Source organism: Megalobrama amblycephala, linkage group LG16 (genome assembly GCF_018812025.1).
Source record: "Megalobrama amblycephala isolate DHTTF-2021 linkage group LG16, ASM1881202v1, whole genome shotgun sequence".
NCBI lineage: Eukaryota > Metazoa > Chordata > Actinopteri > Cypriniformes > Xenocyprididae > Megalobrama > Megalobrama amblycephala.
Genome location: NC_063059.1, coordinates 25,584,918 through 25,873,275, shown reverse-complemented (window position 1 = coordinate 25,873,275; position 288,358 = coordinate 25,584,918). Strand labels below are relative to the sequence as shown.

Genomic DNA, 288,358 nt, shown 5'->3' with positions numbered 1-288,358 from the left:
GGCAGGGATGACTGCTGTGGATTCCAGAGGGGGCTTGTGAGCACGTCTCACAGGCTTGTGTGGCCAGGGATACTGTTTATCTAGGCACGTTGGTACCAAGGATATGCTCTTTAAACATGGTACGCTGCTCCTGTGGGCATGCTGGCTTGGAGAGGCACTCAACGCTCTTAGCTACGAAACCACATCCACAATTCAATTGAGAGCTTTGAGGAAGGGAGGGGGAAAAACTAGGTGGGAGGAGGAGAAAGGTGCCCACGGTTCAGTTGATGCACATTCAAGTGTAACGAAGGAGAATGTTTATGTATTTGCTTTACAGCCATACCACCTGTAAGCGCTTGAATATTAATAGATCATAAAGACCTTTTCTCGGCAGGAGGCAATCATTACTTGAATACAACACTTCAACGAAATTCGCCTTCTACAGAATCAGTGTAACCAAGGTGACCATGAGGTCACATCCATTAAGGAAGGATGGAAGTGTAGGTTATCACTAGGCCAACACAGAATCTGCACACTTTTTACTCACATTTCCCGAGCTGAATGTGGGGGGAAATCTGTTTAATGATAGTCATCAGTCTTTTCTGGAGTTCAGATGTTTTTATTTATTGAAATCAATTACATTTTTTTTTCAATATAAATTGAGTATACTATGTGAGTATATAAGTCATAAGTAATTCATATATATATATATATATATATATATATATATATATATATATATATATATATATATATATATATATATATATATATATATACATACATATATATATATATATATATATATATATATATACACACACACATATACACACATATACACACACATATATATATATATATACACACACACATATATATATATATATATATATATATATATATATATATATATATATATATATATATATATATATATATACAGTACAGTCCAAAAGTTTGGAACCACTAAGATTTTTAATGTTTTTAAAAGAAGTTTCGTCTGCTCACCAAGGCTACATTTATTTAATTAAAAATACAGTAAAAAACAGTAATATTGTGAAATATTATTACAATTTAAAATAACTGTTTTCTATTTGAATATATTTCACAAAGTAATTTATTCCTGTGATGGCACAGCTGAATTTTCAGCATCATTACTCCAGTCTTCAGTGTCACATGATCCTTCAGAAATCATTCTAATATGCGGATCTGCTGCTCAAGAAACATTTAATGTGTACAATTGTACAAAATATTTGTGTACAATATTTTTTTTCAGGATTATTTGATGAATAGAAAGTTCAAAAGAACAGTGTTTATCTGAAATCTAATCTTTTGTAACATTATAAATGTCTTTACTGCCACTTTTGATTGATTTAATGCATCCTTGCTGAATAAAAGTATTCATTTCTTCAATTTCTTTTCAAAAAAATAAAAATAAAAATTCTTACTGACCCCAAACTTTTGAACGGTAGTGTATAATGCTACAGAAGCTTTGTATTTCAGATAAATGCTGTTCTTTTGAACTTTCTATTCATCAAGGAATCCTGAAAAAAAAAAGTACACAACTGTTTTCAACATTGAAAATAATCATAAATGTTTATTGAGCAGCAAATCAGCATATTAGAATGATTTCTGAAGGATCATGTGACACTGAAGACTGGAGTAACGATGCTGAAAATTCAGCTTTGCATCACAGGAATAAATTACTTTGTCAAATATATTTAAATAGTACACAGTTATTTTAAATTGTAATAATATTTCACAATATTACTGTTTTTTACTGTATTTTTAATTAAATAAATGTAGCCTTGGTGAGCAGACGAAACTTCTTTTAAAAACATTAAAAATCTTAGTGGTTCCAAACTTTTGGACTGTACTGTATATATATATATATATATATATATATATATATATATATATATATATATATATATATATATTTATATATTACAGAGAAATATATTACATTAAATTGTTTAACACATTTAATGTACTTGCCCCGCCCCTAGACCTATAGGTCGTCTGACATTTCATCCAGTTGACTGATGATGTATATGATGCAGGGCAACAACTCACTGTGTGTTATAGCCTATAGAATGCATTTAGAATGTCCATAAAATTCAAGATATGAAAGGTAATCGATTTGAACCCACTGAAGCGTACAACAACACCGGTAAGATCAGAATGTTTACTGCTAAATTCAAACGTGCTTTCACACTTTGGCTTAAGTGGCAGCACCCATCGCACGTAATAGATCAACTGACATGATTTAAATGACAAATGACAAATCACGTTCAAATTTGACAATGGCTGCTTATTTATGTTTCTGCCGGTTGGTGACCACACGTAATATCCAGAGTAGGGCGCGCCATGAGGACACTATATTAACTTCTATATACCAATCAACTTCTCTAAGAAAATTATTCATAAAATATCAGTTGACCATATATTTGTTTTCAATTTCATATTTCCATTTTGATAAAAATAAAAAAAATCAAGACAAAGTCATCATTTACTCAGTAAATTCGATGTTGAATCAAATAAAATATTTCTTTCTGAATCTACTTTTTGTAATGTCTATTTGATGCTTTACACAATAATGACTTCAAATTATCTTTGGGGGATAATTTCTCAACTGAATTTGATGTACAATAAATTTGCGATTAAAGGTGCTAAAGAGGAGGTTTTGTTTTATACATTTTTGTAATATTACTTGAAACTGTCTTTACTAACTGATAAAAGACTATTTATTAGGTGCACTGAAAGGAATAATATTAATATACATCATCTGTGCACGAGGTAGGGCCTTAAAAACATCAGCCAATCGTTTACGCGATCATCGCGTAAACGATTGGCCCTCTGGCTTGTCAATCATTGCCGTGACGTTCCTTGTGAGAGTTCCAGTAACTTTCCACACTCCACAGGCACTGCATGCAATGTTTTTGTCAGGAGACAGGAGTAACAACTGCAGATTATGAGTTACCTGCGGTGAGTCCGACATAATGAATCCACTAACACGACACAGCGAATGCCGGTGGTAAACACTCGTGTTCCAATACTCGTGCACGAGTTTTGGGAGGCGTTCCCTTGAAATGAGCTGTGAAGGAGGGGGGTTGTTCTTACGCATGCGCTCATTTCAAAAATTCAGTAACAGTCTTTGGTATCTCAGTCGACGAAAAGATCCTCTTTAGCACCTTTAATTAGATGAATTAATTTCCACATTAATTAATTAGATTAAAAAGTTTAATTGCTTCCCAGCCCTAATATTTATAAACAACACACATAAAAAAGAGAGACAATTCTATTTTGTATTTTTATACTATGTAATGTTCTATTTATTAAAACCAATTAAAAATTCAAAGTAAGCGTTTTTACACATTTTTTACATTTATTCCAAAATAATACAATTTATATTATTAAACAATTTATATTTTTTGTGAACCAATGTTCAGCTGTTCTTTTTATAAGTCAACTTATTTTCGGATCATCAGTCATCAATCTCAGTAAACACTGGTCACAGACACAAAGATGTACCTTTAATTTCACCCAAGCTGATTGCTCACTAAAACCCCCCCACAGTCATCATGTTTTCAGGCCATTTCAAGTTTGATTTTGACGTGACATAAAGCAGTGATATCTAAGTGGCTGAGTTGTTTACTTACTTTTTAATTTGTTCTCCCATTAATGCCACCATTGTCTTCACTGAGGGGGGATTCGAGAACGTGCACGAAAACAAGAGGTGGGATTTTTCGCACAAACCAATCACACTCAATTATAACCGATCATATCCAATCATAATGCGTTGGAGGCACTGCCTCCTCTCACGTGACTTTCCCCCATTCATTCTCAATTACCTCCCACTAAACCCACCACACGCTTTGGGGGGTCTGTTATAAGTCAATTTGCTGAGAGGAGGCAAGCCTCCCGCTGTAACTTTACCTGTGGGTGTGGCTGTTGGACAGTATTACTTTGTAAAAACGAGTGACTTTTACACTTTTTAATTGTAAATTTATTTTTGGTAATATTAATTCTTTTCTAATCCAGTTTTTTGAGGAGACACTGCCTCCCTTGCCTCCTCGGTGGAAACATTTTGTAATAACATCTTAAAAAAAGAAAAAGAGTTAAATATTTAAAAACAGATGTGTAATGTCAAACACCTGTAACAGTAAAATGAAGATCATTTCCCTATTTGTTTCCACTGAGTTCTGAGAGAAAACAGAATTTTGTTACAACTGTTATAGAATTTTTGTTAACCAGTCAGATTATCATTCTTACAATTTGCTGCAGGGCAAATGACAACATTATGTACAAAAAAAAAAAAAAAATGTGTGAGGCACTTTGTGTGTGCCAATTGTGAACACTGCCTTTTATCTCTCAGTCTTTAGGTAACAATTTATGCAGGCCTGAAATCACTCTCTTAGGTTCTTGTTGTGGATCTGTCTACGGCCACAAAATGCAGCTGATGCTTGACAGCAGTACAAATCTATTTTATGCTCAGTGGTAGAGAAGCACAGTCTCCTTGAAAAGCTTAGTCAGCCTAAAACAGGCCTTTTTGTGATTTTTAAAAGCCCCAAATAAATGAGCTAAACCGCAATCTCTAGATAAGAGTCTGACTGCAGAAAGGAGGAGTATGGAAAAAGAGTAATCCTTTCTCAGGAAACAGACAGTCGCTATAATCTCTTTCCATTTCAGTGCTCTCTTTTATTTTAAAGGGTTCTGTTAGCTAATTAATCCTCTGAAACATTTACCACAGCAAATACGATTCCACGATTCTTTATGCTGCGCTTCAATGTTAATGCCCTTAATTTGAGGGATGACCTTAAGATTTTCTCAGGACAATGGATCATTCATTGCAGCTGAGGTGTTTGGAAAACTAACGTCGGATGTTCCTTGGGAATCTGGTGAAGCTTTTGGAGACTAAAGCCAAACTAACTAATACAACTGCTAAAAAGCCTCTGAGCATAAAAGCATAAAGCTGTCAGCGAAAACGTGGTCCACACATGCAATCATTCCTACAAAAACAAACTAGAAAGTGGAGGTGAAGAAGAGAAGTAACTCTGCTCAGGTCAAGAGAAATGAAAGGGGGGAGATCAGGGAGGATGTTTCCATTGAAGCCTTGAAACCAAAGCGCCTGACCAAGGTTTTACAACTACAAACTGAGGTACAGATGTCCCAAGACACGATTTTTACCACCTTTTGGAAACAGCATTAAAACAGCTAAGAGACAACTTTTAGCTTTTCTTATTTGACAGTTAATATGTCTGGATAATATCTTTGTTTGTTGTATATGTTTTTGTTGTTGCTGTTGTTTTTCTACAACAGAAAATCATACACATTTGAAGTAATTTAAGTAAATCTTGTGGTTAACTTTCTGGTTCATCTTTGGCTAAAATGTCAGCTCTTCATTTCATTTCTTTTCATTATTTCACTTTAAAATAATAAAATAAAATAAAAAATAAAATAAAATAAAATAAAATAAAAAATAAAATCTTCTTAAAGTATTAGAGCACAAACAGAGGAGCGGCCAGGGATTTTAACAGCTATTGTGCAGAATTCCTATCTATGGGGGGGGGGGGGGGTGATGTGGAAATGTATTTCAAAGATTAACAAAAAAGAACACTGAAAAAAATCTATAGGCACATCATCAGATTTCATAATGCCATTATAAAATAGAGCTCATGCTCCAGGCAAATTCCACTAATGTCCTGCTCTTCGCTTGCAATGTGCATTAAAGGTGACGTCTCAGCCTGGGCCCTTAATCCCTGCTGACTGTCCCACTGTGCTCAGGCACGGCGCAAAATGGAATGTGATACACAGTCACAGCCCCATTAAAAAAAAAAACACACACACACACAAACACACACGCACAGAGAGCGAGAGAGATTCATGTGTGAATCTTACCAAATGATAGTTTTTAAACCCAACAAACAAGCTTTTTCAATGAAGCAGAGGAGTTCAGATTCATACTTAATTGCTCCTTCTGTGTGAAGATATGGCTGATTATAACCTGAAGGAAAAACACAGGATGTCGCTGACTTAGGGGGAAAAAAGTCAATGTTTTTATCTTGCATGCAAACATCAAATGTAGAAACACTGACTGTCAAATGAAGAGTCTTGCAATGTTCCCCAAGCCATCCAAGCAAGTTGTACCTCAAAAGGTACAGTGAGGTCCAAGAATGGGGTTACATTTTATTACTTTTGCAGCAATAAAGCTGGCAGACTCCACAAAAAAAAAATCTTAAAAAATAATCTGATAATTATGGAAGCTGGTTTCTGCCACCTGCTTCTCTGACTTTTTTTTCTCAAAATTGAGAGTTTGAATCTCACAATTCTGACTTCTTTATTCAGAACTGTGAGATTTAAACTCACAATTGCGAGTTATAAAGTCAGATTTGTGTGATATAAACTCGCAATTCTGACTTTTTTCTCACAATTGTGAGTATAACTTGCAATTGCATGTTATAAAGTCAGAATTGAGATAAAACTTTTTTTTCCCTCACAACTGGACATTATAACACGCAACTGCGAGTTTATATCTCACAATTCTGATTTTATAACTCGCAAGTCTGACTTCATATCACGCAATTCTGACTTTATAACTCGCAGGTCTGATTTCATATCACGCAATTCTGAGTTTATAACTCGCAATTCTGACTTAATATCCTCCACGCCTTTTTTTTTTAATGATTTTGGGGACCTTGCATTATCCACTCAACAAAGATGTTTACTGTTAGCCGCTCTCACAGCGGCAAAAAAATGTTAGTCAACTGTTGGAATCCTCCTCACACAAACGAGCGTGGACAGTGTCTTTGTTGGACATTATTTCAATGGAACTCTCAACTTCTCATATGCATGGATCCAATTTTAAGACTGAATTTATGGCATGCTGCTTTTGATATTGTCTCAACTTTTTTAACATCAATGTAAACCTGATTTTTTCCATTTTTATTTAATTAATTTATTCATTTTGTCATCCTTCTGTTTTTGTATTGTATGTCTGCTTCCTTGAGGTCTACTGGGGGTGGGTTCTGGATTTGTATGGTTGTGTTCTTTGGTTTCTTTGCCTTTGGATGTGGGGGGAAGACCCAATAAACAATTGTTAACAAAAAATATCACACAATTCTGACTTTTTTCATGTAATTCTGACTTTATAACTCACAATTCAGAAAAAGTCCCAATTACCTTTTTATTTTTTATTTCATGGCAGAAACAAGCTTCCATAAATAATGTTCCAAAAAGAGGCAAGAACATATTTTACATCTTTTTATATCTCATTTGATTTAATAGTTAAAAACAGAATTTCTTTTTCTTTTAAATATTTCTTTTTTACATCATAACCTTTTTTTTTTTTTTTTTTTTCAAAGTATAAGTTTGGTAATTTATCAAACTTGGCTTTTCTTTACATTTTCTTCTCTAAACAACATGAACTCCAGGTGGGTGTCTGTGAGTGACTCATGGGAGTGGGTGCTAGAAAGGCCACATCCGCAACAGACAAACAGGCTCTTCAGATCACCCTTTCCCTTTAAGAGCCCGCAAGCAAACACTTGCCAGAATGAACTGGGCTAAACTAAGCTGCCTCGCAAGAGCAGATTCCTTGATGCTTATCAGTTTCGTGATTGAGTGGAATTACAGTGAGTCTCATGGGCCGTGAGACCTGTCCACCCTCGCACTGCACGCGACCGTGCCCTTACACCAATCGCTTACTCTGTTATCGATTAAGACCAGTTTAGCGTCACTTAAACTTTGTTGAAACATCCTCAAAGAGGAGAGGAGGGAGCAGGAGAGGACAAGGAGCGAAAAACAGATACTCTGGCTAAAGTGAGTCCCGCGCGCCGCTGTTCGAAGCAGCATCCTTTAATTATGTGCCTATGAATAGAAGCTCCAACACCACAGAACAAGCGCCAGCTACCCAACTGGCCGCCATTTTCTACCCTCGCCCTTTTGTTTTTCGTCCAACACACACTGTTGAGCTGGATTTCCTCTCTTGATTTTTTTTTTTTTTGGTGGAGGTTTACACGTTCCAGTCAATGTCAAGACACCACATTGTTTCTTTTCAAGTCGGCCTTTTCACTCTCTGAAATCAAAACCGTCCGGATGGAGCTGCGGTCGGCCCTGAGGCCAGAGTGACACTTTCCAGTGGCTTTAACATAGTTAATTTTGGACAAGCCAGGCTAGGCAGACGAGGCTATACTTCTCACTTAAAAATCAAGCCGCCGTTCACGCTCCTTCACAATGCTGAGAGGGCATTTCTTGCAAATCTCAAAGAGCTGTTTTTGATCATGTGTTAATGATGTCAGGAACGTAAATTACAGCATGGATGTGAACACCGGTCACAGGGAATGCTCAGCCTGACCTTGTTAGTCAGCATATCTGGAGACTCTTTTCTGTATCAAGGACTACGGGGATTTCTTCCAGCCTTCCTGGTGCCAAACAATTTCATAACTCAAAACAATTATTATAGCCCTTTCGATTTATGCCCGAGCAAATGAGGTGATAACAGACACATCCCATTATTTCTGAATAAAGCTGACAGGTAAAGGTTAAACTGTTTGAAGTTCACAGCACCCCGCTGTTATCTAAAACAAGTCGCCCCAGAGCACTCTCCACATGAGGGCAGAGGACGCCTGATAAAGGGCCATGCTGGGGCTCAGCACTCGAGGAACCAGGGCTGGGACAATCTTCAGTGAAAGAGTAACTAAAAACATTACATTAACCCTCCACATGAGATAGAGCGAACCAAAAGTTGTGATTCAAGTTAGCTTGGTTGGATTTGTACTTTCAATAATTTCACAGACCCAATTAAATACACACACATACATATATATATATATATATATATATATATATATATATATATATATATACACACACACACACACACACACACACACACACACACACACACACACAACCGTTCAAAAGACTGGGGTCTGTAAGATTTTATTTTAAAAGAAATTAATACTTTTAATCAGCAAGGATGCATTAAATTTATCAAAAGTGAAAGGAAAGACATTCATTTCAAATAAATGTTCTTTTTGAACTTTATATTCCTCAGAGAAACCTGAAAATCATTGTTTCCACAAAAATATTAAGCAGCAATGTTGAAAACAGTTGTGCTAATAATAAGAAATGTTTCTTGAGCACCAAATCATGTGACACTGAAGACTGGAGTAATGATGCTGAAAATTCAGCTTTGCCATCACAGGAATGAATTACAACTTAAAATTTTAGCCTGGGTGATCATGAGAGGCTTCTTTCAAGAACATTTTATATAGCTATAACATGTTTTATGTGTCAGAAGGAAGTATATTTTGTTTAGAGAAATATTTATTGATTAAATACAACGTAACTCTCTGAAAGCTATAAATTCACAAACACACTTTTGCTGAAAAATTTGACTCATATAATACATCTTTCACACTTGCTTTCACACCGTCCTTTTCAAGCACATAATTCTCTTCTGACTCTCTGTAGCATTTCCGATCAATATGACAGTTATGTCGTCAAATTTGTTTTTACTGAGACCTTCAATTTTTGGATGATCTAAGAAAAACACACATTTGCATTACTATTTGTAGAAGTAATGTCCCTGAGCAGGCCTTGATAGTTGACTGTATGTTTGCTTTGCGCTGCGATCCCTAGCTTTTTCTCTAACTGACTCATAAAGATAAAATGACTTCTGGGCTGAGAGTCCCAGTGCAGTTGTGGTGGTGGGACACTGACTTCACCTACACCTTCTGCTCTACACATACTAATGGGGAAAAAGGTGGCTTACTACTCTGAGGTCTACAGGTTAACCAATAGCGCCACCTAGAGACAAACATGTTATGTCCAAAGCCAGGTCAGTACAATCTAATTAGAACTGTCTAATTCACTGCATTTTCTTTCCTCATCTTAGAGGAGAAACAAAAGCAAAAGAATGCAATAGTTTAATAATGTTGAAAAACCAAGGATAAGAACATGGGGCTTCCAAAGTGAGAATAAAGAACGTATGTATTTTATAGATTAGCACAAAAAACTACAATTACTAAAAGCAAACAAAGCCTGTTTGTTTTACCCAAAGAAAAAAAATATTGCTCAGAACTTACTCCTTAGATACATTTTTAGATAAATTTTTTACGCTCCTGGGCAAAAAGAATTGGTCAAGTCAAAAATATGGCAAAATATTTAGTGGTCTTTAATGGTCTTAACCATTTTAATCACAAATTTCTGTTCAGGAAATTAGCAAAAATTGCACAAATACTGTAGATAAAGCAACTTAGCATGGAATAGCCTTCCCATTTTTTTCTTTAAATGTTTAAGCTGTGTGGGTAAACTTGCAGACAGCTTTTTACAGGAAGAAGAGTCATTGTTGTTCCATTCAATGTTAATGGCTTCAAACAGTTCATGAGTAGTTGAAAAATGTCTCCTAGTTAGTTTGAGTTTAATTTAAGACCAAATATTCACTATAGGGTTCAAATCTGGACTCTGACCAGGCCAAAATATGAGCCTGATGGACTTGTTGAAAAATAACATCTGATCATTCCTCTTTAGATAACTTTTCAAATGTAGGAATAAAGTCATTCTGCAATATTCTCCTGGACTCCAAAGCATTAAAAGACTTTTCAGTGAAGTAGCTCACCAATACCAACAGTTAAATAGACTCCCCAACAATGACACCATGCTTCATTGTGGTAGAGATGCATTTATTATTATATTTCTCAACAGATTTTGAAAAGGCTCTGCTCTGGCGCATCACCATGTAACTCGTGTTTTATTGTGTGATTCATCACTCCACACACAACTTCCCATATTCTGCCAAAAATCTTCATTCTGTCTTTGATGTTTTCCTGAGACAGCAGTTGCCTTTTTTTGCATTTGCATTTGCATTTGCTTACATTGTGCTAATCTTCTGACCAATAATATGTAGTTAACACAATTAAAAGATTAGTGTCTAGCCATTTTGGCCCTTTTTTTCTAATGAATAATAAAAAATAAAAAAATTGAAACAAAAGAGACAATGACAATAACAGTACAGCACTATAATTATAATAAAATATAAATAAAATAAAAATAAAATGCAATTAAAATGTAAAACAAAGTGAACGTCAACACTGTGTATTTATTTTATTTTTTTAAAAATGAATTAATGAATCAATCAAAAATTATTAAGTTATATGTATTTGCTCTAAACTACTCTTTGCATAAATCCTCTTTATAATATCACCACTCCCAAGCTCAATCGCGGCTCACAGGCCCGAGTTTTATGGCATGGCTTGGCATCAGTTCAATATTTTGCGGTTGAGGCAGAACATCCATCAGGAATGTTTTGATCTACTAAGATATGCAACATTTCCTTATAATTTTTCAGTAACACGATGCACAAAACATCTGAACCCAGAGGTGTATACTTATGTACACCATGACTCATCCTCAATGGAGTCTCCCAGTGTTTGTTAGTAAGAACAGATATGTGAAGGATTTCACTTAGGGCAATGGCTATCAGTAGCTTTCAGCACCTTCTTATTAGAAGGGCCTTCAATCTGCAACACACGCCTCACAATGAGCCATTGTGACTTGACTGGATATCCGGAGAAACAAACATAACTATATGTAAAATTAAAAAGTGATCAGATAACTGCCTATCAAAATGAGCCAAGATGCTCGTTCAAGGTCAGGTTGAGGACATTCCAGCTTTAGTGTTACTGTATTTTTTCATAAAACCCAAAGAATGGTTGGAGCCATAGCTTAGTGCTCCAGACACATCAAGTAATAAGTACTCAAGGAGAAGAGACATTCCTCAAAAATAAAAAGTAATTCTAAAATCCTGAATGTAAATAAAAAAAAAAAAATCAAGGTGATAAATGCAACAAGTAATGAATGACAGCCCTCATAATGACTAAAGCATGTTTTGATGTGGCTGACTAAATGTTCTAAGAATTATGAAACTGTCCTACGCCTTCTGAATAGAGTGAAGACATTACAGCTCTTCTCATCTTTGAGATGACGGGTTTTTCAGTGCTTAGTGTATCACATCCAAAAGAGGCCGAAGGCTTTGTTACCTCAATACACTTCAGGAGAGACAGACATGAACAAGATCAATGAGAACTAAATATTCCACTACGTGTTAAAGAGAGACAAGAGGGAAGAAAGATAAGGATGGATAGAGAGGAAAAGGAGGGGAAAATGACAGTGACTGATGTGCTAGAGGGCAGTTTCTCCAGAAGACACACAAAGGCTGTTTTATAGAACAACAGATCTCACATGATCTCAAGGGCTAAGCAGACAGTAACGTTTAGGGAACAAGATGAGGTTACATGCAAAAAGGTGACATGACTAACACCGCCATCTCCTTCTCAAATGGACCATGTTCTGCAGGTTTGTATCATTCTATTTTCCCCCCTTGAAGTCCCTTTATAATATTTGACAAGCCTTCCTGCATTGTCCACCCTCAGAATTCAATGAATACTTCACCCCAAAATTTCATTTGTACAATGTTTATTTGTATACCCCAATTTGTATAACTTTAGAAGACTTGAAATATATACAATACATATATACTTGAAATATATACAGTCCAATCCACTTCTATTATATAGAAAACAGTAGTGTCAGCATTTCTATTTAGAACATTCAGTTGTGTTCCATGTAAGCAAGAAAACGTACAGGTTTGGAACAACGTAAAAAATCGTATTTTCTGGGTGAACTATCCGTTTACACAGGCAGCTTCTAAATGAATTAACACACTGTTATGATTAGGAATGGGTATTGAGAACCGGTTCCATTTTAGAACCGGTTCCAAATTTCCAAGAACCGATGATTCGATAAGAAACATGCATTTCGATTCTGCTTATCAGTTCCTGTGTGTGCATTTTAAAGGTGCCATCGAACGTTTTTTTTACAAGATGTAATCTAAGTCTAAGGTGTCCCCTGAATGTGTCTGTGAAGTTTCAGCTCAAAATACCCCATAGATTGTTTTTTATGAATTTTCTTAACTGCCTATTTTGGGGCATCATTAACTATGCACCGATTCATGCTGCAGGCCCCTTTAAATGCTCACGCTCCCCACCCACGGAGCTCGCGCTTGCCTTGAACAGCATAAACAAAGTTCACACAGCTAATATAATCCTCAAAATGGATATTTACGAAGTGTTCGTCATGCAGCATGTCTAATCGCGTAAGTACAGTGTTTATTTTGATGTTTACATTTGATTCTGAATGAGTTATGCTCTGTGGCTAACGGCTAATGCTACACTGTTGGAGAGATTTATAAAGAATGAAGTTGTGTTTATGAATTATACAGTCTGCAAGTGTTTAAAAATGAAAATAGTGACGGCTCTTGTCTCCGTGAATACAGTAAGAAATTATGGTAACTTTAACCACATTTAACAGTACATTAGCAACATGCTAACGAAACATTTAGAAAGACAATTTACAAATATTACTAAAAATATCATGATATCACGGATCATGTCAGTTATTATTGCTCCATCTGCCATTTTTCGCTGTTGTCTTTGCTTGCTTACCTAGTCTGATGATTCAGCTGTGCACATCCAGACATTAATACTGGCTGCCCTTGTGTAATGCCTCGATCATGGCTGGCATATGCAAATATTGGGGGCGTACACCCCGACTGTTACGTAACAGTCTGTGTTATGTTGAGATTCGCCTGTTCTTCGGAGGTCTTTTAAACAAATGAGATTTATATAAGAAGGAGGAAACAATGGAGTTTAAGACTCACTGTATGTCATTTCCATGTACTGAACTCTTGTTATTTAACTATGCCGAGGAAAATTCAATTTTTAATTCTAGGACACCTTTAATGTAATTAAAACCATTCAAGCACAAAAGACTTGCGCGAGTTGTCTCGCGCTTGAATGGTTTAAAATCACTTTTTATGTGAGCGCACTTTGGATGTGTGTGTAGCACAGAAAATCGTGCGCAAGTCGTCTCGTGCTTGAATAGATCCATGCAGCTCTTAAAGTGACAGCAGCCTAACATTCCTGCTGCAGTCTCTATAATAATACGAATCAAACATAAACAACAAAAGACAAAGAGAAAAATCATTCTGAATAACTGAATAACTTTTGTAACTATATTTGTAATGTAAATTTTCTTTATAAAAAGCAGTGTTATTTTACGTTTGATTAGTTTCTGAACCCGAATACCTGAAAATCTTAAAACACTATTTATTGTATTTATTTGTTGCGACTGCTCATTTTTTAAAAATGTGAAGGAGAATAAGAATAACAAGAATCGATAAGAATCCGAATGAATAAGCAGAATCAGAATTGTTACAATTCAAACGATACCCAACCCTATCCCTTACCACTATTTTTTAATAATTTTAATGGAACTGTTAGGCGGAACCGGAACCGAAAAATTTCTTACGATTCCCAACCCTAGTTATGATTGGCTAACCTCCATGTACCAGTGCTGTACCAAGTCGGTTATCAGAGCAGCTTGGTCTAAATGATCTGGGTTGACTAGGGAGGGAACTTTGTGTAGTGAACAGAATGCTTCTGCATTCTATATAAAACTGTTTTCATTCAAAAGAGCAAGGAACATCCACAACATGTCCCCTTTAAGACCATGTAAATGCCTGCCACCCAAGTTCCTGGAGTTTTGTGCTTTGGTAGGACTCAGTGAGGCATCAAAATGAGGTGTTCACTTACCACTCGGGTTAAACGCCATACAGGATATAGGCTTATCATGTGCTGGAAAATGCGCAATCACTCCTTCTCCATCAGAATCCTCACTAACAAGAACCTGAAACATACACACAATAAAGCTACAGTAAGTTGATGAAGCCACATAAACACAGTCTGACTTCTCGTTTACCTCACGTCTCAGTGTTTTAGACACATAGCTGGTCGTTGGCTCTACAATGCCTGTGCAATCTGATCTTCACAGTTACCTAAGATTTAATCAGTTTAACAAAGATGTGTTTTGGCATTTTGTTTAAAACAAAGTGCGTTTAAAAATGTTTCCACGTCTATTTTTGTGATCATCATCCATTCCCCATCATGTCATTCAACCCTAAACATGTTGCCCTCTTGCGGGTGCTTAACAATTATCCTTGTGTCTGCTTTAATCCACACTGGAAGATTTTAGCTTTAAATGACGTATGGTAGGCAAAATAGTTTCATTATGGAATTCAAATAAATTTGACTAAATTTTTAAAAGATGTCCACAAATATGTTGGTGTGTTTTATGAACACGGCTTCAAAGAAAGTAAGACTAACCCACATGACCACTGTGATCAATGTGCATATTCTGCCAAAGCCCACAGCGCAACAGTACTGTATCAGACAGGAAGAAAAAGTGACATGTTGAAGGAGTTAAAACAAACACAGCAGGAGGAAACTCTATAGTGTCTTGATACCCAAAAGAGATTAATAGCTCCCAGTTAAAAAGAACCGTAATGTGAATCCGTAATTCATCCCTTTATGTGCATTACTACAAGAAAAGAAAAAAACGATAGAGAAAGAATGTTCAACTTTTCTTTATTTACTCAATAAACCAAATATATAATTAATGAAAAACAATACAAAACACAACATTGTGCAGAGATTTAAAATTCAATAGGAATTCCAATATTTTCAAATAGCCTATCAACCTTGAAAGCAAGAAAGAAAAAGTAGAGTGTGTTGCTCATAAGGGGCTATTCTCTGGTCAGTGGTCCTCTGTTAAGTTTGCTCATGAAAGAGATTATAACTAAGCCCAGACATGAGACAGCCGGAGAGAAGAGTGATAAATCTAGCGGAGTGTTGCATTAAGGAGCAAGGCAGCTTTTAATAGGATCCAGTCCAAACAGAAAACAGCTATGCTCTAAAACCCAGACATTTATTTCAGACTGCAAAAAATGCCCCCGTGACACAAACCAGATCGCTTTTATTGGGGGCAAAAAAGACAATGTTGTTCTGTACAGGAAAATAATATTGCTTCGGTAAAGTATTTGTGTGTGGATAGATCCGAAGAGTAAATAAACTTGCAGGAAATACAAAGCTGAGAGTGGATGATGAAGATGAGGGGGTAGGGGCGTGTCCCCTGAGACTGGGAGTGGGGGAGATGGGAAAACGAGAAGAGAAAATGCCAAGACCACTGCTGGAGTCACGGGAGAATGGCATTGACAGTAAATTCCGCAAATCTGTTTCGTGTGAACACGAAAACATAACCAGTCCGCTGTGGGAGGAGCGCAGCTTTTTGGCTTTAGTGTGAGTTGCGATGTAAATGCAGGAAACCTCTCTTAGAAAGTGTTGACTCTGGCAAATCAGCGTGATGTAGGTTTATAAACAAGCAGAATAAAATCACACCTTTAAATGAGAGTAACGTGTTTATCAGGTCACGCTAGACTCTCGAAGGTTAAACTATCATATTTTTAACAGCCCACTAAATGGGAGGATATATTTACATGGGTCAGAATCAATAGGATAGCAAAACCTGTTCCAACTTAACCTCTCTCCAAGTAAAAATCCTTGAACAGGAGAACTGCAAATATTATAGCTAGCCTTTACACCGACTGCTCTATTAAAGTGATCATGTGTCACACACCTACAAGTCCTCTTTTAACACACATTCAGGCCTTGGTGGAAAAGAAAAAGGATGGTAGATCTTTTCTGTAATGCTCCTGCAATGACCTGCCTGTGATCTCATGCTAAAAGGCTACGGTTGTGCCAGCCAAGGGGGAAAGAGCCACAGGAAGTGGTTAAATCATGAGATCAGGAGACTGCGGCCTGGCACGGAGTCTGTGAACGAACAGTGGAGCATGTGCTCTTATGACAAGGTGATGACAAACCCCTTGGGCCACAAGAAGCTCTAATACTGAATGAGTTATGAATGGGATTAATGGATTATTTATCTCGGAGAAAAGAGGAATGAATCCGGGTTCTTGAGGATCAAGGTCACATGGGTGAAGAAAGTACCATAAACAGTGCTAAATCTCATCAGACCTCCATCCTTGGCCAAACCGTACTGATTATGCTCAAAGTCCCTTTAAGACAAGTCATTTCGCTCGGCGGCCATATTTGAAACGCTACTCGGGCATCCAAGTGCAGCTCCTATCTCTTTGAATGGGGAAACATCAAATTCTCCAAAGCTGTTTGCCGAGCTTTCGGTTAAATTTCATATTTGAAATCACCAATGAAATCTGACAACAACTGTCTCATAAATTTTGTTTCTAAACGCTCGAATCATGGCAAAAAAAAAAAACGTATTTTTCAGGCTGGATCAAGCTAATGCGCAGTCCTAAACGCACAACTCTTGTGCCTCATTTCGGAGGTGCGCGTCTGACTGTTTCTATAGAAACTGGAGCTTCTAATGGCCGCTGCATTGACTTTACCAATCGGTGATTGGCTCTTATTTAGAAGGCAGGACTTATTCCGCCATATTGCGCGTTGCACTTTCTCCAATTCAAAACAATAGGAGTGACGCGTCTTGTGTTATTCTATAGTCTTTGTTATGCTGTATAAGTGAGCATTTCTTACCTGTCCTTCTCCCACAGTGTGTGTGTCTATGATGGTGACCACGCCAGGTTGGTGAGGGCTGCGGCGGGTGCCACTGTGGGCAGTGCCCTCCTCGTCAGGCACCCCTGATGGCAGCGTACCAGCAAGTTGGGTCACAACCTTACCCACCATGGTCAGGCCCGTCTTCAACGTCTGACAGGAAGACAGAGACACAACATTACAAATAGAAATAAAAATGCTGTAGTGATTTATGATAGCAATACTTTTTTTTTTTAACAATATAAAAGAAAGCTATGTCATTTATCCAAGAACTGAACCCAAAAACAATTAAATTTGGCCAAAAAAAAAAAATGTATATATCAGGCAAATATTTTTTTGAAATGCTAATTAGCATTAAGTGCTGTTTAAATGTAAGTGTTTTGGTCAATAGTTTCAGCCATCCAAAAACTTTTTTTTTTTGGTGCATCACTTATTTAGGAACACTGTAATTTGTTTGGATTTCACCTTTGATATGTTCTGATCTTTAACCATAGTTATCAATTTGGGGGATGATGTTACAGCCAAACCAAAACTTTTGATAATTACTTATAATTGTAAATGACTACCCTCTTTATATGTCATTGTGTTTTTATTTAATAAATATAAACTCATGAATAAATTCAAAATATTTGATGAAAGTGGTCAGTACCTTGGGAATATTTTCTACTGACATTTATTGTATGAATAGATCTTTTAAAATCATAATTTTGAAAAAATGTGGAATAATTTTATGCTTGTTTTGAAGTAAAAAATAAATGTATTTTTTGTTTTATGATTCAATAATTCATGCAAAGGGTTAAAAGACAAAAACATTTTATTCAGCAACATTTGTGCAAGCCAACCATAAGTTCTATTGCAACACTCAAATCAATACCGCAAACAATGTTCCCACATACAGAGATTTTGTTGAGCAATGACCTAAAAAACATGTTTGCATGTTTGAGGCAATGTCAACAGACAGGTGTGTGAGTTAGCCGTGTAGGCTAACGGTTAGCGTTTGTGTGAGTGTGTACTCATAGATATGAGCTGAGAAGAGATGTCCGAGTTCTGGCACAGCAGTCGGTGCAGTGTCTGCCACCAGCCGGCTGCCCCCTCCCCTTGCCAGCCCTGATCAATGGGGACTGTTTGGATTAGCACTAAAAACTCTAACTGCAGTGATTAGAAAACACATTAGTGTTGATCAATTAGGAGGCAAACGCTTCTCTTAATAATTGATGGGCAAAGCAATTTACACACAGTCAGTTAGTGGGCTTGTCAGAGCATTCTCCAAAGGGCCCAACAAACAGAGGCGCCACGAGGTATTGACGCTGCCGCTTGGCCTGAATGCCTGATTAAGCTCTCCGGGGCCTTGGCAGACAGACACATACATACAGCAACTCTCACTCCATTAAGTGAGAACTAGAGGAGACCCTACTTAAGCTGTGCTATCCACTTACCCCAAACACAGTTCACAACGGCAGAGGTCTGAAAACAGAGCCCTGGGGCACCCCGCTCACGCAGACTTGTGGCTGGCACAATGACATCTCTCTTTTGGTCACATCGCGCTCATTTACACAATCCGTGCCTTGCAAGAATTCAATTTTGCAAAAGGCGCCCTCCCCCTCCTTTTGTGATTGTGTTACAGGATTGATGGGAGATGGCCCCCTGGCCCCCAGACGGCCGCACTCAGAGCCACTCAGCACAGGGACTGTGTGTCAGAGTGGAGGAGATGGTTATAAATCACAGCCCCGTCTGCAGACGGCCTGTCTGCGTATCAAGGCTTTTTTAACCTTGTTTTCCTCCCCGCTAACCTTTGCTGTGCTCCTTTTGATGTATACCGCCATTAAGGCTAATGGCACTTCTCTCACGTAAGCCGTTAGCGCTCGTTAGGCAGTGATCAGGCCGGCAGCCGGGGAATACAGATGTGGGCTTAATAAATCAATTAAGCAACCAGGAGAGGAGACTGGAACCATATGAAAGGTTAAGCACCAAGGTTCGGGCACCACCACTAAATGAACTCTAGTGGGTCTCTGAATCACTGAGGACTATGTCGAGAACGCTCTGGGATGCTATATGGTGAACAAAGTGAGTGGAACAGCACACATTATGAGATTCATTTAGAGCAGAGCAAACAGGAAGAAAAGCATGGATAAAAATACACAAATAATTGCAAAAAACACAAGAGCAAGTGCCGCACTTAACAGAGATTTAAGCTGTATGGTTTGATTTGAAAGAAGCTTATCATTAATTAATGTGACAAAACTTGCAAGATTTAAAGATCACTCGATCAATCATTTCTGGAAATGTAACACTGATATATTCTTTAAGATCTACAGTTTTAAATAAACATTAAAAAGTTTGGACAGAGTAAATGCTAAAATAAACGGCTCATTTCATCACCATGTTGAATGATTTTTATAAGCAGTGGGGATCCTCAGCACAACATGCCAACTGTCCACCAACAGTTATAAATGTCAGATTTTACCAAAGAATGGCTGGCTTTAATCTTACAAAACAAAATAATGCTCATAAGAAAAAGAAGTCTCTCAGTAAGACACAACTGAAATAATCTGAGCATAAATTGCAGCAAAAGTATCTGTTGGTCAATGAGAGGACAAAAGAGTGTCAGTGTTGACCCCAAAAAATATTTGGATACTAAAGCCACACTCAAAAGGCATTGACTTCACTGAACTAGATAAAAAATATCAAACCATGTGGCATCTGCAAACAAACAATGCTTTTCTCTAGACAACACAACTTTTACTTTTTTTACCCTCAATTATCCATTAACGTTGACAAACAGAAAGTTCTTAGTGCATTTATTTTGAGCAGTATATCTATTTTTTAATATTAAAAAAACTTTCAAAGTTCATCCATCTATAGTTCTATCCATCTATCTGATTTTTATTTGTACCTTAAGCGTGCAAATACTTTTTGAGGCCACTATAACGCGTGTTGAAGACTGTGGCAGTCATGGCAGTGGTAAAAAAAAGGGTGAACTCACTTTAGCAGCACTGATGACAGTGGCAGTGTAGGACTGGGCATTATCTCCACAGGCCCCACCACGGGACTGATGACACCGGATCAGCTACACACACACAAACAGAGACAGAACAGAGTCACATTATCATCCAGAACCTTTCAGCTCCCCAGCACTCATTAACCCACAGAGGCCTGTCACAGCCCGCGCCAGGACGTCTGCAGGCGGGCACGGTGAGTAAGAGGAGGAGGAGGAGGAGGATGCCATTAGGACAACAAACAGTTCTTCAGCCCTATTCTACAGCGCACTCCCTCTAGGGTCCCTGTCCCAGACCTATTCAACACTTCAGCTGCCATTGGCCAGAAACTCATTACCTTTGCCCAGACACACTGTCCCATCTGTCCATTATTAGGCAGCAACTGGCTTCTCTAAGGCAAACAAACCGCACCCATTACATAAATGGCGGTGAATCAAGGGTCTACTTAATAACAATATGTCATATTATATTGTTAGCTCCTATCGATATGACACACATTGTCTTTATAATGATATGTTCAATTCGTAAGAAATAAAAACATTGGTAGCACTTTATTATACAGTCCTGTTCCCCATGAACATACTATGTACTTATTATAGTAATTGTGTAATAACTAGGTACTCACCCTGAACCTAAACTTAACACATGTATTTACCTTATATAAACCAGTACTTTCTTAGGTAAGTTGAATTAAGTGCAATAAGACAACTGTAGTTTGATTTAGGGCTGTGCAAAGCAACACATTTTCAGCAACAAATCAATCTGAAGGAAGGCCTGAATTATTAGACTGACTCCGATCAGGAGGTGCTGGGAGTTCAAACAGGGCATGTTCTTGTGTTAAAAAACATATGGATGAAGCACAACGGAAGATATTACTAATAAAATAAAATAAAACAAAAAAGCGTAGTTGTTAAAAGTTTGTTGTAGTAAACGTGGACATTCTAATGTATGCGCGTGTGCAACGTGATAACGACATGAGGGTGAGTAAATGAAGACAATTAACTAACCCTTTAAAGTTTGGGAATAGTCATTTTGACACTTTGCGATTAGAACTGTGATTGATTGCATTTATCATCTGAAGCACATACGCACTAAGTTGGCACTCCTCAAAGTGAAAGCACAAACATCATTTAACTCACTGCGCTTTTAGTTTTAGTAGCAAGATGATTAAAAGCTTTGTAAATGGTTTCTTTTTATCATGTATGTGCTTTAATAGAGGGAAATAAATGACATAGGCCCTGTTTACACCTGGTATTAAGATGCGTTTTGGTCGATCGGATCACAAATGGATGAGTTTTGCCAAGTGCATTCCAAACAGCTACACACAGCACGCGCGTACGTGCCCTGCTCACATAGGGATGTTCACATAAGGCAGTGGTTCCCAAACTTTTTAGAGTGGAGTACCCCCTCTCTTCAACTTACACCTTTTCCATTAAGGGACAATATTTGCCCCTTAAATTGACTTTCCAGTGCATTTATTATCTTTATAAATACCTTTACAACATTAATAATGTTTTAAATAAAAAAAAAAAAAAAGTTCAATAGAGAAACAAGCAATGATGATAAAAATGTAAAAAAGTGATTTTACATACTAAAACTGCCAGTAGGTGGCGGTAAGTCTTAATGCGTGAGTCACCGAGTCATTCGTTCATTCAGTAACGAAGCAAGTGGCTGTATTTATGAATGAATCATTAAATTAATGACTTTCACGAATGATTAATTCAAACAGATTCGTTCACGAAACGCTGCTCTGTTTATTGTAGTTCTGCTGTGGCTTTCGTTGGAACTATTATTTCGTTGCAAAATAGAGTAAATACTGACAATACTGTGAAGAACATCACTTAATATTACCCGTTTGTTTGTTGAACTGCTCTATAAAATCATTGTCACATTTGCAAACGTGTGGATATTTGGATTTGCATAATTTTAACAACATTAAAAACAAGAACTCACAAAAGATATGTTTTGTATCAATAGATTGAATCTTAAATTGATCTCTATGCACCTTCTGTGCCAGGCTATTTGTTTTTTATGTTAGTAAGAGGTAAATCTACAGGTACATTGTCGAGAACGGCAGTAATGTAGCGCGATCTGCTAAGGCAGCAGACTCTGACGTAATCTGTAATCACCCATATGCACGCTGCTTATATAGAAACGGATTTAGTCAGTTTGATAGCAAAAGATATGGTAGATGTGGTATTTTGAAGATTGGATTGGATGTCATGTCATTTAAAGCTGGGGAAGAATTAAATGAATGACAAAACTCAGCATTTTGTTCGCGTACTCCCTCTGTCAAGTCATCGTATGCGTACCCCAGTTTGGGAACCACTGACATAGGGCATAGGGATGAACACTTCCATTTAGATATATATATATATATATATATATATATATATATATATATATATATATATATATATATATATATATATATACATTTTTATAAACGCAAAATGTTTTACTATGTATATATATATATGTATATATATATATATATATATAAAACAACATTCAAATAAATAATGTAAAAAAAAAAAGATAAATTAAAATAGAAAAAGTAAAAAAAAAAAAAAAAAATCCAAAATGAAGTAAAATAAAATACCTAGATTTTGTTGTCTTTCTGAAAACCAGTGTTTTGGGTGTATCTGGAGCTCTTTAAAATGTTTGGTGCTTGTACTACCTTGTTTTCAGCATAGGCCAACCACCGGCTTCCCAGAGCGATAGGGTTGAGGTTGGGCCCAGGACAGGGGTAACAGCCTGCAACAAAAAAGAAAACACACAAATATAAAAGGAGATAAACTAAATGACAGGACAAAGAAGACATAAATAATTCATCACAGCAGCATCTTGCCCAAGACTGTGTTTTACTAGAGCTTAGGGTTAGAGTAATACCAGAGGTTAAATAAGGGGTATGGCATTTTGTGACAGTAGAATGGCTCCTCAGTTTATTAACTGCCAGACAGATTGACCCATGAGAGCATAACAGCCACAGAATCCGTACCGGTCCCACATGCCATGATAATGTAGCCGTATATCACATGCGGGACACATACAAACAGGACAAACACGCAAGTAAATGCAAATCAGATAAGGTCGTATTGAACTAAAACCTAATAAACATGCACAGAAATACCAAACTTCTTTCTCCGCCCTCACACACGGAAAGGTTACGCAAGTGCATATCACAGTGTGAAGTGTGCTGACAGTAATTTATAGCATTGAGTGAATATAAAATATATCCAGACAGTAATTTAGGGTGTAGAGTCAGGATCTGAAACTCGGGTGAATGGGGCTTGAGGTAAACCACAAGCACAGTAACGCAAAAGTCTTTTGTGCCTTTCCAAAGCAGAGGGAGCCGATGCAGGGAGATAACTTATGTTTAACACATCCTGTGAGCTGAGCTTGGGGATTTTCACCATTGTTTTGAGATCTCACAGCTAGAGAGAGAAGACCTCATTCAAAAAACAACAAACGCATAATGTTTACAATAACTCCATTGTCTATATTGTTAAGTGTCTTCTGTAGTATTATTTTATAGGGGTGTAACGGTACGCAAAACTGACAGTTTGGTACGTACCTCGGTTTTGAAGTCACGGTTCGATACGGGTTCGGTACAGCAGGGGGAGAAAACTAAACATAAAATTGCTTCCTTTTTTTTTTATTAAACAGTGGTTTACTGAACAAATTGTGTCTCTGTCTTTAAATAAATTAAATTATACTAAATTAAACTAAAAGTTAATTTCTAGAGGATAAAAAACATTATCTCTGCTAATGCTGTAAACTATGTAGGGAGCCCTTACTTGAACATTACAGATTAGCCTAAATTCAATTGCTATTTATTTATAATATCAACACTCAAATAACAAATTGTATGCAAACATATAAGCTGCACATGAGGCAGTTTTTGCATCAACTTCTAAATCTAATTATAAAATTATATTTTTACTCCAATTCGTTGTTGAAAATCATTTACACACCGTGGCATCATGACAGATTTATTTAAACAGATTAAATGATCAAGACATCACTAACAGGTTAAGTAAAATATAATGAATATAGGCTAACACAGTACATATATTAAGTGAAAAAAAAATCATTTCTCTGGTGAACTAACGAGCTGTGGACACTGAATGGTAAATGCTACGGGACATATTGTTTACAAGCTGTTTCATTGATGTCTTTCTGCCGCTGACACACATATTGAGCGATTACACGAGATATGATACGTTTCAGTAGGTTGCACTGTATCTTTCAACATACCTTCAGATGTTCATTCACGTTTAAGGAAGAGCATTCACTCACGCTCTGCTCTGCTGTTTGAAATGAGGCGCCTGTACAGAGATCTGTCAAGCCAAATTAAAGCGTGTCAAACGGCATTTTCTGTTTGAATTTCTAGATAAAATGGACAGAATTTGAAAGATGACACTTTGTTTCTTATCGAAAGTAACAAAACGCAGAACTTATTGCCATTATTGGTGGTTAATTGTGGTTAGGCTACAATACTGTATTCGTCATGCACTGCTTTCATCTTTGTCCTGTCGTAGTAATTTACCGGGAAATGAAGCGTTCCCAAACAGGAGACCTTTAGTGTTGCAATGTAATGCATTCGGTACACATGTGCACCGTACTGGAAGTCCTGTACCCAAAACACACACACACACACACATATATATATACACATACAGTGCTTCCCACACATAGACTTTACTTGGGCGGCCTGCCCACGTATAATAACGGCCGCCCAAGTATATTTGGAGACACATTTTTGCTTTTATTATTTTTATCCTCTTATACTTTTATATCCGCACAAGATAATGAAACCATCCACGATTAATTAACTAGTCGTTTCGTACCTACTCGTTATGTGTGTGTCAGAACAGTTTACTCCCGCTAACATTCACACGGGCGCTGCATTTTGCAAAGTCACAAGGGGGCGCTGTTGCGCGTTCTACACATAGGTTCTACAAGCTCGCGCAACAGCGCTTCAGACTGCTTCAAAGTGATTCTCAATCAATGAAAAGCGCAGATTTATGCCAAGCGATTGCTAATGAACTCATGTTGATGAATTATTACAATGTCTACTTCATGGCCTTTATATAAAATGTTTTAGATGATTGTAAGAATCTGAAGGATCAGCCTGCAATAGTACAGACATTTCAAAATAAGAGTACCTGTGTATTTCGGGCTTGTTTATAATTAAAAGTCACACGCTAAGTTTTTTCTTTTTCTTTTGGGCATTATTGGTATTTTGGTTACACTATAAATTGTATTTAATTTGATTTCCATTTAATTCATAGTAAATTATTGTAGTCTCCCCCACAGGAAGAAAAGACTAAGAACATTATTTGACACATATTATTCATTTTATAAATTTTACTAGTAAAATCTGTGTCTTATTCACTGAGAGAGACACTATATGACAGCAAGGAGAACATAGGAAAATGTAAACTATTTAAATGCTGTAATTTTGCATAATTTACAATACATAATAATGCATAATATTAGTATGTAATTAAATGTAATATGTTATGTAATTAAAATTAATTTCAATAAATAAAAATACTGTTAAAAATCACACATTGTTTGTTTGTCACATGTAGTAGACCATTTTTGTGCCGTGGGTAATAGGAGGATTTTTTCGCCTGGCTACCACCGCAAGTATATTTCAAACCTGTGGGAAGCACTGCACATTATATATATATATATATATATATATATATATATATATATATATATATATATATATATATATATATATATAGTACAGTCCAAAACTTTGGAACCACTAAGATTTTTAATGTTTTTAAAAGAAGTTTCGTCTGCTCACCAAGGCTACATTTATTTAATTAAAAATACAGTAAAAAACAGTAATATTGTGAAATATTATTACAATTTAAAATAACTGTTTTCTATTTGAATATATTTCACAAAGTAATTTATTCCTGTGATGCAAAGCTGAATTTTCAGCATCGTTACTCCAGTCTTCAGTGTCACATGATCCTTCAGAAATCATTCTAATATGCTGATCTGCTGCTCAAGAAACATTTAATGTGTACAATTGTACAAAATATTTGTGTACAATATTTTTTTTCAGGATTATTTGATGAATAGAAAGTTCAAAAGAACAGTGTTTATCTGAAATCTAATCTTTTGTAACATTATAAATGTCTTTACTGACACTTTTGATTGATTTAATGCATCCTTGCTGAATAAAAGTATTCATTTCTTTAATTTCTTTTCAAAAAAATAAAAATAAAAATTCTTACTGACCCCAAACTTTTGAACGGTAGTGTATAATGCTACAGAAGCTTTGTATTTCAGATAAATGCTGTTCTTTTGAACTTTCTATTCATCAAGGAATCCTGAAAAAAAAGTACACAACTGTTTTCAACATTGAAAATAATCATAAATGTTTACTGAGCAGCAAATCAGCATATTAGAATGATTTCTGAAGGATCATGTGACACTGAAGACTGGAGTAACGATGCTGAAAATTCAGCTTTGCATCACAGGAATAAATTACTATTTAAATAGTACACAGTTATTTTAAATTGTAATAATATTTCACAATATTACTGTTTTTTACTGTATTTTTAATTAAATAAATGTAGCCTTGGTGAGCAGACGAAACTTCTTTTAAAAACATTAAAAATCTTAGTGGTTCCAAACTTTTGGACTGTACTGTATATATATATATATATATATATATATATATATATATATATATATATATATATATACACACACACATTTTATTTCCATTAATGTTTATTTTATTTCAAGTATTTTCAGGAAAATAAGTCCCGGATCAAGATTCCATTCTTGAGAGAGAAAAAGAAAAAAAATATATTTTATATCTTATTATTACATTCAGAAATAATGTAAAATACCAGTAAATAAAATGAAACATTTACAAACATGTATTATATAGTATAAAACAGACATAAATTATAATAGTATTCATTATAAACAACATCTATTATAAACAGCAAGCCTAAACAAATTTATTTAAAGTGAAACTGAAACTACGGCCATTTGGAAATGCGCTATACAAATAAATACATTTCTCACATATATCTCTCTTATTTAGCACAAGCCTAAATGTGTGCGCTTTCCGCATGTTTTGCGTGCTTCACGTTAGTTGTATTATTGAAGTCGGTGAAATATAAGTCGAAGCTTGTTTCATATAATAATGAAAAAAATATATATAATTTTAAATAAAATTACAGTAATATTAAAAATGTTTGAGTTTTTTATGGTTTAGTTAACTATAATAACCCTGGTTTTCGGTCTGTCACTTTAAAAAATAAGCTTAGTCCTGTTCTTCCTATGTTGAGGAAGATTCAGAGAAGCAATTAATGATGTAAAGGGTTATTGTCCGTGCCCGTTTCCTGTGGCGCAGACGTTGACGGGGAAGTCAGATAGACAATGAGAGCCATTAAAACAACGCTAATAGCAATTTACAACAGACGACTGCTTAAGTGGGCAGCAGAGGCCTGGATTCACATGGTGACATGGACAGTTTATTTTTTTTGAAACCATACACAGTTTTGCACATGACAGTTGGGACCTTATGAGTAGCATCTCCTTTAAAGGCCATTCGGATTTCGCCTGTGGTCTGGCCTGGAGGAGAGGAAATGGCTCTTTATGTGCTAGAGTGGGCTGGGCTGAGTGACAATATGCATTTGTTTGTTATTGTTTATGCTACGCAATGACGGTTTGACACAGACAGTTTCTGGTAATGCCCAGCTCTGACACATTGTAAAACAAAAGCCATTTGTGTAAACAAGCAGGCCTGTGGAATTGTGGATGAGCTTTGATATCGTATAGCCCTGAGGAGTGACGCAGGGAAAAACAGCTCCGTTGGTGTATCAGCACGTATAAGGGTTGTGTGGGGTTTTGTGGGTTTAATGAAGTCAGTGTGTGAAGAGGATTAATCAAGACTAGGTTTCCTGGTTTGCGAAGCTGCAGATCAAAGAGGCAGAGGAAAGTTGTGTAGGAGACTAGAGAAGGTCAAGAAGGGTCAAGTTCAGCAGACACATCTATAACGTGAAGAACTTACTTGTGACAAAGAACTTTTTCATAAAGGTGCAGCTGTCAAAGGCAGCAATCTTTTCTTGAAGACTAACAACAAGGATCCTGTGACCATCAAGGGATGGAGATGGAGTTGGGGAAAAAAAAAAAGTGTATATAAGCTTAATGCAGCATTTAAAATAGTTACAAGATAAAGTGCAGGACAAAATGTGTGTAACTGCACCTTTTGTTGCAGTGCAGATCATAGATGGGCGTTTTGAACTGAATGGACTTGACCATCTCTCCTGTCCTCAAGGAATAAAGATCCACACAACAATAAGGGGGACTTGTCCTGCAAAACACACACAGAACAGTGTAAACTAACATCAAATAATCTAGGAAGTGAGATGGAACCATGTTCTAGCCATTATCAAGCATGCTCCAAACACATTCATATTTATTTTCAAAAAATGATGATCAATACTTTTATTCGGCAAAGAAGGTGCATTATATTGATCATAAGTGACAGTAAAGACATTTCTATTTGTAGGCTGTTCTTTTAAACTTTCTATTTATCAAAGTATTCTGAAAAATAGATATCATGGTTTCCACAAAATTATTAAGCAGCACAATGTTTTCAACATTGATAAGAAGAAATGTTCCTTGAGCACCAAATCAGCATATTAGAATCATTTCTGAAGGATCATGAAACTGGAGTAATGGCTTCTGAAAGTTCAGCTTTGTCATCACAGGAATAAATTACATTTTAAAATATATTAAAATAAAAAAACTGTTTTTTTAAATTGTAATAATATTTCACAATATTACTGTTTTTACTATAGTTTTGATCAATTAAATGCAGCCTTGGTGAGCATAAGAGACTTCTTAAAATAAAAATAAAATAAAAAATTATATTACAGACCACAAGCTTTAAAAAAAAAAAAAAAAAAAAAGGCTACTACATTTTTACTGTAATTGGCAATAACGCAAAACCCATTATTTAAGTTCATAAAGAATAAAAACACATTACAAGTTCAAGTCCCGCCAACAGGCCAGAAACTTTCTCACACTCACATCCTGTAGTTATTTCCTCTCTACCTTCATCAAGTAGATGGGAGTTAAGTGAAGGCAGTGGCTGTTGCTTGTGATAGAGGCAGATATTAATCCTCATTAGGTGTTCCGCACTCAGCTGGCACAGCCTGGCCTGCCATATTAACCATTTTAACAGAATGTTTCTGGTAAGACGCTGTGCTGGGCACTTTGCTTTCCGCAGGATATTAGTCTTGTGGTAATATGCATGGCATCAGCACTGCCCAACCCGGTAGGACGGGATACCAATCCAACAAGTCAGGAATTCTGTTGGAGCCGTGGCTAAGTGTACATAAGTTGCTCAAACCACAATAATAAATTTAAGCATATATGGAGTCTAACTATAGACGAAGCTGGATCCGAAGAGGCCGGGTTATTGACACTGACTCTGAGCTGATCAAGCACTCCACGTAAATGAAGATGATCAATAGCCTGTGCTTCATTGACAAAACAATTGGCTTTGGAAGCAACCACTAATGATTTCGCTGTGTCTGACTCTTAATTCGACCGACTGTCTGCCGCTTCACAAGAAGTGATTATATCATGCATCACAGATTAGCATTAACATACTTTGGCAATAAAATGTACAGTATAGTGCATAGTGCTGCAGCATTATTGGCTCTGCTACTAATGTAACACAGCTCCTGTGAAAACAAGGGTTTGACAGGGTTTGGCCTATTGACTGATGTTCTGATGTCAAGAAGGCCATTATAAAACAGATAGTTTAACAGATCCGGTCCTAGATTCTGCTTGGCCAATACAACGTTCCGGCTTCAATAGACGATATAGTCAAATCTTTGACACAAAACAACTGCTCATATTGCATTTTTAAGAGATGGAGCATTTTTACTTGTTACAAAGTCTTAAAATATACCACAAACACAACATTTATTCATTTTTATTTCAAATCCAAAAGTTGTTACTGAAAATAATTTGTCAGCATTGCAGCAAAAATCTTTGTACACAGTTATACAAGTCTTTTATAGACGTATTCATGTTTAAACACTAAATTTAAACAATGTATTCTTCAATGCATTATATTTATATATTAAGTTGCACAAGAAAATGGCAAAACATTTAAACATATTTTTCTTATGAAAAAAAAAAAAAAAAAAAAAAAAAAAAATCACAAACATTTTAAATTAAAACTTAAAAATTTAAAAATGCCTTTTCTTTTGCATTTAAATATTTAAATAAGAAATCCTGCGGGTCATACAGAGCTTATTTTTCTATCTCCACGAAGAGATTTTTCTATCTCCTTGTTGAGATCAAGTTTTCCTTGCTTTACCCTGGGCAAAAAGCCATATGTTGACTGTGAAACACAGTAGAGTTTAATTATATGCATTTATGGTGCATTTACTACATTTTCATGTCAATTCATGTTTATTTTTATGTGAGCAATGTGCAGTCACTTTAATTCAGCGTGTGCAGCAGAGCAAAAATAGACTAGTAAACAATCACTGTTTCACGATCATTGTTGCTAATTAAAGAACCAGTACATTGTTAGTTAATTGCTAATAATATATATAATATTAGGGTAAACAAAGAATAAGGTGAATTACAGTGCTTTTGAAATTTATATATATATATATATATATATATATATATATATATACACACATTTTTTTTTCCAATTTCAAAAGCACTGTAATTCACCTTATTTGTTTTTTTTTGTTTTTTATGTTGGAAGATGTAATTTTACTCCTCATTCATAATTTACAAGCATGCAAACACTGGATAAAACAGCATGGACAGCATGTCGGGGAAACAACTCTTTTTTTTCCCAAACATGCACATATCAGTTTTTACAAAGCAGTCAAGACATCAAACCACAAATTGTGGAACATGGAAGTACTTAAACCATAAATGAAAAAAGCTGTGGTGCGTCTCAACATCCTATACTTTTGAGTTCTGATTCTGAGTGATGAAGAGCCAGGGAGGTTTTTAATTTGTCATTACTTTCACAGGCAGTGAGTGATCTCTGAGTGAAGCCGTGGCAATTGCAAATCCAGTGTATCCCTGTACTTTGAGCGTGTTCCCAAACAGCTGCCATTTGAGCCACTTCTCCTCAGCGCTCTGGCTTGAGGTCAGGGTGGACAGATTGTGCATAATGTTTTTAAGAGAGCATGATAATGTCTTGAAGCAGGAGGCTCACTGAATGTGTGATAGACATCCCATTCTCAATGTCTGGAAGGTCAAGCCTGCAGCTGAGACTCAGTGTCTCAGATCCTTTGGTGACTGATGGAATCCTCCCGCAAGTCTAAAGTCATGCTGTGGCCATTTGGAGGTCTGGATTGGCCAAAACGTAGAGTTGCGTGGCAAAACTGATCTGTTGTTGGTCTGAGCCCACTGTGGGAGATTGAGTTTGTAGGCTTACCCAGGGCTGGATTACAGTATGCATGTCAAAGACACAATCCAGTAAGCAGCAGAACCCACCACAAACATGAACGCATGCCCAGAGCTGCATCTCTACATCGGCCAGCTGCCAGTAACAACCCTGTCTCAGAGCCACATGACAAATACAAACACAGGTCAGCGACTAGACAGTCTACTGAGAGGGGAAAAAAAGGAGACGTATATAATATGAATTCTTTCCAATCAGAGCTTGAGTTATAAAAAAAAAAAAAAAAACAACATGCGCCAAGTTCTCATAAATGTTCTTTTTCTTTTCATGTTGGTTTCACAATTTTTTGAAAAAATTTTAATTTTAAGGAATAATGTAATGTGGTGCATTCATCAACTAAAAAATAATATTTTGGTAACATTTATAAATATTTTAATTTCTCTTTGAATTAACAATTAAGATGTGTACATTTAAAAAAAAACATTTACCGGTAAATAATATCAATATACAATAAATATTTAAACAATAAAATATAATAAATATGATAAAATATAATATAACAAGAAAAACAATAAATAAAATATAATATAACAAAAATAACAATAAATATTATATATTTATAATACATTTTATATTACAAATAATATCCATTTATAATTTATATATTATAAAATATTATGTAAAAAAAAATGTACAATATATAAAATAGAATATGGCAGCCAATTTATTAGGTAGACAACAGTAGAAAACGTTACGGTCTAATGAGTCTCGAATTCTGCGGCAACATTCAGATGGTAAGGTCAGAATTTGACATTAACAACATGAAAGAATGAATCCATCCTGCCTTGTATCAGAAGTTCAGGCTAGTGGTGGTGGTTTAATGGTGTGGGGATATTTTCTTGGCACACTTTGAGGCCCTTAGTATCAACTGAGCACAGTTCAAACGCCACAGCCTACCTGAGTATTTGCTTTATGTCCCTTTATGACCACATCTTCTGACGGCTACTTCCAGCAGGATAACACACCATGTCACAAAGCTCAAATTATCTCAGACCGATTTCTTGAACATGTCAATGAGTTTGCAACTCAAAATCCAACAGAACACCTTTGGGATGTGGTGGAACAGATTTGCATTATGGATGTGCAGCCGACAAATCTGCAGCAACTGCGTGATGCTGTCCTGTCAATATAGACCAAAGTCTCTGAGGAATGTTTCAAGCACCCTGTTGAATCTATGCCATGAAGAATTAAGGCAGTTCTGAAGGCAAAAGGGGGTCTAACCTGGTACTAGCAAGGTGTACCTAAAGTGGCCGGTGAGTGTATTTACACATTAAATATCATGCATTTTAATTCATTAATATCATTCCATTTTTGGGGATAAACATTGCCTTGTCTGCTGTGTGAACGTAGCTTAAGTGTGTCAAACGGACTGTAGAAACCTGCAAAAGCTATTAGTCTGCATTTTTATTCTCCTCTGATGTCCTTTATAGCCGTGGACGCTTGAAGTCTCAGCAAGAGAGACACAGCTATCTACAAAGAAATGATCATCATGGCTAAAACCCCCTCTGGATTTAGACACCAAGATTAATAGGGGCATTTAACTTCCTAAACTTGTCTTAGAGCCACTATTCATTGATTTCAATATAATCTGGGTCAGATCAATCCAATTTAAAGCGTTTTAGAGCCAATGTGACACAAATGATATGCTCCCAGATTGATTAACGGGACAATGATAGCCTTGAAAAAAGAATCATCAAATTGGCCACTTCAATTGTTTGCCTTTTTGCATTGTAACTAATGGCCCGCTTCTAATGGACGCAGTGCACGCTCAACATAATACAATTTCCTCTCACTGAGAATCGAGACTTCGATTTGAAAGCGTCAGTAAATTTCAATTATCGTTATAAAATCATATCAGCGTTTCAGTGTAGCACACTTTTAGGTGATATTGAGCACAGATATTATGACCTGTCCCATGGCTTCAGTCATCCGACTTTATATATGTCACTTTCATCCAGGCCATTTCTTTAGCAAAGGCCAAGTTAATACATATACTAAATCTGATTAACATAAGGTCATAAAAGTTATTGTGTTATCATAATTTTTAAGGATAAAGAGCCTTTTTCCTGTTCAAAATCAGGTTATTTCTCACTGAAACGCACTACTTAATTTGTCACTGAGCGTTTAAAAAAATATGAGCACTACAGAAATCTAGAAAGAAGTCAGTATTTTTGTTTTTTAAATTTGTCCAGAATGTTACTTTACATACTGGAAGTGGGGGTGACTTGCACTCACAAGCTCACATCTGCTAAATTCAAACTTCTTTATTCGCCGTGACATAACTTCACAATACTTCAAACGTGAATATCCACAATCTCAACTGCGCGTCTAATAGCTGGGTACAATCTCACAAAACTTCCCAAGAGTCATACCTGCAAAATCCATCTCCCTTCAGCATGGTAAGACAATAAAAAGGCCTTTTTCTGGTCTCAGCCTCCCTCGTGGTAACCAAATGGGAAAAGTCACTCTCGAGTGGAACATTAACAATTTTTACAGTTAAGGTCAGGCTTAAATTTAGCAACACATATGTTTACAATGGTAATTACGCACATTACGCCACTATGTGACGAGCTAGCCAACTCATCACTTTTATAATCTCGTAAAAGTTTTGATGTCTGTATTTTAGCATGACTCTGAACCCTGTAAGATAACCATTTTGGTGCTTTTAACATTGTAAGGTTTTAATCATTTCACGAACCTGAACGGAAACTGACAAGGGGAAAGAAATATAAAATAGGAAGTCTGGAAACGCAGATCAGCGCCAGAGAGTAAATCCATTTATAGGACGACGTCATCGCATTTTGGATTCAGCTACTTTACAAGCTTTCCGAATACGAACAGACAATTACATGCTCTGGAAATGCAAAACAAATACTGCCTTACCAAATAAAATACCAGGCGACCTTCTGAGAAACGCACCGCAAAACATAGCGAGGAGCTTAATTCACTAACTAAACACAATAAACCTGCCATTAATAAAAATAAAATAAATCTGTTAAAAGTGGACAACGATTAAGTCCGTTCAAAAGTTTAATCGTCTAAACTGCGATAAACCCACCCTGTGTAACGTCTCTTCTGAGATAAGGGAAGATATGAAGCTCTTTTATTATCCTCTTAGGCTTTTTGTTATCATTTGAGAAACATGGAAAACAGATGCTTAAAGTGTGAGACATTCCTTTTCAAAAGGTGTTTGAGGAAAATGAAGAAACAGACAAATCACAAATCTGATCTCTGGACCGTGATAAGTCCCTCGAGCCAACCTCGTATTGATTTATAACAGCTATTTCCAAGTACGGCAATGTAAAAACACAGATGAAAACAATTACTCTATTTTTGTAGGCAACAAGTGAGGTGGGTGGTAACTGAGACATTTTTGAGAAGAAAAAAAATCTGTCACAATTTTGCGCCCTCTCTCTCTCTCTCTCTCTGCCCCTGTCTTTCTCAAGCCGAGCTTCAACACACAACAAACGCTGGCCACATCACAGGCTTCTTGGGGCCTGAGGGGGCCCTTTGATTCCAGCACGCCGTGGGCATTAGCGGGAAAGTAATTAGGGTAAAAAGTTCAACCGCAGCTCCATGTCTGCAGCACTGCCAGAAATACATTTCCTCCCCTTTCACTGGGCTCTCCACAGATTCGCATACATATTGGAAACACATTGAAATGAGGAGCCTGTTGCAGGGGCACTGGTCCTCTTGTACTGGTGTTTACAGCATTTAATTACTAGAAAAAAAAAAAAAAAGAACAGATGCTGGGAAGGAAAACAGGGATGGCGAGGTGGACAGTTCAGGTATGAGAACAGCTTTTCTAACCTCAAATGTCCTTATAGTTAAGGTCAAATTGTAAATCAAATTGGTTGGAATCAAAAGAACAACCTATTATCTCCTTATTAAACTATAAAGTTTTTAAATGTTAAAAAGGGGTGTAGCATCTGAAATATCTAAGAAATGATGAAAGAAAATATACTGAAAAATATATATGGTAATATATCTTTGTACCTTTTTGGTACTATGTTAAACATTTAACCATTTTTAAACATTTAAAAACCACAGAAGTCCTAAGAGCTATACAAAAACTTAGCCAAAATGTGGTAGATTAAATGAATAATTAACTAAATTAAAACATAAAATATTGATTTTTAAAAAATAAAAAAAATCAATTACAAAGGTTATTCACATCTACATATAAAAAATAAAAAAAATAAACTTTTTTTTTTTTTTTTGCTTAAGAAATGTAATAGGCTCAATACTCCTAAATTTGCACAATCATGAAAAGGATGATGTTACACGCCCGTGCGCCTCCTCTGCAATTAATCGGAAAGATAAGGAGAAGTATGCTCATGGAAAACCGATCTGAGACAAGTGCCCTTGAAAAACAGGGAAAACTTCAAAGCCATGCAATATTCCCATCCTCAGAGAGCCTGAATTATGTGGCCATCCAGTCAGCATGAAAAAGCACGCAGGGATGATCTGAGACCCAACAATGCACCTGGCCTGAACTTTCCAAATAACTTGAAGGGTGGAGGATCCATCACGGGAAGGAAACATATTCATCTTTAACATGACTATAAGAGTGAGGATTGTGTCTGTCAGACCTATCAACAGACCATAAGGCCTACCTCAAATTACACTGAAACATGACGCAAAAGACAGATATGGTAAAACAGGACAAATGTCGGAAGGGAAAAAAGAATATGTGTGAGCCGGAGTGATAAACTTGTAACATTGCGTTTCACTCCCTGAGCTTCCAAATAAAGAATTAGACATCTCTGATGATTCATCACCATAAAGAGGTTTTATTTCTTCTAATCTTTTTTAATGTCCACATAAGAAACCAAAAGTAAACACTGGTTTTAAAGCAGACCCATGCATCAAATGCAACGGCAGAGGAGGGAGACAAACAGTCCTTCATATCTTGTGTGTGGGCAAAAAAAAAAAAAAAAAAAAAAGCAACTGAGCAAGAAGCATGAGAGAGAAGAAATGTTACATTTTATCAACACTCTGGGTGTGTAGTGTACACACAAACTAAAAATGCAAAAAGAGCTCAACAACTAATTTTAGACACTGAATAAATGACCATCTAATTTCTAAAGATTAAATGGCGACGATTACAATTTTTGGGTAAACCGTCCCTTTAAATTTACTTTGTGAGAGACAGTAAAATGTGCAATGTTTTTGCACTACCACCACCAGATGACAGATGAATCTCTCCTATTTACCTCCACTTATCTCTGCAAGGTCGCACCCACTGAGCTAAGAGATCTAACAGTTCCAGGTGTGATGGCAAGAGAGTAACAGGCTCATGGGCTCTAAAAGCATCACTTCCCAATCCTCCCTTAATCCTGTGTCTAATACAAACGCACAGAGATTTATCATTTAATACACTTAAGAGGGATTTCTCACATCTCAATAAAAATGCAATGAAAAGCACAGCTTAATAGCACAGTAGGCTTTAGCTAAGTCGCTTTAAAAATAGTCAGTGGACAACACTGGCTTTCTGCTCCTCAAAGCCATTGTGTAATTAATAAGTAGGCAGTGGGTGCCAGCAGGACTTTGCATGGATACAGTTTTGGGTAAGGACAATTTGGGCCAACGGTATAGAAAAAGGAAAAAGAGATCTCATTGATAATACAGTGGGCTGATGCTCTGCTCTTCAGAGCCATACAGTGGGAGAGTCACTGGACCTCTGCCACCATCCCGGAGTCAGGCTCCGTGTGGCCGCCGTGGAGTCAAAAGTCATGGCTCAACGCCTGTGAGGACTGGACCTTCTTCCGAACCTCCACGTGCTGTAGTCCCTGACAGCAATCCAGCTGTAATCTCCACAATGACAGAGGATTGCATTAGAGGATTGCAAAAAAAAAAAAAAAACATCCACATCCTCTCCATGGAGATCTGGAAATTTGAGGGGAAGGAAGAGAGGGCACTGTTTTCTGCCTGCCCAAACGACTTAATTTCTCTACAATCCAGAGAACAAAAGCAGGCCTCTTGAGAGGGTGAACTTTTTACCCCTTCCAAACATACTCGCTACAGAGGCCACAAATGGTTAAATGGCATGCTTTTAAATTCATCTTAAAGACCCATTTTCATTCCTTAGGTTCTGCTACTGAGGTTATACCGAATGTTCTGCAAGTAAATGGCATCATTTTAGTTAACCTTTTCTTTTTGGTTTAATTTCTTTCTTTACTTTACTTATTTTATTCATTTACTTTTTTTCTTTACTTCAATTATTTAAATTTCTTTCTTCTTTTTTTCATTTTCTACTCACGGTTTTAATGTGATTAGATCTCAGATCCATGAATTAAAAGTTTTATGGCTACATTCCATCTAGCATACTCCTAAACGCTATATTTACACACACACCAAGTGTGCCACACGAGTCCTGAAAAGTGAAGCCAAAGCGCCTCGATCGCCCCCCTAGGTGGCTGGATGCAGTATAGGTCATAAACCCCACCCTCTCCATGTAATGTAATTGGACATGAGACAATCAAATTACACATCAAATATTTTTCCTAAAGATGGTTTCTGTCATTTTAGGCAGTTTTTATCACGCTGATGTTAGTTAAAGTGTTCATTCTTCAAATAAGTTTGTTTTTAGTTAGTTATTTGATGCTATAAAAACGGGTTTTGACGTCATGATTGACAGCTTCTTCTACAATTACAAGCACACGCTCTCTTTAACCCTTAAATGCATGACTGTTTCGCCAATCATTCTTACATATTCGGGTCTTTATCGACCCGGATCTATATCTAACACAGATGGATCTCTACCTGTCACGATAATATAAAACTCCTCTGATATTAGAGTAACAATTACAGAAGAATAAAATAAATCATATTTTATTACCTTTTGGAGCTTGAAAGGGCTCGGTTTGAGCAGATGTTTTATGCCATCATCACTGTCCTCGTCAGAGCTCATTTCCCAGTAAATTCAGCAAATAATAGGCTATTTTTATATTATATTTGAGATCTCAAACATATTCTCAAAACTATATAATTTTCAGCATCTTCAAAATCAATATTTCGATCGTTAACAGCTTCACCAGATCCATCCAGTGAGAGTTACAGTCATATTTGATTGCGTTCAGTACTTACTCTGCAGTAAATTGCCGAGCCATTTTCATGTTTTGCTTATTCTTTCGTTTTTTTGTCTGAATGAATCGTCACTTCATCATTGTGTATCAGACATTGCCACCTTGTGGAATAAAGGTGAACTGCACTTATTCCATCATCTAAGATTAAATTATTGCTGTGCAGAAAAAATATACATACACTTATACACACCTCGGGTCGATAGCGACCCTATACAATTTTTTACAAAAAAATGAATACAAAAACAGGCATTCTTTTATAATTTTATGATTTTTTTCTTGTTATATTCTTTATAATGAATTGATTGAGGAATACCAAGAAGGTTGATTTCTAACTTTAAAAAATGAACGAAGAGGAGGGTAGTGAATGACGTCCCAGGTCACTAAAGACCCGAGGTATGCATTTAAGGGTTAATGAGAATATTCCGCAACCAACTAACAAGTAGCAAATAATATGTAAATCTATGTATTAATATTACTCTTGCCAAATTCATACTGAAATCAATTTACATATTTATTTTTGTTTGTTTGTTTTAAATAGATATATTACAAAATTTATTTGGTATGAGATAGAACACAGACTCAAACTGGTCACTGTAATACCTGTAGCCCTAATTAAAAGAAAAAGAAAACAAAGGTACTGTGGAAAATCAAATCCTTTCCAGATACAAGTAGGGACCAACGGTGGATTGAATAGCACATACATTCTTTGCTAATTTGCAAACCCTACCGGCACTGTAGAACAGCACGAAGGGCGGCATGTGTACTTTACTGTCAGGAAATTCACCAGATCCATACGTTGTTTGGACTTAAGACATAATCCCCTCCATTGATAAAATTATGTTGAATGTGTCTGGCTGGAGTTCTGCAATGAAGGATTTAGCACACATGCTTTTTTCCTCTTTCTGGTTTTCCTTTAATTTGCAAATCTTGTAATCTAAGCCTAAAGCTGAGTGAACCAACTTCTAAACCAGCAGTGCAGTATCGGCCAAGACTGCAATCTGTTTTCCATTTGAGTGTCAAGACAGCATCCACACTGGTGGTTGACAAAAGCTGTTATTTCAAAATGATTATATACTAAAAATCGTGTGAGGACTTTGGTAAGTTTATGAACTATTTCAGTAAAGGGGAAAGAACCGAGCACAGTGCAGCCTTTCAAAAAAAGAAAAACACCAAGCTAGGCTATTTACCAAACACTTCTACTGGAACGTAGCAGCGGCAACACCATTCACCCGGAGGGAGAGGGTTATGGTTTTCAACACGAGGCATGTTTTCAGCATTAGACCAAATGTTGCTGGAGTACAAAGCCAAACCGTCAGAGCCTGTCTCCATGTCGAGGCGGACACGGCGCGTTTGGCTGCATAAGTGTCGGCAGAGCAAAGCTCTAGTCTTGGAACGGCTGGGACGGTGGTCTCCATCAAAGTGTGCTGAAGACAGACTTCCTTATTCTATTTCCTCGGGAGGAAATATTGAGTTAAGATTTGCAGCAGCAGCGGAGGAGTTCGTTTTAAGAGGTGGCAGACGTAGCTGAGGGAAGGAGAAGAGCCAATAACTGATGCGCCCTGCTCCCTCTCACTCCCTAAGGGGGCATATTTCTCACAGATCACAGTCTGACTCTGTTAGGAGTCCATGGTTGCAGATCTGGCCCTCTGGAGCTGACTGGGTCGGTCAGTCAGTCTGCAGGGTTTGGCCGTCTCTCTCCAGACTACTCCCTGGCCCCATCAGACCTTTGCTGCAGGTTATTATGTATAACAAATTACAGGTTTTCAAATGCACTTAGGATCTGTAGCTCATAATATCTAAATGTTGCACACACTGAGGGATGTGGCTTAGACTCTACCATGCTTTAAAACGGGAAAAAGCCATAAACCGGACAACGACGGAACATTCCATTAGCACATGGGCTTCACCTCATGAAGAGTTTTACATGTCTCCACTTGTGTCGCACACAGCAGGAGATGGATGCAAGCCTATTATATCCATAAAAGATCACTTGGGGAAAAATACAAAGATCTTAAATGCCCTTGACCTGCATATAACCTCAACCGGCCTTTCTCAAATGAACAATAAAAAACAAGGTTGACGAAAGTCTAAAATAATATTCTAAACTGTAAACAATTTTTTTTTTTTTTTTAAAGCTGAAACCTTCACAATGACAAATAAATACAATGTTTGCAAGAACTAAATGAAAACAATAATAATATTTGGTCAATTATTCAGGCCTGTGCGCCGAATCAGTGACATAACATATCAAAAATACAGTAAAAATAGTAATATTGTGAAGTGTATATATATATATATATATATATATATATATATATATATATATATATATATATATATACATATATACATACACACATGACGGTTCGGGGTTCGGTACGTACCTCGGTGTCACTGTTTGGTACGGGTTCGGTACAGCAGGGCAGAGAAAACTAAACATAAAATTGCTTATTTTGTCTTATTTTTATTGAACAGTGGTTTATTGACTAAATTGTGTCTGTGTCTTTAAATAAATTCAATTCTAATTAACATTTTCTTAAGGACAAAAAAATCTATCTCAGCTAATGCTGTAAACTATATAGGAAGCCCTTTCTTGCACATAACAATAATATTGAAGGTTACAATTAACAACAAAGCCCAAACTATTAAATTCAGTTGCTATTTATTTTTAGATATAATAATCAACACTCAAATTAAAAAACAAAAATTAAATTGCACATAAGGCACGTTTTGCATTAGCTTTTTTAGTATTTTTCTACTCCAATTCATTTTTGAAATATAATCATTTACACAGTTACAGTCATAACTTGTTATTTTCATGACAAATTTATAAAAACATTTTATATCATTAAGACATTACTATCATGTAAAGTAAATATAATGAATATATAAGCTAATATAGTGGATATATTCAGCGAAATGCTCCCCTCTAGAGTTCATTTCTCTAGTGAACTAACATGCTGTGGACACTAAATGACTTTCCTGAGGTAAATATAATGCTACATGAGATTTTATTCTAAAGCTGTTTTATTGACGTCTTTCAGCAGTTGAAACACTGGTTGAAAGATTACACGTAAAAATATCTATGCATAGATCATCTGTTCTTCTTCTTTTGCGCTTTTTCCTGTTTTGGCTGTTAGCAAATAAAGTTGTATTAATGCACGTGCCCCCTTCTGGATTGTAGTGTAGATCACCTGTGACTGACTCGTTTCGTAGCCAAACTGTATGCACCGAACCGTGACGTCTGTGCAGTGACGGTTCTGGACGAATACATAAATAATTTATTCCTGTGATGACAAAGCTGAATTTTCAGTAACCATTACTTTAGTCTTCAGTGTCACATGATCCTTCAGAAATCATTCTAATGTTGGTGCTTTTTAGTAACATTTCCTATTATTATCATCAACAATCAATGCTGCGTTTGATAAAATCCTTCTATTATTGTGGTATCAATCCCAGCTTGTGCTTGTGTGGAGCTGAAAAACAACCAGGAGTGACCTGCGAATATGAAAGCTCCATGCAAAACACTAGGCCGAGATGGCAGTGGAAGTGACATCATCGTTGTGCACTCACCCAGAAGAGCCCGTGCTCTTGCACACGCCGAGGAGGGGCCGCTTCTCAGCGAAGCTGTCAGTGTTGAGGGAACCTGCAGCCGGAGGGACAGAAAGGGGAAAATTAACCACTGACCCACATAAAGAGGGACATTCATTAGCCACACGCATATGAGGCCTGTTGTCTCTCTGCCAAAGCCACCCACCCACCAAACTCAAGCTTATAACCAAAAACTACCTCAACAGGAAGCGTGCTGATTGCATTACAAGAGATGTGTAATCAAAATGATGCCTTGAAAATGTCCTCAAAAATAAAATAAAAAACAAAGCGGGCACCACTTTCCTGTCAGCTTTGATATTCACACACTCTCACCACCAAAAAATAATGCCATCTTCCTCACAGAGACTTGAAGATCAATGAAATTAAAATACCAGCATGCAAGACATTAAATGGAGACAGAGAACAGAAACGCCACTCAGCGCAACGTGTTGAACGCAAACCATTTCTCTAATGGAGAAAGCCTTCAAAGCTTTAGGAGGAGTCTTCTGTCTGACTGGCTTTAATTTCAAGGCTTCGGAGGAATTACAGAATGGCAAAAGGCCGGTAGGCATATTTTGGGTGGAGAAAACATGTCGCAGTAAGTTTACAGATCCCATATTTATCTAATTCTCTTGATTTCCATTCATGTCCGGAGAGAAGAAGATGTTAGCCTTTGTGGAGCTGTAATTTGTGTAGCCATGCCATGACACTAATCAGCTCCAGAAAAGTATGGTCCCTCTGTGGCATGGCGTGTGAGAGCAAATGTGTCATTCTCAAACCTTAACACTTTAAAGGGCCTCTCCTCAATCTTCACTTCTCTGTCATCAGACATTGCGACTGGTCACGATATCCAATCATAATGCAAATACAACGGGCCTCTAAAAGACAACAGCTGCCTTCGATTTGAAAGAACAATTAAGGGGCAGAAAACCAAGCCGTGCTCCTCTCTGCCTGTAGCTGTGCACCTCGAAAACGGCTGGACTTTGAAACAAGTGGTTTTCATTTTGTATTTTCCAATGCCTGCTTTCAATTCATGCTGAGAATTATTGAGGGGATAGTTTTCTGGAAGACATAACAAATTTCCTGCATTTCAGTAAATAGGAGGGAATTTACAAAGATGCATTCAAGAGTGGGATAAATTTAAACGGAGAGGAAGCAATGGCAGATTTTTTAGTCAGCTGTGGATATGATTGTCCATAGCTGTCACCTGGAAATGAATCATTACAAAAACAGCAGCAGAAGTCAAAAACAGAACGGATGCGGAAAAAAAGTCAGTTTGCCTCTTTAGAGAAAGCAGAACTTCCTCCTTTATTCTGGGAAAGACCTTCCCTTATTAAAATTGACACCTATTTTCAGGACTTTCCAAATCCGCCCACCCAGCTAAAACAATTACTCTTTTTTAATCCCACTACAGTGTGACACTGTTTGCGCCAAACAGATCGCAATCAGTTTCCCCACTTGTACAATTCATTTGATTTAGCTGAGAAGCGCTCTCCTCATGTGTTGGCCGTCTGCTGCTTCTTATTATGACAATTCTCTTTTATCCAAATCCAGCCGGCGTTCAATGCCTTTATTGTGCATTGTTTAAATCTGCCGAAAGAACAGAACGCAAATTCGGCACATAAATGTCACACTACAATATGGCTCAGTGCATTTCCTATTCCTTTTGTTTTTACATTATTTGATTATGCCCATGACACTTATATAGCAAGGCATAAACAAAACAAAAATAATTTTGACTAATTTCAGAATTTTAGATATGATCACAGAAAGTATGCAAAATCACAAAACAGGAAGAAAAATGTTTAAAGGAACAGTTTGACAAAACATCAATATTTAAATCACACCTAATCAGGTTGCACGTATTTTAGTTTAGTACGATGTAGCGTGCATTCTTTTGTCAGAGTATTCATTTTCGTCCTTTAACAAATGGAATGAACGCAGGCATGCGATGGCCAATGAGTGAGCCATGATGAAAGAGGAGGAAAATCTCAGAAGTCTGCAGTTCCTCTCTGCCAGAGCAGCGGTAAGAGTCCAGGCAGCCAGCTGACAGCACGCCAACATAATCGTGAAGGACTGATTTTAATATTATGATGGGAAAACAGCGGGGCTCTGGCAAATGCTCTGCGCTATTAAGAAACAGAAGGTAGTCTTTAATTTAAACATGATATATGGAAAAGCCAGTAAGGAAGAGAGACATGGAACTTTATAAATTGCCACATCTCGGTCTAACTTGATTCGAAAAAGCATGTAACTGACGAAAACTGATTTTACTTTCGGCAAATTTCTAGACAAATAACAGTGACAAACATGACGTGCTATTTATGTAACATACATGACATGTGAAATAAGTCTAAGCGTAGCGGGAGATCACGCTCTGTCAACGCATATTTCAATTTGGTGGTGGACGCTTTGGTGGACGTTCCTGACAAGCTGAAAATTAAGATGTCACTGGAATGGAGAATTTGTAATAATATTTCAAAGCAGCAGTTTTACATGGAGTAATGAAAAGATTCAGAGGCTTCATGACCCCAAGATGGGTTGGATTTATTCTGGAGAACAGTAATCAAAAAACAGTGCTAAACGCAAATAATAATGATCATTTTTTAATTTAATTTAATTTTGTTTTTGTGCATACTTAGGGTGGTGAAATTGGCTTACCAACTTTTATAAGGGAGAAAAAAACACTACATAAAAAAAAATGAAATTCAGTCTACGCTACCGTTCAAAAGTTTGGTGTCTGTAAGATTGTTTTAGTGTTTTTCAAAGAGGTCTCTTACAATCACCAAAGCTGCAGTTAATTGATCAAAAATATAGTCAAAACAGTAATATTATAACTGAAATTAAAAATCAATACAATTTAAAATAACTATTTCTATTTTAATATATTTTAAAATATGATGGCAAAACTGAATTTTCAGCATCAATCATGATCCTTCAGAAATCATTCTAATTTGCTGATTTGCTGCTCAAGAAACATTTCTTATTATTATCAATGTTAAAAATAGTTGTGTTGCATAATAGTTTTGTGGAAACTGTGGTATTTTTGATGCATTTAAATTGAAAATAATAAGTAAAAAAGAAGAAAGATAAATCTTTTGAATGTTAAAGTCATTACTGTCAATTTTGATCAATTTAATGCATCCTTGTTGAATAAAAGTATTAATTTCTTTAAAAATATATGTCAAGTTAACAATTTGCATATTGCTGGGCTTATGAATCAGAGTCCTAAACTATAAAGTGGGCCCCAAAAAGTTTATATTTTGAAGAACACATTGTGTATCCAAAATGTTTTAAGGGGACACTATATGATAAAAGTAATGCATGTATGTAGCTCTGAGTGGCTCTGAAGAAGGAGAGAGGCAGTGGGGTGACTGATACTGACTGATATGTGGGGCAGGCAGGATCCTAGCAGTTCGCACAGGTCCGTGTCGCACCGAGAACAGCTCCTGCGCCTCTCCGTTCAGCTGCAGAGAGAAGAAACAAACAGGAAAACTTAAAAGACCATGGACAGTGATGTTAGAGAGAGAAACTCAGTTCAAAGACACAGAAAAGAGGACAGTGGGTGTGTGAATGAGGTGATTCATAAACTCTGAAGGTGCGTATGGGTTTGTACCAGAGCCACATCACAAAGGTTATCAGGCCAAAGACAAAAACCGATCCATAAAATTATACTTTAGAGTAGACGGGGCTCCAACATTTTATCTTTTATTTGTATATAAGCAAACACATTCCATTCGAAAGCGTTGACACAGAGTGTCTGACTGAGAAACACCCATGACGAATACCCTAAATACTGTGGCATCCCTTTGGAACATTAACAGACATAAAAGTACTTGACTGTAAATCACACAATGCTCTGTTTGGTCTGCAGCGGCTGTGATGTGGTTTGATAATGAGTCATCCAACAACTAGAAGATAAACATCAGGCATCTGTGGACAAACCAAAGCAAGACACTAAAAAAAAAAAAACTAAAAAAAACACACTGCCGTGTAATGTTATCTGGCCTTCGGATATGAACGGAAAACGGATGAAAGCCACAACACTCAATACTATCATTAACAAATATGTTCTTAAATGACACTTGTGCTGTTTTCAAAGCTAAAGTATGTTTTTCATAGTTTAATTTTTCTACCCCAGTTTAACGGAACAGTTCACACAAAAATGAAAATCATAGGTGAATCACTTACTCATCCTCATATTGTTCCAAACCCTGTATGACTTTGTTTTTTCAGTGGAACACAAAAGTTGAAATTAAGAATTTTGAGGCTATTATCTTCCATATAGTATGTAAATTTTATATGTAAAGTGCTTTGAGTGCCCAGAAAAGTGCTATATAAATGTAAGGAATTATTATTATTATTATTATTATTATTATTATTAATAATGAATGTGAATGAGCACTGGGGCTGTCAAGCTCCAAAATGACAAAAAAAGCTCCACTGACATTTCATAAAAGTGTTAAATATGACTCATTCCATGCCTTCTGAAGTCATGAAGTAACAGATTTGTGTCAAGAACAGAAATTTAAGTTGATATTCAAACTTTGATGTAGCTCTTCTTGTAGAAGCAGAGGTGGGAAATACTGACATTCAATGCACAAACTCCTTCCAAGTGCTTCCGCCAAAACCGTATTCCGTATTCTTCAAAAAGCTTACGCTGTATGTCCTACGCCTTCCCTATTCTACTTACGGAATGAACGCAGTGCCAGTTCCATTTTTTCCGTAAGTAGAATAGCGAAGGCGTAGGACATACAGCGTAAACTTTTTGAAGAAGAATACGAAAATGCGGTTTTGGCGGAAGCACATGGAAGGCGATCATTTGTTTATATAAAGCATATACATTTACATTTTTTCGAAAATGACCGATCGTTTCACTAGATAACACCCTTATTCCTCGTCTGGTATCGTTTAAAGCCCTTTGAAGCTGCACTGAAACTGTCATTTTGACCTTCAACCAATTTTAGGCCATTGAAGTCCACTATATGGAGAATAATCCTGGAATGTTTTCATCAAACACCTTAATTTCTTTTCGACTGAAGAAAGAAAGACATGAACATCTTGGATGAAATGAGGGTGAGTAAATGATCAGGAAAATTTTATTTGAAAGTGAACTAATCCTTTAACATCTGCCAAAAATAAAAGTTTTTTGTTGTTATTAAAAAACAAGCAAGCAAGCCCAGACAAGTGAGAAAAAGTAACACAAAAGTAACTGAACAAATTTTTTCAATGTTTTTTTAAAAACAAAAACACAATTAGTTACTTTTTTTAGGAAGTAAGACAATATGCATTACTTTTAAAAGTAACTTTCTCCAACACTGGTCATGAATAACCATCATGTTTATAGAGCGCACACAACGCCTCTGCCTTTTTCCAGATTTCTGGAGAGGATAGGGGAGCTGTCAGTCAATAAATTGGAAAACTGCTTTGTTACTTATTTGAAAAAGTAACTCCGATATTTTGTTGTAAATTTTAAAGTAATGTGTTACTTACTAGTTACATGAAAAAAGTAATCTGATTACATAACTCGCGTTACTTGTAACGCGTTACCCCCAACACTGGTGATTTGGTTGTGAAGTTCTCAGAGATCCGGTCACAGGTGTTAACAGCTCACTAAAGTGCATTTATTCACCCTTCATGAGGGTGAATAAATGACAAAAAAATATATATATATTTTTGGGTAAACTATCCCTTTAATATGAATATCCAGTTATAAGGTAAGGCACTAATAGGGCACTAGTAGGTTGATTTCCCTGAAAAGTGACTTGTGGCTCTGTGCTATTGTTTGAGCATCCAGCTCTGGCTTAGCCAATGGTGTGGTATTGTGAAGATGCCATTTGGGGGCAAAAATGTGGTTGCGAGAAATCAAAGAACAATGGGAGGCAAACAAAGAAAGATTTGTTCACAGAGTAGGACAAATCAAGGAAAACTGACAGAAACAAACTTCTCAAGAAGGAAGGAGGGTGAGCCAACAACTGAACCACAAAACTAAAGCTACCATGTACTCCATCAACGTGCCCCCTGCCCCCAAAGAAACAAGGACGTGACCGTGACTAACTGGCCCGGGCTGATATACAGCACTTAGAAGGAACACCTACATTTGATGGACTCTAATATCAATATAAACAAAAATCAAATTAGTCTTAATCACGTCATTCTCATTCCAACACTGTAATAAGCTGCTGGAAATCCAGATCTGTGAAACCAAAGCTGGGAGTGGCATATCACATCGCAACGGCGGAAATATTTTGAAATCCTACAGCCTTTTGTTCAAACTTTTTGTTTTAAGAATTAAGCCCTGAATGTGCGTCTCTATGTGCGTTAAATTACAGAAACGTCCTTTATCACATTACTGGACATAATCCATGTGTCTCAAGCAGATAAGCCCACAGAGGATGATCGCTCTTTTGCACAATTAGTAGCTTTTTCGAATGCAGGATCAGTCATGTTTTTATTAAAAGAGCTCGGTGCAGACTTTGGAGCTGCCAAGTGGGAGATTAATATGGCATCTACAGCACAGCACATTTGATGTGAGAGAGAGAGAGAGAGAGAGAGAGAGACAGAAGGGGACAAAACAAGAGAGAGAGGTAATGCACGCAGGCCACCACAAAACAAAACCACCGGCTGGCAAATGGGGCAGAGGAATAATGGAATTTAGCGGATTGTGAGGTTTACATTAATGCGACTGTCATTGTGCATTACCAGACTGCTCATCCTCGCTTTACACGGCTTTAGTGATGGCATCCATCAACAACCTCTCAGCTATTACATTACTATTTATCACAGCAATATGCAAAATTGAGGCTTCTTGGTTGTCATTCCGTCTTGTAGTTTTTAATTTCATTTACATGGATGCAGTGTAGAAAATGAGTTTTGTTCATCTCCAGCCACTCAATGTGATGGAATTCGGCAAATCAGAGTGAATAAACAGCATCTGGAGCTGAGAGAGGCGGCAGCTCTGTTTGTATTCTTAGAAAGCAGAGAGCATCTGAAAGCAGAGCAGACAGAGGACAATGCCCCACATTAGGCAAGAATGTAACAACGTCGTGGTCTCCTGGCCTGCTGGGCTCTTGATATGATAGCGATTATAAATATGAACTTATTCTGATCTGCTTCCTAAAATACACTGCAACAACCTAAGATTTTGGATTGGTTTTCAGACTTTAAAATGTTCAACACAATTATCATTTTTTTCTGCAAAGGGAATGGAATATTTCATCTGAGAAAAAGAGACCCTAAAAAATCCTATCCAATATTCCAAGATCCAATTCAATATCTACACTTTCAAAAAAAAAAAAAAAAAAACACAGTAATATTACATCTTAGTTGTTTTTTTATGTATAAAATGCATTACGTTGATCACCTGCTCTCTACACTCTAAAAAAAATAGCTGTAAAAAATGAAAAAAAATTACACAGTAAAATACTGTTTTCCATTGAAACAGTAATATACTGTGAAAACAATGCATTCTGGGTAATATTATTTGTTGTTTTCAAGAAAGTACTTATCCAGAATGCACTGTTTTTACAGTATATTACTGTTTCAATGGAAAACAGTATTTTACTGTGTAATTTTTTTTTTTTTTCACAGCTATTTTTTTTAGAGTGTAGAGAGCAGGTGATCAACGTAATGCATTTTATACATAAAAAAACAACTAAGATGTAAACAAAATTGGTATAATTAAAGGTTTAAAATTAATATTTAAAAACAGAAAATGTGCATGCCAAGCTAATACTAAAGCAAAAGTGGGATTTGGATAATACAACAATATCTAAATGGCATAATACTGTCTAATAATTAAAATTATATATTAAAATGTGAGCCTATACTAATAAGAAGATAATTGTTTTTCAAGTTATGGCAAATAACTTTTAAAAAAATGTATATCATTTATACTATTTTCTCTAAATTAATTCAAAATAAAGCTAAATAAAAACAAAAATAAATCATATTAAAAGGTTGCAGGTGAATTTAGGCTAGTGCTGTCAAACGATTAATCGCATCCAAAATAAAAGTTTGTGGTTACATATTATGTGTGTGTACTGTGTATATGTATTATGTATAGATAAATACACACACATGTATATATATATATTATATATATACATAAATACACACACACACACACATATATATATATATATATATATATATATATATATATATATATATATATATATATATATATATATATATATATATATATATATATATATACACACAAACTTTTATTTTGGATGTGATTAATCACGATTAATTGTTAATTTAGACATAACATGTACAGAATGAAAAACATATTCATTTTGAGATTTGCTAAAGATTGTTTAACAGTGTTATTAAATTATTTAGTGATTTTAAAGTGTTTTTTTTTTAATTAAGTGATTTTAAAGATCAAATTTTAAAATCAAATAAATACTTAATACCGACTAATGCCATTATATTAAAAAATAAATGAATCTCGATTAACACACATCGAACAGGGATAGAAGAAAGTATTTAAACACCTAAAAATTACACTTATGTCCCTTTACTTATGGCATAAACCAGGCAAAACCCATTCAAACTGTGAAATGCAGCGGGCTGCTTTAATAACAACAGACACCTCCAATGTCCTGCATGTCATCCCTTTACTACAACACCACTTCAATTAGCCCCATCTAATCTTCCTGCTATCTCCTGCAAGCCAGCAACACCTCCATCAAAGATTCCGCTCCACCGAGATGCTAATGCACAGGAACGCAGAAATGTACCACGGTTAGTGCCACTCCTGCTCCTCCCTTCAACGCCATTACTGAAGGTGTCGCCTCAGCAACTGTCACAAACACTTTGCAGGCAGCTCACTGTCAGACAGTGTGACGCTTTCAACACTTTCACAAAAAGTGCGAGGTTAATTCTTGCAGAGAATAGTGAGCTCATGTCTGTGATGATGCTCAAATGCACCCAAATTCATGACAAAGAAGTGCAACTCTTTCCTGAGATGATAACAGTCATAACATTTAAAAAAATAACTGTCATGTCATTTCTAAAAGAGCCAGGGTGAAAAAGAAATCACATCACTTGATAGATATCTTGATCTCTATTACCATATGAGAAACCTTTAATATCGAAATGCTGACATTTGACATTTGATTCAGAAATTAACATGGGTCTACACATTATTAACCCAACTTCTATAATAAAATCTCTATTTCTTCTAGGACACAGCCTTACCTTTGTCTATGGTGGCACCAAGTGGTGAAAAAGAGTAATAGCATTGCACAGAAACTAAACAACATCAAGTCAGCAATATCAAGCAAGTCAAAAAGATAAATCTTAAGGCCCTTTGTGAGTCAAATTTGAGTTAACATTATATTTGAATACAAAATTGGATAAAGATGGTAAATTTCTCTATTCACTTTGGAAATGAAGGACAAATAATGCAGTTTACACCTGGTGTAATAGTTTACACCAATGCAGTTTACACCTGGTGTAAACTGTATAATTTGTCCTACATTTTGGAAGTAGAAAATAAGTCAGTACTGGAAAATTTCTGGTTGGTTTGCCGATGCAAAAAACTGTCAGTGTGAACATCCCCTTAAAAGGGATAGTTCACCCAAAAATGAAAATGATCATTTATTCACCCAATAAATTGTTGTTCCAAACCTGTATGAATTTCTTTCTTTTGTTGAACACAAAGGACGACATTTTGAATGTTGGTAACCAAACAGCTGTGAGGCACCATTGACTTCTATAGTATGGGAAACAAAAATACTATGGAAGTCAATGGTTCCCCTAGAAATGTTTGGTTACCAATATTTTTCAAAATCTCTTATTTTGTGTTCAGCAGAAGAAAGAAATTCTTACAGGTTTGAAATACTACATTACTACATACGTCATGTGACCGAAAGTGTCAGTTGCATCACTTCACTGCCATTCACGACTCCTCTCTAGTAGCCTATGGCAGGGGTTCCCAATCACATTCCTGGAGCACCCCAACACTGCTTGTTTTCCATGTCTCCTTAAAGGGGGGGTATCACACACAGTTTCTACCAATCTCATGTTAATCTTGACTACATATAGAGTAATATTACATACTTCATATCTCCGAAAAGTATTTTGTTTTATCATATTTATAAAAGATAGCTGCGCTGTACCGAGTCTTTCCGAAAAAAGCTGAGCTCATGGAGGCATGCCTGCCGTCAGTGCCATGGGCAGAGCTAAAGAATCACGAGCACATGCAGCTTTTGTGTAGAGATTGTCTGCTAGCTGTGACATCATCATAAATAAAAAGGGAACAAAAACGTTCGTGTTGTTTACATTATATGCACTCGAGTGCCGATTGCCAACAAAACACAGACATCTGATGCAGCTTTACTCACTGCCCACGATCTGCAAATCCAGCGGCGAACTGGGACTTGTTTACAAAGCATTCATCACCGAAATCCCGGGAACAAACAAACATACGTGTGCAACTCCGTTGCTGCCCTGGAAAAACAAACTTCATCCACTGTTCCCTTAATGCTGGGTTCTTTGGGAAGCTGAAAAAGGTAATCTCTCCCTCACAACCAAAAACACACTCCTTTGGTGACAGGAACTGCGTCTCATTTTGGAGGCTGCGTCCTTTGGAGGTCGCATTTGAAGGCTGCATACGTCATCAAGGTAACTGTAATAAAATTGACTGATATTCATTGTGAGGTGTAAAATACTGTAATTTCTTTCTTACGTTGCAATCTAACGGTTATTTTTCTTAAATGAGACTGCTCCGCTCTCTTTTGATGTCATACAGGCCATAATCGAAAAAAACTCTCCGAGACCCGGTCCGAAACCGGAAGTAGTGTATTTAGCATAGAAATACTCCGTCATACGTCCAACTTGTGTTTAGAAACTTTGGCCATGTTTAGCATGAGAATGCAACTCTTTAACAGTGTAAATAAGTCAAAATGCATGAAATAGCATTAGACCCCCATTAATCAAACACACCTGATTCAGATCATCAGCTCATTAGTAGAGACTCCAAGACCTGAAATGGGGGTGTCAGACAAAGGAGAGATACAAAATAAGCAGTGTCGGGAGGCTTCCAGGAACATGGTTGGGAACCACTGGCCTATGGGATAGTAAAGTGTCCACTGTATGTGCATTTCAGAATCTCACTGGCAGTAGGTCATCCCGGTACTTTTTGACCAACAGTTCAAATACTGTGAATTCGGACATACTGCTACTTAATGCATATTCGGATGCAGGCAGAGAGACGGTTTAAAATGTACTCACTGATATGCTCCAAATCTGCATTCCATCAGTGTAGCCAATCATCAAGCAGAGAGGCGGGTCAGTGCCGCTGCCGTGCATCTCTTGGAACTCTGGTAGGCGGGCCACATCTGGACACAGGACAAGAAACACTCATTGTCAGCGTGACAGACATGAAAACAGCGAAGTAAACCACAAAGTTTTTGCATAAGTGTTAAACAAAGCAATAAACAAACAAGACACAGATGATCCTAACAGTGGATTACGTAAATAATCATTCAAAAGTTGGTGAAATATATCACCTTTCTGATTGCCACTGTTTATTCCTCTGATGAGAGGCTATACAGTCCTATACAGTGAAGGAAGATGTGTCACTTGTTCTATCAATGTTATGCTGTAGTGCACCAAGATAAGGCACTGGGATTAAAGCTGGGGATGTTAACAGTCTAAATAAACTCGGGAAGAAAACTGGCTGTAGCAGAATCATCTGTGAGAGGAAAATGATGTCTAAACTTCTGACAGTCATCTCATCCCCTCCGTGACATGTTAAATAAGAAATTAATGCTATTATTCAGCAAGGATGCAAAAAAGTGACAATAAAGACATTTATAATGTTACAAAAGATTTCTATTTTAAATAAATGGGGGGGGGGGGGTGTAGCACAATTTGCACAACACAGCTTTCATCAGCTTTGCCATCACAGGAATAAATTACATTTATTGTAAAATATATTCAAACAGAAAATTATTACTTTAAATTGGAAAAATATTTCACAATATTTACTGTATTTTGATCAAATAAATGGAGCCTTGGTGAGCATAAGAGACTTCTTTAAAAAAAAGCAATGTAGTGTGGTAGTGTACATTTGAAAAGTTTCTTCCACTGGGTAAAAACACAATATCAAACTTTTGTGGCTTGCCTTAAAAATAAATAAAAATGGATCACAATACTTGGGCCCTCAGACCCAATGTGTTTATATGCAGAATGCATCAGTTTAACATGACAAAACAAAATATATTTTCCACAATATCTAAATCAAAGACAAAATGAACTTACCATTGATGTCTGTTTTTTCAAAACGGACCCAAACTATCTTTTCTTTTTCATCATTTGGAGGCGTCCCAGTGTATGCCTGAAATTTCAAAGACGGTGATAGAAATATGCATTAAAAAAGGCTAAATATTTTCTAAATAAATCGTTCTTACTCTCACTATCAATCAATTTTTTATCTAAACTTTTAAATGCTCTCAACAGTTTTACAACAGAAATCTACTAACACCTTGAATTGTCCATAGATTAACGTCACGTACTTTAAATTACAAGAAAAAAAAAGTAAATTTCCAGGTTTGTACACAAAAAAAAAGACATAAAGAAATCATTCACCTGAGGGACTACATCCTGCAAGAACGTAACTACGCTCTCCATGTATGACTGTTCTCTGCAAAAGAGTAAACCCAATTGTCAAGAAAAAAAATAGCCACATAAGAAGAGACTGATGCCAAAGTTGATCAGCAATGAAATATTTTGTCACCTTTTTATTTGTGACATCTTAATATTTACAATACTGTACACTTGGTTGGCTTTACAAATTCAAAAACACTGAAATTTCATTCACTAATGATTCAATATGCTCTTACGTTGCAGCCTGTGCTCGAACCACAACCCCACCAGCACAGCGGCTCGGTCTGCGCGGGGAGTCCGACGCCATGGCCAACCACTCAGTATCCTGCTGGAGCAGAGTATAAGAAGATGAGGCCATGCTTTTCAAATGATCATTACTTTCAACATGACTGCAGAGATGCCTCACTGTTAAGCACTGCTTATGGTTGATCATTCTAATCTTTATTACCCTAAATTCAACAGATGCAATAGGCTACAAATAATAACTGCATCACTACAGATCATCCACCTTGCAAATGGATGTAAACAAATAAGGCAAAGATGTGCCTGGGTCAGTTTAATTTGCATAATAGGCACATTCCTATTAAGTATTGATCCTGTAAATGATCTATAACACAGACTAGTGACGATCTATAATGATCTACAACACACACAACAGACATCTGCGCGAGATAAACAAAAGAAAACACTCTGAAGCCAGATTTACTAGTAGGAAAACTATAGGACCCTTTATTACCACCATAACAATGTGATTAACTCTTGATTTAGTTACATTTTACCATAAATTTAACATCATTTGTTGTGAGACAATGGCCAAAGAAAGGTCAAGAGTGTGTCTGAGGTATAACAGCTGTCAGTTATGTCAGTACAAGACATTTCATCATATCAACTCTCTCCACAGTTTGTCTGTTAGCTTAGCCAGCACCGCTATCTGTCATCATAAAGCTCCAAAGACAATAAACTGAGGGACGACAATGACTTATATGACTTCCTGAAAGAAATACATATAAAAAGATATGACAGAAATGTACATGTGAATGTTTAATGAAGAGACATTTATACTAACCTGAGGTTTTGTGTTTTGAATTCGGATCAACAGAGGTCCTCACAAAACGCCACAGTGAAGCTGACATGCAACGGAAACAACAGATGCTTCAGCCAATCGGAGGTGAGCGTCGGGGACGAGTAGCCAATAGACTTACGAAAGAGGCGGGCGTTTAGTTATTTCTGACCAATCGGGGATGGCAGGAGCTGTTTGGGTTTTTTTTGTTCTCTGAACGATACTGATGCGTCGTTAAAATTAACATTTACATCATGGTGGAGTGTTATATAAAGCAAGGTTTATTTGGTTCGCGATTTTACGAGTATTTCCACATTTTAATATGCGCACAGCAGCATGAATTTACCTGCATGTTACATCAAGTCACGCTGATGTGTTTATTTACATCGAAGTATCGCGTGATCAACAGCCGAGCTACTTCGCTCAACCTCGGCTTTTTTCGGAAAAACGAATATTTAGAGGTAGGGAAACTATAAATGGGTGTTCTTTCTCAACTTCTACAGGTGCTGGTCATATAATTAGAATATCATCAAAAAGTTGATTTATTTCACTAATTCCATTCAAAAAGGGAAACTTGTATATTATATTCATTAATTGCACACAGACTGATATATTTCAAATGTTTATTTCTTTTAATTTTGATGATTATAACTGACAACTAAGGAAAACCCCAAATTCAGTATCTCAGAAAATTAGAATATTACTTAAGACCAATACAAAGAAAGGATTTTTAGAAATCTTGGCCAACTGAAAAGTATGAACATGAAAAGTATGAGCATGTACAGCACTCAATACTTAGTTGGGGCTCTTTACAATACCCCATAGATTTCCTATGGGGTTAAGGTCAGGCGAGTTTACTGGCCAATTAAGAACAGGGATACCATGGTCCTTAAACCAGGTACTGGTAGCTTTGGCACTGTGTGCAGGTGCCAAGTCCTGTTGGAAAATTAAAATCTGCATCTCCATAAAGTTGGTCAGCAGCAGGAAGCATGAAGTGCTCTAAAACTTCCTGGTATACGGCTGCGTTGACCTTGGACCTCAGAAAACACAGTGGACCAACACCAGCAGATGACATGGCACCCCAAACCATCACTGACTGTGGAAACTTTACACTGGACCTCAAGCAATGTGGATTGTGTGCCTCTCCTCTCTTCCTCCAGACTCTGGGACCCTGATTTCCAAAGGAAATGCAAAATTTACCTTCATCAGAGAACATAACTTTGGACCACTCAGTCCAGTCCTTTTTGTCTTTAGACACTTCTGATGCGGTCTGTTGCTCAAGAGTGGCTTGACACAAGGAATGCGACAGCTGAAACCCATGTCTTGCATACGTCTGTGCGTAGTGGTTCTTGAAGCACTGACTCCAGCTGCAGTTCACTCTTTGTGAATCTCCACACATTTTTGAATGGGTTTTGTTTCACAATCCTCTCCAAGGTGTGGTTATCCCTATTGCTTGTACACTTTTCTACCACATCTTTTCCTTCCCTTCGCCTCTCTATTAATGTGCTTGGACACAGAGCTCTGTGAACAGCCAGCCTCTTTTGCAATGACCTTTTGTGTCTTGCCCTCCTTGTGCAAGATGTCAGTGGTCGTCTTTTGGACAACTGTCAAGTCAGCAGTCTTCCCCATGATTGTGTAGCCTACAGAACTAGACTGAGAGACCATTTAAAGGCCTTTGCAGGTGTTTTGAGTTAATTAGCTGATTAGAGTGTGGCACCAGGTGTCTTCAATATTGAACTTTTTCACAATATTCTAATTTTCTGAGATAGTGAATTTGGGATTTTCCTTAGTTGTCAGTTATAATCAGCAAAATTAAAAGAAATAAACATTTGAATTATATCAGTCTGTGTATAATGAATGAATATAATATACAAGTTTCACTTTTTGAATGGAATTAGTGAAATCAACTTTTTGATGATATTCTAATTATATGACCAGCACCTGTAAGCATGACTTAAAATGATTTGAACTCGTAATATTAGAACAACTTAAGATGGTATCATATAAACTGAAATCCTATTTCTTGTTTTATTTTGTCCCCTCGACAACGTTGTTTTTATTAACGAACATAGTTTTTTGTTGTAAAAACTTTTTATTGACCTGTTTAGCATAGCAGCACCTTCAGTTTAGAATGACAAGTTCTCCCATTAGAGAAAAAAAACACAACGTTAATGAAATACTTGGAAACATTAAAATAAGCATAATGTTTAAAATCCATAATGCATAATTCATAAAGTTCATGCTTGCACATAACATTAAACCTTATGACAGAGGGTTAAGACATAAGTGAACACTACACATGATGTTCTTGTTCAGTAAAACCATGTACGGAAAAAACTATAGCATTGATCCCAAGTAGATGAACAATTTTTGAAACAGGTGACATGTAAGCTGCAGGGAAATATCTTCTCAGAAGATAGTTTCTTTTTTTGGTAATTTTTCCCCACAATTTTCCCATCTTCCACAAAGACTGCACAAATGTAACTTAAAGTGCAAAAATCCCTAGATGACCAATCATGCCTACCTGACAGACCTGAAGCATAACAAAATTGGACACATAACGGAGGAAAAACTAAAACTCATTTAAAATCTAACAAAACACGTTTTCTTTTCATTAATCTTCAAAATAGTAAAACATACATAAAATACACTGAAATACGAGTGTCGTGAATGGAAGTGAGTGATTTTTCTTTTGACGTTACTTGCTTCAGGATTTGGTTTCTCAGTAGCTTATATGAACTATATGAATAATGTCTGACTGTCCAGCATGAATGTACAGATTGCATTGTAATAGGACCATGAATGTCAGCAAACACATACAGTAGTCTTCCCATGCTGCTGAAGCAGCGTCTGGACATTTTCAGACTGTTTCTGACCATTGTCTCCACCGTCGCTCCTCGCAGAGGACTGTACACTCGGTTTCTGTGAGGATGTACATGAGGACTCTTTAAGAGGGGACTGGGACAAACTAAGACGGGGTTTCTTCAGCACAGGTGAGGAGGAATCGTCTAGCACCCGTTTGCCTGTAGGCACTCTCTCACAATTGGCCTCATTTTCCAGTGAGTCATTACAAGGCAGGTCCTCATAGTTTGTAAGGCTTTCAGGAGATGATTCAAATATCGTGCTTGTATCACAGCTGCCATTTTTCTTCTCTTGGATGTGCTGTACTTGAGTGTCAGGAACCTAAAAAAAGAAGGAACTACATATGAAGCTTGAGAGTGGTGTTATTTTTAATCTTAATCTACACTGCTATTTTAGTGTCAAATAGAAAATCATAAACATTCCTAACCTGAGTCGGCAAAGAGTCAGTGCAAGATTCGGGAACAGAACCACACTTTGGTCCCTGTAGATTATACACAATCTCATAAGGTGGCAAGCACTCACTGGATGTCCCGAACGGCTCCAAACAGATAACAATGGCACTGGTATTATCAGCACGGAGCATGCGTTGACGCCATCTCAGTAAGGCATGGTTCACAAGCAGAACGGCATTTGAAACGTTATCCTTTTGGTTCTTCGCCTGTTGAAATAAACATTCAGGTAAGTGAATGTTTCTAAAAGACAATAAGAACCTTTCTTGAAGCATCATTTTACATTACTTACCTTGGCATTGTCATTGTCCTGACAAATAGACACAGCCTCCTGCGGTGATACCATGTTCCATAACCCATCACTGCCTAAGATGATGTAACGGTGCTTCTTCAAATCTAGCTTGATAACAGCAGTATCAGGCTCTGGTGACACTACAAACTCTCCGCTGTAGAAGTCGTAACTCCACAGATCACCTGAAGACACATTCATGTACATTGCATTACTGGATATGTACAACAACAAAAAAAACAGATGTAAAAATCAGTTGCATTTAGCCACATTTATTCAGCTAAGTTTTGACTTGCATTGCAAGGTCTATAAAATCTAGCATGTTTGCTTGACGTGTGAGAACCAATGAGGTTCATTCTCATATTAGGCAGCATGTTTGAGCTTCCACAAGAACCAATGAGGTTCATTCTTGTGTGTTACAAAGCATGTTTATATGTGAATAAAAGCCTGAATTCAATATGTTCATCATATAAAGCAATCGTGTCTCTTCAGAAAATTTGGACAAAACTGCTCAATTCATGTGGATTATTTTTACGACCTTTTTATGAACTTTTTGAAGCATCAAAGTGTCAGTTACGTAGCTGTCTATGGAGGGACAAGAAAGCTCTCAGATTTTAAAAAATATCTTCATTTTTGTTCCGAAGATGAACAAAAGTCTTACAGGTTTGGAATGACATGAGGGTGAGTACTTAATGACAGAATTTTCCTTTTTGGGGTGAACTAACCCTTTAAGAGTAGAGAGTGATTCTCTTTTTCTTTTTTTGTTTGATTAACATTAAGAGACAGAGACATCAGCAGGTCTATTAGGCTCCTGACACTTTAAAACCAAATGCACAGATCTAATATATTGATACATCTAATTTGTTATGGGCATGTTGATTATAGAAATTGTGTGTGTATTTGTCCGTCCAAGTGCGTTATGAAGACAACTATATCAACTGTCCCAAGCATCATCAGCAAATGTCCCGGAGAGCCACAGTCCTGGGCTGCGTTCAACCCTGACAAAACGCTGCAAAATGTTTGCAAAATGGAAACAGTGGTGTGTTGAACACTCTGTCCTGATGACGCAAGAGTTGCAACTATGGCAGCTGAGAAGGCCATTCTTTGTGTTCTTTTTAAAGAATTTTCAGAGCCTGATGAAGTCGGTATAAAATACGTGTTTAATACTGCAAAATTTGCTGGATGTAACAGTCACTGCCCTTGCCGTCCAGAATAAAAGAGAACATCCCAATCGAGTGAAGGGATTTCTGGAAACTGTGGTTCCTCATTATTGTGATCCAACATTTGCCTTTATGTTTATGACAGTTTATGAAAGTATCACTCCACAATAGCAAAATATACAAGTAAAGTATTTTCATGATGTTACATTAATCAGGTGTCTAGTACACCTTCCTAAGGAAAGGATACAGACCAGAAGACATTGCAATTACTAAATGATATTTAGACTGACTTAAAGTCCCAGATCTATACTTGTGCTCTTATTTTGCCATTAATGTAAATAATAGGGCTGCACGATATATCGCATGAGATTGTCACGCGCATTTCGTCAGTAAAGCCGGTTCCCTGATTACCGCTAAATCGCCATCACCTGCTTTCAAATGGAGCGGCATTTAATAGACAGAGCCGTAGTTCACTGACAAGCCACGCAATATCGCGTTCATTATCGAAGGCGATTCATCTGTGATATGAACGCGATATTGCGTGGCTTGACAATCTCATGCGATATATCGTGCAGCCCTAGTAAATTAGCATGTGCAAACAATATACTTGCTCTTTTGAATTTATTTTGATGTTAATTACATTTACGAGCCGTTTCTTTAATACCGCGTGGTTGATATGCATGTTGATGCTGATTGGGCTAAATTTTTTGACACACCCACCAAACAAGAGAAAACGTATCTCAAATCCATTGCACACCGTTTCCAGGAAACATGTCGTTCAACCCGGAAACCGCAGCAAAACGTCGCGCACCGGTTTGAACTTGAGCTTGGGAGATGAGAGGGTCTGTATCTCTTACCATTCGAGAAAGCGTAACGGCTAACTTAATCACGTGCGGCACCTCTCAGCCTATCGTGTAATGACCTCTGGTCTCCTTTCCTGCGTACTGGCAGTCTTTACCGCAGTGTTTTTGAGCTAAATGTCATCTAGTGGCTTCAGCTACAGGCAGGTGAGTTTTGTTTTTTCAGGGTTGGAGCTGAACTCTGCAGGACTGAGGCTCTCCAGGACCAGAGTTTGCCATCCCAGCCTCAGGCCATCACAGTCCTTTTGTTGAGCCCTGACAACCTTGCTTAACCTCTAATCAGCCAGTGTTGCAATTCCACATTCTGTTTGTTGTTGCTAAAGAACAGAGTTTATCATGGTGGCATGTTGCAATTTGTAGGGCAGTACACAGTCTCTGCTGACTTGTCAGATGCATTGAAACTCACTCAGCATTGTCACTGTTTTTTTTGTGCAACTTACCAAGAGCTCGGGCCACAGCCAAAAATGGGATCTGATCGATGACGGTGCTCCTTCTCACTGGCCCATTGTGGGTGAGTCTGGGTCTCTTCCACACAACCCTATTGACTCCAGACTTTTTAATGACACTAGAGGAGAGATGTGACAATGATCAGTTGTGGGTTCCATCATAGTTTAAGTTTAATACACAAAAAACTGCTAACCAAAGATATCCATACCTCTACCTAAAACTAAGCCTGACCTCAAATAAAACATATTCACTAGTTAAACATAACCCTAAGCTGTTATTTTACAAAAAAAAAAGCAGTGAAGACACTAATATTGGCCATTGGATGTTGGTCTATATCGTGTTGATATGCTTATGTTCTTTTAGACTAAAAAACAAAGAAAGCTTGAGATTAGATTATGTAAATGAGAACAAATGCCAGAGCAATGAGAGCTTGTCTGGTAATGTTGTCCCGTTTTTAAAGCTCTGGTTGCATAAACAAAAACCAGTCAGACCACTGCGGACACACAGGGTTGAAGTTTGTGTTTTCCTGATGAGTGTTGACATAAAACAAAAGGATGATGATGGTTACGTGTTAAGGTTAACCCAAAAAGAGGACAGCATGAAAGTCTACCATCAAATCACAAAATCATCTCTTCCAGCTGTGTAGCTACCACATGCCTCCACACATCTCTTTCCAAAAGCAGAAGGTACCAAAAGTGTGAATACAGTTTGTTAAGATAAGTTGCTTATGACTAACTATTTGAATGAACAAATCACCTGCCACCGAGCCCCTCTATTCTCTCCCTTTCCTTCGGGAGGTCAGGTTTATGGTCCTGCGTAATTTCCACGGCTCGAATCAACTCGTCAGAGGGGTGATCCTGCACCCCCAACACTACTGCTGAGTCCCCGACGTGAGCAACATACATACGATCACGTCGTATCACAACGATACTTGCAGTTGTGCCCGATGTGCTAGGAAGTCCTGTAACCGTCTTTGGCCATTCCGCTATAAGAAAGCAGATTATAATAAACAGATTTGATTTTTCAAAACAGATCAGTGATTACTTAAAGGGATAGTTCACCCAAAAATGAAAATTTGATGTTTATCTGCTTACCCCCAGGGCATCCAAAATGTAGGTGACTTTGTTTCTTCGGTAGAACACAAATGATGATTTTTAACTCCAACCGTTGCGGTCTGTCAGTCGTATAATGCGTGTCAATGGGAATTCCATCTTTAAGAGTCAAAAAACATGCACAGACAAATCCAAATTAAACCCTGCGGCTCGTGACGACACATTGATGTCCTAAGACACGAAACGATCGGTTTGTGCGAGAAACTGAACAGTATTTATATCATTTTTTACCTCTAAAACACCACTATGTCCAACTGCCTTGAGTATCCGGTTAGTGAGGTCTGAACGCGCTCTGACAACGGAAGTGATGTCTCACATTCATTGAAGCAAAGAGCGAGAGATCACTTCCGTTATCAGAACACGTTTTCTGACCTCACCAGCCGGATGTGCAGGGCAGTTGGACATACAAAATGTAGACATACAAAAATGACATAAATACTGTTCGGTTTCTCGCACAAACTGATCGTTTCGTGTCTTAGGACATCAATGTGTCATTACGAACCACAGGGTTTAATTTGGATTTGTCTGTGCATGTTTTTTGACTCTTATAAATTGTGTTACCATTGACATGCATTTTATGGCTGACAGACGGCAACGGAGTTGGAGTTAAAAATCATCATTTGTGTTCTACTGAAGAAACACGTCACCTACATCTTGGATGCGCTGGAGGTAAGCAGATAAACATCAAATTTTCATTTTTGGGTGAACTATCCCTTTAATATTTCTGTTTAAACAGAGAGTTCATGCAAAAATGAAAATTCTGTCTTAGATGTGGAAGAAAAGGGGAAATATGTCCAAGCAGGTTTTTTAAATGTAGTGACAAGAGCATGGAGACTAGGGGCAGTCATGCTAGCTAGAGATTCGGCTTCAACTCTCTTCATGTTCCATGTAAGAAAATCTTTCAGGTTTGAAATGATGAGGGTGAATAAATGATGAGAATTTTTGGATGAATTATCCTTTTAAAGTAGAATCATTGACATGTTAATCAGTTTTACAATTGGTCAAAATAATTAAGGTCATACAATCACTCTGAACTCTGCTGCTAACTTGGCTATGCGCCTGGCCCGAAGTGAACTTCCGGTCTATGTTTGTTGAACGGGTTTGGTAGTAATTTTGTCGCATTCACATTTGGCCAACAAACGGTCATTTTCTTCTACTGGTAACCCAAAATATTACTGGCTAGACATAGTTTTAAATTGCTAGCTAATATAATTTACTTGTTTATTTTGCTTGTTATTGGAAATAATCTACTCTATGGCCCACATGATACATTAGTATAAATCAGCCTTAAAGGTGCTCTAAGTGATGTCACGCATTTTTAGGCCAAAACATTTTTTGTCACATACAGCAAACACTATCCGCTAGCTGCCTGTCCCCTGAACACACTGTAAAAAAAAAAAACCACGGTCTCTGTAGTCGCCACAAGCTCCGAAAACAGCAATTAAAACAAACTGGTGCAGCCCGGACCACAAAACATAATAAACATGCTCCAGCCAATAACCGACAAGAATGATTTTAAATGCGCGTTCATGACTTTTTCAGGAAGCACGGGGGGGGGGGGGGGGGGGTCTAGCTAGCCTCTGTTTTATTTGACAACACTTCGAACATCAGCAAGAAGTTACTCCACCCAGGATCGCTTAGAGCACCTTTAAGGCAGGAACACACCAAGCTGACGCCGACGAACTAGTGGCGATGAAAGCAGACTGCGGGGTTGGCTCACGTCGGCAGTGTCTGTGTCCAAAGTTGGCCTGACACACCAAACCAACCCTAGACAGCCGACGGCCACGTAGCACGTCAGTTCTGCGCCTGCGTGAGATGAAATGCCTTTCCAAACCAGCAGGTGGCAGTAGCTGAACAGCCAATCAGAATGATCAGATGGCCTTACGGATCTTCGAATCAGTGATTCGGAGCGTGTATCAAACTGCTAAAGTCACGTGATTTTAGTAAACGAGGCTTCGTTACGTCATCACTGTTTCGAAACAGTTCGAAATTTCAAAGGTTCACCGATAGAGGGCGATGATAAAGTGAGCCCATGAATCATGCAGATTCACTGAGAACTATTGAACAAGTGTCTAAGGCTTTACCCTATGGGTTTACCTGATCTCCGATCAGTTTTATACATTTGTAGATGTTTTAATTATACATTAGAATAATTAAAATTAATAATGGTAGTTATTAATCTCTAATTGGCCTGTTTAGCTTGAGCCATGGAACAAAGAAACAAGCCTTTAAAATTGATAAAAGAACACATATTATACAGACACTATATATTTAAACTTATTAGATGATTAGTTAATTCCATTTTATTGATTTGTACTTTCAATAAAACTTTTGCAAACATTTGTTAAAGTGTATTTTTAATGCATGTTTGGACTGAGTTTTGTTGCATTTCCACTGTTCTGACCACTAGGGGTCACCGTGGAGACGGGTGTCAAGATTGTTTCGAAGCATCGAATCATTACGGCACATTTGATTCAGCTGCTTCAGTGTTTCACAAAGCCTCGATCTGCCCATCACTACCAACTTCAGCCGATGGTGCGGAACACCAGTAAAATTTAGTTGGCCGACGAACAAAAACTGCCCGACGGCCGACCGTCGGCTTGGTGTATTCCTGCCTTTAAGTCCACAAGACTGAAAGTGCTGTGAAGTGTGCAATTTGGGACAGGGCCTAGAGGGACTTTTTTTGTGGAAGTCTACAGGAAGTTAAGTTTGGGCCACAAAACGTTTGTTTATGTTGTTGCTGTTGAAACGGTCTAAATTGATTTTCTTGTACTTTCTAGATGTGCTTTTATGTTTGTTTACATAATAAAATAAGTAGATAATTTGTAAAAACATTTATTATCATATTATTTTAATTTGTATAAAAATTTATTATTTATTATCAGTAGCGGTATTGCATGACACTCTAGTCACGTGTTGTCATCATGTGACGCCCATGAGGGGGCGACCCGCTCCATGTAGAGTTTTTTTTTTTTTTTTTTTTAAGAAGACTCAAAAACATAGCATGTCAGTGTACATTATTTAAATGATATTTCTTAAAACATCAGTTAAGATTTTTTAATTAGCAAAAAATTACTACGTGCATCTGGAAAACTAACTCAGTTTGCAGCTGCCAGGAGTGTTGAGCTGTGAATCATAATATTCTGATGTGCTGCCACTCATGTTCAGATGTGGATTAGTAGTTCGGTGTGACCTCCAGGGGTTGTGCAACTTCTTTTGGCGGGATGCATCTGATGTTGCAACCCTCATTCAAAATTATCATCTGCTCTGTCTCTCTCCCTTGCACGTCCCTAAAATGGCAGGGACTTCACAAAGCATCGTTAAACGAGAACATATGTATATGTAATGTTCAATTTCACAACTTACGTAATTTCTTCCACATGGCATGGTGACAAGAGATGAATCCTTTTCGCAAAGCCGCGCACACCTCGTCGTCGTCTTTTGACCAAAAGCCTCTTTGTTTTTTGATGTGTTCCCACAAATGGTCTCGAGCAAAGCGCGCGGCGTCCGGACCCCCGTGTCCGTCGAACACGGCGAACATAGCCACAGCCCGCGGACCAGGGGTGTGTTTGGACGAGCGAGACGAGGGCATCGACGCCTGCTGAAGAGTAGAACTAGGCTCATCATTTTGAACATAGGTTACAGTAATGGATCCAGGGATGGATTCTTGGATTGAAGCGTCGGGGTTTTGGTCTTTTGCTGGTGCCTCGATCTCGCCACGTTCGGCGGCGTCCAGTTCATCCTCACTCGGCTCATCCTCCTGCTTCATCGTCATTAAGTCCTCCATGTATTTCCTACCGCCTTGGTCATAATAAATACTGGCTCGACATGAAAATATCCCATCCATGTTTTGATCGGACAGAAAGGCCGGTAGAAGAGCAGCGTTTAATGTTTGGGCAGGACTCAGGCCGGGTGCGCGCTTTCCTCTTTGTTTACCTTCGATGTTGTGGGCATGCGCAGAGCCACTATGGTAATTCACGGGTCACTGGAAGCCTTTATTTGACCTTTGATTTGACGGAGAAGGGCCATTGAGAATAATAAACATCTATATATCTACATTATATTAAATAAGTTAGTAAATATAGCAATGACAAGCATGAAACACAGTATTATCACATCACACACATCTTTTAATGAAATTTTATTTCGTTTCTTTATTTCATTGTATTTCAGAGCCTGTATTGCAGTAGTTTTGATATGGGTAATATGGCTTTGTTTTGACTTTTCAGCCTGTCTCATGTGGGTTGGGATGAGTGATGGCTACACACACACACACACACACACACACACACACACACACACACACACACACACAAGTCCTTGCTCTTACTTGTCTCAAAGGTAAAGGCAAGCAGAGATGTAAAGATAAGTACAGATACCTTACATCGAAAATGACTCCACTACAAGTTACAAGTAACCAATTCCAATACGACTTTAGTAAAAGTCTGATTTTGAACAGTACTTGAGTATTTTACTCATGCTGAATGTAGGCTCAGAGATGCACTAGTCCTGAGAGACATGCCAGTGAAAATAAGAAACAATTGATTTGTAAGATGTGAAATCAAGTTTATTTTCTAAAATCAAAAATAAAATAAAACTGAACACCTCAATGTTGCAACAAATCAAGATCGACACAACAACCTTTTAAACATCTACAAAGTCTCAGCTGAGCTCAAGTGCACAGAAAGGCCATAAGTAAACTAGTTTGAGCCTCATCACTAGCTGCAGTCATTTCCTCATCTAATAAATCAAACACCTGCGATCAGCAACTACCTGCTAATGCACTCACATTCACACACAAGTTTTGGGGGAGTAAAGTCAAAATGCACAAGATAAAGTACCTTCAATGCCCTTAGATGGCGATATCGCTTCTTTTTATATCAGAAACAAATTGCTGCAGAAAAAGTTAGTTGCCATGAAAAATGTAATTTGTAATTGCATTACTCATCACAAATGTATTGGAGTAAAAAGTACATTTACTTGCTCAAAAATGTAGTCAAGTAGAGAGTACAAGTTGCCAATATCTTTGATACTCAGTACAACTACAAAGTAGCCAAAAGATACTTAAGTACAGTAACTAATTACATTTACTCAAGTACTTTACACCTCTGAAGGCATGAGTGAGTTATCTTGAAAATCAAGAAATACTAGAGCTTATTGCGATGTCTATCCAGTGGAACTGAATGAGGCGTTCAATAATTTTAGTGGATGCATCCATCCTAGAATAGACAGACATAATTAAGTGATAACAAGCTGAATCACAGAAGGACAGAGGAACAACCATAACAGAAAGAAAGCAAAACACAACTACAGCTGACTTCCAGCCACAGCCTTATGAAATCATCTGATGACGGATGGACGGACGGACGGACAGACAGACAGACAGACAGACAGACAGATAGATAGATAGATAGATAGATAGATAGATAGATAGATAGATAGATAGATAGTCTTTGCATGTCAAGCTGTTTCCAGCAGATGGTGCTGTAAGCCTAAAACACTCAGTACCATGAGCTGCTTTTACAACCCATTTCTTCATATTTTATGTTTCTATATTTACAATTTCGTATTTATAATGTTAATTGCAAACTTCAAATGTATTTTTAATGTAAAAATGCATTAATTCTGCCCAATGCAGTTTAACAATAAAAAAAAATTGCACAGTAATAATGCGACTTTAGTAAGTATTTGGCAGTTGTAGATTTATTTAATTAATTATACCCTTTGTTTTTTGAATGCTTTTCTCTTCCAGCTATACCAAATAAAATTGGTCAAATACCATACTAAATGACTTTTATTTTGTAATTCCGCCTCTTTTGACGCTCACGTCCCATCTGGAAGTGGAAGCTAATGTTAACGGAAGTAGATTGAGTGATACTCGGTCCCTGTTGATCGAGTGCACCTTACAAGCCACTTTTAGGGGCGCTGCACTTGCCAGAGGTAAAACAATGTGAAATTGTAAAGCTCTTATGCATGCATTTACATATGTTCTTGAGTATGTTTGTATGTAATTTTCAACTGCCTTTTTGTTTCACTGAGCAAATCAAAAAACGACTTGAGCACGACTGCTGAATTGGGCACAGAGACACTTGGCGGTTTCTCTGATGATATTGATACATTGTTATAGTTCACACACTCCATTTAGATACATAGTTTACTGTAAACACACTGCCAATGAATACGGACGTTTAGCTCGCTTGTTCGTGGTGTTGTTCTCACTAATACGCTTATGCAGGGCTTTATACAGCCTAGTCTGTGTTCATAAGAGGGTTTATGGTGATGCCAACCTCTCCAAATATTGTGTGGTTTGAATAGGGTCGTGTGATCAAGCATGCAATTACATTTGTCAAAAAAATAAAAACACTTTTGTACATTTTGCCCCCATTGCATCATCATTTATCTTGGTCTCTTCCCGTTTAGGTATAGGAGTTTCTTCAGCTCTACACCTTTTGTTTTAGGACAGGCTTCCAGCCATGGTGAGGCTCAATATCTTCATTCTATCATACAAGATGTTCTTGAAATATTTCTTGTTCACCAAATCATCATATTAGACGGATTTCTGAGACAAGTAAACAGTAATAAAATAAATTAAAAAAATATATATTTTTTTGTGTGAACTATCCCTTTAAATGGTGATATTTACCCCCTCAATTTGATTTACAGGGACAATGTTACCTTTTTATAAGGGCAATTTTTCTAACCTTATTAAATGTATGCAATATTTCTGGACCATGTGACACTGAAGACTGGAGTAATGGCTGCTGAAAATTCAGCTTTGCCATCACAGAAATATATATGCACACACATACATAAATGTGTGCGTGCATGTGCACATGCATTTTGTATATTTCAGATACTTTGTATGGGGAATTATGTATATATTATTATATAAATTGTGTATATAATTTTATTTTACGTTAAACATGTAGTCAATAATATGCTCATTCCTGGACAAATTATTCCCAGTAGTAGTTCAGACCGAGAGGTCAGATCTGGTCTAAATATGGTGAACATGTCGCCCCAGTGTGGTAACCAAAAAAAAAAAAAAAACTTAATCACATTGTTGTTTCCTTAGTCTCATGTATTTGCTGCAGTTGTGTGTCATCTCTCTCTTCTCTTATGGTCAGTCTGCTGTGGTGGATCTAAAGACAAAGGAGGAGAAAGATGCTGAGCTAGACAAAAGGATTGAAGCTCTAAGGAAGAAGAATGAGGCTTTGGTCAAGAGATATCAGGTGAATTCAGATGATGAAATTTGATAGCCTTCTGCTACTTTGTTTATTTTGTGTACTAATAATTATTTATTTTGACTTGAGTTGGTTTTGGTTGTTATTCATTGTACGTGCATTCAGTCCTTGAGATGCTCAGATTCAAGGCTTTTAACTTGATCAGATTTTATTAATTAATTTAGTTTACTTTTCTTTCTCTTGTGTCACCAGGAAATACAGGAAGATAAGAAGAAGGCTGAACAGGAGGGCATCGCCGTGACAACAACTCGCAAACCCCGCCCTCATGAGCCTGAGTCGGAACGGAGAAAGACGGAGAAGGAGAACTTCACAGTGACAGTCGACTTGTCTAAACCAGTTGCGGTAAAGACAGATGGCAGAATGATTTTATAGAAGCACCATTTACCACAATGTGCCATGATTAAATATATTATGTTATCATTTCTTTTGCAACAAAAAAAAAAAAAAAATGACTGTCTGTAGGATCAGATGCCATCTCTCTTGTGTATTTTTACATTTTAAGCAACATCTCAATGAGCACAAAAACATTTTCCAAAATGTTGACAAGACAAAGATTAATATAACATCTGTTTAACTTATAACACGAAAGTAAGGTTAATAATATAACTTGGAGAACAAAATTTTCAGTTTTATTCAAATTAGGGTGATGCAAAAATGAGTACACCCCACTGAAAGTCTCTGGAGCAAAGCTAAATTTTAGACTACAAATGTCTAATTTAACAAGAATTCAACCAGAGGTGAGTCTAATTATTCATTACACAGCTGTCCAGCAGACAGTTGACGATAAAAGGATGTTAAAACCCCTTCCCATTTCATGCTGTCAGCAATGGCACCACATGGAAGAGAAATGTCACAAGACCTGAGAAAGAAAATAATTTCTTTACACCAGAAGGGTGGAGGCTACAAAAAGATCAGTAAAGCTTTACTTTTCAGCCAGAATACTGTAGCAAAAGTGGTATAAAAATTTTAAAAAGATGGAACTGCAGCCATCTCACAGAGATGTCCAGGTCGTCCGCGGAAGTTAACACCTAGACAGGAGTGTCTTCTGATGAGAAGAGTTGAAGAAAATCAGCATGCAAGTTCACTGCAGTTATCTAAAGAAGTAGAAAGCCAAACTGGGGTGACTACTTCCCGTGACACAATAGGTCGTACACTGCAGAGGAATGATATGCACGGGTGCCGTCCACGAAAGAAGCCTCTCCTAAAGGCACAAAAAATCCCGCCTAGAGTTTGCCAGGGCTCATGCTGACAAAGATGAAGACTACTGGGACTCTATACTCTGGAGTGATGAGACCAAGATAAATGTTTTTGGAACTGATGGCTTCAAAACTGTATGGCGTCGCAAAGGTGAGGAATACAAAGAAAAATGCATGGTGCCTACAGTGAAACATGGTGGTGGCAGTGTCCTTATGTGGGGCTGCATGAGTGCTGCTGGTGTCGGGAGTTGCATTTCATTGATGGCATCATGAATTCACAGATGTACTGCTCTATACTGAAAGAGAAGATGCTACCATCACTCCGTGCCCTTGGCCGTCATGCACTTTTCCAACATGACAATGATCCTAAACACACATCTAAGGCCACTGTTGGATTTCTGAAGAAGAACAGGGTGAAAGTGATTCAGTGGCTCCTGATCTGAACCCAATCGAACACCTATGGGGAATTCTGAAGAGACAAGATGAGCATCACTCTCCAACCAGCATCCATTCTCTAAAAGAGGTCATTCTTGAAGAATGGAAAAAGACAGATGTTGCAAAATGTTGCCAACTTGTTCATTCCATGCCTAGAAGACTTGGTGCTGTCATTAAAAATCATGGAGGCCATACAAAGTACTAGATGTAGTAGTTTTTGTTGTGGGGTGTACTCATTTTTGCATCACCCTAATTTGAGTAAAACTGAAAAATATGTAATCTAAGTTCTATTAGTAACCTTACCTTCATGTTATAAGTTAAACAAATGTTATATTAAACTTAGTCTTGTCAACATTTTGGAAATTATTTTTGTGTTCATTGAGATATTGTTTAAAATGTTACTTTTCAAACTCATTTACGCTGAGCATGTGTGTGTGTGTGTATATATATAGTGTAAACCACTCATAACCTTGGCCCCACCACAAATAATTAATTAATTAATTAGAATAGTTATTGTTTTCATTGTGTTTGACCCACAAAACCTTAATAAATAAGGTTATGGCACCAAATTTCAGATACCATTGAAATTTTCCGATTCCAATTCTCAATTTTTCACAACAAAAACTACTATCCTTACTAATATAAATTTCAAATATTATTAAAGACAAGTAAACAGTAATAAAATAAATTAAAAAATATATATTCTTGTGTGAACTATCCCTTTAAATGGTGATATTTACCCCCTCAATTTGATTTACAGGGACAATTTTACCTTTTTATAAGGTAATCTACAGGGAGTGCAGAATTATTAGGCAAGTTGATTTTCTGATCATATTTTTTTTCCAAGTACATTTTACCAATTCCAATCCACATCAATCTTAATAACTACCATTAATATTGTTTTTAATCATTTATAAGTGATACATAATAGTTCATGAAGGCTGGAAATGAAAAACGCCTATTATTCAGGTGTGCAGAATTATTAGGCAGGTTTTCTTTTACAGGCCAAATGAGCCAAAAAAGAGATTTAACTCAGACTGAAAAGTCAAAAATGATTAAATACTCATGAGAAGGACGCAATACTAATGCAATACTAGAAATTGCAAAGTTAAAGCATGACCAATGGACAGCAAAACGCTCATTGGGTCAGCGGGGTCATACAAAAACAGGTGGAAAAGAAAAGACGCATGTTAACTGCAAAAGAATGAAGAATTAAGGTGAAGAATTAAGTGTGAAACCATCAGGAACCCTTTAGTCTCCAGCGCCACCATTTTCCAGAACTGCAACCTACCTGGAGTCTCCAGAAGTGTGAGGTGTCAGGATCTCAGAGACTTAGGCTAGCTAAAGAATCCTAAAAAATGACCCGCTCTTAATAAAAATCACAAGCTGAAGTGTTATAAAATACATTAAGACTGGGTTTTTATAGGCCTTATAGACAGACAGATTGAGAGTGACTCTTGAAGGACCAGCACCACATCCTCTTGTACCACCGTTTGAAGAATTCATCTTCCAAAATCTGACAGTAAGTTTTAGAAGATAATTTTTAGTCCATATCTGCAAGACGGACATTTCAGGATAAGAGATGGACTAAAAGTGAACTCCCACACCTTACTGCCAGATTCTGGAAGATAAATTCTTCAAACGGTGGTACAAGAGGATGTGGTGCTGGTCCTTCAAGAGTCACTCTCAATCTGTCTGTCTATAAGGCCTATAAAAACCCAGTCTTAATGTATTTTATAACACTTCAGCTTGTGATTTTTATTAAGAGCGGGTCATTTTTTAGGATTCTTTAGCTAGCCTAAGTCTCTGAGATCCTGACACCTCACACTTCTGGAGACTCCAGGTAGGTTGCAGTTCTGGAAAATGGTGGCGCTGGAGACTAAAGGGTTCCTGATGGTTTCACACTTAATTCTTCACCTTAATTCTTCATTCTTTTGCAGTTAACATGCGTCTTTTCTTTTCCACCTGTTTTTGTATGACCCCGCTGACCCAATGAGCGTTTTGCTGTCCATTGGTCATGCTTTAACTTTGCAATTTCTAGTATTGCATTAGTATTGCGTCCTTCTCATGAGTATTTAATCATTTTTGACTTTTCAGTCTGAGTTAAATCTCTTTTTTGGCTCATTTGGCCTGTAAAAGAAAACCTGCCTAATAATTCTGCACACCTGAATATAAGGCATTTTTCATTTCCAGCCTTCATGAACAATTATGTATCACTTATAAATGATTAAAAACAATATTAATAGTAGTTATTATGATTGATGTGGATTGGAATTGGTAAAATGTACTTGGGAAAAAAAATATGATCAAAAAATCAACTTGCCTAATAATTCTGCACTCCCTGTATGTCAAATTCTTACATTTAATAAAACGTAATTAGAATAAATGGTGTTATAGGGCTTTTACCATTTAAATGAAATCGATCAACAAAATCCCTCTTTGCAATGCGAAGGTGACACAGAAGCTGCATCTAAGGTGGTGTTTAGATGTACATAGACTGTTTAATAAAGCTCAGAATAGGTGAGGTGAATGCAATTACACTGCAAATACATTTGCTTAAATGAGAATTTGGATATTGAAAAACGGAATGTATTAAAAAAAAAACTGAAATGTGAAACAAAAAGCATCAGTAGGTGACTGTAAGTTACAATCTTAAAGAGTGAGTCATTTAATCAACCAGTTAGTCTAAACAGCTGATTCATTCAGGAACAAAGTAAGTGACTGTGTGATGAATGGGTCATTGAATCACTGACTCATCCGATTCGATCAAAAATGTGGATTTATTTTTGTTATCGACATAGACATTGCACACCCCTGAGAACTGTGATGTATATCTTCACAGCCCTAAAGTCCATAGTTTGTCAGACAGATGGCTCTTTAAAACTAAAATATTAAATGGGAAGTGAATACGCAAGTATGTATTGGATAAGTACCTGTGTTTCTTAATTCAAGTTTTATTTTTGAAGACCAATAATTATTTGCACCAGCTTCAATAGAGAACAAGAGCCTGTAGAAGTTAATTGCCACTCCCGTTCCTTATAGCTCTGAGAATTTTAATTTCCCACCTGGGGAAGGTTGAGACAAGCTGCAGAGCATTTTAATCAATACCTGCAGAGTTTCAGTGGATCACAGATGGCTCATGTAGCTGTGATTGAGCCACCTATTGTGGTCTGTGAAGGTCATGCCTTTCCATAACTGGAATAAAAGAATTTTCTTAAAATAAACTTGTTGAACTAGACAGATTGACATGGAAATCACTGCCCTGTAAAGAATCTGATTCACTGATAATGTTATTTGCTGTTTTGATATTAAAAATAGTTTTAGTTAATTAAAATAAATGTAAAATAAAATATAAAATATTAATTGAAAAACCTAGAAAATTAGAAATTGGCAAAGTTGAAGTTGAATTATTAAAATAAATAAAAGTCAAATAAAAAATAAATTTAAGCTGAACAATTTGTTTTTTAAACAAAAACTAATAAAAATGACAAAAGCGCATACATTTACTTAAACTAAAATTAAAATGAAAACTGAAAATATAAAAGGCAATTCAAAATATTAATACATAAATTCTATAATTTGTAAAAAAAAAAAAAAAAAAAAAAAAAAAAAATATATATATATATATATATATATATATATATATATATATATATATATATATATATATATATATATATATATATATATATATATATATATAAAATACTAAAATACTATAATAATATATACATGAATAAATCCATAATACTATAAAAAATACTAAAATAACACTGCCTCATGAAATTAACTCAAAAAACAGGTCATAAGCTTTTTACTCATGGAATAAAAACCACAAAAAATGTATACTGCCTTTCTAGGAGAAGCGTGTGGTGAATGACAGGAAACCAGCTGGTAATCGTGGTGACCAGGGTCTAGAAGAAGAAGAGTCTGGTCGGCCTCGCTGTGAGAGTCCCCCCAACAGAACCGGATCAGGCCGGCTGAGCAGAGGTGGCCACCGCGGGGGAAGAAGAGAGCCTCGTCCAAACAGAGGTGAACCGTGGCCAGACAGACAACCTCAGGATGGTGAAGGTGGAGAGGGTCCTGCTCGTACTGAACGCTCCTCTAGAGGAGGGCGGAGGGGAGGAGGAGGAGGAGGAGGAGGAGGAGGAGGAGGAGGAGGAGGAGGAGGAGGAGGAGGAGGAGGAGGAGGAGGAGGAGGAGGAGGAGGAGGAGGAACACAAGGAGGGCCAGGCTCAGACAGGAAATCAAAGGTCACCACTGACTTGTTATAAATCATTTTGTAGTTAAGATATTGTAGAATATTGTTGTGGTACATTAATTTGCTTACATTCTCCTTTCTGTTCATTTTACACTCCTCCAAATGACTTTGTAAGTCCCTGATTGCTGTTGCTTGCAAAATTCATTATTTATACACAGCCGTGCTTCAAGCATATATTATATCGTTGTAAGATGAAACATTGCTGTTTAAATAAATATAAGGAATTTTTTTAAAGCACTGACAGGAAGTATTCTTTATGAATGTTCTTTTTGAATATTTTAGATCTTTGAAAACAGTACCAAAGTTTTAGTATGTAGACACCAGAATCATAATCTACAAGTATTCGAAAATTAGTTGATATCCAGTTTTTCATCTTCAGGAGTGGGAGGAGAAAAGAAGACAGAACATAGAGAAGATGAATGAGGAGATGGAAAAGATTGCTGAATATGAGAGGGGTCAAAGGGTATGTTTCGATCAACCCAACTTTTTTTCCAGCCATTATCTAGGTGATATTTTCACACACATTTATCCTTTGCAGGCTGATGGAGAGAAGAACCCCATCAGGAACTTCCTGGATGATCCACGGCGCAGTGGGCCAATCCCAGACATTGACCGCAAAGAGGGAAGCCGACGACATGTGCGCAACTGGGGTGGAGTTGACTTTGACAATGTGAAGACTGGTGCAGAGGTCGAGAAAGAATGGACGGTACTGAACATTTTAATTTGTTTGGTTTAGCTTAAAACACAAGACACATACACTACTGTTCAAAGGTTTGGGGTCAGTAAGACCACATTAATAGGATGCATTAAACTGATAAAAAGTGACAGTAAAGACAACATTTGTTTGTACAACATTGTTACAAAAAAATCTTTTGAACATCCTAAAAAAATCACAGTTTCCACAAAAAAATTAAGCAGCACAACTGTTTTCAACATTGATAATAATAAGAAATGTTTCTTGAGCACCAAATTAGCTTATTAGCATGATTTCTGAAGGATCATGTGACACTGAAGACTGGAGTAATTGCTGCTGAAAATTCAGCTTTGTGATCACAGGAAAACATTACATTATTAATGCATATACAACTGCATAGCAACGCACTCTGACCTGCTTAGCAACTGCATAGAAACACTCTGGCAACCACCCACAATACCCTAACATTGTGAAGGCACACTTTGCATGAGTTGCCGCCAGTCATTTTCTTCAGAAAATGTAAAAATCTTGCTTTTATTTTCTCATCTCATTGCCTTTTTTCTTTTTCAAACTCTCATTCTCTGTTTCCATCTCATAACAGAATCGTAGGCCAAGTGGTAAAGGCTCAGTGGATATGACATTATCCATGACGGGTCGAGAAAGAGCCGAATATCTCCGCTGGAAAAAGGAGCGAGAGCAGATTGACGAAGAACGGCTGGCTCGTCACCGTAATGCCACTGGCCAGTGGAAACGAGAGTGGGATGCGCAGAAAACAGATACAATGTGAGTTTCAAAGACATAAATGCTGACTATTATATCTATGAGCCATTAAACACTTAAAGGGCCAGTTTACTCAAAAATGTATTTCTGTCATGTTTTATTCACCCTCATTTTGTTCCGAACCCATATGTCCTACTTTCTTCTGTAGAATACAAAAGAAGAAATTAATTCTACACATTCACTATATGGTGAAAAGAGACCAGTACAGGTGCTGGTCATATAATTAGAGTATCATGAAAAAGTTAATTTTTTCATTGTAAATTATTTTTTAAAATGAAACCTTCATATATTCTAGATTCACTACATGTAAAGTAAAACAAAAATAAAAAAGTTTTTTTTAATATTTTGATGATTAGAGCGTACAGCTCATGAAAGTCCAAAATCCAGTATCTCAGAATATTAGAATATTTACATTTGAGTTTCATTAAATGACCATCCCTACAGTATACATTCCGGGTATCTCTTGTTCTTTGAAACCACACTAATGGGGAAGACTGCTGACATGGCAATGGTCCAGGAGACAATCATTGATACCCTCCACAAAGAGAGTAAGTCACAGATGGTCATTACTGAATGTGGTGGCTGTTTACAGAGTGATGTATCAAAGCATATTAAATGCAAAGTTGACTAGAAGGAAGAAATTGGGTAGGCAAAGGTGCACAAGCAACAGGGATGACCACAAGCTTGAGAATACTGTCAAGTAAAGCCAATTCACACACTTGGGAGAGCTTCACAATGAGTCAAATGAAGCCGGAGTCAGCGCATCAAGAGTCACCACACTCAGACATCTTCAGGAAAGGGACTACCAAGCCACTTCTGAAACAGAAACAACGTCAGAAGCATCTTACCTGGGCTAAGGAGAAAAAGAACTGGACAGTGAACAGTGGTCGAAAGTCCTCTTTTCAGATAAAAGAAAATTTTGCATTTCATGTTGAAATCATGGTCCCAGAGTCTGAAGGAAGACTGGAGAGGCACAGAAGCCAAGCTGCTTGAAGTCTAGTGGGAAGTTTCTGAAGTTAGTAATGATTTGGGGGGCCGTGACGTCTGCTGGTGTTGGTCCATTGTGTTTTATCAAGTGCAAAGTCAATGCAGCCATCTTCCAGGAGATTTTGGAGCACTTTATGCTTCCATCTGCTGACAAGCTTTATGGAGATGCTGATTTCCTTTTCCAGCAGGACTTTCGCACCTGCCCACAGTGCAAAAACCACTTCCAAGTGGTTTGCTGACCATGATATTACTGTGTTTTATTGGCCAGCCAACATGCCTGACCCCTGAATCTATGGAATATTTTCAAGAGAAAGATGAGAAACAGTCGATCCAACAATATACAGATGATCTGAAGGCTCAATAGTGCCTCAGCAGTGCCACAGGCTGATCACTTCCATGCCACACTTCACTGATGCTGTAATTTGTGCTAGGAGCAAGTCATTTGCTGTAATATGTGCTGCCGACCAAGTATTGAGTGCACAAATGAACATACTTTAAAGAACTTGAATTTTTCTGTTTTGAAAATCCATTTTTTGATTGATCTTAGGAAATATTCTAATATTTTGAGATACTGGATTTTGGACTTTCATGAGCTGTACGCTCTAATCATCAAAATTAAAAAAAAAACTTTTGAAATGTTTTACTTTACATGTAGGGAATCTAGAATATATGAAAGTTTCATTTTTAAAAATAATTTACAATAAAAAAATGAACTTTTTCATGATATTCTAATTGTATGACCAGCACCTGTACATTCTTTAACATTTCTTTAGAAGATTGTCATGACAGAATTATTATTTTGGGGTGAATTATCCCTTTAAGTTCAGCTCTGACAATTTTATTTCTGTCAGTGTTAAAAAGAGAGACAGAGAAAGACTCTGGATAGGATTAATGCATGCTGACAGGGTGAGAATAAGACAGCCAGTGACCCTGAGGCGTTTTCACAGGTTCAAGGAGGACTCAGCTGTGGCCGGAGAGGGCACACAAGAACAAAGCAACAGGAGAGGTAAATTGCATTTAAATCACAAACACACCCACCAGAGTGACCACCTGACACCTGTTCAGCACAAATCATGAATGTCACCACACATTACTATAGTGTCTTTTATTTTATATAGCCAATCAATAGACTGTTACATGTAGTTACATGTACACATTTATGACGTTTCTGCTTTGTGAAACTTGTCTTTTTGGCTGTTTGGTGATGTTCTGTGCTGTGGTCTCTCAGCAGCTAGGGGGCGCAATGCCCATGTACAGCAACGCAGTGGACCTTCAGGTCAGCTAAAGGCATGGGACTGTGTGTGTGTGTGTGTGTGTGTGTGCCGAATGTCTATTTACCCCACTTCACATTGACCCTAGTCTGAGTGCAAACAAACAGCTGTTCCTGCACTGATAGTTTCTAATTGCATCCCATTCTGTCATAAGTTATAGTGGATGGGTGTGTATCTGATTGGATTATCTATTGTCATAAGATGCAGCTCTCTGGATAGCGCATAATTGCTTTCTGCCAGTTGCCTAGCCATTATTACACACTTGCTTCCCGGTTATTTTGCTGAGCAGAAAACATGCAACCGGCCACTTTACTTGATTGACCTTTTTTCCTCCTTAAAAACTCAAAGTAAAAGCTGAGATTAGTCTGTCATATAATATCATTAACGTAAGTAGCAAAACTGTAAATGAAGTGTTACTGTAAATTAACACTGTAAATTTAAGTGTTTCAAATTCTAGTTTTGACTAATGGTAACAACTTAAAGGATTAGTTCACCCAAAAATTAAAATTCTGTCATCAATTACTCAACCTTGCATCGTTCCACATCCATAAGACCTTTGTTCACCTTCGGAACACAAATGAAGATATTTTTAATGAAATCTGAAAGGTTTCTGTGCCTCCATAGAGATCCAAAGAAACTACCACTTTCGAGGTCCAGAAAGATAGGAGAGACATCATTAAAGTACTCCATGTAACTCCAGTGGTTTAACCTAAATCTTATGAGGCGAGACAAGTGCTTTGTTTGTGCAAAAAAACATAATTTACCACTTTATTTACAAAATATTATTATCCAAAGTGTGTTCACGCAACATCAGCTCTCGCGTGAACACAAAACGCATGTGTCATGGTGCTCTCTTGAACACTCGCGCATATACGTTGTTGGCGCGTGGGTCTCTGGACACAACACGCATGTATTGTGAACGCACGTTGCAGATCAATATTTTTGTAAATAAAGTGGTAAATTATGTTGGGGTTTTTTTGCGCAAAAAACAAAAACAAAGCATTTGTGTCACTTCATAAAAACTGGGGTTAAACCACTGGAGTCACATGGATTACTTTAATGATGTATTTACTACTTTTCTGGACCTTGAAGTGGAGTGGTAGTTGCGTTGGATCTCTATGGAAGGACAGAAAGCTCTCAGATTTCATAAATATCTTCATTTGTGTTCCGAAGATGAATGAAGGTCTTACGGATGTGGAACAAAATGAGGGTGAGTAATTAATGACAGAATTTTTGGGAGAACTAACCGTTTAAATTTTAGTTTTGACAGTGGTAAATAAGTCTCTAAACAGTTTGTCATCTTAATTTCCTTAAAGGTGCCCTAGAACTTCTTTTTAAAAGATGTAATATAAGTCTAAGGTGTCCCCTGAATGTGTCTGTGAAGTTTCAGCTCAAAATACCCCATAGATTTTTTTAAATTCATTTTTTTAACTGCCTATTTTGGGGCATCATTAACTATGCACCGATATATAGGTTGCGGCCCCTTTAATTCTCGCGCTCCCCCTCCCCCGGAGCTCACGCTTGCCTTGAACAGCATAAACAAAGTTCACACAGCTAATATAACCCTCAAAATGGATCTTTACAAGATGTTCGTCATGCATGCTGCATGCATACATAGGATCATGTGAGAACAGTATTTATTTGGATGTATTACATTTGATTCTGAATGAGTTTGAGGCTATGCTGCATGGCTAAAGCTAACATTACACACTGTTGGAGAGATTTATAAAGAATGAAGTTGTGTTTATGCATTATACAGACTGCAAGTGTTTAAAAATGAAAATAGCGACGGCTCTCTTGTCTCCGTGAATACAGTAATAAACGATGGTAACTTTAACCACATTTAACAGTACATTAGCAACATGCTAACGAAACATTTAGAAAGACAATTCACAAATATCACTAAAAATGGTGTGTGTATGTCTTTTCCATGTACTGAACTCTTGTTATTCAACTATGCCAGTATAAATTCAATATTTAATTCTAGGGCACCTTTAAACATTGCCTGTCACTTACATCCTAAGTGTCTGTGGACCCTTAAAAAAGCATTAACATGACTCATAAAATAAAAATTGGTGATTTGTGGAGGTCTTTAATTTGTGGATGGAAAAACAGGAGATGCTTCAGGACTCAACAGTAAGGATTTTTTCTACCTGCCTGATCAGGCCTCTAGTCCTGTTTTTTTTTTTTTTTAATGGCCCCAACATCTAAACATGCATTTATATTTAGATTTATGATTTGACTTTTTATATTTATATAATTCTTTAAAGGTGTTATTAATCTTTATTTAGAATATTTGTTTTTACACTATTTAAGCATTATTATACACTTAGTTTTATCTATTACAGAATTGGTCTTAAATATTTGCAGTAACAACTCTTAAATTTGCTTTACTTAAACATACACTCTTAACAATTTGTAGATACCCTGTAGGCCTTGCATCCTCTGGAGATGTTTTAAATGAGGCCATCTGCACAACACCTAAAATAAAATGTTGTATTAATTATTTTTTTTACTTTGGAAATGAAACCATTTGCAAATATTAATTGGGGTACTTCAGTATCATTGGTTTTGAGTGTTTCACAAACCCAGTATCTACCTCACAACGTTCAAGTCTCATCACAGTGCTGTCAAATCAAGGGCACATTTGCATGTTTTTCTCATCCGTTCTCATCCTGAAGAGTGATGCATAGAGGGGCAATCCATCAGAATGACAGGTGGCCATCTGTTACTGTGAGCCCAGGGTCATCTCTCTCCACCACACATTTCATATGTACAATTGTTTTCCAAGATCTTGCTTAGCCCCATGACATCCTTCAAGGATAAATATTGCTCTAATCTCTGTTATGCAGAAGACAGCAAGAGACCGCCCAAGGCACCAACCTTCGGGGACTTCATGGGGCAGGGCAAACCCAGACAGGGAGGCCGTGGACGAGGGATGGGCCGCGGTCAAGGCAAAAGCTACAGGTATGCAATAGTTCTCCTCATTATGGAGAATAATCCCATTTTTTGGATGGCACCAGCATTTCTCTAAGAAAGGGGATGTCCATTCCTGCTTGTGGAGGTCTGCTATCCTGCAGAGTTTAGCTACAGTCCTAAACACACCAAAACTAGCTAATCAGTGTATTCAAGATGACTAGAAAATGTGCTGGGGTAAGTTAGAGCTAAACTCTGCAGAACATTGGCCATCCAGGAGCACGCCCTAAACTGTAGTTTAAAAGAATAAGAATATGCTCATGACCACCATTTTGAAACTTAAAATTACAAATCAGATACACTATTGCCTCAAGCTTAATGGGTATATGTACGCAGTGACCGTTTCAAGTCTGTAAGGCTACGTTCAGACTGTCAGTCCAAATCCGATTTTTGTGCATATCCGTTTGAAATCCGATCAGATTTAGCAAGTGTGAACGGCCAAAAATCACATGAAATACGATTTTTACCAATCCGTTTCGAGCAACATTCATATGTGTCAGAGAACGATCACATGTTAGGTGAGTGGGCGGCAAGCAGGCAGCGCGTCAATGTGGTGTGGGACTCATTCAGGACAAATAGTGTTTCCATTACAAATGTAATGTGGTCAAATGTGTTTTTTAATACCTCCATATGTGGTTTCTGTGATCTTATCACAAAATGTTTTTAGCTTGACCCTTTGTGATCGAATCACAAAAAACACAGCTTAATATCAGGTGGTAACAGAACCCATTATTTGCTACATGCGTTTGCTGTTTGGGGGTAGGCATTATGGGTAGAGAAATTATCGTTCTAGAGAGCGTTTCTTGAACCAACATTAATTGAGCAACATAATTCTTTCCTAAAGCATGCATGATAATCGGTGGGAAGGAGAAAATGAAGAGGAGAAAGGAAGAAAGGAGGAGCAAGAGAAGGAGAAAGATGAAAAGGACAAAGGGAAAGAAAACGAGATTGAGGACGGCACCCTCAAGGCTCCATTATCAGACAAGGTAAGAGGCCTGACAACACTTAACAGGTAACTGAGTATTATGGTACCAAGAGTTCTTTTTGAAGGTTGATTTTAATTAGTCTGTGTTTCATTTGTTCCTGACCTTCTCCTGCTGTGCAGAAGAATGATGGAGGCCTTGCTGAAGAGGATGAAGATGAGTGGGAGGATGCTAGCGATGGTGAAGAGGAAGATGCTGAAGAGGATGAAAAAGCAGATCATGAGGAATACTCGAAAGATGCTAAACCAACAGAGAAGACCCCTTCCTCTCCTGCACCCTCTACTCCCAGCCCAAAAGAGCAACGTACCCCAAGACCCAAAGTCCATATCCCTTCCCCACAGGAGACGCTCAGTACACCAGAAGGGCCCAAACCCCTTAGCCCTTTCTCTCCACTCGACGGCCACCAGCCGGTGTCAGACTGGGGTGAAGAAATGGAGATGCTTTCTCCTAAGAGCAGTCTGGGTGAGAGCCCTCTGAGGCCCAGCAGCACTGAAAGCAGTCCAGCCCAACCCAAGAACAACCAGGCTGAACATAACATGTCCACCACCCCCGGCCAGCCAGAAGAACCAGAAAGAAACGAAACCACAACTACAGGTGGAATAATCATGGTCTTTATTTAGTACATCACAGTTTCTCTTTTTAGCGGTGCTTGCTAAGACGCTTAGCAAGGCCTGGGGTATGCTTTGTTTTTGCACCTGTCATTACATCTCACACATGGTCAAGCATCCTAGTCTTTCAATTGGCCATGAACTCATACAGACTGGAGTCTGTATAGTTGTGTTCTCCTTCTACTCTTTCAAAGTCAAGTTGTACAGACATTACATTTTGACCTCCTCGCATATCCATTACTGTTGGCTAGATCTTCATATTCTGTTCGTTTTACTTCCATTTTCTGATCTACTTCGACTGGTTCTTCCAAGCAACAGCCCAACCCTTAGTATTGCCCCCAGTGGAGTGCTTTTCAAACCTGTCCTGGGGACTCCCCCACCATATTTTGTACGTTTCCCTCATCGGACATACCCAATTCAAGTTTTGCAGTCTCCACTTAAGAGGTGGTGAGTTTAATCAGGTGTGTTAGATGAGGGAGACATACAAATTGTGCAGTGCTGGGGATCATCCAGGACAGGTACAAGAAGCACGGCTCGAGTAGACCCACCAAGTCAACTGCATGCATGTGCTCACGGTATGGGCTGAATGCGCAGTTTTTGCGAACACTGCTGATGACGAAGTTTACGTAACGCACCCAAAGACGTAGTGGCAAACAGAAAATGAAGCATACTTTAGCGACCACCTAGAACATGCTAGTAACACACTAAAATGACTAAGACTTGTTAATTGAAGTAAAGCTGAAGCTCAATAATTGTCTTTTTTAAATGTTTTTTTTTAGTAATGTCAGAGTTTCTTTGGTGTCTTAGAAGTGAAACTTAAGTGTCTTTTCACATTCAGTGGAGCAGTCAGCTTCCTGTGAAACACAAGAGTCTGTACCAGCTGAATCTGCCGACACTACCACCTCAAGCAGCAGTGACACGGCAGATTCCGCTGTGCCGCCCACCCCAGACGGCGCCAACCAGAGCAGTAAGTCAAAACATTGTATTAACACACAAAGTTCAAAATATGATTTCCTCCAGATGAAGAATTAATTGTAATATCCTATTCATCCTCTGCAGAGGACAGCGACGTCCCTATTATAGAGCCGGATCAGAGTGAGTCTAAAACAAAGGCTGTGGAGGAAACGGCAGTGGATTCTTCAGAGCAACCGTCCTCAGGTGCTGTTCTTATTACCAGCTTTGAGACTGTGGCTTTTCGAAAGAAGTCCCTTACTTCAGCTGACTTCTAACAACTAATCAACGTCCTCCTTTTTTCAGTCTTCAATCTTTCTGGTTTCTCTCTGTCTCTCCCTCCCTGTTCACTACACTCATGTCTCCTTTATGTCCCCATGTCCATCTGTCTCATGGCATGAGATGGTTTCTGCTATCGGGCTTGTCTCTATTGACTTTGACAAATGGGAATGCAGGCTGACAGTCCTCCCCTCCTCTGGGACCGACTGCTTCTGTCTGCAGCTTCACACTGGCTGTCATTTTCCACTGTGAACCTTGCACACCTCCTCCAGCACGACTAATATCCCGCAATTACTGTGCTCCCGGATCCCCTTCATTGTCGTTCATGCACCTCTTTGATTTACGCACCTCTTCCTGGATGACATTTTTGGATATGGGTTCTAGCTTTTTTCCCCTTTCATGCATGTCACAAACTGCTTGAGCAAATTGATTGTATTCCATTTTTACAAAAGCATGTATATGTGTGAGTGTGTGGACTGTAAACGGGATGGTCTATAACATCATCCAACAGGATCCCATTTGATCATTATTGAGGGGAAAGCTGTTTGGCTTTTCTCCCAGAGCAGCTTGCAGAAATGAATTATACAGGGTAAACCAAATGTGGTTCCAGAGACTGTATGGCGTCTTATTAGATTTCATGTCATTTTAATGTTTATCATGTATGAATGTCTATCATGCCACACAGAATGAATGTACTAAGTTGCAAATCAACTTACTTTTTACAAATAAAACCTATTCCTTATTCATATATAGACTGTAAAATAATAAGTCTAGACTCTAAGATGATCAGGGTTCCTGCAGTCTTAGAACACATGGAAATATCAAGAAATTTTAAAATGATGCTTTCCAGGCATAGAAAATCTTAAAAATCATGGAAATTTGTGAGTAATCTTCTAGTTATGCCCTGTTCTAAATTATTTAGTCAGCTAGACTTGAGTTTTTTTTTTTTTTTTACTCGTTTTGAAAAACAGTTTTGACTCGTTTTGCCACAAACACATTTAGATCTAATTTCTATCTGACATACACTTAAAGGGTTATTTCACCCAAAAATGAAAATTCTGTCATTAATTACTCACACTTATGTCTTTCCAAACCCAAAATACCTTCATTCATCTTTGGAACACAAATAAAGATCTTTTTGATGAAATCTGAGAGCTTTCTGTCGCTCCATTCTGAGCAACACAGCTACCACCTTCAAGGTCCAGAATGGTAGTAAAGACATCATTAAAGTAATCATTGTGACTCCATTGGTTTAACCTCAATTTTATGAAGCAACACCAGTGCTTTGTTTGCACACACAAAAAAAAAAAAAAAAAAAAATTCAAGAAAATATTGACCTACAATCTCTAGTAGGTGGAGCACCACATCTCATGCATGTGTTGACTCAAGACCAGAATGTGAATTTTTTTTTTTTTCCCCGCAAACAAAGCACTTGCATCACTTCATAAAATTGAGGTTAAACCACTGGCGTCACATGGAGTACTTCAATGATGTCTTTACTACCTTTCTGGACCTTGAATGTGGTAGCTGCATTGCTCCCAATGGAGGGACAGAAAGCTCTCAGATTTCATCAAAAAGATCTTTATTTGTGTTCCGAAGATGAACAAAGGTCTTAAGGGTGTTTAATGACACAAGGGTAAGTAATTAATGACAATATTTTTATTTCTGGGTCAAATAACCCTTTAAATACATGCCAGTAATCTTAACAATTTTTTTTAAGATTCCTTATCCAGTAATTGTGAACAACTGGAAACTTTGAAATTCATTGCTCAAAAGGAATGGGAACCCAGAATCACACTCAATTCCTGGTTTTATAACAGCAAAAAGGAAACTGGATTTTGAAAAACACAAATATAAATCAAATGTATATTTGAATTTCAATATATATTTGAAAAACACAAATATAAATCTTGCACAAAACAGTTTTGCATGAATAAATGTAGCCAAAAATTATGAAATTCTAAAAGAAAAATGAAATTGGTGGCCTTTATCCTTTTTTTTTAAGTTTGAAATTTGAATACTCCTTTTATTTATAAGGTGTGGTCACATTCACCATTATTCAGTGAATTTTCGCAGTCATTTTAGTAGGAATCCACACAATCTGGAATTTTGCATTTTCTCACACAGGTTTTGCAATGGCTTTAAATTGGTCACACAAATGTGCAGCACTGACCAACAGAAAGCTTCTTGATTTAAAGGCCCACTGGAACGTGCAGCATTATTCAGTGTGTTGACGTAATTTCAACTGAAACAGGAAGACAGGGTGATATATTGAACAGCCCCGCCCCTTTTTTAAAATAGCCAATAGCGTTTTGTTTATGTTACAACTCAGCCAGAGCGGTTAGACTCAGTAAAGCCTCTGTCTCCTTCTAATCTCTAACCGTTTCTCCTCATAATGTCCTTTATATCGCTTACATGCAGCATTCTATGCAAAATTCAAATGGGTCTGATACCTTTTGTGGTCTGTGCCAGCTCGCGCATATGATCCGCTCTGTGCTCTCGTGTCTCTGGAGCAGAATGTGTTCGCGTTGCGGCGGTTCATGTGACACTAACGCAAAAACGGACTTCATTCGTGTCAATTGAAAGCATATTATTTACAGTGTCTGAATCCTTCCCTATTCTCTATATAGTGCACTATGTGACATTCACCATGTAGAAACTAGTAAATGTGTGAGCAAATGACCGATTTCAGCCAAGGCTTCAGCGTCTATAGGAGGAGGCGGGACTTCAGATTCTAGAGAGCATTTGATTGGACCAGAGATGACGAGAAACTGAAGTGCGATGTGATGTCATGAAAATCCGTGATCCATTTTAGCGGAAGTGAGAGACTAAGATTTGAATGTTTATATGTCCTAAATGCGAATTTTGTCATTGTTTTGGGACACACCAGCTTATTCATAACCTTAAGGCTAACATATTCATACTAAAAGCTAAAACACTTAAATTTTGATTTCAGGGGGACTTTAAAAGTGGCTTTTGTGAGAGCAGTGCTTCATACCTCGCTAAACTATTAACAATATACAGTGGAGCTTTTGTGCCTGCAAAAATTTGCAGAAATATCGCTAATGTGGCCGCGCCTTAGCCTGTACTCTGTGTCTATAGGATGTTTTACTTTTTACACAAGTTATGAATTTGTAGTTTATACTGTTGACATTTGGCACGATGCTGGAATGATGAATAAATGTTGTGCTGCTTGTTGCTTCTGATTGTCTCCCTTTCCCTTTGAGCCAATTTGAATTGAGGAACCACTCCTTAGTGTTTTGTAAATGTTTGATGTCATATCCTCTCCAATGCCACCAGCTCAACCCTGTCACTTGGGATCACTGTCCTTCTCCACCTGCTCCTGCTTATTGTCATTACATCATACCAGATAATTATGCAACTAACTGCTCATTAGCAACTAATTGTGGATGTGATTTCTGGCCAATTCCCTCATTCAGGTTTCCATTGTCCACATGCACCCTGGAAATCAACACAAACGCTCAATAACAAGATTCTTGTATTTCCTGTAATTCAATTACTACGCTACATTTAGCGCATTTAACAGAAGGAAATGTCCAGGAAAACAGTTTTTTTTATTGCTAAAAAGCTTTTATGAGGAAACTGCAGTCGACTTTCAGATCAGAGCGGTAATAAAACCCTAAGAAAATCAAATGTACTTTTTTGTCTTTGAATTTCACATTAGGAGGCACTGTAATTATTCAATACACTTACATGTTTGGTTTAGTATCATCTTATTCATATTATATCACTTATACTTGTGTTTTCGTGTTACTCTTTTCATCCTGACTACTTTATATATGTCAACAGGCTGAGGACTAAATGCAGTAGGTGAACTCAGTGGTCCACAGACAGAGAGAAGGTAAGCAGAGGAAAGATGAGACATCAGGTGTAAAGGACGACTGTTGACTGTAAATTAAAAGGTCGAGGGAACGTCTGTGGATCCCCGCCAACGCTTCATCCAAACAACTTGCTGCATTGTTTAAGTATTCCTCATTGGTTGGGACTCTATGCTGTTGTCGAGCTGTTGCTGCTCTTTTCTCACATTTACCCTGGGACTAAAAAGTAAAGCATATTATACTCAAATCTCAAGATTACGTTTTTATGACGGAGCAGTGTAAGTGCCTGTTCCCCAGCGTTGTTTGATCCACCCTAAGCCACTAAAAGACACAAAATTAGGCACAATAGCACTCAAGATACATGTATTCGCAGTTCAAATTTATAAGAACATAAGGTGTATTTATTGCTGAGAGAAGCATGCTTGACTTTTTGCAGTTTCTTTGTAAACTAGGGCATTTTTTGTTTGTTTGTTTGTTTGTTTTTGTCAGGGCTACTTTTGAAACTATTACATAAAGATGGAATTCTCAATGGCATTTTAATTTTAATATTATATACATGAGGATGAACTGTGGTTTTTAAGTTTACTATAAACAATTGGTGCCCTAGACATTATGTGCACACTGACCAAAGATGAATTCATGGTAAATTGTAAAGAGTTTGAATGAGGAAATCTAAACAATTAGGGCATCAAATAATGTGTAACTCATTGCTATCAAATCTAATATTAGTTTGACCATTTTTAATTGTTTGTTTATTAATCATGTTTAGTAATCTTATGCATTTATCACAGGTGTATTTGTGTGTTCCTGAATTTGAATAAATAGAGCAGGAGCTTTTAAACTGACAGACATTCCAATGCTTTGTGTGAGTGCTTGTTTCTCTCTTCACATGTGCATTGTATATCCCTGTTTTTCAATTGAGCTCATGGAGCAGAAAGAATCATGACATTTGTGATTGTATCGTACCTGCTGCATCTCCCTGCAGACGAAATGTCTTCCTGTTTGGAGTAATTATATATAATTTGGTTTGCCTCTTGTAGGAGGTTTGGTTTGGCTTTTCAGATGTGCATGTAGCATGATACTGAAGTGTTTGTAGGATTTTCCTCCTAAGTTTTCTTCTAAGACTACATGCAATATGACTATATTATTATTGTTTTAGTTTACTGGAGATATTTTGGTTTCTTTTATCAACATATGACGTGTGAACCAAGCAAGCAGTGCAAATGTTTCTGTACTTTGTAAGCTGTCATATCAAATAAATGACATCTTTGCCTTATGTATTATTTCATATTTGTCTTAAGATGTTGTCTTCAGTAAGACCAAGGTATTTATGCACTTAAAGGATAAGGATTAGTTCACTTTCAAATGAAAATTACCCCCAAGCTTTACTCGCCCTCAAGCCATCCGAGGTGAATATGACTTTCTTCTTTCTGATGAACACAATCAGAGATAATAAATATCCTGACACATCCGAGCTTTATAATGGCAGTGAGCAGAATCGAGTATGAGCTGAAGAAAGTGCCTCCATCTACATCCATCCATCCATCATAAACGTGTACTCCGGGGGGGTTAATAAAGGTCTTCTGAAGCGAAGCAATGCTTTTGTGTAAGAAAAAATATCCATATTTAACAAGTTATGAAGTAAAATATCTAGCTTCCACCAGACCGCCTACTGTATTCAACTTGGGAAGAAAGCGCAATGCCTCTCGCAGTTCAAAAAGCTTATGCTATGTCCTAATGAATGAATGAATGAAATTTTTTTTATTTCGGTTGCATAACATATGAATGTATGATTTACTTAATAAGCATAAAAATATAAACAGAATCAACCGAAAAGGTGTAGGCTTGAAGCCATGGCTTATTACACCTACCCTTATTACAACATCACATACCCTCCAACTGATGTTAGATGTGCAATTCCATCATTACAATTTACAATTTTATTTTTTTACACATTTGCAAAGTAAATATAGATTATGTATTTGACTTATAGCTATGCCCCCAAATTTCAATGCAATAGGTCATATATGGTACTAAGAGAGAACAATACAAAATATACAATGTAAATTTGCTTAAAGGTGCCCTAGATTATGTTTTTAAAAGATGTAATATAAGTCTAAGGTGTCCCCTGAATGTGTCTGTGAAGTTTCAGATCAAAATACCCCATAGATTTTTTTTTATTAATTTTTTTAACTGCCTATTTTGGGGCATCATTATAAACGCGACGATTTTATGCTGCGGCCCCTTTAAATCCCGTGGTCCACGCCCACAGAGCTCGCGCTTGCCTTGAACAGTGCATAAACAAAGTTTACACAGCTAATATAACCCTCAAAATGGATCTTTACAAAGTGTTCGTCATGCGGAATCGCGTAAGTACAGTTTTTATTTGGATGTTTACATTGATTCTGAATGAGTTTGAGGCTATGCTCCGTGGTTAATGGCTAATGCTACACTGTTGGAGAGATTTATAAAGAATGAAGTTGTGTTTATGAATTATACAGACTGCAAGTGTTAAAAAATGAAAATAACGGCGGCTCTCTTGTCTCTGTGAATACAGTAAGAAACGATGGTGACTTTAACCACATTTAACAGTACATTAGCAACATGCTAACGAAACATTTAGAAAGACAGTTTACAAATATCACTAAAAATATCATGTTATCATGGATCATGTCACTCAGTTATTATTGCTCCATCTGCCATTTTTTGCTATTGTTCTTGCTTGCTTACCTAGTCTGATGATTTGGTTGTGCACAGATCCAGACGTTAATACTGGCTGCCCTTGTCTAATGCCTTTTATAATGTTGGAAACATGGGCTGACATATGCAAATATTGGGGGCGTACACTGTTACGTAACAGTCGGTGTTATGCTGTTCTTCGGAGGTCTTTTAAACAAATGAGATTTATATAAAAAGGAGGAAACAATGGAGTTTGAGACTCACTGTATGTCATTTCCATGTACTGAACTCTTGTTATTTAACAATGCCAAGATAAATTCAATTTTTCATTCGAGGGCACCTTTAAGAAATACTTGATTTTATGTAATATGGCAATGGTTCTTGACATTTTTGACAATACATGTGTTATGTGTGGTTTCCAGGATAATTTGTGATCTATTATTACTCCTAGAAATTTTATTTCCAATACTCTTTCCAAAACCACATCATCAATCTTTAAGTTTGTAATATTATGTATTTGTCGATTACCAAATATAATATATTTGGTTTTGGTAATATTTAAAGATAGTTTGTTTGCATCAAACCACAGTTTAATTTGAAATAGTTCTCTCGATACATTTATGAGAAGCTGGTGCAAATTCTCACCAGAACAGTATAAAATTGTGTCGTCCGCATATAAGACACACTTTAGCAAATCAGACACTTTACAAAGGTCATTTATATATAAAATAAACAATTTAGGACCCATCAGAGACCCCTGGGGCACCCCACATGTCACCCTACACATTTCAGAGTTTTCATTATTAAAGTGTACATACTGGTACCGATTGCCAAGATAACTCTCTAACCAAGAATAAGCGGGCCCTCTAAAGCCATACTTTTCCATCTTATTCAGTATTATTTTATGATCAATAGTGTCGAAAGCTTTTTTTAAATCGACAAAAACACCCACTACATATTTTTATTGTCTATTGAAGAAGCACTATCATCAACTAATTGCATTACTGCCATTGAGGTAGATCTGTCTGCCCTAAAACTATATTGTTCCTCCTGCAGTAAGTTATATTTTTCTATAAAATGATCCATTCTTTTAACAAAAAGTCTTATATCTTAGAAAATTGAGATAGCAGTGAGATAGGCCTATAATTACAAAATAAATGACGGTCTCCACTTTTGAAAATTGGTATAATTTTTGCCATTTTCATATTACTTGGGAATACACCCGTTTTAAAAGATTGGTTTAATATATAAGTTAATGTCCTACACCTTCCGTATTCAACTTATAAAATAAGCTTAACTGACACGACGCCAGTTCCATTTTTTTTTGTAACTTGAACACGGAAGGAGATCTGGCGGAAACTATATTTTGCTTACAACTTGTTAAAAATGGAAATATTTTTTACACAAACTCATCGCTTCACTTCAGAAGGCCTTTATTAACCCCCTGTGTGGAGTAGGCTACATGCTTATGATGGATGGATGTAGATGGAGGCACTTTCTTCAGCTCAGCTACTCATTGGTATCTCTCACTTCCATTATAAAGATCGGATGCATCAGGATTTTTATTCAAATATCTCAGATTGTGTTCATCAAGGCTTGAGGGTGAGTAAAGCTTGGGCTTATTTAAATTGAACTAATCCTTTATTTTTTTTTCTCTTCTAGCAAAAAATATTGTTTTATGTTACTGGATTAAGCAAATGTGATGGTTAGCACATAGAAATCTGGAAATGTGCCCCTTTCCTCATAATGTACAAGATGATTCATGCCTTTTTGCTTAATAAAAAATATAAATTAATATACATTTTTTTCTGAATTATAAGGTGACTTATTAACAATTTTATTATTACCATATATAAGGTAAGTTACAGTAGCCTACCTGTTTTTTCACTGAAGCATTTTGAGATCATTTTTTCATTAAAATTGCTAACCTTTTTCCAATGTACATACTGTATTGAAAATGAAATAATTAAATCAGTCAGCAACTGAATGTACTAATATATTGTACTATTAAATATAAAGAAATATTGTTAAACATTTCATTAAATCTCCTATAACAAAACTGCCTTAATCACTTTTAATTACAAAAATAGTGTTTACAAGTCTTGTTATATAATATGCATTTCCTAATGACATTTTATTTGAGTAATAAGGTCATAATTTCTGCAAAGACCTTTTGGATAATTAAAGAATTTTCTCTATAAGAGATAAAGGACAGTAAACTCCGCCCAGTGTTCATTTAAAACTAGTGTGCATCTCTGAAACACTCTGATGGTTATAGAGGACACTCATCCCTCAGAGAAGTGCGGGAATCTGGTCACCTGAATCGGGATTCAAGGCAGATTTCTCAAAGCCTCAGAAGAAACAAACAGTGACCGCTGGAACTAACACGGATATCTCAGAATGAGAGGAGACAAACCCGTCCGGACAAACGGAGGTGCGGAGACTCGAAGACCGAGTTACCCCGGAGACCAGAGAGTGAAACACGCCAAAAGAGCCACGAAGATCTGGGTGAAAGTGGCGATGGGTATCGCTTACTTTCTGTGTGTTTCAGTCGCAGCTTTCTTCTTAGCCATCTACTATGTGTTCTTCTGGAAACCAGATCCATCCAGCAACGCCACGAATACAATAAACCGCTCCTGCCATCCGGGATAGTTTACATGGACAGAGACGTGCGGCGCTGGATTCACTCGCATGTAGCCTAACTGAAGGGAGCTGTTACAGCTATTTCTAATGCACTATGCAAACTGTCCTAACACTGCACATTTATCAGTGCGGATATCCTTCCTCTACTCTGACTTTGCTTATTTAAAATGGACGACTGATAAACGTACATTTTATTAAAACTTATATTATATAGCCTATTATATTATATTATATTATATTATATTAACATATTACATTTTTCTTATATGGCACCTTATGCAAATGGCAATAATACAAGATTTATTTTGTTATGGTATTTTGTGCATAATTTATAGCTAAGTTTTTGTTATACTGGTTCACATACTTCATTGACGTTTCGAATTATTTCCTATTTATACTGTAATTTATACTGTTTTTTCACATTTTAAAAAAACGAACTAATAGTTAAATGGTAAACTCATTGTTACTTTACAATGTACAAAAAAATATAATTATTGGCCACCATATTGGAATCGGCTGAGATATGTTCATTTTTTATGTTAATGTTATCGGCCCAATAAGAACATTTGGCTGATCATAACCGATAAATAATGGATTTTGCTTCGGCTGAGACACTTCAGATGTGCACTGTTCACCATGACGGTTTTGAATTGCTTGAAATATGATTGAAATCCCTTCAAAAGTTAAGTGCAACATTTGCAGTGTAAGGCTAAATAAAATTAGAATGAGAACATTATAATCGTGTGCTAGGGACATGGCTTTTAATGGTGAAACTTTTGTCTTTGTAATCAGGCTATATAAAAATTTGAATTTAGATTTATCGGCCAATATATCGGTTATCGGCTTTCAAATATAAAGAATTATCGGTTATCTGTATCGGCCAAAATTTTCATATTGGTGCATCCCTAAATATAATTTCACATAAACAGCACAATTATATTGTAAAATATTGAAACGTATATTGCATTTGAAATATTATAACAACATTACAAATACATTTACACCTTTACAGCTAAATATTTGTAAGTTAAAACTAAGCACCTCATAATTTATAATTAAAAACAGAAAAAAGGATTTTCCAGAATCCCTGCATGACACATCATATCTGATTATATTTCATTTTAATAGTTACATTTGTTAATATTTTTGAAATTAGTTATCATTGCGGTGTTTTATGTTACATTTTGTTGTTCACTTAATGTTTACTGCAGAACAATTCTATATTCATCAGGTAATGTTTTCCATTTTGTTATGTAATGGAATATAAACCTTTATCAATGTGGGGTGTGAATGTTTATAACCTCCATCCAGGACCGTTTACTTTTTTAAAATAATGTCTAAACTCTTATGTATATTCACTTTACAAGCTCTGGCTACATTATGTTGTTACTTTGTGTTTTTCACTAACCAATACCTATGCTGACTGCACTACTAAACCAAAGTCACCAGAATTAGTCACCTGCTTTGATTGTAAAAGTTGAATGAGTAAAGGTATGTTGAGGTCTGTTGCATCTGAGTATGCATTATAACCTGAAAGTTTATGCATGACTGGCACTTCCTTTGTCTCCCTGCTAAAAGTCTTTTTTTTTATTATTTTTTTTATTTACATCAACTTTGTGCAACTGCCAGCTTTTATGATGCACTCACCTGATGAGTCATAATAACAAAAGTTTTATGACCAGTGTTAAATATGTCCATCTAAGCTTTCTGTAATGCACACTTATCATTAACTTGATTATGCTCTGTTTCTAGTAAATTTGATCTGATTGGATGTAATGATTCCAGCAAGACATGACTGTATTTTATCACACAGTAGTTCAGAAATGGATTTATTATCTTCTTGATCATGCCTCTTCCCATTCTAAGTCTCTGTCAGTGGATCTTAGGTCTGTGTGCATTTGCTTGATGAGTGAATCTACTGGAAACACTGTCTCTTCACTTGCTCAATAATTAAACTGAACTGAAAGTTGTCAGGACACATTTGTTCTCCCTCCGTTCATACTTCCAGCAGAGGTATTGCGAGATAAGGCTAAATAAAGACTTGTAAAATGGGGCTGACATCACACTACTTTCACACCTCAACACAACAGCTGCCAGTTGCAGCATACTAACATTGACCATGTTTACATATATATATGTATGGGCCTATATTTCTGATTACCCAGCCAGCACAGCTATGTGGGTCCCAAATGGGTGTCACCTGGGCTGTCTAACTGGGGCCTAGCCGGTTTTGTCCACAGTTTCCATGGAGGCCTCACATGGGTTAGATGAAATGAACACTGCTCAGTGTGCACACTACAGGCTGTTAAACACAGAAACATGCTGGAGTTAATGAGATAATTAGGTGATAATGAAGGACAGAGGAACAACAAGAACTATGACTTCAGCCATAGCTTTAGATGAAATCAACTGAAGATAAAAGACATTAAATCTCTCAAGATCTGATTAAACATCTACACAAACAGCATTACCAGCTTCACTTATTACTAACCAGGTTGACTTTATTTCTGACATACATCTACAGAAGTTGTTATTGAGAATTACCAGAGGTTTAGAAGTTGATGATTTGTTGAAAATAAGTTTGGTTTGATGTCACCATGATCGAGGTCAGTGCTTACTTCAGTTAGGCATTTTTATTTTTAATGACAGTGTTTCTCTGGCTGCTCTAACTGTTTGTTATGGCAAGAAAAACAAAAGACAATGTGGTCAGCTGCTAGATGATAAGAATGTAATCATCAATGACTGAGCTTTTTATGAGCAAAATGTGATTAACTTTGTACTGGATCTCTTCTAGAATTATAACAATAAAACTGTTTTAATCAGAAAATTTGAAAAACACATTGTTCACTAAACACTTAAAACTTGCAAGACTTACACACAGACATCAAGAATCAGCGTATGAATCTCAACAATGGTGACATGCTTCATGCTGCAATGCATTCTGGGAGCCATGGATGAGTTTTGTATGAGGCACCCAGAATGCATTGCGGCATGAAGCACGTCACCATTGTTGAGATTCATACGCTGATTCTTGATGTCTCTGTGTGAATAAACCTAACAGTTGTTTTAAAGTGTTTAGTATACATTGTATTTTTCAGATTTATTATTTTGATCTGATTTATTCAACTTTTGTTATTCTAGAAAAGATCCAGCACAAAGTTAATAATTTTTTTCATATAAAGCCACTACATGCCACTATATTTTTACATCAAAGAGCTGACAACAGCTAAACACATTTTCTCTTGCCATAACGAACAGCCAGAGAAAAACCAACATTAAAAAAGTCAAGTCAAACTGCCTAACTGAAGCAAGCATTGACCTCGATCATGGTGACATCAAACCAAACTTATTTTCAACAAATCATCAACATCTAAACCTCTGGTAATTCTCAATAACAACTTTTGTAGATATTAAATAAAGTCAACCTGGTTAGTAATAAGTGAAGCTGGTAATGGTGTTTGTGGAGATGTTTAATCAGATCTTCAGAGATTTAATGTCTTTTATCTTCAGTTGATTTCATCGAAGGCTGTGGCTGAAGCTGTAGTTCTTGTTGTTCCTCTGTCCTTTGGTGATTCTGCTCGTTATCACCTAATTATCTCATCAACTCCAGCATGTTTCTGTGTTACATTTAACAGCCTGTAGTGCACACTGAGTAGTGTTCATTTCATCTGGGCTAACCCATGTGGGGCCTCCATGGAAACTGTGGACAAAACCAGCTGGGCCCCAGTTAGACAGCCCAGGTGACACCCATCTGGGCCCCACATAGTTGTGCTGGCTGGGTAAGATCTAAAAAAGAGGTCTGGATGTTCTGCAGTTATTAGAATAGTTCTGTGAATATGCAAGGGTGTTTTTTTCCTTGCTATTCAATTCTGAAAATATTAGTTCTTGCTATTTTTTACTTTGCATATCAGTAATTATCAGAAATATTATACCAGTTCTTGTTATTTTTTACATATCCATTTTGGTCTGTACCCATTAATTCTTGTTCATGTTCCTATAACAGTAACACACAGGAACATGATGAATTTCAGGTAATAAAACTTTTTAATAAAATAAATCTTTGTTAAAAAAAAAAGTCTTTCTCACAATTTTAATATCTAATATCACTGAGAATTAGCTTTGTTTTTTATTACATTTAAGCAACATCTCAATTCATTAAATTAGCTGAAAATACTATTTTCTTAAAATAGTAAATGCTAGTTTTAGATCTGTTTTTGCAAAATTATACACACATCTAATGCACATTTTGCCCCATGTGTTAATTTAGAAATGAATGGCATTCAGTAATTATTGCAATATTATCACAACCTGAACACAATTAACACACAAATCTCGATATTGTTTATGCTCCAGTCAGAAAAAAAATGTATAAAAAGGGCTACAGGTGAGTTTATTGGTTTGGGAACAATCGATCTAAACTATAGTAAATGCTCAAGTTAGAGGAAGCGTACAACTGAAAAGGTGCAAGGACATTGAGAGAACATTACTTTCTGAGGAAATCTGTGTTGCTGTTGACCTTGTCTGTGCAATGACATTGAGATGAGTTGAGCAGACACTACAACCTAAACTGAAACCATTTCACTGAAGTGTCTTCACATAATACTGCATTACTTTACATTAACTTGAATTACATTCATCTTTGGTAAAAAATGAAGCACTGTAGTTGGCCCACCTGTTTTTTTGTTTTTGTTTTTTTTTTTAAAAAAAACAAGCTCAAGGAGGAACTGCAATTAACCATGGTCTTCTTAGTCCACAATATATTTTGTATAAGAAACTCAGACCTGCATGGATGAGAATGGTGCTGCAAGGAGTTGATAAAATTGTTTTTTAGCAATCTCTGCTTTTTCTGCATCCATGCCACCTCTGCCTGTGGCACAATTGTTGGCTGTTCTCAATTATTTTCAGAATAATTAGTTGTCAAAGTAGAGGAAGCCACAGTGGTCATGCTTTGTGCCCATTTTCACTGCATTGTCCTGCGGGGAGATTAGCTTGGAGCCTTGCCAATACTGGGAAGTAAGGAGGGTAATTGCCCTGCAGCCTGCTGGTCAGGGCTACAGTCAGTGTGATACAGATCAGGGGTTTTCAATCTTTTAGATGCCACGGACCCCCAAATTATGATAATCCTCATGTGAGGGACCGCCATTCAAACATTTTAAATGCATCTATTTAGTTTCTTGTATAAAGGCTCAATTTATGTTGTAAAAAATATTATTTTAAGTATGTCAAAATATTATTTGGAAAATATTTAATTTCTATTTGGTTAATTATTACTTTTTTCCTATTGATTATAGCACTGTACTGTTAGATGCATTATTTATTGGCTCATTTATTTACTTTTTTAAGTCTCAACTTCATTCAACTATTTTTTATTTATTTATTGTAATCTAATTTTTTTTCTAAATCTAAATTTATTTTTTATTATTTTTTAAATTTCACGGGATATATTTTATATAATACTAACAACTCATGGCAACCAGGTAAACAAAATTGTGTTTACATGGACACACATAGGACTTACAAGGGAGACTGTCCTTTAAAAGCTGAAATGTGAAGTCTTAAATTATTTAATAAAAAATACTATTTTCAAGAGACGGCCACTTTTGTTCCTTCACTCTCTTAAAGGGTTAGTTCACCCAAAAATGAAAATTATGTAATTAATGACTCACCCTCATGTCGTTCCAAACCCATAAGACCTCCGTTCATCTTCGGAACACAGTTTAAGATATTTTAGATTTAGTCCGAGAGCTTTCTGTCCCTCTATTGAAAATGTATGTACGGTATACTGTCCATGTCCAGAAAGGTAATAAAAACATCATCAAAGTAGTCCATGTGACATCAGTGGGTTAATTAGAATTTTTTGAAGCATCGAAAATACATTTTGGTCCAAAAATAACAAAAACTACGACTTCAGTCACGAGATCTCATTGGCGGTCGACTTTGTTCTGTCGTGAGTTTTCAAGAGACAGACGCTTTTGTTCCTTCGCTCTCTTAAGAGATTTCGAAGACAAAGGCGGTCGATTTTGTTCCTTACACAAGATTTCTCTGACGGACGATTTTGTTAGGTTACGCTATCTCAGTGGTGGTGGAATTTTGTTCTGTCATGAGCTTTAAAAAACTGCTGCTTTTGTTCCCTCGTTCTCTTACGAGATTTCGAAGACAAAAGCTGTAGGTTTTGTTCAGTTATGCAATCTTGGTGGCGATCGGCTTTTTTCTTTTACTAGTAATGCGTTACTGTAACGCAGTTACATTTGACAGTAACTAATACTGTAACGCATTACTTTTTAAATAAATTAACTCCGTTACCATTACCATATAGTGCGTTGTACGTTACTTTTTTAAATTAATTCATTTTGGCTTAGGTGTAGCCTACAGCCTAACCTGTTTACAGCAGCGACGCATTGTAGGATTGGTGGATGCCAACCACTGTAAACACAAAGACGCACTGTGGGCGTGTTTCCGTTTATTTAAGTATGTGCAGCAGTCATGGCAAGTCAAGGCGAGAGCAAGACGAGTTTCTCAAAGTGGAAATATGCTCATTATTTCACTTTAGTTGAGCATAAAGACAAAAACCTTTTAGTCAAATGTAAGCTGTGTCTTTCTGGTTCGAAGGTCCTATCTACTGCGATAAACGTGACATGCTGGATCGAAAATATGTGAAATATGTTTTTCTAGTCGACTAGTAGTTGTTCATTTAAGCCATTAGTTGACTAATCACATTTATATTAATTTAATTTCTTAAATACTGGAGAGAGTAAACTAATAATGAGCGTTTATGTAATATAGGCTATGCACTTAAGTGCATGCATAAAGCTTGCCATAAAGAACCGGCAAAAGTAATAATTATGAATATGACAAAAAACAGCAAGGAGACATTTTAATTGTTTATTAATAAAGTAATGTTTTCTGAATCAGTGTCGGCTGCAAAGATGAAGTTGACATTGCTGACTCTTATCATCTCTGCATATACTGGACGCGCATAGAGAGAAAATGCACATTTCATTCGGATTACATAATCAGAGTAGACTCTTTTCGTTTTTAATTATTTCGTTTTAAAGTAGATATTTCAAGCTTTCTCTAGATATATTTCTCATGTCTGCGAGGCAAGCAGCCTATACGCTGAGTTTCGGTTCATTTAGCCTATAAGTTGCGCTCCAGTTCACACGCCAGTGATCGCGCCCGCGCATCCATGATTATATTGCCTGCAGAGGTGGGAAGTCCAGGGGTCAGAGAGTAAAAGTCCTGCCATATTTTTATTCCACCCACTGAAGCATTAATGAGATAAATAAGTGTTTAATTGAGTGATGATTGACCATTATTGAAGACACCTGATGATAACAAGCAGAATCACCAAAGGAGAAAATCACTATTTTTAAGTTACCATCATCGAGGTCAGGGTTTGTTTTAGTTGAGCTCTTGACCCTTGACTTTTTAATATTAGGTTTTGTTTGGGCAGTTTTAACTGCATTAAAAGCAACCAGACAAGCAAAGTTAAAAGATGATCAGGTGGTGTTGGTTATGTTTTCACATAATTATTAGTTGATCTGAATCACTAAACTCATTTAGAGCCCAATCTTAATTAGATTTACATTATTGATTACAGCAGCACTGTGATTCTACAGCAGAAGATCAGCTTTATCTTTATTTTTTTTTTTTTTTGAAAGTTATCCTTATCACAAAAAAAAGATTTATTTTAGGCACACACAGACATCAAGAGTCAGTGTATGAATCTCAATGACGGTGACAAGCAACATATTCTGATAAACAGATCAACTCTGAACATTAGAAAACAAGCTACTAAAAAGTCACAGAAAAACAACAAAATTTAAATAGTGAGAATAAAGAAAATTACTAAGACAATTCAGCTCATAATTTATTCATGCAGCAATGCATGATGGGAGGCATGGATGAATTTTGATTGGTGGCACCCAGAATGCACTACAACATGCTTTATTGTTTTAAGTTGATCATCTGCTGTAGAATCACAGTGCTGCTGTAATCAATAACGTAAATCTAACTAAGATAGGGCTCTAAATGAGTTCACTGATTCAGATCAAATTATGATTATGTGAAAACATAACCAACACCACCTGATCATCTCTTAACTTTGCTTGTCTGGTTGGTTTTAATGCAGTTAAAACTGCCCAAATAAAATCTAACATTAAAAAGTCAAGGGTCAAGAGCTCAGCTAAAACAAACCCTGACCTCGATGATGGTAACTTAAAAATAGTGATTTTCTCCTTTGGTGATTCTGCTTGTTATCATCGGGTGTCTTCAATAATGGTCAATCATCACTCAATTAAACACTTATCTCATTAATGCTTCAGTGGGTGGAATAAAAATATGGCAGGACTTTTACTCTCTGACCCCTGAACTTCCCACCTCTGACTGCCTGCTATATTTGCTTCCTATTTATTAACCCTTAATTGCATGACTGTTTCGCCAATCATTCTTACATATTCGGCTCTTTATCGACCCGAATCTATATCTAACACGGAAGGATCTCTACCTGTTGCGATAATATAAAACTCCTCTGATATTAGAGTAACAATTACAGAAGAATAAAATAAAGCATATTTGTTACCTTTTGGAGCTTGGAAGGGCTCAGTTTGAGCAGATATTTTATGCCATCATCACTGTCCTCGTCAGAGCTCATTTCCCAGTAAATTCAGCAAATAATAGGCTATTTTTATGTTTGAGGTCACAAATAGCCTATGAGCCCATTAGCGATCTCAAACATATTCTCAGAACTATATAATTTTCAACATCTTCAAAATCAATATTTCGATCGCTAACAGCTTCACCAGATCCATCCAGTAACAGTTACAGTCATATTTGATTGCGTTCAGTACTTGCTCACTGAGCCATTTCATGTTTTTCTTATTATTTTATTTTCTGTCTGAGTCGTCACTTCAGCATTGTGTATCAGACATTACCACCTTCAATTATTGTTGTGCAGAAAAAATATACGTACACTCATACACACCTCGGGTCGTTAGCGACCCTATACAATTTGTACAAAAAATGAATACAAAAATAGGCATTCTTTTATAATTTTATGATTTTTTTCTTGTTATATTCTTTATAATGAATTGATTGAGGAATACCAAGAAGGCTGATGTCTAACTTTAAAAAATGAACGAGGAGGGGGGTAGTGAATGATGTCCCCGGTCACTAAAGACCCGAGGTATGCATTTAAGGGTTAAATCCAGGCACTTGGTTGATGAAACATTGATTAAAATTAAGATACAATTTTGACAAAATGAAATTCACTTTAAAGAGAGGCTTTCTATAAAACAAAACTTAATGAAGTGGTCAAAATCATGTCTGACCCACTCCATGACTCCCAATATATTGCGCATCTTATGATGCATCTTACTCATGGTGTTCAATTTTCATAATCAAGTAAATGAATTTAAAACATAACATAGGACTATTTAAACATATATATGACACTACATTTTCTTTAATGACAGTACAGAGAAATTTCATGAGCAAGAGCGGATCATGAGTCACGAGTCGGATCAAGAATTTTTTATTCTTAGACTTATATTTAATATTGGGGGCATTCAAGTTATTTGACATTTAAATTTTTTTTAAGTAACGCAATAGTTACTTTCCCTGGTAATTAGTTACTTTTATAATGACGTAACTCAGTTACTAACTAAGAAGTAACTAGTAACTATAACTAATTACTTTTTTAAAGTAACGTGCCCAACACTGATCAGGAGCTTTCGAAAGATGGCCAGTTTTGTTTCTTTGCTCTCTTACAAGATTTTAAAGACAAAGGGCGTCAGTTTTTTTTGGTTACGAGATCTCAGTGGCGGTCAGATTTGATCTGTCATGAACTTTCAAAAGTCAGCCGGTTTGGTTACTTCGCTCTCTTACCAGATTTTAAAGACAAAGGAGGCAGGTTTTCTTATATCACGAGATTTCACTGATGGTCGGTTTTGTTAGGTTACGCAATCTCACTGGTGGTGGGATTTTGTTGTGTTATGAACTTTCAAAAGATGGCCGGTTTGGTTACTTTGCTTTTTTTACAAGATTTCAAAGACAACAGCAGCCTTTTTTTTTTTTTTTATGTCACGAGATTTCGCTGAAGGCTTTTTTTTTTTAAGTTACACAATCTCAGTGGTGGTGCGATTGTTGTTCTGTCATAAACTTTCAAATGATGGCCAGTTTGGTTACTTTGCTTTTTTTATGAAATTTCAAAGACAAAGGCAGTCAGTTTTGTTCTGTCTCTAGATTTCACTGATGGCAGGTTTTCTTAGGTTACATGATCTCAGTGGTGGTGGGATTTTGTTCTGTTATGAACTTTCAAAAGTTGGCCGGTTTGGTTACTTCGCTCTCTCAGATTTCGAAGACAAAGGGCGTCGGTTTTATCTCATGAGATTTCACTGATGGCCTCTTTTTTTAGGTTACACAATCTCAGTGGTGGTGGGATTTTTTTCCGTCATGAACTTTCAAAAGACGGCTGGTTTGGTTACTTTGCTTTTTTTACGAGATTTCGAAGACAAAGGTGGCCAGTTTTCTTATATCACAAGATTTCACTGTTCGGTTTTGTTAGGTTACGAAATCTCAGTGGTGTTGTGTTATGAACTATCAAAAAATGGCCGGTTTGGTTACTTCGCTCTCTTACGAGATTTCGAAGACAAAATCGGTCAAATTTTTTCTTGATTTCACTGATGGCTGGTTTTCTTAGGTTACACAATCTCAGTGGTGGTGGGATTTTGTTCTGTTACAAACTTTCAAAACACGGCCAGTTTGGTTACTTTGCTTTTTTTTTACGAGATTTTGAAGACAAAGGTGGCCGGTTTTCTTATGTCACAAGTTTTCACTGATGGCCTGTTTTGTTAGATTACGCAATCTCAGTGGCGGTGGGATTTTGTTCTGTCACAAACTTTCAAAACACGGCCAGTTTGGTTACTTTGCTTATTTTACGAGATTTTGAAGACAAAGGCAGCCGGTGTTCTTATATCACCAGATTTCACTGTTGTCCGAATTTTTTAAGTTACACAATCTCAGTGGTGGTGGGATTTTGTTGCGTTATGAACTTTCAAAAGATGGTCGGTTTGGTTACTTTGCTCTCTTATGAGGACAAAAGCGGACAACTTTGTTCTGTCTTTTGATTTCACTGATGGCCGGTTTTCTTAGATCATGCAATCTCAGTGGTGGTGGGATTTTGTTCTGTCATGAACTTTAAAAAGATGGCCAGTTTGGTTAGTTTGGATATTTTATGAGATTTCGAAGATAATGGCAGTTGGTTTTGTTCTGTCTCTTGATATCACTGATGGCCGGTTTTCTTAGGACATGCTATCTCAGTGGTGGTGGGATTTTGTTCTGTCATGAACTTTCTAAAGTCAGTCAGTTTGGTTACTTCGCTCTCTTACGAAATTTTGAAGACAAAAGTGGTTGATTTTGTTCTGTCTCAAGATTTTACTGATGGCCGGTTTTCTTAGGTTACGTGATCTCAGTGGTGGTGGGATTTTGTTCTGTCATGAACTTTCAAAAGTCAGCCGGTTTGGTTACTTCACTCTCTTACCATATTTTGAAGACAAAGGGGGTCAGTTTCATTGTCCCCTGAGATTTCACTGATGGCCTCTTTTTTTAGGTTACACAATCTCAGTGGTGGTGGGATTTTTTTCCATCATGAACTTTCAAAAGACGGCCGGTTTGGTTACTTTGCTTTTTTTAAGAGATTTCGAAGACAAAGGCGGCCGGTTTTCTTATATCGCGAGATTTCACTGTTCGGTTTTGTTAGTTTACGCAATCTCAGTGGTGTTGTGTTATGAACTATCAAAAGATGGCCGGTTTGGTTACTTCACTCTCTTACGAGATTTTGAAAACAAAAGCGGTCAAATTTTTTCTGTCTCTTGATTTCACTGATGGCTGGTTTTCTTAGGTTACGTGATCTCAGTGGTGGTGGGATTTTGTTCTGTCATGAATTTTCTAAAGTCGGCCAGTTTGGTTACTTTGCTCTCTTACGAGATTTCGAAGACAAAACCGTTTTTTTTAGGACATGCTATCTCAGTGGTGGTGGGATTTTGTTCTGTCATGAACTGTCAAAAGACGGCCGGTTTGGTTACTTAGCTCTCTTACAAGTCAGTTTTGTTATATCATGAGATTTCACTGATGGCCGTTTTTTTATGTTACGCAATCTCAGTGGTGGTGGGATTTTGTTGTGTTATGAACTTTCAAAAAGACAGCCGGTTTGGTTACTTTGCTCTCTTATGAGATTTCAAAATCAAAGGCGGTCCGATTTGTTCGGTCTATAGATTTAAATGATGGCCGGTTTTCTTAGGTTACGCAATCTCAGTGGTGGTGGGATTTTGTTCTGTCACAAACATTCAAAACACTGCCAGTTTGGTTACTTTGCTTTTTTACGAGATTTTGAAGACAAAGGCGGCCAGTTTTCTTATATCATGAGATTTCACTGTTGTCTGAATTTTTTAAGTTACGCCATCTCAGTGGTGGTGGTGGGATTTTGTTGTGTTATGAACTTTCAAAAGATGGCCAGTTTGGTTACTTAGTTCTCTTATGAGATTTTGAAGACAAAAGGGGACAACTTTGTTCTGCATTTTGATTTCACTGATGGCCAGTTTTCTTAGAACATGCAATCTCAGTGGTGGTGGGATTTTGTTCTGTCATGAACTTTCAAAAGACGGCCAGTTTGGTTAGTTTGTTTTTTTTTTTACGAGATTTCGAAGACAAAGGCAGTTGGTTTTATTTTATCTCTCGAGATCACTGATGGCCGGTTTTCTTAGGACATGCTATCTCAGTGGTGGTGGGATTTTGTTCTGTCATGAACTTTCTATAGTCAGCCGGTTTGGTTACTTCCCTTTCTTACGAGATTTCGAAGACAAAACCGTTTTTCTTAGGACATGCTATCTCAGTGGTGGTGGGATTTTGTTCTGTCATGAACTGTTAAAAGACGGCCCGTTTGGTTAGATGCTTTTTTTAATGAGATTTCGAAGACAAAGGCGGACGGTTTTTTCTGTCTCTAGATTTAACTGATGGCCGGTTTTCTTAGGTTACGTGATATCAGTGGTAGTGGGATTTTGTTGTGTTATGAACTTTCAAAAGATGTCTGGTTTGGTTACTTTGCTCTCTCTTACCAGAATTTGAAGACAAAGGGAGTCAATTTTGTTATATCATGAGATTTCACTGATGGTTGTTTTTTTTAGGTTACGCAATCTCAGTGGTGGTGGGATTTTGTTCTGTCATGAATAGGGTTGGGAACCGAGAACCGGTTCTCATCCGGAACCGGTAGTGTTTTTTGGAAAGAACCGGAACCGTGCAAGATTTCTACGTTTCGGTTCCGAAAACGGTTCTGGTGTGATGGGTGGGCAAAGTGCGGGGAGCGTATTCTTTAATAGAGACGTCTCACCTCAAGAATATTATAGCAATGAATGCACTGAAAAGCCCTCGCGCTACTCGTATACGTCAGATATCAATAGAGAGAGAGAGAGAGGGGGGGAGAGATGCACAAAGCTGCACGATTAATCTTTAAAAGATCGCGTTCTCGGTTTCATCACCCACATGATCTAATTCCTAAAAGACAACGATTCACCCATGTATATTAAACCTTTGACAAAAATAAAATCTCGACATTCAAATCTGCGTTTGCGCTGCCGTTGATCTGAAGAGAGTTGTCAAGTGTAGATATAAACAGCTTCACAATCTTTTCAAACGCACAGTATCATTATTTCTGTGTGACAAATATTCCAATTATAACAGAAGTATACAAAAGTTTATTATTCAGATAGAAGCGCTGATGTTACCGATCAAAAAATAATAAATTACCTTCTGAAAGTAACTGGACTTCAAATAACGACTGCATCGGTTGCATTGTTACGCCACTAGGTGGCAACAAATTTCCTGTGTGTCTATCACTGAATCATTCTTTCAGAAACAATCTATGAATCCAATTTACAAAAATATTCTGTTTCTCCTGTCTGGATCTTACATGTGTGTTCAAGCATCTTATCTAATTTGTGGTAACACTTTACAATAAGGTTCATTTATGAACTAACCATGAGCAATGCATTTGTTAATGTATTTGTTTGTACCTTAGTTAATAAAAATACAGCTGTTCATAGTTTGTTCGTGTTAGTTTACAGTTCATTAACTAATGTTAACAAATTCAACTATTGATTTTAATAATGTATTAGTAAATGTTAACGTTAACAAATATTAATAAATGCTGTAGAAATGCAGTTCATTATTAGTTCATGTTAATGTAGGCCTGATGTTAACTAATGAACCTTATTGTAAAGTGTTAGCGAATATGAGATTTGCAGTCTGTTAAATTCATTTTATAAGAATAATAAACACAAAAAGGACTGTTTGAGTTGAGTATTGTGCATTTTTCCCTTACTATTATTTTTTATTAGTTGTTTAATTATTTTAATGGAACCGGAATCGGAACCGGAACTGGAAAATTTCTTACGATTTCCAACCCTAGTCATGAACTGTCAAAAGACGGCCGGTTTGGTTAGTTTGATTTTTTTATGAGATTTCGAAGACAACAGCAGACGGTTTTGTTCTGTCTATAGAATTAACTGATGGCCGGTTTTCTTAGGTTAGGTGATCTCAGTGGTGGTTGGATGGTGTTCTGTCATGAACTTTTGAAAGATGGCCGGTTTGGTTACTTAGCTCTCTTACGAGTCAGTTTCGTTATATCATGAGATTTCACTGATGGCCTTTTTTTTATGTTACGCAATCTCAGTGGTGGTGGGATTTTGTTGTGTTATGAACTTTCAAAAGACAGCCGGTTTGGTTATTTTGCTCTCTTACGAGATTTCGAAATCAAAGGCGGACGGTTTTGTTCGGTCTCTAGATTTAAACGATGGCCGGTTTTCTTAGGTTAAGCAATCTCAGTGGTGGTGGGATTTTGTTCTGTCACAAACTTTCAAAACACAGCCAGTTTGGTTACTTTGCTTTTTTGCTAGATTTTGAAGACAAAGGCAGCCATTTTTTAAGTTATGCAATCTCAGTGGTGGTGGGATTTTGTTGTGTTATGAACTTTCAAAAGATGGTCACTTTGGTTACTTAGTTTTCTTACGAGAGTTCGAAGACAAAAAGGGACAAATTTGTTCTGTATTTTAATTTCACTGATGGTTTTCTTAGAACACACAATCACAGTGGTGGTGGGATTTTGTTCTGTCTTAAACTTTCTAAAGACGGACAGTTTGGTTAGTTTGGATTTTTTTACGAGATTTCAAAGACAAAGGCAGTCGGTTTTGTTCTGTCTCTTGAGATCACTGATGGCTGGTTTTGTTAGGTTACGTGATCTCAATGGTGGTGGGATTTTGTTCTGTCATGAACTTTCAAAAGGTGGCCGATTTGGTTACTTCATTCTCTTGCCAGATTTTGAAGACAAAGGTGGTCAGTTTCATTATATCATGAGATTACATTGTTGGCCATTTTTTTTTTAAGTTACGCAATCTCAGTGGACTCCTGGTTTGGTTACTTCATTCTCTTACGAGATTTCGAAGACAAAACCATTTTTCTTAGGACATGTTATCTCAGTGGTGGTAGCATTTTGTTCTGTCATGAGCTGTCAAAAGACGCCCGGTTTGGTTGGTTTGCTTTTTTTATGAGATTTCGAAGACAAAGGCGGACGGTTTTGTTCTGTCTCTAGATTTAACTGATGCCTGGTTTTCTTAGGTTACGTGATCTCAGTGGTGGTGGGATTTTGTTCTGTCATGAACTTTCAAAAGGCGGCCGGTTTGGTCACTTCGCTCACTTACGAGATTTCGAAGACAAAAGCGGTTGATTTTCTTAGGACATGCTATCTCAGTGATGGTGGGATTTTGTTCTGTCATGAACTTTCAAAAGACGGCCGGTTTGGTTACTTTGCTTTTTTTATGAGACTTCGAAGTAAAAGGCGGCCGGATTTCTTATATCACAAGATTTCACTGTTCGGTTATGTTAAGTTATGCAATCTCAGTGGTGTTGTTATGAACTATCAAAAGATGGCCGGTTTGGTTACTTCACTCTCTTACGAGACTTCGAAGACAAAAACTGTCAAATTTTTTCTATCTCTTGATTTCACTGATTGCCGGTTTTCTTAGGACAAGCTATCTCAGTGGTGATGGGATTTTGTTCTGATTTCGAAGACAAATGCGGACGGTTTGGTTACTTAGCTCTCTTACGAGTCAGTTTCGTTATATCATGAGATTTCACTGATGGCCATTTTTTTTATGTTACGCAATTTCAGTGGTGGTGGGATTTTGTTGTGTTATGAACTTTCAAAAGACAGCCGGTTTGGTTATTTTGCTCTTTTACGAGATTTCGAAATCAAAGGCGGTCGGTTTTGTTCGGTCTCTAGATTTAAACGATGGCCGGTTTTCTTAAGAAGTGCTATCTCAGTGGTGGTGGGATTTTGTTCTGTCATGCACTGTCAAAAGACGGCCAGGTTGGTTAGTTTGCTTTTCTTATAAGATTTTGAAGACAAACACGGTTTTCTTAGGACATGCTATCTCAGTGGTGGTGAGATTTTGTTCTGTCATGAACTTTCAAAAGACGGCCGGTTTGGTTAGTTTGCTTTTTTTATGAGATTTCGAAGACAAATGCGGACAGTTTTGATCTGTCTCTAGATTTAACTGATGCCTGGTTTTCTTAGGTTACATGATCTCAGTGGTGGTGGGATTTTGTTCAGTCATGAACTGTCAAAAGGCGGCCGGTTTGGTTAGTTTGATTTTTTATGAGATTTCGAAGACAACGGTGGACGGTTTTGTTCTGTCTATAGATTTAACTGATGGCCGGTTTTCTTAGGTTAGGTGATCTCAGTGGTGGTTGGATGGTGTTCTGTCATGAACTTTCGAAAGACGGCCGGTTTGGTTACTTAGCTCTCTCACAAGTCAGTTTCGTTATATCATGAGATTTCACTGATGGTTGCTTTTTTTAGGTTACGCAATCTCAGTGGTGGTGATGGGATTTTGTTGTGTTATGAACTTTCAAAAGACAGCCGGTTTGGTTACTTTGCTCTCATATGAGATTTTGAAGACAAAGGCGGTTGGTTTTGTTCTGTCTCTAGATGTTACTGATGGCCAGTTTTCTTAAGAAGTGCTATCTCAGTGGTGGTGGGATTTTGTTCTGTCATGAACTGTCAAAAGACAGCCAGGTTGGTTAGTTTGCTTTTTTTATGAGATTTCGAAGACAAACACGGTTTTCTTAGGACATGCTATCTCAGTGGTGGTGGGATTTTGTTCTGTCATGAACTTTCTAAAGTCGGCCAGTGTGGTTACTTCACTCTCTTACAAGATTTCGAAGACAAAACCGGTTTTCTTAGGACATACTATCTCAGTGGTGGTGGGATTTTGTTCTGTCATGAACTTTCAAAAGACGGCCAGTTTGGTTAGTTTGCTTTTTTTATGAGATTTCGAAGACAAATGCAAACAGTTTTTATCTGTCTCTAGATTTAACTGATGCCTGGTTTTCTTAGGTTATGTGATCTCAGTGGTGGTGGGATTTTGTTCTGTCATGAACTTTCAAAAGGCAGCCGGTTTGGTTACTTAGCTCTTTTACGAGTCAGTTTCGTTATATCATGAGATTTCACTGATGGCCTTTTTTTTATGTTACGCAATCTCAGTGGTGGTGGGATTTTGTTGTGTTATGAACTTTCAAATGACAGCCGGTTTGGTTATTTTGCTCTCTTACGAGATTTCGAAATCAAAGGCGGACGGTTTTGTTCGGTCTCTAGATTTAAACGATGGCCGGTTTTCTTAGGTTACGCAATCTCAGTGGTGGTGGGATTTTGTTCTGTCACAAACTTTCAAAACACAGCCAGTTTGGTTACTTTGCTTTTTTATGAGATTTTGAAGACAAAGGCGGCCGGTTTTCTTATATCACGAGATTTCACTGTTGTCCAAATTTTTTAAGTTACGCAATCTTAGTAGTGGTGGGATTTTGTTGTGTTATGAATTATCAAAAGATGGTCACTTTGGTTACTTAGTTCTCTTACGAGATTTCGAAGACAAAAGGGGACAATTTTGTTCTGTATTTTGATTTCACTGATGGCCGTTTTTTTTAGAACACACAATCTTAGCGGTGGTGGGATTTTGTTGCGTTACGAACTTTCAAAAGATGGTCGGTTTGGTTACTTTGTTCTCTTATGAGATTTCGAAGACAAAAACAAACAACTTTGTTCTGTATTTTGATTTCACTAATGGCAGGTTTTCTTAGGACATGCAATCTCAGTGGGGATGGGATTTTGTTCTGTCATAAACTTTCAAAAGATGGCCAGTTTGGTTATTTTGGATTTTTTACGAGATTTCGAAGACAAAGGCGGTCGGTTTTGTTCTGTCTCTTGAGATCACTTATGGCCAGTTTTCTTAGGTTACGTGATCTCAGTGGTGGTGGGAATTTGTTCTTTCATGAACTTTCAAAAGGCGGCCGATTTGGTTACTTTGCTCTCTTACGAGATTTCGAAGACAAAAGCGGTCAATTTTTTTCTGTCTCTAGATTTAACTGATGGCTGGTTTTCTTAGGTTACGTGATATCAGTGGTAGTGGTATATCACTGATAGTGATATCAGTGGTAGTGGGATTTTGTTGTGTTATAAACTTTCAAAAGATGTCTGGTTTGGTTACTTTGCTCTCTCTTACCAGAATTTGAAGACAAAGGCAGTCAGTTTCGTTATATCATGAGATTTCACTGATGGTTGTTTTTTTTAGGTTACGCAATCTCAGTGGTGGTGGGATTTTGTTGCGTTATGAACTTTCAAAAGATGGCCAGTTTGGTTACTTAGTTCTCTTACGAGTTTTTGAAGACAAAAGGGGACAACTTTGTTCTGCATTTTGATTTCACTGATGGCCGGTTTTCTTAGGACATGTTATCTCAGGGGTGGTGGGATTTTGTTCTGTCATGAACTTTCAAAAGACAGCCGGCTTGGTTAGTTTGGTTTTTTTACGAAATTTCGAAGACAAAGGCAGTTGGATTTGTTTTGTCTCTCGAGATCACTGATGGCCAGTTTTATTAGGACATGCTATCTCAGTGGTGGTGGGATTTTGTTCTGTCATGAACTGTTAAAAGAGGGCCCATTTGGTTAGTTTGCTTTTTTTAAATGAGATTTCGAAGACAAAGGCAGATGGTTTTGTTCTGTCTCTAGATTTAACTGATGGCTGGTTTTCTTAGGTTACGTGATATCAGTGGTAGTGGGATTTTGTTGTGTTATGAACTTTCAAAAGATGTCTGGTTTGGTTACTTTGCTCTCTCTTACCAGAATTTGAAGACAAAGGCAGTCAGTTTCGTTATATCATGAGATTTCACTGATGGTTGTTTTTTTTAGGTTACGCAATCTCAGTGGTGGTGGGATTTTGTTGTGTTATGAACTTTCAAAAGACAGCCGGTTTGGTTACTTTGCTCTCTTATGAGATTTTGAAGACAAAGGCGGTCGGTTTTGTTCTGTCTTTAGATTTGACTGATGGCCGTTTTTCTTAGGAAGTGCTATCTCAGTGGTGGTGGGATTTTGTTCTGTCATGAACTTTCAAAAGACGGCCGGTTTGGTTACTTTGCTTTTTTCACGAGATTTCAAAGACAAAGGCGGTCGGTTTTGTTCTGTCTCTATGTTTAACTGATGGTTGTTTTTTTTAGGTTACACAATCTCAGTGGTGGTGGGATTTTGTTGTGTAATGCACTTTCAAAAGTCGGCCAGTTTGGTTACTTTGCTCTCTCTTACCAGAATTTGAAAACAAAGGCAGTCAGTTTCATTATATCATTAAATTTCACTGATGTCCGTTTTATTTAGGGTACGTAGTCTCAGTGGTGGTGGGATTTTGTTCTGTCATGAACTTTCAAAAGACGGCCAGTTTAGTTACTTTGCTTTTTTTTTACGAGATTTCAAAAACAAAGGCGGGCAGTTATCTTATATCACAGGATTTCACTGATAGCCGGTTTTGTTAGGTTACGCAGTCTCAGTGGTGGTGGGATTTTGTTCTGTCATGAACTTTCAAAAGACGGTCGGTTTGGTTACGACATCTCAGTGACGGACGTTTTTTTTCAGTTACAGGATCTCAGTGCTGGTCGGCTTTATTCTGTCATGATCTTTAAAAAGATAGGCAGTTCAATTCTTTAGCTTTCTTACGAGATTTCAAAGAGAAAGGCGGTCGGATTTGTTCCGTCATAAGATTTCACTGATGTCCGATTTTGTTAGATTACGCAATCTCAGTAGCTGTGGGCTTTATTCAGTAATGAGCTTTCAAAAGAAGGCCGCATTTGTTCCTTCGATCTCTTACAAGATTTAGAAGAAAAAGTCTGTCGGTTTTGTTCCGTCACGAGATTTCACTGATGGCCAGTTTTGTTTGGTTACACGATCTCAGTGGTGGTGGGCTTTATTCTGTCATGAGCTTTCAAAAGACGGCCGCTTTTGTTCCTTCGCTCGCTCACGAGATTTCAAAGACAAAGGCGTTTAGTTTTGTCCCATCACGAGATTTAACTTATGGCCAGTTTTGTTCTTTTACAAGATTTCAATGACGGTCGGTTTTCAGTGAAAGTTGGTTTAGCTCTGTCATGAGATTTCAAAGACAGACAGTTTTGTTTCGTTACAAGATCTCCATGATGGTCGGTTTTCAGTGACAGTCGGTTTTGTTCTGTCATGTGAATTTAATGATGGTCGGTTTTCTTCCTTTGTTCTTTTTATGAAATTTCAAAGACAGTCGTTTTGTTCGGTTACGAGATCTCAATGACGGCCGGTTTTGTTTGGTTACGAGATTTCAAAGACAGTCAGTTTTGTTCCTTTACGAGTCTTCGATGACTGGGACTGATGACTTTATTTACGAGATCTCAATGATGGTCGTTTTTTAGTGACAGTCCATTTTTTTAGGTTACGAGATCTCAATGACGGTCGTTTTTCAGTGTCAGTTGATTTTGTTCTGTTATGAGATTTCGAAGACATATGTTTTTGTTCTTTTTTTCTTTTATGAAACTTCAAAGATGATTGCAAAGACAGTCAGTTTTGATTTGTTACGAGATTTCTATGACGTCTGTTTTGTTGGGTTATGAGATTTCAGTGTCGGTCGGTTTTGTTCCATTCTAAGATTTCAATGACAGTTGGTTAGTTTCGGTTATGAGATCTCAATGATGGTCGGTTTTGTTCGGTTACAAAATTTCAAAGACAGTCAGTTTTGTTCCTTTACAAGTTTTCACTGACAGTCGGTTAGGTTTGGTTACGTGATCTCAATGACGGTCGGTTTTCAGTGAAAGTTGGTTTTGCTCTGTCATGAGATTTCAAAGACAGTCAGTATTGTTTCGTTACGAGATCTCCATGATGGTCGGTTTTCAGTGACAGTCGTTTTTTTTCTGTCATGAGATTTCAATGATGGTCGTTTTTTTTCCTTTGTTCTTTGAACAAAATTTAAAAAACAGTCGTATTGATTCGTTACAAGATTTCAATGACAATCAGTTTTGTTGGGTTGAGATTTCATTGTCGGACGGTTTTGTTTGGTTACAAGATCTTAATAATGGTCGGTTTTGTTCAACTACAAGATCTCAACGACGGTCAGTTTTGTTCGGTTATGATATTTTAAAGATGTTCAATTTTGTTCCTTTGTTCTTTTACAAGATTTCAAAGACAGGTGGTTTTGTTCCTTTAGAGATTTCAATGATGCTCGGTTTTGTTCGGTTACAAGATTTTAATGATGGCCGGTTTTTCTGGTGTCACAGTTCCCTCCTTTCCTGGACTCCATTTCCCATCATCCTCCTTGTTTCCACACCTGCACTTACTTCCTTGTCATCTCCCCATCATCACTGATCAGCTGCACCTGGACTTCATCATCTGCACACCCTTTATAATGGATTCACTCCCAGCACTCCTTGTCTGTTCTTATTGTTAGTTAAGTGTGTTTTGGTTGTTTCTTCTCCTTTGTTGAATAAAATACCCAGTTTTGTAGAAGTTTATGCTTTGTCTCTGCAACAACCATAACCGTAACATTTGGGTTATGAGATTTCAATGGCAGGTGGTTTTGTTCCAGTCTAATACTTCAATGACAATTGCTTTTGTTATTTTACAAGATTTCAATGACTGTGGGTTTTGTTCAGTTATGAGATCTCAATGATGGTCGGTTTTCAGTGACAGTCTGTTTTGTTTGGTTATGAGATCTCAATAACGGTCGTTTTTCAGTGTCAGTTGGTTTTGTTCTGTTATGAGATTTCTAAGATGTTCGGTTTTGCTCCTTTTTTCTTTTGCAAAATTTCAAAGACGATTGCAAAGAAAGCATGCGATTGCAAAGACAGTCGGTTTTGATTTATTACGAGAGTGTTACTTTAGGAGATCACAATAGCTGTCTCTTTTGTTCCTTTATGAGATTTTGATGACGGGTGGTTTTGTTTCTTTACAAGATTTCAATCACGGTCAGATTTGTAGATTAGATGATTAAAAGACACATTATTCTAAGATGACACACAAAGACATCAAGAATCATCACATGAATCTCAACAAAGGTGAATCAAAGAAAAATCAAAAGTGTCATGCCGCAATGTATGCTGAGAACAATAGTACAAATCGCCCAGCATTCATCACAGCATGATTAAATTATGCAGCTGAATTGTCCTATTATTTTCTTTAATTCTAACTATTTGCTAACTATTTACTATTAACTATCTGTTTTTTTGTGTGTGTGTGTGTGGTTTTTGTTCTGTCTTTCAGTAGCTTTTTGTGATGTCCAGAGTTGATCTCTTGTGTTTCTGTTTGTCTCTTTTTTCTGTTCTCTTCTTTCCTTTAGTGATTCTGCTTGTCAACAGGCTTGTTAATGCTAAATGATTATATAAATAATATATAGAGATTTTGTGGCTCAGAAAAGGTCCAGTTGTGGTTTATTTCTTTGCTCTTGGCTGACATGTGGCAGTGTTATGGCCTGCTTGTGGCTCAGATCTGGCAAACAGGGGCGGTCCGCCCAAGTGCCATCATTCCACGCCACATGTGGCCCAGATCATCATACCACCACACATGGCAGATAAATGCTGGATCTTGGCTGGCACAAATTTGCTATTTGGGGAGTTCACTTTAATGCCTACATTTTAGTAACATGGAAACACTTAGTAATGTAAAACTCTAATATGACAGATGATGTATCTATACAGAGATGCAAAACTTACAAGTCCTGAAGTATGGTTGCTTTACATTCAGATATGGAAGCCCATTTACAGTACATATTTAAAAATCATGTTTTGGTAAATCATAATTATGACATAAAAAAAATCTAATTGATGACATTAAAAGTCAAAATTCAGAAAATATTTTAATACCACGTCATAATTATGACAACTTTTGTCATGATTGTTTTTTATCCCATATTTACGAGTTCACAAGTCAGACAAGTAAATGGTATGCGTATTTGGCGTGCTGTCTGAGGAGAGGGCTCCGAGCTCTGTATTTGGCCCGAACCCAGAATACTGTCACAGACACACCAGGCTCTACAGTCACTCAGACACAGCGCACGTCATCCCCTGAGTATTAATCACTCACACCTGTCTCCAGCGAGTTCTTCATCTCCTAGTGTTCTCCTCGTCTCCTGTGAGTTACTCTGTGTCTGATCTGCTCCAAGTCTGCCAGCTCTCCACGGTTCCTGTAATTAGAAAGACAAGTATTAGCTCTACGATCACATCTGCCAAGAACTTCACCTATCAGCACTCACCTGCACTCTGCTCACTTCTCTGGTTGTTCAATAAACATCTCTTATATTCCATCAGCGTCTCTGTCCCCTTCTGTATTATAACAGAAGACCGGACCATAACTGCCTGAACAGCCAGAATGAGCGCCCCGGATCCATTTCAAGATCTCGTCGATGCACTTCGACGAACACTCTCCCGCACTCCCCCGACGACACCACCAGCGCACACTTCCTCATTCCCCGCCGCTTCTCCTTTACCACCGGCAGTCGCCAGTCCCATGGCTAAACCGGCGCCCTTCTCTGGTGCGGCGGAGGACTACATCGGATTCCTTCTGCAGTGTTCGCTGGTCCTGGAGATGCAACCGCACCTGTTCATAATCTCTCAACTCAATGGTAAAGCACTTCGCTGGGCGGAACTGCTCTGGTCACAGAAAAATCCCATTGTCCAGTCTCTCTCCACTTTCATCGCTCACTTCAAAGAAGTTTTTGGAAAATCTGCTTGGGATTCAACGATTGGTGAGAGATTATATAAATTAAAACAAGGTTCCATGTCTGTGACTGACTATGCTCTCCAGTTTAGAACCCTTGCTGCATCTAGTGATTGGAACAAACGAGCCCTGATAACCACATACCGACAGGGTTTGGATCCATGTATGCGGTTGGATCTCTCTGCATACAAGGATTCCATCGGGCTAGAAGGGTTCATCCAACTCTTCATCAGATTCGCCACTCGTATACAGTCGTGTCTAGAAGAGCACCAGGGCCAGTCGCTCTTTTCTTCATTCCTCCGCCGACCAGAATCCGTCAGCTCCCCAGCCAACGAACCCATGCAAATTGAAAATTCCCGTCTGTCATCAGCTGAGCGGCAGAGACGGCTGACCCAGAACCTCTGCCTGTATTGTGGTCAAGCTGGGCATTACATTTCAGAATGCCCCACTCGCCCCGCTCGACCTATGGTGAGTTTTATCATTCCTTCGATTAATAAGATGAAACCACTTACGATTGTTGTAAACCATACTGCTGCCGACTTGTGTCTTCCAGTTAATGCCCTCCTCGATTCTGGGTCAGCCGGGAATTTCATCTCTGGAGCCCTCTGCCAGCAGCTTCAGCTCAAAACAGCAGCCACGCCGAAGACCTACCAAATCCATTCGGTAACTGGAAGACCACTAAGACAAGTGCGCTATAGCGTTGGCCCTATTCAACTCCAAATCTGCATTCTTCACATGGAAGAGATCCATTTGCTGGTTCTGGAGGACTCCACTGCTGACATGATTTTATGGTGCCCATGGTTGGAGCAGCACAACCCCATCATCTCGTAGAAGACAGGAGAAATCCTGAAGTGGGGTGACAAATGTTTCAAAGATTGCTTTTCTGAGTTTCCTGTTCCAAGTTCTCCACGTTCTGAAGAAGTTCAAGTCTGTGCTACATCTTTTGAAAGTCCACATGAAAATCGTTCAACAGACATCCCGAAATGTTACTCCCACTTCAGCGATGTCTTCTGTCCCAAGAAGGCTTCCACACTGCCTCCACACCGGCCATGGGACTGTGCCATAGATCTACTTCCCGGTGAGCCAGTGCCCAGAGGAAAGATTTATTCCCTTTCCATCCCGGAGGAGAAGGCCATGGAGGACTACATCCAAGAGGCTCTGTCTCAAGGCTACATACGCCCGTCTACTTCCCCTGCTGCTTCAAGCTTCTTTTTTGTGGCGAAGAAGGATGGAGGCTTGCGGCCCTGCATCGACTACAGAGCCCTTAACAAAATCACCATACAATTCAGATACCCACTTCCTCTCGTCCCCTCAGCGCTGGAACATCTCCGAGGTGCCACTGTGTTCACCAAGTTAGACCTCCGCAGCACATACAACCTCATCCGGATATGTGAGGGGGACGAATGGAAGACGGCATTTGTGACCCCTACTGGTCACTATGAGTATCTTGTCATGCCGTATGGGCTAGTCAATTCCCCCTCCGTATTCCAGGATTTCATCCATGAGGTGCTCCGGGAGTTCCTGCACAAGTCAGTTCTGGTCTACATCGACGACATCCTGATCTACTCCCGGAGCCTGGCCGACCATCGCCGCCACGTTGCAGAGGTCCTGCAATGCCTGAGGGCGTTTAACCTCTTCCTGAAGGCCGAGAAATGTACCTTCCACCAGCCCTCAGTGCAGTTCCTTGGCTACAACATCGATCGCAGTGGCATCCGGATGGTCGAGAGGAAGGTTTCTGCCATCTAGGACTGGCCCATTCCCACATCAGTTAAGGAACTGCAACAATTTCTGGGATTTGCAAATTTCTATAGAAGATTCATCCAAGCTTACAGTATCATCACCACTCCCCTCACGGACCTTCTACGCAGTAAGCCCAAGTCTCTGTCCTGGGCTCCAGCCACCACTCAAGCCTTCAACACCCTCAAGAGAGCTTTCACCTCCGCTCCCCTCCTGGTACACCCTGACCCAGACAAGCCCTTCGTCGTTGAAGTTGATGCTTCCACCACAGGAGTGGGAGCGGTTCTCTCCCAGCAGCAGGGGGGCCCCAGTAGACTACACCCATGTGCCTTCTTCTCCCGCAAACTCAACCTGGCAGAGGTCAACTATGACATTGGGAATAGGGAGTTTCTCGCCATCAAGCTAGCCCTGGAGGAGTGGTTGTGGTTTTCACAGACCATAAAAACCTGGAGTATCTACGAGATGCCAAGAGACTAAATCCTCGTCAAGCTAGATGGGCTTTTTTCTTCACCAGGTTCAACTTTTCAATTACTTATCGTCCAGGATCTAAAAATATAAAAGCTGACGCTCTTTCCCGCATCCATGGTCCTAATGATAACACAGAAATCCCAGAGCCCATCCTTCCTAAGAAACTCTTTGTAAACCCTATCGTCTGGTCTGAAGAAACTCTTCCTGAGACCAATGCCTCCACCCACACCCCACCGGGTAGTCCACAAGGTTTGCTCTACGTCACCCGGACACGGCGCACTCCCCTCATCCATGCATCACACTCGTCACTGGGCACTGGAGCGATAAGTAATTGAAAAGTTGAACCTGGTGAAGAAAAGAGCCCATCTAGCTTGATGAGGATTTAGTCTCTTGGCATCTCATAGATACTCCAGGTTTTTATGGTCTGTGAGAACCACAAATTCGAGCCAATGCCTCCACTCCTCCAGGGCTAGCTTGATAGCGAGAAGCTCCCTATTCCCAATGTCATAGTTGACCTCTGCCGGGTTGAGTTTGCGGGAGAAGAAGGCACATGGGTGTAGTTTACTGGGGCTCCCCTGCTGCTGGGAGAGAACCGCTCCAGTTGTTTAAAGACAGTTTATTGGCTTATCAGAGAGCTGCCAAAGCTGCAAAAGCAACCTATTATTCAAACTTAATACTGCTTAATCAGTCAAGACCTAAAGTCTTGTTTTCTGTTATCAATTCTGTTGTTAATCCCCTGGCCAATACTATGTCTGTTGCCTCTGTTGCTCTTTGTGAAAGCTTCTCAAGGTTTTTTAAGGAAAAAGTAGTTAAACTAGGGTTGGTAACTGATATTACTCCTATTGAGCTGCCTCTCCCCCCAGAGTTGTCTGTATTTTGGGACGTTTTTGAACTTGTCTCCCCTCAGTCACTCACAGACACTATTGCCAAGTTGAAACCATCCTTTTCTTCATATGATGTTATCCACCCTAAGTTTTTAAAGCAAATTGTTGATTCGGTTGGGCCAGGTCTAGTGTCCTGCTCATCTGAAAGTGGCTACTGTCACATCACTCCTCAAGAAGCCTTTACTCGATCAGTCAGTGTTAAAAAAATGATCAGCCTATTTCTGTTTTACCATTTATTTCCAAGGTTTTGGAAAAGATTGTGTTTTTCCAACTTCAATCTTTCCTTGCTGTAAAAAATGTGTCTGAGCACTTTCAATCTGGTTTTAAGGCTGCCCACAGCACTGAATCTGCTCTTTTGAGAGTGTTAAATGACATCTTTTTAGCCACTGATATGGGTGACTCTGTGGTCCTCATTCTCTTAGATTTATCAGTTGCTTTTGACACTATTAACCATTCTGTACTAATCAATAGACTGAAATCTTGGGTGGGTCTCTCTGGGACAGTGCTAAAGTGGTTCCAGTCATTTTTATCCAACAGGAAATATGTGGTTAGGCTAGGAGAATTTTTATCTTCCGCTGCCTCTCTCCCCTGTGGCCTTCCGCAAGGCTCTATTTTGGCCCCCCTCCCTATTTTCATTATATATGTTACCTCTTGGATCTATTTTTAGGAAACATGGAGTGTCATTTCACTTTTATGCCGATGATACTGTAATGTCTGGACCAATCAGCCACACAATTATTCATTGTATTTAATGAATTACCCATAAACTCACTCTCACTATCAAAGTTCTCTGAACTCATCCCCCTAAAACTGTAACCAGCATCCCAATGTTGCTAGCACACAGGCCAACCTAGGTGTCCTGTTACAGTTATATGGTACTTTTATGATCCAGAAGAATTCTGGAGAGACTAGTGACTCATTCTTCCTGAGAAGGACAAATAAACTCTCTTAATCCTATGTATTCTCTATATAACCACTTGGGAAATGTATAAACATGTATCCAATTTTCCCATCTCATGACTTTCCTTTTATAGGCTTTATTCTATGTATCAATTCTCTCTTTTGAACTATTTTGGTATTAATGTTCCATAGTTGCAAATGTATAGTTAACTGAGATCACATTGGCAGCATGTTTGGTATCTACGGACTCCAACTTTAATTTCCTATTTGGTAATTTATGTTACATGTTACTAACTCTGTGACATGTTAGAATTATAGGAAGCTAGAAGGTTATTCTCTCATTCATCCAATCCAGTGTCTTATGCTAATATCTTGCTACAGAACAAAGACTCGTAAAACTTCCCTCTGAAAGGGGAACTCCTTATTGGCTCAGACACCTCAAGAGGGTGTGACATCTTCACCCCTTATATTCACTGATCACAAGAAACCCCCTCTCTTCCTGCTCGTCCTCCTCTTCTTTTCTTTTACTGACAAGTGCTGACGTCAAGATGATGCTGTAAGAAGCTAGAAGCTTCTAAGGAACCCCAAGCTTGTGCCAGGCCTCGGCCTAGACCTTCCATTCACCAAAGATCCTCTGAATCCAACTGGTTCTCTTTCATCAAAACAATATCAGCAAAGATTCAACGGAAACCTCCACAAATTGCATCAGGACAGTTTTAATTCAACTTGGAGAGACATGCAAGTATCAAACTTAGTCTCATTATCGGATACATTGAGTATCCTTACCCCTTTTAAAGATGGGCCTGTTAAAACTACACTGATGGTTTGCTCAAGGCTGTTGATCTGCTGAAATGTCCAACAATGCTGTAACCTCTTGCTTCCTGTACTCTGCTTTAGCTCTCTCTCTCTCTCTCTCTCTCTCTTGGTAAACTGTATGCATGTATGTGTGTGAATGTTAGAATAGTTTAAGTGTTTAGTCTAGTTAATAAAGTCTTGTTCATGTCACACGTAAGGTTGTCCGTGTTTTGCGCTCATATACGGGAGTCCCTATTCATGTCGGTCCTGACTACAGGCTTTTAGAAGAATAAGATTGTTATTTCCCATAACCTGGAAATGAACATTTCTTAGAATTAATAAACAATTAACACTGTGTGTTCATTGAACAACAGGTTAATTGATTGTAATATTAATTTTATTACATTAAGTTAATTTTATTAACTGATTAAAATATTAATAATTAATTATAACTAGTTATGATTAATTATTCATATTTATTTTGAGCTAATTTGCTACAATACTCAAATCTATTTACCTTTTAGGAAAAATGATCCACTGGCCATGACTGCTCTTTTATCCTGTCTAGAGGAGGTTAAATCCTGGTTATCTCAAACTTTTTTATCCTTAAATGAGGAGAAAACAGAAGTAATTGTTTTTGCCCTTCAGAAAATATAAAAGCATTTAATTTTGACCTTGGATCCCTATCGGATTTTAGGTCTTCACAGGTACGTAATCTGGGTGTTATTTTAGATGACTCACTAAAATTTGATAAAAAAATTTCCACTGTGATCGGGTCCAGTTTTCTGCTCCGTATACTTGCAAAAATGAAACATTTCCTCACTCATAAGACTCTGGAGATGGCGGTGCATGCTTTTATTATTTCAAGTCTTGATTATTGTAACTCATTATACTGTGGCATTTCTAAAGCTCAAATTGCCTGTCTTCAACTGGTCCAAAATGCTGCCTCTAGATTTCTTCTAAAAAAGAAAAAAAGGGATCACGCCACTCCGCTTTTAAAGGCCCTTCATTGGTTGCCTGTTCAATTTAGAATACATTTTAAAATCTTATTGTTTGTCTTTAAATCATTACACAATCAAGCACCCGGCTACCTATCTGAATTGCTGCATCAGTACATCCCCTCGAGAAGCCTAAGATCTGGTGACCAGAACCTTCATTTAATCCCCCACTCCAGACTTAAGCGTAGAGGTGACCATGCCTTCTCTGTAACTGGTCCTCGCCTCTGGAATGACTTGCCAGTGGAGATCCGAATGGCCCCTAGTTTGACCATTTTTAAGTCTCTTCTAAAAACCCATCTGTTTTCATTGGCCTATTAGGTTTTATATTCCTGCCTATTGTATTTTCTATTTGTGTTTTATTTCTTTTTTCTGGTTATTTGTTATAGCATGTTTTATGTGATCTTACTACTCTTATGATGCTATTTCTCTTGTGAAGCACTTTGGTCAGTCTTGCGGCTGTTTTAAAAGTACTATATAAATAAAGTAAACTTGAAACTTGAAGCACACACAGTCACTGTCCGGTCTCGTTAACGCATACTTACCTTTATGCTTACCTCAAGGACTCCATCGAAGTTATTCACCTGTCTCCAGCGTGTTCTTCGTCTCCTAGTGTTCTCCTTGTCTCCTGTGAGTTACTCTGTGTCTGATCTGCTCCAAGTCTGCCGGCTCTCCATGGTTCCTGTAATTAGAAAGACAAGTATCAGCTCTACGATCACATCTGCCAAGAACTTCACCTGTCAGCACTAACTTGCACTCTATTCAATAAACATCTCTTATATTCCATCAGCGTCTCTGTCCCCTTCTGTATTATAACAAATACTCCCCCCGTATTCTATTTAGGAAGATAACAAGGCAAGGAGATGGGGTGGTGGAGGGATGCTGAAAAACTGTCAATCAGGTGATTCGACTGCATATTAAAGGTGCCCTAGAACTTTTTTTTAAAAGATGTAATATAAGTCTAAGGTGTCCCCTGAATGTGTCTGTGAAGTTTCAGCTCAAAATACCCCATAGATTTTTTTAAATTAATTTTTTTAACTGCCTATTTTGGGGCATAATTAGAAATGAGCCGATTCAGGGTGTGTGGTTCTTTAAATCTGGTGCTCCATGCCCCAAGTGCTCGGCTTGCCTTAAACAACATAAAAAAAGTTCAAACAGCTAATATAACCCTCAAAATGGATCTTTACAAAGTGTTCGTCATGCAGCATGTCTAATCGCGTAAGTACAGTGTTTATTTTGATTGAGTTTGAGGCTATGCTCCGTGGCTAACGGCTAATGCTACACTGTTGGAGAGATTTTTAAAGAATGAAGTTGTGTTTATGCATTATACAGACTGCAAGTGTTTAAAAATGAAAATAGCGACGGCTCTTGTCTCCGTGAATACAGTAAGAAACGATGGTAACTTTAACCACATTTAACAGTACATTAGCAACATGCTAACGAAACATTTAGAAAGACAATTTACAAATATCACTAAAAATATCATGTTATCATGAATCATGTCAGTTATTATTGCTCCATCTGCCATTTTTTGCTATTTTCCTTGCTTGCTTACCTAGTCTGTTGATTCAGCTCTGCACAGATCCAGACGTTAATACTGGCTGCCCTTGTCTAATGGCTTTCATAATGTTGGGAACATGAGCTGGCATATGCAAATATTGGGGGCGTTACGTAACAGTCGGTGTTATGTTGAGATTCGCCTGTTCTTCGGAGGTCTTTTAAACAAATGAGATTTACATAAGAAGGAGGAAACAATGGAGTTTGAGACTCACTGTATGTCATTTCCATGTACTGAACTCTTGTTATTTAACTATGCCGAGGTAAATTCAATTTTTGAATCTAGGGCACCTTTAATCTAGTCCTCCACTTATGGTGACTGGGTAGACATGTTGATTACTGATTGCTGTCTGCTGGTTGGAATGACGTGATGATTGGATAGATCATTTGAAAGTGCTCCTCCCGAACATTGTTAATAATACATAATTTTTAAACTTATTTTCATAAATATAATTTTCTGTCTCTTCAACTTTTTCTCATAATTTTGATTTTTTTAATGACTTTTAATTTTTTCATGAGACTTATTGTCCCAAAATTTTGACTTTTTATCTCATAATTCTGACTTTATTATGATTTACTAAGGTGGAAATGGGCTTCCATATTAAGAAGTTGTGTAGATTTGTGGCAAGCAACTTAATGCCTTCTTGAATCCACAAGAGGGCAATGTAATACCATTGAATCTGGGTTTCAAAAAAGACAATAAGGTGTAGAAATATATTACTTCATTTATTTAGCTTTCTATATTATGATTAAAAGTAATCATACTGACATAAAAGTAATCTAGGAGAACATAATGTAGTATTTGAATAGGGCCTCCAACAAATTAATATATGACACTCAAAACAAACCTACTGCATTCTTCAATCCACACAATATTAATTTATTTCACAATCAGTATTGTTTGCATATTTCATAATAACAGCCATCATCATAATTTTGTCATAACTTACCATCATGACTTGAGGCCAAATACTAAAGCATTTGGCCTCAAGTCTGGAACAGCAAATGACGAATATCCTGAACAAATTTAACAAAGTAATACATAAGGAATAAATAATACATAAATTAATAGTTCAAATAAATAGCTAAAAAGAAAGAAAGAAAGATTTTTCATTAGGGTTGGTCTTCAGATATTAGTGCCTGTGGACCTGTCTCTGAGTCTCTGGTAAAAAACGTCTCAGCTCTGGGTTAGTGTGTCGGCGGTGTGTCCCAAATACATGTGATGTGGTGCGAACATAATTCTGATTACACTGTGCAAACAGATTAAAAAACATGTACATGGCCAGCTGCCTTTCACTTGAAAGTCTAATTGCGTCTTTCCATTTTTTTCCAGTCCAAGGAAGTTCTCTTCTGCCCTCCTCCAGGAAGCAATGGTTTTGCACAATTTGGTCTGTGAATGGCAAAGCGAGTGCAGTTTAGGAACACTGCAGGTGTCATCCATCCCCAGAAGCTGCTATTTGTGTTCAGGAATCAAAGTGACATGAAGGTCCATTTCTCAGCCAGGCAGGGAAAAATTTAGCCTTTGATGCAAAAACTGGGTTTTTAGTGACCTGGTCAGGGATAGCCAGCTGGGCAGATGACGGAAAGATGCCACTGGGACGTTTTCTGTGTCCTTTGAGCTGTTTCTCTTCATCATATTCCAGTGCATAAGGGTTGCAAATCACATGTTCAGTCAGAAACAAATCACACACATTTTATTTGCACAGCAAATGCCTGAGGCCACCGGGAAAAGCACCACATGTGGTTTTAGGCCTGTTTTCTGGTTGCCAACTAGCTAATTTTTCCATTGAGCCTTAAAGTGTGAAATCTTCATGTTTGTCTTTGTCCCTTCCCTCATAGCCTGCAGAAATATCCCAGCTCCGTACCATAGCTCAGGGTGGTCTCCTAAAATTAGTAATATAATCAAATATATTCATATTTGTGTGCCACCCTCATGCAATAGGCTATGTGCTGTGTCTTTCTGGGCATTTGAATTGTCTGCATGCTTAATAACGTAATGATTTGTGAAACAGGCCTTCAGGCGAGTCTCTCTCTCTCTCTCTCTCTCTCTCTCTCTCTCTCGGCCCCTCCCTGCCCTGATTTCATCTTTCCATAAACAGCTCAATATTGCATTGTCCGTCACCATTGTTTGTTCTGTTCATATGTCCCATATTTCACGTGCTCTGATTCTCTTCTCTTCAGGTGCGCTGTCTTCTTTCTGTGGCAGAAACTCACCGCTTGAGTGAGGTTGGCCATGTTTCCATGGTGACAGGGCTTATTGAAGAGTAAACGAGGGCAGAGAGCAGCTGTGTAGCGTAGCGATAAATGCCCTATATTATACATCTTCTTAAGATTTTATAAATTTACATAACTTTTCCAGCCTAGTTTGAAACACATTTGCAAATATTTTTTTATGGAATATTTTAATTTCCAGTCCAGTAACTTCATGGACTCCCAGTTTTAATTGAATGTCTTTTGATTCATTGCTTTAAGTTTTATTTACAAAATAAACTGTTGTATTTTGAAGCTATGATTTGTCTTCATCTGTATGTTTGATTAAAAAAAAATTTTTTTTTATAAGACAACATGAATAAATGAACCATAGCCTTCATTCCATAAAGCCTATTTAAAACTCAAAATTTTACATTTAAAAATTAACTATCGTTAAATGTAAAATAAAGATTGTTAATCTTTAATTAAAAGATTGTTAATTTATTTATTTCAATAAATTCAACTTTTTTGGTCACATCAGACCGCAGTGCGAGCAGTAAGTCAGACCGGCAGGGGGCGACAACATGCCCGAACTCAATTATTACAGCTGACAGACAAATCACGAAGAAGTGTTTTGTTGTCATGGCGGTGTTTTAAACTGCCTGACACTTCCTATAAACAAATTTTGAGTTTGGCGGCTGTTTACCAACTGACTGTCATGTTAAAACATAATACCACGGATTTACTCGTCCATTTACTGTGTTTTCGTGTGATAAACCAATCCCCTTTTTTGTAATCGATCGGAACAGTCAGTGGAGACTTAACTGTTAGTTGCTCTAAGAAGGATTACTCAAGCCGGTTTGGTTTAATTTATTATTTCCATAAAGACAGCTCATAAAAAAAGATTTTATCAGGATGATTTCTGATTTCCAAAGGGGATCTGCTATGACAATTGGTGAAATGGGCCCTGTGAACCGTGAATGGATTAAAAAAGAGTCTTCTGTGTCTCACATTGCTGGTCTGCAAACACAGGTAGTACTATTGTAACAACACACACACACACACATACATACATACATACATATATATATATATATATGACAATGTTGTCTAATATAATGTAATGCTGCATGCTGCATTCTTCTGCAAAAGGTTCTCATTGGTTCTGATTCTTCTGATTACAGCTTCAGTTCAGTGACATAGCGGCACCCAGTGTTCTTAACCGAGCCACCCGTGTGGGACCCCCTTCTCCCATCGTGATAGAGAAACTTATACCCCGTACAGAAAGGCAGGATGATATGGAGAGCTGCAGCAGCTCCTTGCGCCTCTCAGTCCTCTCAGAAGAGCGGCTGCAGGCTGCCATCAGACTCGCCAAGAGAGATCTGCGTAGGAAACGACAGGAATCCATCAGCCATAACTCACTTGAACCAGTGGAAAGATCCCAGATTATCAGCCCTGAAAGAAGCAACACAGAATGCAGTCCTCATGTGGTCTACCCAAAGATGTCAGGTCCAAAGAAGCAAATAAAAAACGGTCATCAGGTGCTTGTTTATACTCCTCAGGAGCCCAACAGCCAACTTAAACAGGGCCAGACGCCCACCAAAGACCTTGACCCGAGAGTCAACAACGATGAACCTCAGCTCAGCCAGGAGATCCGTAAATTACAGAAGGAACTGAGCACATATGTTCAAAGGATAGAGCAGTTGGCTAATAAAGGTATTCTTATTATTCCTAGTCAACCAAATGATATATTTTTCCCTTTTTAAGAGGCTTGCATGTGGGGTTTTCTGCAGGACGTGTGGTGGAGGTTCTGGAGCCTGATGAGAAGCACAGGGTGGAGATTCGGCGGCAGGAGCAGGCAGCCCGTTCCGCACGTATCATCTATGTGTTACAACAGCAGGTCTGTAAGCACTGCAATTCATGTACACAATGGCAGCACAGTAATATGAAATATTTAAGAGCACTAAAGAGCACTTTTCACTATCTCTGATATTTGCATATGATTGTCACATTTCACGCCCAAGTGAAATAGAACTTTCAAATTAATTGTGAAACAGCTGTTACTTTCTGCTTATTCACCATGGTAAAATAAATAAATAATGAATGTATGAATAAATATATTAGCACAAAACAAAAGACTGTCGATACGTGGATACGTTTTTATAGAGCTAATTAATGTAAATAACTGAGGAAAAAATTAGAAAATAATTATTTTGGACATAATTATTCACAATTATGCTTATTTAGCATTTTTAAATAAATAAATAATAAATGTATAAAAATATACACACAAAAATATGACCGTCAATGCATTTGAAAGAAAAGCATGGTAGGTTTTCTACTTCTAATTAACGTAAATATTTGTGTAATAATATAAAATAATTATTTTAAACATAATTATTCGTAACCGAAATGTTTTAGTGAAAATATCTTGGTAATTTCAACCTCACACGTATATAATCGCACAAAGATGGTGTGCGCATTTGGACGATAAACCATGCAGCTCCTGTGCTACTCTTCTTTGGAAATGAATGACTTCTGGTCTGTCATTTGTCAGAGATGAAAAAGTGGCTTTAGAGATTCAACACGGGATTATTTTTTTCGCTTTTTTTTTCAAGATTAAAGAAATACAGGAGGATCTAGACAAGCTGCGTTCCCAGAATGTCAAACACAGCAAAAAGGTACCAAAGTTTATTTTGCCCAACATATCAATATCAAAAAGTATCATTTTGATTTTGAAGTGTAAGATTGAGACATGCAGGGGCTCTAAATGTTTCTGTGATTGTCTTCTCAGTCCAGGGCAATGGACAGGCTGGCTGCTGCTCATCGGGGAGCTGTAAGAGCCATGCAGGTTTTTATCAACCAGCTGTCAGACCCCACAGAGAGCAGAGTGCCCACCCACTGCAAAGAGCTAGGTCAGCTGATTCGCCAGCTCTCTCTCTGTTCAGCCAAAGTACAGGTGGGACAAGGATCTGCCGTACCAGAGACAGCCCTCGACATCCTGCAGAAATTAGAGGTGATTTGCACTATGTACACACTATGCTTAAATGGAAAAAAATTTATAAAAACGTTATTTAATGCTCTTTTGTTTTGGATTCCTCAGACACTTGACTCAGCACTGAGTAAGCAGGAGGCACCCAGGAAAAGAGACATAGATTTGCAGATTGTCAACCCAGTGGAAAAGACTTCGACCTGGGTCAGGGCCCGCAGCATGTCCCCTCCCCGTCCTGCCAGAGACCCAGCTGAGAGGACCTCACGAAGACCCCGAAAGCCAGCTGCTGCAAAAAAGCCTGGTGGTGAGTCATGGCGACCAAGGTGACGGTCATTTTTCTGAAAGCTTTTTAGTGTTGTTTCTGTACAGTATATAAGTGCAGTGACCCCAAAAAAGTATTTAAAGGATTAGTCCACTTTTAAATAAACTTTTCCTGATCATTTACTCACCCCCATGTCATCTAAGATGTCCATGTCTTTCTTTCTTCAGTCGAAAAGAAATTAAAGTTTTTGATGAAAACATTCCAGGATTTTTTTTCCATATAGTGGACTTCACTGGGCACCAAACAGTTGAAGGTCAAAACTAGTTTCACTGCAGCTTCAAATTGTTCTACATGATCCCAGACGAGAAATAATGGTCTTATCTAGAGAAACAATCAGTCATTTTCTAAAAAAAAAAAAATTAAAATTTTATACATTTTAACCAGAAATGCTCATCCTGAACTAGCTCTCTTCTTCTTCTCTATTAGAATTCCGGCAGTGTAGACACTGCTAAGTGTATTACTGCCCTCCTCAGGTCAAAGTTTGAACTCATTTTTATATGTAATATGCTAGTTCAATAGTATATAACAGTTAGTTCAAACTTTGACCTGTGGAGGGCTGTAATATGCTTAGCAGTGTCTACACTGCTGGAATTCAAATAGAGAAGAAGAAGAAGAGAGCTAGTTCGAGATGAGCATTTCTGGTTAAAATTTATAAAATTGTAATTTTTTTTTTTTTTTTTTAGAAAATGAGTGATTGTTTCTCTAGATAAGACCATTATTTCTCATCTGGGATCATGTAGAACAATTTGAAGCTGCAGTGAAACTAATTTTGACCTTCAACTGTTTGGTGCCCATTGAAGTCCACTATATGGAAAAAAATCCTGGAATGTTTTCATCAAAAATTTTAATTTCTTTTTGACTGAAGAAAGAAAGACATGGACATCTTGGATGACATGGGGGTGAGTAAATTATCAGGAAAAGTTTATTTAAAAGTGGACTAATCCTTTAAGCCACACTTAAAAGTGTATGAAAGTCTTTGCATTATATAACAAAACATAAAAATAAGTGGCATTTATTTTATTTAAAACACAAACACACTTCTTCTTAGAAAAGCTCTAGCAACTTTTTGTGGGGGTTTTGTATTATTATTTTTTTTCCTTTTTGACATTTTTAAAAAAATATCTTCTTTTTTATGTGACTCAACTGTCCAAACATTTAAGTACTTTTCTGTTCCACTGTGTTTGGAAAGAAAATCAATATTGAATGATTTATTTTATGTGAAAGTGATTTGTAGAGCGAGATTGGCTGTTCCCTGTGCAGTTATTTGATTTCAGGGTATTGCAAAAGAAAATCTGAGATTTTTGTTTATGTATGCAGGCAGCAGACTGGCAGGGAAATCCCACCGGACCTCACAGGCATTGGTGAAGGAGCGCAATGAAGTTCTGAAGGCGGGGCTAGAGAGCCTCATACATAATGAAAAACTCAGAGAGGCTGAAGCACAGAAACCCAACAAAACTACCAGTGCCATCAACCAAGACCATATTAAGGTTTTTCTTTTATTATTAATTAATTTATTTATAGTTTTAGTTATAGTAGTACTTTTTAATGTGAAACACTACTGTTCAAAAGTTTGGGGTTAGTATGTGTGTGTGTTTTTTTGTTTTTTTTTTAGAAATTAATACTTTTATAAGGAGGCAATAAATTGGTCAAAAGTAGCAATTAAACATTGCTATAAATTGTTATAAAAGGTTGCTGTACATATGAATGTCAAATAATCCTAAATAAATGTATCATTGTTTCCACAAAAATATTAAGCATAACATCTTTTTCAACATTGATAATTAGAAATGTTTCTTGAGCAGCAAATCAGCATATTAGAATGATTTCTGAAGGAAACACTGAAGACTGGAGTGATTATGGTGAAAATTCAGCTTTGCCATCACAGGAATAAATTACATGTTAATATATATTAAAATAGAAAAGTATTTTTTTAATATTTCACAATAGCACGGCTTGATAAGTGTAAGACACTTTCATAAACAATAAAAAATCGCACCAAATCCTGAAATTTTTTAATGATAGTGTATGTTTGTAGATATCTGTTCTTTTTTAATAATTTTAGATGACAATTTTCAAAAAAGATATAAAAGACACACTATGCCTGAAATTCAGCAGGCAGGTCATCTTCGTGATGCCAGCTTCCAGCAGCCCACTGTCTCATCCCGACTGAGGGAAAACCAGGTACCCCAGAAAGAGGCCACTGTGCCTTGGATGCCAACATCTCCTCACTCTCCTCCTCGCCCACGGTCAGTACATCCAGCCCTCTTATCCATTACTTATTCATATTTGTCTTGCACACAAGACTTGACATGCTTGCACCTTTGTGTTCTACTAATATGTATTTACTATGTGTATATATATATATATATATATATATATATATATATATATATATATATATATATATATATATATATATATATGTATATATATATATGTATATATACAGGTGTAGTGCTGTGTCTAGCCGGCCGGAGCCGAGATGTCTGTTCTCACCTCAAAAGAGCCCTGTAAAGCAGAAGCCACAGACCAATTCCAGTACACAGCTCAGCCCTTCAACACATGATAGGAAACAAGCCCAAAATGAAGCCCTCAGGTATGTCAGGAACCCTCTCTTCCAGATATTTAAGAAATGTCTCTGGAGTTTCCAAACAAATAAAAATATAATTCATAAATAATGGTCACTAGGCTCAGTTTATATAAACAATCATCACTCTGATCTGAGTAACTCTGAGATGCCCATGTTCACTGTTGAGTATGGGACCGCAGTAGATGCCCATTGGTGTGTATGTTTATTTGAAATAGGCAAGCCTGGTTGGACCGGGTGACTGCAGACAGACTGCAAGAACTGAATCGTCTGAGTAAAGAAGAGGCTGACCACATTAACAAACTCCGGTATGACAGCAGCTGCTTCATTATTATAGTTAACTGGTGGTTCAATGAACCGTGCATGCAAAAAATGAATTATTGTGCTTGTTTAATTTAGTTAATTAAAATGAGCTCATGCAATACATTTCTTGAAATTCATTTTCTTCAAAATTGACTATCCATTTACATTGGGGCTACTTGAATAATGATGTATGGAAATCCAGATCTAGACAAACTAGCTGAAATTTAATTTAATTTTTTTTTCATCTGTCTGTGTAGTTAATTTAACTCAATAAATATACCACTTTTTTCATGTAGTATGCTAGAAAAAACTTTAAATATGTATTAAAAATTCTGCTCAAAATACTTTCTGTGTAGTAGGCATAACTAAATGTTAGTCAAACAATTTTGTTGAAAATTCTTAAATTGATTGCTTTGGAAAGTTTTCCTCAATTTAATTGCTCACTTGAACTTTTAATTTTTTGAGTGCACGTTATCATTAATGTGTATTAATATGTGGGCATGGTAGGACCACAGTGGGCTCTCCGACACAATGGGCGGAAAAAGCTGAGCGTGCCGCTAAAGAGAGAATTCAACCTTTGTTGGATCGAGCACAGGTAAATGCATACATCTGATGACATTTTTCCCCCTAAATAATGTCTGACATAGTGAGTCTATCAGCTGGAGATACAATCTCTTGCAAGTGTACCATTGGACCATTTTTCCCCAGTATTTGTATAAATTTTTTCCCCCCTCGGGCACACTGTGAACAGCTGTTGTACATGTATGTTAGCATTGATGTGAGAAGACAGTCATTTCTTTTTTTCTGTCTCACACTTGTACGGCAGGTGGTTGAAGCAGGAAGTCACACTCTCAGAGAGCGGCTGAAGGTTGCAGATAAGGTAAGAAACTCTTTCACTCTCATATTCCTGGATGAGCACTGAGACTTTTCAATCCATATTCAATTTACAAAAGTTCACATAAAATAGAAAACGTGAGAAGGATTTATTTGAACATTTTCACCTCTTAAGCAACAAATAAAAATCATAGCTCTGTATTACAATGTGCTGTGTGGTAAATGCTGGCAGCCTGGGGCCAGGGCAGATGTCCTAAGTGATGCTCTTCTGGAGGATCTTCTGGAGGACGCAGCTCAAGCTCTGTGGGTGACTGAGAGGCAGCAAGTGGCCGAGACTGATGCTGAGAGGCAGCTGCAGGGTCCCACGTTAGAGAGCATGTTGCTGAGGATGGAGGAGATGGAGGTCAGTGTGTGGGAGCTAAAGGCATAGATTATAAGATTTGTGAGTTTGGAGTGATGCCACACTTTTTGTAATGTAATGGACTGAACTTGATATGTTTCTTTTATTATAATTTATTATATATTATTTATTAGTTTTTTGTTGTTATAATTATTATTATTATATATAAATGGTTAAAAATAGAAACAAAATTATTATTATTATCATTATTAAAAAGTTATTAAAATTTGTTATAACATTTATAATATGAAATTATTATTATAATTATTATATAAAAAATAAATGATTAAAAATATTTTAAAATAGTGATTTATATTAGGTAATTGTTTTTTTAATTATTATTGTATTATTATATTTAATAATATTGAGTTATTAAATTATTTTATTTTTATTAAAAAGAATTTCCCCTGAAAAAAACAAAAAACTTTATTTATTTTTGCATCATTTTGATTGGGTCAAAAAATAATTAAATAAATAAATAAAAATAAACTGAAGTATTAAATCACCTGACACACAAAGCTCTATTTTGTTACTCAGAGAGACCAGGAAGATGTGCGTCGACGCTTTGCTATGATCTCATACTCAGACCCTCTCATTTGGGAAAAAGGCACAGGTGAGACACTGGCCATTCACATTCATTCCTGATTCATAGTAGACAGGAAGACTGACAAAAGTATATATACATATAGACAGTTGTCCTTTTGGGAGCATTAGAAGGTCAGTCTCTGCATCTCCCCACTTTGTCCCCGGAGAGACAGACAAGTATGTGCTCTGCATTTTGTTTAGCTGACATGACAGTGATATCCACCAGATGGCAGCAGCGTAACACCTCCTGTGTTTTGCAGACGCTCCGAGGAATATTTCTAGCTCCAGGCCAGCCTCTCCTCGGCCAATCCGACTGACGAAACCAATCCTGAATGCACCCGGCACGGCCGACATCCTCCTGCAAAAGCCAGTGGAGACTGGGTGAGTGACTGTTGTCGGATTTTAGAGTGTTTTGACTATATATGCCAAGCACATTTGGATCAGTTACAATTTAATCAGTCTTCACTTGATTTTGCAGAAAACACAACACATTGACCAGAGTGTTTTTTGCACTGTAATATCTGTCTGTTTATGGATAACATTCAATAACAGCCACAAGGAAATCCAATTCCAAAATATCTGCTGGTAAAAACTCTCTCCCTCCGCCTCTTCCTTCTGTAGTTCTGCCAAGAGAGAGCGGGAGCCTCGCTTATTTCTGCCCAAAGCTTTGGCAGCAGCTGTGGCTCAGTAAATGAATGAGGAAAATAAAAGAATAAATTGGGACAGTCTTGAAGGCATGAGAGTTGTCTAAAGAAAGAGAGATGGGAAATTTAGTGGAACAGGTTCAATAGATACATTAGAAGATTAAAATGCTTTCTCCTCTTCAGCTTCAGCTCACAGTGAGGCCCTTCAGCTCTGTGAACGCAGTGTAAACATTCAGCCTCCACTTTCTTTTTCTCTCTCAACATAGGAGCACAATGTCTAAACCAACTTCAAAGCACCATCTCATGTCTAATCTCAGGGAATTACAGCAATGTCTACAAGCCTTTCAAGTGTGCATTCTGTCTGCGACATACTGACTGAAATGATCAGCACATCTTTCAATAATTTATATTTGCATTTATTCATGTAGCAAATAAGTTTGTCAAAGCAAAAACACAAACAAATCATTCTGAGTGCTGTAATACAAAGTTTCAAAGGTACAAACTGGTATAGAGATATAATAGTATATACTGTATTTCCTGTACTGCTTTTCTTGTCGCCGAGTGGTTCAAAATGACTCACAAACTTGAGTTTCTGAATCAGTCACATTTCTGTCACCGAATGACCTCACTCATTTGAATATTTATTGCTAGGTAGTAATATAATATACCTTGGACCACAAAACCAGTCATAAGTAGCATGGGTATATTTATAGCAATAGCTAACAATACATTGTATGGGTCAAAATTACTGATTTTTTTTTTTTTTTTTTTTAATGCCAAAAATCATTAGGATGTTAATTAAAGATCATGTTCCGTGAAGATATTTTGTAAATTTCCTACCATAAATATATCAAAAATTTATTTTTGTGAGTGGGTATGCATTGCTAAGGACTTCATTTGGACAACTTTAAAGGCAATTTTCTCAATATTTAGATTTTTTTTGCACCCTCAGATTCCAGATTTTCAAATAGTTGTATCTCGGCAAAATATTGTCCTAACAAACCATACATCAATGGAAAGCTTAATTATTCAGCTTTCAGATGATGTATAAATCTCGATTTAAAAAAAAATGTCTCTTATGACTGGTTTTGTGGTCCAGGGTCACATATATTTTCTTTTATCTATTGATTTTGGTGAAATGGTAATCCAATAACCTTAAAAAAAAAAAAAAAAATTCATTGGGTGGACATATTTACCTCAGCAAATTATTACAAAATCCAGCACAAGAGCTTGTACATGCAGATATTATATACAAAATATATTACATTTTATAATTCATATACAATATGTATTACGTGTTAGTGTATAAGTAGAAATAATACACATATATATATATATATATATATATATATATATATATATATATATATATATATATATATATATATATATATATATATATATATATATATAGTGTCCTCCACAAATATTGGCACCCTTAGTAAATATGAGCAAAGGCGGCTCTGAAAATAAATCTGCATTGTTTATCTTTTTGATCTTTCATTCAAAAAATTCACAAAATTCTAACCTTTCATTTAAGTAAAACAATTGAAAATGAGTGGAAAAGCTCATTATGAAATAAATGTTTTTCTCTAGTTCATGTTGGGCACAATTATTGGCACCCAATTATTGCAATGTCCTTTTCCCAAGATAACAGCTCTGAGGAGTCTTCTTCTATAATGCCTGATGAGTTTGGAGAACACCTGAGGAGAGATCAGAGACCATTCCTTCATGTTGAATCTCTCCAGATCCTTCAGATTCCAGCTCCATGTTGGTGCTTCTTCTCTTCAGTTCACTCCACTCATTTCCTTTAGGTTTCAGGTCAGGGAACTGGGATAGTCATGGCAGAAGCTTCATTTCGTGCTCAGTGACACATTTTTGTGTTGGTTTTGATGTTTGTTTTGGATCATTGTCCTGATGGACAATCCAACCACTGCCCATTATTGGATTTCTAGCAGAAGTGGTCAGGTTTTGATTTTTTTATCTGTTAGTATTTGATAGAATCCATGATGCCATGTATCTGAACAAGATGTCCAGGACCTCCAGCAGAAAAATAGGCTCACAGCATTAAAGAACCAGCAGTATATTTAACCGTGGGCATGGGGTACTTTTTATCCATGTGTGCACCAAACCCATCTGGTGGGTTTGCTGCCAAAAAGCTATTTTTTTAGTTTCATCTTACCACAGAAGCTGGTCCCATTTGAAGTTCCAGTCTTGTGTGACAACTGAATATGCTGGAGTTTGTTTTTGGATGAGCAAAGAAGGATTTTTCTTGAAACCCTCCCGAACAACTTGTGGGGATGTAGGTGCTGTTTGGTAATTTTTTTTAGGCTTTCTGAGACTCAAGACTCAAATAATTTCTGCAGTTCTCCAGCTGTGATCCTTGGGGAGTCTTTGGCCACTCAAACTTTCCTCCTCACCGCACATTAGGACGATTTAGACATACGTCCTCTTCCAGGCAGATTTATAACATCTTTAGTTGATTGAAACTTCTTAATTATTGCCCTCATAGTGGAAATGGGGATTTTCAATGCGTTAGCTTTTTTCTTATACCCATTTTCTATTTTGTGAAGCTCAATGATCTTTTGCTGCACATCAGAACTATATTATTCGTTTTTTCTCGTTGTGATGAATGATTAAGGGTATTTGGCCTTTGTGTTTACACATATTTGTACTCCTGTGGAACAGGAAGTCATGGCTGCACAATTTCATGCTCCTAGTCACCCTGGTGTGCTAAAAAATTTAAATATGAATGGGAATATACTTCAGAGATATTTTACTCAGAAGAATTTCTAGGGATTTCAATAATTGTGGCAAACATGTATTGGAGAAAAACATTTATTACATAATGAGCTTTTTCCCCCATTTTCAATTCTTTTCCTTCAATGAAAGGTTAGAATTTTGTGAATTTTTTGAATGAAAGATCAAAAAGATAAACAATGCAGATTTTTTTTTCACAGCCACCTTTGCTCATATTTACTAAGGGTGCCAATATTTGTGGAGGGCACTATATATATATATATATATATATATATATATATATATATATATATATATATATATATATATATATATATATATATATATATATATATATATATATATATATATATATATATATATATATATATAGAGAGAGAGGGTTGGAAATAGGCTGCCTCCTGTTTTTGTCTCTCTGTTATCATACAGTGCTGCAGTGTTGGGCATTTGTTCGCTGGTCTCAGGTCAGTGAGCATAATGCTTGACTGACTCTCTTTGTCAAAAAAAAAAAATAAAAAAATATTGGCACAAACTTAAATCTGGAAGTTGGAACCTTTACAGATAGGACAAGGAACTGTTGTCCTTTTATAGTAATATTTGTGTTACCATACCTCTGCATGTAAACAGTGAATTAACATCCCAAAGGACTGATTATGCCCACTTGGAGATTTGTTTATTCTTCCCATATTCCAGTGCACTCACCTTGGGTATTTTGGGCAAGCATGTATGTCACAGGCTGCTGAGAATTGAGGCTGTGTGGACCATTTTCACTGCCCTGATCTGAACCTTTGTTTGTTTGTTTTTTATCCTCACCTAGTCACTTAATGCTGACAGAAAACACTGGCTCTAAAATGTCACTGCACTAGGAGGATATTCCTCAGTCTCTCTTATGTTGTCTGTGTTGAAACATGAGTGTGACCAGGATTAAGATTCCTCTTGAGAAATCCAGTGAGCAGCAGTGACTGAAAGGGATGCAGGGATCAAGGGTCTATCAGTTATACTGGCAGTTGTCAAGGAGAAAAATCACATAAGAAGATTATTTTTAGGGTTGGTATGATTATTAAATGTTATTGAAAGAAGGCTGCATATATTTGATAAAAAATTTTTGTGAAATATATTATTGCAATTTTAAATAATTACATATTATATTTAATATATTACTATTGTAATACATTTTTTAATTTAATTTATTCCTGTGAAGCTGAATTTTTACCAGCCATTACTCCAGTCTTCAGTGTCACACAATCCTTCAGAAATCAGTCTAATATGCTGATTTGTTGCTCAAGAAACATTTCAATGTGGAAATCAGCTGTGCTGCTTAAAATGTTTGTGGAATTTTTCTTTTGTAGCATTATAAATGTTTGTATTGTCAGTTTTTTATCAATTGAATGCATCCTTGCTGAATAAAAGTATAATTTTAATTATTTTGAGCTGGCCAACTAATGCAATATGTTATTTCTTAGCTGTCACCAATGACTGTGTAATGACAACTTGGCAACTGCTGCTCGTTTAAAAGCCACATAAATGGACATTACACTCTTGATCAGAAAGTTACAGTCAATCTACTCATCAGCTGTCTCTTAATGTCATTTATTCTTCCAGCCTCGTCATTAATTCTCTTCTGATGTTATAGTTTTATACGTTAGAATCAGCCTAATGGTTCAATCAAACTCTCAGTGAGCATTTTACATCCCTTTTTCAGCTTATTTACATCAGAATGAATGGTTATTGGGGCGATGTGGCCGAGAAAGATAAAACTTGTGGAAAATGAATTATGCAAAGCATTATGGTAATTACTCGGCTTTTAGTACAGCAACTAAAGGCCAAGGCCGAACCGAGGATTTATGATGGGAAACCAGTAAAATGTTATTTGCGTATGAAATGTGCCACTAGAGTGGGCAACAACTGGGGGTTTTGTGGCGGTGTAGCACATGCTCATGGGAGGTAATTTAAGGAGCGGATATTGGGCCTTGATGTTGATTAGCACGAAGAGTTTATTATTTGTTGTCTAATCTCTGATTACCTGTGAAGGCAACACACTGTTCGAAACAGAAACACTGTGGAGTTTGTAAATGGCACACACAAACTGACTGGGGATTTATACCTAGATTCAGAAGGTTGCACACAGTTCATTTGTTACTTAGAAACTGGTTGCAAAGAAGCAATGTGTGTCCTTACTCTAGCACAATAGCGGGATGTCAGTCTGGCTTTGGTTTTTAGCTTTAGTTTTTATTATTATTATTATTCCGAGAACCACTTTGGCTTGAGAAAAGTGATGTTAGGGGACCGGGAGGAGAAGCTAAAAAGCTCTGCTGGAGCATAATCAATCATCGTGTGCCCGATTTATAATGAAACTCAATACATGTGTTTGCTTCTCGCTTTTTCTCCCTCTGTGATTTGTTTTGATTTTTCTATCAGTGGATTGTAGAGTCAAGTGTCATTTGATGCAGCCATAAAAGCATCAAACAGACCAATCTGTGCACTGAAATCACCAGCCACTCCTCTTCCATTCTAGTCCATTTTAGTGCGCTCCTTCAACATCAATATTTCATATGCTACACAGACAGAGAGGAAGTCTCCAATGTGGATTCTCATTTAAAAAGACAAATTCTGCACTTTTTTTTATGGCTAGATTGATATTTCAATTAGACATAAAATGGTATTTTGGTATGGTATCTTATCCATCTTACAAGTGGGTGTTACAGTAATTTCAGAGATGTAAAAAGTTACTACATTTTGGAAAATTACACAGCAAAAATGGTTTTGTTTTGTTTTTGAAAAGTACTTTTATTCAGCAAGGATGCATTAAATTGTTCAAAAGTGACAGTAAAGACATTTATAATGAAACAAAAGATTTCTATTTTAAATAAATGCTGTTTTGGACATTCTTTTTATTGAAGAACTATGAAAAAAATGCATCATGGTTGCATTCCACAAAAATATTAAGCAGCAAAGCTGTTTTCCATATTGATAATAATAAGAAATGTTCTGAAAGATCACATGACATTGAAGACATGGAATAATGATGCTAAAAATTCAGCTTTGCCATCACAGGAATAAATTACATTTTAAAATATATTCAAAGGAAATAGTTATTTTAAATTGTAATAATATTTTACAATATTACTGTTTTTAATGTATTTTTGATCAAATAATGAGCCTGGTTGAGCATAAGAGCTTTCTTTTAAAAGCATTAACGTTTTGAACACCAGTGTACTCTATAGGGTAAATCTTTTTTTTAAACCTTAAACATTACAATCTGTAAACAAAGCAAAAACCAAATTACTGTAACATTTATCCTCAGGCAAAAACCAAATTACTGTAACATTTCTCCTCAGAAATCTTATTCCCTACTTAATTAATGTTCTATATTATATATATATATATATATATATATATATATATATATATATATATATATATATATATATATACACAGTGGGTACTGAAAGTATTCAGACCCCCTTACATTTTTCACTCTTTGTTATATTGCAGCCATTTTCTAAAATCATTTAAGTTAATTTTTTTTCCTCATTAATGTAGACACAGCACCCCATATTGACAGAAAAACACAGAATTGTTGACATTTTTGCAGATTTATTAAAAAAGAAAAACTGAAATATCACATGGTCCTAAGTATTCAGACCCTTTGCTGTGACACTCATATATTTAACTCGGGTGCTGTCCATTTCTTCTGATCATCCTTGAGATGGTTCTACACCTTCATTTGAGTCCAGCTGTGTTTGATTATACTGATTAGACTTGATTAGGAAAGCCACACACCTGTCTATATAAGACCTTACAGCTCACAGTGCATGTCAGAGCAAATGAGAATCATGAGGTCAAAGGAACTGCCTGAAGAGCTCAGAGACAGAATTGTGGCAAGGCACAGATCTGGCCAAGGTTACAAAAAAATTTCTGCTGCACTTAAGGTTCCTAAGAGCACAGTGGCCTCCATAACCCTAAAATGGAAGATGTTTGGGATGACCAGAACCCTTTCTAGAGCTGGCCGTCCGGCTAAACTGAGCTATCGGGGAAGAAGTGCCTTTGGTGAGAAATAAGATTCTCTGGTCTGATGAGACCAAGATAGAACCCTTTGGCCTTAATTCTAAGCGGTATGTGTGGAGAAAACCAGGCACTGCTCATCACCTGTCCAATACAGTCCCAACAGTGAAGCATGGTGGTGGCAGCATCATGCTGTGGGGGTGTTTTTCAGCTGCAGGGACAGGACGACTGGTTGCAATCGAGGGAAAGATGAATGCGGCCAAGTACAGGGATATCCTGGACAAAAACTTTCTCCAGAGTGCTCAGGACCTCAGACTGGGCCGAAGCTTTACCTTCCAACAAGACAATGACCCTAAGCACACAGCTAAAATAACGAATGAGTGGCTTCACAACAACTCCGTGACTGTTCTTGAATGGCCCAGCCAGAGCCCTGACTTAAACCCAATTGAGCATCTCTGGAGAGACCTAAAAATGGCTGTCCACCAACGTTTACCATCCAGCCTGACAGAACTGGAGAGGATCTTCAAGGAGGAATGGCAGAGGATCCCCAAATCCAGGTGTGAAAAACTTGTTGCATCGTTCCCAAAAAGACTCATGGCTGTATTAGATCAAAAGGGTGCTTCTACTAAATACTGAGCAAAGGGTCTGAATACTTAGGACCATGTGATATTTCAGTTTTTCTTTTTTAATAAATCTGCAATATATTCTTTTAAGGTTTTTTTTTTTTTTTTTAATTCTTACCAAATTCTTGTCAAATACTTCATTCTTGTTTCTTCTAAGTATAAATCTAACTAAATTTAGTGATTTATTCTTTAAAAAAAAAAGAAAAAGAAAAAAATTCCAGTGGTGTAAGAAACAAATGCAATTCAGAATATATTCTCTGAAAACAAGTCTTATAATCTAATACAATTTTGCTGCTTAAGTACATTTGTTTTGTGTTAATTGATCTTGTTTGTTTTGCAGTAGAGTGCTATTAAATCTTAAACTCAACACAAACTCTCACTGAATGAGGTTTTCATAAGTGGTGATCTCTAATAATGTCCTATGTCCGCATCCACACAAAGAGATTATGGGTTTTGGAGGTCTCCATAGAGTGACCAACACATCTGAGAGAGTGTCTGATCCCCTACTTCTCATTCAAAGCTCAAAGAGATCAATGCAGAGCTCATGGTGAGGCTGCCATTTTAAATTTGATCTTCATTCTCTGTTCTCTAACCTTTTAATTCATACTGCCATCTCTCCTTCTTTTTCTCCATCTCTTTCTCCATCTAACCTTGTCTGGCTAATCTCCCTCTCTCTGTCCGGCTCCTCGACTGTAACCTTGCTGCTGGTGATGGCCCTCTCACTGGAGCCCTTTAGCTTTATTGGTTTTGATCTCTGGCTTCTGAATATTGATAGAGCATTGGTCATTCAGAATCTCATCCACTGACATTTACATGTCTCATTTCTATTTGCACAACCTTATTATCCGTTTGTTCAGGTCAAACAGTGTTTGTCTATCCTGTGGTCTTCTGCTTTTCTGGTCTATTCTGAATTCCTTGCCAAATATTTATTAAAGCAATGTTTCAATCATGTAACCATTTAAAGGCACACTATGTAAATTTAAGTTTGAGGTCGCTTATTCAGAACAAAGGCATAGCTTGATCACTCCTTGATTTCGCAGAATCACAGGAGATGTTTCTTCACGTCTACAGGCAAAGAATCGGATGGGACTCAGGCAGAAATCATGTTCATAGATGAGATTATAAACGTTACTGTAGTATAAAGCAGAGCAGGGCAGCGTGCTGTGGGAGCTGAAGAGGCCGCTGGAGCGATTGCTAATGAGAGACGAGAGCGACGCATGTCTCGAGAGCAGCAGAACTTTTAATTATGCCGCAGTTGCCACTTCCGCTTCTTCCGGTCAAGCGTATGTGGGGTAAAGCAGCGCTGTTTTATCATATTAGATACATTTTTGTGCTGGAAGTTGTTGCACACTGCAGTAAGCTAGATCAATATTAGGCATGGTCAAACATGGTACTTGCTGTAAATCAAGAAAACGAGATTTAAACAAAAAGACTTAATGTGTTGAGCTTGATAACATGATTCATTTTCTATCGATGAATGTATCCAAAAAGTTGCTCACCTGTCTAATAAAACACATAATATATGAAGGGTATGCATAGACGTTACTTTCCCGCCAAAACACGCTCCCTCAGTTGGACTAAGTGGCAAAAGAACCTGCTGCATGACTGGATTTAAAGGCAGGAACACACCAAGCCGATGGTCGGCCGTCTGGCAGTTTTTGTTCGTCGGCCGACTAAGTTTTCACAGTGTGTTCCGCACCGTTGGCTGAAGCTGGTCCTCGTCGCTTTTTTTCGGGCAATTCGAAATGTTGAATCGGCGTCGGAGCTCGTCGGTCCGTCGGGCCATCTGATCATTCTGATTGGCTGTTCAGATACTGCCACCTGCTGGTTCGGAAAGGCATTTCATCTCAAGCAGGCGCAGAACTGACGTGCTACTTGGCCGTCGGCTGTTGAGCGTTGGTTTGGTGTGTCAGGCCAATTTTGGACACAGACGCTGTTGACGTGAGCCAACTCCGCAGTCTGCTTTCGTCGCCACTAGTTCGTCGGCGTCGGCTTGGTGTGTTCTGGCCTTTATAGGGGAAACTGCGAAAACACGAGTAAAACAAACGATTACACTAAAGGTTGGACTCGAAAGTGTTCCTTATTACATGTCAAAGAAACCTAATCCATGGATATTGACATGCAGCCAGTAATCGTGTTTCCTGACATTTATATGTGCCTGATTTCGATGCTAGGAAAATGCATAAAGCAAATCTGCCAATGAAAGCCTTAGGCCTATATAACTACAATATAGGTAAGTCTAAATTGGAGTGATCACTTATATCGATGTTATATATTTCGTCATATCATCCAGCCCTAAAACTTGTATAGTTTTTGTCAGTGTTTATTTGAAAACACCCAATTATGCAGAATATAAGATGGTAAATATTTAGTTGATGAGTTGTCAACACAATATATAACAATACAATATATAGGGTATGATTTTACCCTAAAATGCAACATTTCGACACAAAATGATAACCGCAAAACATGTTTCTTTGCCTGGAGTCCAGCAGTTTCTGTGAATTGCAGCGACCTATTTGCTTCTTTTTTCTGTAGCTTTCAGCAGTCTGTTAAAAATATACCTCAGATTTTGTGTCAAAGCTATTTGTACAGTCAGTCAGAAAGCTCTTTCCTGTTTTAGAAGTGTTTTGTGTGTTTTTCGCGGTATTCACGCTGAAAACCAATGCTGCCGCTCAGTCTTTTGCCACTCAGTGGGCGTGACCACAGTCATAACGGTCAACGGTGACGTCTCGTGCATACCCTCTATTAAAGCGTCTTTGGTGTTTCCTTGGTTTCTACAAAATAAAACCGGAAACCGAGGGTAACATGGGTATGATGTATTGATGGGTGACGCAACGACACGGTCCGTGTCCTGGTTAAAATTGCTTATTTCTCTGGATTTAAACATTCTTGGAAACATTTGGGATAATGTAAGTATACAAGTCAACAAAATATATAGCATTGTTCTAGTGGTTTTTGGATATTTTAATCCAAAAATCTTACATTGTTGTGCCTTTAAAAGCACAGAATGACACCTGTGATGTTATGTTTGAAAAATGTATTTATAATATAAAATATAATTTATTATTAATTTATTTATGAAAGAGATTTATTTACTAAAAAAACCCCAAAAAACTAATTCTTGTTTCAAATGTGTATCTTTAAAGGGATAGTTCACCCAAAAATGAAAATTCTGTCATTTACTCCCCCTCAAGTTGTTCCAAACCTGTATACATTTCTTTGTTCTGCTGAACACAAAGGAAGATATTTGGAAGAATGCAGATAACCAAGCAGGTCTTGCCCCACATTGACTACCATAGTATTTCTTTTTTTCCTACTATGGTAGTCGATGGAGGGCGAGATCTGTTTGGTTACAAACATTCTTCCAAATATCTTCCTTTGTGTTCAGCAGAACAAAGAAATGTATACAGGTTTGGAACAACTTGAGGGTGAGTAAACGAGGGTGAGAATTTTCATTTTTGGATGAACTATCCCTCGAACTAATGATTTATGAGACTGATTTAAAGGTGCCCTAGAATTAAAAATGTAATTTATATTGGCATAGTTAAATAACAAGAGTTCAGTACATGGAAATGACATACAGTGAGTCTCAAACTCCATTGTTTCCTCCTCCTTATGTAAATCTCATTTGTTTAAAAGACCTCTGAAGAACAGGCGAATCTCAACATTACACCGACTGTTACGTAACAGTCGGGATCATTAATATGTACGCCCCCAATATTTGCATATGCCAGCTCATGTTCAAGCATTAGACAAGGGCAGGACATCTGGATGTGCACAGCTGAATCATCAGACTAGGTAAGCAAGCAAGTACAATAGCGAAAAATGGCAGATGGAGCGATAATAACTGACATGATCCATAATAACATGATATTTTTAGTGATATTTGTAAGACGTTTTGTTAGCATGTTGCTAATGTACTGTTAAATGTGGTTAAAGTTACCATTGTTTCTTATTGTATTCACGGAGACAAGAGCCGTCGTTATTTTCATTATTAAACACTTGCAGTCTGTATAATTCATAAACACAACTTCATTCTTTATAAATCTCTCCAACAGTGTAGCATTAGCCGTTAGCCACGCAGCACTATCAAACTCATTCAGAATCAAATGTAAACATCCAAATAAATACAATACTCACATAATCCGACGCATGCATGCAGTATGCATGACGAACACTTTGTAAAGATCCATTTTGAGGGTTATATTAGCTGTGTAAACTTTGTTTATGCACTGTTTAAGGCAAGCGCGAGCTCCGTGGGCGGGGAGCGTGAGCATTTAAAGGGGCTGCAACATGAATCGGCGCATTTCTAATTATGCCCCAAAATAGGCAGTTAAAAAAATGAATAAAAAAAATCTATGGGGTATTTTGAGCTGAAACTTCACAGACACATTCAGGGGACACCTTAGACTTATATTACATCTTGTAAAAAAAAACGTTTGATGGCACCTTTAAACCAGTGTGATGAATTTTCAATTGAATAAAGAAAAGAAAGTTTAAAAAAAAACTGGTGAGACATTTGCTTTTTCAACCGTTTTCAGCCATTTAAAGGCACAGCATGACACACATTATGTAAAAAAAAAGAAAAAAAAAGAAGAAGATAATATTAACAAATATAATTATTAAAATTTATGTATGAGGTATTTTTTTAATATAATTTATTACAAACTAAAATGTGTATCTTTATTTGCATATGAGCAACCAGTCTGGAGAAGTGAAAAATTCCCTTTAGTTATTGTTTTATAGGTGTTAACTTCTGCCTTGTTGTTATTGGCTACCTCATTGTCGATGAAGCTTCCCTAAGAAAAAAAGTTCTCCTAACATCTCCCTTGCCTCATGCTATCTGCCAAACACACTGGAGCGTGTTCACAGTCAGCCCAGCATTGTGTCTGCTCATATAAATCACATGTGGAGCACCGACAGTGTTTTTTTTTTCTGATTGTGACTGCTGGAGCTTGTGTTGAAAGGAGGAAAGGAGATATTTTGGTCATTATTCTTGGCTCTCCACTGTGCCTTGCCAGGCTTGTTTTGACAGAAGAAGCCTGGAAAGCCTTTGCCCATTTCACTGTGCATGTGCATGCTTGTCTTTACATAATACAGAAATGCATGTGCATTAATTTCCTTCAGAACCTTGTATGACCTTTCTTGTTTAAATGACTTCACAGCCAAATGAACAGAAGGGACGTCTCCTAATTTGAATCCCTAAATTAAGTGCTTACCTTGACCGTTCTTTCACCCATTTTTGTTCGCACTATTCAACTGCTCAAAGTTTGACATTATTCTCCCAGCCACGGTGAATTCCTCACTTCTCTAGAGTGCCACAGCATGCTCGAAACGCTTGAGGTAGCTGTTAGCCAGAGCGGTATTCTATTAGCTGCACAAAGAAGCGCCTTGCGGGAACGGTAAAGGGGAAGTGATTGCACAATAACAGTGCCGGCCCCTATAATGTTCCATTAGAAAATAAATGGCCCTTGTGCGCTTTTGGCGGCCTTGCGCTTTAAGTGTCTAGACTGAGCTTGCACTTAATTGAGCTTAATATTTCTATTAAAGGCAACTTGGAATAGGAATTGTGAGGTGTTTTTTACTTGTGCTGCTAACTTGTGCTGGAGAGTGTGATTCAGAGGGTCTGATTAACACCAAGTGTACCCAATGTGGTCCAAATGAGACAGCTGGTGCGCTGAGCTCACATGGAAGTGATCTGAGGGAGAGGTTGAGATGTTTACACAAGTGCTTTTGATTCCAGATTTAGCACCACTTAAATCAAATTTGAACATTAATTTAGAGTATTAATTTGTTGTGATTGTGTTTGGATCAGACTTTAATTCCCTTAACAGTATGGTTGTCTGAAGCTTGAAGAGATCTTTCTGATGTTTCTGCTTTAGACATGATGAGCTAATTGAAAATGTAATGTTTCTATTTGACAACGTTTGGAATAATTAAAGGGTTATTCCAAAAACACTAAATAAATACTTTATTCGACAATATCTAGTGATGGGCAATTTCAAGACACTGCTTCATGAAGCTTCGAAACTCAGTGGTTCGGAGTGTGTATCAAAATGTCACTAGATATTGTTGAATGAAGTCATTATTTTGTTTTTTTGGCACACAAAAAGTATTCTCATCACTTCATAACATTAAGGTTGAACCACTGTGGTAGTTTTAAATATGTCTTTAGTAGCTTTCTGGGTATTGAAAGTGTTAATTATCTTGCTGTCAATGGAGGCTTCACTGAGCCATCAGATTTGATCAAAAATATCTTAATATGTGTTCCTAAGATTAACGAAGGTTTTACGGGTTTGGAACAACATGAGGGTGAGTAATTATTTAGTAATTATTTTGGGTGAACTAACCCTTTAAGATATTTAATGTTTTTGAATGAAGTCTCTTATCAGCATATTAGTATAATTTCTGAAGGATCATGTGACAGTGAAATGCCATCATAGTAATGAATTATATTTTAAAATATATTAAAATAGAAAACCGATATTTTAAATTGTAGTAATATTTCACAATATTACAGTGTTTACTGTATTTTTGAAAAAAATGCAGCCTTATTGAGCATTAGAGAATATATATATAGTTATATATTCTCTATATTACTATAATATAATAATATATATATATATACGTATATTCTGTAGAGTTCTGTAATTGGATCGTTTTACACAGAATACAAATTACAAACTGTGCCGTCTTTAGTGTAGGCTTTAGCTATGCTGCTGAAAAACACAGAAAAGACAAGAACGAGTAAACATGAAAGTAATTTCTGTTGCCTTTAGAGGCACAGATTTGAAATTATATTACCCTTATGAAAGCAAAAAGCATGATTTTTTTTCTTTTTCTTCTGTTTACAGGGCTGCATCAGACACGTCGATGATAGATGAGGAGTGTTTAACTCTAAATGACCCCAGTCATCCAGTCTCGGCCGCAGGGGAAAGCACACTAGGGGCTTACCTGACTGTGCCGCCCAGCATGCAGAGGAGTATCCAGAAATACAGGGAGAACCATGATGCCTTCCTGCGCCTGGTCTCACATGAGGCTCTGGGGAGCTTCAACCCCTGGGCAATAGCAGACAGGTTTGAATCTAATGATTTCTTTGTTTATAAAACATATCAATCAATACTAAAGTGTGCAAAGAACTCGCATGAAAAAGGCATGATTCGTCGAAAGGCGAAAGTGACTGATAGTTTACTGTGGCTGTAAAACACCAACAACTTTTATTCCTTTTCACACAAATTATGATTACAGGGGCAGTTTTACTTCAGAAAATGAATTTTCATCTCACGTTTGCTTTTGTTAACACTTTTGAATACTGGTTACTGGACATTTCAGTTTTTAGTGTTGCGAAATCTCCAAGAAATAATGTAATATTTTGCAGAAATTACACCACAGGCATATTTTTCCAATGAGCTTGTGTTGGAAAAGGATCTTGCATGACTTTTTGTCAAGAAACATACCCTAATGTACATTTATTTGCCATTATCCGAATTTTTAAGCAGCGACTTCAGTAAACAAATGCACTATGTGTGTATGGATGCTGCAGTGTGTATGTGGCCTATAGACATCTAACCTAAATTAGCTCTTACTCATTCTGCACTGATATCTGCAATTTCCTGACATATTTTCATTATGATTTTGTTTGTGCTTAAGACACGTTCCTAGATGTATAAACACTAAAAGCTCAGCTCTTCTGTTTGCACCCAGAGCAAGAGCAGATTAGTCATAAGCCCCGGCGTGTTTCCCACAGTGACACAGCTAGTAGGAGTTGAGATTGTTTATAGCCTCGCAGATATAATGATCCTTGCACACGATGCCATTTTAAATGTAAATATTAGCTCTGTTTTTCGATGGGTGCTAATGTAGAGCGTGCTCCTGTGCAAATGAGCGTCTTTGTTGTTCCACTAGTGCTCTTGCACGCCCACCCCGCCATTAGCATACTTAACAGAATTTTTAAGTTGGTGCAATGCGGTGGATATTTATCAAGTCCTTCTAGTCCACAGAGAGCACACTTTTAACAATGGTGGGAAACCAGAATCTGCTCTTAGTGCTGAGGTCTCATTTGTCAGACTTGATCCTTGTGCCATGGGCTGTGTGGGTGGTGGGAAGAATTGTTGCAGAAATAATTTACGGAAACAAGAAAGTGAGGAATCGAAAAGTGAAATATTTACCTGACTGCTGCAGCTTAAAAAAACTGAGTTATTGCACGGTTATAAAAATAAATTGAGGGTCTGTTTTTTGCAGAGGTCAGTGTAGCACCGTAGAGACTGTGAGTGGTTATTATTCCAGAGAAATAGAGAAGATGGGAAATGTCATGGCAATTAGTGCTGCTGCTAGGATGGGGTGCAGGCACTTGTCAGTCTGCAGGGCATTGTGGGTAATAAGAGCCTTGAAGCCAGTCAAGGCCTTGAGTGAGCACAGACTGACTGGACTGTCTGGCTAGCTTTGCTCTTTACACGGAGGAATTTTAAAGTTGCCTGAAAGAAAGGATTTAGATGTTATCACTGTCCTAAAGACATAGAAAGAAGTAATTCTTTTGTACCTGACACACTCTGAGGAAGGCTGAAGGCTGAAATGCATCAGTATGCAGTTTTTTTGAAAAACTATTTTTAATGTTCTACTGTGATTAGCCATGATGTGAATAGAGGCATTTTAATGGAAAAGTGCATTGGACACTTTTAAAAGTATAGGAAGAAGTAACGTTTATTTTTTTAACATTGGGGGATCAGAAAACAATGTAATTTTATTATTTATATTCTATTACTATGTTTATTAATATGTAGAATTTGAATACCTTTTATTTTTAGATTTCCAGTTTTCATTTTAATTTTAGTTTAAAGGTGCCTTAGAACGCTTTTTCACAAGATGTAATATAAGGTGTCCCCTGAATGTGTCTGTGAAGTTTCAGCTCAAAATACCCCATAGATTTGTTTTTTTATTCAGTTTTTTAACTGCCTATTTTGGGGCATCATTAAATATGCGCAGATTCAGCGTGCTTCCCCTTTAAATGCTTGCGCTCCCCGCCCCTGAGCTCGCGACTCTATAATACATTGCATAAACAAAGTTCACACAGCTAATATAACCCTCAAAATGGATCTTTACAAAGTGTTCGTCATGCAGCATACCCGTTATGCAAGTATGGTATTTATTTGGATGTTTACATTTGATTCTGAATGAGTTTCATAGTGCTCCGTGGCTAACGGGGCTAATGCTACACTGTTGGAGAGATTTATAAAGAATGAAGTTGTGTTTATGAATTATACAAACTGCAAGTGTTTAAAAATGAAAATAACGACGGCTCTTGTCTCTGTGAATACAGTAAGAAACGATGGTAACTTTAACCACATTTAACAGTACATTAGCAACATGCTAACGAAACATTTAGAAAGACAATTTACAAATATCACTAAAAATATCATGATATCATGGATCATGAACAGTTATTATGCATCCATCTGCCATTTTCACTGTTGTCATTGCTTGCTTATCTGCATAAAGTCTGATGATTCAGCTGTGCACAGCTCCAGATGTTAATACTGGCTTGTCTAACGCCTTGAACATGGGCTGGAATAAACAAAAGTTGGGAGCGTACATATTAATGATCCCGACTGTTGCGTCACAGTCTGTGTTATGTTGAGATTCACCTGTTCTTTGGAGGTCTTTTAAACAATTAAGATTTACATAAGAAGGAGGAAACAATGGAGTTTGAGACTCACTGTATGTCATTTCCATGTAATTTGGCAAAAACTTGGCATAGTTTCCATGTTATTCAACTATGCCAAGGTAAATTCAATTTTCAATTCAATGGCACCTTTAAGTTTTTGTAATTTTGTTACATGCTTTTTGTCATTTTTATTAGTTTTATAAAGAGAAGTAGTGATCTTTTCCTATGTGTTGTGAGTGAAACTTCTGGGTGAAACAGATTTTCAAAAAATAAATCGTTTGATGGTTGGATTTTGAGATGTGGTGGATTAAATGATTGGAGAAATCTGGATACCTCACCAGAGATGTTTCCGCTTCAGATCCGCTAAATACCAGCGTCAGCCCATTCAGAAATACCGGTGTAGTGACAAATTGGCGGTGCATTCCAAATGGGATAAGGGCACTTCGGAGTGAAAATTATCATGGCCGCCATATTGAAGGGTCGTTCCAAACCAAAGTGCTCAAAACTGGCCACTTCAAAGGGCCCTTTGGAATGAAGGATTTCGAAGGGTACAACTGATGGACACTTCGGGCCTCCCATGATCCTTTGCACAGGGAAGTTCTTTGACGTCACAGAATGGAGTTCTATTTTACATACAAATGTATGTATAGTATTTTTCTTTACTACTGTAATATTTATCCAAGTTAGATTTGGTACATTATTATGGTCAAAATGACATTCGGTGTGTTCCAAACGGGATACATTGCCCTCCGAAGGGCACTTCGGAGTGAAAATAATCATGGCCGCCATATTGAAGGGTCGTTCCAAACCGAAGTGCTCAAAATTGGACACTTCAAAGGGTCCTTCGAAATGAAGGATTTCGAAGGGTACAACTGATGGACACGTCGGGCCCCCCGTGATCCTTTGCACAGGGAAGTTGTTTGGCGTCACAGAATGGGTACAGGGGGCTCAGAGTTCGATTTTACCTATAAATGTATGTATAATATTTTTCTATACTACTGTAATATTTATATGAGTTAGATTTGGCACATTATTATGGTCAAAACGACATTGTACTTCAACAAAAATACTTTACAGCTCTCTTTATCAGTCCATTCAAATGTTTCAAATACATAAAATTGTTAAAATAAATAAAGTAACGTTAAACAAAGGGCGCAGCTTGCACAATCTCCTCCTTGATTGTCTCGTTAAGATGATGCAGAAGTGCATTCCAAAAGAATAGTTTTTTTGACCCCTACACCCTTCATCCCTTCGAAGCTTTCACTCCGGAGGGTAAACCCTCTGAAGGGATTAGGGCATAGGGATGAGCCCTTCCGAATGGAACACAGGGAATATCACTGATTATAATGGGTTCTATTGTCTTTTGACGTGTCGCGTCGTGCCGCTCGTTTTTTTTTTTTTTTTTTTTTTTTTTGCATCTGAACTCTTCAGTTGTTCACAATAAGATCTATAACATACATTTATACAATAGTAGAACAATAACAACATTGACATAAAAATATACCAAACATTTTCATTCTGAATGAGGCATTTATAATAACAAAGTTGGTGAAGGTGAAGTATGTACGATTTTTTTAATCTTAAAATACATTCTCTTAACCCAGTTTATTGTTCATTGACTACTATTAGTATCACATTAATGGGTTTATGTCCATCAAAAATGTAAACAGTGAGCTATCAAGCCATTAAGAGCAGTCCGCTCAGATCTGCCAATCACTTTCCGGCTCTCAACCGAGAGTTTGGGGCGTGGCTATTGTAGAAGGCAGAGCCAGAGGGTGTTTAGCCAGTGTGGGAACATGACTGATGCATTACATGGGAAAAGACAATCATCTTAGAAGTACAAGCCAAAAATCACTGCATTTAGATCTTCAAAGATTAAACGGGTCTCGAACACGCCAAAGCAATATTGCGCTGTAACATGCTACATATGTCACCTTTAAGGGATAAAATTAATTTTTTTGGGGTGGACTATCCTTTTAATATAAACTGAGCAGTAAGTGCTGTGAGATTGTAACTCTTTTCCCTTGTTTCCCTCAGTCTGGCTGATGAGCTAATGGCCGAGGCACTGGCTGATGTGGCGGCAGAGTTCCAGGATGTTTGTGAAGAGTATGCAGAAGCTGTTTTTACTTCAGAGTTCCTCCTGCCTGTCCAGTCTCCCACTACATCAGTGTCATAGAAACTCCTCAAAAAAGAACAATTATAAGAAATGACATTTTGAAATGTTTTTGGAAATGAAATTGTAATATCCAGGTTTATATATTTGTATGTTTTTTTTTCTCCATGAATTACATTTTCATGCATTAAATATAGAACCTGCTGGTTAGAGCTAGTTTTTTTTCAGACCGGCATTTTTGCTGTAATGCGAAACCTTAGTGGGCGGTCTGACTTCTAAATGCAAGCAGATGCTTTTAAGCACACGGCTAACAAATGTCACATCAGTGTGTCATAATCCATGCATCCTTCATTGTGCATTAGTCAATGCAGTAGTTAGTTGCTACTCAGCATAGACAAAAGCCTTAAAACAACCTCTACATTATTAATGCATAGCAAATGATAAGATTTACACTGTTATCCATAAATAGTAAATACCTCACACTAGAGGATCACTCACTTTCATCTTAAATAAGCATTATTTAAGGCATTAATGCTACACAAACTTGTTGCTTTGTGGACTGATATCACATACTCTAAGCATATGCTTTGTTTCTCTATGCTAATTGTTTTTAAGTTCACTAAGCTCTCCATATGTTGCCTGTGATCCCCAGTGTGACTGGAGGTATTTAGAGAATATGTATAGTTTATGTGTCAGGGCCTGAGGGGAGAATGGCCTCCAGTTGAATCCAGATGTTGGGCAGGTACAGTATGCTGGGAATGTGCTCGGACAGGACACACAGGCCCTGAGTGCACTAGTCTTTACAAATATTGTTTCCATAGGGACTGTGTGTAGAAATGTACACGCCTACAGCTCTTATATAACCAAGTAAGGCTATAATAATCAGAAAGTGTGTAGTTTAGACATCTAAAATGAGGGCCTGTGTCTTTTGAGGGCTTTGTGTGGTTTGAAAAGTATCAGTTGTGCCATTACTGTTTAATTCTAATGTAGTGAGCGGAGTTTAGGGAACATTTCTTATCCTGTCGAGCTGTAGTTTGAACCCCCAGATGTGAGTCACGAGTTTCTTCCATTTCTGTTCACCAACCTACTTATTTGTGAAAAGTGCCAAAAGCAAACTAATAGCACGAATAACTGCATTTGCTGGGAAATTTCAGGTTTTGTGCCATGAGCAGCATGAATGCTGTGACTCTACAGGAAAATAGTCACCAGTTTGGCATGGACTTGTTCTTGATTGTGTGTTTATTGCTGGTGAAAGACACCTGCTGAATTTGAATTGTATTTATAATCATGTTTTAATTTATAATGAAAATAAATCTTTCTTTCAAGCATATCCCTAGCCTTGTACCATGGATGAAATTGCCTTTGAAAGAAAATGTTTAAATTAATTTAATTATAATTTTTTTATTTCCTATGTCCAATTGGTTTAATACATTTTATCTATCTATCTTTCTGCTTGTCTGGCCTGCAGGCTGTTTCTCTGCTACTGCTTTTACCAGAAACTCAATGCAATGTTTGAAGTCAAAAGTGTTTTGGCATTGGGTTTCCTGACTGCTACAAATAGGCCAAGTCCCTAAAGGAGTGGGCTAATGCAATATGGGCAGTTTTGCATGGAATTAAAAAAAAATTATAAATATATATATATAGACTTCACCTTTATCAATAGTCTTTTAGAGCTACTCCAGAACAGTTATTTAGGATACCTGATGTGGAGCAATGCCTTACATTAGACTAGTATACCTGGGTTTTTTTTTATACACCAATTAGGAAGGCATGACCACCTTCCTAATATTGTGTTGGTCCCCCTTTTGCAGCCACAACAGCCCTGACCCGTCGAGGCATAGACTCCACTAGACCCCTGAAGGTGTGCTGTGGTATCTGACACCAAGATGTTAGCAGCAGATCCTTTAAGTCCTGTAAGTTGTGAGGTGGGGCCTACAAGGATCAGACTTGTTTGTTTAGCACATCCCACAGATGCTCAATTGGATAGAGATCTGGGGAATTTGGAAGCCAAGTCAACACCTCAAACTCGTTGTGCTCCTCAAACCATTCCTTAGCCATTTTTGCTTTGCATCATCTTGCTGAAAGAGGCCACATCCACCAGGGAATACCATTTCCATGATGCTTAGGTAGGTGGTATGTGTCAAAGTAACATCCACATGGATGGCAGGACCCATGCTTTCCCAGCAGAACATTACCTAAAGCATCACACTGACTCACATCAACTTTGAGAACAAAACGTTCACTTGCTGCCTAATATATCCCACCTACTAACAGGTGTCGTGATAAAGAGAGAATCAGTGTTATTCACTTCACCTGTCAGTGGTTATAATGTTATGCCTGATCGGTGTATACTGTACATGGCAACACATAACACTTTTCATTCAGACAATGAGCTGTTAAACATGTACATGGAAATGCACCACATTTGGCCATGATTTTGCTACTTTGTCTTTCAATTACTGTTTGACAGCTAGCACAAGACTCATATTTTATAGTCATTACACCCCAGCATTAATCAGCTGAACTGATGTTGGAAGTACTGTGACGGAGTTGGTTATTTAAAGGCCTGAGGAGGAATCGCAAAATCATGATTTATGATTGAGCTAACATTTCGCACAGTCATCTTACTACACGACTACAGAGATATAGTGCCATTGGCAGGGTGAAGATATTTATATTTCTGTTTTCTACTTCACAATCCCCTTTTGCAGTCACTCAGTTTGCCGGAAGGCATGGACAGCACCTGTGGTCCCTCAGCAACTGTTGTTTGTATCGGTTGAATGAAAGTTATACTGTTGGCCAAATTTTGAAGCACTTGAGGGATTTTTAAGGTAAATGTTTGTCAATGTTTTAAGGCCCTTGTTGAAAGTTTTCCTGTTGTTTCTTTTTGCAACAGTTTTAACTATGATCTCAGAGGGGTTTTGAGACATTCCTCAATTGTGGCGACAGATTCTGTCATGTCACTCACTTTCAGATCGTAAAAACTAGGCTAAGAAACCATATTTTAACATTCTATTCACAGCAAAAAAATAAACGTCCTCCCACTTAGTTTCAGCTGCTTCTTCTATGAACATAAAAAAGATTCAACAACGAGATATAAAGTGAACAAATTTCTCAGCCATTTGACGAACAGAAAAGAAATAACGTCCCTGAGCCTCGTTTTCATTACAAAATGGCGCATTGCATGTAATAAACAAATCATTTAATGTAGGCTATTTTGTGACGTTTTATGGTATTAGTTGACTTGTCTGACTTTAATAAGTAGCCTGCACTCTGTTGGATAAAATTACAGAAAATATTATATTTAAAGTTTAAAGTATGGCTTAAAAATATTCAAATTAACTTTTGACGTCCCATTTACGCTGTCAACCACTTTTCATTAGGCCTACTTGGTGTCATTTTATTATTATACCGTTTTATAGGGATATATAAATTTCAGCATAGACATTTATTGTAAGTTACAAAGCTCAAAAGGTAGGCCATTGCAGGAAATTAATTTATTACTTATCAGTGTTTATTTCATGGCATATATGAACTATGTAACATCCTTAAAGAGGCGCTAGAGTAATATTATTATTTAAAATACGTACATGAATAAATAACTATCTAATATATGACGGCGGGTGGTCTGAAGCCTGCATTAATGCGCTTGGCGGTTTCCAAGTTGACTGCAGCTCGCGCAGAGCCACTGGAGGCAGTCGAACATCACACCTCGAGCTCAACAGGAGGAGAGGAGGACAACAGCAAAGTCTCCACACATACAAACAGCCCCAAGTCAGCGCTTACTTCAACACAAGGATTTCTCTTAGCGTTAATGGATACTCCCACCTTCGCATGTCATTTCCAATGCATCTTAAAACATGAAACGCGCGTAGACTTTAAATCGCTTCTTCCGCGCGCAGACAAGGACAGAGGGAAGAGACGTGCGTACTGTCCAAACTAACTGCAAAGACGCAGGATGGCTAAAGAAACCAGAGGGAAAGGTGAGACATGTCTCTATGTTGTATGTATGTGATGTGACATCTCCGGGATTGACGTGCAGCTGCGGTATCACTGTAGAAAGAGTGGACAGTCAGTTTGCTCTCTTCACTTTCCGTGTCAATCTGTTGGAATGCGTGAGATGAACCAAGGCTACGTCTCAAAACCTAGTGAGCTGCCTACCTAGACAGCGTTTTTGGGCGTCATGGGCTCATTCCAATGCTTATGGTTTTGAGAAACAGTCCAAACGTTGGCTTTTTATTGTCTTCATCTTAACATGTTCTCTAAACAAAGTGGTCTTTTTCTGGAATGTAGAATGTTTTTAGGATCTACGGCAGGAGTTATCATCTATATCTGAGCCAGGGACCCCATATACCAGACTATCAGGCAATCCAGGGAGCCCTAATACGATACAGATTGTAGGTTTTATTGTTAACACTGAATAATGACTTTTAGAAACCGATTTGTATTTTCATATATTAGCCAACTGATTTGACTGTTCTAATTAGTTTTTTGGTGTGCTTTTTTACATAATAAAACCATAAATCATTAAAAAATAATTTATATTAATATATTTATTTACCTTTTATTTTTTATAAAGATTATATTGATAAAGAATAAAGTGTTTAAGCTTAAAGTGCTGTTTTTTCTGACTTGAAAATGAATAGCTAACAAAACTTTTTATTTTAGCAAAAGTTACTTTATCTGTGAACACCATTGTTTCATGTTAAAGGCACAAATGTGTTACTATGTTGGGTCCTTTAGAGACACTGATTTATAAGTAGACCTGATATTAAAGGATTAGTTCACTTTCTAATTAAAATTTCCTGATAATTTACTCACCCCTCATGTCATCCAAGATGTCCATGTCCTTCTCTCTTCAGTCGAAAAGAAATTAAGGTTTTTGATGAAAACATTCCAGGATTTTTCTCCATATAGTGGACTTCAATGGCCTCCAAACGGTTGAAGGTCAAAATTACAATTTCATTGCAGCTTCAAAGCGTTCTACACGATCCCAGATGAGGAATAAGGGTCTTATCTAGAGAAACCATGAACTAAATTGTCATATACAATTTGCTTGTGCAAGTATATAACAATTAGTTCAAACTTTGACCTGTGGAGGGCAGTAATACACTTAGCAGTGTCTACACTGCCGGAATTCTAATGAAGAAGAAGAGAGCTAGTTCAAGATGAGCATTTATGGTTAAAATGTATAAAATTTTTATTTATTTTTTTTATAAAATGAGCGATGGTTTCTCTAGATAAGACCCTTATTTCTCGTATGGGATCGCTTTGAAGCTGCACTGAAACTGTCATTTTGACCTTCAACCGTTTGGAGGCCATTATATGGAGAATAATCCTGGAATGTTTTCATCAAAAACCTTAATTTCTTTTCAACTGAAAAAAGAAAGACATAAACATCTTGGATGACATGGGGGTGAGTAAGGGTGCATTCACACTTGTAGTTCGGTTCGTTTGGTTCATTTGGTCCGGACCAAAGACGAAAAAAAAAAATTTAGTCCTGGTCCGATTAGCGTTCAGATTGGCAATTTTATCACCGAACCAAAAGATACCGAACCTTAAGGCATAGGGATACATTCACAATATGATTGGTCGGATTTTATGACGTATTGCCTATTTTGAGACAAAACTTACTGAACATCCAAAACAATGCTGTGTGCTGAGGTAAATGCACTTGTTGTGTGTGTGTAGCCTACATATGATGGTATTTTGGCCAGCTGGGAACTCGTGAAGTAAAATGTGTAAAGTAGTCAAAACAGCAGCGTCACACACACAAACAATCTGCTGCGTGGAGACGTGCGTCTGATGCCTGTCTTGGGCAAACTCGCGACTATGACAAGAAAAACCGACATGCGCAAGGATTCTGTCCTTTTTAGGGTCTCGTCTTCCTGTTTTTGGTTCGTTTACATGTCTTTGGTCCGTGTTGCGTTCATATATCATTCGAACCGCACCAGAGTTAGAAGTGGACCTATCTTTTCAGCGGCCTTGGTCCGCTTGTTTGGTGCGCACCAGGGTTCGGATGGCAGCGTTCACATATGTTCAAATGAACCGCACTAACAGAGCAATCGCACCAGGGTTCGTTTTAACCAAACATGAGTGTGAACAAGTGTGAACGCACCCTAAATTATCAGGAAATTTTTATTTGAAAGTGAACTAATCCTTTAAAGAACCAATTAATTAGAAAAATCTGTTATTGGTTAACATACATACATAAATAAATACATTAAATAAATAAATAAATAAATAAATAAGTCAAATGCTCTTTTGGTCCATTTATAATAATTTTCATTAATGACATTACCAAAGATCAAGTTTAAAGTTTATTTTTGTATTTCAGTTTACAGACCCCTGCAGTAACTTTATGGACCCCCAGTAGATCTAGCAAATAATATATTAGGGTTTTTATGAATAGTGTCAGGAACAAAATGGCTTATAAGGAAATGTGTTTTATTTATCATATTATGTTTTTCTTCAGGTTTCTTGACAATACATAGCCTATGGTAATAATTCTAGCTATAAATCTTATCTGAATGTTTGTTTCTTCCAGAGGGTGGTAGAATATGACTGTACATTTGATTAATCTTTGACATAATAAGAGCCCAGCTGGAGAGTGATGATCCATTGGTCAGCCTTTTTCCTCCTCCAATATGCTTCAGTCAGGGTCATTTAATAAGAACAGTATAGTGTGAAATTCAAACACTTAAAATTAAGCAAAGCGTGGTCTTAAAAACCCCATAAGCCATTCATAATGCGTGTTCCACATGGAAAGTCGTTGAGAGAGGTCTATCTTGTCCCTGTGTGCATCCTGTGTAGTATGCACTACATAGTCAGTTTCTGTCTAAAGGTGGATTGGTCAGTGACATGAATTGTTTTGTCAAGACTCCTTGAATGTTGAAAGAGGCTGATGAGAGAGAGATGGAAAGCTTTTGGTCTCTCTTAAAGGGTTAGTTCACCCAAAAATGAAAATAATTTCATTATTCACCCTCATGTCGTTCTACACCCGTAAGACCTTCGTTCATCTTCGGAACACAAATTAAGATATTTTGATTAAATCCGATGGCTCAGTGAGGAATCAGCAACGTCATTGTAACTCTCAAGATCCATATAGGTACTTAAAAACATATTTAAAACAGTTTGTGTGACTACAGTGGTTCTACCTTAATATTATAAAGTGACGAGAATAAGTAAAAGTAAAAGTATTCTCGTCGCTGTATAATATTAAGGTAGAACCACTGTAGTCACATGAACTATTTTAAATATGTTTTTAGTACCTTTATGGACCTTGAGAGTTACAATGGCATTGCTGTCTATAGAGGCCTCACTGAGCCATCGGATTTAATCAAAAATATCTTAATTTGTGTTACAAAGATGAACGAAGGTCTTACGGGTGTAGAACGACATGAGGGTGAGTAATAAATGACATTATTTTCATTTTTGGGTGAACTAACCCTTTAAAGATATAGATTATGTAGGACACTCTGATATGTTTGCTTCTTGAGTCTAGAGCTGAGCGTTGCACTGAAAATCTTGGCATACATATATCCAATTTAATCTGTTTATGGCAGCACATCCAGTCCAGCATGTCAGAGCAATTATTGATCTGGAGGAAAGTTTACCCTTTGCATTTTATGATTCTAAATTATTCTAAATGTCAGGTAATGTGGTGCTTTGCAGTTTTCTGTAAGTTTATTGATTATGTGATTCATATTGACTGCTGAGGTATATGCAAGCAGAGATTTGTTTTGAGGACTCTAATGATTGTATTCTTCTTATATACTTAATTTTTTTGATAACCCAAAAATGAAAATTGTTGACTTCAGACTATACTTCCAAAACTGTATGACTTCTATGATGACTTTTGTGAAACATAAAAGAAGATATTTTTGAAAAATACCAACATTCTTCAAAATATCTTCTTTTGTGTTCATCAGAAGAAAGTAAGACATACAGGTTTGGAATAACTTGAGGGTGAGTAAATCATGGCAGAATTTTTATTTTTGGGTGAACTATAGCTTTAATATGCAGAGACAAGTATCATATCTGTTTTATGACCAATGGCAGTTGAGAGTAGAGTTCAAGAAAGCCTGTTTAAAAACAATCACCTTATTTCTTTCTTTTTTTTTTGTGAAGCTGGTGGTCCAAAATGACACTTCTGCTTTTAATCAACATATATATTTAGCAAAAATACTCATTTTCAAACATGATTATGTAGATCATTGATCAATCTCTTGGGGTCAGGAAACCGGTGAAGAGAATGTCAGATCTTAGCCTCGAGTTATCCTGTCAGTATGTTTTGTAGCTTATGATCATAAACAATGAAGTGGTTTGTTAGGATATGAAGCTCACAGCATGTGTCATCTGTGTTTTGAATGTGAAGCTCTATGAAGCTCTCTGGGAGATTGGTGTGACAGCCTGTCATCCATGTTGTCTTTCATTTAAGTAGAGCAGTTTCCATAAGTTGGATAGCGGTAACGTCTATAGACTGCTAATAAGCTGCCATAGGGATTATATCTCAGGCATGTTTCTAAATCAGCCAAGAAGTTCTCCTCTCTCTGTCATATAGGAAGTCAAGGCAGTATTTGGTTTTGTAAATGGGAATGTGTCATCAATCACTGAGGGGAGACATCATCACTGGAACAAAATTTGTTCCTTAACATTGGCAGAACTGACAACCAATCAGCAAACACTTGGCACTATTTGGCTGGCTTCATTTATATGTTAAATAGTAAGGATACTTCATGGGTGTCTGTTTGGTCTCAGCTTATTTTAGGATTTTGATTTATTTCTCAGGATTTTTATATTCATATTTGTCCAAAGTCAAAGCTCATTAACAAATCAATCAGTAAATCTGTTATGTTACTATACTGTAGATCAAAAGTCACAAATTAGTCACCAGTACCATCCAAATCTTAAAAAAAAAAAAAAATCCAAACAGAGACAAATTATAGTGGCATATATACCATGGAGGAAAAGTGCATGTCACGATACACTGGAATTTTAATATAAGAAACAGTAAATCGGTTCTTTCTTATTCTCATTCACGGGATAGAAAGCGTGCTGAATGTCAGGACAATGGCATGGCATAGAGACCTTGGAGTGTTCTACTTTAGTTTCTCCAGTTGATCAGACTCATAAATGCAAGTTAGTCAGTCATTGTTAACACTCACACGAAAGAAGAAAATATTACTTTTTTTTTTCCTTTAAAAAAGTATATATTTGAATCATCTATGGGAATCATCTTAGTCACCTTTGACTTTGCATTTTTATTATGAAAAGTTTTAAAATGTATGAATTTTTAAATGAAATACTTGAGGTTTTATACTGGATAAATCAGCAGTAGTGAATATTTAGGTTTTATTACGTCTTATTAAAAAATTGCATAATATTATCCTGAAATGCACATTGCCTTTTGTTAATTTAGTCAACACTGACTCCTGAAACAGCGTTGTACTTTATTTTGGCACCATTGATTGTTTAAATGTTTGTTGGGAAGAACATTTGGAGGTTGGACCTCTTCCAACTTTAATTGTGTACCCCTGCTATATATTTTGTAGTTGATGCTCATTCATTATCCGTCAGAAGGATACAGACCACTAAATGAATATTCGCATTTATTCTGTTATTTAGAAGTCACAGTGATATTCCCTCAGTAAAAGAGCCCTAGAGTGCATCAAAGGCAGTTTCAGTGAGTCAAACCATCATGTCATGTTTGTCTGTAAGTCTAGCTCTGCATGATCTCAAAGCTTCAAAGGGGTGTGATTTCCCTCTGCACAAAATTCATTTCATTGTGTGCACAATCCATCCATGTTGCCTTTCTTGGAAAAAAAGAAGGCTTTCCAGAAAAAGAGATCTAAGAACGCATTGCTAATAGTAATTCACATGCTCAGGCTGGTGAAGGTCTCTTTAGAAATGGTTCAAAATACACTTTCAGATGTAACAGGTAGATGTTTCTTCACATTATTTTTTGAGTAAAGCTCTATTAATGTACTGTTACATGTTTCCACTGAAACAGTAATATACCATAAAAATAATGCATTCTGGATAATATTATTTGTTGTTTTCGAGAAAATAACCTATAGGCTACTGTCTCGAAAAATGACAAATATTACCCAGAATGCATTGTTTTTTCAGTAAATGACTTTTGTATATTACAATGCATTCTGTATTATAATGCATTCTGGGTAATATTATTTGTCATTTTCGAGAAAGTAGCCTCTAGGCCTCTTGTCTTAAAATGACAAATATTACCCAGAATGCATTGTTTTATGGTATATTACTGTTGCAGTGGAAAATGGTATTTGACTGTGTAAATTTGTATAGGGGACATAGTGGGTGCTCTAGTGATATATATGTAATCTTGGCCACATTTAGGAAGAGACCTTTTAGTGGCAGATAGTAGTATTTCTGTGTCAGTTCTCAAAAACTAATTTTGCTTGACTTTGGTTGAGAATTAAAACGGAATACTGATTGTGTTCTTCAGAGTAGCAAGATTGAATTGGAAAGTTGGTTTGTTTTTGCCAAACCAATTAATGTGCACCTCAGTCAAGAAGCTTTCCTGTGGCATCCTTGTGATGTTCATTCAAATGAGAAACATTTTGTTTTCCTTTGTTTTGTTTGGTTTTGTTTCCCGCTGATCTGTTTTTTAGGGTTTTTGATTGAAGGCATTGTGACACTATATCTGTGTAATGGCATTTCAGTCAATAGCTCTCTCTATATCAGTGGCTGTCAGACCGTGAGACTCAGATGATCTAGTATTATCTCTCAGCAAACAGCATTCACTTCGGTTTCACGTGTATTTTGTTTCTTGCTTGTTTTTTGTCGCTGAGAAAATGAAATTCTATTTTTATCCACACCCAATAATTCAGCACTTGCTGCACCCACGCAGTATAGTGCGAAATGACTGTTATTCCTGTTAAAAACATCAAGGAAGTTTCTACTTGATGAAAACTCATGAATTTATGTAACTAAGCAAAGCATAATAGATCACCAAGTATCTTCTAGATCAGTGGCTCTCAAACTGTGAGACCATGCACCTGGAGTGGTGCGTGACAAGAAAATTTGCATTATAATTTTATTTAAATTTTAGTTTATATCTCTCTGATTTCATTTACTGATCAGCCTTTTTTTTTTTTAGTTGCTGCTCTTATCCTTCAGATCTGCAAGGGACTGATATGGGGTTGTCATGCTGTATTCTACTATATTGTACTATATGTTCTGTACTACCATTAGTGGTGTGATGATACACTTAGCTTAAGAGATTATATTGGGTTCACAAAATATTGGGTTAACAAGAATGAGACAAGCAAATATTTGAACACTATTTGTAAGAATTTCATGGGCAAAGTATATTATGACTGAAAAAATAGTCTTTCATTCGACTGAAAGCTATGACTAAAAGTCACAAAATGCAAAAGAATGCAGGTGCATTCTGAAATGTAACTAATCATCTTTTTAATGAATGTCACTTTAGTTCTACAAACCCGATTCCAAAAAGTTGGGACACTGTACAAATTGTGAATAAAAACAGAATGCAACGATGTGGAAGTTTCAAATTTCAATATTTTATTCAGAATACAACAAAGATTACATATCAAATGTTTAAACTGAGAAAATGTATAATTTTAAGGGAAAAATAAGTTGATTTTAAATTTCATGGCATCAACACATCTCAAAAAAGTTGGGACAAGGCCATGTTTACCACTGTGTGGCATCCCCTCTTCTTTTTATAACAGTCTACAAACGTCTGGGGACTGAGGAGACATGTTGCTCAAGTTTAGGAATAGGAATGTTGTCCCATTTTTGTCTAATACAGGCTTCTAGTTGCTCAACTGTCTTAGGTCTTCTTTGTCACATCTTCCTCTTTATGATGCACCAAATGTTTTCTATGGGTGAAAGACCTGGACTGCAGGCTGGCCATTTCAGTACCCGGATCCTTCTTCTACACAGCCATGATGTTGTAATTGATGCAGTATGTGGTCTGGCATTGTCATGTTGGAAAATGCAAGGTCTTCCCTGAAAGAGACGACATCTGGATGGGAGCATATGTTGTTCTAGAACTTGGATATACCTTTCAGCATTGATGGTGCCTTTCCAGATGTATAAGCTGCCCATGCCACACACACTCATGCAACCCCCATACCATCAGAGATGCAGGCTTCTGAACTGAGCGCTGATAACGACTTGGGTTGTCCTTGTCCTCTTTAGTCCGGATGACATGGTGTCCCAGTTTTCCAAAAAGAACTTCAAATTTTGATTCGTCTGACCACAGAACAGTTTTCCACTTTGCCATAGTCCATTTTAAATGAGCCTTGGTCCAGAGAAAACGCCTGCACTTCTGGATCATGTTTAGATATGGCAACGGCGAATGGCATGATGGATTGTGTTCACTGACAATGTTTTCTGGAAGTATTCCTGAGCCCATGTTGTAATTTCCATTACAGTAGCATTCCTGTATGTGATGCAGTGCCGTCTAAGGGCCCGAAGATCACGGGCATCCAGTATGGTTTTCCGGCCTTGACCCTTACGCACAGAGATTGTTCCAGATTCTCTGAATCTTTGGATATTATGCACTGTAGATGATGATAACTTCAAACGCTTTGCAATTTTTCTCAGAGAAACTCCTTTCTGATATTGCTTCACTATTTTTCGCCACAGCATTGGGGGAATTGGTGATCCTCTGCCCATCTTGACTTCTGAGAGACACTGCCACTCTGAGAGGCTCTTTTTATACCCAATCATGTTGCCAATTGACCTAATAAGTTGCAAATTGGTCCTCCAGCTGTTCCTTATATGTACATTTAACTTTTCCGGCCTCTTATTGCTACCTGTTCCAACTTTTTTGGAATGTGTAGCTCTCATGAAATCCAAAATGAGCCAATATTTGGCATGACATTTCAAAATGTCTCACTTTCAACATTTGATATGTTATCTATATTCTATTGTGAATAAAATATAAGTTTATGATATTTGTAAATTTTTACATTCCATTTTTATTCACAATTTGTACAGTGTCCCAACTTTTTTGGAATCGGGTTTGAACTTTCTGAGTATGCAGTAGGGGTGTAACAGTACACAAAAATGGCGGTTCGGTACGTACCTTGGTTTTGATGTCACGGTTTGTACAGTACAGCAGGAGGGAGAAAACTAAAGATAAATTTGCTTTGCTTTTTTATTAAACAGTGGTTTACTGAAAAGTTAAGCTTAAACTTAAGGATAAAATAATCTATCTCTCCTAATGCTGTAAACTATACATAGAGAGCCCTTTCTTGCACATTACTATAATAATAAAGGTTATAATTAACAACAGAGCCCAAACTATTAAATTGAGTTGCTAATTTTTTTTAGATATAATAATCAACACTAACATATAAATTGTATGCAAAAATGTAAATTGTATATACTTACATGCGATAGTATAGATAAAATACATAGTTTTTGCATTAACTTATAAATCTAATTATAAAATTATGTTTCTACTCCAATTCATTGTTAAAATATATTCATTTATAAATATAGACATTATACATGCCTACGGACGAATCACAGCCGTGCTGATATACAGCCATATCGCACGGCTACTCGTGTGATATTGTTCATTTACGCAGTGGCCATCATGACTTGTTTTCATGACAGATTTATTTAAACATATACATGTCAAGTAATAATCAAGACAGAATAAGTAAAATAGGCTAATACGGTGCATATATTTAGCGAAAGAGTTAATTTCTCTAGCGAACTAACAAGCTGCGAACACTGAATGGCTTTTCTGATGTAAATGCTACGTGACATTGTTTACAAGCTGTTTGATGTCATTCCGCGGTTGAAACACTGATTGAGCGATTACAGAAGATACGTCTCAGTAAGTTGTACTGTATCTTTCAACATACCTTCAGATGTTCATTCATGTTTAATCTGTAACTAGCATTAAAGAGGAAGGGATTGCGTGCAGTTGCACTCCGCGCTTCCGCTTGAACTGAGGCGTCCATACAGCGATCTGTCACTCCACATCAAAGAGCACCAAAACTGCATTTATTGTTTGAATTTCGTGATAAAATGGCCATAATTTGAGGGATGAGACTTTGTTTCTTATCGAAAGTAAACACAGAGTTTATTGCGATTATTGGTGATTAAATGATTAGTTCACTTCAGAATTAAGATTTCCTGATAATTTACTCACCCCCATGTCATCCAAGATGGTTGTCTTTCTTTCTTGATTCAAAAATAAATTAAGGTTTTTGAGGAAAATATTCCAGGATTTTTCTCCATACAGTGGACTTCAACAGGGTTCAATGGGTTGAAGGTCCAAATTGCAGTTTCATTGCAGCTTCAAAGGGCTCTACACGATCCCAGCCGAGGAATAAGGGTGTTATCTAGTGAAATGATTATTCATTCTCTAAAAAATTCTCTGTGTCACACGTGAAATATATAGCGTGAACATAGCCTTGGGGATGGGGAGCATAACAGACTTATTTCATTTTTTTTTTTTTTTAAATCATACAGACCCCAAACGTTTGAATGGTACATACATGATCTCCATGTTTTATCAGTTTTGTTGACACAGTAATAATTTATTGGCACTGTTGACAAAATGACAACTTAGCTATTTGTAGTTTCAATGTTAGTGAAATTGGTTTTGTTACGACATGGTGTGCATGTTCTCTCCATTGGAAGTTGTGAAACTATGGCAAGTGATGGCAGGTTTGTCTTGGGCAGGTCAGTCACGTGAAAAATTCTGAGCTTTCTAGAACATGTGTATCAACACGTAGAAGCCTTAAACCTGCCTGATATCTGCAAAAAATGGTTTCCCTTGCTGAAACGAGAAAAACTACATTAAATGTCTCAGACTCAGTCCTGTTTTCTCATGCTCCTTAGCTGTTAATAAAATGCTTAGAAGCTACCTGAGACCTCATTACAAACTGAACAATTCCAGGCAGATTCAGGTTTCCTCAGTAATGATTGTATTCTAGCAAACTTGCACAATGATTAGGGTAGAGCACAGTGCTAAAAATAGCCTTGCACGAGAGGCAGTGACAGACTCACTGCTACCCTGCGGTCCTGTGAGAGAAAGAGAGAATGACAGCCTTTCATGACCGTCTGTAGCACTGCAGTCTGGCTTTTGTTTGTTTACAGGCAATTCAGGTTTCAATTTTTTGATTGTTATTTTGATGCGATGATTTTTTTGGCTTAGCTTCATTAACCAGGGGCTTAACTAGATGAGATAAAACGTTCAACTGTTGGTGTATACATGTTTTAACTAGATGAGTTTTGTTGTAGTAGACAGATGGTTCTTTTAAAACATCTGCTTTAATAAAATTAAAGAAATAAATCTCTTCATCATTTAATTCATTTTCGGACAGTGTTGCTTTTGGTGGTGAATTATAGTAGCATCTGTTTTTTAGTACGGGGGATTTAATGGAAAAAGATGAGAAAGAAAATAAAAAAATTAAAGTCTTATTCATGTACAAATAACAATGAAGTTTGAGTGGAATTCTTTTTCTTCTTATATAGTATGAGTGAGGTAAACAAAGACAATTTTTCAACCAAGAAGAAAGCATTATAAGTAGTAGAATAAAATTATTGAAGAATCTAAAATCTAACTTTCACACGCCGCCATGTCAAACAAACACTTCCTTTCAGAGCTGTGTGCAGATGTGCTTTGTTGAGCAGCCTCACTTCAGTAGACATGAGGTGGCAAAAACTGATCACAAATCGCAAGCGATATGACAGACAGCATTCTCGTTAACAGAATGTCTCGATTTTGTGTTTGTATTTTCCTGGTTATGTAAAAGCACAATTAATGTCCATCACAGCGAGCTTCAGTCCTCAGCTGAGCTTTGGCAGGCGGAGGAGGCAGCTCTCGAGTAACCCAATCAAGTGGCTCTGTTTACTCACAGTCCCCTCTTGATATTATGACCCTGCATGAGGATTGCCCACTGTATTCTCCCCTGCTGCGGTGATTTTTGCACTCACCTTTGCATGCCGTCTGTTGCAGTATAAGCAACTGTACCCTTTTGACTTAGCTTGGTCTTGGTCCTTCTCTATAAGCCTTGAGCACACGATTTTGGCCACGATTGTGCTGTCTAAGGACAAATCTTCTGGAATATCGTCCAGTCAGCATTGTCAATCGTATCCAAAGTCCTAAGATCATTGATGTTGCATAGTCTCCCTTGGCTTTTACCCAAGATGCGACAAGCAACAGTCATAAAGGATGGAAAAGATTGCATAGTGGGGTTTAGCCTGAACTGCCTAGAAATACAGCCTTTGTCAGTATTTGCATAGTCTGGCAGCATCAGCTTTTGCATTTGTGCTCTTTTAGGCATGCAGTATCACAGTTCTGCTTCGTAATGCTAAGTTATTTATCACACTAGTGTTTTTTTGTGGCATATGTGCTGTTTCACAGCGTGTGCAGTGCTACTTTGAGCTGCCAAACGGAGGTGTTTACAAGCCGCACGGCACATATGCTTCCTTTCGCACACACTTTCTTTGGTAATGCAGGCTTAACGATGAGAGTATTCCTCTGAGTAATTTAATGAAACAACTGATTGAGGTTTGGTGTTATTTTGTGCTGTTTCTTTTTTTAAAAAAAAATGTATGTCGGTCTAAGGTTTGAGTGTTCAAGTGGGCAACGGGATAGAATAACATCAATTCCAGACAATACGGCTGGTATAATTTACCTCCTATCTTTTATAAATGACCCCATGTATTTTCTTAAAAAAAAATAAAAATAAAATCATTTTCTATTTGATTAGACTGATGGTAAAAATTGAGGTGTATCAATTTATCATGTATAATTTATTAATTAAAATGTGTGTGTGTGTGTGTGTGTGTGTGTGTGTGTGTGTGTGTGTGTATATATATATATATATATATATATATATATATATATATATATATATATATATATATATATATATATATATATACACACTCCTACCTTTTCACAGTTTGTACCACTCTACTTGAAGTGACCATCATGGCGGCCCAGCAAATCCAACGTAATTTTTGCGAATACTACACTTGTTGTACCACGAACTGTAGTTTTAAGATTTTTTAGGCGAGAATGTAGTTGTTTAGACCTGAATTATGTGACTTATATTTAATCATAGCGCCTATTTTACAATTTGTTTTGACGTTTTCGGAGATGCGAGCTCCAGGCCGTCAACGGCCGTTCAGGGGTCATGCACGCGCCAAGAACAGCTTCATCTCGGCCAGTGTTTCCAGGATTTGCCGCTGGCTCTTATAGTGGTTAAACATGAGACACAATGAATTTTGGGTACGTAAAACGTGCAATCTTTGGACTTATTAATCTATTACTTGTTCCAGAGCAAGTCGATTTGTGCAATGTTAAATTTGATAATTTAATATAATCAACTTACATCCTCTAACCTTATATAGCATAGCATATTAGCTACAACTAGACGGGAAATATCAGACAAAGGCTGTTCTCCGGTCTTCAAATACACAAAACATGAGCCTTTATAGACAGTGTTTCTTGAGCAAAGAAAATGCTTTACATTTTTTTTTTCAAAAATCAGATCTTTATTTACCTTTGCATTGCAAAGAAGCAGAGATCTACAAACCGCATACAGCACTTCATTCACGAGGTTAGGCGGATTTATAAGGTTTGACTGGCAGTTTGAGGATCCAATGGAGTTACGAGGTTTTGGCACACTTGATAACCTGTCACGGGCGCACTGGTGCTTTTGTCATTTTTAATAGCTCTATATATGTGTATATTACACCCATAATATGCACATAATATAACAACTTTTATATTAGGGGTGTAACGGTTCAAATTACTCACAGTTACTCACGTGGTTTTAGGGTCACGGTTTCGGTACTGTTCGGTATGTGCTATGTTCAGGGAAAAAAGGACTGCTGTCAAATATACATAAAGAAAATAAGAACAAATAATCAAACCATAAGCAACAGGACAAATAAATACAGTAGAGCAAAGATACAAATAAAATAAAATAAACAGTGCTTTTCAGGTTTTTCAGGTATCTAACAGTAGTTTTCAGGTACGGAAATTGAAAAAAAAGTAATCAAATGTAAAACAATATTGCATACAATCTTTACTGTAAAAATTAAATTAAGATTAATCATCAGCTATTTAGTCAAGAGCAGTGAGTGATTTCCATGTCTTTTGTTGTTTTGATTAACATTAAAAACAAAGACAGCATGACTATTAGGCTGCTGTCACTTTAAGACATAATGTAATGATCCAGTACACTGATACTGTACACACGCATTGTCTTTCTCGACTGTTTACGTTCTGGAGTAATGATGCTGAAAATTCAGCTTTGCCATCAAAGGAATTCCATTTATTATAATATTTTGCAATATTACTGTTGGAGTTTACAATATTTCTGTAAAGTCTACTCCAGCACGTCCCAAAGACTTGCAATGAATTTGAGATCTGGACTCAGAGGTGAATATTCATGTGTGAAAATTATTCTTCATGTTCCCTGACAACCATTCTTTCATAATTTAAGCCTGATCTTGACATTGTCATCCTGGAATATGGCCATGATGTGTCTTTATACATAGTTGTTTAAGAAATGAAAAGCTGCACGCTTCATTAAATAGGGTTAAAAGAACTGTTGCCAAACATATAACATGCTAGAAACATAATAATCACTCTTAATCATCTGCCTATTTAAATTCAAACAGCGTCTTCTTTGGGGGGTCAGACTGTGTCTGTCTCTCTCTCTCTCCATATATATATATATATATATATATATATATATATATATATATATATATATATATATATATATATATATATATATATATATATATATATGTATGTTTACATTCAAGGTATACATTTTCTCATTTCATGCCTAACACTCCTCTGTTTGAGCTGCAGGAACATGATAGATAAATTAAATTGGTTATATCCTGAATCACTTGGAAATGTATTCTCATCATACATAAATAAAATAGGCTAAAAAAGCTATTTGATGTTAACCATCACTTATTGAAGAAAACGGCAAAGCTTTTTGATTTTCATAGGTGGCAATCACAAAATAATATTATTTATTTTCCAACACGTATGCCATTATGGCCTTTGTTTATTGTCTTGTCCCTTTCCAAAACAAACACACAACCTTAAAACCAGTGCAGTAAGCCTATGGGATCCTTCTGATGCCATAATGGCCTTTATCTCAGCATTTTTCTCTAGAGGGGCTTTAACATGAGGCAGATGAGCAAATTAGTTGAAAAGGTGGAGTAGCTTTTGAGTGCAGGGGTGACAGGGTGAGGCTGAAAAGGGGAAGAGGAAGGAATTGAAGGTTAGGAGAGAAAGAGGGAGAAAGTACAAAAGGGAGGGTGAGATATAGAGATTTAAGAAAGAGAGAAACGCAAGATTGCTGGAGGAAAGCAGCTGCTATCTAGTAGTTATTATGTTTTTGATTAAGAGCAAGTCTCTCAGTGAGTCGTGTCATGCGTGCTCAGGAGAAAAAGCCATTTTTGTACTGTGCTGCCTTGGAGAGGGTACATATCCAATCCAGATATCGACCCTAATCACGATCCCTATCCCCCTATAGTTACACTGGTTATGGAGCATACAGTACTTCTGTTTGAATGGGTTTTATACAACAATTCAATAAACAAGAAGTTAATATCAAGAGAATTATATTTTAGACACAAAATTGACAGTTTTTGTTCTACCTATGAAAAACAAAGCAACAACTTAATTTATTGTTAAAAGTCTCCAAGCAACACACAGTAGTGGTGTTCAACCTTAAATGAATTAGTGCTTTTGAATGAAATGGATGAGTGAATAATTCAGTTATGGTTTCAAATTTAGGGGCTTTATTGGAATGACAAATATTTTTATTTTTTCTTTTGCAGCACTGCTGTGTGCAATTCAATGCATGGTGAGAGAAGTTGTAGTGATTTAAAGGTTGTTGATTCTGTCCTGTATGGGACCAGTATCATTTCGATAAACCTACTGGTATAAGAAATCTTGGGATACATACACACATTGATATGTCATAGCTAGCTACTTGAATAGGCCTTTCCGGTTTACTAGTGCAGATGTCTGAAGGTAAAGTATGAATTGTCCTAAGACAATTGAGACCTCAAAGTCATTGTTCCTTAAGAGCTTTTAGTTGAATTTTAAAGTTTAAACTCAATTTTGAAGTTTTTAAAGGAAGGCTTTTTTAGTATGCATTCAATATCATTTAATTCCCTTGTATGATGATGCAATTTAACAGAAAAGTGCAGATTCTATCCTGACCTTGGCCAAATAATTTGTTATTGTATAGACTTGATTTTCTTAAAAATATCATTCATGAGACCATACAAATTTCATGGCTGAAGTATATCCACTTCTCAGCCAGATTTATTGTGTTGCTGTTTTAGTGCAAAAGCATCACCTGCATGACTGGCTCAACTGAAACCAGGCAAACGATGCCACTTGTAATGAAATCCATCTTGGTTCAGCTATGCAGTGGTTTATAATATTACTTTGATTATAGCTTGTGAAACCATGACCACCTCTGTTACTGGTTGAAACCATTCATGTTTTCTAATGCATTTTTCCTTTGCCAAAAAAAAAAAAAAGTAAACCTTTCCCTTTCATTCCAGGGTGAATTATGGATGAATGTGATTAGAAATGTGAAAATGAGAATGCTGAATAGACTCAATTAGAGATGCTTTAGTGCAGGAGCTGAGGTTATACCGAACCCTGTCTCTGAAGACAGGCCTCACTGGACTCCCTCATTCAAACTAATCTGCACCTTTTTTATCTCCTCTGTAAATCTATTTACCAAGCTTTAAAAGCCATTTCTCAATGTTTAGACTGCATTAATGAAACAGTCTCCCCTGCCCTCCTGCATCCCAATGGAAAAAGTGTTTAATCTCCAACATTAATTCAGTATTTACTGTATGATTGCAAAGTGGAATTTAGGCCAAATATTAAATTTATATTAAGGGACTGTTGAATGCTTGAATCTGAATGGTTGATGAACATTCTAAGGTTTTAAATCACACAAGAACACTGACCAACCAAATAAATATACTAAACAATTGGATAAAAATGACAAATTAATCCCATGTGTAACGAGGAGTCAGAAGCCATGGGATCCATGTGCAGCTTTATTGTTAACAATCGTAGTACAACAGGCAAAGGTAAATCACCAGCAACAGCAGTATCACAAGCAATGGACAGGCACAGGGTCGGGGCAGGCAGCAAACAGAACAGGCAATATCCAGATAAACAGGCAGAAGGTCAGATGGGCAGGCAGCAAGATGTCGTAACAGTATAACCAATCCAAAGTCATACACGAAAAAACAATACACATGGGAAAATGCTCAGAAATGTCAGCCGTGGCAAAGCAAGACTTCGCAGTGTGTGTATGTGAGAGTGCGTGTTTTATAGTCCACCGGATGGGGATCAGGTGAGCGCCTAATCAGCGCCAGGCAGTGGGTGATGGGAAATTAAGTCCAAAAGAGTTAGTACTGCGGTAATGGAGCCCTCAGATGGTGATCAGAGGGAGCCACAGAGGCTGAATTCGTGACAGAGCCCCCTCCCTACGAGTGGCTCCTGAAGCGAGGAGGTGGTTGACGCCGAGGCCTTCTGCGTGGACGAGTTTGAGGTGTATCAATTTATCATGTATAATTTATTAATTAAAATGTGTGGAAAAAGTGTTTAATCTCCAACATTAATTCAGTATTTACTGTATGATTGCAAAGTGGAATTTAGGCCAAATATTAAATTTATATTAAGGGACTGTTGAATGCTTGAATCTGAATGGTTGATGAACATTCTAAGGTTTTAAATCACACAAGAACACTGACCAACCAAATAAATATACTAAACAATTGGATAAAAATGACAAATTAATCCCATGTGTAACGAGGAGTCAGAAGCCATGGGATCCATGTGCAGCTTTATTGTTAACAATCGTAGTACAACAGGCAAAGGTAAATCACCAGCAACAGCAGTATCACAAGCAATGGACAGGCACAGGGTCGGGGCAGGCAGCAAACAGAACAGGCAATATCCAGATAAACAGGCAGAAGGTCAGATGGGCAGGCAGCAAGACGTCGTAACAGTATAACCAATCCAAAGTCATACACGAAAAAACAATACACATGGGAAAATGCTCAGAAATGTCAGCCGTGGCAAAGCAAGACTTCGCAGTGTGTGTATGTGAGAGTGCGTGTTTTATAGTCCACCGGATGGGGATCAGGTGAGCGCCTAATCAGCGCCAGGCAGTGGGTGATGGGAAATTAAGTCCAAAAGAGTTAGTACTGCGGTAATGGAGCCCTCAGATGGTGATCAGAGGGAGCCACAGAGGCTGAATTCGTGACAGAGCCCCCTCCCTACGAGTGGCTCCTGAAGCGAGGAGGTGGTTGACGCCGAGGCCTTCTGCGTTGACGAGGGGCCCCCGGATAAGCTTGATGATAGTCATTGATGAGGGTCGGTTCCAGAATGTCCTCTGCATTGACCCATGACCGTTCCTCCAGGCCATACCCCTCCCAGTCCACCAGATATTGTAGTGATCTACCCCGGCGTCTGGAATCCAGAAGTTCACGCACTTGGTAGGCCTCCTTGCCTTCGATGATAATGGGATGGGGTCTATGGTCACCGGTCTCGTCCGTCCTGGTCCTCCTCTCCTCTCGGACCACCTGCGGGCTTAAGCAAAGACACATGGAAAGTGGGTGAGATACGGTAACTAGAGGGGAGAGCCAAACGATAAGAAACTGGAATAATTTGTCTGATTATTTTGAAGGGACCCACGTACCTGGGGCTGAGTTTTCTGCAAGGTAGCCGGGGCCGTAGATCCGAGTCGATAGCCATACCCATTGATCAGGGTGGTGGCGATGGGAATGATCTGCTTGTTCCTTCTGATGTCTGACAGCCTTTTGCATGTGCACATGGGCTACATTCCATATGTTCTTACTCCTCTGTAACCAATCATTGACCAAAGGCCAATCCGAAGGTTCTCCTGACCAGGGGAATAGAGGGGGTTGGAATCCTAGGATGCATTGGAACGGTTTCAATTCTTTGGATGGTTTGCGAAGTGAGTTTTGAGCATATTCTGCCCAGAACAGAAAGCGACTCCAGTCTGTCTGGTTGTGATGACAGGATGATCTGAGATAACGGGTGAGTTCCTGATTGAGGCGTTCTACCTGTCCGTTGGCTTGGGGGTGATATCCTGAAGTTAGTCTGACATTAACATATAATTAATAGCCTCTGGAAGAAAGCATTCCAAACCTGGAAGGTAAACTGGGGGCCACGGTCAGAGACGATGTCTTTGGGAAGACCATAAACTCGAAATACACAATTACAGAGATGCTCTGCTGTCTCAAAGGCTGTGGGTAACTTAGACAGTGGGATGAAGTGGCAGGTTTTAGAGAATCGGTCGACCACCATGAGTATCGTAGTGTGACCTTGGGAGTTAGGAAGATCCGTGACAAAGTCTATGATGATCTGGGACCAGGGTCGTTGAGGAATGGGTAATGGTTGAAGCAAGCCGGTAGGGCCTTGATGGGACGATTTGGTGGTTTGGCAGATGGTGCAATCACGTATGAAAGAAATGATGTCAGACTGTAGAGAAGACCACCAAAAGCGATTGTTGACAAGTTGGATGGTGGCTGTGATTCCTGGGTAGTCAGCGCTAGGAGAATCATGCACCAACTGGATTATTCTCTTGCGAAGTGCTGAAGGAACGTATGTGCGATTTGGGGGACAGTTGGGTGGAGATGGTTCTGAGCATTGAGCATCGGTGATTTCGGCCATGATGTCCCATTGTATAGGTGCCAGGATGAGCGTGGAAGGAAGAATGGGTTCATTAGTGGGCGGTGCTTGAACAAATGCATGTTGTCGGGAAAGAGCATCGGCTTAAATATTCTTGGAAACGGGTCTGTATGTCACGGTGAAGGTATTCCAAATTGCGATGGTCGGTCAGCACCAGGAAAGGATGTTTGCTTCCCTCCAGCCAGTGGCGCCATTGTTCAAAGGCCGCCTTCATAGCTAGTAGCTCGCAATCTCCTATGTCATAGTTCTGTTCTGTGGAGGTGAGTTTTCGTGAATAGTGTTGGAATGCCAGTTCCTTCGATGCCAGTGTTGGAAGCGTCAACCTCTACAAAAAATTCTTTCTCAGGATCGGGATGGTGTAAGATGGGGGCTGTGGTGAAGCTTTCCTTTAACTCCTGAAAAGATCGTTTGGCAGCTGAAGACCAGGATAGTCGACCTCCCCCCTTCTTAAGGATAGAGGTTAATGGTGATGAAATTTCTTATGAAGTGCCTGTAGAAGTTTGCGAACCCAGGAACCATTGTAATTCTTTGACTGAGGATGGTTATGGCCATCGTAGAACAGCTTGCACCTTGGCATCATCCATAGCGACACCCTCGGAACTGATGATGTATCTCAGGAATGAAATGGACTTCTAATGAAACTCACAATTCTCTGCCTTGGCGTAGAGCTGATGACTAATGCGACATTTAAAGATGGTGCGGACGTGGGTGATGGGAAATGAAGCCCAAAAGAGTTAGTACTCCGGTGATGGAGCCCTCAGGTGGTGATCGGAGGGCGCCACAGAGGCCGAATTCGTGACACAATGTTTTTGCCACAAATTTAAGTTTTATTATGCATGGAAAGCACGTACTCTCTTTCTCCCTCTCTCTCCACTCAAACACACACACATATAGTATGGACACACACTCGCACAGAAATGTGTTGTTATTGCTGCTCTGACGATTTTATCAGTAAAATAGTTTAGCAACAAAAGCTACATGCCATTTCTCACTAGTGAGGTAATAACATTGCTGTTCTTGAAGCAGATAAACTTAGTTTTCTATTAACAGAAACACTACTGTCGAACACTGTTGTGAGACGCACAGACTTGGATAATTCACACATGCCTAACACCCCCACTCCCACCCCACCCTCTATCTAATAACTGCATTAATAACTAATTGATAATTAATGGTCTTGCTATCATTGGCTCAATCCTCCATTACTAGTTCTAAAATTACATTTTGGAATTTTGGAATTAGCAACAGAGGAACCTGATAAAAGTCTTGAAATACAACATCTAAACAATGCCTTGAGGTGTGGTTACCGTAGTATAATTGGGATAATTGCATATTCCTTACATAATCTTAAATTTTCATCTTAAATTTCTTATATATGCAGTTGCCTCAAGAATGTAGACACCATATTTCAAAATGATACTGCATTAGGTTAGATAAGAAAATATTTGTTTGAGCAAAAATGTTTTAATTGATTTTAATTGATAAAACAACATTAATAGTGCTCAGAAGATGCCACTTATTTTGATATTGTTATCTCCTATGTTGAAGTATTTATTTTTAAGTGTGGTTGCATTGTCTAAATACATTTTTTTTTTTTTTTTTGCAGACAGTGCATATTTACAGTTATGGTGATATATAATATCAAACAAATCTGTACAGATAACAAGACTAGACAACGAAACAAGTGACAATATAACATATCGTGCACAAACGAGACATACACATACATGGAGACACATGTTACACAGACACAGTGACAAAAAGGGGATGGGGGGTAGAGATGCTGGTAATAATGGAAGAGAGAGAGGTTGGGAAAAAATGGGAGAAAAATAAATAAATAAACTAAGCATAACATAAAAAAAAGAAAAAAAAGGGAGGGGAGAGAGATAGATACGTACAGAATAATAATAATAAATTCTAATAGTTTCTAAATAATGGAGATGTGTTATTAACTTTAAATACTTGATCTGTGGCTCATTGAGTATGTAGGTCATACCCCCACCATCACCCACTAGCCAAACCTAAGAAAGGGGGGGGGGAAGGAAAAACACTCCTTTCTTGGATTGTCAACACGTCCATGCCCCGTTCAACCCTGTCTAATTCTCTCTTTTTTTTTTACAAATGTATATCTTCAGTTTGTTTTCCCTGCTCTTGTGTGAGGTGCATTACTAAGGGTACTTACCCTATACTAATTGTTTATTTGTGTTCTTCATTACTTACCTAGATTTGTGTGTTGCATTAAAATTGTTTGGGGCAAATGTGAGACAGTACCGGGGGAGGTATGACTCTCAGCCGAGGGAAAGTGACAGACGAGGCCCGGGCCCCCACACCCACCACAAGGCCACTTTGATACCTATAATTAAATTTGTAAATCCATGAATACAATATACAGAAAAGGTTTTGAGGAATATAAGAAATGCAAAGAAAAAGCAGATAGAGAGGGAAAAGGAAAGAAAAAAAAAAGAGCAAAAATAAAATCAATAATAATAATAATAAAAAATAAATAAAAAAATAATAATAATAATTATAATAATAAAAGATTAAAAAAATAATAATAAAATAAATAAATAAATAAAAAAGGGGGGGGGGATAATAATAATCACGATATATATATATATATATATATATATATATATATATATATATATATATATATATATATATATATATATATATATATATATAATATTGCATTTATATATGAGTGAATGTAGAAGATATGCTGTAAGCAGTTGTGTGTAATTGAGAAAAATATAAATACATGTCTAAATACATTTGGTGCTGCTGTATAATGTTAACACTTTTGAACTCTTTATGCCTAAATGAAATTCTGTGGTAGCTCATATGGTGAATTATCTAGACGTTGTCTGGCAGGACTTGGAAGGTGATACGGTCTCAGTAGGGTCCAGACAAAGGCCCCAGGAATGAAAAAGCTGATTGCTGTTGATGCTGCTGTCAAATGCGATGTGTGTGTTAATAGTGCCAACTTTTGACCTGCTGGCTTTGTAGGAGAGATGAAAAGCTCATTAAATCCTGCATGGTGATGTGGGTTTCAGCAGTCAAAGGGAGACAATGAAAACCTTGGAGCTACACCGAGCCCCAGTAATGGAAGGTGAGACTTTATTGCTTCAACAGAGTGAGCAAGTGGAGGTCCAGGCACAAGATAGCAGGAAGCACAAGAGAACTCGGCAGCTTAAGTGACACTTTTTAGTAATGCCAACCAAATTGGTAAAACCATTTACTGTGGCCCTGCTGATAATAGTTCTTCATTATTAATCTCTTGTGCTTGTTTTTTTCATTTGTAAGTCACATTCTTCTATCTGAATCAATATAAATTAAATTCTCTTAGTGGTTACAGTTGGTTTTCTTTGTCGTGTTTGTTCAGTGTGCTTTGATTTTAAGCCATAAGAATGCAGCAGTGAGCTTGCTAAGCCTGGCTGCATGAATTACTGGATTTACAATACTTATAATGCAAAATGATTTAATGCTTTGAGTAAAGAGGCAGTTTGCTGAGCTGTAAAGCGTCAAAAATCCCCACCGCTATATGTTCACTCACAATGACACAGATCTATAATTATTAAATCATGGCCCACTTAATATGATTGGGAGTGGATAATTTTCGTTTGACTTACACTGATTTGTAATTTGCATTATTGCCGCTATCTGTCATTAGATTAGAAAGTTATTAACTTTAGATTTAAACAGCCCAGGGCTCCAATGATTATTAGAACATGTTGTTCCAAAAGGCCCAGATTATGGTGGCTATGCTTTGTGAACACGCCGTTATTTGGAAATAATTTGTTGAAGGTGATTTTTATGCTGTCTATACTAATGAGCTGTGTAAAGTTGGGAAATATAGTAACTGTCATAACTGGTTGGTAGAATCATTTTGTGTTTAAGACAGAATATAATTCAGATCTTTACTATTTGCGTATTACTGTCATCTTGACCTCAACAAAAACAAAAAAGTCATATCACCTAGCATAAAGTTGACAAGTACTATGTCTTCAGCCATTGAATGGATGATTTTTTGGTGTTTGACTTTTCTAGAAAGAGTTTTTGTGTCTAAAGCTTTATTAAACTACAAGTGGCAAACACTGTACATACTACCAGTCAAACATTAACACCTGCCTATAACTGGCTTTAATCATTCTTTGCCTATAATCTTTCTCTTACTATTTTAGTCATCAAAACTATGTCTTCTCCAACACAAATGAAAGACACACACTTAATTTCAACATTTATTCCCCTTACACAGTCTGACGCAAAGCATGCTGGGAATTAGAAATGTGCTGCAACTCAGTCATATTAAGTTCAGCTTACTACAGTCAAATTTTGAGCTCACACAACTTTTTTCTACTAAGTACAATTAACTATTTTTTATTATTATTTGAAAAACGAACTCATTTTATTTAACTATTTCACTGTTTGGTTTTACGGTTTACAAATGTGCATATGTTTTTATGTGAACAAATTAAAGTACATTTATTTGTTGAAAATATGAAAATGTAAATAAAATATAATTTTATATATAGATTTACACAATATAATATATATATATATATAAATATAAATATATATATATATTATATAAATAATATATAAACCCGATTCCAAAAAAGTTTATTGCATTCCTTTTTTATTCACAATTTGTACAGTGTCCCAACTTTTTTGGAATCGGATTTGTATGTATATGTATATATATATATATATAATGTCTAACTAATTTCAAGCATTTAAGCATAAACTTTTAGATCAAGAGGTTTTTAAGATCATTTGAAGCAACCCTTTGACAAGTCATCTTAAGCATGATCTGCACTCTCGTTTAGATTCCCTGCATCTCAAATTTTACACTTTAATTTCCACATTAGCCAGTCTTAATTAAAAAAAACATACTTTCAATTAATTCCCGACCACTCCATTCCTTTGGACATTTTCACACCGTAATATTAAATAACACTGTTGTCATGCATGTCTAATTAATTAGTCACACAATGCTTAGTAATTGCATGCAGAACTTGTGACCTTTGGTTTAATCGTATTTTTTTCATGTTCTCCCCTTAGCGACCCTGCGCAAACACAGCGCTTCTCACTGGCGCATGCAGAACATCGCCCAGGAATCTGTCGACAGTTCGGATGATGAGTTTTTTGATGCCCGCGGTAAGTGTCTCTTTTTTTCCACTCTTTGTAATAAGCTGATGGCCCTAGCTCTTCAGCATCTGTGCTCTACTCTCTTTCTCTTTTTTATGTCTATCATATATTCTGTCTATTACAGGTGGCTCCTCACATTATGGATGTATTCCTCTCAAGTATGCACTAAAACAGCTGTAAACTTGTATGAAGTAGATTTGTAGGCCTTTCATACTAAACACAAATGCTAAACTGTGGCATTCTGTTATTGTGATGTGGATTGTTGCGATGTGACATGGTTGAACAGTGTAGTGTGTCCTCCAAATAAGGATGTACCAACATTAGCATACTTTTGTTTGTAATGGGGTCCAAATAATAAGCCTTTATAACAAGCCTTTATTATGAGCTTGTCAGCTAATAAGTGTCCCACTCCTTGCACCAGCGAGCCAGTCGAGGCCCATGCAATAAATCGCTCAAGATTTGTATCTTCAGCAAAATGCCATGATTAAACAAAATCATGTCTAAATGGACTGGGCTTCACTTTGCCTTTGTCAGCATTACACCTCCATTATCTTTTTTCATAGGAAGAATTTACATTTAGCTGACCGTGCAGGGACAGCAACTTGAGGATATATTTCGTACTCAAGCAACCCATTTTATTTCCGTTTGTGACTTATTTCCATACTGGATGTTTAACAAAACAAATGTATGGCAGGATGTTTTTCTTTTCCAGGATGGAATAACATGCACCATTGGCTCGTACACAATATGTTGAGGAAGGTGTAATAGGCAAATAAATACGGTCAACAGATACAGGGAGTTTCCTGCTAGTTTATTGCACAATACTCTGTTCTTTTCAAACCTGTGTCAGTCGAGTCCCAGTGCAGTTGCTAACATTTGGTCAGTGAAGAGAGGTGTGACTAAAACAGGTGATTCTCCATTAGAGGTGCGAACAAGATCAAATCGTCTCTTGAGTTGCATCTCCAAATGAGTGGATACTTTGATTGTTTTTGGTGTTCAAGATGAAATTAGCTTTATGTGGCACTATAATTCATTCACATTGTCTGTATGAGCTGTTGTGTCTTTCTCCCACATATAGTAAAAAATTAGTAAAAGAATGGGTTGTAGCAGTGTATAATGTAATCGGTAACCTGCATGTTTCCACATCTATCTTTCATGAGACACATTTCTTATTTATTCTTAATGAGCCCCCCACTTTGCCACACAACACAGAACCTCAATTAAAGTCCAGATGTTACAGCTGCATGGACTGGGGAACATGCCAGGTAGCTCCCTAATGCATTTTTGGCTGTTTTTTTATTGTATTTTTTGTGTAGACAAACTTGCATTCGTGTTATATACACTGCTGTTCAAAAGTTTGGGGTCAGTTTTTTTTTTTTTTTTTTTTTTTTTTTTTTTCTACATTTCAGTCTTACAAAATATTTCTGTTTTAAAGCTGCAGTCCATAAGTTTTGCCCCTTTGTCTCTGTTTGAAACCTGCAATTGCAGTTAATTGCAGAATTATCATGTGGGTTGTGCATCAGCATGGCTCCTCAGCACTGATGAATCTAATGTTTTCTGTCATTCGCCATATTGGTGTGGATACTGTACTTCGGAATCACAGATTCTACGTCTAGGAAGTATGACCAAAATAAGAATTTTCACCAGAAAATGTCATCTGAACAAGTAACATGTCTGCCACTTTTGTTCTGACCAACTGAGAAAAAAGCATTACAATAAATCGCGCTGCCAAAGGTGATAAAATCTAACGATCGCATAGCTTGGATCACGTCAAACCATGAAAATTATTATTGTTATACTTTGTTCTCAAAATGTTAATGTGAACAACGTCAGCATTGCGTGACTGTGTATTTGTTTAGTGTGCATTAGCGTTACCTGTAGATTTCAACTTCTGTCGCCACTCCGCAGAGGTTTTTTGCTTTTGACTACGGGTGAATCTCCAGTTGTCACTGATGATTGTCATTTGGACCTTTCTGGATTACAATCTGCCATCAAAATGATAAGTTTAATTATTTCAGCTGCTGTGAGAAAAGGCTATACATGATCCACCACCTGCAGCATCCCCCACATGCCAAATAGCCTACTAGCTGTGACTCCTCCTTCATGTAATCAGACCACCAATACCACTCGAATAAGAAAACATTATTACAAGCTTAACGTTGTGAATCGGGCTACAGTAAGGAGTTTTGAACACTGGCTGGTTATGTACTTGCTCAAAAATTGATTTTGGATCATTTTAACCAAAAAATTTAATTTAAATAAATGCTGTTAGCACAACTGTTTCAGCCACTTTTCCACCATCGGGCCAAATGGTTCTAAGAACGGTAAGGAACGGTTCCATATTTTCATTTGAGCTTGGTTCGGCACGGCACGATTACAAACCGTTGTCGGCCCAGAATTCTCAGCACGATTGGCTAACTAGAATGCGTGTAGTGTTACTATTGATAATAATAAAAAATGCTGGTCACTTTAGTTTAGGGTCCAATGCTCACTATTAACTAACTATTAACTATTAACTTTTTCCTTGGTAAACTTCTATATACTACATATTAATAGGTAATTTGTTAAGTTTAGGTATCGGGTAGGATTAAGGGATGGAGAATATGGTCATGCAGAATAAGGCATTAATATGTGCTTTACAAGTACTAATTAACAGACAATATCCTAGTAATATGCATGCTATAACAGCTAGTTAATACTGAGAATTGGACCCTAAACTAAAGTGTTACCCAAGATTCTTAACCACAAAATCAGCATATCAGAATGGTTTCTGAAGGATCATGGAAGGCCCACCCAATAGGCCCAACAGCGGTTTTCCCATAGGTCGGGGAAGGTTTCTTGCGCGTTCGGTCTTTTCAGTGTGGCCAATTCCAATTAAACTCTTATCTGACTCCATGACCTCGAATTTAGGTTGGAATGCCAAATGATTATTGATCATTTGTATTCATAATTTATCTAGACATTTGAATATTCTATTTAACTCTTTACTCTTATTGTACTCGTTCATTCGCTTCTCAGAGTCGCACAGGGTCCTCGCCCTGGCCATTCATTAATTATGCGGGCCCACGATCACAAACTCGCCAGTCTTGGTCACTAGACAGAGGTAATTGACTATACTGTTTAGAAGGCCGCTTTCATGCTTGCTCTATCTAAAAGTATTTTGTTTAGTCCCCATAGATCTGTATACACTTAAATTAAAGTAACACTATCTCTAGTCAGAGGTCACAACCACTACTACAGATAAGCCGACCATTATTACTCCTCTGATAGTAGCTTTGTTTTGGTTAGGCCATGGTTTCCCATGTACACTTAACTAGATTAACATTACATTAAAGGTGCCCTAGAACTTTTTTTTTAAAGATGTAATATAAGTCTAAGGTGTCCCCTGAATGTGTCTGTGAAGTTTCAGATCAAAATACCCCATAGATTTTTTTTAATTCATTTTTTTAACTGCCTATTTTGGGGCATAATTAGAAATGAGCCGATTCAGGGTGTGTGGCCCTTTAATTCTCGTGCTCCACACTCCAAGAGCTCGCGCTTGCCTTAAACAACATAAAAAAAAGTTCAAACAGCTAATATAACCCCCAAAATGGATCTTTACAAAGTGTTCGTCATGCAGCATGTCTAATCGCGTAAGTACAGTGTTTATTTGGATGTTTACATTGATTCTGAATGAGTTTGAGGCTGTGCTCCGTGGTTAATGGCTAATGCTACACTGTTGGAGAGATTTATAAAGAATGAAGTTGTGTTTATGCATTATACAGACTGCAAGTGTTTAAAAATGAAAATAGCGACGGCTCTTGTCTCTGTGAATACAGTAAGAAACGATGGTAACTTTAACCACATTTAACAGTACATTAGCAACATGCTAACGAAACATTTAGAAAGACAATTTACAAATATCACTAAAAATATCATGATATCATGGATCATGTCAGTTATTATTGCTCCATCTGCAATTTTTCGCTATTGTTCTTGCTTGCTTACCTAGTCTGATGATTCAGCTGTGCACATCCAGACGTTAATACTGGCTGCCCTTGTCTAATGCCTTTTATAATGTTGGGAACATCATGGGCTGGCATTATGCAAATATTGGGGGCGTACACCCCGACTGTTACGTAATAGTCGGTGTTATGTTGAGATTCGCCTGTTCTTCTGAGGTCTTTTAAACAAATGAGATTTATAAAAAAAGGAGGAAACAATGGAGTTTGAGACTCACTGTATGTCTTTTCCATGTACTGAACTCTTGTTATTTAACTATGCCGAGGTAAATTCAATTTTTGAATCTAGGGCACCTTTAAACAGAGGTAAGGCTCACCCTATTTAGGTTGGTCGATCAACATTTTGTTGTCCTAAACGGAAATTCCCTTTTTAGCGTTTACAGTCTAAATACACTTGAACTAATGCCAAGCGTTAGCCGGAGCTCTAAAATCACAGTTGGTGTGCCAAACGCTCCACTCAAAACTGGACTTTAGTCCGTTACTAACCTGACGCAGATTTGCGGTAACAATGGATACATCGTAATCTACTGAAGCCAATAATTTCAGAGTAAGTCAAATGTGACAATTTATTAGTCAGGTAAATGTATCATGCCAATTACATAATCAATTCAAAGAAAGTCAATACAAAACATCAAATGCTCAGAAATAGAGCAAGATGCATACCTGACATTAGAAAAATACACATGTGGGCTCATCTGAATACAGAATCGCCCAGAGCCTTTTGCAACATTTCTTTAAGTACTCAGACCAAGACAGAACATCCCCCAATTTGGGGCATGAACTTACAATCAGAATTTGCATTGACTAGGTTTACAGACCAAGGAGTTCACACCTTGCTGTGGAACAGGAGGTAGTTTGGATCAAGGACCCTGACTCTTGAAACCTTTAATTCCTTTGGTTTACTTCCATGTAGACTAGACCATTTGTACCAGTTGCACTGAGACATTTCAAATGATACCAAACATGTATAGCGTTCTGTGATGATTGTTCACATTAAACCATATAGATTTTGGGTGAATTTCAGGTCATCTCTGCATGTAGAGAGAAGAGATGGGGGAAGAGGGGGTGAAGAAAAGGAAATCTAAATACAGCTTTGGTGAGCATAAGAGAATTAAAAAAAAAACAAAAAAAAAAACTTACTAACCCCAAAGATTTGGACAGTAGTGTATTTATGAGCTTGATTGATGTGAAAGTTTTTCTTACTTTAGCATTTTTTCTCAACATAGAGAAGAGTTAGCATGATGGAGGAGACCGCTTGTAGAAAAAGGAAAGGGATAAATCAAAACGCTCAATAATGGGGGCTGTTGAAATAGAAGTTTCCATTAGCGTTACCAGTACTCTAGAGTTTGTTTACTCTAGAACACTATGACACTATTGACTACAAAAAAATAAAATAATGACTGCCCGGGTACATTACCAAGATGACTGCTGACTGAAATGACTTGCCCCGAAAGGACTTTGACAATGTATTATACTGTCACTTTGCATTATAAGGAATATACTGTGAGGATAACCGAGGCTGGAGGCACAGAGGGACCAACACTAAGTTGTTTACTAAGGACTATGACAGTGATTGCCAAACTTTTCAGAGTATAATACAAAGCATTCTTATATTTTTAAATTAATTTAAATTCTCACTTTGTGTATCAGAAAAGATTTAGTTATTATTTAGTTATACAGTACTGTGCAAAAGTCTTAGGCCACCATTAGATGTTGTTTTAGCAATGATATAACGACCATATATAATTATTTCTCACTCTCTTTATTAGAATATAACCAGAAAATACAGGAAAACAGAATAAACTGCTTCTATAGGCTAAAGTGGTAAGTATTTAGTGACCTCCCCTTACACTTGAGCAATAGCAGGAACCTGGCTTTCTTAAACCTAAATATAATGGAAAAGGACTGGAAGGCCAAGAAAACTTTCGAAATATGATGAGAAGTTTCTCAGAGTTTCTTCTTTGAGAAACTGGAAGAAGTCCAGGAGGTCACACTAAATACTGATTTTTGCTTAAAGAAGCCAGTTTTTTTTTTCCCTTTTTTTTTTTATACATTTTTTGTACATATTTTCATCGAGCACCGATGGTGTGAGGACCCTAATTGCTTGGTCAAATCCGAAATGAATCGCATTTTTGAGGGCCTAAATATGCTTGAAAACTCATAAAAACACAGAAGTGGTGAAAATTTACGTCTGATAAGGGTTTCAGAATTAGGTGTGGCAAAATGGCTTGATAGCGCCACCTACAAAATTTCAATTAAGTGCCCTTCACGCTACGTTTTACGCACAGGTATGAAATTTGGTAGTCACATGTAACAGTCCAATACCTAAAAAAAAGTCCCTGGGTGCAAAATCTGAAAACCCAACAGGAAGTGAGATATTTTGAATTTTCTCTGCAAAACTTTTGCAGTTTTTGCCATTTCCAGACGTTGTACCTTAATGAACTCCTCCTACAACTTTAATCAGATCAACATCATATTTGGTCAGTTTAATCTAAAGGCCTTTGCGACGTTAAATTGGGAAGATCTAGAGTTTTCGCTGAAGGGCGTGTCTATGGCAGCCTGACAAAATTCAGTGTTCCGCCATGAAACAGGAAGTTGTTGTAACTTGGACATACAATGTCCGATCTGCCCCAAACTTCACATGATTTATTAGAGTCCTGACCTGAAGACATCTACATGCCAATATTCAGCTAGTCATAGTGCGACCTGGAAATGACATGCTTTGCACTATAATTCACTCCCAGAAACACATTTAAATATGCCATGAAGCACCAAACATGCTAGAAACACGTTAAATCATGCAACACTTGGCTAAAGTATGCAATTAACGCCACGAAACAGGAAGTTGTTGTAACTCAGGCAAACAATGTCCGATCTGCTCCAAACTTCACATGTTTGATAATAGTCCTGGCCTAAAGACATCTACTTGGCAATATTCAGTTACAGTGAAAGCACCACCTGTTGGCAGCAGGAAGTGTGGCACTTTGAAATGACTTTGCCATATTTCTCCTGTATTTAGTCGCTTACAAGCATGACACCCACTGTTCACTGTTTTCCTAAGGCCACCGGGTGGCCCCAGATGCGAGGGCTCTTTCATCGCTGCTTGCAGCTTTAATTTCTGTTTGTATCTTAATAAAGAGACAAAAAAATAAATATGGATGGTCATTAAAACATTTATAAAACAACAAAGCTGGTGGTGGCCTAAGACTTTTGCACAGTACTGTAAATCAAAAGGATTATTTTTGTTTACTTTGTCTTAGTGTGATGGATGGTTCGATTTTTATTCAATTTTGAAATACACTTTAAAAGTTACACTTTAGGGTCAGTAAGATTTTTTTTTTCCAAGAGACTATTGCTTTTATTCTGCAAGGACACATTAAATTGATCAAAAGTGACAGTAAAGATTTTTTACAGTGTTACAGTACAAAAGATTTCTATTTCTTGTTTTTATATATCAAAGAATCCTTTAAAAAATAGCGTGGTATCAACACTTTCAAAACATTAAGCAGCACAACATCCATGTTTTGAACATGGATAATAATGATAAATGTTTTTTGAGCACCAAATCAGAATATTAGAATGATTTCTGAAGGATCATATGACATTGAACACTGGAGTAATGATGCTGAAAATTCAGCTAATTGCCATCACAGGAATAAAAAAAATTGCATTTTAAAATAGATTAAAATAGAAAACAATTGTTTTCAATTGTATTAATATTTTACAAAACTCCTGTTTTTACTGTATTTTGAACAAATAAATGTAGCCTTGGTGAACAAAAAAGACTTCTTTCAAAAACATTAAAAACATCTTACCGACTGGTAGTTTGAATGGAAGTGAAGTTGGACCAATGAGAATCAACTCTGGGTGGGGCCAACCAAAGCAATTAACATGAAAATTAGCATGCGGTTTTATATTTTTATAGTGCTTCTTTAATGCTGAGATTGTTTCTACTCTTAGTAAATTGAGTTTTCTAAAGAATTCAAAGCATTACAGATAATTGTCTCCACTGAGTGTCATTTTCAGACTTGTTTTGACCTCTTTCAGAAATGACAGAAGAAATGTTGTGCACACTTAAATGTTGTTTTCTTGTGGCTGAGTGTTTGTTTTGCAATCTTTTTTTTTTTGTCAGGAGAGCCACAGTCAAGTGTTTTGGCTCAGATTTAGAGTGTAAACTTAATGGCTTTTTGTGTGAGTGACACCTCAAAGGTTTTTTTTTTTTTTTTTTTTTTTTTTTTTAAATCACAGAGGTTGTGTGTCTGTATGGGTCTGTGTGGATACTCTCTGTGACTGGCTGTTGTTGACTCCTCTTCACTGACCTGTGAGATTGACCCCTGTCAGTCAGTGTGTGCTACAGATGATCGGAGTGGCGAGCGGCAGGGAAATTGAGGCTCATCACTGTTCCACCTTTGTCAGCCTGCCTTCACCTCCATGACACATGAGCCCCTTTCACGCATATCAGACTCTCACTTGCCCTATATCCATGCCCCTCATATCCGCTGAGTTTATCTCATTCAAGTCGCATCATGGAGTGCCTCTCTAGATGATGCAGGAATGTTATTTTTCTGTGTTTATAGAAACGTTTTCCTCAGTATCATCATCATCATCATCATCATCATCATCATCATGAATTGCAAAATTGCTGCAATTTCAAATACAATTAAAGCTGCAAGCAGCAATGAAAGGGCCCTCAGACCCGTGCCACCGCCACCCGGTGGCTTTAGGAAACAGAGCACGGTGGGCAATATGCATTTAAGTATGTAAATATAGGAGAACAATGTCAGTCATTTGTATTGTCCACACTTCCTGCTACCAGCTGATGGCAATATGACTATAACCAAATTTTTTGCATGTAGATGTCTTCAGGCCAGGGCACTTATCAATCATGTGAAGTTTGAGCCAGATTGGACATTGTATGCTTGAGTTACAACAACTTCCTGTTTCATGATGATAATAACATGCTTTAGCACTCAGCTAAGTGTTGCTAACATGTTTTAGAATGTTTGTAGCATGTTTAGTACTCAATTGCATATTTTAGTATGTTGCTAGTAGTGCATCACAGTGTTAAACACATCACTTCCTGTTGCCAGTGGGTGGCGCTATTGCTATAACTGAATATTGTCATGTAGATGTGTTCAGGGCAGGACTCCTCTCAAACATGTGAAGTTTGCCGCAGATTGGACTAGGGCTGGACGATATGGACAAAATTTATATCACGATATAATTCTTAATTTCGGTCGATACGATATAATTCCGATATCGATATGAACTATATAATAGCCTCAGAAAAACTGTCAAGAACGGCCACAATGGATGTCTGTACCTACAAATGTCTGAAAAAAGAATTTGCCAAATCTATGAAATCTCTTCCTATAAAACTATATAATATTTTAGAAAAAAAAAAACAGTACAAATAAATTTATGTTCAGCTTTTATTTGTATTTAGCCTTCATACAAACATAAAAAATAAACATAAGACTCAATCACTTTAGTAATATTAATATCTTTAACATTAAACTATAATGTAGGCTGATTTTATTATCCTTAATATAGATTAAAACAAAAGTGCTTCAGCCAAGATAAAGATTGTGAACAGTAAAAACAGAAAAAAACAGTGAGAAACAACAAAAACACATTGCTGGGGTAGGGACGCTGTTGAGTGTTGATGACACTAGGGGTACAACGGTTCAAATTGCTCACGGTTCGGTTCGTATCACGGTTTTAGGGTCACGGTTTTGGTACGTGCTATTAGCACATACTGAACCGTACCGAAACCGTGACCATAAAAATAGGACTACTGTCAAATAAAAATAAAGAAAATAAGAACAAACAATCAAACTACAAGCAACATCACAAATAAGTACAATAAAGCAAATATTCAAATAAAATAAACAGTGCTTTTCAGGTTTTTCAGGTATCTAACAGTAGTTTTCAGGTACAGAAAATGGATAAAGTAATCAAATATAAAATAACACTGCATATTATCCTCACTGTATAAAATAAATAAAGATGAATCATTATTGAAGTTACAAAAACTATTCAGTCAAGAGCAGTGAGTGATTTCTTTGTTATTTGTTGTTTGATTTAACATTAAAAACAGGCAGCAGGAATATTTTTTTCCCCTTTAAGACATGCACGATCCAGTACATATACTGTTACACATGCGCTGTCTTTCTCGACTGTTATACGTTCACTTAAGTCTTAAGACATAACTGACTATGTTTGCTAGGATACTCGACAAGACGAACATGTTGAGATAATTTTTGTATGAATTTGTCCGCCGAAGCGCAAGACTTGAAAGAGAACTCAGTATTTGCGCGCTGACTGAGAGTGCCCCAGGGATAAATACTTTAAATAAATAAATAAATACTCTAAATACTTTCACGTTTTGATCTATGACATAAAACACACCAGTTATAACCCACTTGTGATTTTTTAAACTTTTACTGCGTCTTCAAATCGGCGGTTGCTAACAAATTGCTAAAAGGGACTACTTCCTTTGGCGGGGACTTTAGACGTCATCATTAAAAACGGGACATTTGGACAGCATTTCTCATGAAAAAGTGGATAAGTATTCATACACAGCGCAGATCATAATCAGTGAGCATGTTTTTAAATAGAGTTGTTTTCTAAATAAAGTTTGAGGACGCTTGGTGGTGACGACGTTGATCCGCGACCATGGTGTGCTGTAGTCCGTTTATAGCCTACTGTTAGCCTTTTATATCTGACGACTTTATTTAGGCTTCAAAATCTATAAATGTTGTGTTAACTTGTAAAGATTATCTTGATAGACAAAACGTGTATGTCACGGAAAGAAGACTGGATACAATTGCAAGTTAATATCTCTTTAATAGAGCTTCACGCCAGGTAAGTAGACCACAAAACACACAGCAGCAACACAGACAGCAGGAGAGGGGTAACACAGGGACTTCGATGGGCGATGAAGTGTCCGTGATGAATGATGGTCCTGAATGGTGAGTCCGTGTGTCCGTGTGAGTATCCGTGAATGAAATCCAGAACGAGTAATCCAACAAGACAGACAGGTAACAGGAAACAGCGACGAGAATCCAGACCAGGAACAAGAAACACGAGAAACAACGGGACAACACCAGGACTTCAACAAACGATCTGACAAACATGAGATGAAAGACAAGGCGTTAAATAGGCAGGTGTAATGATCCACAGCTGCCGCTGATCAGCAATCAGCGGCGACGCCCACACAGAACAATCAAGTGACACATCCCAAAACCTACACACAGACAACAGTATGAGACAGCGGATTAGTGAACCGTGACAGTACCCTCCCTCCTAGGAACGCCTCACGGCGTTCCCAGAACTCCTTACCTGTTGATTGTAATCATCAATAAGGGAGTGATCCAGAATGTCCCTAGCAGGAACCCAACTTCTCTCCTCCGGACCGTAACCTTCCCAGTCCACCAAGTACTGGAATCCGCGTCCCCTCCGCCTAGAGTCCAGAATACGATTAACTGAATAGGTTGGTTCCCCGTCTACGAGTCGCGGCGGAGGAGGAACCGGAGTAGGCGGATTAAGATGAGAACGGTAAACAGGTTTAATTTTGGACACATGAAAGGCGGGATGAATCCTCCTGTACGCCGGAGGCAATTTGAGGCGGACTGCCACTGGACTAATAATTTTAGTGACAGTAAACGGGCCAATGAATTTGGGAGCAAGCTTATTGGCAACGGAGCGGAGCGGAATGTTCTTAGTAGAAAGCCACACTTTTTGACCCACGACGTATACGGGAGGCTTCGACCGGTGGCGGTCGGTCTTAGCCTTGGTACGCGCCCTCACTTGCAGCAGAGTCTTGCGGGCTCTGTTCCAAGTGTGGCGGCACCTCTGGACGAAGGCGTGAGCGGAGGGGACCGCGACCTCGGACTCCAGACTGGGAAACACAGGTGGCTGGTAACCTAGACTACATTCAAATGGAGAAAGGCCCGTAGAAGACACTGGCAATGAATTGTGAGCGTACTCAATCATAGAGAGTTGTTGACTCCAGGAGGAAGGATTCTTGGACGCCAAACATCGCAACATTCGCTCTAAATCTTGGTTGGCCCTCTCAGTCTGACCATTGGTCTGGGGATGGAACCCAGAGGAAAGACTAGCCGTCGCCCCCAGTAACTTACAAAACTCCTGCCAGAATTTGGACACAAATTGGGGACCCCTGTCAGAAACCACATCCACCGGGAGGCCATGTAACCGGAAGATGTGATCAATGACCGCAACCGCTGTCTCCTTAGCAGAGGGTAATTTGGCTAAGGGTATAAAATGGGTCGCCTTCGAGAATCGGTCCACCACGGTCAAAACAACCGTATACCCTTGGGAGGGTGGGAGGGCGGTAACAAAATCTAGTGCGATATGGGACCAGGGTCTCGAAGGGACAGACAGAGGTTGGAGTAACCCATCTGGAGGTCGGTTGGAAGTCTTACCAGTGGCACAAACTGAACAAGCCAAAACAAAACTGTGAATATCACGAGCCATAGCTGGCCACCAGAATCGTTGCTTGACCAAAAATCTAGTTCGATTAACCCCTGGATGGCAAGCCACGTTGGAACAATGACCCCACTTGATAACGCAGGACCTTAGCCCCTCCGGCACAAACAAACGGTTCGGTGGGCATACGGGCGGAGGCGTTACCCCTTCTAATTTAAATTTTGTAAGTGTCGCTATTGAGCCATTTTGCCACACCTAATTCATAAACCCATATCAGACGTAAATTTTCACCACTTCTGATGCGTGTGCAAAGTTTCATGAGTTTTTGAGCATGTTTAGGCCCTCAAAAATGTGATTCATTTCGGAGAAGAAGAAGAATTGACCGAGTAATTACAATAGGGTCCTCACACCATCGGTGCTCGGGCCCTAAATACATTTCATGCATGGATACTTGCATGGATAATAAATGTTAAGCTCAAATGTGCTGCGTAACACACAAGAACAAACCTCATTGGTTACGTAGCATGTTTGAGCTTCCGGAAGAGGTTTGTTCTTATGGATCATTCAGGTTCGGTTGAGCTTCTGCTTATGTTCGATTAAAAACCTGAATTAAATCTGTTCATCATAAAAAGCGTTTGTGTGTCTTCCGAAAATTTTGACTGAACTGCTCAATACATATGGATTAGTTTTCTGATCTCTTTATTAGGGCTATGTATTGTCAAGGGCTTCACGATACAATACATGTCACGATACATGGATCACGGTATGATATATGATATAAGATACATATTGCGATATATTGCGTTATACTTTTTTTTTTATATATATATATATAGACCTAAATCAAAAATGTAAAAAAAAAATGCAACTTGCTGTGTACCACTTGGAGTATTCTGGTATGTATATCACATTATACTGCACAGTGTCTATAAAATTAAATTGCATCAAGTACAAACCTGATTCCAAAAAAGTTGGGACTGTACAAATTGTGAATAAAAAAGGAATGCAATAATTTACAAATCTCATAAACTTATATTTTATTCACAATAGAATATAGATAACAAATCAAATGTTGAAAGTGAGACATTTTGAAATGTCATGTCAAATATTGGCTCATTTTGGATTTCATGAGAGCTACACATTCCAAAAAAGTTGGGACATGTAGCAATAAGAGGCTGGAAAAGTTAAATGTACATATAAGGAACAGCTGGAGGACCAATTTGCAACTTATTAGGTCAATTGGCAACATGATTGGGTATAAAAAGAGCCTCTCAGAGTGGCAGTGTCTCTCAGAAGTCAAGATGGGCAGAGGATCATCAATTCCCCCAATGCTGCGGTGAAAAATAGTGGAGCAATATCAGAGAAAAATTGCAAAGAGTTTGAAGTTATCATCATCTACAGTGCATAATATCATCCAGAGTTTCAGAGAATCTGGAACAATCTCTGTGCGTAAGGGTCAAGGCCGGAAAACCATACTGGATGCCCGTGATCTTCGGGCCCTTAGACGGCACTGCATCACATACAGGAATGCTACTGTAATGGAAATTACAACATGGGCTCAGGAATACTTCCAGAAAACATTGTTGGTGAACACAATCCATCATGCCATTCGCCGTTGCCGGCTAAAACTCTATAGGTCAAAAAAGAAGCCATATCTAAACTTGATCCAGAAGCGCAGGCGTTTTCTCTGAGCCAAGGCTCATTTAAAATGGACTGTGGCAAAGTGGAAAACTGTTCTGTGGTCAGACGAATCAAAATTTGAAGTTCTTTTTGGAAAACTGGGACACCATATCATCCGGACTAAAGAGGACAAGGACAACCCAAGTTGTTATCAGCGCTCAGTTCAGAAGCCTGCATCTCTGATGGTATGGGGTTGCATGAGTGTGTGTGGCATGGGCAGCTTACACATCTGATAAGGCACCATCAATGCTGAAAGGTATATCCAAGTTCTAGAACAACATATGCTCCCATCCAGACGTTGTCTCTTTCAGGGAAGACCTTGCATTTTCCAACATGACAATGCCAGACCACATACGGCATCAATTTAAACATCATGGATACGTAGAAGAAGGATCCGAGTACTGAAATGGCCAGCCTGCAGTCCAGATCTTTCACCCATAGAAAACATTTGACGCATCATAAAGAGGAAGATGCGACAAAGAAGACCTAAGACAGTTGAGCAACTAGAAGCCTGCATTAGACAAGAATGGGACAACATTCCTATTCCTAAACTTGAGCAACTTGTCTCCTCATTCCCGAGACATTTGCAGACTGTTATAAAAAGAAGAGGGGATGCCACACAGTGGTAAACATGGCCTTGTCCCAACTTTTTGTTGATGCCATGAAATTTAAAATCAACTTATTTTTCCCTTAAAATGATACATTTTCTCAGTTTAAACATTTGATATGTCATCTATGTTGTATTCTGAATAAAATATTGAAATTTGAAACTTCCACATCATTGCATTCTGTTTTTATTCACAATTTGTACAGTGTCCCAACTTTTTTGGAATCGGGTTTGTATAAAAAATTTATAAAGCTAGCTGAAATAGTCAGGATGTAATAACAAAAATTAAGTGCATTTAAATAAACATTCATAAAACTGAAATAGTTTTGTATTAAGTGGAACATTTTCTGCTGCTCCAGTTGTTTTGGTGTAATAAGTAACGCTGTTGACAGTGGGACGTTTGTGGAAGTTTATCTTGAGGTTGAAATAAAACACGAGCTGTGAAAATGTGAAATGAAGACTCTGTGAGTCTGACTGTTCCCTGCTGTTGCTCGAGTTATGTTATGGCATCGTCCGCTCCGAGACCGCGACGCGAGTACTGCCTCGACTGCACAAAGCACTTCCACAACGAGAGAAAGGATGAGTAATTAATCACAGAATTTTCATTTTTTGGTGAAATCACCATTTAACAGCAGAGAAAACTGTGCTTGTTAAGTGATGTTATGGGATCTTTAAGAGTAAGGCCCTTGATTATAAATGAGGGTGTTTAGGATAATTTTTAACTGACATGTTGGCAAACGTCTAAGGAGGTTAATTCAGGTCTGTTACTGGAGCGTGTGCATTTGAGTAATGAGATTTGTCAGAGTGTGCCTAAACAGAACCCATTTGTACAACTTGAAATAAGATCGGACCCTCATTTAAAACAGTGTAAATTTTAGCTGGAGACAGATTGCTGTATGTTTTCGCAGTCATTCATTGTGACTCTTAATGCTAATTGATTAGCATTACCTACCTGTGCTTTTCTGTTTGAGCTGAAGTGTTTTTCTGTTGCATTGATTGTCCTCTGCAGTCTGGTAGCCCTGGGCCCTTCGCACACAAGATTCATCTGCACTGACAAATCAACTAAGAAATGGGCTATATATAACTTCTATCAGATTAAAAGGCATCTCTTAAATCTTGTTGTCTTAGATTTTGAATATAAAGACCCTGTTTACTTGAAAATAGCATCTTAGCATCAGGACTTAGATGCATGAGTTGCAATAACAGATTGTATGAATAGCATAAGCCATCTTAGAGCTTGTCTTTCATTTTAATTTATAATGTAATTGCCTGTTAAATGTTAAATTGTGACAAACAAAATCATGGTCTTTTATTAGAGACTGTAAAGTCTGTACATACTGTAAAAGCCAAATCCATTTCTTCTTAGTGTTTGTGTTGAAGTTTTAAATCACTGTTTCAACTCTGTGTTAAGAAGATCAAGATGTGTGACTTTCATAACCAAATATGGGCCTTCATTTGGAAGATTTTCCATGAAAAGCCTTTTTCCCGAAACTGTGTCAGACAGACAACGCAGTCTTATGTTCTTTGCCTCTATGCAGCCACAGGCATCTATGGTCATGGAAAAAAATATTAGTCAAACAATATAAGTGCAGAATGACGTCTATGCAGTGTGCACACAGTAAATGCTGTTGATTTTCCTACTTTTGACTTTTAATGATGCTGACTTTAGTTTTACATCTTTTTCCATACAGTGAAAGTGAATTGGGTTTGAGGCTCTCATTTTGCCTAACATCTTCTGTTATGTTCCACTGAAGAAAGAAAGTCATATGGGTTGGGTGTGAGATGGCATGATCTTGCTTTGACAATTAGACATAACTCTAGCTTAAAAGGCTTAGAGAAAGAGAAAATATGCTCCTGGTAAGCTTGTTGCAAATTTGTTTCACACACTGATGGTATTCTTTCAGCCCACGTGGTCATGTCCTTTGACTCTAATCTCTGTATGTATGCCCTCTCTATTTAAGAGTAAAGATGAATTGAAGAATGTTAATGGATAAACTCTGTGCCTCCATGAACTCATTACTTGAAGGCCTTTCTAGGATTTTAAACTCCTTTTATTATTTTTTAAAATCTCTTTTAATAAAATTGTTTCTCCACCTTGTTTGTCTTTCTTCTTTTACTCCAATCAATAACTGTTTCATGCTCTTTTTTTGTGAAAAGGTATTTTGAGTTTCTCACTCAGGGAAGATAAAAAAGGAAAACTGCTAAGCCATTGTTCAGGGAGTTTTTCATATTCTGATGGGTCGGGATGTTTGATTAGTTATTTTTTTTAATGTGCTTTACAGTTTTTCTTCACTATAACTGATTAATTTGACACAATTTCCCAAACCATTTATTCAGTTCTCAAAACAAAGACACATCAAAACTATAAACACGTTTCACTTGTTTTCACACACATGCCAATTTTCTTAATGATTTCTGCAAAACTCTACACAAAAATGCCCTTATTTTACAGTGGTTTATTTTAAATTGTAATAATATTTCACAGTATTGCTGTTTTTTCTGTATGTTTGATATACACCACATGATCACAGAGGGTTTTTTCACAGCCTACCTGACTGAAAGAGCTCATTATTATGCAAGTCATTTTAAGTCATTATTATGTGATTCTTTTGTCTTCTTAGGTGAGAATCACCCATTATTCGTGATGATTCACGCCTCCACGCATACTGTGTTTCTTGACCAAAGATGTTTTAGAAAATTTAAATCTTTCTATTGTTTTATATGAAAGAGTAGTCAGCATAATTTTTACATAATTTTGAAGCAAAAACTCTAGTCTACAACCTCCAATACCCAGAAGTCTTGTGAACACAGATTTAATATTATTTTTTGGCCTTATTTCAGTGACTTAAGTTTTTTGTTTTTTCAATAACCACGCATAAACGTTATTCCTTCAAAAACACAAACGTACATACATGTTCCTCACATATTATGGTAGCCTAGTTTGTGCCAAATACAGTGTAATGACACTTTTGTCATTAATATGTTTATGAACAACTAAAAAAAGCACAAATGTCAGGGCATGTCAAAACTTCTCCAGGCCCCAAAACAGCCTAAGACTACAGGGGGTTAACCATATTCTCAATCAGAAAACATAAACACATAGTATAATTAACTCAAATGTCAGTATATGTAAACTCAAATAGCACACATTTATCCATCAGTAAACATCCAGTAGATAGCAGATTGTCAAATTTATTTGTAGCCTTTTTTTTGTTTTTCATGTGCTGTATTTTTGCAGAACTGAGAGACGGCTGCCTAAGGAAGGTAGAGAAAGTCTTTTTTCAGAAGCCCAAGAACCTGCTCTAGTATTGTATACTGTAATGAAATTTGGCTGAAGGTGCAGAGGATGGCGAATTTATTTCCTTATTTATGTATTACTGTAATTGACAGTATACTGTACTGTGTTGCATACACATTTCATATTTAGTTCTTTCGTTTTTGAACTTTTCTTCTTCTTGCAAGATCAACTACTTCATCTACTTTGATCTCCTGTAAGATCACTTTACAGTTGTGATATGAAAATAATTTTTCCTAAAGCTCATTGTTTCATTTTACTCTATCTGCACTCTTTCATTTTTGTTGTATACTGTAATAGACACTGAGCTGCCAAATTATTCTTGAATACCAATAAGAGATATTTTTGTTACAGTGTTGTAAATTGATCTCACTAGTGTTGACTGGGCAGGAATGTAGTCTGTGTATTTGCAGGTTTTGTGCGTCATCTGAGGCCAAAGTATGAATATGTTTTTGACTGAAATATTTGATTTTGACATGGAAGTTTGATGTTTGTACAAGTTGGTGTGTAGTTATTAGATTGTGTTTATAGTTGTGAGAAAGTGTTGAATTGTTTCATGAACTGTGTGTTAGCAATTGAGAAAAACTGTAAAAATTATGTGATGTATATATTTAATTTATTTAATTAATTTTATATTTAATTAAAACTATTTACACATTTTAAAAAATCCTGGGGAATTTTGATCAGATCCTTCTTAAAGAGGCTTAGCACCCTATCGCTCTATCCATGAATCTCTATTAACATCCCTGCTAAATACACACTACTTCATTAGAGATAAACAACAAATGAGTACAAAAATGTAATCATAATCTATGAAAAAAAAAAAAAAAACTAAAGTAAGTTTTTAAAATCTAAACATTTAGTGAAAAACATTTAGTGGGGAAAAATAAAAGTGAATGTAAGTATAGTGCTAAATATTGTAAAATGTAAAAAAAACAAAAAACAAATGACTATTTGTATTCTTATAAAAAATACATTAATGAAAAACAATTTGTAGAAAAATACTATAAAATGAAAAGGTGTTCATTTAAAATGCATGGTTTTTCAGTGGGGTGACAAGATATGATAGATATGACAGAACAAGGTTATTAGTAAAATTTCAATGCTATCATAATATGAAAGGCTCCAATACAGAGCGGCATACATCGCTTATGCGCATCCCAGGTGCAGAATCATATGCTTAAAGCAACATCACAGCGTGCGGATCTCTGCATTGAAAAGTTCAGGGCACAAAGAGAATAGTTATTGTGTGCATAACTCCTGTATATCTATTTAGAAGTTTATTGAGCCTTATTTCTTCACAGTTTTAATTCCAGTCACAATTCACGGTCCTCTCTACTCCAGTGTTGTGATCTACTGTAACAGACACCCAAGGTAGCGAATATCACATCCTTTGGAAACAGCAGTAAAAATCCACAGACCTTTGTCTACAGATCGAGTATAATAATGGGGACATTGAATCATCTTGGAGAGTTGCTTGCTCATGACACATAGCAACTCAGCTAAAAGTATTCCTAAAATGTTGGACCTTATATTGAAAGTAGCCTACTTTTTCCTGTTGAGATGCCTTCACAAGCAACCGTAAGAGCTCTATTTGTGATGTGTGTTGCAGGAGGTGCACTACGCAAAAGGGGCGTTTTCAAGGTTGTTTGAAAAATTTTATTTTGCACATTCCAAACTTCCATAGGAACTAAATACAGTCTAATTCAATATAGATTGTATGAGTGTTTTTCATAATGTTGCAGATTACACTGAATACTTTAAAATGAAGTCTTCTGCCAAGCTCATTCATGCAGAGCATGTTCCCCCATTTTTACATTGTTCGTTTTCTCTCTTTTTCTCCTTTTAACTCCCACTTTTTGCTGTCATCCTTTCGCAGTAAGCCTCGCTGACAGACCCTTGTGCGTTAGCACTTTGTTCGTTTTATTTACCGAAATAGGTGGTTGTCTTTCCTTTAGGAGCCGGGCTGCTGTCGTTGCTCTTCTTCGTGCTAAGCACATTTCACACTTCAGAAGATCTATGTTCTTCCTGCTCTCTCTAAGCAGCGTTCCATTCGACACGACTCGGTAACTGCCAGTATTTGGCTTATGATTTAAAACCCTTCGTCTCTCTACTATGAGCTTCCCTCGCATTGTTTCTGTGAGCATGCACTCGTTTGTTTGTCTACCCTTGTTTGAGCCAAGTCAAAAAAACGGTTCAATTGACAGTCTAGAAAACAGCATGCGACAAACAGCGACCGATCGGCTCAAGAGGGTGATGCAGACAAGCAGGCCTGACGGAGCCCTGTCACAACCTCTCTTCCATACTGAAATATCGGCCCAGCAAAATCCAACACGGCACTGGGCTTGCAGCTCACTGTCACATGCTGTGAAGCGCGCAGCCGAGTCCTCCATCAAGCACTCGGGCTGTCTCACAAGGACCAGCGGAGTGGCTGATCGCTCTCTGCTCATTAGTTGGACATCACTTTATGGCTTGAGCTGTATTTAAAGATAATTCGATGAATGCTAATAGTCTTTGATGTACTGCTGCATTTCATGTGATTTTCTGAGCTGAAATGAGCATAACATTAACTTTATTATCCTGACGATGAGCTGAATGATTGATTGTCTCATCCTGGTCATATACTGCTCTCACTGAGTGTGTGTTTGTGTGTGATGTCTTTCAGAGGTGTTGGAGGGGAAGACGGCCATGCTTTTGGGGATGAGTCAGTGGAACTCTAATGATCTGGTTGAACAGATAGAAACCCTGGGCCACATTGACCAGACACAGGGTAAGAGCTCATAAATGGAAATGATATGCTTCGAGTCAGCAATCATACATATGTTACGTACTTCGTACGTATGGTAAATACTACAAATGTTTTGCGATAGTAAAAAGTTAAAACATTTACATGCACAAATGAGTGCACGTGTACTTGAGACTGATAGCGTGGGTCTAATATGAGTTTTGAACCGGATAATGAAATTTGCAGTGTTGCGTTGTTTGTACATTTTATGTTTGTTGATCATATACATGTTTTTGTGCTTTAAACTGAAACATTTGGATTTCTTTGGATTTATGTGCATTGTTGTTGCACATTGTGCTCATTTAAATATGGCACAGAGGTAACTGTCACGTGTAAGTTCTGTTTTGGTTTTATTTTAGTTTCTGTTTCCTTTGTTCTCATTTTCTCGCCACTGGTTTGTTTCTATGATTGTTAATTAGTTCCCCACACCTGTTCTGTTTCTACCTTGGTTATTGCAATTTGTATAGAGGTTATGCACGTGGCGTCACCATCAGCCAGAGTGACTGCAGTTATACCCACTGAATGGCGTGAATGCCGCGAAAAACACACAAAACACATCTAAAATGGGAAAAAGTTTTGCGATTGACTACAAATAGATTGACAAGAAATCGGAGGTATATTTTTATAGTCTGACGAAAGCTACAAAAAAGAAATGGATCTCTGCAATTTACAGAAACAACTGGACTCCTGGCAGAGAAACGTGGATTTTTGAGTTATCATTTTGTGTCAATATGTTGAATTTTAAGGTACCCTTTATTTTGTATTGTTATATATTTTATTGATAACTCATCAATTAAATATTTACCATCTTATATTCTGCATAATTGGATGTTTTTAAATAAACACTGATAAAAACTATACAAGTTTTAGGGCTTGATGACATGATGATATAAATAACACTGATATAAGTGATCACCCAGATTTAGACCTACCTATATTGTATTTATATAAAGAGTTCACAGGCAAATTTGCTTTATGTATTTCCCCGTCCTCGAAATCACATATGTTCATGTCAGGAAACACGATTCCTGGCTGCATGTCAATATCCATGGATCGCTGGATCTTTGGTAAGTTGTAAGGAACACCTCATCGAGTCCAACCTTTAGTTTAAGCTGATAATCGTTTGTTTTACTTGCGTTTTTGCAGTTTCCCCTATTATATCCAGTCATGCTTTTAATGCAGGCTCTTTTGCCACTCAGTCCGGCTGAGGGGGCGTGTTCCGGCGGGAAAGTGACGTCACTGCAATACCCTCTATATAAGCCCTGAGTTCTCCTTATTTTTTTGTTCTGTATTGTTTAAGCACAGAGTTGTAAAGAGTACCTGAAAACCATGCTTCAGTAAAAGTACTGATACCTTACATCGAAAATGACTCCACTACAAGTTACAAGTAACCAATTCCAATACGACTTGAGTAAAAGTCTTAAAGTATCTGATTTCACCAGTACTTCACCAGTACCAGTTCTACTCCTGCTGAATATAGGCTCGGAGATGGACTAGTCTTGAGAGACATGCCAGTGAAAATAAGAAACAATTGATTTGTAAGATGAGAAATCAAGTTTATTTTCTAAAATCAAAATAAAATTGAACACCCCAATGGTGCAATAAATCAAGGTCGACACAACAACCTTTTTAATGTCTACAAACTCTCAAGTCTCAGTTGAGCTTAAGTGCACAGAAAGGCCATAACCAAACCAATATCCTTCAAAATGGTCTTGTCAATATAGCGTATAAATAAAACAATGTTAAGTAAAATTAAATAGTCAAAATCTACTGTATGTGCTGTTTGAGCCTCATCACCAGATGCAGTCATTTCCTCATCTAATAAATAAAACATCTACGATCAGCAACTACCTGCTAATGCACTCACATTCATGTAGAGTAGCCTTGTTGACAAGTATTGGGGGAGTAAAGTCAAAATGCACAAGATAAAGTACCTTCAATGCCTTCAGATGGCGATATCGCTTCTTTATAGCATAAATAAACTGCTGCAGAAAAAGTTAGCTGCCATGAAAAATGTAATTTGTAATTGCATTACTCATCACAAATGTTTTGGAGTAAAAAGTACATTTACTTGCTCAAAAATGTAGTCAAGTAGAAAATACAAGTTGCCAATATTTTTGATACTCAGTACAACTACAAAGTAGCCAAAAGATACTTAAGTAACATTACTTAAGTTAAAGTAACTAATTACATTGACTCAAGTACTTTACACCTCTGGTTAAAGGGTTAGTTCACCCAAAAATGAAAATAATGTAATTTATTACTCACCCTCATGCCGTTCCACACCCGGAAGACCTTTGTTAATCTTCGGAACGCAAATTAAGATATTTTTGTTGAAATCCGATGGCTCAGTGCGGCCTGCATAGCCAGCAATGTCACTTCCTCTCTCAAGATCCATTAAGGTACTAAAAACATATTTAAATCAGTTCATGTGAGTACAGTGGTTCAATATTAATATTATAAAGTGACGAGAATATTTTTGGTGCGCCAAAAAAAAGCAAAATAACAACTTATATATTGATGGCCGATTTCAAAACACTGCTTCAGGAAGCTTCGGAGAATTATGAATCAGTGTGTCGAAATCAGCGGTTCGGAGCGCCAAAGTCACGTGATTTCAGCAGTTTGGTGGTTTGACGCGCAATCCGAATCATGATTCGATACGCTGATTCATTACGCTCCAAAGCTTCATGTCGGCCATCACTCTATTTGTCGTTATTTTGTTTTTTTTGGCGCACCAAAATATTCTCGTCACTTTATAATATTAATATTGAACCACTGTATTCACATGAACTGATTTAAATATGTTTTTAGTACATTAATGGATCTTGAGAGAGGAAATGTCATTGTTCAATATGCAGGCCTCACGGAGCCATCGGATTTCAACTAAAATATCTTAATTTGTGTTCCGAAGATTAACGAAGGTCTTACCGGTGTGGAACGGCATGAGGGTGAGTAATAAATTACATTATTTTCATTTTTGGGTGAACTAACCCTTTAAGCACGGTTGTTTAGTATCTCCTGAAGTTCCCTAGCCTGGTAATACCAGACTCTGCTACTTCACTTTGCTTCGTAGACAGAGTCTGGAATGGCATAATAGAGAAGTGTTTTCTCTCTCGCTAGGGAACGCTTGTCTGAAGTTTAAAATCATTGGTTACCCGTAAGCCAATCAGATACGTTTAGTTATGACGTATGTTATCCGCCTGTACAGCCGCATCGAAGCACAGACATCATGCATCGAACTCAAATCTATGATTGAACTTCCAATGTAAACCTGTTGTAAACACATGATGATGTGAGCGAAATACCGGAGTGAACATGGCTGTAAACGACTTTTGCAGATTATGCGAAGTTAATGCATCCCGAAGTTTGCATCCCGTGTCTCGTTTCCCATTTCCGCGGTCGTTTCGGTTTTCGATTTCTCTAACCTACAATGTAAAACTCGGCGCTTAGCATCTACGTCACGGCTCTCAGCCCGCCCTCTGTTCGTTGATTGGCCCGGCTGTTTCCAGACCGGTGGCAAACACAAAGCTCTGACGCTGTATCAGACTGAGTACAGAAGCGAAATGAAATTGAGCGGAAGTAGGAAGTCTGACGTAGTCAGGCTAGAAGTTCCCTTGCATGTTCCTGTCAGTTATATTATTAAAGACTCTTTTGTTTATCTATCCAAATCATTGTGTGCTCATTGCAACACCATAGGGTGACAGTAACATTGTCTAGCTGGCTAACACAGATGAAATTGCTGGAGTAACTTGTAATAGAAGCAGATTTTCTGAATAATTGTCATTTGAGCAAATTGTCAAACTGCCCTGTATATTTACATCATTAGCTGTGAGGATTTCTTTCATAAGTAAGCAAAATGGACATTATAATGGAAATATACCCAAATTAATCAAAATCAAAGCGACATCTGAATCGAATCAAAAACTTGTGAACCAAAATCAAATCGGGAAACCTGTATGGAATGGATACCCAACCCTACTAGAAAGCATCAATTAGTTTTCTAAGCAAAAATCAGTAATGTTTTGCATTGTATACCATAGATTCCAGCAATTGTATATTTCTTATTTTATTATTTGGGTAAAGAAGTCAAAAACAACATTCGAGATAAATGGTAATTCTGCTGTAATGATAAAATTTTAAATTTACAGAAACTAAGAGTGGAATAAATATATAAATGTATATGTGTTTGGAACAATATGGGGGTCAGTAAATGATGATAGAATTTTCATTTTTGGGTGAACTGTCACTTAAAAGAAGAAAAATTTGCACAGATATAAAAATACCTTGCTAAAATTATCTCTATCGTATTTGTGGTTGGGCCCGTGAAAATATTAGCAGGGCAAATAAACATCTGAATAATACCTAAAACAATTTTTAATTTGACACGCTTGGATCGTTGGATCATTCATGGTGTGAGACACTGAAAAATATACAGTGAGACATGATGCAGTGACCAAACTCAAAGTCTGATACATTTGAACATAGACCAGCTACGCATCACCCTCACCCCGAGCAGTCAAAAATGACCCAAATGCACATCCACATCACTAGCTCATATCCTCAAAAACAAAGGAGACTGTAATCTAAAATGGCATTTTATAACACATCTCATTATGTTTTACATTAACCACCCATGTCATAAAAATTGTTCAACAGCTGCTTGCCAAACAAATCTGTAATTTTTCATTTCACCATGAAAACGGAGGAAACAGACGTCAGGCTTCATTAAGCAGCATCATGTCTCAGCTGTCTCCATTGATTTTTCTGACTCTTTGTTCTTATCTGGTCTATTCTTATAATGATAAGAGTTAGCTAGCATGAGTCATTAGCAAAGTAAACATCGGGATTCTTCGCTTTCTCAGAATTCTCTTTTTGAAGTTGCTTTCAGGCTTTATTTTTCATCATGTAGCTGTGTTTATTAATATCTCATGTTCTTTGTGTAAAGGTCCATACATATGTGAAACTTAAAGAGGCTCTTAGCTTCACTCTAATACTGCTGAGATGTATTCAGCTCAGTGTTTCTCTTGTTATATTTAGTTTCTGAAAGCTCTGTTAGCATTTACCATTGTTCAGTGTAACGTAATAGGAGGATAGTGTACATTTCTGCTGGGATTGCTCGTGAAGTAGCCGATACGTCTAAATTGAATTTATGTACAAAATATTTCTCTCTCCTGTGATTTATTGCCTGTGGCATATGCAATTACCCAGAAATTATGTATCAATTTACTTGTCCATACTGAGTGATACCAGTGATGTAAAGCCACCGTATAAAAAACCCTCAACCAGATGCCAATTTCCATAAAAACATGATTTTCCCATATATTATTGAGTTCTCTAAACTGTTTGTTGTCCTGTATTCCACATATTTTTGGTACTGGTTATGGAAAATGCCATTTTACTTCAGACTGTGCAGCAAGATAATTCACCCTTCTTCGCCTCAATTATTCTAGTGACCTTTTCTCACAATTTTGTTTGCTTCCTGTGTGAAATATGATTGGTCTATTGAACGACACTCAGGGGGATGGAGACTTAAGCTGATGCAGCAGAGCGATAAATGAACTAAGTGAGAGGCAGGCGTTGACCCAGCCAAGCCCCTATCAGCATAGTTTTCAAGTCTTTTACCAGAATGCTTGTTCCTGCTAGATGAAAGTGATGTTAGCTTTAGGCGGTCCCTTTAGTGAAATTGCTCATCATGTGTAAATGTTTTTCTCAAGAGCAGTGCTGTGATTAATACTGACTCAGTCCAAAAGAAATGCACTCATTATGCTGAAAAATTGAATATTAATTCTGCATGCACGTTTATACCTGCAGGAAATTAATTGTTAATGCTCAATCTGTTGAATATTGCTTTATTTGAATGTGATTTTTAAAGGGATAGTTCACCCAAAAATGAAAATTATCCCATGATTTATTCACCCTCAAGCCATAGGTGCATATGACTATCTTCTTTCATACAAACACAATCAAACACAACATAATGATAATCACGGAGATGCAGAGGATAGAGCAAAACAAATCACCGCTCATGGATTATAGGTCTGAAATGATCATTTTTAAAGAGAAATGTTGGAGGATTTTGATATAAGAGAAGAGGAGCTTAAATTTGTTGCACAGCCATATTTGTTTGAACCGTGAGAGGCGTCTAAGCTACAATATCCTACATCCTGCGTCATACATCACGTCAGCGGATTACTCATTTGGGGCAAGTCGACTTGCGCATTCTGCGTACAGTTGTCTGTCAGAAGCTAGTTATTTGAATTTATAAAGTTGTAAATATGGATATTTTTCTTACAAAAACGCATTGCTTCACTTCAGAAGGCCTTTATTAACTCCCTGGAGTCGTAGGAATTACTTTTTTTATGGATGGATGCGTTATTTTTGTCTTCAAAACACGGCCCCCCATTCACAGCCATTATAAACCTTGGAGGACTAAGGATATTTTTAAATATATCTCCGATTGTGTTCGTCTGAAAGAAGATAGTCATATACACCTCGGATGGCTTGGGGGTGAGTAAATCATGGGATCATTTTCATTTTTGGGTGAGCTAGCCCTTTAATTCCTGTATAATCTGAATTTGAGGATTTTGTTGACCTTAGTATCAAATGCATACTAGAGCTGGGTGGAATTTTGAATATTCACTATATTTTTTCACTGTTTTGTTGGCAGTACAAATTTAAGCAACATTGTAAATTTTTTTTTTTATGTGTTTTATTTCTGAAAGTTTACATTTCTGCACCATTAAATCTCTTTGTGGCATTTTTTTCATTCATTAAAATGTTTTAGTAAAAAGCTATTTTGTTTTTGCTTTTTGGCTACAATGACTGATTGAATCTGGTTCACTTTTTTTAATTCATTTCGCAAATATATTTTAGTAATTTAATGTAACATATTTACATCAAATTCATAATTCTTCAAAATATATAAATATTTCTGATTTGGTGGTCAAAAACATTTCTTATCACAGTTTAAAATGGTAACGCTGCTTAACATTTTGTGGTTTTTCAGGATTTTTTTGATGATGAAAGTTCAACAGAACAGTATTTATTTGAGTAGATTGAAATATTTTGTAACATTATTAATGTATTTACTGCATTCTTGCTGAATAAAAGTATTAATTTAAAACAAACAAACAAACAAACAAACAAAAAAACATGTTCACCGCAAACTTTTTAATGGTAGTCTATATGAAGACTTCAGATGCAAAAGCCTCTAAGTGCCATCTGAAATTTTCTTCTAAAATGAGCATTTTTATCAAGCTTGTATGTTTAGGTTCAGTAATTTCATTTTAATGGCAATTAATAGGTCCTTTTCATTACCATCAGAGTGAAATTACTGATCCTAAACATACAAGCTTGATAAAAATGCTCATTTTAGAAGAAAATTTCAGATGGCACTTAGAGGCTTTTGCATCTGAAGTCTTCATACATATATATATATATATATATAAAACCTAAAACCTTTTGAAGCTCTTCTTCAAGTGGGAATTTTCTGCTTCTAAACTTGGCATTAATTATATTGAATCCCAGTTATTTCCCCATAGTCTATTACACTTGAGACATTTTATTGACAGGATTAAGTGTTGGAGGTACACTGAAGACTGTGGGCACTCAAGGTTTCAGATTAATTAGCCTGTCAAATAGAGGGCTTTCTACCTGGTGTGCTAAAGACTGATGTTAATTAGAAAACAGTGCTGAATCTACTTTCAGATGCAGCTAGTGGGGGGTCCTCCCGTCCAGATTCCAGCCAGCCTGATTTCAGCAATGCCGTCTGGATGCTATCTGAGCCTCTCATGGAGTAAAATAGCGGGTTTCTTGATTGATCCGCGTACAGTACTGAAACACTTGAGTGACAGCAGTAGGTTCCTGCCCGATATTGACATCCTGTAGCGTCCGTCCATCCTTCAAATATTACAATTACCTGTCAGAAAATGTGACATTTGGCTAACCTTTCCACGTAGGCAACATTTTGAGGCATCATATGTGCTCCATTTGTGAAAATTGTCACATTCTGAGACAGCATTATATTTAAACTTCACGGAGAAGACAATTCTAGAATGCATTGCAACAAGCACATTGTAAGGAGACCTGAGAAATGTTGATTATAAGTAAACTTGTATTTAATTCATGTTCTTTATTTTAATTAATGTAATTAAAATTGGATTATTAATTCAATTATTGTTTATTAGTATTATTTATTTTATTATTTTAGTCTATAAATATTTGTGCTATGCATATTTTATGCTTTTTACCATGCTTAGCAACATCCTAATGTCAAATTTGATTGAAATCAATTGTGTTGCGTCTCCCATTTGGAGCACAATTTGTTTGGCATGCGAAGTCATTGTCTGAGTACTAGAGCGATCAATATCTTTGACTAGAATGACATTTCTTTTAAATATCCTTTCTCTGCATTAAAGATGAGTTAGAGCTATTTTGATGGTCCTTTGTATCAAATCCATTGATGTCAAATCTAGAAAAATCAGCGATACTGCTGGTTAGGTAAGCCAGAGACATGTTTTTAAATTTCTTTCTTAGAAGTACCTGTAGTTTTTATTCTTTGTTTCTAAATACCATCTGGCTTTTCATCAGTCAAACAAGCTCTTTATTTCCTGCTGTACTTGACTGGCTTCTAAACTCATAGAGGTTGAGGGGTTGCTTTTATTCTATCTGCTTCCCTTGATGTGAAAGCAGTAGGTACTTTTTAAAATCTGATGTATGCATTATCCATGCTACCATTTCTACTTTTCATAGCAAGATGATAATTATTCTATAAATCAATTTAATGGGGCTCATTAGGACTTTTAAAGCAGACACTCCAGTTAATTGCAGTTCCTCGCAGGTAGAAATCTCATCAATCTCTGATCTAGAGGATCTGGGATACTTTCCCTAAGGGCTACCTGATTGACGATTTAATTGACGACCTGATTATTTAAGGAATCACATGCGTGACTGATAGCTGGAGCCACACCAGACAGTTTAGGGATTTGGAGACTTTTGTGACACTCTCTCTTCCATCTATAACCTTGCGTCTTGGGAACCAAGTACGTCCTCGTGCTGCAGCTCTGGGTTGAGGTTTTGTTTTTGCTCATTTACTATTTCAAGTAATTACTTTTTAGTCAGTGGCATTGCCTAATCATCTTGATTACATGTGTATTAGCTGGGTGAGGGCGTTGTGAGGGCAGTGATTGTTTATGTGAGCACAGATGGAAGTTGGCGCAGAATCCCTGTCTAGCCGAGGAGTAAGGGTGCCCGTTGGCAGAGCTTGGATGAAGAGACCATTAATGCCTCAAAGAGAATCACCAGACAAAAGCCAGCCACCTCCTCTCTCTGCCTCTCCAAATTTTCCACTATACCTCCCTTTTCTGTCCACTGATTGAATCCAATCATTGTACAAACGATGGTTCTGAAATCTTTTCTTTATTTATGCACTTTTCCCATGATTATGAATCAGTGTACACATATTTATGCTGCCTCTATGTAATTTGCAGCTAAGATATGTCTACTAAAGTGGCTCTCAACCAGGGGCCGGGACCTCAGCAAACTTCCATCTAAAATGACTTAAAATAAGACAAAACAGCAATGAATATATTTTATTGGGTAGAAATTGTGAGTAAAATATATTTCTTCAAATTTATCTTTAATCCTTATCCAGTAAATTGAGAAATGAAAAACTGGGGACTTCATATATTCAAAAATGGTTGCAAACCACTGGCCTATTATGCAGCATAAAAACAATGATATATATCAGGGGTGGCTAACCTCGGTCCTGGATAGCCACAGTCCTGCAGAGTTCAGCTCCAACCCTAATCAAACACACCTGAACAAGCTAATTAAGGTTTGAAAGGTTGCTAGCTAAACTCTGCAGGACTGACGCTGCATTCACACGGGGCATCAGCGTCAACGCTTGACGGAGGGCGTGTCTGAAGCTTGTGTTGACGCGACCGTTATAGTGATAACAGCCAATCACATTACTTCCCGGTGTTGCACGAGCGCTATTGGCTAGCGACTGCTCTAGGGTATTTGCATAGGGCGATCTGATTGGATGACGCCTGCATTGGCGCTTGAAAAGTTGAGAAATCTTCAACTTCTGCCGTTTGCAACGTGAGTGAAGTGACACGATGGAACCCACAATTCAGTTCGGCAACGCATGACATCACCCATTCAAAGTAAATGAGAAGCGTTAATGCCGGCGCACCGTGTGAATGCAGCGTGAGGCTTACCAGGACTGGAATTCGCCACCCCTGTTATATACAGTGCTCAGTGTAAATGAGTACACCCCCTTTGAAAAGTAACATTTTAAACAATATCTCAATGAACACAAAAACAATTTCCAAAATGTTGACAAGACTAAGTTTAATATAACATCAGTTTAACTTATAACATCAAAGTAAGGTTAATAATATAACTTAGATTACACATTTTTCAGTTTTACTCAAATTAGGGTGATGCAAAAATGAGTACACCCCACAACAAAAACTACTACATCTAGTACTTTGTATGGCCTCCATGATTTTTAATGACAGCACCAAGTCTTCTAGGCATGGAATGAACAAGTTGGCAACATTTTGCAACATCTATCTTTTTCCATTCTTCAAGAATGACCTCTTTTAGAGAGGACGGAGAGTGATGCTCAACTTTTCTCTTCAGAATTCCCCATAGGTGTTCGATTGGGTTCAGATCAGGAGCCACTGAATCACTTTCACCCTGTTCTTCTTCAGAAATCCAGCAGTGGCCTTAGATGTGTCTATAGGATCATTGTCATGTTGGAAAAGTGCACAACGACCAAGGGCACGGAGTGATGGTAGCAGTACATCTGTGAATTCATGATGCCATCAATGAATTGCAGCTCCCCGACACCAGCAGCACTCATGCAGCCCCACATAAGGACACTGCCACCACCATGTTTCACTGTAGGCACCATGCATTTTTCTTTGTATTCCTCACCTTTGCGACGCCATACAGTTTTGAAGCCATCAGATCCAAAAACATTTATTTAAGTCTCATCACTCCAGAGTATAGAGTCCCAGTAATCTTCATCTTTGTCAGCATGGGCCCTGGCAAACTCTAGGCAGGCTTTTTTGTGCCTGGGCTTTAGGAGAGGCTTCTTTCGTGGACGGCACCCATGTATGCCATTCCTCTGCAGTGCACACGTATTGTGTCACGGGAAATAGTCAAAAATATTTTGGCTTTCTGCTTTTAGATAACTGCAGTGAACTTGGATGCCGATATTCTTTAACCCTTCTCATCAGAAGACGCTCCTGTCAAGGTGTTAACTTCCGTGGACGACCTGGACGTCTCTGTGAGATGGTTGCAGTTCCAATCTTTTTTGCTACAGTATTCTGACTGATAAGTAAAGCTTTGCTGATCTTCTTGTAGCCTTCACCTTTCTGGTGTAAAGAAATTACTTCTTTCATTTAATTTCAATTATTTCATTTCTCTTCCATGTGGTGCCATTGCTGACAGCATGAAATGGGAAGGGGTTTTAACACCCTTTTATAGTCAACTGTCTGAACCAACCACCTCTGAACAACTCAAATCTTGTCTTGGCAAAATAACTCTCCCACAGTCCTGTTTTGAAAATGGTGGGATGGACCAAACCAGCCAAAAGTTCAATTTTTATACCAGAACCTCTCTTTACTCAGTATCCGATTAGTGTCAGAGATCGCTGCTGAAGTGATGTGGGCATGACACAACAAAGTTGAGAAAAGTTTGTCCATGCGAATGAGCAATGATGTAATATATAGTTTTTAAGTTTTAGTTTATTAATTTTAGTGTTGTATCGTACTATACATAAAAATATATATCATTCTATTGCCTTTTTATATGTTATATACAGTCGACTTCAAACAGGATGAAATACTGTAATTCTGTGTATATCAGGATTGCATGTTGTCTGAGGCATCTTTGTGCGCACACGCGGCGCGCTTCAGATCTGTCAGTCAGCATGAGATAGTTTTGTTTACATCAGCAAGAGTTTGAAAATCATATTTCATTGGTTCAGACTCATACCATCGAGAATTTGCTATCTGAATATTCACAAAGTTGGAATGCTGCGCTTTAAAATGATATCAAACTGAGGGGAAGGGTGAGTCATTGAGAAGAGAGCAGAGAAAAATTACATTTTTCATGGACAAAGGAAAGGTATTCCTCTCAGAAAATGTAAAAAAAAAAAAGATACTTTTAGATGTTTAATTGCTATTTGGAGCATTGTGGTCTAATTTTTGTGAAAACCTCACATTCGACCAAAATTGACATTTTTCACCTTTTTTGCCTGTAGCTCGAGATTAGCCTGTGCGCATTCCAACTCATTTTGCCTGTGCGCATTCCAACTCATTTTGCCAACTCTATATATAATTGATAAAATTGTGATGAGGTTCTTGTGAGGGAAGGAAGAGGACAGGGTCGCTTGACTGCTGACGGTTGTTTTATTCAATAATTCACTTTCAAACACAAAAACCTGTGCAACAGCACGGCAACATAAACAGAGTCACAAAGTAACTTTCGCTCCAATAAACAGTCCTTCTCTCTCTCGCTCACTCCTGTTTCTCCTGGTGTTTTATACTCTCCCCACGCCAATTACTGAAACAAGAGACAGGTGTTCGTTATTTGCGTTTAACCCACTCACTCACCGTGCATCTCCCGACTCTCTCTCCCGCTGCAGACCTCGCTGAACCACGCCCCCCTCGCCACAATAATATATATATATAAATATATATAATATACACACACACACTGCTCAAACAAATTAAAGGAACACTTTGAAAACACATCAGATCTCAATGGGGAAAAATATCATGCTGGATATCTATATCATATGATATGGACTGGTAATGTGTTAGGAACAAAAGGATGCCACATCATTGCCTGACAGTGCCTGACAATGTTGGGGCGTGCTCCTAATGAGACGACGGATGGTGTCCTGGGGTATTTCCACCCAGATCTGGACCAGGGCATCACTGAGCTCCTTGACAGTCTGAGGTTCAACCTGGCGGCGTTGGATGGACCAAAACATAATGTCCCAGAAGTGTTCTATTGGATTTAGGTCAGGCGAGTGTGGGGCCATTCAATGGTATCAATTCCTTCATCCTCCAGAAATGGCCTGCACACTCTCCCTTAACATTTTACTCAAGTTTTCAAATGTTAATCACCTAGTCAGTGGCGTTGCGACAATAGCAAACTCTGTGCAGTCCAGGTCCTGATTAGACTTCCATCTCTGGCTGAATAAATTTGAAAAGACAACTAATTAATGCAGAAAGTAAAAGCCCCAGCCAATGTTGGCTGATCGAATCACACACGTTATCTGCTCGGCTTATCTGACAGGCTCATGTCGCTTCTGGTTCCTTGCAGACACTGCCTCTCCGTGCCTCACCGCAGCCAGACACTCGAACACGCCTCATCTGTATTCTTCCCCACGCTAGCTTCTGCCAAGTCGTTTTTAAACATATGCCTCTTGTAGGCACAATCTCCCTCACACGCTAATTCCCATTTAATTACTTTTTCTTTCCTTTTCTTTTGTCCATTTAACCACAGAATGCCCCCAAGTAGGGAAAACCGAAGACACACAAAGCTAGGAACAATAAGATGACTCCGCAGAGAGAAAGAATGAGAGAAAAGGGGGGAAAGAACCATAATAAGGTGGTGACGGAGCGTACTAGCACAGGAGGAGGGTTGAACTCACGATTGCTGTATTGACTCGCATGTATCTGCCAGCACTGAAGGACACTGATTCCAGAATGTGACAGATTCTGCTGTTCAGAAAATGATGTGTTTGTAGTCCAACATTAACACTTGCCAAGCGCTAAGTCCAAGTAAAAATTGTCTTTGGCAAGTGCAACTTTACATGGTTTAAAGTGAATAGAAAGAATGTTATGTTAGTCATGCCTGCAATTCAAATCACCGTCTACCTAAGAAAATATGTTGCAGCTTAAGTGCCTTTGTCTTCAGTACAAAATTTCCCCAAAGTTTATATAGGATGTCTAAAATTTCCTCATTATCCAGTGTTGACATACTGCACAGTATATGGAATTTTTATTACATTAAGCCAACAAAATGAAAATATGAAAATGCTGAACAATTTTTTTTTTCTCCATGTTTTTATCAACTAAATGTGATTTGCTAGCTTAAAAACATCAAACAATTTTTTGTTGTTGTTGGGGGTATTAATAGAAGTATTTGGTATGACCAAAATACATTAAATAGTAATATTTGATAATGCTTCAAATGAAAGGCACTTTATCCCTTATTTTATTTTATTTTATTTTATTTTATTTTATTTTATTTTATTTTATTTTATTTTATTTTATTTTATTTTTGCTTCGCTTTATTTTATTTTATTTATTTTTAAAACCATACAGTTACACAACTCAGTAGTTTTTCATTCTATTGTTTTTTTTTATTCTATTTTATTTTGGGTTAAAAACCTACAGTAATTGTTTTATTTTATTTAAAATGTACAGTAACGCTTTTATTTTGTTATTTTGTTTATTATTATTTTGTTTATTTTGTTAAATAAAAACAGGTACAGTACAGTAACTGCTTTTATTTTATTTTGTTTTATTTTAAATGAAAAACTTATAGTACCATCCTTGAACTGTACAGTTTGTGGAATATTTATTACATTAAAGGGTTAGTTCACCCAAAAATGAAAGTAATGTAATTTATTATTCACCCTCATGTCGTTCTACACCCGTAAGACCTTCGTTCATCTTCAGAACACAAATTAAGATTTTTTTGATGAAATCCGATGGCTCTGTGAGGCCTGCATTGCCAGCAATGGTACTTTCTCCCTCAAGTCCATAAAGGTACTAAAAACATATTTAAATCAGTTCATGTGAGTACAGTGGTTCTACCTTAATATTATAAAGCATCAAGATTTTTTTTTTTTTTTTTGCACCAAAACAAAAACAAAATAACGACTATTTAACAATATCTAGTGATGGCTGATTTCAAAACACTACTTCAGAGCATTACGAATCTTTTGTGTCAAATCAGTGATTTGGATCACGTATCAAACTGCCAAACTGTTGACATCACGTGACTTTGGCGCTCCGAACCACTGATTCGATTCGTAAAGCTCCGAAACTTCACGAAGCAGTGTTTTGAAATCGGCCATCACTAGATATTGTTTAAAAGTCGTTATTTTGTTTTTTGGCGTACAAAAAATATTCTTGTCGCTTTATAATATTAAGGTAGAACCACTGTACTCACATGAACTGATTTAAATATGTTTTTAGTACCTTTATGGATCTTGAAGGAGAAAGTACCATTGCTGTGAACGCAGGCCTTACTGAGCTATCGGATTTCATCAAAAATATCTTAATTTGTGTTCTGAAGATTAACGAAGGTCTTACGGGTGTGGAGCGACATGAGGTTGAGTAATAAATAACATTATTTTCATTTTTGTGTGAACTAGCCTAAAACTTTAAGCTAAAAAAATGAAAATACTGAACGAAATCATATTTACATGTTTTTTACTAACTAAATGCATTTTGCTAACTTAAAAATATCAAACACATTTTTTTGTTGTTGGTGGTATTAATAGGAGTATTTGCTATGACCAAAATCTTATATCAGTCATCACATACGTTACATAATAATATTTTATAATGCTTCAAATGAAAGGCACCTTCTCCCTTATCTCTCTCTTTTTTTTTTTTTTTTTTTTTTAATTATTATTATTATTATTATTATTTTGGGTTAAAAACCTACATTAATTATTTTATTTTATTTTAAAAAACTACAGTAACCCTGTGCTTTTAATTTAATTTAATTTTGAAGTGAATCCTTACACTGATGATAGGTGGTAAAACTGATTCACTCCCATTATAATCAACAAAACTGTCTACTCTTTAAAGTGCAGAGTAGTTGACAGAATAGACTAAATCACACTCTGTGAATGTACCTCAGTACAAATGTTACAGCAGAATCTCTAGCGGCTGACACGTTTCTATCCTACAATGGAAGATGAATGCTGTTGATGCGCCTTGCCAGAATAATTGGGCTTGTTCAGTGATAACTCTACACACCTGTTGTGATGTGTCCTCCCAGGGTGATGTTGATTTCTGTTGTGTGATGGTGGTGGACAGGTGTTAGACCTGGATTCGTCAGTTGTGCAGCGAGGGTGCCCAGACTTGTCTACACACAGCATGCCAACATACACACAGCAGAGACTAAAGATGCTCCACGGCAGTAACTTCAATCACATGTTCACGTACACAAACTTGAATTTGGGTGGAATTCAGCTTATCACAGTGAATTTGTTGTGATAAATTTGTATGTGTGTGTGTGTTAGAGAGAGAGTTTGTATTTTTTCCTTCATTTTCTCTTATCTGAGAGGGTGAGTGTTGGGGTCAGATAGTTAAATGTATTTCCACTGAACATATTGTTGTACATAGCAAATTTGACGAGATGCTGGAATCTGTTATTTTTTGCATTCTGCATCTGGGATTTTGTTCAGCCAGGTGTGTTCCCCGTCAAGCAGATGGTCAGAAATGTCCGCTCTGCTCTTCTTGAAATCACATTTTTCCCATGTGGCATTGGCACCAAACTCATTGTGATGTGTCTCACAGTAAAGCGACAGTCTGTAACTGTTTCACAAAATGTCAATCACACCATGCAGAAGCAATCCATTTAAAGGTTTACCTCGGCATAGTTAAATAACAAGAGTTCAGTACGTGGAAAAGACATACAGTGAGTCTCAAACACCATTGTTTCCTCCTTCTTATATAAATCTCATTTGTTTAAAAGACCTCCGAAGAACAGGCGAATCTCAACATAACACCGACTGTTACGTAATAGTTGGGGTGTACGCCCCCAATATTTGCATATGCCAGCCCATGTTCCCAACATTATGAAAGGCATTAGACAAGGGCAGAACGTCTAGATGTGCACAGCTGAATAAACAGACTAGGTAAGCAAGCAAGAACAATAGCAAAAAATGGCAGATGGAGCAATAATAACTGACATGATTCATGATTACATTATATTTTAGTGATATTTGTAAAATATCTTTCTAAATGTTTCGTTAGCATGTTGCTAATGTACTGTTAAATGTGGTTAAGGTTACCAATTGTTTCTTACTGTATTCACGGAGACAAGAGCCATCGCTTTTTTCATTTTTAAACACTTGCAGTCTGTATAATTCATAAACACAACTTCATTCTTTATAAATCTCTCCAACAGTGTAGCATTAGCCGTTAGCCACGGAGCACAGCCTCAACCTCATTCAGAATCAATGTAAACATCAAAATAAACACTGTACTTACGCGATTAGACATGCTGCATGACGAACACTTTGTAAAGATCCATTTTGAGGGTTATTTTAGCTGTTTGAACTTTTTTTTATGTTAAGGCAAGCGCGAGCTCTTGGGGTGTGGAGAACGAGAATTAAAAGGCCACACACCCTGAATCGGCTCATTTATAATGATTCCCCAAAACAGTTAAATGAATTAAAAGAGCTGAAACTTCACAGACACATTCAGGGGACACCTTAGACTTATATTACATCTTTTAAAAAAAAGTTCTAGGGCACCTTTAATACCGCCCAGAACGCCATACATCACTTATTTGGGGTGTTTTGAATGTTTTTCGAAGGCCCTCTTATGCAACACAATATTGCACAGTGTTACTGTAAGTTTTTAATCAAAAACAACATAAAAAAACATAAACTAAAAGCCCTGTTACTGTTGGTTTTTTAAATAAAATAAAAGCATTTTAATATTTTCAGTATTTCTAATATTTCTGCTGTAATTATGACAAAACTGCTTGTTTTCAGACTATTTTTATTAACAGAAACTGGGAATATTGATATATTCAATTAATAAATTGTGATTCCAGAAGTGTCGAGAACTGTATGTTCTTAAATAAAAACAATAGTTATTGTTTTTAGCATTTTAATTTAGGTCAGAGTTGAATCCACCATACACTTCAGCATTATCAGCTAAGCGATTGTTTTTTTTTTTCCCATCAGTTCAGCTTTTCCTAGCATTTTTGATACACTTACTGCTTGTTCTGCACTGTTGTCAATCCAGTTTCGGCATGTTTCCTTTTTTGCCTTTTTGGTTCCCTATGTGATCTGAGCAACATTTCATTGATACCATCTCTAGTTCTCTTCAGTTGAGTTATACTCTTCACTTCTCTGTTGAGTCTCTGCGTGAGCTCAACCGATAGCTGAGTTAAAGGCAGCCTGCAGCCGCTGTCAACGTAGGTGATATTTTTGGCAACATGTTGATGTTTATCTCCACTATAAATGCATATCTGCATTCTGAACAGCCCTCTATCTATCTCTTTCGATCTCAATTTATTTAACTCCTTTCTCTCCATCTGTCGCTCTGTTCTCTTGCTGCTCATGCTCAGTCATTCTCTCTCTCCTTGATCCTTTTCTCTTTATATCTCTCTGTCTTGACACTTTACCACATCATGCTTTAAAAACATTATTGACCAATTCTACCTTAGCAGCTGTTGCCATCCATAAGATTATGAGACTCTATCTTTATTTAAGCTTTTGCTCTTTTCTAATGGAGAGTCTATAGAAGTCCTTTGAGTTTGGAAAGTTTTACACTAAATTTTCCAGAATTGATCAAAAATGAACACAAGATAAGACGGTGATATTTTCTTTCTATACAAAGATTGATTTTAGTTTTCAAGCTTGCAAACGTGCATTTTAATGTTGCTGCTTGGGAAAATGACAAATAACACAAAGTTTTTTATTATTATTATTATTATTATTATTCATTTTTAGTCACAATAACTGATACAGTCCATGATACAGACTGTGCTTTTCAGGCTGGGTCTGTTTTGGCAGGCTGGAGGGATGTCCTCACTGTAGTGTTATCCTGGCTCAGGTTTGCTTGCAGAGATCCGTTTTGATTGTGGAACTATATGATTGTGATATGAAACAAAAGGAGGAATGGGCTCAGTCAATACATATTTGACCCTGGTCCTACTTACTGGTAGGATTTTCTTCTTCCTTTCTCTATCACATTCTTCACATGCCCTTCCTGTCTGTATCTCTCTCTCTCTCTCTCTCTCTCTCTCTCTAATTGCTCTGTCTCTCTCCCTGTCCCTTGATTCTGTATTTCTCTACAGGATGCTATAAATCTGCAGGGGTAGTGCTGGGTGACTGGGCTGCTGTGGGAAATAGAGGACATGAGCTAAAGCAAGAGAGACAGGCAACTCCAGAGCAGAGTGAATAAGAACAAAATGTGCTCATTGCATTTATGGAGAAGTGACATTCTGGAGCAGAGGTTGAGGAATGGGGGGGAGCCAGATCAATACCCTTGTCTTTCATTTTGCTCGGCACCCACCTTGTCATTTCGTTGTCCTGTCCTTATTGCTTGTTATCCTTTTCTCTCCATCGCTTTGCCATTATTTTCTCACCTTTTGAGCCCAATTGAAACTAAACTGTGGGAGATCTCAGCGTTCCTCGCTCTGCCGCTCTGGCCAGCCATTAAGGTCCTACTGTGGAATTTCATTAACACGTTATCCATCCTTCTGTCTGTCAGAATACCAATCTGTCTGTCTGTCTGTCTGTCTGACTGAGTGCGTGAGTGAGTGACTTGAGTGATGTGAAGGCCAAGTATATTAACCCATACTCGGAATTTGTTCTCTGCATTTAACCCATCCAAGTTAGTGCACAAACACATTAGGACTATACTGTAAAACCCAATAAGTTCAGAATACTCAAAACGTTTGAGGAAACGTATTACCTCAAAACATTGAAGTAAACTAACTCATTTTTTTAAAGTTGGTAGAACTTAAAAATTTTGTGACAAGTGGGGTGGGGCTGAGAGCCATGGAAGCAGATCAAGGCCAGTGTGGTGCACAGGTGTCTCTCACTAACAATCCCATCACCAGCATCCCTTTCCCAACTCATCATAATGTTAAAAGGTTAGTTCACCCAAAAATGAAAATTATGTCATTAATGACTCACCCTCATGTCGTTCCACACCCGTAAGACCTCCGTTCATCTTCAGAACACAGTTTAAGATATTTAGATTTAGTCCGAGAGCTTTCTGTCCCTCCATTGAAAATGTATGTACGGTATACTGTCCATGTCCAGAAAGGTAATAAAATCATCAAAGTAGTCCATGTGACATCAGTGGGTTAGTTAGAAGTTTTTGAAGCATCGAAAATACATTTTGGTCCAAAAATAACAAAAACTACAACTTTATTCAGCATTGTCTTCTCTTCCGGGTCTATTGTATATCCACAGTGACGCTGCTTCTTCTTCTACGGCGGTTGGCATCCAGCTTATTGGTGCATTACCGCACCCTTCTGCTCCGGACAGTGACGCTGATGACGTGTTATGTAGTGCGCCCGAGCTTCGTTTATAGTCTAAGGGAGACGCACGCTGTATTCAAACTATTCTACATTGTTTGTATTTTGGTGTTGCTATATTTTTTACAATGGTGCGTAAGTGTGCATGTTGCGGATGTCCTAATTGCGTCACTGTCCGGAGCAGAAGGGGGCGGTAATGCACCAATAAGCTGGATGCCAACCGCTGTAGAAGAAGAAGATGCAGCGTCACTGTGGATATACACAGACCCGGAAGAGAAGACAATGCTGAATAAAGTCGTAGTTTTTGTTAATTTTGGACCAAAATGTATTTTAGATGCTTCAAAAACTTCTAACTAACCCACTGATGTCACATGACTACTTTGATGATGTTTTTATTACCTTTATGGACATGGACAGTCTACTGTACAAACACTTTCAATAGAGGGACAGAAAGCTCTCGGACTAAATCTAAAATATCTTAAACTGTGTTCCAAAGATGAACGGAGGTCTTACGGGTTTGGAACGACATGAGGGTGAGTCATTAATTACATAATTTTCATTTTTGGGTGAACTAACCCTTTAATTACATACAGTTAATTTACATAAACATCACATTCAGATCTTGGTTAAATGTTACATAGCAAATAACACATGCTATTATAACTATCAGAGAGACTGTCATTACATACTTGCATATATGTAATCAAACAACATATGTGGTCTTAAATGTTTTGCAGCTCATCCTCCATAGACCATAGGCTCTACTCTTCACCACAGTGGTAACCCTACAAAACTAACATAACAGGACCCCCCTGAATCCCAACATAACACAACATTAAACATTAACTTATATCTCCATATGTTAATCTTGTGCAAAAACCCACAAAATAACACTTAATTTCAACAGTTATTTATATGGTCTGACGCAAAGCATGCTGGGAATCTGCTGCAGCTCAACTCAATCATATTAAGTTCAGCTTACTACAATGAAATTTTGAGTTCATGCAACTTTTTCCTATTAAGTACAATGAACTTTCATTATTATTTGAGTGAAACAAACTCATTTAATTTAATTAATTTCACTGTTTAGTTTTACAGTGTAGAGTAGTGAGTAGTGAACACACACACACACACACACACTGCAAACCGTGGACACACACACCCAGAGCATTGGGCAGCCATTTACTGCAGTGCCCGGGAAGTGATTGAGGGTTAGGTGCCTCGCTCAGAGGCATTCCCACAGGTTTCGCATTCACATCAAAAGCGCATGCACTACTGATTTCAAAACAGCTCATGAGTACCAAATTTACTTATTTTTCATTGCTTATTGCTCTTAAATTGTCAAATACATACATTTATGTCAGAATGCCCATCTTACCAAGTATTCAGGTAAATACAGTAAGTTTTGGAACGTAAATAGTTGAGAGAAAATGCATGTTGTGTCTTAAAGTGACAGCAGCCTAATAAACCTGCTGCTTTCTGTCATGTTAATCAAAGAAAAAAGACAAAGTGAAAATCACTCGCTGCTCTTGACTGAATAACTTTTGTAACTTTAATTGTAAGCATTAATCTGAATTTAATTTTTTACAAGACTATCCAGTGTTATTTTACATTTGATTAATTTCTGTAGTTTCTTACCTGAATACTACTGTTAGACCCACCTGAAATAACTTAAAGCCATGTTTATTTCATTTGTCTCTTTATTCTCTTGTATTTATTTATGCTATCATTTGCAATTTGTTTATTTGTTCTTATTTTACTTCTGACTGTTTACTTCTCTTTTTGTAAATGTAGGTCAATGGTTCAAATACGCCTTCCTTGTTCTGTGTGTGATATCATGTGATATTGCAACAAAATTACCCAAATTATGGGTATCTGTATGGTGGTATATATGGCAGTTTTCCCTGTGGTATCGAACATGGTATTGAATCTATCTATCTGTCTATCTATCATTGTTCTATTTCTATGTTGTATTGTTCTATCTAGGCTGTTTTTCTAATGATCCATATATTTGGCTCATTATGTAAGCTGAATTTGTTTGTGTCTTATATGCATCTGGGGACGTAGTCAGACAGCCTATAGTTAGAAAGTGGCAACGATCCTGAAAATGCTGTGGCTTATTTGCAGTATATAGTGTTAAGCACAGGAGAGAACACAGCTCTGCGCCCCGGCTGTTTTCCTTATGGAGCGGCTGTGAATGAAAGCCTGCAGCTGGGATGAGCACAGGCTCTCACTGCTGGGAGTGCTTTCTGTAGTCGGGTACAGCTTTTCAATGAACACAATTGTTCCTTGGAGACTTAGTGATTTAGAAGTGAATGAATATGCCATTAAGAGAAGTCGTCTGGTCTATCATCAGCTCAGTCTGTTTGATGTCATAGCAGCTCAGGGTTGTCATGACATCATCTTGGTAGTCAAAATACGTGCGGTTTCCCACACTTGTCTGCGAAAGGATGGATTATGAATCAATCCAGTGTTTGTTTGTACAAACTCTTAACTGGCTCTGTTTTTCAGATGATGTTTTCTCATTACAGAATGATGGGATTGGACTTCAATAACTGTTGCAGATTAGATAATTGAAAAAACACTTGGAATTGAAAAAGAAAAGAAAACCAGCCATTATTATTCATAAGTTTGCCGTTGTCAAATATCAAACTGGTTTTAGAAGATATGTAGTAAATATGTATAATGTTACCTTTAACAACCACTTCTAAGGGCTTGAATTCCTTGAAGTTTCACCTTGTGGGTTGTGAGTTTCCAATATTTCCCTCCTAAAAGTAGATAGACTAACAAAAGGCATTGAGAAGGCATGGGCACAAGCTCCATGCTGTCAGAATGACTGGAGGCCAGCCAGGTCAGGAGCACTAGATCATGAGAGTGTGAGAATGAGATGACAGAACAAAGCGGGAAGCTACAAATGGGAAAAAAAATAGAGCATGCAATGGTGAAGGTGAGGTATAATGACTTTGGCTGAAGGCCAGCAGTCTTATTTGGAGATTCGGAGACACCAAAAAGCTTTTTGTTGATCCTGTTCACTTTCTCTTGTGTGTGATTTGTCATTTGGTTGTGTTATTTTTTTATGACACCAGCTGACATCAAAATGAAAGAGTTTGCCTGATACAAATCCCAAGCTCTGCCTGTTTCTTATTGACCTGTTTTGAAATATGATGGTACCAGTATGGGGTTTTGATGATAACACTACATTTTCTGTGTCATACTATGAAGAAAATAAATGGAAGGTAAAATCGTTAATGAAAGGGGGAGGAGTGTGCTTTTGAAGGATCGATAATCATTTGTGGTTCTGTTTGCTGTGCTTCTGTGCAAAGTGGTTATAATCACACTCTTTCTCTTGTTTTTATATGTATCCCCATCTATCCATCTCGTGCTCTTTCCTTAATGGGCTCAGAGAGCCTGTACCGCGTAAGGAGGTCGAAATGTGTCCCTCAGACTAGCATTGACGGTCTAGAGGAAGCTGAGGTAAGATAATCTTTGTGAATATTCAGTATACTACTGCTTTCTTTTCTATGATATTGTGCTGTGACTTTTCCATGACCCTTGTCCTCCAGAAGAAATGTCAAACACATGTGCTGGTGCTGGTGGTTCATGGGGGCAACATACTGGACCCGGCGGGTGGAGAGCCAGGTGCAAAGACCGCAGATGTAAACACCCTGTCCTCAGTGCTGGAGAAAGTATCTCAAGCTCATTTCCAAGCTGCAGCCCAGCATGTCGTCATCAAGTTGGTGCCATGCCCAGCCGTATGCGCAGAGGCCTTCTGCCTTGTGTCAAAGTAAGTAGCTATTACTGAAAGCAACTTTTAATGACCATGCTTTTTTGGAAATGTGCCATGGTATTCTTTAAAGTAAATACCATTTTGTATATAGGCTATCATCTGATACCATCACTGCTTCCTTTCAACTGTACTGTTTTGTAACTGGTTGGACTGGCTGCATTTCCTGGCAATGGAGTGTTTTGCTCCATTGTGCAAAAACACTATGAAATGAGATACCATATACATAGATGTTTTGTTATGAAGTCATGGGAACACCCTTAGGTGAAACTGGCTGAATACATGAAACTCATTTTATGAGGAAATGCTGACAGATTCAGTTGCAGTTGTTCTTGACAGTTTGTTGTTTTCTCTTTCTAGTGTTTTTCACAAATAAAGAAATTGTTAAAAAATATGGATAAAAAGAAAGTAGAGACTGTAACCAACAGGGCACTCAGTAATCTGGTTAGTTTGTGTGCATTAGGTTATTTATTTTTCTCCAAATAAAGACAAGGTAACACTGATAGTGGGCAACTAGATATAGCACAGTGTAGTTTGAAATCAACAATTTAAAGTTTGAAGCTGAGGTTGAACAAGAGTGCAGATCAGATGCAAAGCTTAGGATTAGTGTGATTTGTTTGCTTGACGAGACATAATGAATTTTTTGTCGGCCCTCACTGCTGCTGTTCATTTATAAGGGTTGAAGCGAATAAGTATTAAGAAGACAGCCCTAAGTAAGCATGTAATGCTAATGCTTTCTGTGAGAATCAGAATAAAATGAACCTTTAAAATGAACAGTCCCTTTAAGCCGTGAAAGCGGATCCATCGCTTCAAGGGCTCAGTGGCTCGGGGGCCTTTCTGAGTTATTTCTTCTATAGCTTTAGGCCTTATGTGTCAGTTTGTTCTGTCTTTGTCATCACCTGGGCAAAGCAATGAAAATGAAGGAGCTCCATATAGTTAGAGCAAAACGATTTTTTGATCACATGATCACAATCTCTGCCCGCTCCCATGGAGCACACGGCATAATAAAAAATGTCAATCACTGGGGTACCGCGGAGATTAACATGATAAACCCTGTTCATGAGTGACATACAAACTGCATTTGTTCTTTTGCTATGATTTTATGGTTCAGTGCTCAGAAAGGCTGGAGCTGCAGTGAGTATTAACTGACCTGAGCAAAGGACAAAGGGATAGATGCAGAAACCATGACTAGTTTTATGCCTATCTGTCTGCATTTGTCCAGTTCTGAGAAAGGGAATATAAGAAAAGTGATATGATAAAGAACAACAGCCTGCTCTGAGAGACTGAGTAATTGTTGCAGGTCATAATCGTGCTCCCTGGATACAGAATACACACAAACATACATTTACACATGCTTCAGAATCACACAATAGGTTTTTTTTTTTTTTTTTTTCTTCAACACGACTTCCTTTTTGCTTCCCACATGGTTAATGAAGGCATTAGGCAGTCAGTTTACACCGTTACTTAGTCCAGGATCAGCCAAAACAACATCAGTAGGCTCTTGTGCTCCAGGAAGAGACGTGTGGCTGATTTTATCTCCTGCTGGGTCTTGGCAGCCTGTTGAACAGCAGCAGCGAGAAACAATAGGGTGAATCTAACAAAACCTGTCGAAAACATGTCCAAATCACATTTCAGTCCAAAGTCAAATTAAAGAAAATAAAAAAGGATGTTTTGCTTGAATTTTTTTGGGGATTTTTAAAAAATAATTTATATATATTAATATTTTAATCCTTGCTGCGGTCCACTTTGTGACTTCGAATTTTTTTCTTTTTTTTTTCTGTTTTTTTTTTTTTTTTTTTTTTTTCTACTGCAAAATATTGTATTATTATTATTTATTATTATTGATTTTATCAATTTTAGTTGTTTCAGCCCTAATTTCATAACAGTATTTTTGTACTGTTTTTTTATTTAAAGCTGCAGTCCATAATTTTGCCTCTTTGTCGCCATCTCTGTTTGAAACCTGCAATTGCGGTTGTTTGCGGAATTATCTGTATGTGCGTTGTGCCTCGGCACGGTTCCTCAGCGTGGATGAATCTAATGTTTCCTGTCAATCACCACATTGTACTTCGGAATCACAGATTGTAGTCTTGGAAGTATGACCAAAATAAGAATTTTCACCAGACAATGTCATCTGAACAAGTCAGTAACGTCTGCCACTTTTGTTCTGACCGAGGGGAAATCACGCTGCCAATGGTGATTAAATCTAACAATCGCTTAGCTCATATTACGTCAAACCATGAAAATTATTATTGTTATACTTTGTTCTCAAATTGTTAATGTTAACAACATCAGCATTGCGTGACTGTGTTTTTAGTGTGTATTAGCGTTACCTGTAGATTTCATTTTCTGTACAGTCTAATCAATGATGCAAAGACAAAAGGCGACAATGCTCGAATTTCCCACAGAAACCCACCAGTACCATTGGAAAACATTATTACATGCTTACCGTTTTGAACACTGGCTGGTTATGTACAAGCTCAAAAATTGTTTTTGGATAATTTTTAATCAAAAATGTTATGGACAGCAGCTTTAATTTTTTTAATTTAAAAATAATTATATTAAAGGTCCCGTTTTTCGTGTTTTTTTGAAGCTTTGATTGTGTTTATAGTGTGCAATATAACATGTGTTCATGTTTCGCGTGTAAAAAAACACAGTATTTTTCACATAATTTACTTACCTGTATACCGCTGTTTCCACTGTCATAAAAACGGGCTGATGACTTCCTTGTTCTATGAAGTCCCTCCTTCAGAAATACGTAACGAGTTCTGATTGTGCCAGCGGTACCTGTGTTGTGATTCGACAGCAGCTTAGCTTACCGGTTGTGGTCCATAAACAACGCCTTCTCCAGACAAAGAGGGAACTGCTCCATCTTTCAAGAATAATCTTTGTGCGAATCCAGCATTAAACTGATTGAGATTGAGGAAGCTGTCCTCAGCAAAATGTGCTGCACATAGTTTTACATGTGGATTATAATTTTCGGGAACCGAGTTAAACATAAATTGTAACCATTGATCTCTAAGTACAGCGTCCCTGGGAAGGCCAAACAAAGGTGATTGGACTGCGGGATGAAAATAACAGCGTTTCGACGACATGGCGACAAACACACTCTACAAACGCAACTCTTGTGTATTCCTGTGGGCGGAGGTTAGTCAAAAAACTGTTTTAGTGACGTCATTAAAGAAGGAAGTAGAGGGATGTAGTCCAAACTGGCCGTTCGATGTAGGCGACTTCTGTTAAATAAAATATCTCGCTTGGCATTGAACTTTGAGCTTTAAAATTTTACAGATTTTATTTATACTCTAACAACAACATTACACACTAACTAAAGTTTGAAACATGGGATCACGAAGAACGGGACCTTTAAAGTCATTGTTTTACTGTAATGAATTTTAAAAAATCCTGTATTATAGTCAAGAGAATCTATGAGAATCACCATTCAAAATATTGAGAATTGCATAGAAACGCTAAAGTAAAACATTTTGGTGATAATTTGAGGTAATTGGTGTGAAAAACGTAGTGGTCCTAAAAACTGACATTTATTCAAAAAATATTTCTTTATTTATTTTATAATTTTTCTTTTGGTATTAAGGTGAAATATGACCTGGGCATGTTTTTGTGAGAATCACCCAAGGCTCACTGCTGTCTCCCTATTGACGGACAGCTCACTGCCATGTTTAGAGCCCCTTTTATAGCGCACACATCTTCTGTCAGTAGAGCTGCCATGCATGTATGTTCTTATTTCTTCTGTTTAAGAGCTTTGGGAATTGTCTTTGAGACCTGTGGCCGTCCTGCCAAGCCATCGTGGCTGATAATGAGTTTCCTCTCCTAATGAGGTGTGCTTACAGTGTGTGTATGAAGCAGTGTCTCACACATAGAAAACACTCAAACATTGTGTTTGTGGGGGGGATGGGGGGGAAGCACACAAAAGCAAAGGAGGGGCGGAATGTTATGGAGCTTTGTGTTTGCCGCCTCCACACAGAATTTCCAATTAGCAACTCTGGCAAAAAAGCTTCCACATTGATTTTCTCTCACCAAAGCAGGGTGTGCAAGTCAATTCAATACGTGATTCCTGGAGTAAAACAATTTAGGGCTCTGTCACAGCTCAGATAGGAAGGAGGTGCACACTGATTCGTCTCTCAAGGATAGTACCACCTGTGAGCGTTGAATGTGCAAGTCTGCTCAGTATTCCTCATATGCTTGGGGTTACAATCTGTAACTCCTCGTTATTTTTAGGCCCTTTATCTTTGACCCTTTAAATATTTTATTATATGGCCAACAAGTCAATATGAAATCAGAGTCTGCCATTTTACTTTCATAGTTTGCTTTCTTTCCTCCTTACTTGTTATCTCATTATATATATATAATATAATATAATATAATATAATATACCACATTTATACAATAGTTAATTCTGGTCCTAGAATTTGAACAGTCTGTGCATTAGTGGTGGAGATTTGATTGGCTTTTACATCAGTAGTTTTGGCATCAGTAGGTGGCGACAATTGACTGTCAGTGATGAACTGATTATTTCAAAGATACTGATTCATTCAGGCATGAGTTAGTCATTGAATCATTCACTCAACTGATTAGTTCAAAAACATTGATTCGTTTATCAACGAGTGAGTCATTGAATTATTCACTCAACCAGTTTGTTGTAACATACTGATTTAATCAGGAATTAGTGAGTCATTGAATCATTTAGTTAACCGATTTTTAAAAAATGCTGATTCATTTTGTTAGTTAATGAATTAGTCACTCAAACAATTCATTCAAAAACACAGATTCATTCAGAATGCCATTACAGTGTTGCTCGAAGCCATGTGACACTTTATGCTGTGCTATTGTTTGGAACTATTTTCACTGGGAGAGCAAAAACAAAGTAACTGCCAATATTATGTCTAAAATGTAAGTAACTATATTTAATTTATTGCATAAAAGCTCCATAACCAAGCAAGCATGTTGTTGGTATTGCTTATTTATAGTTATGAACTATAGTTTACTGCTGTTGGACAGTATTTTAATGTCACTTTTTAAATGTTGTTGTAAATTAATGGATTTGTTTATGGCTGATACATCATGGATTAGGTCCCTAACATCATGGAAAGGAAGAGGAAATATTTACCATTTACCAATCTTATGTTGCTTGAGTGATAGAAAGATGTATTTTTGAGATAAATATCTTTTATCTGAGCTCTACTGGCCCTAATGGTCGGAAGAGAGATACCATTAATGAGAGCTAATGCTTTACAAACAGAAATGAGACTTATGACTCCCCTGCAAATTAGATCTTCAAACAGATGATTTTCTTATATGCAGCAGTGTTTGTGAATGTCTGGTTAGATTTCAGCTGCCACTTGTGTATTTTCAAAAGGTTTTTTGGCAGTCTAAAGGTGGGTTATTGATCAAACTTCTTCCTCTCGCCCTTCGCAGCTGGAGCTGGGTTATTTTGAGACCCAGAATCCATCTCCTGTGGAGCAAGCTAGCAGGGAGTACAGGGGTCTTCATTTGTTCTGAGTAGGCTTAGAAAGTTTTGTCTTTGAAAGAACAGGGGTCACTTCTTCTGTGTCGGTTTTACTAACCTCATTAATGAGGGTGGTAGGATTAGTATGCTAGGATTAATAAAATGTTATATGGATGGATGGATAAAAGTATTAATTTCTTCAAAAAAAAAAAAATCTTGCTGATCCTCTGTCTGATAGCATCAACATACCATGGTATCACCACATTACTTTTACTTTTTACATTACTATAGGCCTTTGCTTGTTTAAATTCACAATTGTTAGTAATAAGCTAACCTTTTTTTGTACAAGAGCTTAATATTCACAGCTTAAGGGAGGAAAACTAAATCATCTAATAAATATAACAAACAGCAAAGTTCAGTGCTCATTCTCTTTCTTGTTCTTTTTGACTTTCTTTGAAGCTTCCTAACTATTTTTGTTTCTGGTGAGATTTTTTTTTACTAGTTCCCTCAGGTAAAGAGTGTAGGCGGTTCAAAGATAAAGACATTTTTGACAGAAAACAGTTCTTAAGATGCTGTTTTTGCTATGGACATGAATAACACCTCAGATCATTTGGCTTGTTGAGAGGAGGTGTGCTATTACTTTTCAAAGCAATCTGACTTTAAATTCTCACCTAGCGAAGAAGGGAGCAGATACTCGCCAGGGCTTAATGGGCTCTTTTGACTGAAGTAACCACCTAACAACCACACAGAACACTAGTATCCACTAAGAACCCACTCTTGCAACAATATTTGCATGTTAAAACTTCTCAGAACACATTAGCAACTGCATAGCTAACACTCACAACACAGACAAAATAAAATAAAAAAATACTGCTGTATCATGTCAGTTTAGCCTAGGCCTAGTGATTTCTTTATATTACATTTTGTAACATGGTTTGTTTTTACAGTTGTTATTCTGTCTCACTACAGCCATTTGTATTTGTGAAAGACAGTCATTTGTGACGAACAGCCTACAAGGCTACAATTGAGAGCTACCTACTGAGAGTGTGCACTAAAATGTCTCAGAAAGGACACCCTTAAAAAAAGATGACAGGTTGTTAGACTTCATTACCCAGCCTGGCATATTCATATTAGTGAGATAAAACAAAACCTCAGCAACAATGCCAGCTGCTAGCATGGGCCAAACATTAATTACACTGTGTAAATAAATAATAAATTCAGCTAGGGGGCATACTGAGTGGTTTGGAGGTGCTCTTTGAACCCTCTCCTGCTGTGGAGCATGTCTAATAGGGCTGGCCCCTGGTCTGCAGGCTTGTTACTGTAATGGCTGTGTCCTTCTCCAGCCAGGAGAGTTCATGTAAACATGACAGGAACTTTTGTTCACACTGGGTCATAACACATTAGCCTAGCCTTGTAAGGAGTCAGGGTAAAGATCAGCAGCCAGAGCACAGCTTGTAGGAAATTTGGCATGTTGTAGGAAGAATACTACAAGGAAAAATAGCAGTAGATCATAAAAAAGAGGGAAATAGGAGAAGGAGACTTTCTCTGCTGAGTAAGATGTAAATGGGACCTGCTTTTGTGGAACACGGGGCAATGTCACTGAAGACTGATTACAATGAGCTTATGGGTTGTCATTGTAATCAGAGAAGCAACTCCTCTGTGACTTCCTTCACAGCCCTCCTACATAGTCCCCCCTTACAACAAGATAATAAAAGGAGCTTGACTACTATTTCAGGTCTCCAGCATAGAGATTCTTTTGGGACTTGTTCATTTCCACTTGGAGGCATCACCTTCAAAATTCATTTATCACAAGTAGCCTGTGCCACACTTCGCCAAGCAACAGCCTATCACGACTACACACCTGGGAAGTTTCATATCTTCGCTCTGCACATCACTGCCATTTTTTTGCTAGGGTTTGGCACCGTTCAGACTGGAATTGAGAATGCCTGTTAAATTCCAAATCAGCACTTGAATGTAAATAGAATTTGAATTGAGGTAGCAAACAGGATACAGAATTGCAATTCGAATGTGAATGTAAAGATTTAAAATTCTTTATTTTTTAGAAGGGCAGTTTGTCAAACTTTGAATGTTGGCTAGATAAAACCATATTTTCAAATTTATATGTTCAAGTTTCATGTCGAGAACGATGGATGGATGGAGAGATGGAGTGATGGTTGGATATTTAATTCAAATTCCAACTCGTGAATGGAATGTTAGCCAATTAGTAAATTCTGAATTTTGTACAACCCTAACACTTAGACCACTGATTGGTGTTTCTGCTCAAACAGGTAGGCATATAGTTATTTTGGAGCTCTTGCCCCAGTCCTGGCCTGGGCTGTAAAGAGGCTATACCTCTCTCCATCATCAGTACTCTCGCCCCAAGCACTGCTGTCTCTCTGTCAGAGCCTTCGGGTCACTAATCGCTGGGCTTGATCAATGACTCTGGGGTTAGCACAGCTGTTCAAGGTGACAACGTTGGGGCAGGGCAATCTTTCAGTTTTCTCTTTTTTATGCTGTGGGCTCATGCAGACTCATGCAGTGCAGCATGATAAAGCACCTCGGTCTGCTCAGTGGTACTTGGACAAACTCTGTAATTCCTCTTCTCATGTTGCATCATCGTCATCTCTGTGACCTGAATCACACTTTTAATCATCCCTGCTGAAAAATCCAACTTTTTTGCTGTTATCAGTGTACTGGAACATGGTTATCAGTTTTTAGCTGGTCTAAATTGGTCCTTAGTTGGTCATTAGCTAGTCCAAGAAGGTCATTTAAGGTGGTCATTAGCTAGTCCAACTGATCTAAGATGGTCATTAGCTGGTTAAAGCTGATTATTAGCTAGACAAAACTAGTCATCAGCAGGTCTGAGCTGGTCATTAGGTAGTATGAGTTAGCCCATGAGTTAGTATGAGCTATTCTAGCTGGTCTAAGATGGTCATTAGCTGGTTCAAGCTGGTCATTAGCTAGTAAAACTGGTCATTAGCTGGCCTAAGCTGCTCATTACCTGGTCAAAGCTGTTGATCAGGTAGTTTGAGCTATTCAGGCTAGTCTAAGATGGTCATCAACTGTTCATTATCTCATCTGTGTTGGTTATTAGCTTGCTTGAACTAGTTGTTAGTTGGTAGACATCTTGGAAAAACAACAAACCAGCTAACTTAAAGTGGTCAGGATGTTTTTTGTAACATAGTAGCTGGTTATTCAGCCAATTCGCACCAATTTATGACCAGCTTGGATTAGCTTTAGGTTTAGACTGACTAGAAACTGGCTACCATGTTAAGATGGATTTTCCTTAAAAAGGGTGAGAACTTTGACATGAATGAGTGGCATTAACTTAAGTAAGTACTGGGGCACCTGCCAAACTGCTGGCATTAAAAAACTTGCTGATGTAGTGTTTTGGGAACAAAATCTCTCAAAGTTTGGAAAGATAGCAAAATAAAAATGTTTTGTGTTAGTTGCTTTGTCACGGGGCCATCAGTATGGACTCTAATATGCTTTTTTCTTCCACAGTCTGAACCCTTACAGCTACGATGAGAGTTGCGTGTCCAGCAGCGTAGACCATCTACCTCTGGCCGCTTTACCGCTGCTCGCCATTGCTGCTCCACACTACCAAGACGCCGTCGGGACCGTGATCGCCCGGGCCAACCAGGTGTACCACAGCTTTCTGCAATCTCCAGAGGGACAAGGGTTCACAGGACAGGTGAGACCAGGAGTGCCTAACAATCTTAAGGTGCAGTCTTGTTTGTAAAGTTGTGATTTACCTTGTAGCTGGTTCGTTTGATTCATGGCTTATAAAGCTTTAACACACTTTTAAGACTTTTTAAAAATCCCTATAGAAAAAAATAATGAAAGTAATACTTCCGGATCCAACGCCACTGAAAAGTTTGCAAACAGTGACTGAATTTGGTCCACAAAATTACAGAGAGCAATGGTAAATGTGACTGCTTCTCAACCCTGAAACCATTTTGACTATTTTTCCATAACAATCGAGATTCGACCACACAGGCAGATAAAGGAAGTCCCAGATCAGTATTGCTTTGTGGAGCAGCAGTAGGAAGGGTGTGTGGGTCTGTGGCAGGGATAGTGACTCATCACTGATGAGTCATTCAAAACAGCCGAAAAGGAGGGTGTCTTTCCACTCGTCTTACTCCATAATCTCACATGATTAATCCAATAACACTCTCCTGTCAATTTAGGAGGCACAATGATTTCCTGAAGTGGTGACCGCAGTTTATGAGCTGCATGTCAAGTGTTGACTCTCTAGGGAGCCGGACTATTCAAATAGCATATTAGCCCTCTGGATTTGAAGAAAAATTGGTGTGTTTTTTGACACAGCCATAGCCGTGTTGTTCATTGACAATGTGTGGCGCAGACTCATCTGTTGTTGACACTGATAATTAGACCTGTGGATTTGTTTGTTTTTGGAGCATCTATACATTATTTGAGCTCACCGCAGAGGTGCTCATCAACATCAAATAGGAAGGCGCTAGAGTTGCAGCTGTGTTGTTTCTGTACGATTAATTAAATGTGTTATTGACTGTCAGACTGCACTGTAGATTGAGCTGTCATTATGCAATCCTGAGATTTGCCTGACAGTGTTGATTGCATGCAGCAATGCTGCACTGATTCTGGCTGAAATAGTTTGTGTGTTTTGTACAGGTGTGTTTGTTGGGAGACTGTGTGGGAGGTGTGCTGTGTTTCGACGCTCTCTGTTTCAGCAACAGCCCACGACACAGCAGCCCCATCCACAGCAGCCGACATAACAGCACAGAGAGCTTACAGGTATGTACTTAAACACTGAATCATTCAGTTTTGAAAACACATCTGTAACTACATTTGTTCTTTTTTTCCTTGTCTTAGAGTTGTTCTTGTAAAAAAAAAAAAAAAAAAAAAAAACACTTTTAGTAGGAATGCACTGTTGACAATAAATAATATATTAAATTTCTTTATAATTTTGACAAAATAAAATTATACAACTAAAACTAGAATCAATCATTTTAAATGTTAAAAGGGAATTTAGGCATCACAACTTTATAATGAACAGTATGAAATTTGATTTTGAGATTTGCTGAATTAAGATTAAATGAAATTAGATTACATTTTCAAGAAAACATTTAAAAAAGTTAAAACGTTTTTAAAAAAGTAACACATAGGTAAATAACACACAATGAAATGCCTATCAACTGATACAGATAAATGATATATATATATATATATATATATATATATATATATATATACACAGTGGGTACGGAAAGTATTCAGACCCCCTTAAATTTTTCACTCTTTGTTATATTGCAGCCATTTGCTAAAATCATTTAAGTTCATTTTTTCCTCATTAATGTACACACAGCACCCCATATTGACAGAAAAAACACAGAATTGTTGATATTTTTGCAGATTTATTAAAAAAGAAAAACTGAAATATCACATGGTCCTAAGTATTCAGACCCTTTGCTGTCACACTCATACATTTAACTAAGGTGCTGTCCATTTCTTCTGATCATCCTTGAGATGGTTCTACACCTTCATTTGAGTCCAGCTGTGTTTGATTATACTGATTGGACTTGATTAGGAAAGCCACACACCTGTCTATATAAGACCTTACAGCTCACATACCCCTTTTCCACCAAGGCAGTTTGAGTGCTGGTTCGGAGCCAGAGCCTAGTTTCAAATCAGTTCTTTGTCTTTTGACACAAAAAGCACCAGCTCTGAACCAGGAAAAGTGGTTCGTAAGTAGCACCAAAACATTGCTGGGCTAGAAGTAAGAACCGCTTGCGTCAGGGGCTGGGGGCGGGGTTACCATGACCAACAAAAAACTTAAGACCGCCATTTTTGAAATAGCAGCTAATCGAGCTAATAGCAGCTCGATCATAATCTCCGTCTGTATACAAATGGATATAGGTTCGCAAAGCCATGAGCATCAACAGTAGTAAAACATTCGCGATTGTTAATGGAAGGCTTGTTCGAGGTGCATCGGAGCAGCGCGGACCGATTCGGCGGGTGACATCAGAGTGCCGCAGGTCCACGGGTGTGTTTGTAAAGCATACGACTCCTTGTGCTTTTGGATCGTTCGCGTGGTGCTTTAATGTCATGCGCCGATCGCTCTGGGGGAAGCCGATGCATCTCGAACAAGCCTGATGTGTTTGTGTTTGGCGCTGCAGCGCTAGCTTTGCTATGAAATATGAGACGTAGTTGTGACGTAAATCCTGGCTCTGTGCTGGCTCTCTAGCCCGTGGAAAGGCAAACCGGTTCTTAGAAGGCTCGTCAGTTGAACCAACTCTGAACTGGCACTAGCACTAGCTCTGAACTAGCACCCGGTTCGTGCTGGTGGAAAGGGGGTAACAGTGCATGTCAGAGCAAATGAGAATCATGAGGTCAAAGGAACTGCCTGAAGAGCTCAGAGACAGAATTGTGGCAAGGCACAGATCTGGCCAAGGTTACAAAAAAATTTCTGCTGCACTTAAGGTTCCTAAGAGCACAGTGGCCTCCATAATCCTTAAATGGAAGACGTTTGGGATGACCAGAACCCTTCCTAGAGCTGCCCGTCTGGCCAAACTGAGCTATCGGGGGAGAAGAGCCTTTGTTGAGAGAGGTAAAGAGGAACCCAAATATCACTGTGGCTGAGCTCCAGAGATGCAGTCGAGATGGGAGAAAGTTGTAGAAAGTCAACCATCACTGCAGCCCTCCACCAGTCGGGGTTTTATGGCAGAGTGGCCCGACAGAAGCCTCTCCTCAGTGCCAGACAAGTGAAAGCCCGCATGGAGTTTGCCAAGATGGTGAGAAATAAGATTCTCTGGTCTGATGAGACCAAGATAGAACATTTTGGCCTTAATTCTAAGCGGTATGTGTGGAGAAAACCAGGCACTGCTCATCACCTGTCCAATACAGTCCCAACAGTGAAGCATGGTGGTGGCAGCATCATGCTGTGGGGGTGTTTTTCAGCTGCAGGGACAGGACGACTGGTTGCAATCGAGGGAAAGATGAATGCGGCCAAGTACAGGGAAATCCTGGACGAAAACCTTCTCCAGAGTGCTCAGGACCTCAGACTGGGCCGAAGGTTTACCTTCCAACAAGACAATGACCCTAAGCACACAGCTAAAATAATGGAGTGGCTTCACAACAACTCTGTGACTGTTCTTGAATGGCCCAGCCAGAGCCCTGACTTAAACCCAATTGAGCATCTCTGGAGAGACCTAAAAATGGCTGTCCACCAACGTTTAGCATCCAACCTGACAGAACTGGAGAGGATCTGCAAGGAGGAATGGCAGAGGATCCCCAAATCCAGGTGTGAAAAACTTGTTGCATCTTTCCCAAAAAGACTCATGGCTGTATTAGATCAAAAGGGTGCTTCTACTAAATACTGAGCAAAGGGTCTGAATACTTAGGACCATGTGATATTTCAGTTTTTCTTTTTTAATAAATCTGCAAAAATGTCAACAATTCTGTGTTTTTCTGTCAATATGGGGTGCTGTGTGTACATTAATGAGGAAAAAAATGAACTTAAATGATTTTAGCAAATGGCTGCAATATAACAAAGAGTGAGAAATTTAAGGGGGTCTGAATACTTTCCGTACCCACTGTATGTATATTTCAATCATGACAACTCTCTGAATACGCTGCTGTAAGACATAGTGGTGCTGCACAAATAGCATATATCAATAACCCACAGCAGATCTATTCAGGTGGAGCTGGGGAAGGTGGAGGATTTTAGGGGAACTCTGAAGTGCGCTGCAAACTGCTATAGTGAATGTAACCAACCAGCCATTTAAATGTGTGAGCAACAAGCTCAGTGGGTGCAGAAGTGACATGGACCAATCAGCTTGTACCATGTAGTTAATGCTGTAATTATTATCAGCTTGCGTTAAGGACCCATCAGTCTGCGCCATCTAGAGTTTCATGACTGAACTATGTGTGTGTGTGTGTGTGTGTGTGTGTGTGTGTGTGTGTGTGTGTGTGTTACAATTAACAATGTTATTAAACTATTACTGTTTTTGATGATGGCAAAGAAAAATAAAAAAGGTAACACTTTACAATAAGGTTCTATTTGTTAATATTAGTTTACTACATTAGTTAACTTTAACAATGAAAAATACTTCTAAAGCATTTATTAATCTTAGTGTTAATTCTAGCATTTACTAAAACATGATTAAAATCAATTGATCGTTGTATTTGTTAATATTATTTCATTAACCTGAAGTAACTTGAACTAATAATGAACAGTTAAAAAAAGATGAATAAATACTATAACAAATGTATTGCTAATGTTAGTTAGGTAATTGGGTAAATAGTACATACACAATGAAATGTCCAATATCGACTGATACCGATAAATTACAAATCTGTAAAATTAGCTAATAACAAATAGGGTACTGATAAATTTTGAGATATCACATCTGTAAAGTTGTAGATGAGATCTCAACAATGTCGCAAACTCTGTCAAACTCAAATATACCAAGATATCAAAGCCTGAATATTTAATATCTCAATATACAACATGTCTTATTAAAATTCATAGTGAAATAATCTGAGATATTCTATCCACATTCATTTTATAGCTTTAACTCTGAATGTAGACAGTTCTCTTTTTCAATCTCTGAACGCTCTGAGACAAAGTCGATAAAGAAACATCACTGAGAGCTTAATTTACTCCTCTGAGCTATGAAAGTGCAACTTCTGAGCAAACTCCTGTGGGTTTTCCCATCACATTTCTGTGATCTTCAGGAAGCACAGAACATCTTTCACACCAGGCACACCATCCAGACTTTATCTGACACTCTGCTTCATGCTTACGTATATTATTTTCACATTTATATAAATAATGACTCTATTCAACTGGCTGTCTCATTTTTTTCCCCACACACTCAGGATAACCCTGAAGTCAGTCCGAGCCTGAGCTCCAGCAAACGTCTTAGCAGGAGCAACATCGACCTATCTGCCCCCAGTGAGACCCGCAACAGGAAAACTCCACTCAGCCGCAAACAGAGCGACTCGTATGATGCAGACTCCTCTGGCAGCCAGCACCACCCATTCCTTAGCAGGTAATGTATACAAGAACAGAGACCAAATGCTGTTTTATGATGCTGTGAGTAATATTACAATATTTTCTCAATACAGAGATAATCCCTGAAGAAACATTTTCAGCATTGCTCTTATTTTTTGTAATAGTCTGACATGTCAACATTGGCCTAACCAATAGTGTGAGCTTGAGCTGAGACTATGTTTTTGTTCAAATAATAGCAGATGGGAAGTAAACTGGCATTATTTTTTTAACATTCTTTTTGGGGCAGATCAGCATCCTTAGTCATTCTCTATTTTTAGGATGAATATATTTCTTTTTTGGTAACAAGAAATCAGAACAAGATTACCCAGATGTGTCCCCCTGGCCAAGCCATCCATAAATGTGTCACTCTTTTTCCCATTTCTGTTTATCAATATTGGCTGCTCGATGGCATGTTACATGCTGCAGTGCTATTAATAGTCACAGCTGCAGTCAGTGTGCAAGTATGAGAGACTGAGGCGCAGACTGAACGATGCCTTTTCAATAGAAGTTGCTCAATGCCATAGTGGCAAAGGACCAAACATCCAACTGTTTATCTTCTAAATGATCCTATTTATGGTATTGATGTGTCAAGAGAGAGTTCTCAGCACTGTTGTTGGCACAAACCTGCAGCACAGCTCTTTTACTAAAATTGTTCCTAAAATTCCTGCATACAACAATAGCATTCCATGTTTTTACCCTCAATTAGTGCTAGCAATTTATGTCATTGTGCATAAAATTACATATCAAATAAAGTTGTCTACTTATAAAGATTTGAGTTAATACTGAGCTGTGTCATGTCGAGGGGTAAGTTGAGTCACTGTAGAATACATTATCTGTTTTAAATCAAATTTAAACACAAATAAGTATTGTATGGAACATGTGAATGTATTTTAGTTATTCCACAAGTTTTGACGCATATCTTCTGATCTTGTATTCATGACTAGCAGTCCATAGTTTCCTTTGTCATGATTTATTTTCCAAGTCAACAAAGAATCACATTTCATTGTCTTCTTACATCATAAAATCATCTGCAATAACAACTTGTTTGACTATGCTAATAACCACTTCTGCTGTCTCACAAAACTATACATGGTCAAAAGCTTGGTGTTCGTCTTTATTTATTGTATATGCATCAATAACTTTTCATGTGCGCTACATAAATGACTTCACTGAACATGCGCAATAAGAACAAAAATAAACCAAATATATTAAACAGTAAATGTCTAATTAATTAACAAAACAAAAAAAAATTACACAATAAAAATATGAAAATATAAATTCTGAAGTATGAAATATGAAATATAGCTCTTACAATAATAGATTATTTTAAAAAAGCACTTTGCAATTTCCCAAAATATTGATCCCATAAGCCATTGTCTGATATTATAATATTAAATTATAATCAGAATATTTATCTAAAAGTTGTGAAACATTTTTTGTAACTATTTATTTATTTATGATATTATACTATTATTCTGGATATTTTAATGTTGTGAAACTATTTTCAACATATTTTACTTATATATTATTTGTAATTTGTAATATTAAACTTTAATATATATATATATATATATATATATATATATATATATATATATATATATATATATATATATATATATATTATTAAAATGTAATATTTTATGTTTTATATTGTACTGTAATATTCAGTATATTTTATTAGTGACATTTTCAAAAAAAAAAAAAAAACCTTTGCTTAATATTTCCTGGATGTTTAGCAACTTGATGCTTAATCAGAAGCATCTGACACACTTTACCCCACAGGTGTCATTTTGGGGAAAATTATTCATTTAAAAATTCATGCCTAATCTTTTGTGTTTTATATATTAGTAATTCATCAACAACAACATGATATACAAGCAATCTATTTTTGTATACCTTTTATACCTTGATCATTTTTTCATTTTATCTGCCATGTAGAAAATACAAATTGATATGCAAAAATAAACAAAGTATTTTTTTTACAATAAAAATGTTGCTGGCTGGCCAAGTGATTGATTTTGATGATTGATCTAGTGACCTTCTCATTATCGGCCCTTGCATTGCAAGTTATCTTGCCTATATGTTTTTATATCTTGGGCCTTTGTGCAGTCACTATAAGGCCGCTTAGAGAAGTGCTGGACAAAAGCACTGATTCTCACCCAGGACTGATAGCGCTGGACCTGAGGGAGACTTATCACTTAGCTCATCCATACCCCTCAGCTCTACTACAATTCACTCCCAATCATCTGTCCCCAGGGCCCTGTACACCCCATCCTTTTCACACTCAGTCTGAGGTGAGATAGCCAGTCAGAGTCTTTAAGAGCTTTTCTGTCATCGCTCGTAGCATGATGGTAATAAAGACAAACAATGTGCAAAAACGAGTGGAGATTTAAAAGGCAGTGAGGAAAAGTCAAGTAGTTGTTGGCGGTCTAACAGAAAGATTCTTGCTGTAATCCGTTGGGGTTTTATATCAGTGCATGCACTTTTTTTCTTGTTTACAAGAAAAACTGGCTCAGACAATTTAATTAAGAAATAATTGTCAAAGTTTTCCAGGTTTTTGACTACAAATATTCACAATTTAGCTTGAAGCACTTAGTAGCAAGTGAACTAACCATGTGGCTTAAAGAACTCCCAGAGTGCCCAGAGTCATCCAAAGGCAAAAACCCTGTGGTGTAACTTAAGTAAATGTCAACTTTGTGTGTGTATGTGTATTCAGTTTGATACAGGATGGAACCGACCTGAGAACAAGCAGCAGCACCAGTATATTGTTAAATCCAGGTCGCTTTGACTTTGAGGTGACAGATTGTTTTCTACTGGGCTGTCCTCTTGGATTGGTGCTAGCCATGAGACGCACTGTGCTTCCCGCCATCCAGGGTTGGTGTAGAAATTCTCCAATTAATGTCCAGAACACAATGTCCTTTTGATACACTGGCAGACATTCCCATTAGATTTTCCTTCTCCTCAGTCATATTTACTATTAATTTAGCAATTTCTATCTTTTCTTTTTATCATGCAGTGTCTCAGCTCCGGCCTGCGTGTTCACAGATCTTCAACCTGTTTTACCCCTCCGACCCGTCAGCCTCTAGATTGGAGCCCTTGCTGCACACCCAATTCCACAAACTGCCTCCATTCCCCGTGCCCCGCTACCAGCGTTACCCTCTGGGAGACGGCCGCTCCACCCTTATCGGTGAGTGAGATATTCCTTTGAGAATCAATTAAACTGTTTGCTGCTGAATTACATGCACAAATAAAACACAATATTCACTCATCTGTTCCTTTTATTATGTTTCATAATTGCTTTGTCACAGTAATGCGCTTATCTTGGGTTTCCAAATTATCTCTGTGCTATTTTAAGGAATGATTCTGGTTCGGTTGTTAATGTTTTCTTGGGAAGAATCTACAGCCTTTCTCACTGGATTCTTTGGTGACTTCCTCTTTTTGCATGCGTCCTTTTCCTGACAGATAACTGCTAGCCTGAGCAATGCTGTGCCTTCTCTCACCCCGCTTACATTCTTTTACTCAGTGTCAGATTCCCTGGAGCTTTACCGAGTTCTGGAGGCTGGTGTCTCGCTCCGTAATGAGCTCCTGATTTATTTAGAGCATATTTTATCCTGCTTTGCAGACAGGTTTAACTTATTTGTCATCCATTTTAGGATTGTCCTATATTGTAGACTAGGCCTAGAACTAGGACAAATGTTATTGAGCTAATGATGTACCCTTTATAAACCTTTCAATGAAAGAAACACACCAAAATGTGTTATTTTACTATTATTTATATACTATTATACAGTAACAGTTATGTGATTTTGTTGTTTTTATTACACTTTTTTTATATATTTCTATTTAAATCTGGTTTATTTTTAAGGCAGTTTTAATTTGACACATTCTAGCACTTCAGCTTATTTTGTTTCAGTTAGCTGCCAAGGCAAAGTTTCTAATCTTGCCTTTCTAACTTTTCAAAATTCAAGTTTTTCATCTAATGTTTTGTTTTTCAGCTTTATTTCAATTAACGCAAACTATTTGTAATCGTGATAGTTTTGGTTTCAGTTAAAGACACGATATGTAAAGTTTCACTGCTAGAGGTCACTTATTTAAACAAAGGCGTAGCTTGATGACGCCTTGACTTCGCGGAATCATGCAAGTCTTCGTGTCTACAGCCGGTGGAAAAGAATCGGGATGGGACTCGGTCAGAAATCATGTTCATGGATTAGATTATTAGCGTTACTGTAGTATGAAGCAGAGCAGGGCCGAGTGCTGTGCGAACAGAAACGAGGCCACTGGAGCGATTGCTAATGAGAGACTTTTATTATGCCACAGTCGCCACTTCTGCGTCTTCCTGTCAATTGTATGTGAGGTAACGTAGCGCTGTTTTATTCTATTACATACATTTGTGTGTTGAAAGTTGTTATAGTGCAACTCTGCATTCGTTCGGCAACTACTAGATATTACGCATGGTAAAACATGGTACTCAGTGTTGAGCTATATAACGTGATTAGTTTTCTGTCGATTACTGTATCCAAACAGTTGCTCACCTGTCTAATAAAACACATAATATATTAAAGCATCTTTGGTGTTTCCATGATTTCTACAAAATAAAACTGGAAACCGAGGGTAATGATGTATGGGTATGATGTCATTGATAGGCGTCGCACGGACACGGTCTGTGTCCTAGTTAAAATTGCTTGTATTTCTCTTGATTTAAACATTCTTGGAAACATTTGGGATAATGTAAGTACACAAGTCAGCAAAATATATAACATTGTTCTAGTGGTTTTTGGGTATTTTAATAAAAATATCTTACATATTGTGCCTTTAAACAGTTACAACACTGGGCTAAAACAGGATGTTTATTGTAAATTAAACCTAAGATGTAAACTAATGAGTTAAAACATGTATACTGGAAAAAGTAATTAACATGGGGGAAATGATCCAGGCTAAGCCAGGGTAGTTGTTGTAAACTAAAACTATTGGTTTAAAAACAAAGTAAACAAAGTAAAGCAAACTAAAAACAGTCTGAACTGAAATAAAAATAATAATCAACAAAAATAAACATACAAAACATTGATTTAAAAAATATCTTTATGAACTGAAATAATGAAAAATAAACAAATCAAAGATAACCTCGAGAAACATAAATACTCTACTCCAAATATGTGTAAATAAGATGTTTTGAAGATCATTTGACAGGAAAGCAAATATATACAGTATTAACTGTGAAATCTTCCTGAATAAGAAGGGATTATAACTCATTGCAACAGAGAGTGGCATCAGCCATTGAGAGGAAAGAGCCTGTCTCTCACAGGAAATGTGACACTGACTTTTAATTATATCAAGTCTCACTCTGCTGATCATAGGCGAAGAATGCCACAATATTTGTTAGATACCGAGGCGTGGATGTGTCTAATTTAATGCATGCACACACCACTCACACATGCTCTGTTTTAATGCAGTAGTTAATAATTGCTATCCTAATGGAGTATCTCTGGAACGACCTCCCATGTGTAAGGTTCTTTCATTATGGATCATTACAGATCTACTCAGCGGGCATTTAATGTGAGAAATGTATCTGATATCCATCTGTTTTCATGTTTATGCTGTTCCTGTGGATTTGGATTGATTCCTTTTTTATTTGGCGGCCAGCAAATCTGGAGCCATTCATTTCAAGTAGTTGAAATCCTAAAGGCTGCAATCCTAAAGCCATATGTGGAGCAACATCACAGAGTTCTTTTTCTCATTACGCTGAAGAACAGCTTGATTCTTTCCACTGAACTCTGTATTCCTCCACGTATTCCCTTCATGCCCAGAGCTCATATACCACCTCGCCCTCATCTCAAAGGTCTCTCGTGTTATTCTACAGCGCAGTAAATGCTATATCCTGCTGTGTCTTAGTCTTCCATCTTCTCTGAGTCGCCCGATCATTTTCAAGTCCAATAAGTCTGTGTTTTGACACCTCTTATTGCGCTCTAGTACATTTTTCCTTTTTTTCCCCCTAAAAATTTAGCGTTGCACCCTGCTGCCATCTTCCTGACCTTCAGCCAAGGTTCCAGACTAAAACTTACTCCTAAAGTGTTTCAAATATTATAGAATCACTCAATATAGATAGTTCAGACAGGACCACTTTGGCAAGTTCCTTGAGTTTATTGAAACGACACAATTTGTCTTTGGCGGTATGGTTCCTTATGGGGGTTCTTTGCTCCAAAATTAATTGAACATACAAGAACTTTAACATTAACCCCCCAGAAGCATCAGCTTGGAAATACAGTACATAGACAATTAAGACACTTAGTAATGTCTTTAAAAGCGAACAATGGTAATCGTGTAGATGTGGCAGTGGGACTTCTATACTGTAGCTTGGTTATGAGGATGAGTGTCTCTCAGCAGTGAGGTCCATGCCAGCCAGGACTTGAAAGCCTTAGTGATCTGAAACTAAAGAAGACGACAACCAGAAGGTGCACAGTAATATGCTGATGCTTATAATGGGGTGGGAGGGAGTGTTGCGAGCAGTTTGAGCATACTTACCGAGCAGTAATGCCACTTATATATGTCCATGTCTAATAGGAGAATGGTAGTGATTGGAGAGATTTGACAGCTGACTGTGTCAGCTGGTCGCAGCACTATGCCTACGTGGCCTGACTGAACTAACGCTGCACTTGATATGTTTGAAAGCACAGTCTTGCTTAGACTGCAGTGCGTAAGTAGGAATTGTATATGCTCTTCAGATCATTAAGTGAATAGTGTATAGCAGGGGTGTCCAATCCTGTTCCTGGAGATCTACTTTCCTGCAAAGTAGAGGCATAGCTCACCCCAAAAATGAAAATTCTGGCATTAATTGCTCACCCTCATGCCCTCATCAAACTTTTAAGACTTTCGTTCATCTTCAGAACACAAATTAAGATCTGATGAAATCTGAGAAATGTCTGTCCCTCCATAGACAGCTACGCAACTTGATCTTTGACGCTTCAAAAAGTTCATAAAGAGATTGATCCATAAACCCAATCCCTATGAACTGAGCGGTTTAGTCCAAATTTTCTGAAGAGACATGATTGCTTTTTTGTGATGAACAGATTTAATTTAGGCTTTTACTCACATGTAAACACTGATCAGCGAACATAAGCAGAAGCTCAACCGAACCTGAATGATGCATTCATATGGATTAGTTTTCCGGTCTCTTTATGAACTTTTTGAAGTGTTAAAGATCAAGTTGTCATTGGAGGAACAGACATATCTCAGATTTCATCAAAAAGATCTTGATTTGTGTTCCAAAGATGAACGAAAGTCTTGCAAGTTTAGAACAACATGAGGCTGAGTAATTTATGACAGAATTTTCATTTTTGGGGTGAACTAACTTACCCTTTAAGATTTTTAGGAGCACTTGATAATTACAGACAGCTGTGTTGGATCAGGGTTGGATCTGAACTCTGCAGGTAGGTATATCTTCAGGAACAGGATTGGGCTCCCCTGGTGTATAGTGTTCATCAAGTGCATACCAGGGGTGAAAAACTCAGTTTCTGAGGGCCACAGCCTTGCAGAATTAAGCTTCAACCCTAATTAAACACACCTGATCCAGCTAATCAAGTCCTTCGGGCTTATTTGAAAACTACCGGTATGTGTTTTAGAGGAGGGTTGGAACCAACCAGTGCTGCCAATTTAGCGATTTTGTCGCTAGATTTAGCTACTTCCCCGCCCCTTTTGAGACTTTTTTTTCAAAAGCCTAGCAACAAATCTTCCACAAACCTTGTCTAGATTCTGTGGACTCGCCAGAATGATGTCATCTAGTCATTTAGGGACCAGTTTTAGCAACTGAAAGCAATTGGGAACACTGCACCAAACCCTGCTGGGACTGTTTTGCATGTATAGTGTTCATTAAGGGTCCATTTACACAACACCGTTATGTTGTTTTCATTTGGGCAGCATTGTCATCTATACAGAAAAAGCGCAAAGGTTCATCTTTGTCATGTAAACGTACCCTAAGTGTATAGCCCATTAATCAGCAATCACAGACATGTTCTGTGATAAAGGGATGTAAAATAATGTATCAAAACTATGCATACCATTTTAATTCTTAGGAGAAAATAATACAATTTTGTTTCTTTAAATTACATGTTGGTAATTGTAAGTGTCACTAAACACATATAAACAAACTTGTCTGGAGAGGATTCACGGTTGTGTATTGTTTACTCAGTTACTGATTCAACCAATTCAGTGAGTTGAGTCAGACTGATTCAAAGCAATAACTTATAGAAACATCTGTTATACTGATTCATTAAAAAATGGCCAATTTGAGTCATTTTATATCCAGTCCCTCTTTGTTTGTTGAGTTAAGCCAAATGCAACAGAAAGATGCAGAATAGGAAACATTACTGTTACGGTCCTGTAAGATATTTTAATGTTTTTGAAAGAAGTCTCTTATGTTCACTGAGGGTACATTTACATGACAACAGTGTACTAAAAACACATTCTGTCCCCTTTTTTCTGTCTTTATGTATCTCTTATTCTCGCTGTTGCTCATGTCTCACTTGACAATAATAATTGAATGGATGACTCATGAACTTAGGAAGTGGCTATTTAATTATTTGTTTTTGGTTATCCTCTTTGATGTATTAGCACTGCATCTGTGTACAATCTTGCTGTACACAAGTCAAGTGTTTGTTCATTTGTCAAACTAATCTCACACAAATGTTTTCATCAGTGTCGTGATCACAACAAAATATGTTTGCTACCATTTATATGCATGCTTCATCTTGGTAAGACTGAGCAGGATTGTTGTAAAAAGCCCATCGCTCACATAAATAGCTGGCTTTGGTAACACTAATGAACTCTGTATCGAAAGTGTGATCAGTCTCCCTGTTCGTTCCTCATGTCTGCATAAAGAGCAGTCTTCTTTCCTGTATTCATTCAGGATTGGTGTAATGGTGCCGTCTGATTCCAGTCCACGCTTTCTGAAGAGAGTGCTCCTGTGAATTTGTATTCTGCGTCTGGCTCTGGGGCCTATAGTGACATGAGAAATTAAGCAGTGTAGCCATGCGTCCTGCGCCCGGCAAAAACTCCTCGGAAAAGGTCAAGCTGAGAGACTGTGGGGGTTAACTCTGCAAAAACGTACCCAGATAGGAGAGCAGAAAGCTTGGCCCTCTGGAGCTTTTTGCAGATTGTGGCTATGCTTGAAGCGGGCATAAGCACATTCTGAACACGCCCTTAGTCTAGCTCTTAAAGATGTCAGCATGACTGGAAAGCAATAAAATCGCATGAGCTCGTTCTGATGGCCAGCGCTGATAGGGCTGCCCCTGTTTAGAATTCACATGCAGCCTCAGTATTGTGCTCCCTGTCTACCAGCCCTCCACCCTGCTCATCTCCTAGCCCTCTGTTTCCCCTTTTCCAGACCCCTATTACCAGAGGTGTAGCAATCATTATAACTCATCCCATCTTCTTTTTTGTAAGATTTGTCAGTTCGTAGATGGCAATCGTGCATAATTACGTGCATAAAACATTGAAAATTGTTTCTGAAATCTTGGCAGATTTACAAAAATGTTACATGCATTGTTATTATTATTAATAATAATTTAATAAAATGTTTTATTTTCATAGTTTTGTTTGACCATTCTCACACACACACGCACACAATTATTAACAATTATATCACACACTATTAAAGGTGCCCTAGAATTAAATATTGAATTTACCTTGGCATAGTTGAATAACAAGAGTTCAATACATGGAAAAGACATAACAATGGAGACAAAAGACTCCATTGTTTCCTCCTCCTTATATAAATCTCATTTGTTTAAAAGACCTCCGAAGAACAGGCGAATCTCAACATAACACAGACTGTTACGTAACAGTCGGGATCATTAATATGTACGCCCCCAATATTTGCATATGCCAGCCCATATTCAAGTCATTAGACAAGGGCAGAACGTCTGGATCTGTGCACAGCTGAATCATCAGACTAGGTAAGCAAGCAAGGATAATAGCGGATAAAAATGGCAGATGGAGCAATAATAACTGACATGATCCATGATATCATGATATTTTTAGTGATATTTGTGAATTGTCTTTCTAAATGTTTCGTTAGCATGTTGCTAATGTACTGTTAAATTTGGTTAAAGTTGCCATCGTTTATTACTGTATTCACGGAGACAAGAGCCATCGCTATTTTCATTTTTAAACACCTGCGGTCTGTATAATTCATAAACACAACTTCATTCTTTATAAATCTCTCCAACAGTGTGTAATGTTAGCTTTAGCCACGGAGCACAGCCTCAAACTCATTCAGAATCAAATGTAAACATCCAAATAAATACTATACTAACATGTATGATCCGATGTATGCATGCAGCATGCATGATGAACATCTTGTAAAGATCCATTTTGAGGGTTATATTAGCTGTGTGAACTGTGTTTATGCTGTTCAAGGCAAGCGCGAGCTCCGGGGGCGGGGGGAGCACGAGATTTAAAGGGGCCGCAACCTATATATCGGTGCATAGTTAATGATGCCCCAAAATAGGCAGTTAAAAAAATGAATTAAAAAAAAATCTATGGGGTATTTTGAGCTGAAACTTCACAGACACATTCAGGGGACACCTTAGACTTATATTACATCTTTTAAAAAGAAGTTCTAGGGCACCTTTAAGAATAAATGTGTGTGTGCGTGTTTTTGTGACATATCAGGACACAGATTTGTGTAATGACATGGGTATGACATGGGTATTACAAGAAGAGGGTGACTTATGAGGACATTACCCCATGTCCCCATTTTTCAAAAGGCTTATAAATCATACAGAATGAGTTTTTGTGAGAAAGTAAAAATGTGCACAGTTTTCTGTGATGGGTAGGTTTATGTGTAGGGCTAATGTAGGGTGACAGAAAATATGGTTTGTAAAGTATAAAAACCATTACGCCTATGGAATGTCCCCACAATTCGCAAAAACAAACGTGTGTGTGTGTGTGTGTGTTTTAATTACAGTTGTCACTACAGTGTTTTAGGCAGAGTTTTGTTGCTAGAATGATGGACATTTCTGTCAAGTTTTGTTTTAAAATTTTCAATGGGAGTGTATCCGTGGAAACTAGGCATTTAAAACCATGTCATACTTATGAAAAGAGACTGATATGATTTAATGCGTCACCCCCCTCACTTTTTGGATTGTTCCTACGCTCCTGACATCCAACCATCCACACCCCCCACATTTCAGTGACTGTCATTATTATTGAAGCCCTAGCCATTTGTGAGCCAGTGGCAAATGAGAGAGAAGCCAATTGCTGAAATGACAGAGGAGAGGTGCTCTTTACCACCTGTAGTGGTCAGTTGCACACAGCTGCCAAGGTCACACACACATATTCACGCTCACACATGCATGTGGTTGCACCAATAATGTGCGCCAGCCTAATGGGATGTTTTCTGCACAGGCTGCTGGACTAATGAAAACAGATTCAATTTGCCTCTGTCAGAAATAACAGGCCATGTGTGCACGAGGCAGCAGGCATATATAGGGACAGATTAGCCAAGACAGTCACTTAAAGAATTTCTGCCTGCATGTCATTCTGTGTTCTCAAAGAGGGAGGAAATGAGAGCGCTTGATTTCTGTCAGGAATCATTTAGAACCCTTGCACAAACATAGTTTGACGTTTTGTCGAGATATATTGAGAGTGAAAGGGAGGCTTTTGTTGTTTGGTTGTGCAGTGGCTGAGGGTTTTATAAATTCAATTTAAACAGGCTCTTCAGGGGTCATGATGTGGTGTTGTCTATAATCAATCCAGTTCTCTTTCTTTCTGTCTTTTTCGTACACAAATACACATTCATACTCATGCATATCCATTAAATCAAGGAGAATCTCTAAAAATGGTTGCCTAAGTGATTAATCATTCTGCCCTTGCAAAGCATTAGACACATATCAATTGGTTATTTGGAAACATTAAAATATTTAAATAATTATTTAATATATGTATGTAAAAATAAAATGTGGAGAAGTATTATTGCAGCTTTGTTTCATTTGTAGTTTCACTCCATTAGTCACCCAAGGCTGTTTGTTCTCCCTAAGGTATTGATTTGGAAGTAGTACCAGAGGCTGATATTGTACAAAAGCCAACATTTTTGATATCGATCCAACCCTAATCTGTCTACATTTCAAACATTCGTCATCATGACCTTCATGTTTTCCCTCCAGTCAATGAAATCCACAGCTACCCTGACGTGTTCCTGCCCGGCAATAATGCAGTTCCGGTGGGCGCTTCGCACTCCTCCTCTCCCCAGGCGGAACACAACACATGTAGGCGGGTGGGCGGTGAGGTCCGCAGGTCCAGTTTGACCAGCATGGACAGCCAGTTATCAGGCTGCTGGGAGAGCAGGCTGAACAGCACCATCGCCAACAGTGAGTGGGTAGCGGGTGGGCGAGCTTCGGGCACAAAATTAAACTCACTAACTTTGTCTAAAGCTCTTTGATCTTTCGTCAGACCTGCTCTTTACACCGTACTGCACAAACCTCATAATTAGAGATGCTTTTTGCTCTCCAGCCAAGCAATGCAGTGTTGAGAGTTCGTTGTGCTGCCAAAAGACCTGCCGCAGTGTATTTAACTCTGTTCAAGTAGATCATATCTCAGCTGCAGAGAAAGGACATAATGGCAGTTATTAGTCCAAAACATGGCAGTTTTATTGACGCTGCTTTATTCTTACAAGATCTGTCTGTTGCTAATGAGAAATATATAATGGTAAAATAGAGTCGAGTGTGCAATAATGTTTAGCATCATTTATAAAAACGGTCTTAAAGGGTTAGTTCACCCAAAAATGAAAATTATGTCATTAAGTACTCACCCTCATGTTGTTCCAAACCTGTAAGACTTTCGTTCATCTTCGGAACACAAATTAAGATTTTTTTTATGAAATCTGAGAGCTTTCTGTTCCTCCATAGACAGTTACGCAACTGACACTTTGACACTTCTAAAAGGTCATAAATAGATTGTAAAACTAATCCATATGAATTAAATGGTTTGGTCCAAATTTTCGGAAGAGACACAATCACTTTATATAATGAACAGTTTGAATTTAGTTTGACATTCATCAACTCACTATTTACTTGACATATTTGAGAACCAATGAGGTTCATTCTCGTGTGTTACACCGCACGTTTGAGCTTCCGCAAGAGATTTGTTCCCGCGCGTCACGCAGGTTCGTTGAGCTTCTGTTTACAGGTGCTGGTCATATAATTAGAATATCGTGAAAAAGTTAATTTTTTTATTGTAAATTATTTTACTTTCATTTATACTGGATTCCCTACATGTAAAGTAAAACATTTCAAAAGGTTTTTTTTTTTTTTTTAATTTGTTGATTAGAGCGTACAGCTAATGAAAGTCCAAAATCCAGTATCTCAAAATATTAGAATATTTACATTTGAGTTTCATTAAATGACCATCCCTACAGTATAAATTCCGGGTATCTCTTGTTCTTTGAAACCACACTAATGGGGAAGACTGCTGACTTGGCAATGGTCCAGGAGACAATCATTGACACCCTCCACAAAGAGAGTAAGTCACAGATGGTCATTACTGAATGTGGTGGCTGTTTACAGAGTGATGTATCAAAGCATATTAAATGCAAAGTTGACTAGAAGGAAGAAATTGGGTGGGCAAAGGTGCACAAGCAACAGGGATGACCACAAGCTTGAGAATACTGTCAAGTAAAGCCGATTCAGACACTTGGGAGAGCTTCACAATGAGTCGAATGAAGCCGGAGTCAGCGCATCAAGAGTCACCACACTCAGACATCTTCAGGAAAAGGACTACCAAGCCACTTCTGAAACAGAAACAACATCAGAAGCATCTTACCTGGGCTAAGGAGAAAAAGAACTGGACAGTGAACAGTGGTCAAAAGTCCTCTTTTCAGATAAAAATAAATTTTGCATTTCATGTTGAAATCATGGTCCCAGAGTCTGAAGGAAAACTGGAGAGGCACAGAATCCAAGCTGCTTGAAGTCTAGTGGGAAGTTTCTGAAGTTAGTAATGATTTGGGGGGCCGTGACGTCTGCTGGTGTTGGTCCATTGTGTTTTATCAAGTGCAAAGTCAATGCAGCCATCTTCCAGGAGATTTTGGAGCACTTTATGCTTCCATCTGCTGACAAGCTTTATGGAGATGCTGATTTCCTTTTCCAGCAGGACTTTAGCACCTGCCCACAGTGCAAAAACCACTTCCAAGTGGTTTGCTGACCATGATATTATTGTGCTTTATTGGCCAGTCAACATGCCTGACCCCTGAATCTATGGGATATTTTCAAGAGAAAGATGAGAAACAGTCAATCCAACAATATACAGATGATCTGAAGGCTCAATAGTGCCTCAGCAGTGCCACAGGCTGATCACTTCCATGCCACACTTCACTGATGCTGTAATTTGTGCTAGGAGCAAGTCATTTGCTGTAATATGTGCTGCCGACCAAGTAATGAGTGTACAAATGAACATACTTTAAATAACTTGAACTTTTCTGTTTTGAAAATCCATTTTTTGATTGATCTTAGGAAATATTCTAATATTTTGAGATACTGGATTTTGGACTTTCATGAGCTATACGCTCTAATCATCAAAAATTTAAAAAAAACAAAAAAAAACGTTTGAAATGTTTTACTTTACATGTACGGAATCTAGAATATATGAAAGTTTCATTTTTAAAAATAATTTACAATAAAAAAATGAACTTTTTCACGATATTCTAATTATATGACCAGCACCTGTATGTTCGCTGATCAATGTTCATATGTGAATAAAAGCCTAAATTATTCAGAATATAAAGCAATGGAGTTTCTTCAGAAAATTTGGATTAAACCACTCAATTCATATGGATTAGTTTTATGTAGGAGGAACAGAAAGCTCTCAGATTTCATCAAAAAGAATTTGTGTTTCAAAGATGAACAAAAGTCTTAATGGTTTGGAACAACACAAGGGTGAGTAATTAATGACATCATTTTCATTTTTGGGTAAACTATCCCTTTAAAACTGGGGAAACAATAAATAAACCTTACTGATCCCAAACTTTTGAACTTAACTGTGTATTTATGTGTGTGTGATAGTCTCCAGCATATGGTGGGGGTCTAAGCGGTTGGATTATGCTCTGTACTGCCCGGACGTCTTGACGTCGTTTCCCACAGTGGCTCTGCCTCACCTGTTCCACGCTTCCTACTGGGAATCCACCGATGTGGTCGCCTTCCTTCTGCGACAGGTACATTCAGAGCAAATCACACCCAAGCCCCTATCAGATTTCGTAAAAAAAAAAAAAAAAAACGTATTTTATTTTATTGTGCATCTTTAAGGTCAAAGAAATGTAAATAATGTTTCAGACTCCAACTATTGCTCTCCACATGCCAGAGAAATCAAATTCGTACTACATTACAAGATGGCAGGAAGAAAGATTTTAAATACCCTGTTCTCACAATTTCTACCTATTCTCTATCAAAAGAGTCTCTTTGCCTGCTCTTCTTGATATGTTCCTAACTCATCCCCTTTACTTCCTCTTGGTCTTTTTTGCTGGAAATTTTGATTCACCCGAAGGACTGCATCCTATTCTAATATGCCTTTTTTTATTCATATCAGCCGTACCTCTGGCTGAGAGAAAAATAAATGTGGCACATCCTTCACTTTCAGAGACATTTGAAGATCAAATCACTGATGTACTTCTCAATGCAGATGTACGCTTGCTTCACTTAAGAGTGCCAAATGCAAATAGCACCTCTATTAAATTCATTCTTAAGAAGATGTCTCAGCACAGGTGGGGAGGAAGTATTCAATTTAGGCAAATCATAGACCAATCTATCTATCTTTCTGAATGCAGTTCCTTCATAATTGTCTTTGCCTGCATGAAAGAGAGATAGAGCTGACAAGAGTTCCAGCTGCAGCGTTCAGCTTAGGTGTCACGCCAGATAGTGTTGTTATCTATGTGCAAATTTTGTGCTTTGGTTTCATGTTTTATGTATTTAGTCTAATCTGTTTGTGTTAACTCTCCTTAGCGTATTATGTGTTCCTCAGGGCCTGCTAAATGGAAAGCTATCGCCGTAGACACAATTATGACATGATCAAGTCATTACACACCACTTATACATTTCGAAATGTCATGTGAAATGATGGCGTCTCACTGCAGTGTGTTGAGTCATTTAGAGATTTGAATATGGGTAGTTTAGTATGAAAAACTAGGGATTTCTGTGCATTATGGTCGCTTCAAGCGAGATGACACAATGTTATTTTACTAGTATATAAACTATTATATAATTTATTCTTATTTTTAATTTTATTTTCATTTTTGTGCTTTTGTCATTTCTATTAGATTTTGATATATTTCAGAGAAAAAAATAGTTCTTTATTTAGTTAACAGTAAAAACATTGACGTGCAACTGACAGCTTGCTTAGACATGATGTGATTTCTATTTCTGCTGCATCACTAAAATCTAACACATAACTGTAACAATCTTAAACAAGCTTAAACAATCAAATATATTCTGAGTGGCTGTGACTGTCAAGTCAGTTTGAACTGAAAAGTGATCACTTGGGTCTTATCATGATGGGTGTGTTTTAGGACTCAATGTCACTTGTATTCAGTTAGCGCTTTCACTGACAGTCTATATACAATATTAAAGGGGGAGTGTAATGCTAATTTGTGCATTCTGACTTGTTTACACTGTTAAAGAGTTGCATTCTCATGCTAAACATGGCCAAAGTTTTAAAACACGAGTTGGACGTATGACTGAGTATTTCCGTGCCAAATATACAACTTCCGGTTGTGGACATGTCTCGCAGAATTTTTTTCGAGTATGGCCTTTATGACATCATAAAAGGGCGGAATTCCTTGTATGGGCACTTCTCCCTGATAAGCGTATACACACACAGCACCTAGAGCAAGAGCACGCCCATCAACGCGCTTCGTTTGGGATACGGAAGCAGAGAGATTTTTCAACAATGGCTGTGTCCCAATTCAGGGACTGCACCCTTTGAAGGCTGCATACATCATTGAGGCAGTCTCATTTAACTCCCTGAGGTCTGAAAACGCACCAGCGCGTTTTGCAGGATTTTTTTCACATTGCAGCAAAACAGACTTAAAATACTCCGTCATTTCTTGTCATAGAGACATAAGAAATATATCAATTGAAACTATAGAATGTCTTCTTTTATTTGTGTACACTCAGAGTAAAAACACAATGTTGTGCTTTTTGTAAAATAAAGAAAACTAACATGATGCGTGATCTCTCCTCTCCCTCTGAACAAAGTCCAATCTGATAGTTCTCAGAAAATGAACTGTAACTTATGAATACTAATGACAAAAAAAATGACACTTACGTCTAAAGAAACGTTGAAATGTCAGGTTTGAAATCGTGTAAGTCAAATCGAAAACAAACATTCTGTGTTTATGTAATCTGTATGAAAAGAGAGCCATGTCAGAAGTATGTGATTCAGCTCATTATCCGCTAATGCGGCCACGCCCACGGAGCCAGCGCTATTCAGAGGCAAATTCAGAGGCAATACATACATACATTGTCTCAATCGTGTATTTATTGTCTTGAAAAGTGTTTATTTGGATGTTAAAGCAATGGTTAGCGATCTCTAGAAGTCTCTCGTTAGTTCCTAGTTCCTTTTCTTCTTTAGAATAATTTGTGGACTAAAGGTGTACAGAGAGCACCCTCCGGCTGCAAGTATGAATTGAAAACACAGTATCCAGCACTCATAGTGATGACAATAAATATTACTTCTCCGTATAGAAAATACATAAATGACATAAATATATAAGAATCCATCAATATTTCTCCAAATGTGCATGCTTTTAAGCAAAAAGCCTATATGAAATGCCATAGAGGTAACATAATTTTTCAGACACTTTGCATCACAGAAATATATTATATTTTAAAGAATATAATAGAATACCATTATTTTAAATTGTAATAATATTTCACAGTATTGTTGTTTATGATGAGCTGAGACATTATTACAGAGGGTTTTTTTCACAGCCTACCTGACTGAAAGGCCTCATTAATATGCAAGTCATTTCAGGTCATTATTATGTGATTCTTTTGTCTTCTCAGGTGTAAATGGCCCATTATTCATGCAGATTCACACCTCCACGCATGCTGTGTTTCTTGACAAAAAGTGTCTTACAAAAACTAAATCAATATATTGTTTTATATGAAGGAGTAGGCAACATAATTTTTACATAATTCTGAAGCAAAAACTCTAGTCTACAACCTCCAATACCCAGAAGTCTTGTGAACACAGATTTAATATACTTTTTTTGGCCTTATTTCAGTGACTTAAGTTTTTTGTTTTTTCAATAACCACGCATAAACATTATTCCTTCAAAAATACAAACATGTACATACATGTTCCTCACATATTATTGTAGCCTAGTTTGTGCTGAATACAGTGTAATGACACTTTTGTCATTTATATGTTTATGAACAACTGAAAAAAGCACAAATGTCAGGGCATGTCAAAACTTCTCCAAGCACCAAATCAGCCCCAGACTCCAGAGGTTTAAGAAAAATAACCATTAGATTGCAAAGTAAGAAAGAAATTACTGTATTTTACACCTCACAATGAATATCAGTCAGTTTTATTACAGTACTTTTCTTAAAACAGACATCCTTGATGACGTATGCAGCCTTCAAATGCAACCTCCGGAGGACACAGCCTCCGAAATGAGACGCATCTCCTGTCACCAAAGGAGTGTGTTTTTGGTGAGGGAAAGATTACCTTTTTCAGCTTCCCAAAGAACCCAGCGTTAAGTGAACAGTGGATGAAGTTTGTTTTTCCGGTGCAGCAACGGAGTTGTGCACGTATGTTTGTTTGTTCCCGCGATTTCGGTGATGAATACTGTGTAAACAAGTCCCAGCTTGAAAGACTCGGTAGAGCGTATGTATCTTTTATAAATATGATAAAACTAAAGACTTTTCAGAGATATGAAGGATAAATTGTTTCTCTATGTGTACTCAAGATTAACATGAGATTGGTAGAAACTGTGTGTGATACCCCCCTTTAACAACTTCATCAAAGTCAAAGATTGACACAATTTTGCAAAGATTTATGTCCTCAAATGCAGCTATTGTCTCACATTCAGCAAATCCTCAAGCCTTAAGAGTAATACGAAAGACTAGTAAAAGCATGATCCCCTTGATCCAGCTCAAATGTTACAGCAACAAAGACATTTCATCTACACTTGAATAGACTGATTTATTTGTGAAATACCAGAGGTCATAAAAACTGGTGTATTTCTCACAGTAGTTATATTGTTGCAGGAAACAGAAAAAAATTTGAGACTTGTATTTCATTTGAAGTTTTTATACCTGCATTCTGATTCAATCATAGCTGTACAGTTGCTGCATTTAAAGAAAGTTTTGTTGTTTATCCTTGGGGAAAATAGCATTTCTTATTATCTATTGGATGGAAAACAATTACAGCTTGACTATTCATCCCTTAAAGGGAGGGGCGGGGGGATCACACACAGTTTCTACCAATCTCATGTTAATCTTGAGTACATATAGAGTAATATTGCATCTTTCTTATCTCCAAAAAGTCTTTTGTTTTATTATATTTATAAAAGATAGATACGCTGTACCGAGTCTTTCTGAAAAAAGCCGAGCTCATGGAGGCATGCCTGCCTTCAGTGCCGTGGGCAGAGCTAGAGAGTCGCGAGCACATGCAGCTTTTGTGTAGAGATCGTCTGCTAGCTGCAACATAATATAAAAAAACAAGGGAACAAAACCGTTTGTGTTGTTTACATTTTATGCACTTGCGTGCCGATTGCCAACAAAACACAGACATCTGATGCAGCTTTACTCATCGCCCGCAATCTGCAAATACAGCGCCGAACTGGGACTTGTTTACAAAGCATTCATCACCAAAATCCCGGGAACAAACAAACATACGTGTTGCTGCCCCGGAAAAACAAACTTCATCCACTGTTCCCTTAACGCTGGGTTCTTTGGGAAGCTGAAAAAGGTAATCTCTCGCTCACAACCAAAAACACACTCCTTTGGTGACAGGAGTTGAGTCTCATTTCGGAGGCTGCGTCCTCCGGAGGTCGCATTTGAAGGCTGCATACGTCATCAAGGATGTCTTATTTAAGAAAAGTAACGTAATAAAACTGACTGATATTCATTGTAAGGTGTGAAATACTGTAATTTCCTTCTTACTTTGCAATCTAATGGTTATTTTTCTTAAATGAGACTGCCTCAATGATGTATGCAGCCTTCAAAGGGTGCAGCCCCTGAATTGGGACACAGCCATTGTTGAAAAATCTCTCGGCTTCCGTATCCCGAACAAAGTGCGTTGATGGGCGTGCTCTTGCTCTGGGTGGTGTGTGTGCGCACGCTTATCAGGGAGAAGTACCCATACATGGAATTCCGCCCTTTTATGATGTCATAAAGGCCATACTCGAAAAAAGTTCTGCGAGACATGTCCACTGTTGTATATTTGGCACAGAAATACTCAGTCATACGTCCAACTCGTGTTTTGAAACTTTGGCCATGTTTAGCATGAGAATGCAACTCTTTAACAGTGTAAATAAGTCAGAATGCATGAAATAGCATTACACCCCCCCACCCCCCCCCCCCCCCCCCCCCCCTGCAGAATTTGAATGTCTCATTTTTGATTAAGTTTGCATCATTGATTCTATTATTTTCCTTTTTATAACTGTGAAGCTGCTTTGAAACAATCTGTGTTGTATAAAGTGCTATATAAATAAGGATGGCATGACATTCTATTGTCCATTTTGATTAATTTCTATCCAAGTATAATGTGTAGATACTACTATAAGCAATTAGTTGTCTAAAATCTCTGCATCTGGCTTAACCAATGCCATACATTTTGGGCGGGTTTGTCTAACCAAGCTGTTGAAACTTGTTACCTATTGGAAAACAATTATGGTGCTTTTAGTGCCGCAGAAATTACACACTTTACCTTTAACCTCCGTTAGAGGTTAAACAGCCTCTTGATGACAGTAATGATTGGTTGCTTATATCTATGTGATTGATTGACAGGTGATGCACTGTGACTATGTGAAAGCCCAAGAGACAGACAACTCTGACTCCGCCCCCTTCTCCCCTTCAAGTCCAAGAGAGAAGTGGCTACGCAGACGCACACACGTCAAGCTTAGGGTAAGGACAAACATGGCCATGCTGACAAAAACACTCTCACATGCATTGGTAGGCATCCATTAAGCTTTCACCATTCGCCCAGGCCTGCCGATGGTGTGATGCAAGTTCAACTTACTCTTCATTATAAGTGTCTGTTGTGATTAATTTTAGAGCTCTGTGCATGAAATCTGCTGAGTAAGGTTAGCCATCAGTCAGTGTTATAGAAGTATCCATCTGCAGCAGTGTCATATTTTTATTAAGAGATAATATTTGACCTTTGGAATTGATTTTCAGCAGCTAATATGTGGAAATATTGTTTGTCCAGCCATAATATATTGGTGTGATATATTGGTACTATATTGCTTATCGGCTGATCATTTTTTTATCATATCTGTTGGATCCTTAAAGGGTTAGTTCACCAAAAAATGAAAATTCTGTCATTAATTACTCACCCTCATGTTGTTCCAAACCTGTAAGACCTTCGTTCATCTTCAGAACACAAATTAAGATATTTTTGATGAATCCGAGAGGTATATGACTCGTCCATAGACAGACAACAATATAATCAACACTTTCAAGGTGCAGAAAGGTACTAAAGACATCGTTAAAACTGTTGACGTGACTGCAGTGGTTCAACCTTCATTTTATGAAGTGACGAGAATACTTTTTATGTGCAAAAACAAAACAAAAATAACGACTTTATTCAGCAATATCTTCTCTTCTGTGTCATTCTCATACATTGTTTATGTCCAGCGCTTCCAGGTTCTACGTCAGAACACTGACTCATTATTAGTCAGCTCCTGCATCAGCATCACATGCATGTGTCGTGCTGCTCACGTGAACAGCTTTGGCCAGTACTGAGCCGGCATATGGACGTAAACACAGAAGCCTTCACTGTGCTTACTTCATTACCTTCATAAGAATAATGACAGGGAAGAGAAGAGACTGTTGAATAAAGTCCTTATTTTTGTTTTGTTTTTGTGCACAAAAAGTATTCTCGTCACTTCATAAAATGAAGGTTGAACCACTGCAGTCACGTCAACGGTTTTAACAATGTCTTTTTCCTTTCTGGACCTTGAAAGTGTTGATTATATTGCTGTCTATGGACGAGTCATATACCTCTCGTATTTCATCAAAAATATCTTAATTTGTGTTCTGAAGATATACGGAAGTCTTATGGGTGTGGAAAGACCTGAGGGTGAGTAATTAATGACAGAATTTTCATTTTTGGTTGAACTATCTCTTTAAAGTCGCAATGTAACAAAAGTAGCTGCAGATCTTTTTTTACCACATTGTGACACATCAGCGGGAGGAGAAAACAGGCAGAGACGGGTTATTTATTGGGGGGGGGGGGTGTCAGAACAAACATGCGGAGCAAAACAACAAGGAGAGCATCAACCATAACATTCACAACAAATGACAAAACTACAAGAGAAACACCAGAGCTATATATACACAGGGGCAAACAAGCATAAAGCAATAACAAGATACACTTGGGAAAGACAATCAAGGGGAAAATTACAAAGGACTACAACATGGCACTCAAGAGAAGAAGTAACACAAAAGTCCAGGGACAAACACGGAGGAAGAAATTTAGGCCAGTTCTGTTCATCAGTTGTTGACAGATCTGAATACAAGCTTGCAGCCGATTGTTAAGAAACAGACAGGGTATGTGTGGATGAAAAGTCCAGCATATGTCATTAGTTTTCACTGAATTATCAACTTTTTTATTAAATAATTACAAGGTCAGAATTATTAAAAAAAAAAAAAAAAAAAAAAATGAAACGTACAGATAAATTGTTCACAGTAAGATCAATAATATGCATTTAGAAAATAGAAATGGTAAATTTCCATTTATGGCCAACTTGAAATGCCGCATTTAAAATGATTTATCTTAACTGTTAGTGTTTTATTTTTTGATTTATTTAAATAAAATATTCTGGAATATTTTAGATTTTTTATATTTATATATTTTTATATGTAATATTTTATTTTTTGAAAATCATTGGCCATAACCTAAAATATTTATCAGCTTATCGATATAAGTGCCTAATTTAAAATAATTGGCTGGTCTCAATGCCAGATTGTAAAGTATACTGTCTGCTGTCACTGTAGATTTTGTGTAATAATTTCGATTTGAGACATTTTTTTAGCCACATTTAATTATTCAGGGCATTTACAGTATGTCCCTTTTAATGCAATTTTTTCCCTCCGAGCCCTGGCTAATTTCTGACTTACACACATATCACTCAAGTAAAAATGTGGACTGCAGCAGAGTCCTGACATTGTAGAAGAACTAAAAATATCCCCTCTCTGCCAATGCTTTGAGATTCTCAAATGTGACACAATAGCTCAGTGTGCGTGGGCAGAAATCTGCTCCTTACGAAAATAGGCATCACGGCCGACCTTGATTTACTGCTCGGAGGCACATCGACACAATTACCTAACAGTGCTGTTGAAAACTACTGCCTGTTCAGGTTTACTTGGGTATATTTTCGGCTATCGTTCAAAAGAACCCGCCATAACAAAGACCAATTCTTCCCAGTCCTTCACTGAGGTTAAGTATAGCTCACAGAAACACTTCTGTGTGTTTTCTTTTCACAGGGAATGATGTTTTGATCACTCAAGACCTTGATCTGAAATCGTGGTTATTTCTTCTGCCCGCTGAGCCCTTCTCAATGCGCTGATGGCCTCAATAGTGTTTGATCAGAGCTTTTGCTAGCCTTTCAAAGCCGTTTCAATGCAGTCGTGTTGTTTTCAAAAGACTCTCCTGATTCTGTTGTGAGACCCTGAATGTTTTTATCCACTTGTGCATCATTTTGGCTCAGTGAACGACCTTGCGAGACCTGCAAGTCGGCACCATCCTGAATCCAAGCTTCTCCTACGTAGCAGCATGCTCCTATGTTAAATCAGTCTTGTGTCTGAAGATCCATTCAGGTGTGTCACCAGCACATATGGTATGTTGCTTATTGGCCTTGTGTGCATATGTGTCTGTTTGGAAGCCCATCATATGGCAATCGTGTATGGGCCCATGCCAAGATGATTTATTGACTGACTTAATCAATATTAATGGCTGCAAGCAATATTCATTAAATGACAAATCAGTCTCATTAGCTTGTGTGGGCCAATCATTTACGGATCTCTGTGCGCTCATGCCATGCTAACATGATAGCATAATATTAACAAAGTCACAGTATTTAGCTTCTTATCCTAAAGTGGCCATGCTAAGAAGTTACTTTTTAAAGTGACATTCACAATAACATGACCAAATGACCTGAAGTTATTAATTTTCAATGTGAGTTGGCGATTTCTCGTTCAGTTGAGATTCAATGTTTACATGAATTCAAGTATTGATATGACGATGTCTCATACATAGAGTATTAGTGTCACTATAATAGCTGGTATATGAGAGGGACGTTTGAGTCGGGCTTATGGGGGAAGCTTTTGTGTATTCAGACGCTGTCTCAAAGTCTTGCCTTTGCTCTATAAAGCGGCAGAGTAAAAGCTTCTTGTGTTTATCTTCCTCTCTATGTTTGTCTGCTTCATCTGCTGGCATGAAGGTGACTGCGGACAGTTATTTTCAAGATTTGCATAGCTCTGTGTTTTTCTTGCTTTAATTTCACATTTAAACGCAGCTGCCTCAGCAGGAGCTGAAGGATTTATCTTCACTGGGCTCTGTGTAGAACAGAGTTATCATGAAAATGAAATTTATTGAAGAAGGGAAGGATTAGAGTGTGACACCCTCTTTTGGAAGGACTTTGTACTGCATACTTATGAAATTGCCCCTTTCTCTTTTTTTTCCCATCTGTCAGTAATGGTGCATGGAAGTAATGGTATATTATCAATGTCATTTGCTCTTATTGTGGCAAAGGATAAAAAAAAATTGAAAAGCAGAGACAACCTAATATCTCCTCTTTCTGTCTGCAGAATGTCACTGCCAACCACAGAGTCAATGATGTCATCGCAACCGAGGACGGGCACCAGACCCTGGTTGGTCGTTTCATGTACGGTCCTCTGGATATGGTAACCCTGACTGGCGAAAAGGTGAGAGAGCAGTGGTCCACTCTCATTTATACAAGCTATTTGCATGCAATCAAAATGTTAGTGGAATTATTTTTTAATTTTTTTTCCAATGGTAAAAATAAAATCATGCTCCTTTGCCAGTATCTTTTACAGTATCAGTACCCACTCAATTTGCTGTAAATAGCACTTGCACCTTTTGTTAATATGAGGCCGCATAGGTAAACAGTTAGAATTAGGGATGCATTATTTAGTAGTCATTATTTACATTTCGAAGCCAATTACTAATATATTGGCGATCTTGGTGAAGCTGCAATGTAAACATTATCAAGTTATACTTTAAGGGCCCACTGAAGTGCCTTGGAATGCACAGCATTATTCAATGTGTTGACGTAATTTCCACTGAAACAGGCAGACAGGCCGCTCCCTTTTTTAAAGGTGCCCAAGAATGCTTTTTCACAAGATGTAATATAAGTCTAAGGTGTCTCCTGAATGTGTCTGTGAAGTTTCAGCTCAAAATACCCCATAGATTTTTTTAAATGAATTTTTTTAACTGCCTATTTTGGGGCATCATTAACAATGCACTGATTTACACTCGGCGCCGCCCCCTTAAATCGTGTGCTCCCTGCCTCACGACCTGTCGACTATATTACAGCACATTTACAAAGTTCACACAGCTAATATAACCCTCAAATGGATCTTTACAAGATGTTCGTCATGCATGCTGTTTGCATGCTTCGAATTATGTGAGTAAAGTATTTATTTGGATGTTAAAGTTTTATTCTGAGTGAATTTGAGGCTATGCTCCGTGGCTAACGGCTAATGCTACACTGTTGGAGAGATTTATAAAGAATGAAGTTGTGTTTATGCATTATACTGACTGCAAGTGTTTAAAAAATTAAAATAGTGACGGCTCTTGTCTCCATGAATACAGTAAGAAACGATGGTAACTTTAACCTCATTTAACAGTACATTAGCAACATGCTAACGAAACATTTAGAAAGACAATTTACAAATATCAGTAAAAATATCATGCTATCATGGATTATGTCAGTTATTATTGCTCCATCTGCCATTTTTCGCTGTAGTTCTTGCTTGCTTACCTAGTCTGATGATTCGGCTGTGTGCAGCTCCAGACGTTAATACTGGCTACCCTTGTGTAATCCCTTTCATAATGTTGGGAACATCATGGGCTGGCATTATGCAAATATTGGGGCGTACACCCCGACTGTTACATAACAGTCTGTGTTATGTTGAGATTCGCCTGTTCTTCAGATGTTGTTTAAACAAATTATATTTATATAAGAAGGAGGAAACAATGGGGTTTGAGACTCACTGTATGTCTTTTCCATGTACTGAACTCTTGTTATTTAACTATGCCAAGGTAAATTCAATTTTTGAATCTAGGGCACCTTTAAAATAGCCAGTACCATTTTGTTTATATCACAGCTCAACCAGAGCCGTTGAGTTCAGTAAAGTCTCAGTTTCCTTCAAATCTCTAACCGTTTTTCCTCCTAATCTCCATATCGCTTTAAAATATAGCATTCTGTGCAGAATTCAAATGTGTCCGAACGTTTTGTGGTCTGCACAGACTCGCGCATATGATCGGCTCTGTGCTATCGTGTCTCTGGACCAGAGCAGACTGTGTGTGTGCGCCCTGCGGCAGTTCTCGTGACACTAACGTGAAACCAGATTTCATTCGCCTCAATGAAAAGCATATTTACATTGTATTAATTGTTCCCTATCCCCTATATAGTGCACTATGCAGCATTCACCATGCAGAAAACAGTAAATGTGTGAGCTAAACGTCTATTTATAATGTAGGGGGCGAGAGACGCTTTAGATTCTAGAGAGCATTTGATTGGACAGAACATCTGATGAGAAGCTGTGCAGTGTGATGTCATCATAATCATTGATTCATATTGGTGGAAGTTAGAGACTGAAAGTTTTGAATGCTTAATCTTCTAAATATGAATTTCGTCATTGTTTTGGAGCACACTAGCTTATAGATAAGAGTAAGGCTAACATATTCATACTAAAAGCCAAAAAACTTCCATTTTGATTTCATGGCGACTGGACAATGTTAAGAGGCAGGGAAAAAATCTAAAATTGTTATAAACTATCTGTTTATGTTGCAATTATTAATTAAAGCAATATTGAAAAGGAAAAAGACAAAACCACTTCTCTTTACTTTTTTAATGTAGAATGTTTTTAATTACTTACAATTTAACATTATTGACAAATACTTGAACACTGCATGACATATACAATATTAGTATGAACATAATATTTGCACTTAATAATTGTAATATTTACACTACTATTCAAAGGGTTGAAGTCAAGATTCTTTAATGAATTAAACGTGTTTAAAGAACAGCATTTGTTTGAAATAGAAATCTTTTGTAACAATACAAATGTCTTTACGGTTACTTTTAATCAATTTAATGTATCTTTGCTAAATAAAAGTATTAATTTCTTCTAAAAGAAACCTTAATGACCACAAACTTTTGAATGGTATAGTATATTAATGTTTAACTTCTCAAATAAAGAGTACATTGAATAGCAAAATAGTGTTTTCTATGGTATCAAAACATTCAATGACATTTTGACTACTCAAATATGAGTCGTGACAACCCTGGTGTGCCTCAATAATTTCCCTCCATCTCATTCTCATTGTCTGTTTCTTTGTTGTTTTGTATCTCAGGTCGATGTGTACGTGATGACCCAGCCGCAGTCGGGTCGCTGGGTGCACTTAGACACCGAGGTGACCAACAGCAGTGGCAGAGTGACCTACACCATCCCCAAAAGCAAAAAGCTTGCCGTGGGAGTCTACCCCATCAAAATGGTTGTCAAGTAAGTCAATGGGACTCTGAAGATTACTTGTAATGTATCCAAAAGGGCTGTATCTCAAGGTTGTCTCAGCAGGGATAATTTGCGAGGATACCAAGAAGCGTTCAATTGGCACTCGTAAAACTCTCACCCTGAGGGCTCAAGGAGAAAAACTGTTGTAAAATTGATCTCGGGCCTTTTGCCGCATCTCGAGTTTGATCAAGAGCCGGATCTTTGTTCTCCTCGCACCTTATGTCTCTTTCCTTGCAGGGGTGACCAGACGAGTGCAGAAGCCTTCCTGACGGTGTTGCCAAGGGGGATGGAGTGTGTCGTCTTTAGCATCGACGGTTCATTTGCCGCTAGCGTCTCTATTATGGGCAGTGACCCTAAAGTACGGCCCGGAGCTGTGGATGTGGTCAGGTAACAAATTCACTGGGTGGCTTTGTGTGTAAATGTGTGTGAGAGAGAATCGATGCTTTCATTTCATGCCATAGCGATATTGAAAAGAACCGGCCTGCCGGTGAAATACAATTGGATTTCATTTAATAGAGAGATAGGGAAGTGCTGATACCAGATATCAGATGGGGTTTGGGATTCACAAATGGACAATCTTGGGTTGTTTCCCAGACTGTCCTTGGGCAAATTTACTGCTTTGTCAAATGCAATCTGTTGTTGGAGGACCAGGCGCTATGACTATCCGGAAATCATTCCCCAAATCATGGCATTGCGCAGAGGGTAAATTATAGTATTTTGCATGCAGACACTGGCAGGACCTGGGCTACCTGATCATTTACATCACTGGCCGTCCAGACATGCAAAAGCAGAGGGTTGTGTCCTGGCTGTCTCAACACAACTTCCCCCAGGGAATGATCTTCTTTTCGGAGGGGTTGGTGCACGACCCACTTCGCCAGAAAACCATCTTCCTCAGGAACCTGGTGCACGAGGTAAATCTTTTTGCTACCGTGTCCACATATATATATGGGTCATTCCTGTTCTGCAGTACTTTTTTGAACTCTGTAGCTTGTAAAATATGAATATGGCTGTGATGTAGTTTAAAGGGATAGTTTTATGTTTATCTGCTTACCCCCAGCGCATCCAAGATGTAGGTGTCTTTGTTTCTTCAGTAGAACACAAATGATGATTTTTAAATTCAGTGGTATAATGCAAGTCAGCGGGAACTTGGACTATAAGAGTAAATAAAACACGACAGACAAATCCAAATTAAACCCTGCGGCTCGTGACGACACACTGATGTCTTAAGACACGAAACGATCGGTTTGTGTGAGAAACCGAACAGTATTTATATCATACACATACCACTATGTCCAACTGCATTCATCACTCGATTCGTTTGGTCTGATCGCGCTCTGACAGCGGCAGTGACATCTTAGGACATCAATGTGTCGTCACGAGCCGCAGGGTTTAATTTGGATTTGTCTGTCGTGTTTTATTTACTCTTATAGTCCAAGTTCCCGCTGACTTGCATTATACCACTGACAGACGGCAGCGGTTGGAGTTAAAAATCATCAATTGTAATCTACTGAAGAAACAAAGTCACCTACATCTTGATGCTCTGGGGGTAAGCAGATAAACATCAAATTTTCATTTTTGGGTGAACTATCCCTTTAAGGAAGTGTTTCTATAAAAAGGTACACTAGACTTTCAGAAATATGCCTTTTGTCAAGTTCAGACACTTAAAGTTTATGAATCATAACTTCTTATTATGTACACAATGGAAAATGAACCAGATGCCTAACAGAATGGAAATAAAAAGCTGAATTTAACCATTGCTCAGTGAGGGAATATGAAAATAAGAGTAAAAAAATCAGTTGTTTAATAAATTGCCAGATTTCATGTCAGATGCACCTGAGAATATGGCAGAATTGGAAACCCCCATTAAAACCAGATTATTTTAAGATTCACCCTTATGTTTAGTTAATTGTGTTTGGGATCAGTTATTTTTTTAAAAGAAATTAATACTTTTATTCTAACTAACACAGTAAATTGACCAAAAGTGACAGTAAAGACATTTATAATAAATAAACACTGTTCTTTTGAATTTCTATACATTAAAGAATCCCCACAAAAAAATGTATCACAGTTTCCACAAAGATATTAGGTAGCACAGCCGTTTTCAACATTGATAACAATAAGAAATGTTTCTTGAGCATCAAATCAGCCTATTAGAATTATTTCTAAAGGATCATGTGACACCGAAGACTGGAGTAATGATGCTAAAAATTCAGCTTTGCCATCACAGGAATAAATTACATTTTAAAATTTATTGCCATAATTTAATGCCATGTTGAACATAAGAGACTTCTTGCAAAAAATGCCACCGACACCAAATTTTTGAACAGCGGTGTATATTATAAATATATGACGGGGACATGAAAGTATACCACATAATAGGACTGAACATGTGTAAGACACATCACATTTCTTTATTTCTTTATTTCTGCATCTCTTGGCCTAGTTCTCTCACGCTCACTTCCCCTGTCTCGCGCATGAGTAGTCACACAGGAACTGAGGTGTTTTCGTAGTGGGTCCTCAGGCCGTCTATCACACTTTGCCCTTTTCTCATGTTGGCAGTGTCACATTAAAATCAACTGTGCCTACGGCTCCATGAAGGACATTTCCGTCTATAGCATGCTGAGCCTCAGCCCAAACCAGATATATATAGTGGGACGGCCTTCCAAGAAGTACCAGAATCAGTGCCAGGTTAACTGACTTTGATTCTTCCTTGTCTTTCATTCAATTTCTACAATAACGGGTCAAATATGATCAAGTTTTCTCTAATATTTTCTCATGTCTTGTGACCCTTCACAGTTCCTGAGTGAGGGCTACGCGGTACATCTATCCTCCCTGCAGTTCAGTCACAGAGCCCGGCCCAAGAAGAGCTCTTCAGTGCGAATGGTGCTTCGAAAGGGCTCATTTGGTCTGTCAGCCAAACCGGACTTCTTGTGTAAGCGCACGCACCTCCGTCGCACGATGTCGGTGCAGCAGCCTGACCCGCCCATGACACCCAACCCTAAGCCCGAACGAGCACAGAGCCAACCCGAGTCGGACAAGGACCACGGGGGTGGAGGGGGTCCAGGCCATGCCCTGTGGTCACGGGGGTCCATGCACCGTGGTGACACCACTCCCTGACCCAAGAGAAACATAGGAGGGATGTAAAAAGGACTAATGGGAATGATCTCTTGGTGGACAGATCCTAGGTAAGCGTTAGGGCCATTCACACAAAACACAATGCATTTTCCTTATTTTTAAACACACAAAGTATCCTGTGCCGAACATCCCTTAGGCGTTTTTTTTTTTTTTTTTAATCTAATCATTATAAAAAGATTTTGAATGAGAATGGAGCATGTTCATATTTTAAATTTGATTTCAATTAAAATTTCAAATAAGCACAAATCTAATATTCTCACAGCATCACAGTTGTGCTGTAATACATTCCTAAATTCAATCTCAGCATCGCTGAATTAATAACCCAAAATTTGTATTCAGACCCCAGTAAGACCTCAACCCCCTACTGTATCAGTTTTCTCCTTGAATGATTTAGCGGCTTTAGGAAAAAAGTGATTAGGGGACAGTACTAGTGGTGCGACATCCTTCTGAACCTCTGCATTAAATCAGAGGCTACCCCTCCTCCAGCTCCGGTTCATTCATAATCGGGACTGTAGAAAAGGCTGAAGGATTATTAATAGAGCTCAGGCCTCCCACCGCCTCATATCCCATCACGCAGTGCAAATCTGAATGCAAATGTGCAACTGAGGGGCTGCTCTGCTGGGCCCGGTGATCCGCAAATAGAGTGCCCAGACATGCCCCATCTCCAGCACTCCTCCTTTTTGCCAAATAATGATTAGATAGATGCCGACCGCGGCCTGTGTGAGGCTTGTCGTGTAACCGTTTGTAATTTTCTCTGATGATTTTCATAATGAAATAGATTTTTATATGGGCGCTCATTGGAGCGTGACTGCTGTGCGAAGCATTCCTTAATTCACAATCTCTCTCCTCCCTCAACCCCACAGCATCTTTACTACTTCTGCTGATATTACACACCATATAATAAGACAAATCCCACCTGAGCTGATAAAAACTCCTGCGGAAGTGCCATCCGCGTGGATCAGACACAACGGCACACAAACTCTGGAGTTGTACATCAGGAGCTTCTGGATTTATTTAGCATCCTACGAAGGATTTCTCGCATTACCTGTCAGGAAGAAAGAGGATATCTGATAAGAGAAGACATCAAATTTCCTCATGCATAAGCAATACGTAGGAAAAGGGAGGGCAAGTATCCTGCTGCTCGGACAGGTGGCGGCGATGACTCTTGCAATAATCTCTCTGTTTTAGTATTGCAAGCATTTGTCTGCTCTCTGGGCGGCTGTCTACGGCCCGCTTGTGGCCAGACGGACTTGCAAAACTGTACATTAACCTTTTGTGCCAGTGTGGCGACCTGCTCTGAACTCTTGTCGCCCCTGTCTCTGTTCAGCCACTCAGCCAGAACAGAGTCTGACACTGCTGCTGAACTCCGCCCATTCCTCTGATGGGTCACGCCACAACTCGCAGCACTCTGGTACACTGCAGAAGCATATTTATAACCATCGGTGGTTTTTCTTGTGCCTGTCTCTTACCTGTGTTGTAAATATAAGTGGCACTGAGACCAACATAGTATGTTTGATGTATATGAGCGTGGCAATCGCTGACTCATACTACAATAAAACATTATCTTAATCAGTATTTTTGTCTCTTTTTCCAGTACAAATATTTAAACATCCTTAAAACAAGATGAATTTACTTGAAGCATAAGAATTCTTTTCAGACTGACTGTATTATATGGAAGTAATTTAATGACGAATGTTTTTTGAAATAAAAAAAGCTTGTTGAATTGCACTAATTGAAAAAATATGCATTGCATTAACCGTGCTTGCGTTTTATTTTTAGGGCTTGCATTTTTGTGGGCTGAAATTCTACATTTAAGCTATGAATATTTCACATCAAAACATTTCACACACATTTTCATTATTAAAAATTCAGTAATCCATACTCGCCTTTCAGGTTTCACTTCCAAAATATTCGGTCTGTTTAAAAATACAACCTGTAATATTCTATCCAATTTTCGGGTCCATTTTATTTCGCGTTACAAATTCACTTCCACAGATTCAGTGCTTCAAATTTGACAGAAAATTCAACATTGCATATCCGGGAACCGCAGGAATAACAGTCGAGTACCGATGCATAATCTCCATCTGCTGTTAGTCTTCCTCACCAGCAGGTGGCGCAAGCGGCTATAGACGAAGACCAGCGCATCTAAAGAAAGTCCATTGTTGCCAAGAATTGGAGAAGCATCTCGCTGCAGCCTGCGGTGGACTTCCAACCCGGCCCACATCCAAGTGTGATGTCAGAAGCCACGCCCGTGCTGCCCTGCAGCCGATTCTTAAGATTTTATTGGTCATGTCCATCATAGTACTGATTGCCTACACCCAACACTGATCCCTAAACCTACCCGTCTCTGTAACTAATGAAATTACCTGCAGGGCTGGTGAAGTGGTCATGAGGGCACGGGCCGGAGCCGGGGCCGGGGCCGGGTTGGAAGTCTACCGCAGGCTACAGCGAGCTCTTCTTGAAGAATTGGGGTATTTTAACACAGTTGCCGCTGGTTGTTTTACATGTCCGAGTTGAAGCGACCCCAAATAACATGATATTTAACCCCTGGAATGCAATTTTTCCACGGGAACCAAACCAAAAAATGCGGATTTTACCCCCCGGAACGCGATTTTTACGCGATTGGGCTAGTTTTAGGCTAGTTTTGAGTAGCAATTGGGTGGGTTTTGTTGTGAAAATTTGGCAACCCTGAGAGAGTCGTTCATTCATAAAAACAGATTTAGAGAAATGGAGCAAGCTGTGATGATATTTCATCTGAGAACGACATAAAATAGCAAGACATAAGAGATTTCTTTCAAAAACATTCAAATATGTAACTGACCCCAAACTTTTGAACAGTAATGTATAAATTTAATATATTCTCTTAATATTTTTTGTTTTGTTTTTTGTTTCTCAGGTAAATGCATCTTGTTAAGAATTTTCAGATATATTGACTGAAAACCAAAAATAAAAAAATCTGATTAAGAAAATAGTTTTTGTAGTGCACCTTAACTGGCCAAATTACCGTTTTAAATTTGTATCGTAAAGTGACTGTGATAGTTAGGATGTCTTATGTCACATTAATCAGTTTTATCAGTACAACAACTTGTGCAAACACACATTGATATTGTTTACATGTAAATCCATCTCACTGAGTATGATGGTCTTGTTGAAGAACATACTATATTAGTATTTTATGCTATACTTGAGGATAACCTTGGTGTTACAATAAATACATGTAAATAAACTACTGTGTTTGAACAAAAGACACTATCAGGCCGCTCTAATGCTGGTGTCACCATGAGGGTGTCCATAGTCAGTAGTTCTTGTAATGTCACATTTTTTCCTATTGCAATTACTGATTTTTGGTACTTTGTATGGGGCTGTCTATTGAAAATTGTAATTTTACAGCTAAAGTATTTATTATGTAATTTTATTTTCTTGTATATTTGACCGTAATTCTTTATATTACCCTGGAAACTGTGCGAAAGTGGGTAGGCATGAGTGTTTTGGTCTGTGTGGGGTCTGTATCTATATGTGTGCATGTACATTATGTGTATGAGTGTTAGTTTGGAGAATTTTGTATTTATTGTACATATTTTTAATTCAGAGATCGTGCTAGTGGCCTTTTGATCCTCTGATAGTTAAAGTTTGAAACTGAGCCTGTAATTTGTGTAGATTTTATAGGCAGTATTTTTAATTCTTTCGTGTGTGATCATTGAAACGACATTGCTGAATTGTCAATATACTGTATTTCAGCCTTATCAAGATGTATATTTATTTGTCTAATATCTATATTCTCAGATGGTGTGTGAAAAAGTATATTTGTATTTTAAATACATGTAAAGTACATATTCAATACTCAAGTGTGTCAGTGGCCTCCCATAAAAGGTCTCTTGACAAACATGTATTATTGTGGTATTTGGTCCAGTCAGTCTATTTCAGTGGATGTGCTTCTGTTGGGCCTATACCGAGCTGTATATTCACTCAATAAACCATTGTAAAACCTGCTTGATATATCTGTGTAAACTTTGGCTCTGTCAGTACTGTGAAGATGTGTGAAGCTGTGACCTTTTTTCCTGACCAGCCTGAAAGGTGAGTACAGCTCTATCAATATCACACACACACACACACACACACTGTCAGAGGAAGCAGCTCAGTGTTATCATACCAATTACTCTGTCAAGAGTCGCAACGCTTTAGATAGACTAGTCCTGTTCCTTAATATGTATGCAAATTGCTTTTACGCTGATGTCAATGATCCCTGAGCAAAAGAGTGAGTGATTTTAAACCAAAACACACCAGTCGGTATTGTCTTCAGCGTTGTGTGCGCCACTCTGAGTAGTTTAAACCAAGCTCAAATAACATCTATCCTTGAAAGCGACAAACGTGCAGACAACAGGTTTCTAGTGAAATTAATTAATTATTCTCTTGCAGGATATTGTCGCAGCTTTTAAAGTCAGCGGGTGAACAAATGCCCTCATCACTGAACCCCGCTCATTCTTTCGGATGCTATGGAAATAGTCCTTTAATCACAGTTCACACACTTTAGCTGATTAATGCTCCAGACGTGTGCTGGAGAGGTCGGCATGTGCAAATTGTGTGAACGTATCGCTGGGATTATTGATGTGCCAGCATTGCTGCATATTTTCGATTGAATGCATCTTTATCGTTTCAGACTCGTGTGGCAATTACTCTTTGCAAATATTGCATATAATCACCAAAATGAGCATTACTATTAATCATCTTCTCTGCAAAGCAAAATTCATGTTTATATTTTGCCATCATCGGGTTGAGAAGGAAAAAATGCCCTGTCCTGTGCTTGATTAAAAGCTTAGATGAATAAAAAATTTCAACACTTTGCATTTTCATCTGATCTGATCCGAACTCAATTATTCCTTTTATAGAAATGCCACAAACGTTTTTCAAAGGCAGGGACCATATTTTGAAACCTCACAAAGCGTATTTCAATCTGATATTATACTGTAGCTTTAACTTGGTAGCTTTAAAAATGAATAATTACACATTAGAGCCTTTCATGTCATTATGAAGATTGGTCCCAGCACGGCACCATAATTTAGTTAGTTTTTTTTCCCTAGCCTTTTTATGGAAGCCAGTCAAACATGCAGTAGATATGATTCCAGTCAAAAGGACCCTTAAGACCAGTAGTTTCACTGAAGCGTTCTTTCAGCATTACCGTGTAGATTTGTGCGAGCTTTGAAGACTTTCTGAGACTGCAGTTTAGTATCAAATTACTTCCTGGATGGTTGTGATATAAGTACAGGACATGTTTAGACCTGACAAGCAAGACTCAGGGATGGAGAGCTTACCTTCTGCAGAATAACTACAAATACACACTTGCATTCTCTCGCACAAACTGTTACATGCAGCGGCTATAGTCTGTCAGAAACCATATCCTGCTACAGAACATTCTTCAGCTGCAGGGTCAAGCCCATGAGCCCCTGGAGACTAGTTTCCCAGTCACTGTTGTTCATGGGAAAGTATCCAGCAGCGTCTCAAGCAAGCTCCTGTTAAAGGCACTGTTAAAATGTTCAGAATCATCATTTTACCTTTTCTTTTGTTTTATACTGTAGTTTTTTGTGTGTTTGTTGGAGGTTTGTGGGGTGGGGTACTGAGCTTTGTTTCAGTTTTTTGCTGTTCTTTGATTTGTTTTATTGAGTTTGAAAAAATGAGTTAGCTGTTGGTAGCACATTCTCATTGGAGTATATTGCTGGTTAGGTTTGAAACTCGCCACAGGGTGTCCGGTAAGAGACGTTGAGAATATGTTTGAAATATGGGAGTAACCCGTTTATTTGTCACCACAACAGCTCAGTTGTTAAAAAGTTGAAGAGTTGTCTTAGTTGGGTGTTTTCAGTATTTGTTGACATCTTATAAGCCTGCAGCAAGTCTCACTCCGGCTCGAAGGACCATGAAAAAATGAGTTAGCTGTTGGTAGCACATTCTCGTTGGAGTAGGCTATATTGCAGGTTAGGTTTGAAACCCGCCACAGGGTGTCCGGTAAGAGACGTAGGCAAATGGTTGAAATATGGGAGAATAACCCGTTTATTTGTCACCACAACAACTCAGTTATTAGTAGAAAGTTGAGGAGTTGTCTTAGTTGGGTGTTTTCAGTATTTGTGTGTGTGGTTTTTTTGAATAGACGCACAACACCCAAACAATGAATAAAACTCCGGAAAAGTTCAGCCGGACTTGCTTTCAACTTTGCACTAAGCGCTATGGGCGGGATGATCGCCTGCACGTCAATCCGCGAGCGCTGATTGGCTGCTGGGCTGGATGCTGCGTGTCAATCAATCTCGGCAAACAGAGAGATTTATATCAGAAAGCATATTATTCTTATGAATATAATGGCCTTTTTAACAGTGTTGCTGTTTCTTGCTGTTTGATTTGTTGTGTTGCTGTTTTTGCTGCTCTTTGATTTGTTTTGTTGTGTTGCATTCTGGTTTTTGAGCTTTTATGTTGCGTACTGTGCTTTGTTGCAGTTTTGTTTGTTTTTCTTTTTGTTTTATTGTCATTTTATTATTTATTTATTTTTTGTTTGGTTTGGTTTTTATTGTTATTTTTGTCTTGACGTTTAGATTTGTCCTTTTTAAAAATGTTTTATTTAGTTTAATTCGGTTTTATTTCAGTTTTTTTTTTTTTCTTCAGTTTCATTTCTTCTCGTTCCCAGGCGTTCATGGTATCTTAGGCTATAATACTTTTTCTCTTTTTGTCCACAGACACCACAATGGACTCTGCCTTCATCCTAAGCATCAATATTTAACTAGAATTTCCTATCTTTTGTGGGTTTTAGATGACATGACTTCATCCAGCCTTACTGTAATGTGTAAGCTATTCTATTAGATGCTGAAATCATTGTGGTGAATCATTCAGATGATTCAGTCATGCTTCCTGAGATAGTTCATAATTCAATATCTACCCCATCCAGAAAAAATAGCTATTGCATCATCAATTTCAACTATTGATGCCTGAAAGTGATAAAATGAGTTCATGGTAACTAGTCATTTCCATATTTTATTTTTAGATTCATTTTGGGCACATCTGGTATATGTACTATAATATACATCAACATATGAAATGTGATGTTTGAGGAGGAGGTAATTTAGTGGATAATTATGTGACCTGGTAACTGTTTTCTTCTTCTTCTTCAAGGCCCCAAAAAGCAATTTGACCTGCTCCTGCTTTTGGTCTAGTATATAAAAAAATCGCTTTGGAGAAGAAAGACACAGATGAAAAAAGTTCTATTGAGGGTTTTGTGGCACAGTTGAAAGCCTTGGGGGATTTAGTGAGACACGTGACCCATGGTGTCCTGGTTCAGAGCGTAACCATCCTCCAGCCTGACATTGAGGGTTAGCATGTACTGAATGGCCTCAATCGCCATTGCCGCTTTCATTCCCGAGAGAGGATGTGCACTATGTACTAGCCTTTTTGATTGCGTAACGATCAATATGTTGCAGTGTTAACCACAAAGCAACAGGGATGTTTTTACGTCACTTAAACCAATTATCTTTGAAAGTACATTCTCTCTAAAATGGTCAAACAATATTGGACAATAAGAGGTTCCCATACATCACCTCCACTCAGGACTCAGGCGTATTTGTCCATCTTCATTAGATGGAGACTGTGGACTCTGTCTTTTACGTGACGTGAAGGTAACCCAGTCGTCAGCAGGTTCTTTTTTAATACTTCCATTTGTTCCTTCTTCGGGAAGCTTGTTTATTTGCGTTCAGCTGAGGTAACAGTAAAAGAAATTAAACAAATACATTTTAGGTATATGTTTATTTGCTGTCTAGCTGCTTCACCAAAAAATGAAAATTCTGTCATTTATTACTCACCCTCATGCCGTTCCACACCCGTAAGACCTTCGTTAATCTTTGGAACACAATGAATTATTTAGTGATGGCCGATTTCAAAACACTGCTTCATGAAGCATCGGAGCACAAATGAATCAGTGTATCAAATCATGATTCGGATCGCGTGTCAAACCGCCAACGGCTGAAATCACGTGACTTTGGCGCTCCGAACAGCAGATTCAACACACTGATTCATTGTGCTGCGATGCTTCATGAAGCAGTGTTTTGAAATCGGCCATCACTTTATAAGTCGAATATTTTGGTTTTCTTTGGCACTCCAAAAATATTCTCGTCGCTTTATAATATTAATATTGAACCACTATACTCACATGAACGGATTTAAATATGTTTTTAGTACCTTATGGATCTTGAGAGAGGAAATGTCATTGCTCCCTATGAAGGCCTCACGGAGCCATCGGATTTCAACAAAAATATCTTAATTTGTGTTCTGAAGATGAACAAAGGTCTTACTGTGTGGAACACCATGAGGGTGAGTAATAAATGACATAATTTTCATTTTTGGGTGAACTAAACCTTTAATTCTTTCTCTCACACTTTTCTATTTGATGGGGTGATTGCATAATTTTTCTAAACCATCTGCTGAAGAAGATGAACTGTTGTGGGTAACAGCATACAGTATGCTGAAGCTGTGTGTGGCTTCTGGCACAACAACAACAAAAACATTTCAACAAAAAAAAATATGACTGGCTTGATATGAAACTACTTTTTTTAGTGTGCATGGGATGCTTTGTTTTTTTTATTTTTGATGTAGGAACACTCAACTATATTGAGTAATTTATACAAATAACTATTTAGTTGTATAAACAAAAGAAATTCAAGTACAGCTGACAAAATTTCTTTGAGTAAATACAAATCATTTGAATTTATCAGTTTTACGTAATATTTATATGTGCAATTTACTTAATGTTTATTACATAAGGTGAACACATTTATTGACTTAATTTACCTTATTAAATTAACTATTTGCTCTACAAAATGCACTCAAAAATTAACTCATTGAGCAAACTCAATTTAATTGAGAGCAAAAATTCCATATGAGTGCTAAACACAGGCACCACTCTTCTGGTAACCACAAAATTCAAAAACATTACAGAAACTCCTCTAAATGTCCAACATAACTGAACATTAAACACTAACATAAACTAACAACATCTTTCCCTTTACTGAAAAACACATAAAATAACACTTTAATCCCTAAATTTACTCTCCTAATGCAGTCCCTTGCAAAGCAGTTAGTTATGTCAGCATTAATTTGTGTGTTTCACTCTGCAATGTAAAGTTGACTGAACAAACACTTAAGTAAAGCTGACAATACTCATTTTTAGTAGAAACAACTCAGCTAAATTAAGTTCATGTAGTTACATGGGTTTAAGTAATGTGAACTAAGATGGTTTGAGTAAAAACAGTGAAAGTTCTTTCTTTTTTTTCTTTTTTTTTTGAGTGAATGGTAGCAAGTTTATTCTGTCTGACATATATACTTGCATTAGGGCTAATAGAGTTATTTAATATCAGTATATGGTGCCTGAGCAAAGATGGCAGCATTCAGTTGCCTTTGAAACAAACAGGAATGCTAATGGATATCTTTCTCCATATTATAGAAAAAAAGGTCATATCAGTTTGCTAATACTTATTTCGAAATGTGTTTTTTTTTTTATGCTGTCCTTATTTTTCTTCCACTCTAGTTCTTCTATAGAACCAATTTCAAAGCACAGAAAGTGTCAAGTTTAGGGTGAGTGAAAGCATTTATAACAGCTGTTCATTCTAAATGTATCAAACAGAATTTTGAAAGAAAAAAAACATCTTGCTGAATTATACTGGAAAAGTCTCTTTATAGCTACAAATGTGTCATATAGTTTGTGCAGGATAAATGATGCTGTTATGTTCCTATACCTGCTGCCGAATGATATAGAAAGCACAGGAGAGGGCGAAAGGCCCTTCACATTTGGGTTATTTTCATTCCAGACTGCCAAAGCTAAATGCAGAGGACAATACATTATACCTGACAGAAATAGCCAACAGCGGGCTGAGAGTGTTTGGAGAGCCCACTTCTGGTTATAACAGAAGCAGGAATAAACAAGCACCTGACACATAAGTCACATACGACAACGAGATTTGATGCATCTGTATGGAAATCAAGCCGTATTGATTTGGACTCCCAGCAAACTAAAAAAAACTGTAGCAAAGAGTCAACATAATTGGCAGAATTTCATTAGCTCTATCATTTGCTGTCACCCTCACTGCTCTCTAAAGCAATTTGTTTGGTGACATGGGGAAGTTTGTGGAGAGAATACCGAGAGAGACTCTGAGACACAGTATCGTCACTGAATCGCTATTTAAGGTCTGGTCGTAACTGCACGCTCCTTGGAATTAAATTGCTGGTAAAACTACATGGAATCGTCTTGTTGGCTGTCTTCAACAACCTGTTCGAACTTATTATTATTGGCAAAACATGACAACACAATCTACATCATGTCAGCCCAAATCATGCATTTCAGTGTGCTTATAAATCAAGACATGTTAGCATAGTAATCCTACAGTTACCATGGAGACCCCTGTTGCTCTCTGCACCACATCCTGAGTAATTAGTGGATGATCACATCTTGATGATACACTAAATCTGGTGCAGAAAATTAAATCTGTGCAATTAAGTGTATGTAAATGTTGTATTACAAACAATTAGAGAAGTTAACAAAAGAACAAGCCTAAGTTAGCCTGCTGCTTTGACTCTAATGATAATTCTAGAATTGTACAGGCTGTTGTTTTTTACAGATATAAAAAGATTTTCATTCAATTCTGTCATGTATACTTTTATTGAAGTAAATAAAGCACTGACACTGGTTTTCAGCTGCAAGGACAAGTAAATCGGTAACACGTTACAATACTGGTGCACTAATATGCATTAATTCATGCTTAACTAATGCACAGATAATCATGTTTTAATGTATGAATCATGAAGAACTAAACCATTAATTAATGATTACTGCATCAGCAACTAATAAAGGGTCTATACGATTAATAGATTAAGTAATATTTAAATTGCTATTAATTAAATGTGTCATGATGTATTCATTCCTTAAAGGATTAGTTCACTTTCAAAAAAAAAATTCCTGATCATTTACTCACCTCTCATGTCATCCAAGACGTTCATGTCTTTCTTTCTTCAATCGAAAAGAAATTAAGGTTTTTGATGAAAACATTCCAGTATTTTTCTCCTTATAGTGGACTTCAATGGCCTCCAAATGGTTGAAGGTCAAAATTACAGTTTCAGTGCAGCTTCAAAGGGCTTTAAATGATACCAGACGAGGAATAAGGGTCTTTATCAACTTTATGAATACAATTTTTTTTTTAGAGTTCTTATTTTAAAAAAAAAAAAAAAACAGCTCATTTAAACACACAGACATCAAGAATCATCCTGTGAATCTCAACAGTGGTGGCCATCATAAAGCATGTTGCAGTGCATTCTAGGTGCCACCAATCAAAATTCATCCATGCCTCCCATCATGCATTGCTGCATGAATAAATTATGAGCTGAATTGTTTTAGTAATTTTCTTTATTCTCACTATTAAAATTTTGCTGTTTTTCTGTGACTTTTAGTAGCTTGTTTTCTAATGTTCAGAGTTGATCTGTTTATCAGAATATGTTGCTTGTCACCGTCATTGAGATTCACAGGCTGATTCTTGATGTCTGTGTGTGCCTAAAATATATATTATTTTGTGATAAGGACAACTTTTTAAAAAAAAATCTGTATTGTAAAAGCTGATCTTGTGCTGTGGAATCAATAATGTAAATCTAACTAAGATAGGGCTCTAAATGAGTTCAGTGATTCAGATCAAATAATGATTATGTAAAAACATAACCAACAACACCTGATCATCTTTTTAACTTTGCTTGTCTGGTTGGTTTTAATGCAGTTAAAACTGCCCAAACAAAATCTGATATTACAAAGTCAATGGTCAAGAGCTCAACTAAAACAAATCCTGACCTCGATGATGGTAACTTAAAAATAGTGATTTTCTCCTTTGGTGATTCTGCTTGTTATCATCAGGTGTCTTCAATAATGGTCAATCATCACTCAATTAAACACTTATTTATCTCATTAATGCTTCAGTGGGTGGAATAAAAATATGGCAGGACTTTTACTCTTTGACCCCTAGATTACCCACCTCTGCGCCTGTTTCATAAACTTCGCTTGTATGATTGATGCATAGCCGACAAACGCAGAGTGTGTGTGTGTGTGTGTGCGTGCGCGCGCGCGCAAACGTGCTGACGACTCGCAAGCAAATTG

At 37.6% G+C, this 288,358-nt stretch overlaps 5 protein-coding genes and 1 long non-coding RNA gene across 17 annotated transcripts in view; 4 read left to right on the top strand and 2 right to left on the bottom strand.

Annotated features, from left to right (window-relative positions):
* The window catches only part of bcas3 (BCAS3 microtubule associated cell migration factor), a 272,896-nt gene extending 216,406 nt beyond the window's left edge, over positions 1 to 56,490 (bottom strand). For 2 of the 4 annotated variants that reach the window (XM_048162167.1, XM_048162170.1), the window contains exons 1-13: positions 56,337 to 56,489; positions 55,507 to 55,595; positions 55,253 to 55,307; positions 54,926 to 55,001; positions 53,894 to 54,000; positions 46,032 to 46,113; positions 42,629 to 42,701; positions 28,719 to 28,826; positions 28,524 to 28,600; positions 23,142 to 23,218; positions 20,449 to 20,532; positions 17,448 to 17,618; positions 14,637 to 14,730 (exon numbers count right to left, since the gene is read on the bottom strand). In XM_048162167.1, the coding sequence (XP_048018124.1) occupies positions 14,637 to 14,730; positions 17,448 to 17,618; positions 20,449 to 20,532; positions 23,142 to 23,218; positions 28,524 to 28,600; positions 28,719 to 28,826; positions 42,629 to 42,701; positions 46,032 to 46,113; positions 53,894 to 54,000; positions 54,926 to 55,001; positions 55,253 to 55,307; positions 55,507 to 55,577 (1,075 nt within the window). In that variant the 5' untranslated portion in view covers positions 55,578 to 55,595; positions 56,337 to 56,489. Of the gene's footprint in view, positions 1 to 14,636; positions 14,731 to 17,447; positions 17,619 to 20,448; positions 20,533 to 23,141; positions 23,219 to 28,523; positions 28,601 to 28,718; positions 28,827 to 42,628; positions 42,702 to 46,031; positions 46,114 to 53,893; positions 54,001 to 54,925; positions 55,002 to 55,252; positions 55,308 to 55,506; positions 55,599 to 56,336 lie in introns of all 4 variants that reach the window. The other 2 variants (XM_048162169.1, XM_048162168.1) reach the window with 2 other exon arrangements.
* LOC125249787 lies at positions 9,639 to 18,024 on the top strand. Of its 2 annotated transcripts, none has more exons than XR_007180642.1 (2): positions 9,639 to 9,823; positions 17,465 to 18,024. It is a non-coding gene; the product is annotated as an uncharacterized LOC125249787 (long non-coding RNA). The 2 variants fall into 2 exon arrangements; XR_007180641.1 differs by lacking the exon at positions 9,639 to 9,823 and adding an exon at positions 14,738 to 16,747.
* A 1,912-nt stretch (positions 56,491 to 58,402) lies between the features above and the next one.
* Positions 58,403 to 67,703, bottom strand: ppm1da (protein phosphatase, Mg2+/Mn2+ dependent, 1Da). Its single transcript, XM_048161373.1, has 6 exons — positions 66,876 to 67,703; positions 63,154 to 63,382; positions 62,391 to 62,515; positions 59,934 to 60,115; positions 59,620 to 59,850; positions 58,403 to 59,513 (listed from the first exon to the last, which is right to left on the bottom strand). The coding sequence occupies exons 1-6, from the start codon at positions 67,354 to 67,356 to the stop codon at positions 59,136 to 59,138; spliced, it is 1,626 nt and encodes a 541-aa protein (XP_048017330.1). The 5' UTR covers positions 67,357 to 67,703; the 3' UTR covers positions 58,403 to 59,135.
* A 1,600-nt stretch (positions 67,704 to 69,303) lies between these two features.
* ccdc9 (coiled-coil domain containing 9) lies at positions 69,304 to 91,289 on the top strand. 3 transcript variants are annotated; one of them, XM_048160181.1, is made up of 16 exons: positions 69,304 to 69,449; positions 69,930 to 69,985; positions 70,637 to 70,741; positions 70,946 to 71,095; positions 76,245 to 76,637; positions 77,025 to 77,108; positions 77,184 to 77,351; positions 77,941 to 78,122; positions 80,054 to 80,112; positions 80,338 to 80,382; positions 83,230 to 83,344; positions 84,198 to 84,339; positions 84,459 to 84,930; positions 85,783 to 85,911; positions 86,004 to 86,102; positions 89,985 to 91,289. In XM_048160181.1, the coding sequence occupies exons 2-16, from the start codon at positions 69,983 to 69,985 to the stop codon at positions 89,987 to 89,989; spliced, it is 2,151 nt and encodes a 716-aa protein (XP_048016138.1). In that variant the 5' UTR covers positions 69,304 to 69,449; positions 69,930 to 69,982; the 3' UTR covers positions 89,990 to 91,289. The 3 variants fall into 3 exon arrangements, with proteins under 3 accessions (XP_048016138.1, XP_048016137.1, XP_048016139.1); XM_048160180.1 differs by having other exon boundaries at positions 80,335 to 80,382; XM_048160182.1 differs by lacking the exon at positions 80,338 to 80,382.
* Positions 91,290 to 129,507: 38,218 nt separating this feature from the next.
* Positions 129,508 to 158,120, top strand: kiaa0753 (KIAA0753 ortholog). 3 transcript variants are annotated; one of them, XM_048161216.1, is made up of 17 exons: positions 129,508 to 129,990; positions 130,143 to 130,674; positions 130,752 to 130,858; positions 131,577 to 131,639; positions 131,753 to 131,974; positions 132,062 to 132,254; positions 133,590 to 133,759; positions 134,385 to 134,518; positions 134,728 to 134,868; positions 135,078 to 135,167; positions 135,670 to 135,757; positions 135,989 to 136,042; positions 136,229 to 136,399; positions 136,934 to 137,009; positions 137,242 to 137,362; positions 151,871 to 152,092; positions 156,715 to 158,120. In XM_048161216.1, the coding sequence occupies exons 1-17, from the start codon at positions 129,874 to 129,876 to the stop codon at positions 156,851 to 156,853; spliced, it is 2,640 nt and encodes an 879-aa protein (XP_048017173.1). In that variant the 5' UTR covers positions 129,508 to 129,873; the 3' UTR covers positions 156,854 to 158,120. The 3 variants fall into 3 exon arrangements, with proteins under 3 accessions (XP_048017173.1, XP_048017172.1, XP_048017171.1); XM_048161215.1 differs by having other exon boundaries at positions 129,509 to 129,990; positions 134,388 to 134,518; positions 134,722 to 134,868; XM_048161214.1 differs by having other exon boundaries at positions 129,509 to 129,990; positions 134,722 to 134,868.
* Positions 158,121 to 160,392: 2,272 nt separating this feature from the next.
* On the top strand, positions 160,393 to 280,190 carry pitpnm3 (PITPNM family member 3). Of its 4 annotated transcripts, none has more exons than XM_048160212.1 (20): positions 160,393 to 160,773; positions 185,628 to 185,723; positions 206,414 to 206,518; positions 230,214 to 230,284; positions 230,377 to 230,594; positions 239,560 to 239,749; positions 240,709 to 240,831; positions 244,918 to 245,090; positions 247,812 to 247,969; positions 248,112 to 248,282; positions 257,254 to 257,457; positions 260,143 to 260,291; positions 266,089 to 266,205; positions 270,112 to 270,228; positions 272,909 to 273,057; positions 273,304 to 273,453; positions 273,794 to 273,977; positions 275,626 to 275,754; positions 275,863 to 276,251; positions 277,065 to 280,190. In XM_048160212.1, the coding sequence occupies exons 1-19, from the start codon at positions 160,749 to 160,751 to the stop codon at positions 276,181 to 276,183; spliced, it is 2,850 nt and encodes a 949-aa protein (XP_048016169.1). In that variant the 5' UTR covers positions 160,393 to 160,748; the 3' UTR covers positions 276,184 to 276,251; positions 277,065 to 280,190. The 4 variants fall into 4 exon arrangements, with proteins under 4 accessions (XP_048016169.1, XP_048016168.1, XP_048016171.1 ...); XM_048160211.1 differs by having other exon boundaries at positions 230,374 to 230,594; XM_048160214.1 differs by lacking the exon at positions 206,414 to 206,518.
* Positions 280,191 to 288,358: the final 8,168 nt, after the last annotated feature.

Bases quoted from the DNA above. Each gene is read 5' to 3' on its own strand.
- ccdc9 (XM_048160180.1), top strand. The intron at 77,352-77,940 runs GTACTGAACATT...ATCTCATAACAG, and splicing joins AGGTCGAGAAAGAATGGACG to AATCGTAGGCCAAGTGGTAA. The intron at 84,931-85,782 runs GTGGAATAATCA...TTTCACATTCAG, and splicing joins AAACGAAACCACAACTACAG to TGGAGCAGTCAGCTTCCTGT.
- pitpnm3 (XM_048160211.1), top strand. From the start codon at position 160,749: ATGGCTAAAGAAACCAGAGGGAAAG. The intron at 160,774-185,627 runs GTGAGACATGTC...TTCTCCCCTTAG, and splicing joins TAAAGAAACCAGAGGGAAAG to CGACCCTGCGCAAACACAGC. The intron at 239,750-240,708 runs GTGAGACCAGGA...TGTTTTGTACAG, and splicing joins GACAAGGGTTCACAGGACAG to GTGTGTTTGTTGGGAGACTG.
- ppm1da (XM_048161373.1), bottom strand. From the start codon at position 67,356: ATGGATGGGATATTTTCATGTCGAGCCAGTATTTATTATGACCAAGGC. The intron at 63,383-66,875 runs GTAAGTTGTGAA...GCTTTCTTATAG, and splicing joins TGCCATGTGGAAGAAATTAC to CGGAATGGCCAAAGACGGTT. The intron at 59,514-59,619 runs GTTAGGAATGTT...TTCTTTTTTTAG, and splicing joins CTGACTCTTTGCCGACTCAG to GTTCCTGACACTCAAGTACA.
- kiaa0753 (XM_048161214.1), top strand. From the start codon at position 129,874: ATGATTTCTGATTTCCAAAGGGGATCTGCTATGACAATTGGTGAAATG. The intron at 132,255-133,589 runs GTGAGTCATGGC...TTATGTATGCAG, and splicing joins TGCTGCAAAAAAGCCTGGTG to GCAGCAGACTGGCAGGGAAA. The intron at 135,758-135,988 runs GTAAATGCATAC...CTTGTACGGCAG, and splicing joins CTTTGTTGGATCGAGCACAG to GTGGTTGAAGCAGGAAGTCA.